Below are 285,769 nucleotides of genomic sequence, written 5' to 3'. Positions count from 1 at the left end.
CCACTCGATGCCGTGTTCTCTGGCCCAGGTGTTTATGAGGCTGTTCTTGAAATGAGTCCCGTTGTCTGACTCAATTCTCTCAGGGGTACCATGTCTCCAAAGGACTTGTTTTTCCAGGCCCAGGGTGGTGTTGCGGGCAGTGGCGTGAGGCACAGGGTAGGTCTCCAACCATCCAGTGGTGGCTTCCACCATGGTCAGCACGTAGCGCTTGCCTTGGCGTGTCTGAGGCAGCGTGATGTAGTCAATCTGCCAGGCCTCCCCATACTTATATTTGGACCACCGCCCCCCATACCAGAGGGGCTTCACTCACTTGGCTTGCTTGATGGCAGCACACGTCTCACAGTCATGGATAACCTGGGAAATACTGTCCATGGTGAGATCCACCCCTCGGTCTCGTGCCCACTTATAGGTAGCATCTCTGCCTTGATGACCTGAAGCATCGTGGGCCCATCGAGCCAGGAACAACTCTCCCTTGTGTTGCCAGTCTAAGTCTATCTGTGACACCTCTATCCCTGCAGCCTGATCTACTTGCTCATTGTGTTGGTGCTCCTCATTAGCCCGACTCTTGGGGACATGGGCATCTACATGACGGACCTTTACGGGTAGCTTCTCTACCCGACTGGCAATGTCTTTCCACTCATCAGCAGCCCAGATTGGTTTTCCCCTACGTTGCCAGTTAGCTTTTTTCCATCTTTCCAGCCAGCCCCACAGAGCATTGGCTACCATCCGTGAATCAGTGTAAAGGTAAAGCTTTGGCCACTTCTCTCTTTCAGCAATGTCCAGGGCCAGCTGAACGGCTTTGAGTTCAGCAAGTTGACTTGATCCACCTTCTCCTTCAGTAGCTTGTGCAACCTGTTGTTTGGGGCTCCATACGGCTGCTTTCCATTTCCGGTTCATCCCCACGATGCGACAGGAACCGTCAGTGAAAAGAGCGTAGCGAGTTTCATCTGCTGGCAGTTGGTTGTATGGTGGGGCTTCATCAGCCCGGGTCACTTGTTCTTGCTCCTCTTCATCGGCAAGACCAAAATTTTCACCTTCTGGCCAGTTTGTAATTATTTCCAAAATCCCAGGGCGATTTGGGTTTCCGATACGGGCGCGCTGTGTGATGAGGGCAATCCACTTGCTCCATGTGGCATCGGTGGCATGGTGGGTAGAGGGGACCTTCCCTTTAAGCATCCACCCCAGCACTGGTAGTCGGGGTGCCAGGAGGAGCTGTGCTTCTGTGCCAATCACCTCTGAGGCAGCTTGAACTCCTTCATAAGCAGCCAAATTATATTTAAAAAAAAAAAAAAAGTTGACATTAGACTAACAAAATGCTCTTATTGCTCTTAGGTACTTGATTGTCTTAAAAACACAAACTGTTAAATTCTAGTTGTGCAATCCCTATGTAAAACTAGAAAATAGGAGAGCAGACTTGTGTGTGCCTCTGTGGACAGAACTTGTCCAGCAAATCAGTTAAGGCTGTTTAACAGCTGTAGCTGGAATTTCAGGACTCTGAGCTAGAGGGGAATAAGAAAGAGGTGATTTTTCAGTGGTTTGGACTGAGGTAGTTAGATGAAGTCACTGTACCAACCAACGTGAGTTTATTAAAATATTGCTGTTAAATTACTAATTTTTTGTGTGGTGATTAAAATTGCAATAACTCATTTGAAAAATTTTTCTGTATGTACTGAATTATTTGCATGAGTTTTAGCACTCACAAATTCATTTGTGTCTTTTTTTCATAGTCAGGTGTATATAATTCTGAGGTGTTGGAAGATTATTATATGAATTAGTTTTAATAAGCTGTTTGAATTTTTTGCCTTAAACCTGTGTTTCAAAAAGGATAGAGAAGTGAAATTGTTCAGTACTTGTCACTTGAATGCTTTCCCTCTCACTAAAACCAAAATTAGCTACAATTAAACCCCTAAAAGTTTAGCTTCCTGAACTTTTTATCTCCTTCTGCTAAGTTCTGTGGCTTGATTTACTTCTATTATTTTAGGTAATTTTATGAATTGTGCTGCTTTTGCAGAGGTGAAGAAAAACGAGGAGGAAAAGAATGATTCTGAATGAAGGAAAAAAATTTTCTTGCTGGATCAGGTTCTTTAAGAAATAAAGGACACATTAAAAAGTGAACTTTTTTTTATTATTTAATATAAACACAATTTGTAGGATTTTTGCTTTGCTTTATTTCTCATGCCCTTTTTGTAAATTTCTCTGACAAATGCTCCGTTGAAAGCAGTGGCTGCTTTGGCCAGTGACCTGTCTTCCCTTGATGGCCATGTATTTAATCACAGAATCACTAGTATTTAATCACAGAATCACTAGGTTGGGAGAGACCTTCAAGATCATTGAGTCCAACCCATAAAGTTTCAATATAGAGAGCAGCTTCTGTAAGTCAGTATTGTTGAAGCTGAAATTTACAGATCTTATGTGTAGCATTTCAGATCACTCTGCCTTAAACTCTTTTGAGCAGCAGGGTTCTGAGAGTGAAAAGCAGCTGAGGAACATTTGAAGGTATATGTGTGCTCCAGTGGCCCAGCAGGGAAACACTAAAGAAAAAGATAATCAGTGAGGAACAGCCTTCTAAGAGCTCAGGGCAGAGTCATCTCCACCCAAGATAACTACAGATGACTGTACTAGAAACTGAAAATTAATAGGCAGCCACCAGGCAGGATGCCTCTATTTGCCCTTGACAATTGATGGTGCTCTGGGAACTTCCTGACAATCCTAAGTGCAGACTTCTGCTTTTAGGACATGTCCTGCAAGTCTATTGTTGTTGTTCTTTTGTTTCATATGTCCTATTTATAGAAATTAAGTAGAACAAAATAAGTAACCGGTGAAGATACCACAAATAATGTATGATTGTGCCTAAAAATAGTCACTCTAGAGAGATCATAACACCTCATAAGCAACAGATATAATCATTATCATGCTTTTAGCAAGAGAGGAAAATGTTTTAGTGAGAGCTTGGGTAGAACAAACACCAATAGCATAAAAAATTTTTCTGAACTTTTATTTGTGTTGTGAATATTTGTATCGCTAAAATTAGCTCCCTTGACTCAGTGTTGCCATCTTTGGATGAATCCTAAAGGTTGTGTTTGCAAACTTGTGATATTTGTGTAGTAGTTGCATTTTGTTTTTGTTTAAATGCATCCAGAGCACATTATTTTTTTCATGTATTTTGATTCCAAGAGCTTCACAGTGATAGCACCGTGCCATCTGTAAACTGGTAAATGGAAATCAGATTCACCACAAATTAACATAAAGATACCATTTGAGCCCTACTAATTACATGTGGTTTTGAGGGAAGTTGTGATTTCTTTTATCAGATGAATCTGAGGTCAAATATTCCTCTTCTTTTTCCTCTGAGGTGAGATGCAAAGGGACTGGAAGTGGTAATAATCTTCACAAATCACTGTTGCTCTCATAATAGGTGTTGTTAATATAGTTTGATGCTGGTTTCTCCACAGTTACTGGATTTCAAGGTTGGAAAAAATGTCCTTGTTATTTTATAAGTGTATTTTTTGTTGTTTTTCTTCTCCTGTTGAACTATGCAGCAAAGAGGACTTCCCAGCAGTGTGCTCCTGCCACCCCAGAACAGTTAACTTCATGCAGTTGCTAGGGCTCAGCAAACCTCTTGTCCTACCTGTCTTTAGGAATATATACCTGCTAAAGACATGAAATACTAATAATGCCTTTAAAAAGAAATTGCATTTTGCATGTGAGAATGTGTGTGAAATGCATGAGGAAGCATTGTGTCTGTGACTTGTACCCAGTGGTGCAAATGCCTGAAAAGATACAAATAATGGTATCCAGCTCACCAGCAGCTCTGCTGTACTGGAGGTGTTCACTTCTGCTTCACCTTCTGTATGAAATCTGGGAATGGGAAATCTCATTTGAAACACCTATGCCCCTTTCTTTTAATGTTCTGCCCCTTCTGTTTCACCAAGCTGGAAGCAAAGCAGCCAGCTGAGCAGGGTAAGGGGTTGAATTCATGAATGAATTCCAGCTGGTAAGAGGGTTGAGTTCAGTTCAAGATGGAAATTCGTCTCCTTAATTCTGAATTAACTTTTTTGTTTCTAAATGAGTTGATTTCTTTCTCCTAATCGCTTCCACGTACATGTAGGTGATGTTTATCAGAACAAAGATGCACTGCCATCTGGTGTCAGAACTGCTCACAAGAGCCAAGGCATTTGTCCGGAAAACTCTAATGTGGTGAATGGGGTGTAACAAATTCCTTTCTATAAAACTTCCTAAGCACTGAAGAGGAGAGAGACTGTTCAGAACGAACTGTCCACCCATGAGCCCTGGAATAAAGGAAAAAAAAAAAGAAAAAAATGCAGTTGTTTCATTACTAGGTAATTTCAGTCTAGATAAAGAGACTTGCATGTAAACATATTTGCTTCTTCTTTTGTAGGTGGAAGAGGGGGAGATGGCTGCCCTGTTATCACCTTCCCAGACTACCCAGCTTTCAGTGAGATTCCTGAAAAAGAGTTTCAGAATGTCCTGACTTACCTGACAAGCATTCCAAGGTGAGTACCTGTCTAGAAGCAAATAACCTTTTATCTGCTAAGGGACTTTTCACATTTTATCTCTTACATATGGTGCAAAAGTCAGGTTTGGTATTTAATTAAAGAAAAGGAAAATTAAGCTTATGGTGAGTGTCAGTAAGTGCTGGTTAGTGACAGCTGTCTAAGGTAGTTGTTAGATAAATTATGTACTGCTATTTATATTTCATCAGAAAATTACTTCCTGGTATGTATGGATATAGGTTCCATGATGGACATTGTCCTCTTGTGTCTTCACTGTATCTTAGAATGCAATATTCAGTGTTTTAATTGAGCATATGTATAATTTTGGCAGAACATGCTGATTCCTGGGTGCTGCTCAGGATATTACTCCATGAGGGAATGCTCTATCTACATACAGAGGTTTTTCCTCTCTACCTGAGCTGTTCCCCTGGCTCAGCTGAATGTGTTGTGTCTGCAGACTTCCAAAGATTTGCCCGAGGGGGCAGAGCAGGCCCAAGGATTAATTCTGACTCTCTTAGAGGGCACAGTAGTGTTACCATTGGGCTGCTCAACAAACATCGTGATTTTTGTTGACAGCCTGTAAAGGAATGAAATAGTGGGCTCAAAATCATGATGGAGGTGTGGAAGGCAAGTAGCAGAATTAAAGTACATACCCTAGACTTCAAGAGAGCAGATTTTGGGCTTATTCAGGGAACTGGTAGGTGGGATACAAAGGATAGCAGTTCTAAAGAGTAAATCTGCTGTGGAAGGCTGCCAAGTTTTGAAGGACAGCATTCTCCAAGCACAAGAAGGGTACGTCCTGGAACGTGAACGGATGTAACAGGAGACTGACCCCATTGTCTGAAAGTGGACTTGTGACTGAGCTGAGATACAAAGGCAGCATACAGGAGGTGAAAGCAGGGACAGGCCACAAAGGAAGAATGTAGGTACGTTGTCCAAACATGTAGGGATGGCGTCAGAAAAGTCCAAGCACACCTGGAGCTGAGAGACAAGAAAAAAGAGACACCAAGGACCACTTGATAAAACCTCCGGTGCTTTAGCAGTACAGGAATAAACAAGGAAAATGTAGAACTGTGCTGAATGGACTGGGCAAATTAGTAGCAGCCAATACAGATGAGGTTGAGACACTTGAGTTCTTCACTTCAGTCTTCTCTGACAATCTCTCCCAGGCCTATGTGTTCAGAGAGAGAGTTCAAGGAGAAAAATGACAAGCAATGGCTAAGGACAAAGTCAAGCATCTCTTGAGAAATCTTGACACAAACCTAGTGTTTGGGATGAGCTGCTTTGAGACTGGTGTGTATACTGACCAGTGTCATAGTACTGTTGTTCTCCATAATCCTTGAAAGTTTTTGAGATTAGAGGTAACCTCACTTTGATCTGTGAGAAAATTATGGAGTGAGTCCTTTTAAAACATGCTTTTGGGCACATAAAAGGAGGAGGTGATCAGGAGTAGCCAGCATGAATTAGACAACAGTAATTGTGCTTGACCAGCCTATTTCTGTGATGACAATACTGGGTGCATCAGTGAGGCAAAGCTGTGCACGTCTTTTGCCTCACCCTAAGCAAGACTCTGAACTCAGTCTCCCCCAGCACTCTTGTATTCACTTTGAGTTGTTACATTTTGGCAGGTGGGCTGCTAGGTGGTTAAGGAAGTACTTGGATTATTTGGATCAAAGAGAGGTGTTTATTGGCTGATGTTTTATCTGGAGACAGGCTTCCTGTATGCTGCCTGATGTCCTTGGCAAGGATCTGGAGTAGGACATGGAGTGCACCCTCATCAAGTTGTACTTGATGTAACCAGCCCCTCCTCGTTGTACTTCTTAATCCCTAGTTCGTCAGGGAATGAAACTGTGAAGCTCAAAGCAACTTTTGCATTTTCTCTGTTTATCCTCATGGTGTTTAAACTGCATGGTGCTAAGCATCTCTTGATCATATCTTGGGTACTGTTTCTGCAAATAATTATATTCTGAATTCACATCTGCTTTTCCTTTTGAAAGTCCTTGGTGGTGCACTTCATGGTGGCCCACCAAACTTCTGCACAGAGTGGGGTTCACGTGAGAAATGCTGATCAGAACAAACAGCATGTTGTACAATGGGGGAGCTCGGAGTGCATCCCAGCACACCACTTGGATAGGAGCAGATTTTCCAGAGGTTTTTCTGTCAGTTGCTCCTACCTGACAATAATTACTCTAAGAGTATTAAGCCAGAAGTGGTCGTTCCTTAAGTCTGGCTGTTCTTCTAGGATTTTCTTGTTTCTTTAATTCGTAAAAATTTAGAAAGAGAGAGCTGTTCTTTGTAAACAAAGGAGATAGCCCAGCTGTCTAGATGTTGAGAGTAAGGTATTCACTCTTGTGAATATAACAGTTCTCTAGGTTTAAAGTGATGACAGTTCAATTTCAAATCTTGTAGCAATAATACCGTTGTTAAGATACTGATAAATGTGCCGCATTTGTGTCTGAGAATCAATAGGATCTCAAAAGGGCTTGTGATGTTCCTGACTGATATCTTCACTAGCAGTGTCAGAAGCTTACTGTGTAAAATTGTGTTTGTGAGGCCTTGTGCAGCTTTATAGGAATAAAAAACTACAGAAATTTTGCTAGCCAGATGCCAGCATACCTCTCCTTGTGAAAGATATTTTACTATTGATATGTTAAGTATATTGATTCATGTATAAAACCCTAAGAGGGGCAGTGGTGCAGTTCTTCTTGAATTGGGATATTTCTAGTGCTCTTAAAGGTGGTACAAGGTAGGATTTTTCCTGCTATCTTAGGGTTCAAATAATGTTTTAGGTGCTTTGGGTCAGCTTTTAAAGGACGTGGAGGCAGTTTTTAGTTTGTCAGTTGTTTAAAGAGGTGTAAGGAGTGCAGATTTACAGAAAGGATGGAAATGAAGCTCACAGCTCTTAAGCATGGACTGCTCCCCAGGTTATTGTCATTTAGTTTATCAGATATGTAATTCTATCTTTTGGCTGTTCTGACAAAGGGGAAATGGACTTTTCTAAGAGCACAGACACATCTGGAGCCACCCCAGTTCCTCAGAAAACTACTTGTTCTACTTGGCCCTGCACAAGATCACAGCAAGGGGTTGGCAGCAGTAACTCAGACCTCATTGTCTGACTGCCTGGAGTCACATGTTAAGGGAAATTATATTTCATGGGGTTGACAGTAAGGAGCTACTTAGAGCCTCATAAGAAAAGACCTTTCTGTGCTCTGCAGTAGAGTTCACCCAATAGTATATTTACTGGTGTAATAAATCTTAGCTGTGACTTCAGGTTTTCAGGATCTCTTCCCAGGTGAAAGAAGGCTATCTTAGGACTGTGTTGAAAGAGGAAAAACTGAAATCTCTCAACCTACCTTTCAGTTCCTTCTAATTTTATAGATAAACATGACCCTGTCACCTCTTACTCTGTCCTTCTTTTGTATAATCTAAATACTGGATTTCACAAGTTTTTTTTCTGTGAAACACTCTCTTGTCTTTTTCACAGTAAACTTTAATCATGAAACAAAAATTATCTTGCATTTAGGAATAGAACTATTAGAAGTTGCATGCTATCAACTTAGATGATCATAGAGTAGAATAGTGTACATAGTAGAGCTATTAGCATGTGCTTAGATGTGTAAATTCCTGATACATGAGGATGTTAAGAAAGGACACAGTGGAAAGGGAATACCTCATCTCAGTTTAAAGATACTCAGTTAACCTAGGTGCAACTGTATAACATTAAGCAGAGAGCTGAACCATATTCTTCAGGTGGGTGTTGTTGTTTATGTTACAAGGTAAATTTGTGTTCCATAGATGGCTGGAGAAAATACAATGTCTAACATATGGCTTGTAGTAATCTCCAAATATTCAGTACAGATTGTTGACGTAATGTGTGACAACAGTCATGTACTATGTGTACTGAAAGATCTCTGCTTTGTCAGGAAAAAAACAATGGATTAAGGATGAGTACAATAGACAGCAGAAGATTGCAGCTCATGCTTTTATAACTTCTGTTTTGGTATTGAAATATGTGTTCTAAAGTTATCTCTGTAATGCTTCTGTAATGAAGCAGGTTTTTCCTTTTAGCAATTTATGTTTTTATTATTACTGAAATATAAGATAAAGTTTTATTTAAAAGGTGAGAATTGTCTTAGAAATATTCATAGGCTACCCAAGTAGAATCCATGGCAGTACATAAGGCAGTACTTTCTAGGAAGAGTTGTTTAACTGAAATGCTGAATTGGTACAAGTAGGTAACATGTAAATGTTGATCCACATGAATTAATAGTTCTTATAAATGAAGTTGTAGAATACAGTAGTGTCTCTAGATAAATTGTCTGTAAGAGGTGACAACTTTAAATTCAACTGTGTTTTAGTAGAGGATGGTCAGCCATGTCTTGCATCCTTTTGGGATATTTTGAGATATTATAATGTCCCTGTAGTTGGTCTGATTCTCTTTTTGCAGAGAACATCTCCTCTTAATACACTCTCTGAGTGTATTAAGACATTGGGGATGTCTGCTGAACTCAGTAGGGGAAAGAGGCCCCACAGATCAAGGCTGTCTTCTCTCTTAGCTGAGTAAAAGCCCAACAAACACCATCATTCTTACTGCATAGTGGGAGAGGCAGCTGTGCGATGTACCTTTTACATCACATGTGTACTGAGGCTGAAGGGAGAATATTGCATTTCAGGGCATTCAGTGTTCTCTGTTTTGAATGTTTTGGGTTTTTTTCATTTTTCTATTGATTCTGGTAAGTAGACTTCTAAGATTTGCAGTGTACCTTGAAGGCAGGTACTATTCAAACTTAATTTCTCTTCATCATAGCTGCTTCTTGAAATGTATTTTGTTAGCTTAAGTGTGTGCACGTTGTTGGAATATGGATTTACCAAATATGGGCAGTAGCATGAGAACTTGCTCCAAAAGAAATTAATGGATTATTGCAGTGGTTAAAAAAAAACTTAACTACACAGTATTTTTCAACATATGGTTTTGCTTCTGGTTAATTAGCAATTTCTACTGCAATTAGAAAACAATATGCTGTTTATGAGAACAAAAGAGCATCGTTTTAATGCTTTTCTTTCCTGCTCATATAGGCTCATCTTTGAACAAAGAAAGCATGCTAAAATTCTTGTGGTCACAAGAGATTGGAAAGTTAATATTTCAGAAGTGTAAAGCTGAGTCTTAAACACAAAATCCCTTTCAGGAGGAATAAATAGTGTAGATTAGAAAATTCAGAGTAGTTTTTGATGGCCTGTTCGAGGCCCATATTGCAGACTAAGCATTATACATGGGCCTTTTTGCTTGTATTCTGCCAGGTCCTTGTACAGCTTCTCTTTGTTATGCTGTTCTGTCCTGCTGCATGATCTTGAGCATAACTCAGGCTAACTTGGCATGTTCAGCAGCTTCCTGTTTAGAAAGGTGTCCATCAGTTTCCTGGCTGGGAGAGCGTCCCCTTCTTTGAGATTCCTGAAGGTTTACAAATGCTTGAACACCGTGTAGCCTTCTTAAAAATCCTGTTGTTTTTTGGTACTCTCTGGTGTAAGAAACTAGGGAGCCATCCTGTCCAAGCTGTGGAACAGAACGAGATGGTCTCCAAAAGCATTGATATCTGTCAGTTCAAAAGCTCAGTCATTAGGGTTTGCTAGGCTTCTGGTAGATCCCTCCTTGTTTACTACACCAGCTTCCCATTGTTTGGGATAGCACTGGAAAACTGAAAGAGAAATGTGTGTGCTCAGCCTTTCAGTGGGTTCAGATGTGTGTGGGCACAGCAAAGCATGAGGAGGTGGATTTAGGCAGGGACCAGAAGGGCATGCAGCAGCATGGCATGGGTGTTGCTGGAGCTAGCAAACCTCGGTGCCAGGAACACAGGAGAGCTCAGGGTTCACACTGCTTGGGCCTGACCAGTGTCCTTGGCACGGATCCACCACTGTGCTCTGAAAACAGAGGCACCAGTGTTGGGGCAATGCTGTTTTGGGGTAATGCTGTGTTTTGAGCCTGTAAGTCTGCCAGGTCCAGCAGACCTTGTGAAGAGCCAGTGTCAGAGGGTAACTGCCTGTGTTTGCTCATTTATCTGCAAACTGAACGGGCAGCCCACCACTGGCTAAGAGTTAAACACTTTTGTTTTATGGCGTGCCAGGGATGAACATCACCACATAATGGTAAAGAAGTGCCAAAAACCAGATGCCCTGACAGTTCATACTGACGTGCTGAGCAACAGCTTTGCAGTTTGAGTTTATTTTTGTCAGCTGTGCTTAATTTTCCCGCTCTCCTCTTTGCTGGATTTCAATCCATGCTGAAGATCTGGAACCTGTACCCTGCTGTTACCTTGGCAGCCCCTCAAATTTGTCAGTGAGAATATCCCAGGACTTCCAGCAAAATCTGTCACGCTGTGTGTACGCTTCCCTTCTCAGAGCACAGCTGCCAAACAGTTGTAAATGCCATATGTTGCTGAAAGCAGACAGGGAATACAAGGTCTTAAGTTTGAAGCAAGGGTGTTGCATCTTACATTTAAGTGGTAGTCCAAAGCTTTTGTGTCAGATACAAACCCTCACAAGATGAAGGTCAAAGCCCACATTTTTATTTAGTCTGAATTTTTACTGGGTTTAGAAATATTTACACTTGTTTCAATGCGTACCTTATAAGTCCCTTAAACTTGTTTTAAAGCCCAGCCCTGTACAGGTAAAGCCTTTCCAGTGTTTAAATCCCATTTACACCTTTAGGGTTTAGAGGATTTGGGTAGTATGTATGACACACACACCATCCGGTGGTAAATTTAGTCTGCTAATAAGAAAAAGTAAATTAAGCACTGCAAAATTGTGACAGTTAATTACTAAAATTCTGGACTGTCACACAGGGGTTTTTATTAGTCAGAGAATTTAACATCCTATTTAGGTGAAATGGCACAGTTCTAAAATAAATTGTGCAGGATTCCCTGTAAGGTTGTTCCAATACTTGGTGCAGTAGTATTAGTGGTTGTTGCAGTGTCCTGGAAATATAATTCCAGTATGGCAGTTCTGAATAGGTGTAAAAATGGTTTTTATGGAGTTAGGCATAATAATGCTAAAATGAAGGTCACACAGGCTTTCTGTTGCTCAATTTGCTTAAGCTTAAACCATCATGGAACCCTTTTGCCTTTATTGACCTATTTATCCTTAATTGTCCCTCCAGGATAATGTGACCTACTTCAGCCATCTGTAGTTAAGTCTAAATGAGTCCTCAAAGTTGTTGTCTTTCTGCAAACAGTCCTTCTAAAAGCCAGCTCTGCATGACCTGAAGAAATCACACCGTGTTTTCCATTTAGAAAATTATAACTCTTCATTAAAAACTCTTATTTTACTTAATTTCACACACTAGAAGAGGATCTGTTGAGCAACTACTTGTTAAATTAATTTTTCTTTCACCTGCAAAAATACACCAAGGTTGCTCTGATTTTAGTTCTTTGCTGGGATAAAGCTTGTGAAGTTCTGGGAAGTCAGAGCTAGATGATCTTTAAGGTCCCTTTCAACCCAAGTCATTCTATGAATCTATGAAATTACCATAAAAAAGGCTGATGGCTATCATGGAAAGGCAGTAAACGCACGTGGTACAAGCAGATGTCCCAGCCCAGGCAGATGATGATGCCTGTACAGCTTAGTTCTTATTTTTAACCCTGGCTACATTCCCTTGGCTTCCTCCCAACAGCATAAGCTTTTTGGAGCAGAAAGGTCGTCAGCATATATGATAGAATATAACCAGCATTGCTGTCTTCCAATCAGTCGTGGTTAAGGAGGAATTGCTGAAAGTGGAAGAGAGGCTGATTTGAGGACCTAAAGGAGCACAGGAGATAAAGAATAGATATAGGGGCCAATCAAGGAAGATACTGATTCCCATATATCTGGATCTGAGTGGGAAGACAGAGGTATGACTTGGCATAAATTGGCATAAATATTTTACAATAAATAAGGTCTGTACCAGTGCTGTCCATTTGGCTGAGGAACACAAGCAGTGCTTGAGACAGAATTCCCTCATGTAAATATGTTGGGATTTGCATCTCACAGTTTCAAGAGACCTAGTTCTGTGCAGGATAAAGACTTATGGTTGCTTTTGGGACCAAGGCTGTTTGTCAATGAATTGGTGTTTGCCTTGTTGCCAGGATGTCTCTGATTCTGGCCCATCTTCCATGTGGGTTCTTGGTCTGCTGGCAGTGCAGTGAGCTGCTGTTGTTGTCACAGTCCTGTGGGGACTGAGGAATTATCAGATCAGTCATAAGGCTACACATAGCCACTTGTGGCTGTCTGCCCTGCAATCATTGTGAAGTTTGGATGAGACTTCCAAAGTTTTGAATTGTTAATAACCCCTTAGATAAGGTTCTTTGAAGCTGTTCTCATTTTTTTTTTCCTGTTTATCTGACTTTTAAGATCTCCTGTCACTGACACAACATAATGTATAATTTTTCTTGTCTATGCTTATAAAGTGGCAAAAGGCATTTATTTCCATGGTGTCACTCTGCCAGGCTGTATGATTCTGCTCATCTCTTCTGTTTCATGAGCAAATTTTAACAACTTGCCTATGATAGTTTTTATTTATACCACCTCACAACCCAACATTTATCTAAATTCTTCTTCATGCGCTTGCTGAGAGATCCTAAAATGCAATTTTGGTTATCTGATGGTTTTCCAGTCCTGAGAAAATTCCAGTACAATGTGTTTTTAGTCATGCCTGGGGCATGAACTAATAACAGCTGAGACCAAAAGTAAGCATAATAGGAAAGAGAGAAGGTTTTCATCAGTGGTAGCCTGGATAAGATTTAGGGAGAGTTGGCTGGAATGTGGAGAAAAAAAAAGAAAAGAAAGAAAAGGTGGATAGCTGGGGCAGGGAAATGTATCAAATTTCTTATCTGAACCATGTCTAATGATGATGCTTTAACAGGTTCAGCTCTAACACAGAAGCTCAGATTTTCTTAATTTCCTGGGCAGCTTCATCTGTTTCTGTGAAGGGAAGGTAGAAACTGTCAAAACCAAAATAAAGAGACAGTGTAAATACTTTGGGTTTTTTAATGCACATTTAAAAATATATCTATCCACATCATTTCAGTATAGAATTAATTAGATTACAGAATAGCATGCATATTGGTTTTTGGGGGGTGGAGGGACGGGAAAATGATTTTATTTTCAAATTCAGATTTGAAGCACAAGCATCAATAAGAAATGGTGCCTCCTTGCTTGCAGGTTGTGCTGCTGCTCTGGAGTGTCACAGCATCAGCTGTGTTGGGTGAAATGCTGCTGTTGGTGCCAAGAGCTTAAAAGATAATGATTTTTACTTGGCATTTGGTGATTTTGGACAGACCACTAGAGGCTGCACTTGCATAACAACACTTCTAGCAATCTTATTTTAAATTTCTTCTGCTGGAATTCCTTGTCTTTCCTATATTTCTTCATGAACAGTGGCAAGCCTTAGTTTGAGCTGGGTAGGTTTTGCTTTCTGCAGTTACAGTTCATTGAGGTGAATATGACAGGGCTCAGGAATCAAATAGAACAGACTTTTCTACATCAAGAGCCTTCCTTCATGTTGAAGCACAGCACAGGTTGCTCACTGGTTAAACACAGTAAGGAGTACATGGCAAGCTTGTTCCCTGAGTCCAGAGATGAGGATATGGAGAGATAGGTGCAGTGCAGCAATTCCACACCACCAGGCACCAGCTTTCAATTTGGCACATCAGGAAGTTAGAAGTGAGCCTGTTCCTTGGGTCTGCTTTGGATGATTTTTCAATGAGATAGAAGAGATGGATTTGTCCTTCCAGCACTTCTGCACTAGCTGTCTTCTTCAGTGTTTTCAGCTGAAGAGACAGGTTACAAAAACAAAGCCAAAACTATATTAATTCTGTCTGGAATGATAGAATTAATGTATGAAGTTGTTAATCACTGTGTTCCTGTTTTTGCCCTGTGTGCAGTGCCATGTACCATAAACAGAGTGCACCTGTAATATCTGTTTTTTCTCATAAATATTGCTGGAATAAGAACTGATTAGTGATAGACCAGTTCAGACCTCAGCTGAAAGTGATTCTTGTAGGAATCTGAGCTGTCACAAATGAGTATCACCAGAAGATGTCAGGCCCACTGTTTGAGTGGGAGCCAAAAATATCATGCCAGTTTGCTTTAGGGGCTCAGGAGGTCTGCTAGGTAGCCAAAGAGCTTCATCTGGGTGTTCATAAATGCTGCCTTTGTTAGTGACAGTTCTGTCCTCAGATTTGCTCAGTATACTTGACCTCAGTTAGTCACACATCTACATCTGTGGCAGAACTTGGCACCAAACTGCTATTTTCTGTCTAAGTGACTGAATGCCATGACAGCAACATGTAGTTGTATATGCAGCCATCTTTTGGAAATACATTTTTATTCTATTTATTTTCTTAGCAGATGGTTTCTTGCCACTGATATCTCAATTACAATGCAAGTGTCAAATTTTCTGTTGTAAAAAAACAGAAAATGTAATTCTAAAGTTTACCAATTTAAAACAATTGGAGTTAATGGGAAGGTATTACTGTCCAGATATCAGAACACTTCCAACTTATCTTAGGGTTGTAATTACTTTATGATTACATATGATATAATTTCATGAGTGTCAAAAATTATAAATTGCAAGTTCAGACTATAATTTGTAAGATTATGTAACTTTATAAAATGATACATTTGTAACACACTTGAAGAATTATACTTTATTTATTTGCCAGGCTATTCTTCAGTTAAATGCTTTTATTAATTTAATTAATAAAATTAAATTAATTAATTTTTATTCATTTAACTGCAGGTTTTTAGAAAACTCACTAAGTAAGATCTGAAAGAGCAGCAGTATTCAGCCTAGATACAGTGTTAAAACCTACAGGATCACTTTGCAATTGAAACAAGGAAGTTCAATGCAAGAGCTCATATGTCTGGTTTATAGTTATTTTTCACTTCCTGCTATCTCTAAATTGTTTTAATCAGAGACCTTCTGCAGTGAATCTGGGTACTTTGGGCTATAAAAGTCTGCACTATCTGAGGCTTTCAAACTGGAGCTTTGTGGAGTGTGATATATTTCAATCTATTTTAATAATTTACTCAAGAAAAAGCACAAGTCTGCTTCCTTTTCCTTGGAGATGGTGACTTAAAATGTTAAGTCCTTTCAGTTTTACTTTGCATTGTGAGAAAGAAGCTGTCACAAGATAAAAATATTTAAAGACCAAATGAGTACAATATATTTTAAATTTATTAAGCAGCTTTTAAACATTTTGAAATTGGGGGTACATACCAAATATGATCTTTTTTGTATCTTTTTTTAAAATATCCAGAAGGTGGATTTCTTTTGGAATGAAGTGGATGAATTGGCCAGTTCTGAAACAAAGTGAGCTTTTCAATAACTTGAAATCTTGAGCAATCAAGAATTGTAAGAAATGAAACTGCTCTAGATCTAATTACTGTTTAGTGGCTGGGTACTACATTTTGTATAATGTTACAGCTGAAATTTTCTTTTTTTCTTTTTTTTTTTGTGTGAAGTTCATAACCCATTAAATTCTTCAGCTCTAGGAAACACTGCATCCTCTAGGACATAGCTAATGATCAAATTGAAGTAGTCTGGGTTACCCTACATAAGGGACAGGAGGAGAGGAAATGTGCAGCAAGGCTATGCCAGGTGAATTGTTACTGCCCTTTTCCTTGCTGGCAAACCAGCATAAAACTGGTAATGTGAAATGTCACCACAGGGCTTAGCTGATTTTTTTTTTTTTCCTGTCCTAGTTGCTGTACTGGAGACTTTTATCTAGATTTTTAATGCCATTAATATCACATTCTTCACTATATTATTTGACTGTCTTCTAGAACTTATAAAGGCAACTAGGGAGGTGGCTCTTCTCTGCTTCCATTAATTGCTGGGGCCTTTGCTGTTTCGTTTTTTTTAATGTGTGAAATAATGATGATTAAGAAAGAATTCTTGTCTCCCCTTCACCCCCCAAGAAATCATCCTAGCAGCAACAGGAGAGATAGAGAAGAGGTCTTTGAGGTGACTCAGGTTCAGTCAGTTGAAGTGTCTCGTCTCTAAAAATGTAGAATGCATTTTCTCTTGGGAAACAGCAACCTTGCTCATTAAGTGTCTGATTTCCGATGGCCTGTTCCTAAGCTGAGTGACCAATGATGAGTGGGTGAGCCAATTCCAAGTCTTTCTTACATAGGTTTGCAGTTGTAGGCCAGAAGAGATGAGGATTTGTAAGGTGTTCCAGACCTCACATCTTCTGAAGCAGTGTGTGTGCCGCTGTGCTGAGGGTGAGGAAGCTCTAAGGGTGGTACCAGGGTTCTGCTTATGATACAGATTGCTGCAGATATTGCCTTGGTGCTCTGTTCAATGCAGTAATTCTTCATGGAATGTTATTCAAGTCCTATATGGAAATAGCTCTTCACCCCCTGAGAGCAAGAATTTCTAGTCCATTTATATGCTGAGGTAGTTGAGGTAGGGAACAGTCCTGACTGTAATGTAGGCCAACTGTTTAATAATAAAGCTCTAAGACTGAAATTCAGTTTTAAATAAGTGGACTTATGTAATCTAAAATGCTCTACAGAATTTCAAACACGCAAAGGTTTGATACTTTCAGGTCTCTGGGATGAACCCTAAGGTTTGCTTTGTTTCATTTGTAGCAGAGATCAATGCATACCAACTGCTTTCATACAGCAGTGTAGAAGCAATAGGAAATTATTTGTGTAGCAGTTGTCACCACCCATACCTTGGAGAAATGCAAGGATCTTTCAGAGGATGTTTATGTAATTGCTTCCACATACCCCAGAGGAAAGTTTCTTTCCACAGTCCTATGTACTATAAGCTTTCCCACCCTTTCTCCCAAGTGCATGAGCTAATAAGTCTTGAAAACAAGACAAAGAGGAGATGTCCCCATAATCTAAGGTTAACTAAGTCACTAAGTGGAAAATCCAGTTCCTGTTCTAAAGTCTACATGGAAAACTGACTGCTTGTTGGGCAGGTATTTCAGTCTCATTGTCACCTCCTCCTAATGGTTTTACACTGGCTCCCCAAGACAGAGGGAGGGGTCTGAGCAGAAAGCCTACCCTCTGCTGCATTTTCTCCTGTCCTCTGTGGCCCTGCTCCTCTTCGTCCACTTTCTACCTTTCCAAGCTGGCCTTTGTGAGTTTGCTGTACACATTTCCTGAAGAAGCAGGGATGGTTCCCTGCCTTTCTAAAAATGTTCTGTTCTTTGTTCTGGTGAATAAACAGAAGAACAGTGCTTATCCCATAATGTTTTGGGTATTTTGTTTTGGTCTGGGGTTTTTTTTTTGTGCATGTATTGGGAAAGAAACAAAGGAAGGAAATACTAAATTTTAATTAAAAGCTTATATAAATTATTGTTTCAGAAAGTACACCGGATACAAGTTAATACATAAAGACAACAAAGGTCATATGGGAAATGTTAAGAAGCCTGAATAGACAGGTGCTTCTGCTAAGGTTTTCTAATATTTCTCACTGTAAGGGTCGCTTTCTATTAGTTTACAACTCTGCCAAATTTTCTTTCCATTTGTGAGGTGCCACTTGATTTTATGGTATAAAGTTCAGGCAAAATAGCTGAGTGGTTCCTAAGATGCCAGGGAAGAAATCCACCATGCTCTTCAAACATTGAAACAATTGTTTGAGAAGCTCAAGTGTCTACATCCTTTGTTCAAGGACTCGGACTTGACACTCAGAAGAATGATGGCTTTTGTGTCAAGAAAATACCTTGGGAAAAATCTGCCTAAATCCCACACCACAGATGCTTAGTAACTACTCAAGCCTGTTACCAAAAACGTCCTGCATCATCCTGGGGTTGAGCAGGAGCTTCTCTGTGGTTACAGGATGAGCTGCTCACGAGCCAGGTCTGCTACCAGGGCTGAGAGCAGGAAGGGTGTGGCATGGGATGTGAGTGCCACCTCTTGACCAGTAGGCAGTGCAGACAAGCTGCTGGACTCCACAGGCAGGACCACAGCAGAGGGAAGTGTCCACCCAAGGAAAGATACTGGGAGATGGAGTGGGACACAGCATACAGTTGGAGGATAAAGGGACTGGGATATTCAGGAAGGGTGAGAACTGATGCCATTCATCCTGACAGTCTAAAATTAAAAAAAAAAAAAAGACTTTTTTAAAATGTTCTCGGGACAAAGTCTGATGAATGAATGGGAGAGAAAATGTAAGTGTTGGAGACAAGGTTATTGGGGAGTGATGCAGGGGCATGGGAAGATGTGAGCCAAGCTGATGAGTACAATGCAGCTGGACAAGGCAGGGAGAAAAGCTTGATGAGCTGTGCCTATGAGAACATGCTTCTGCTGTGACACAGCACAAAACAAAATGCATTCCTCTCAAGCACATGGAGGGGTAGGGGAAAACCAGTATCAGGATAAAATGTTATAGGTATGGCTGAGGGAAAGAGGGACAGCTGGCACTCACAGCTAAATCAGGAGCCCAAGGAAAACTGAGTATGTGCTTGTTTCCAAAGCACTGTTCATCCTATGCCCTAGAAGAGAGGGGAGTATTGCAAGGTGTCTCGCAACCCCATATGCAACTGCGTGTCTGGCAGCAAAGAGAGCTCAGTAGAGCAAGGGTACATTGGCAAACAGACCTGTTTTCAATATTTATTTTTCTTGAATACATGACTTTGTTCTCTTTGTAATGTTCTCAACTTTGTTGTACACAATGTCTTAGTTTGGTTTGTTGCTTCCTGCCTGTGATTTGCTGGAGCTTGATCCCAGACTCCAGAGCCAGGCCCTTGCAACAAGGCACTGTTGTCAAGATAACAAATACTTTTCCCACCCTGATTGATTTGGGACAGGGCATTTAATTTTTTTTTTCCCACCAGTCTATATTAATGGAGTGCTAACAGTTTGAAGTCAGATGCTCAGGACTTTGCCACTGTGTCTGTTCTAGGCAGCAGTGGGGAATCCTGGATTTTATGTATGTGCTTGCTGATTTAGGCAAGCACACAACATATCTTATCCTTCTGTTTGATCCAGTGGAAAAAGAAGGTTGGCTGAAGACATCTTTTGGGCTATCTTACAGATGTGCTTTTCTTTGTTAATTCTTCCACTTAAGTAAGCCTTGTCTCTTTATTTTTCTAGGATAATGATATTAAGCTCTGTATATTGTCAGGTGTTGAGGCAGGTGATTAATTGTGTAGAGCTTCCATAGATAATTTCTGGCATTCCAGATGAGCCTGTATTTTTGTGTGCTCCTAGAGAGAAGTCCTATTGGTGCTCTTTCATAGGCTTTAATTTTATTCATATTGCACCAAAATATCAGTAGTTTCTTGAAATACTATACAGATGTTGCATTTAGGTACTCTGAGATTATGCTTCCTCTGAGGGATTTCAGGGTTCCTGGGAACTTCTACTGAGCAGGGAAAATTGCTCTTTATGAGTCTTAATACACTCCAAAATCCACCCTGACTCCTGTGGGGACAGGTGTAGCACCTTTTTGACTCCATTCATGCACATTAAGGCTGTTTACCCAAGGAGTTTGTTTTGCCATCTGATTATTGTGGTACGTGGTTGCTATTACAATGTTATTTTGCTCAGTCACTAAAGGTTAAAACTGTGAGAACTTTAAACGGGGAACAGGAAGAGGCTAAAATCAGTCTGGATCTCTCTCCTCCTCTTGCCCTTTAAATAAAGAAAAAGAAGAGGGGAAACTTTAGTAAATCAACAAAACAAAAGTAAATGGAAGTTTACTGTAGTGGGAAGCATTTTGATAGTATAAAATTCTGCTTGTCTGCAGGGGTTGTCAGGCTTACAAGGCAAGTACTCAGATGTTGTTTATCAGTGTTGCCCTAACCCAGAGGCAAGAGTTAAGTAATGTGCACTGAATGTGGGCAGTGAGGATAGCTTCTAATATTCTGCTGTGCTTAAAGAACTGGTTAGCTGCTTCTGAAAGAAAGCAAGGGTTCCTTTGCATTTCAAATGATTATTCATGTTTCCCACTAAACAGTATGTCTGTAAATTTGAGAGATACTGCGTTTTGTAAAAGAGGGAATAAACTGTGAGTCCTGTTTAAATTTGTGATTTTGAAGAGTAGCTTAAGATAACACATCTGGGTACCTGTGTTCTTCATCCTCCTAAACATCCTCTTATCATTATGCTACTGACATAATCTTATAAAGAGAAGCTGGTGTTTCCATGACTCAGCAATCTTGAATAAAGAATCCTGATATTCTGTTGTGTTGATTTTTATTTTTTCTTTTAAGATATTGCTGTAACAAATTGATGCACAATATTTCTAAAGGTCTCACGGTGCCACAGCAGGCCTTGCAATAAATTATCAGATGTAAAAATACGGCACGTATACTAAAAAAGGAGCGAATCTATGAGAAAACAATAAATCTGAGCCTGTCTGCCTTGTGTTTGCCTGCTGTTTCCATTTTGATTGCGATTGGCTGGCAAGGGCTGCTGCTGGCATTGCACAATTGGCTTAGATGGGGAATTACAAAACAGGAGCATATCCCTTGGTCAGGGCTCGGTAGCACATGCAGCTGAGCACAGGCAAAAGAGAAAGGTCACCCATACGCCAGGATTTGAGCAGAATCTCTCTCACAGATGTTTCCATTCCAGAGAAGTGCCTCTGAGCTTGTTGTTCTCTCTGGTTTGAGGAGTTTAAATGCCGTAAGGTTTTTTTGTTTCAGTGAATGTGAAAATGCACCTAGGAAGAAGTTTACGACGTGGAGGCATATGACAATTTCAGATGCGTGGAGCAATATCATGGCATGAGCAGAAGGATCTGTGTTTTTAAGGAGTTTTAAGTGTCAGTGAGGACGAAGACAAACAAAAGGTTAAAAGCAGATGCAAAAGGAAAACAACTTTATTTTGATCCTGAAATTATACTGACAACATCATGAGGAGGGGATTATTTCAGCAACAAATTGTGGAGAATCAATTGGTTTTATTTTCTTCTGAAATAATCCCTGCGCAAGAAATGTAAATACTATCTTTTGTGAAGAAGAATTCATTATTTGAATACTTTTTGAAACTCTGTGAAACACTGTGGGACTGCTGCATTTTTGCAATGGTGTATAGAGTATCTTTATTTAAGATATTTATATGAAGAAAATTCTGCACAAAAGGTCAAGCTACCTTTTTTTTTAACTGTTTTTCTGTGTGAGTGAACCAGGATTTACATTTGTATTTTTAACTGAACTTTCCTGTTTTCTTCTTTCCTCCTCCAAACTTAGTTTACGAGATGCTGGGATTGGATTTATTCTTGTCATAGATCGCAGACAGGACAAATGGACCTCCGTGAAAGCTTCCATACTGCGGATAGCAGTGAGTACTGCCTTAAATGACCCCTTAGAAAGATCTTTCTGTGTTGAATCTTCCTCTTACAAGTGGAAAAACATAATTCCTTTTCTCTTCTACAATACGTCAGCTAATAGATGATACAGAAAATATCCAGTAGTTGTTTTGTCTCCCAGACAGAGCATCATTGTGTCTATGATGTACTTTTAATGCAGCTCAGGATATCTTCCTAAGTATGCACTTGGAGAGAGAGAGTGTGTGTGAATGTGTGAGCATGCAGCCCTCCCAGGTCGAGGTTCATATTTGCATGGACACCCCATGGATCACCAGAGGGTTTGGGTCTACTTCTCACTATTCAAGTGAGCTTCCCTTTTATGAAGAAATGAGGGTGAGAGTTCTGGTTGAGTTTGCCACTTGTGAAAGGAGCTCACATGGGAAAGATGGTCTTGTGATGTTTGATTTAAAACAAGGATTACATGTAAGCAAGAAAGTCTTATGTGCCTTCTGTGATCAATCAACAGTACATGCTCTTAACTTTCCCAGTCTCCTTTTCAATTATTATTTCCAAAATCAGAAAAAGAAGCTTATTAGAGGCTCTTATTATTATTTTTTTTAAGGACAGATTCATGTTTATCATCTGCTTATTCTACTGCTGGTTTATGTGGGGTTTTTTTTTTTAGTTGCTTGGTTTATGGTTGGTTGCCTTTTTTTTCTTCCTTGTTATCCTTGCTTGAATTGCCAGTGTCAACAGTCTTTCCAAAAATAAAAAACAAAAACCTGTAAATATCTCTTAATTTTTAATGGCTGAAAAATTTTGACTCTGTAAGAGAAAATCAAATCAAAACAGTAAATGTCATTATAATGTGGCCTGATTATGGCCAAAGAATTTTCTGTTTATTATAAGTTAAAGGTAGTTCATGACTTTAAAGTAATATATCTTTAAAGGTAGTCAATTACTCCCACTATATGATGTTCTGTGAATTAATATATAATGATATAATATTCCCACAATACAATGTTTTACACAATAATTATGGTAGGAATGTTAAGATACTAAAAATACATTGGAGTATCAGCAAAATTTAGTTTTGCAGCTCATCTTGAAATTTTGACATGCAGCATTGAGCAGATTCCAGTAGTGAAAACTGAGAGCAGCATAATTTAGAATGATTGAAGAAAAAGGACTCTATCTGGAGACTTGGGGTCTCTTTCAAAAGTCAGTGCTGTAGTTTCTGTTCAAGAACAGAGAAGTGCTGCACAGATTATGGTCCTTTTATTTGCATAATTGGGGTTGTAAGGGCTAGGGAGCAACTACAGACAAGTTGCTTATAGCCATGATGATAACATTTATGGTAATGTTCCTCCAGTGTGTGTGACTTTGCTTTGAAGCACAGTGAACAGAACTGAGCAGCTACTCCCCACTATAAGGGATCTGTCACTGTCACGATGCTGTTGGTGCCTAGGGGGTTTGCTCAGAGAAGGGTGTTAAGTGCAGGAGCACTGCACACTTGCAGTACTGCTGCTCATGGGTTATTTTGCTCTTTTCAGCTTTTCTCATTCTTCTGTGAATTTTTCCTGAAAGAAGAATTATGCTTCTTAGCTGAAGTCTAATCTGTTAAAGGCATGATGTTTTGTATTTTCTCCTCTTGTTGAACGGCAACAGTGTTGCTCTGAATTGTACCCGTGTATACATACTTATAGCAGTCCTCCTGTTGGGCTCCAGCAATAGTCACACCAGCCCTGAACACTTGAAAATTTTGTGCTTCTATTCCAAAAGAAGATGTAGTGAAAAATTATTTGCTCTTGTTCATTATATCTCTGCTGTAGTATTTGATATAAATGAAATCTAATGCGTTTCAACTACCTGTTGTTTAACAAAGAAACAAAGCCAAATATACAAGATATGTATATTGTGCCAAATTAGTGAGGTCCTATTGATAGACAGAGATTTCTTGTAAATGACTCACGGGTAACTGGAGACTTCCACTTGTTTGGTTTTCTTAACCAGAAATTCCTAGTCAGAATTGTTTTTTGGTGGTTAATGAAGCATCTGAATGTTATTTGGGCTATCCAGACTGTACTTGATGTCTAAAAGCCTGATAGCTCTGGCAGTTTCAATCACAGAATCTCAGAATGCTTTGGATAGGAAGGGACCTTAAAGATTATTTAGTTCCAAACTCCCTGCCGTGGGCAGGGACACCATTCACTAGGGGAGGTGGCTCAAAGCCCCATCCAAGCCTGGCCTTCAACACTTCCAGGGACAGGACATTCCCAGCTACTCTGAGTAACCTGTTCTAGTGCCTCACTACTCCCACAGTAAAGAATTTCTTCCTAATGTCCCATCTAAACCTGCCTCCTTTCAATTTGAAGCTCTTCTCCCTTGTCCTGTCACCGCCTGCCCTTGTAGAAATCCCCTGTTCAGTGCCTTTTTTTTTTTTTTTGATTGATAAAGCTTACTGCTGTGGATAGGAGCATCACGTAATTTGAGAAGAGAGTGTTGGCTGTCCATTTATTTGTTGTCATTTCTACCATCTTTCCTGTTTTTTCTCTAATCATCCTGAGGAAGTTGACCTTCTTGATTTGTGAAATCAGAAATGCTGGTATAGGGTGCTGTGGCTGGAGTACTGCCCAACAGGAGTATCCTGGCTGGAGCATCTGCCCATCACTAATACCCTGGCAGCTGTAGGACATGTATTTGTAAGCACTGAACAGATGTTAAACAGAAATTCATATTAGCATGTATTTGTTATTATTATTTCTTGTTATTTTCAAGACTTTTCATACACATTTGGTTTCTGCTAGTGGGCATTTGAAGTATATTTTGAAAGAAAACTAGCAAAATGGGTTTTTTTTCAGGCTGAAATTATTGTGGAAAATATATTATTAAAAATTTCTAAGCTTCATTTTTCCTTCTTTATTGTTAGGAGGGCTTTTTGGTCCTGGGGCAGAAAATTAGTGCTGATGAGCTGAATCTGTATTTCATGCTGATCTTTAAGGGTTGTTGTAGTCAAGACTGAAGATGAGGTTAACCTATTTTTGCAGACATAATGGGAGGGCAGTGACTGCACCGCTCGCCCAGGATGACTTCTGCTGCATCACATGCAGTGCACTGAGACTGAGAGCAAAGACAGAGGCTTGGGCTGAAATAGGGCCCTTCCTTTCCTGGGATGTGACAGAGATTGTGGCAAGAACATGCCCAGGCATGCAGACTTTGCTGTTGTTTTTCTCTACTTGATGAAGTTGCAATGGGCAGGCGGACCAGGATGTTGGTGTTAGCAAGCACAAGACTTACAGACTGTGTGGCTTAAGAGACACTGCAAACAACATTAGTCTTTTTATTTTTCACCTGATTTAGCTGAAGTTAAGTTATTAGCCTAGGAAGAATCTGGTCTACTGGGATAGTCAGGCTGAGGGGTGAAGTTCTGGTAGAGATTCCAAGAGCCAAGTTCCATGTTAAGTGTGAAGTCTTGATAGCAAATTGTCATGTTGTTAGAGAGACAGTAGAATTTGGAAGTTCTTACAAGAAAAATACTGGAGTTAGTAATTGCAAATTGTTCACTTGTATTGTATTGTTGTTGAGGATGCAAATTTTTTCAACTTTTTGCCCTGTCACCTGCAGTGATTCTTCTAAATTTGTATTAAAATGTCCTCTTTTCAGTTAAACACAGTATTCAGAGTATAAAGAGACATGCAAAACCTTGCTGAACCTTTTAGCTCCTGGGGCTGGGCAGTTGTGTAGTCTCATGGTAAGTGTGCAAGGAGGAGCAGTCATGTTGCCTGGTAAAGCAGCTCTGTATTGTCCCAGCTGAAGTTGGGTGAATGACAAATGCCAGACAAATTGATCTGCTTGTCCTTTCCATCCAGTCAAAAATGGCTCTTTTTTCCTCCTTTTTTTTTCCTGTTCTCTCCCAGTTTTAACATATCCAAACAAGCAATGTTCAACCCACAGTTGTAGAAGCAAGGCTTTGTACTGATCAATGTGTTCTAGGATTTCACACTGCTCTCTTCACAGTTCCAGTGTATTTTCTTTAAAAAATGAAGTCCATGCAATTTCATTGTATTAGTCTCCTGTTGTCCTGTCATCATTGTCTTCCTCCATCTAGAGGGAAAGGTTGCAGTGTGAACTCACTCTTTTAGACAAACAGAAATCTCAACATCATCAAAGTTTTACCATAGCCATTCATCAACCTCATACTGAAGGTACAGGGAAAATAAACTTCCTTGATGCATAGGGAATAACATACCTATGGCCACTGCTCTTGAGTAAGCAGTTAGGATGGAGGATATTTGGGGGTGCTAGTGAGGAATTTTTATCCAGTTACAAAACTTTGCCCTTTTTAAATGTGCCAAGAGTCAATGGGTTTTATTCAGCCTCCTGGAGAAGTTTGCTTTGTGATTTGCCACCGCTAACTAAGGATGCACTGCATGCAGACTTCATGCCTTCTACTTTTGACTGGCTTGTCTAGACCACTGCTTTTCTTAGCTGTTCATAAATCAAAATGCAGTCTTCACTGTAACAGCATCTTAGCCCATTAATTTCTTTGAAGATCAGGGCCAAGACCGCTGGCTGGCAGGAAGAAACCAGAAGCCAATGGACACAGCACACCAGAGTGCTTAGGTTGGACTCAAATGATTGTAGAGGTCTTTTCCAACCTAACTGATTCTTTGATTTTGTAATACAAGCCTAAACCTTGCAGGAGTCAGGCAGTCCCAGTTTTGTGCCATCTGGAATCTTATTGGCTTGATATCCAAGGTGAGAAACGCTGAACTGCAGTAATCCAACTTTGAGTTCTTTGGTCTTGTTTGTAGAGATGTTGAGTTTTTTAGTGAGTTCTTGATGTAGAAAAGATATGTTTTGTAAGTGCTGCCCCATGAAAGGCACTATTTTATATTTATATGGGATAGGTATTTCCCATTAGCGCAGTTTCTACTTAGCACTTTGCATCATGTCCTGAAAACTATAATGACACTTCACACTTTGTATGGCTTAAGTTTAAAAATACTGCTTTTCTTTCATCCCTGGTCATATTTCTCATTTTGCTTGGATTTAAGACTAGAACTTGGCAGTAGAAGTTGGAACAGTATTTGCATTAATTTTATGGCTATTGTTATGAATGAGTGCAGTAAATGATAAATGAGTACGTTTATTTTGAGATCAGTGTGGTTTTGTCTGATTGCTTTGGATGTTTTGAGACTACTGCATATGCAGGCACATTTGCAGTTATCCTTGTGTAATTAGCCATTTTTCTTTATTTTACATGTTTTTTTAATATGTAAAAACAGAGAAGTGAGTCACTTAAACTCAGAAAACAGGATCATAATGTCACAAGCATTAAACAAACATCTAATGCAGAACAGTTCTATGTTTTTAAAACTAGATTTCAAGCAGCTCTTTTTATTGACTGATTTAATTCAAGATTCTTTTGTGACAAAAATTATATGTAAGGCACTTGTTCGTTCTAGCCAGGAAGAAACAGTCTTAAAAAAATAGGTAACCAAGTACTTACTAGACCCCTTACATACAGAAGTATTTTGGAAAGAAGTGCTCTGTGTCTTATGGCATACTAGTAAGCGCAGAAAGGAAAACAGCACCACAGACTTTGGTAATGTAGGTATTTTGAAGCTGTTCATAAAATAAAAATTAGTATTTTTCCAAATATTTTGAGACAGAACTACTAAAACCAAGTCAAGCATTAGCTCTTGGATGGCTCTCATGGTTATGATATTTCTGCAAGCTGGCTTAACTTCAGAGTTAGTACTGCTGGTACACACAGCCTCTCTGTCAGTAATTTCTGTGAAGAAAAATTATAGGATTATATGCAACTGACATGTGATCCAGAGAAGGCCACAAAGGTGATCAGAGGTCTGGAGCATCTCTCCTATGAGAACAGGCTGAGAGAACTGAGGTTGTTCAGAAGAGAAGGCTCTGGACCACACCTCACTGCAGCCTTTAGCTATTTAAAGGGGGCTTATGAAATAGAGGGAGAGTGACTTTACACAGTCAGATAGTGATAGGACAAGGGGAAGGTGTTTTAAACTGAATGAGGAGAGACTTACATTACATGCTAGGAAGAAATTCTCTACTTACTGTTTTAGTGAGGCACTGGAACATATTGCTCTGAGAAGTTGTGGATGCCTCAACACTGGAATTGTTCAAGGCATGGTTGGATGAGGACCTGAGCAACCTGGTCTAGTGGAAAGTGTTCCTGCCCTGGTGGGGGGTTGGGTTTGGATAGAAGTGATCTTTAAGACCCTTTCCAATCCAATCCATTCTGTGATTCTGGGGTAGTTTGAGTCCACGTTTTTTCCAGAAGTCAGCTGAGTTCAGTCTATACATTTTCCCCTTTCTAGAAACCTGGGGCATGCAGTGAAAAGCTCCCCATCCCTAAGAAGCAGATGCCTCAAAGCAGGCAGGTTAACCAGCTTCTGAGAAATTGTTAACTGGTTTTCTGGAGAATTTAAGATTGTTCCTTATTTTGTCCAGCTGGGAAAGGTTCTTCCCCGTATTCTAGGTTCAGGATACTTGTAGGGCAACAAAGATCTCAGTGTGTTGGAACACTTTGATCCTGGGGCTCTGCTGTATGCAAATTCCTGGTTTGGTCAGGTTTCATTTAAATCTGATAGCAGTGTGCATATCCACATCATCTTCTCTTTGGAATTGGCATTGACCTGACTGGATGAGAAAGTGAAGGAGATGAGCAGATGGAAACTAATCCCATGACTGTCATGAAGTATCAAACAAGTGCAAGTGAATCGAATGAATATATGGGCTGGGCTCTCCTAATTTTTGCAGAGAATATGAAAAACATGACCCCTAGTCTCTTTTGCTTTGACATTAAATCTGATAAATTCAGTATTTGAGACAAGATGTTGGGGGAGCTGTTAATATTAATTAATCTAGTAAAGTAAGACACTGTGGAAAAAAAAAACCAAACAAACTGTTGTTGAACATACAAACCCTTCAAGTCTGATTAAGGTTCACTGACTTCAGTGAAATAATCCTTGAAGGCACTTTATTTGATAGCACTGCTAAACATATCATGAATCTTTTTTGGTGCTTAATATTTAGCAAAGTGTTATTGATAAGTCATTGTTTGTTGTCTGGTTAGCATACAATGGCTTCAAACAAATATGCTGCTGGACTGGAACAGAGATGTTTTGTTCCAGTGTTCAGGGTGAAGGTGACTGGTCAATGAAGTTCACAGGCATCTGCTAAGTATCTCTTACATCACAGTATTGTCCCTGCAAATCACCAGGGCTTTAGCAAAAAAAATGTTATGAAAAAGAGTAGTATTTTGGCAGTGCAGATACAACCTTTGATAACCTGTAATAGCTGGCACAAGTCCAACATTGTTTACACGTTGTAGCATAACTTCCCTTTCTTGTTCAACAAAAATCAGTTTGCAGATTTGACTCTTAGCCGCAACAAGGGAAAGAGGCATCACTTTTTAAGATGTGGGGGTTTTTTGAAGGAAAAAACCAAATAGAGACAAATTAGTGGAGACAAGTTTATACTGCAGACAAAGTCAAAGTAATCTAGAATTTGATCTTTTGTTCAAAGAGAAAGGAAATTTCTGACAGGTTTTGAATGGGAATTCAAGTGATACAAGACTGTTACTGAGTTCAACAGCATCATTTTGGGTTGACACATTGAGACAGAAAATAATTGTAATCTGTATTCTTTGTTTGCATTGAATTCAACACCATACTTAATTTCATCATGCAATTAAATGCTCTTTCATAAGAACTAATGTACAGTCCAGAAAAATTTGCTATTAGATTGTATTTGGGTACTGCTGTTTGCTTCAGTAATAGCAGAAATGCTACAAAAGCACAAACTGGGTTTGGAGGGACCTTTAAAGACCATCTGGCCCAACATTTTGTGGAGAAAGGGAGCTTCAATGAGGTTATCTAGCACCCTGTCTAGGGCATTCCCAGTGCTCAAGGCTGAATGAATTGCAGATATCAGCTGCCATAGCCAGTGGATCAGGACTTCATGGATGATGTCTCACAAGGAGGCACCTTATTTTTTTCAAAACGTGTTACCTAAAAGATATCTCTTTTATTATTTTTTTATGCTGAAATATTTGCACTGCCACTGAATAGACTTTGCATTTTGGAAGCTAAAGGTAAAAAAGTAACTGCTCAGTCAGACTGAACACTGCTGCTACTGGCACAAAATAAATTGACATGTCTGTTGAATGAGAGAAGTAAATACAGCTGTCATTCTAAAAGGCTTATCCATTAGAGCTAATTAAAGATTTTTGTCTGTTGTTTAAATGTCTCTTTAATAAATTTGTGGGTTTGCTTTGTATGGCAATTCAGAAAAAAATCTGAAGAAAATAGTAAGAAAAGCATAATATTTTTCTTCTGAATACAGTCAGAATTTTTCTATGAAAAGTTTCTCCTCTGCTAACTGTGCATTAGTAACTTCACAAGCTGTACTTTTAACTGAACAGTGTACTTTTAAGTGAATTTTATATTGCAAGGCTGAGGAGCTAGTGAGGGCCCTCAGAATTACCTGGATTCTGTTCCCAGCCCTCAGACTCCTTTGGAACTGAACCACTGTTCTTTCTGGAAGATTTGGACATTACTCAAGTGGAGGTAGATTGAGAAGCTCAAGCCTTTAAGGCTTAACCAAATTAAATCTTCGTTGTATACTGAATATCTCGGGAACCAAAATGAATCTGTGAAATTTTCCAGAAAAGTGTTAAACTACTTTTCCCTTAAAAGTTCTTCATTTCCAATGCTAAGTACCTGGAAACCTTGGAAACTTCAAAATTATTATTAAACATAACTCTTCAACCTTCCAGATACTGACAGTTTCAGTAGGCTTGGAACAGAGCATAGCATAACAGCTTCTTCTGTCCATGGGGCTTTTTTGGTTGGATTTTTTTTCTTCCCTCTGGTAAACCAGTTTGCTAGAAAAGTGAAATAATTTCCAACAGTATAATGAAGAGAATTGCATACTTAATCATTATAATGATCATTTCTTTAGTGAATTTCACTGCCTCCCTACAGTGGAAATACTGAATAGAGGAGAATGCTTCCAAGAGTGGCTAAATGCCAAATATGCAAATATTTACCACAGAAGAGGTTGATTTTTAATAATTTAATGCTATTCTTTTTGTTTCTTCTCTCTTCTGTTTTCCCTCTACCTGTTGTAGAACTGGGAAAGATCCATCAGATTGCTAGTTGGAAGTGGATGAGAAAAAACAGAACCAAGAATTTTTATGCTTGATTTTAAATTTGGTCCAAATTGAACTTATTTCTAAGTTACTGCCTGAGAAATTCATTCTCTGTGGCAAAAACTTGTGTAGGCAACTGGTGATATAGTATATGCACAAATTAGAAATCTGTTGTTAGGTTTTCACACAATAATGGAGGTTTCTTTGGCACCTTATATTAAGGAGAAGATGAAGTAACCATGAAAGTCTTGCTGTTAAAAAAAATACTAAGCCATTGCTGTTTGTTCATTAGCCTCCTTGAGTAGGTTATAATCTTAGCTGAAGAGCAGTACAAGCCAGCCCTGAAAAAAAATTGATTCCAAGAGAATAGATCCCTGTTCCCAAAGACAAGTAAATGTCTTTTGAATGAAGCTCTTTGTGCCGGCCATGCAACAATATGATTGGTCACCCCCATTATGGGAGGCCTTTGATACAGTGAGTTTGTGATATATTAGGGGCTTCTCCTTGTTCGAAAATATTTTCTGGAGCTGACACACAGAAAATAACAGGCTAAACTTGCTTTGCAGGCATCTTTCCCAGGAAACCTGCAATTAGTCCTCGTTCTGCGCCCAACAGGATTTTTTCATCGAGCTCTCTCAGACATTGCTTTCAGATTCAACAGAGATGAGCTTAAAATGAAAGTACCTGTAAGTAAACCTCTGTTTTCACTTTACTTCCAGAAATCTGTAAAAGTACTTAAGGTAGCCAGTGAGGACCAAAGAAACCCCAACAAAAAGCCATGCTTGGAGGCAGTTCTAACAATTTTAGCTAATTCCTGATGGCTTTTTCTTGAAAGAGTATGTGAATTTTGAAGCAGATGCATTTCCCGTGGACAAATGCTATGGTTTCTGTCACTTGAGCAAACATACAATGGATGCCTGTTGTTATAGTGCCCATAAACCCACAGATTATACTTTTGTTTGCAAGTGTACAGCATTTATATTTTAAAAGAAAATTTGAAACTATATGAGCTGATGATATAAAAGTTACTGTACTTACCAGATGTAAGTTTCAAGGGGGAAAGATGATATTTAAGAAAATTTTCCCCAATCTTTAATTTATTTTGGGGAACCAGTCCTTACATAACAAATCCATGTGGACACTCTTGTTCTGTCCTGCAGACCCAGGACAACGAGGAAAAATGAACAAGAAATGAATGTTGATTTTAGAAAATAGCCATGTATGGTTTATCAAGATAAAAAAATCTGGCAGCGTTATGCTGCTATAATCCATAAATTTTTTCTTTTTTGAATATGCCTGGTGTCCGTGCTCATATTCAGTCATTTACATTTACATCACCTTCAGCTGAAAGAACTGTTAAGTTTGTTTTTCTATACCCACAGGGAACAGCTCCATCTCTCACTTTTATGTTCAAGTGCATCTTCTCTGTTAGTGTCTGAAGGATGGGGCTTAGAACTCTCAACAAGAGACTTGTCACCACTGCTCACGTTCACTTTTTTCTGTCCTGCTGCAGATCATAATGCTGGGCTCAGTATCAGAACTGCAGGGCTACATTGATAAGACACAATTAACAGAAGATCTTGGTGGCACCCTGGATTACTGCCACAACAGATGGCTGTCCCGTCGCACTGTAAGTCCTAAGTTTTGTTTTAACTTTTCAGTTTAATGAACCTTCTGTTTCATACCCTGTCACTTATAAAACAGATTCCAAGTGATGCAAGTTGACTTGCTCAGGGTGAGAAGATGTTCCCAATGGTACTTAGTCATCTTAGAGAAATAATATGAGTAATAACTTGGGAGTGGCTTTCTGAACACTTGCAGTGAAGGAACCACAGTGTGTTATTGTGTTGAGGTTTATTGGATTTGCTACAAGAAAGAAAAATCTGAAGTTGTAAAGTAACTCCAAATTATAAAATATGAAGAAGATAACACCTGATACAAGCCTAAGAAAAATATACAATTAAGGAATTAATGGTGACGGTATCTGTTGCTTGCAAAATCCTACTTTGACTATTTTTCAGTCTTGTAATTAATCTGCTTGGGTTTGTTTTGAGAGTTTTATTTTGTGTGCTTGTGTTTGTTTGTACATATGTGTGTGATGAGCACGAAACATCTTTAATGCTTTTTATTCCAAAAGGCTATAGAAGGTTTCGCCCAAAAGGTTAAGCAAACAGCTCAGATTCTTCAGTCCTTTGGGACTGAGCTGGCTGAAACAGAACTACCAAATGATGTGCAATCAACCAGCTCCCTTCTTGCAACACACACAGAAAAGAAGGACAAAATGAAGGTATGTATTTTTTTTGTAGAGACGCTGGCTTCTAGTTAAACTGTCTTTTAGTTTATACCTAGCAATATTAATGGGAAATATGGATGATGGTAATAGGCAGTAATAACGTGAACCATCGATATCTTTTTGAACTATGTTTTTTTGATGTTAAAAATCCTTTTTGCATTGAAAAATGACATTTCTTGAAACTAAGTTTATGTATGTAGAAATGCATAATGGATTGTATGTGAAACAGTAATTTCTTTGTAAGTAGTGGTGTGTTTAATTTGTAGTTTTGTTTGCAACAGGAAATTTGATTGTATTTGCATGCATGTTAAAATATATGGCCTTTTGAAGCATGAACAAATGTTCTTTCAAAAAGGATTAAATGAAAGCTATTTGTCGGTTTCAGAACTGTGCATCTAAAATTTTTGAGATATTTGTAGCCTAAAGCTACACTGGAAAGTTGTCTACCATTAAAATTCAACTCAGTTACTCTGAGGTCTTAAGATGGCAAACATGGAAAAAGCTGACATTTATAATTTATTGTCTGTTGTTAGCCACTGTTTTTAATAAAACTGTGCTTGCTCAAAAATGCTATTGAAATCCTTCTTTCAATTCAGTGCCTTGTAAATTCTGCTTAAAAAAAAACCACACTGCTACAGCATGTGGGGTTTTTGTTTTGTTTTGTAGGAGGATATCAGGGTAGCAGTAGAACAGGGAGATGATATCCTTGGAAGTATTACAAAACCAGTTACTGAGAATCCTGAATACAAACTGAATCAAGATCAGCTAGACAATCAAACAACAGTAGAAAGGTGAGAGGCGTCAAATACTAAACATGCTGTTTTTTCTGCTTTTTACACCCCTCCCCAGCTCCTTTATTTAATTCCATATTTATGCTTTGCAAATAAGTAAATGTTGCCATGTGAACATTATAAAACATTTCAGAAGCAACTCCTCTGTTGTGAGATCTGTCCTGAAAAAAGTAACCCCCTAATGCCCACTGAGGGGTCACCTGGCTACAGGGAAATGGGGTTGGAAATCTGATTCCACACAACACTGTTCTTCTTTTCATTTTTGTCGCATTTGGACTATATGCTTGAGTATATTTTCCTTGTTTCAAAGAATATCAATGTTTTGTTTAGAAACTAAAGTGCAATCCAAGAAATATTGCTGCTGTACGGAAGGCTTGAGGGGAAGACTGAAGTGGCCTATCCCTTCTTTTTCAGTAGATTTGTTCATTTCCATTACGTCCCTTTGAAGTGGGAGGATTTTTTTCCTTTTAAACCTGATAACTTATCAATGTTGTCAGTAGCCTTTAAAGGACTGCTAGGGTCTTGAAGTACCTCATCACCAATTTCCTATGTGCTTCCTTTGGGCATATAAGGAGTAGGTATTGTTTTCCTTTGCTCCCTGCCTGCCACATACACATCCCCCTCACATTACTGCCAGGTTTGAAGATGTTATATCACTGTAGCACAGATGTAATTTTTCACAAAGCTGTGAAAGCATAGCTCATTTCCCCCAGGCAGTATTCTGCATTCTTTTTTTGTCTGTCATTCTGTGTTTCTGTTACACTCAGGCCGACTTTCTTTCCAAATAACTGTCCATTCCAATCCACAAAGCTTGGCAGAAGTCACTTTTTTTAGTCACTGTTGCTATCAGCTATCCAAGGATGACCAGGGTGGGGGTTGCTAATTTATCCATAACATTCCTATTCAATACAATATCTGATGGAAGTTGGAACAAACTCAGTGTATGTGTGTGTTACTGCCTTTTCTCTAGTTGGTTTTAACTTGTAAATTCAGAGTTCATTTCTGTACTGTTAAAGACAAAAGTTTATTAAAATTCTGATGTGTAGCCTCCCCTGGATGTAGCCTAGCTACAGCAAAGTGCACTGTATAAAGTCCATGGGATATCAAATGCAATAACAGAAGGTAAGTTAAGAAGTGAAAATTAAGTCATTTGCCAGAATTATAATCAAAGTAGGTCTTCCTCATCACAGTTCAGATGTACACTTGCCTGTGATATTTATTAATAACTCTGCTTTGAAAAGAAAGAGCAATGTCCTTCAGGTTTATAGTGAGCTTTTCTCCAAAGAAGGAAATGTAATGGCAGCTGGCTAGTCTCAGCAGTATAAAATTTTATCTTAAGTTTTCCTGATATCCTAAGACTTGGGTTCCTCTGAGTCTTGACCCACAGACATTTATAAATCTTATTTATATATGTTAGTCCCAGCTCCCCATGTCCCCACGCCAAAGCTAAGAAGGTGCTTAAAATAAGCACTTGGCCATTTTTCAGAACTTAATGTTTGTGTTGAGTTTCAGTTTTTTACATCAGTGTTATTGTAGGAACTGATACTGTGAGATACAAAAATTGTTTCCTGTATCCAATTTATTTGTCCTGAAAAATACTGCTTTGGGAAGGTTTTTTTGTTTACTGTGGATAATTGCATTGTCCCTTGAAGGTTGCACCCATCATTCTTATTTTTTTTTATGTGTTTTGTTTTGATTTTTAAAGGCTACTGGCTCAACTGCATGAAACAGAGACTGCCTTTGATGAGTTTTGGATTAAGCATCAGCAAAAACTAGAACACTGTCTGCGTCTTCGGAATTTTGAACAGGATTTCAGAGAGGTGAGAACTTCTTGGTGGCAGTCAATATTTGGTAATATAGCAATGATTCAGAAAATGCTTCCTGCTCTTGATTTTACAGTTCTTGTGTGTACTTGAAAGCTTTTTCCAATCTTTTTCTTGTATTTCCCCTTACTTGACACACTGCTATCTTTACTAGTTTGAAGTCTTGCCTATAGAGACATAGCATTTTTCTTTTTTTTGCAGTCTTAGAATGTTTTTTTCCATGCACCCAGCAGTGTATAAGCCTTCAAAAACTCCTTTGAAACCTGTTCTGTACCACAGAAACATAAAATATTGCTGCAACACTTTTGTTAGGTCCTTTTATGGAACCAAGTCTCAATTAAACATTCTGGCTGTAATTTTATGAAAACTGTCTCCAACACTGTGGGTGGGAAGTTGCAGCTATAGTGTTAGAAGTTGGGCGGAGGCTGAACTAAATTTTCACAGCCAGCTTCTGATCTCATATTGTTTAACTCATGTGCTTGATGGCACCTACAGATGCTTTATCTTGGTGTAGCTGGCCTTGGAGCACAGCCCCTGTGTCTCCATGAGAACAACACTCAAACCCTCTTGCAAGCATTTGTTTGTCTCTAAAACTATTGCTAGAGTGGGGACCTTTCCCTCATGTTTTCTTGTTAGCATTAATGTTGCTTTGTGTCCTTGTCATCTGGTAAAAGCAAGATCGTAAAAGTTTCCTTAGCATTCGTTTTTTGCATCTTTTTCAGTACCAGGAAACAGGATTACCTCACTGCCTTTTCTTTGTATTTGTTTTCCTTTTGAACTTTGGGGGAAAGGTAGGCTGACAAAAAAAAAGTGCTTTGTCTCTGTGCCCCAGTAGCTACAAAATGTGAGTCACCTGACTGCAGGTAGTGGCTATCAGCTGTTTATTTGGTGGGCCTCCAAAGAGGTTGAGGTCTCTTCATTCATACATAGCTGTGTCTCATTTCAGGTCAAAGCAGCTCTGGATATTGTGTCTGAGAGACTGTCTGCTTTCACAGATGTGGGAAACAGCCGTTCACATGTGGAGCATATTTTGAAAGATCTTGCCAACTTTGAAGAAAAATCACATGTAAGAACTCTGCAAGTCCCCTTAACTTCTGCTATGACAGTGCACGTGCAGAAGGGAATGGGATTTGGTTGTTAAGTGTGTCAGCTTAAGCTGACAGCAAGGCAGAATCAGCATCTCAGGTAACCTACAGAAAGAATCTGAAATAAAGTCTTTTACCACTGGAGCAGAGTAATTCTTGGACATCCCTCAATAAAGAGCAGAGTAACCTGACACAAAGTGTGATTGCTTCATGTAAGAATTGCATAAAGTGTCTCCATAGCCAAGTTTTGCATTTACTGATCAAGGGGCCACTTCCATTCCTATTAAAGCCACATCTTTCAATAAATCTTGGAAATAAGAAAGCTGCGTATTGAATGTACAATAAAGATGGCCAACAGAAGCATACACTGAAAAATATAGAAAGGGAACCTTTTTCTGATCAGTGCTTCATAGTGAAACAAATTGCTCTCTGAGATCATTGCTCTTAAGGCTAAGAGAGGTATTTTTAAAATTTGAGTTGATTGTTGCTGTACCCCAAATCGCACTCACAGGCACACAGACCCTGCTGAATAAGGCAAAGAAAGACAACAGTGGTTCCTTCACAAGGAGGCCTGTGATTAAACTCACTGTTATTTCTGAGGTACTCTGGTACATTAAAGTTCTTGGGTATCTGGAAAGATGGGAAATCACTTTGATTTATTAAGCAAGGCAGATATTAAAATGTATTCTTTATCGCTATGTGTATTTCACTGCATAAAAACAAATTAATTTTTTTTCATTGATCTTGATCCAAGGAAAGATGTTCTTTAATCAGTGCTTGTTTTTTTAGGAAACTGTAGCAAAAGCCAGAATGTTAGCCTCAGAGCGTGATGCTTTTATTCAAATCAATCATTATGCCGTGGACTCCATTATTCCAAAATGCAGTGAACTTCATCATCTATGTGATGCCTTCACTACTGAGACAGAACGGAGGAGAAATCTTCTTAACAAATCTCTAGAACTGCATGACTTACTAGAGAAGGTAAATTTAGTATGCAACAGTTGTACCCCAAAACCTTCATTGAACAATGGTCATATTGGTAGGTAACAACTTCCAGAACAGTGAGATAATTTTTCTTTAAATATCTGAATACATGACAAGGTTGAGATGCTTTAGACTCCTAGTGTTTGATGCTGACATTGGTGCATTCTGAGCCTGTTCTTCTCTGTTTCTAGTCTATGAAGTGGTGTGATGAAGGAATTTACCTGCTGGCTTCCCAGCCAGTAGATAAGTGTCAGTCTCAGGATGGTGCAGAATCAGCATTACAGGAGATCGAGAAATTCCTGGATACTGGTGCTGGCAATAAAATCAAGGAGTTGAATAAAATTTACAGAGAGTATGGACACATCCTCAATGAAGACCTAAAGGTACCAGAATACGTTTGTGTGTCCATTTGTTCATTTTAGAATTGCTCTCTTGTACTGCCACTGATAAAGCTAAATAATCACTACTAGGACTTATACCTGTGAACTGGAAAGCCAGTACATTTCTGTGCCTGAGCCTCATCACATCTTTGTATAAGCATCAAGGGCTTCAGGGACTTTTCATAACTACTGAAATTTTTCAGACAGTAAAATTATTTTTTAAAAAGTTTTCCCAAGCAAGTATTTGAAATACCTTTTATTTTTTTTTTTATGTAGCAAAATGTGCTACTTTTTAAAAATAATTTTTAGAACTTCAGAATATATTCCTTTTCTTTGTGGTTGATCTCTTCATGTAACAGAACCTTTAGACACTCAAAAATATTTATTTTTTAAAAATTGAAACTTGAATCCCAGATTTTTCTATAATAAGCACACAAAATATTTTTTAAGTGATGTTCCGATTTTAAGTGTACTAAATCACATTAAATTGCGCCTTGTTAAGAGTGAAGAGTTAGTGTAATATTTCTATATGTGGTGTAAAATTAATTGCAATTTCAAATCAATATGCTGGAGATGCTGGAGATGTTAGTGTAACTTGTTGATAGGTCTCTGACAGGAGTTTAAAAATCATAATACATTATTTAAATTATTTTATTAATTCAAGTTGGGGTTTATTTCCATGGCAACCATAGGAGCATGTACAAAAAGTTTTCCAGAAGCAAGAAAGTATGGAAGAAATGTTTCAAAAGCGGCAACTAAGTCTTAAGAAGCTGGCAGCTAAGCAGACACGTCCTGTTCAGCCAGTTGCTCCGAGACCTGAAGCCTTTGTAAAATCTCCTTGCACCTCTCCAGGTATTACTCTGTATTAGCCTTTAGTTTTTTGTGCTATGATGAGAAACTTAAAGAAATGTCCAGCCATAATTTGTGGTTGCACGAATATGTGTCAGACCTGATCCAGTTGTAACTCCCATTTGATTCTGGTTTATGTGTTTAGGTCTTCAAAGACAAAACATGTCCAACTCAGAAAGCAGTGTGCTTCGGAGGGTAAACTACAGAAAAGCAAAGGTATTTCTTTGACTTCCCGTTTTTCACATGTGTACTACTTGAAAATGTCATAGTACAACAGAATATTCAGGAACTTTCAATAAGTATGAGGGAATTCTACTGAAAAAAGTGATGGCATTGTCCCAGTTGAAGTAACGCTGGTGAAACAGTCATGTGATTTAAATAGGGGCTGCTTTGTTGCTGGGCTGGCTATGGGGAAGGGTAAATAGTTGTCAGTATTAGGAAAAATGTTAGGGGCAGCAAAATATTAAGTCTGTGAACAGGAAACATTTTTTATTTGCCAGTAGTAATTGGCTACCCTTAAAACCCTTGACAGTGAAGAAGTAGTTGTCATTGGCTCCAAGACAGCTTCACCTGACCTAGTGGATTGCCATTCCCACGTGGGGATGGTCTTCCTGCCCTGCCTGCAGCAAGGGAAGTATCCTGACAGCAGCAACACAGACAAATAGTTTTTCACTGTGTTAGAGAATTGAATCAACTCAGCAAAGGTTCAGCAAAAAAACAATGCGAAGATGAAGGCAGGACCACACGACCAGGATGGACAACATTTGGAGAGAAAAGGGGTAGTTTAAGGAGGGCTTGAAAGCAGAACCCCTCTCTTTTTTCAGCAAGCCATGGTTAGGTTTAGGCATTGCAGTAAAAGTTTTAAGAGTGAATTTCTGTGTCAGGTTGAGAAGTAACCAGAAAGTTAGCACAGTACCTTATTTTTAGCTTGGAAAACAGATTAAGGCTAGTGTTGCCTACACTAGCTGGTTTGTGCTGGGTTATGCTGGTGGTCTGATGTCTTCTTGAAAAGGGGCTTTGAACCACCATCTTTTCTAAACTGGCTTTTGATGGAGAACTTTCCACATCCAAATGTTGCGTGCTTCAAGACCTTCAGGGTGACTTGAATTTTTTTCTCAGTGTTCTTGCAAGCTGCCTTCATTTCTTTGGAGTACAGACTTTCCAGTGAAAAGTGGTGAGCACAAAGCTTTGTGTTTTAAAGTGTTTTTTCTGCATCTGTGATGCCATTATTATTTTCTTCGTTGTTTATTTGTTGCCTTCTTTAGAGTGAAATGACTGAACTCCATCAAAGCCGAGGAGGATCTACAATGGATGATGAAGAAAACCTAGCTGTGTTACGACAGTAAGTATATATTGATAAGCAAAAAGGGTGGGTTTTCTCTGATTTGGTTCCAGCAAAACCTGAGTTTTGCTAAGGATTTGATAAAACAAGTATATTTCTCTGAAATAACCCTCAGTGCTTTTTGAAATGCATTGGTGATGCTCTGTGCAGAGGAAGACATTTCAGCCTGTCTGTAGCATTATTTAGAGTTTGGGTGGTACCAGAGTCTCCCCTTGCTGCAGTGAGGTGATGCTGTGGCAGGACAACTACATGTTTTCATTTCAGAGATGATTCAGTTTTGAGTAATAAACCCCCTGTAAAGCTACTGAAGGTTTTGGTCTTTGTGCTTTGAGAATTTGTCTTTTTATTGGACTCTTTTTAATCCCTATTTTGTTATATGTTAACAAAAAATCACTTGTATAAAAACTGAGCAGCATAACATATGTTAAAGAAATGACTTAGTGCACTTTTACTTGTAAACTGGCTATTTATATGGGTTTTTTACTGTTATAACCTTCTGTTACCTCACAGAAAATCACAAGGGGGGAAGTATGATTCAATGCTTGATCATTACGGAAATTAAATTTAAAGCATAATTGAGATATTTAAAGTGTGCCCTAAATGCCTCTGATTTAAAAATACCAGTGTAGCTTTAAGTCTGTGTTTGAGAATCCTATGCAGCTCCAACTCCAGCTCCCATAGTAGTTGCAAACACAGTGTGACTAGATTTTGTATGTACAAAGATAAAACACTCTACTGCTTCAGTTCAGTTACTGCAGCACTGAAACTACTAGATTTTATGTTTTCCTGTTCAAACACATTTTCAAAAATTTGGAAATGTTTTAAAAATACATATCGCTCCATAAGGATATATAGAATAATGACAGGAATATCCATGGAACATCACATTTTGCATTACCTGGAAATTGTTCTTTTATAGTCTGAAGTAAGGAAGAAACAGACAAAAGTAATGTTGCCTCATTACTTTACATAAGTGAATAGGCCCACCTAAATTATCATTCTTTGTCCACAGACATGTAATGAATGAACTTATCGAGACTGAACGAGCATATGTGGAAGAACTTCTCTGTGTTCTTGAGGTAAAGACTAAATTTCACTGTGGGTGTTAGTGAATCTCTCTCATTTCATGGATGCTCTTATGTTTTCCTTACCACTAAAAAAAGCCTCTGTAAAGCCTCTGTTCCATCAAGCACTGTAGTCATTATATTTTTCCTTTCTCATCATATTTTAACAGAGGCAGAAACACGTGATTTTTTTTTTCTAGAAATAGTCGTGCAACTAGGAATTTGTGTTAGAAAACACAAATTGAGCAGAAAATATGTGCCTTACTACTTTGGTGGAATGATAGTGAGATTTGTAATGACCATTAATTCCCGCAAAAGTTCTTTCCAGAGTCGTGGGTCAGTTCCAGGAAGTTCATGTGTCACACAGGAATGTGAATCTGCACCAAGGGACTCCTGTGTCAGAGGAGAAACGTTTCTTACATCTTTCTTTGCATATCTTTAAGTGCTCTTCCACATGTGTTGGATTTAACTGTGGGAACAGAATGCCTTGTAATCAAATCCTCATTTGAAATCATCAAGGAAGCAAAGGTGCTCCCTTTGCTCCACACTTGTGGAGCCATGATTGCAGCACTGCTGAGTTGTTTGTAAAAATACATCACAGTGTTCTTTTTTATCCTCAAGTTTAAGTCTTCAGCTATCGATGTGTCATTTTCCTGTAATCAAGTTTGATTGCAGGGAATGATGAAGTTGCAGATAACTATGGCTAAATAATTTGACCAGGATGAATTAGAGTGCAAGCAAATGGATATTCTTGGTGTCCATATCAATGTTAAGCTCCTAAACAGGAACTGTTTAAAGTTATGGACCAGAACTGATAATTTCTAATAACATACCTTCAAGTAAGAGCGATGTCTGAGTGTTTTGGACTCTGGTCCTGGTCTTGCTAGTTTGTACTGAGCTTCTCACAGCAGTTACATCCTGTCTTCAGTCCAAGTGCTGGAAGTGTTGATTACAGCAGGATGGTCACATCTGACAAGTGATAATAAACCCAGGTCGGTTTGGAGTGGGCCTTAGAGATCACTTAATTCTCTGCTTTTGTATGCAATGCATCTGTACAGGTCTATTCATGAAATCAAGGCTTGAATAGTTGGAGGATTTTTGGTCCTTACTGCTGCTACTGGAGCATCTTTCTATTCCCATTATTACTCTTGTTTTCCATAGAGTGCAGTGCGACTCCTGTCGTTCTAGGCAAGGTGTCTTGGTTTTGTGCCACTGTGATCAACACTTCAGTACTCTAACCATGCCAGGCACACCTCTCTGTGCCTCCTTGCAGTTTGGTGTCCCTCTAGCTTGAAATTGAGTTTCTGGGAGTGCCAGCAGTAATTCTGGATCAGATACTTGCTGAGGTAGGGTACAATGGCAGTCTTCCAGCTTTTGAGTAATTCTAGTTATTAGTCCATAATTCTGGCTATTCTCCCATTTCCTTTGTTTGTCCTATCCTATTAATCTTCAATTTTTCATGTAAAATAACCTGGTACTCCTCTGTAGACAGTGTCTACTCTTATTATGTCCTATTTTTTGCCATGCATTTTCTGTCTGCCAAGGATTCCAATAGAAAAAAAGCAAGGTAGTTTCCCAAGACTGATTATTTGGAAACTGCTATTGCTTATCCAAGATCAATAATTTTTTTTTCATTAATAGCCATGATCATCCCACTTTAGTCTGTAAAATTCAGGAATCTTTACTGGGAGAAGAATACTGGTCTAGTCCATTTTTAGGTATTGAATTCTACCCTTTTTTCCACATACTTGGATGGTTTTAGAACAGGTTTCAAATGAAAGACTAAGCAAGGCCTTAAGCATTTTTAAAGTAAGATTAAATAATTTCTGTGGCTGCATTAAATAGCTTTCCCTCTCTTTACTTAAAACACAACTACTACATAGGTAGTAACACATGAAGATTTTTATAGTAAATTTTAAAAGTATATCAGCCTAAAGTGAAAAGAAATTAGAAAAACTTTTTGTCAATGTATGTATTTCACGCTTTTGTTCCTTCAGAATTTGAAGGTAATGAACTCTGTCTGGCTTCCTTTCACCTCAGCTAAATTTGATGTTCCTTTTTGCCAGCGCTGGCTGTGCTGCTATGTTCAATATCATCTTGACTTAAAGTGGAAATCATTCTCTTTGTGCAGCTCTTCATCTAAACTGCATGGTGGCTGAATTAGTAGCAGTTATTTTCCTATTAATAGACGATAACCCAATTTTATTTAAATTATCTTAAAAATTTCTAAGGCTGTGCAATTTTTCTTAATTTTTTTATTCCATCCCTTTCAGACTCTGCCTTTTCCTGCTTGGGGGCAGGAGAAATATGAGAAAGGAACCAATGTAGCTATTTTGTTTGAGTTCCATCATCTTTGCCTATACCAATGGGGTATTTTTTTTTTTGTTTGTTCAGTTTTTGGTTTTTTTTGGTTGGTTGGTTTGGGTTTTTTTGTTGCTTTTTTTTTGTGTTGTTGTTAGTTTTGTTTTGTTTTTTTTGTTTTGGGTTTTTTTGTGTGTTTTGTTTTGTTTTGGTTTGGTTTGGTTTTTTGGTAGTGTTTGAAGAAAAAATATCCAGTACACAGACTTTAAAAGGGATGGTTTTGTCTTGCTTTTTAAAAAATAATTCTGCCCTATCTAAATGCTTTAATTCTTCAGGTTAGCTCACTTTACCAGCTAGTTCTTCTAGTTGGGGCCACGTCAAAATTGAGAATCTTAATTGTAGGTGCACTTTTGCTTATATTTTCTTTTTATTACTTAGTTTGTTATAGTTTGGTGTGCTTTATCATAATCAATGTGACTTACTGAAAGGATCACCTTGTGTTTAAAAAAAATTAAACAAACAAAAAACAATCCACGAGAGAGAGAAATCTAATCAAAATGTAATGAAGATAGGATCATCTTCGTTCAATGCCACTATGCTAAGAAATTTATTCATATTTAAAAGCCTGGTTATAATGCAGGTGCTAGATAATTCCTGCTGTTTTTCTAGTTGATTTGTTGGGAGTGTTTTCTTTGTTTAGGGTTTTTTAGCATTACGAGAAAATGCAGATTAGAGACCTCAGGGCCAGAGGAGAACAATCCTGGGCTAAAGCCACTTGTGTCCTTTTCTGTGCCAGATAAACAGACAAGAGAATGTGTGCTTATATGGCAAGTGGAAGATACGGGAATCTAACACTACTCCTTTTGGTACCAAAGAAAATGGGAGTGCCTTAAGCAGAATTTTTAGCTTAATGGTTTCTGTTACCCTTAGAAATAACTAGTCAGCTTATTCCTTCATAACAATGACTAAGACAGACATGAAGGTTTGTGTGTGTACTGGTATTGTGGCACTAAGTTCATGTGTAAAGTCTTAGCAAAAAGAGTATGAGCTACTGTAAGCAGTATAGGAATGTAGAGTCTTTACTTGGTGAAAATTATTGCTAACTTTGTTTCATCCTCACTTATCTAGAATTGCAGGATTTACTCAAGTGTCTTTCTAAAGACTCTGTGTGTGTCCGAGTGAGGTGATGAAAAAACAGAATTTTTATTCTTCTTTCATGATTAATACTGAGCTCTTTCTGTCTGAAAGCAGACAGCCTTGTTAGAGAGAGAAGTACTGCAAGTAAAGGGAGATATAATAATTGTGCCTCTCCTCTGTGTTGCAGGGTTATGCTGCAGAAATGGACAACCCCTTAATGGCTCATCTCATTTCACCAGAACTGCAAAATAAGAAAGATATCTTGTTTGGGAATATGGAAGAAATTTATCATTTTCACAACAGGTGAGGATTTGTATTTGGTTCTAAGAATAGCGTTTGGATGAAATTCTTTACTTTGCATTTTAATCTGCCTTAGACTGCTAAAAGATCCTTACAGAGTTCTGCTTGTCTATGTGGCATGCCAACATTGTGTTGCATAGAAGAGGAAAAGCAAAATATCTACAAAAGATGAGCAAAGCTGTGTGAAAACACATAAATGCAGTACAAAGGTAGAATTTTGCATTATGGTCGTCTTTCTGAAGCAAGATATTTGGATCTGGTTACAAGATAATTAAAGTTTTATTTGAGTTTCTATTTTTTTATTACTTTTGCTGTGGAGAGTAAATTCTGGTTCTAAACCACAAATTCTCAACGCTTACCTCGGGTTGAAGGTGATTAATTTTATATTTCTATAGATGAGTTAAATAATGTATGATTAATATATAAAACCAGATTAATTTGTATATATTAAATATATAATGAGTGACCTCTCTGAAGTCAGAATCCTTGCTGATAGAGAGGTATTTCTTCATAGGATAATATTTAAATTAATAGGAAAGGGAAAGTGGTTTTCAAGAGAAGTTAAGCATATTAAGTAGTTGTTTCTTATTCAGGCAAAACTAGAATGCAAATTTTTTCACTTTTTTTTTTTTTTAATTTGGTGTGTTTAGTTTTAGTTTTGGGAAGGTGGCTTTTGGATTGTTTGGTGTGTGGTGTTTGGTAGTATTTGGAAGCAAAACCCAAACACTTTAAACTGTACAAATTCTGCTGCTGAATACATAAGGAAGGGAAATTAAATCCCCCTTCCTTCTCCATTCCTGTATTTGATATTAGTTGCAGCAACAGTAAGCTAAAAGGAATTGGTCAGAATATTTGTTTTAATTTGCTCTCCCCTTTAAAGTACATGATCTATAAGAATTGTGTTTGGTTTTATAGCATTACAACTCTGTTTCCAAAAGTTTAGAAAACTAATTGCAAGACTGTAAACATCATGACAACTTTTTTTAATGCGTGCTCTAAGAAAATATTCTTTCTCATAGAATATTCTTGAGAGAACTAGAAACCTATGTAGAATACCCAGAACTAGTAGGACGGTGCTTTCTGGATCAGGTATGTGTCACCTTTTGCTGGCACTTCATTCACAAACCTCTTTAGGGCTCTAAGATGTCAGAGTGATTCTCATGTAGCAATTACCACCACATCCCTTTTGTAATGTAATGACAAATGAGAGCATGTAATAGGTTGAGAATGTAGATGTTATTTGAGCGTTAGAGATATTTTCCCCTGTGCAGCACAATTGATTTTGCTAGAAAAGCCTACTGTCTTGTTAAAAGAAAACTGCTTTTTTAAAGTGGCAGTCAGGAAAGCATGAAGAGGAGTCATGCACTGCATTGTTTCACATCACTACAAATAGTTGGTTTACTAGGTTAGATTTCTTTATTGGATTGTTGTTTTGCTTTTTTCTCTTTTCTTTAAAGAGTACACCTCAACAGAGTAAATCCAAAATATTTTTGTTCCAAAAATAGAAAGCTATGACAAAAATAGACTTTTTAAATTGGGGATGTACTAAACAATGAGTCTCACCTGTAATATACTAAAGACTAAATCAGAATGTGTGTATGGAAATCAGGCTCCTGCTGTTGCTGCCTGCTGATGCTCTAAAGCTCCTGGGAGGAGCCATCCCTCTTCCTTCTGTTTAGTGGCTACATCCACGGAGATGGTGTTTCCTAAAACTGAGGGATGCAGGTACTTCTATGCCTGCTGATTTCCTACCTGGTCTTTCCTTTATATCTGTGGTTTCTACGACATCTTTTTCAACAGTTTTTATTTGCTTTCAGCAACCACTGAAGTCCTGCTATTCAATTTTTTGAAATAATAAGGGGGAACAAGTTGCTTGGCTTACCTTAGTGTGACTCCCAGTGAGAAACACATTTTTGAAATGAAAATAAAGAAAAAGAACAAAGTCTTTTAAAAAAGTTACACAGTGGGTCTCATGGCTGGGCACTCACAGAGATACTTTTCATATTGTAGTAGAAATATATTTGTAAATATATATTTCTTCATAAGGTGCTTAACATTCAACTGAAGCAAAAATTAACAGGAATGTTTTATTTTGCAAATTAGTAGCCATTACAAAATCAGTGATTTTGCAATTCCTTGAGGCATCCTAAGTAAAAAAACAATGATTCAATTTGTGGAGGTGGTGGGTTTTTTCATAGCCTTATTGAAAATGAAAAAAAAAATGTTATGAACTTTGTCTACTAAAGTCACAAGAATTCATGAACTTTTTGCTTGTCTCCCCAATTCCAGATGGAAGACTTCCAGATTTATGAAAAATACTGTCAAAATAAACCTCGATCTGAAAGTTTGTGGAGGCAGTTTTCAGACTCTGTATTCTTCCAGGTATGCTCGCTTGAATCCCTAAAATAAGAGTGGCTTTGGTTTTGTTGAGCTCTGGGGTTTTGTTGTTTGCTTTGTTTTTACTGAATCTTCTTAAGAACAAATGGCACAAATACTGATTAATGTCCTCATGAAATCCAACACTGATTATAGGAATGTCAGAAGAAACTCGACCACAAGCTCAGTTTGGACTCATACTTGCTGAAACCTGTTCAAAGAATAACCAAATACCAATTACTGCTAAAAGTAAGTATTACTAAACTATAATGCTAAGCAGATTCTACTTAATAGTAGCTTAAAAATTCACCTCAAACCAGATTTACTCTTGAGTTAAAATTGAGCTGTTAACAGCCTTTAAAGAACTAATTACTTTAGTCTTGTGTAAAGAGAGGAGAATTATAAAGGTTTTTGACTTAAGATATCTTAACTTCCTACAGTCCATAAGTAAATTCTTATTTTCATACTGTGAAGTCAGAGGAGTTCCACATGAACTTGCTGTTATGTGCATCTGTATCAAACTGGAAGATGCTGCTTCACCAACAATCCCTTTAGAGAAGGGATTCCTTTTTAAATGTGTAGACAATACCCAATGTAAATATGTTACTAACATGCCAGGCCTTGCCATAATCTAAAGAGTAAATTAAATTTGACCATGCTTTTAAATTTGCTCACTTCTAAAAAGTAACAAATAAAAAACCCCTATCTTTTATTTGAGGATTGTTGGTTTGGTTTAGTGGTTTTTTTTCTTTTTTTTTAATTGTAATGAAAAGGATGTTTGCAAAGTTAGTCTTGTAAAATTCTTACATACAGCTTAACAAAACCTCTCGACGAACAAAATATATTAGGCTAGTTAGCAGCAGAAATGAGAAGTAAATATTTAGGATCTATTGAGTTCCAGCCAGTATTGAACTAAATAGATTATATTGTAGAGAGCTTTACTTTGCTAACTTTAAAATCACAGAATCGTAGAATGGTTTGGGTTGGAAGGGACCTTAAAGATCATCTAATTCCAACCCCTCTGCCTAAACTTCAGTGTTAAAATTTGAGCATTCCTTGTTGCTGCTGTTTCTAAACCTAAGTGAGTGTGTTGTCATTCCCTTGTACTCAGGAAATGCTTAAGTACAGTAAGAACTGTGAAGGTGCTGAAGACCTTCAGGAAGCACTGACTTCTATCCTGGGCATTCTTAAAGCAGTTAATGATTCTATGCATCAGATAGCCATTACAGGCTATGATGTGAGTAGCAGTATTTTTGCTTACTTTTAATTTCCTTTTTTTTTTTTTAGATAAATATAAGCATACCCTATACTATGTACTAATAATGAGAAGAGTGTTTCACAAAACATGCCTTTAAACTTAATTGTGTAATGAAAATAATAGGAAAGGGTTCTCTTTATACTCTTTTGAAGTTTTCCTGCTATGACTAATGTTTTCCTCTATGTACCTAAATTTTTTCCTTTGATCTTTGTGTAAAACTACACCCAAAACTTTCAGTTCCCAAAAACACAACAAAACCCAAAGCAATACATAAGCAGATTTGGAGCAGAGTTTGGGGGTAAAAAAACCAAACAACTAAACATGTGTATTGTGCTTCCTTCTCTCTGTGTGTAGTTCTCTGGGTCTCTGCTACTGATATTCTCCACTGTAAAATCCTGCCAGAACAGTGTTGGCCAGTGAAAATTATATGTAAAAGTTCAACACTGACTTTATTGCATTTCCAAATCCAGCATAAACACTGATATGAGAGATAAGTGGGAACAACAGACTTCTAAAGACCTGTTCAGAGTCTATTTTAATCTGATATTGTCTCTGTAGTTACAAATATCACTGTTTTTTTTTGTTTTGTTTTGTTTTTTTGTTTTTTGTTGGGTTTTTTTTTTTTTGGTTCCAGGGAAACCTGAATGAGCTGGGCAAGCTTTTAATGCAGGGATCCTTCAATGTGTGGACTGATCATAAAAAGGGTCACACAAAGGTGAAAGATTTGGCACGCTTCAAGCCAATGCAGCGACACCTCTTCCTCCATGAGAAAGCAGTGCTGTTCTGTAAAAAGCGAGAAGAAAATGGAGAGGGATATGAGAAAGCACCTTCTTACAGCTACAAACACTCCTTAAATGTAAGATACTGATCAGTCCTGATGGTCAAGGTACTGAGGGCTTAGCCTGCAGTAATAACAACATTCTTATTTTATGTGTGCAACCTGTGCTGCAGCATTGTTTGGGAACTTCACTCTTTCAGACAAACCTGACGGGTGCTGCAGGTCTATGTTAATTTGTGTTGCTGTCTGTCCAGCTGAATGGCAGTTGCATTAATCCCACAGAAAATGTAGGGAAAGGTAATGTAAAAATCATGAAGGATTTGGTGGTCTGGATTTTAAAGGTGACATTTTACAAGTCAGTCTCAATCTAAATGTACCTAAACCCTTCTTCCCTCCAAGGCAGCGAGGCTGATACAAAGCACTAAATCTCTTGTCTCCAACATGCAGATCACAAATTGTTAGCTATTCTTTTCCTTGTGCAAGAAGCCAGATGGGGTTTTCTTTTTAATAAATAAGGCACCAAAGAATACCAGCAGCTGCCTTCTTCTGTTTTTAACATAATTGCAATGCAGTAGGTCAGCTTCTGTTCTCTTTGCTTCCAGATGGCTGCAGTTGGAATAACAGAAAATGTCAAAGGCGATGCAAAAAAATTTGAAATCTGGTATAATGCAAGGGAAGAAGTTTACATTATACAGGTAAATGACATTGCCCTACATTAAAAAAAAAAAAAATCATAGAAAAGGGGAGCAGGAGTCTAACCTTAAGAAGATCTGGAGGGTTTTTTTTTTCTTTTTTATATCACTAAGAGAATGTGATGAGGAAATGTAGGAAAGAAAAAGAGAAACTAAATCATATTTCAATGGAAAAGTCTTCTGAGGGGAAAAAAAAATCATGTTTTACAATGTCCATAGAGGATAGTGTGTACACCATCACTGTAGCTGTCACTGGAGTGGTGGATGGATTGGGAGATGGGGTTTGGCTGAAGAACATGCACAGCTTCTGCCTCAGCCTGTTCCTGTGGCTACAACCAGCTTCTGTTCATGGAAGCACTGGAGAGGGAGCTTTGTCCCTCCCTCTTGAATGATTCTTCTGAGGCTATGTTTTAGCATGCAACTATCTGTGTAATAACTATTCTGTGCTTGAAGGCTGATTGTATTTATTTTTGGGTAGGCACCAACCCCTGAAGTTAAAGCTACTTGGGTAAATGAAATAAGAAAAGTGCTGACAAGTCAACTGCAGGCATGCAGAGGTAAAATACTTTGGAGATTTTCTTTTCTCTTTTTTCTTTTTCCAATTTTTAAAATCTATTTTCTCTTTGATCTTCAGATCCTCCCCTGTAGATCTTCCCCATGTAGTACACAAATCAATTTTAATAGTTCTTTTTCTTTCCTCTGTTACAGAAGCTAGTCAGCACAGGACACTAGAACAAACACAGAGCTTACCTCTACCACTACCAGCATCATCCTGTGCAAGGTAAATATGTTGTCACATCAGCCTGGCTATCTTGTAAATATACTAAAACATCTGATTTGCAGCTCTTCATTGCTCCTACCCCTTAATACTGGTCCTTGTGTTTTAAGGTTTTGGTTTAGTTCTCTTCCTACTATAAAGCTGTAAAGCCTGGAATTTTTACATCTGCAGAACTGTTAAACTGAGCAGCAGTGGCATGTGTTGTGCCAGTTGATAGAGAATGCCACAGAAATGTAATTTTCTGCACCAGCCAAAATCCTGGTGGTATTATGTGTCAGCTTATTGAGCAGCTGATTACATAGATTACGGTCCAGACAAGAGAGTTTTATGGAGCAGCCTTTTTCTTCCTCCACTGTTCTTTTCCTTTACTTTTTCATCCTTTTCCAATGTCATGTTACCTTCTTTTTTGTCTTTTTCACAGCAGCATCTTTTCTCTGTCTTGTTCTTTTACTCTAATTTACCTTTTTTTTTAACCTAAGTAATGTGTCGATTCCTCCAGTGTCCCAGTTTCTGGGTGAAGTTTTCTCTTTTTTTCCATCCTTCACCATACCAACCTATATATCTTCTGTTCCCATCTGTTTGTTCTGCCCTTGCCTTATACCTCTCTTTAATCTTCTGCTACTCAGTCTGGTTTTTCATATGTGTGTATATACTTATCCATAAGCTCATATCCATAAGTTATGTGCTCAAATACACATTGGTAACTCTCTGCCTTGCATCTCTTATGCATCTACTTATTGCTCAGGGAGAATTTCCCAGACACATGATATTTGTGAAATGGCTTTATCCCATTCCCAGGTGGAGTTGTGATGGGAATCCACTGCAAAGTCCCTCATTTGTTCCTGTACTAAGAGCTTTTGAGAGGCAGAGTTTATTCCTTTATCTTTCTTCTTTTATTCCTAGTACATTCAGGAGGAACCTGTTAGCTGCAAGTGAGTGGAAGTTGTCCTGAGCCATCTTTTCAGTATCTCCCACTGCCATAGTACATGTGATTGCAGTTAGTCAGGAGAGGTATTTCTCATTTGTATGTTATCATGGTCTTTAAATGCACAGTCACCAATGACTTTTTCAGTCCCGGAAGCTGCAGTCTGGGAATTAACAAATCAGTGTTTTTCGATCTATATATCTGTATGTAAAAGCCTGTGATTGGATTGATTGTCTTCATTCTCTTCCAATAAACAGTCCTTCACGAAACCTCATCAGAAATACCAAAAAAATGGAGGAGAAAAAAGCTGATCTCACAAGTCTAGAAGGTTGTGGCACTACAGTAACACCAAAGTACCCTGAGAAAGGCAAAGGTGAGTTTGCCCATACATGCTACGGTCTTTAATTGCAAGGAGCATGCCTGCACTGCAGATGCACAGGCAGATCCACCAGCAGAGTAGCCACAGTAGTGCAGGGGAGGCAGCAGGACTCCTGAACGAGCAGGGCTTTGCTCTTTTCAGCCCTAGGGCAGCCCACCTACAAAGTGCTGCCCACGCTGCACCAGAGTGCTGGTCCCATTTGCCCTTAGCTTGGGAGCAATTTCTTCTGCATTCTAATGTGTGGTGTAGACAGGCCCAAAGCTTTCTTGAATGGATGGTAGCTAAAGGCAGGTGGGAGCTATTTGTTACAACACCCAAGACTGCAGCAGGTCTTCTCTTAAAGCTGCCCAGCTTCTCAGGGCTCTCTTTATCTGAAATAATTTCTTGGCATTACCTGACGTGAGAGAGAGGATGTTTTTGTTTTGCTATGTTTTTTTCTCTTTAATTTTTTTTCCCATCATGGAAATTATGTAATGAACCACTGTCAGTACAAGCCCTTGCTCAGCAAGAACAGCTGGACACTTCTATTGTACTTGGACTTTCAGCTGCCCTTTCTCATCCCAACATGCAGGTTCCCTGGCACAGCTGCAAATGACTTTTTGCCTTGATCTTTTTATGGCCTTCTCCCTTTTCTTTCTGTCTCTCTCTTCCTTTGTAGACAACACTAGCTCTACTTCAGAATGCTCTGTACTGTCAAAAAAGCGCTTTACGCTGCAGGGCTTTACTAACCTCAAAATTCAGAAAGGTAACTTTAAAAAAGGCTAGACTGTTTTTTGTGTAAGGCTGTAATTGAAGCATCACCTTGTATGTGTGTGTAGTGTGATAGGTTTTCAGTGTACACACTAGCTTGTTCTTCCAAGGTCAAGCTAGGTTCCTTAGTCAGTGCCTCTGACAGGGAGATTTCAAGGAAAGCCAGCTCCAGAGTGGGAGGGGGAGATGCAGCTAGGATAAGTGGTGCTGGGGAGATACAAAAGGAGTGTGGTTTCCAGTGCCTCCAATCTCACTGCCAAGGACAGAGTGCCCCATTATATAGTGCCCCATTCCTGTAGAAAAACTAGAAGAAGGAAGTTGTCTTCTGACCGGACACCTGGCCTGCTTCTAGCTTCAGTGGATCTGCCCCAAATGCACTTGTACTTGGCAAAAAGGAATCAAGGTGATTCTGTGAAGATTTTATAGGGGATTTTTATTGGAATCCTTTGCTTGCAACAAAATTCTCAAAGCATAAATAACTACAGCAGAATGACAATGTTTCGCTGGATAAAAAAAATAAGTATGAATTTCCCTGTTCTTCTAGAAATGGTCTTTGCCTCTTTTTTTAAAACAGGCACTAAGAATTTGAGACTTTTCTTGCTTCCTCCAGCCAAGTAATCACACTGGTACAGTCACTTCTTGCTTTGAAGGGCTGTCTTTGAACAGTCTGAATCGCTTTAAGATGATGGCACTTGTTCAACAGCATGGTATTTTTTTCCTCACAAGCATCCTTCCAGAATGCCTGTTTAAAACCCGATTACCTTTGAGTTCTTTCTGGAGAGACTCTAGGATTGTGTATCTAATGCTATGGAGGTGAGCACTAATGTCCCATGCTTGCCTTGACAGAAACTCCATCTCCTTCTGCTAAAAGCCAGACATTGCCAATGATCCTTCTTACAGGACCAGGTATTGCTGCAGCACTAGTTTTACATTAAAATGATTGCTTAATTTGGTAATGTTTGTCTGAAATTGAAGTTAATTATATTCAGTTGATGTCTAGTCAATTTATAAAAGTTTACATATATTTTCATCTATTACTGTAACATAAATTTATCAATTTATCTTCAAATAACTACTTGTAAATAGTTAATTCCTTCTGCTACCAGTGACAGCTACTATCAGATTACAGAAATCCACTTGTTTTCCAGTGTAAACTCAAAGGTATTAGCATGCAATCCACCTACTATCTTTCTTCCAGTTCTTCAATATCTGTCTTCTGTGTTTTTTACCTATTCATCCTCCTGCAGCTTCTCCTACCAGTCCTGACAAAAAAGCCAAACGGCACGAAGTAGTGAGTGACCCAACTCCTTTTGGTTTAAGAGGTACAGTGATGCCACATCTTGTAACTCCACAAGTACCTACACATCCCTCATGTGATATGTTACATCAGAGTGCTGGGAATATCTGTATGATGCTGTTGTGTGCAGGAGTATTGACATCAGCTATGTTTTTCCAAGTGGATCTATATATACTGGTTTTAACAGCACAACTGGTTGAAGTTTTACCTTGGTTTAAATAAAGTAGCATATGGGTAACTAGTTTTTAGTAGATAGGGGAAAGAGATCTGCTGCTGAAGAAAGAGCCAGAAGCCATGTGTTTAATGGAATACAGGGCTGTCTAGCTACTCTGAGACCATGGTTTTCCATGTCTTAGAATCCTTCTGTCACTGGGGCCCTTGTGGAGAGGATTTAGCTCTTTAAAAAGCAAAACAAATTCCAAAACTCAGATCACTGTCATGAGGAATTTCCATTTTAGATCTATTTATTTATTATAGATCTATGTATTTATCACTGCAGACACAGCCCTGTTGCATCTTTCTTTGGGTCATAGTAGGAAACTTTTACCACCCTGTGAATCCCAGATGACTTAACTGAACTCTTTGCAGCAATTTGCCTCCCATCCTCCCAACTCACAACTAAGCAGAGAATATGAAAGTATTTCAATTAAACAATCCATTTCTAACTAGCAGGGCTGATGGTGAAAGTTTGAGTACAAATCCCCAGGGCTAATTAACTAGAGTAGTAGAGAGTACAAGGAGAGCAGTCCCTCTCCTGACTCTTTCCACCACTGTCTCCTTTAGAAAATATTAGTCTAAAGGTGAAGCTATTTCAATCCCTGCCATGAGCCTTCTCTCCAGGCTTCTGAAGTCTTTGTCTTGTCTGTGGAAATGGTGCAAGCTCAGCTGCTGTGCTGGGGTAACTGCAACACCATTCACCTCGCTGAGCAGCAGGCAATTTAATCCTGGGCTAGACCCCTGCAGAAACACCACAAGGGGGATATGAGAGTTACAAGGTTATTCTTCTGCAGGGAACAGGCAAAACTGAAATCTCCAGGTACCATGGAAATCCCCCTCGGCCCAAAGATGTCTGAAAGAAAAGTGTGTCTTACGGCCTTTTCTTCAGGGGCTGGAATTTTCCAAGGAAGGGATTCCTTGATCATTGCTGATTTACAGTAAAATTATTGTGTCCTTGGAACATACTTACCTCATTTGGTGTTCTGTCCTAGAAGCATCTTACTTTATGAAACTACTAAACCAGTTAAATTAATTTAAAAGATCTACTAAGTCCTCCTTCTGTCTTGCACCTTCCAATCTCTTTTCTGGCACTTCATCTCCAGCTCAAAGAGGGGTAAGCAGGGAGCTGACACAGGCATTTCGGGATGACACTGCACCATGTGATGGCCACAGCGGAGCACATGGCCCCCATTCATTTCCTTTCACTGCTGTATTGCTCTGATTTAGGCTGAAGTGAGCTCAAGAAATATGAATTAGTGTCAGAATTATATGTTGTAGGCTGATCATAGCTCTTTGGAGAAACCTGTTAGACTATTTCTAAAGGGAAGCAGTTAATGAATTCTTGGTTTTCCTGGGACCATTATATCTAAAATAATTTCTGAATAACCTTGTCTTTTCTCAGCACTGTCTTCTCTTTTCCTGCCTTTCCTGCCTTACTAGGCAGCTCTGATGTAGTCCCACCCTGCAGAACACACACACAGGTTGAATATGCGTGCATAATTTTGGTCCCAGCATTCGCTAATATGAATACTACCATAGTGACCAGCTCCCTTCCCAGGAGGAGATGGGTTTTTATAAAGACTTGTTAATCGTGGAGTGCCAGCTTGTATGAGGAGGAGTAGTATCATTGGTATTGCAGGATCAGGTCAGTCTGCTCTTAGTACATCAGCACAATATAAGAAAACAAAGAGGCTGAGGGGCAAGAGCTGTTACCCAAAATGTACGCAAGCTGTAACCCAGTGAGTATGAGGTTACAGGCACTCAGTGATTTCACTTTCTTTTTCTTCTGTGCAACTCATTGGTTCTGTTTCTAATGAGAGCTTGGAACAATCAGGAAAAAACAAGTTTTCTTTTGTTGCATTGTTCTTAGAAATAACAGAAATGGTTTCTGTTGTGTCCAACAAGCCAATTACAAGATGTAAGCTTCCAAGGAAATTTACGTGGAATACAGCAGAAATTCATTACTCAGTTTCTTCACAGATAGAAGTTCATTCTTAACCCTGGACAGGGCCAAATGGGTCAATACTTCCCAATCTTGTGCAGGTCACTCAGCAGCATAGGCAAGGTAAAAATCCCACTCCATTTGGTGTGCTCTGGATGTGATTCCTTTCTATGATTTCTTTGGCTTTATTCTGATGCTGCTCAGTTTTTTCCCAATGCACTGGCATGAACAGCTGTGTGACAAATGTCTCAGGATCAGTGCAAAGAAAAATGTGTGGTGCTTTCTCAATTTAACTAATAGTTACATAAAATGGGAGGTTTGTTCTTCTTTTCATAGAGTTTCACCTTTGTTAATATTTGGCTTGAAACAAAAGCTTGCTCACAAATACTTGTCTCTTTTATTATTACTTTTTTTTTTTATTATAAGCTCAACACATTTATTAGCAGCTGCTGAACTTGGTGTAAAACATCCCACCAATGAAATCTAACACAGTTTTATTTGAAAGAGGATTTTTGTGCACTCTGGATATGATTCAGCTTTATGAATAAATTAAATGCTTCACCCTGAGAGAGAAAAAGCAGTAAATGACAGGCAGGAGACTGCTGTTGTGGTGTTTGGTGCAGTGACTTAACACCAAGATAGTTCAGAGTACTTAAGTATTCTTGCATCAGCCTGAACGCAAATAACGGGCTACCTTGTCAGGTAGTACAAGTGCTTGTAACTTGTGTGGAATTTTTTGACAGTGCTTAACAATGTGAAGGAGGAAATGCTTATCTATCCCTTATTCCAGCAAGCTGGTTAGGTTGCTTTGGGTGACAACCCTGTGTGTTCAACCTCTTCCCAGAAAGTGTATGTTCCTGTCTTCTGCCTCCTTCCCAGAAAAAAATGTTATCTATCCTTTGTTTATCTCTGTATAATATATATTTATTATACAATTTTTTATATATATATTTGCTTTTCAGTTGGAAATTTGCATTCTCTCCATTCATTTCCCTTTATAAAAATCCAAAGGGCTAAATTCACTGCCATGCATTTCCACAACTCTATTAACTCAGATGGAAACAGGCCAACTTTTGCCAGCAGTGAATTTCACCCAGTAATAAGTAACCTCCCTGTGTCAGTTTTTCTCCTGTTTATGTTTATGAGTTTTTCAGTGGGGAGAATGTTTCTCCTGGTCAGTGGCTCACTGCTGTGAAGTTAACTGTTGGCTGTCCTTCCCCAAGGCTGGGCCAAACCATCCCATTCTCTTGATGCATCCGAAGAAAATGACGGCTGGTCTAGTGCAGAAGAACCGCTGAATTCATCGGATGCAGAGGAAGAAGGAGGAGGAGGGGGTGGCGAGATGAAGCTGGTAACCAGAAATGCTTTCCTATGGAGCTAAGCAAGTGCTACAAGCACAGTGTGTGCAGCAGGACTCAGGAAAGTTTTTGAAACTGGCAGGAGGGAAAGTGTCCACTTTGAAATGCCCAGCTGGGCAATATTCCCAGGGAAATGGAGAAGATCCCCTTCTCTTAAATCAGCCCTGTGTTTGTACCTTGGGGAGGTCCCTCTGTGCCTTTGCATACCTGCAGCCCAGCGAGTCATGGCTGCTTGTGCCATGATACAGCAATCAAGAGATGACAGGTTCAGTGACCATGTCAGTAGACTTCCACACAGACACCATGGCATGGGTTTGCCAGGTTTTCTGTTTCTTTTGGTTTTGTTTTCTGTAGCCATATGAATTAATTGTTGTAGTGGGAGCATTTCATTGAATGTTTTTCAGGGTATGACAATTAATGTATTGAATTTGCATGTAATCATTCAGCAGAATTTTAATGCCACAGTATGTATATTTTCACCATCTTCAGCAAGTACGTACATGAGAAAGAAGGGAAAGTATTATAACTACATAATGAAAGCTGCAACATATCTTAAAGTGCTCAACAGAAATAATTTGTTTTCTTTCCTCTGTGTGCATTTAGACTCCTGGTAAATATACAGTTGTGACTGACTATGACAAAGGAGTTTCCGAAGAATTTACGGTGAAAAGTGGAGATCTAGTTCAACTGATTCGTGAAGGGGAGGATGGACTTTGGTACGCAGATCTGTGTTTGGAAATTTTTATACACAGAACTGTGTTTAGAAGGCAGATGTTTAGGTTAAAACTTTCAAAGGCATCAAATGAAAAAGTCTGACTTCTGATTTTTATATGTTTCTTTAGGTTTGTAAGGAACCTGAGCAGTGGTAGAGAAGGTTGGATTCCAGCAAACAATCTGCTGATGCTCATAGGCAACTCAAAATCAGCTCAATCATTAAGCAGCTCTGGTAGGCTCTGTATTTTAAATGAGTTCATTGTCTCTTTGAAGATTGCTATTGTCAAAGAAAGTAATGAAAAACAACCACTATATAACATATTCCTGTTTTCTTTTTTTTTTCTTTTTGTCCCTTTTCCCAGAATCAGGCACTGCCTCCAGCAATTTGAGCACATCATCAAGTTGCAGTGATAGCTGCAATGTCAGTAGCACCAGCTTCTCTGACATTAAGGGTTAATATGAAATGCTCATCCCACCTCCCTGGAAGGTAAATCTGGAGACTGTCATTTGCTGCAGAGTTCTGGATATTGGACTTCATTGGAGAACCACCAGTGCTGAGTTGCCAGCTCTGAGTATTTTTAGTGGTGACTTTCACAGTTTCTCACAGAAGATCCCAATGAAAACTGCATGGAATGTGAAGTTGTAAATAAAAGTTAAATGATTTGAAATAGGATTTTGTAGAGGTCTCTGCCCTGAAGAGCTGTTAGCATAAAGCACATTTTCTCCTCAACACACAATCAGGTTTCTGCAGGACTGTATCTTTTTGTAACAGCCAGAATCTGAATGTGAGTAAATAAAATGTGTTCAATGCTAAATGCTCGTTGTAAACAAATAGCATAGCAACCACTGTACAGGATAGATATGAGGAAAATACATCCAAGTTTACAATTTCTTCTCCCCACAAAACCCTTTCTCCAAGGACGTACCTCGGTCAATGCAGTGAATGGGACTCTTATGGCAAGGAGGAAGGAGGTTTGGTCCACCCTTTTCTCTTGGGTTTTCAGGATATTCTTCTGTTCCCTAGAGGCTAGGATGCAGATATGACCGCAGCAACATCAAGAGAAACTATTACTTTATCCTTTCCAACTTTTTAGTGACATGTGCAATGGAATAGCTCTTTTCTGAGGTATTGTGTTTGGCCTCACAACCAAATTCTTTACCAAGATCACTGTGTTTACATATCCTTGGCAATTAAGTAGTATTTTTTTCCTTATGCACATGCACAATGAAATACAAATGTTCTTATTCATGAAAATATTTTTTAATAAACAGTAATTGCATGGTTATTTTCAGCTCTCACAACATGCAGTTCCAGGCAGAGGAAACTGTTGCTACTGCACTATGGGTCAAGAGTCTTCCTTCAAACAAACCCACGAGGGCTGGAAATCCAACATATTTTTAGTCCACAGTGTTTGTTCCAGATTAATTAAAAGAGAAAAAAACCCAATTACATGATTTTTCTATAAAAGGGGAGCACAGGAGAAAAAAAAATCTCAGCGAAGAGTCAGATTTATGCTACAGATAAGTATTTAAAATGTTTTAAAGGAAGGGTGATGCTGAATTTGCTGTTTTTCAGGTTATGATGTAAGCCAATGTTGTAAGTTTTCACTTTGTCAGACGTTCTTTGCACACCTTCCTTACAAAGAGTACAAAACTAAGTGCATGTATAGAATATTTTATTCATTCCTGTCCATCTCGCAAATATTTTTGCTTATATGAAAACAGGTTTTTAATTGATTCATGTACCATATTATTGAAAAATAATGGGGACATGAAGAGCATAACTTTTCAGAAGCACTAGCACAGCAGATTATGTCAATGGGAACTCCTGTTAATCATCAGCCTCGCTGATGGCTGAGCCCCAAATTTTATCTTTATGCCAGAATTTTATGTTTTCGAGGCTGCAGATTAGAAAACTTAAATGACAAACACTCCGAAGAATGACTCAGAAGCAACCCTACCCCAGATGCAATCGAAATGCAGCTGACCATGGTCAGCACAAATTGAAGCATGTATATGCACACACGTATATTTATGCACATATATATGTGCATGTATGTGCTTGTGTGTGTATATCTGCATGTGTAGATATGTATATGTGTGTAGATATGATGTATCAATGTAAAAGATGTATTTATAGTCTTCATGCTGCTGAATGTGTCACTTTACAATTCATAAATACTTAGTTTTCTTGCAGTACTGCAATATAAATACTGATCAGGGTTTTACTTCAGGCATCTTTTTCAACATGGAACTCCCCTGATGTATTTTTTATTATTATTATTATTCCATATAATACTGTGCTGTAATAATACGAGGAATATTTAGTCTGATATTTAACAGTGGAATAGCAACATGAGATTCAGCTTATCTTCATCTATATAAGTTATTTTGTAAATTATCTGTAACATAATTTACTTATATATTGCTGTCATTGCTTGGATGAGACTGTGGCTTCATTTCTCACTGCAGCTTCATTTATGTTATTTCAATGGTTTTTCCACATCATTGCACTTTAATACAACCCATTTCACTATTCCCTTTTTTTACTGATGTTGTGAATTAGAAGTTCAAAGTCAGAGGTCTCTACTGTAATTAATTTGAATAAATTTCAGCGCTTCTTGCTGAATACCTTTATATAGACATGCTCTGGGGTTTATTTTATTTTGACTGTTTATTCACAGTCTTGAAAGGTTTTTATGGGTATTAAAACATATTAAAACAGAGAGAGGTTCTAGGATTTGGAGCAGAAAACCAGGTCTGTGTATTCAAATCCTCAGCCTGCTTGTTCTTGCACCATCTCAGAAAAACACCATCTCACCTTTATGGTCATGTCTCATTTAGAATCCATGTGCCTGGCACGAGGGAATTAAAGCCTGTCTGCAGGCTGAGGATAAAAAAATAAAGCCAGTGCCAGGTAATTGCATTGATTCCCTTTTCCCCATATACCCTTTTCTGAAAGAAAGCACATCATTGTTGGGTTTTCCTGAAGAAAGCTGTGTATCCATGGAACCTGTGGCATTAGCAGAGCAAGTCAGAGATCTGCATCTAGCCACAGCTGGATGAAAAACAAGACACCACGTTCACCATTTTTGCATCTGAATAGGAACATGCTTGCACATTCAGCTGTTGACTTTAAGGACCGTCATGCCACGCCAGGTGAATTTCATACTGGAGTGATTTGGGCTGAGCTGTTGGCCATGTGCATTACAGGATCCATTACAGCGTTGCTGAGACATGATTACTTTTTGTTTACTCTTGATCTTGTCATCATAACAGCTCCCTCTGTAATAGGTAGTCCTACTTTTCTGAGCAAAAGAAAGGAGCAAAAGGATCTTTTTGAGTACATCCACATTATACTTGTTAAAGCAAAAGAATGAAAGAATTCCAGCCCAAATGTAAAGATGTAAAAATGTAAAGATGCAAAAATGTAAAGATGCTTAAATGTTCTACCTTAGTAAAGAGTAAAAGCAAAGGGTTTTCTATATAAAAACCTAGTAATGATTTGTTTCTTAGATCACTGTCTTAAAGTTCAGCCACAAACTGTTTCATAGATACAAGAAACAGTTTGCTAGTTGGAATATAAAACATTTTCTCCATCCTGCACAGATGTCATTGTCATTGAGCAAAACTGAGGAAGCTGTACCATAACTCAAAATGTCAGGAGCTTCCCCTTCCCATTCTCAGTGATATGCTAGATGTTACTATGAACTCCACTGTGAAGGTTGGAGTGTCCACACAAGTCCCCAGAATTAGCAGCCTCCCTTGATGTGTTTGGCAAAAAAACCCTAGATCTGCCTGGTATAATGAAGCAACCCAAATTCAGGGTTATTCAGGTAAATTCAGGTTAAAATAATCAAGTCCCTTAATTAAGGACGTAGGAATAGAAGAGAGAAATTCTGTTGTTCCCTAAGACTTTGTGTAAACTGTGTTTAGAGAGTGTATCACCAAAAGAAGACATTTAACTACTGAAGTGCATTCTCTGGGTATTCATTTGAAAGGAAGTGATTTTTTTTTTTATTTATTCCCCATCCATTGACAGGACAGCGAGGTCCCCAGCTACATTTAAAAGACTGGATTTGCTAATGGTGCTGTTGTAGCTGTGATGGCCTCAGTCAAGTAAAGGTTTGTAGCAGTTAGTACCTCTCATTACCAACTGAGATATGTAGCATTAAACAGACAAACTTTGGAGCACACTGCCTTTATTCTCTTTTTCTTCCTTTATTCTTACTGTATTTTCAGATATCCTTCTCAAGCAGTGAAAGAACAGAAAGAAATAACCACACCAAAATTAAAAACCACAAGCTTGTATTCAGAGCTTGTTGCCAAAAAAAAGGTTTTCCCATCTTCCCTTTCCTCTTGATGACAATAATTGGGGTACAGAATGCTGTCAAACAGGTAGGTAGTTTTTGCCCAGAACATGGTTTTACTTTGAGGTCTAAATCTCAAATCATTTGCTTTAAAGCATAATACTCATACATTTATAGATTACTATAACAGAAATTATTAACTTGCTCAAAGTCTTTGCTTTTACTCAGTCTGATAAATGACTGATGGCAAGCTGCTATTGTAAATTCAAGAAACAGGGTATTCCTAAAGCTTTCTTACCTAGATAATAGTTTCATCTGCTTACTCAAATGATCCCTGATAGCCTCTTCAAAATGGAATATTGATTTGTTTCTTAAAATTCTCTCCTGACAAGAAAGCTCATGTTGAAATGACCAGTGACTTGTTGGATCAGATCAAACTGTCCAGTTCCCAATAACTTCCATACATATCTTATCTTCAACCTAAAACATGAATCTAAAACCAAGAAAATTGTAAGAGCACTTATTTTTAAAATGTCAGCAGAAAACAAAGCAAATATAAAGGACATGTTCTGAGACATCATCATATCTTCAGGCTCCTTTTTCTGCTTTAGATTTTATTTCGTAGTATTAATATTTTTAATTTAATTTTCACTTTTTAAATTCATTTTTTTCATATAATTTAATTTCATTTAATTTTTAAACTTTCTTACTTTTTTAAATTAAAAAAAAAAAAACTTTGGCACATCAAAAGGTGTCCTGAATCATATTTTCTAAAGAACTCCTCCCACACTTATTCTAGTAGCACCCATGAGGCAGCAGAGGTACATGTTTGCATTTATATATATTAATTTTTAATTGAGCAGCAGTTCATTTTTCTTGGAATTGCTCAGAAAACATAAGCCAAAGCTGAAGTCTGCACTGGCAAGGAGATTTATAGAGCAGAACTCCAGGGAAAATCTCATCAACTAGAGCAAGACCACACAAGAAGGAAAACAAAGTAACACATAGGGATCTTCTGGGGAAGAAAAGCAAACTGTTTGCTCCTCTGGCTGGTGACATGCTTTAACCCCAAACAGAACATGACCAAGCAGCTGTTCACTCCGTCCCACCCAGTGGGCTGAGGAGGAGAACCAGGAACAGGAAAGTAAAACTCATGGGTTGAGATAAGAACACTTTAATAACTGGAACAAAGTAAAATATAGTAATACTAATGATAATAAATTAATGATACCACTACTAGTAGGAGAGAGAAAAACAAACAAACAAACAAACAAATATATAAAGGACGAGTAAGGACTATACAATTGCTCAGCACCTGATGACCAGTGCCCAGCCCAGACGTGAGCAGCAATCATCCCTTTCCAGTTTATATACTGGGCATGACTTCTAAGAAAGGAATATCCCTTGGCAAGTTTTGGTCATCTGTCCTGACCATATTCCCTCATGCCTTCTGGTGAATCTCCTCACTGGCAGAGCATGAAACTCAAAGTCCCTTACTTAGGGTAAGCACTACAGAGCCACAGCCAAGACATCAGTGTGTTATTATTCTCATACTGAATCCAAAATCTCAGCATTGCACTGCAGAAGAAAATATGTCTGTGCCAGCTGTAATCAGAACAGTATCCAACGCATTCCATGCCATTTGTGTCATGCCAGGTCCCACACCTCCAAATACCCCATCACCTTTTCCATCTTTTGATGGATATACACACAAATACCATTCTCTAAGTCTATAGGCCATCATTATAAAAGTCCACAGAATTAATTCAATCCATTACCTCAGTCCTCATCTTTCATAATTTTTCAGTGCAGGAAAGATGGCACATAGTGTTGGATTGTTGCATAATGAAACCAGATCTGATTCCATCATCACTGTGCCACCATCAGTTGCATGATGTGAAGAGGGGACCCTTCCTTCAAACATTCAATGCACCCCGAATAACCAGGGTGCCAGGAGGAGCTGTGCTTCAGTGCCAGCCTTTTCCAAAGCCACTTGAACACCCTTCACAAGCTGCTGGTAGCTCTTTATCAATAACAGTATAGTGGGCTTTTAACCCTCTGGAGTCACTGTGACTCCATATGGGTCAATCTTGAGTCTCCCCTGGTGCTTTTTGCCAGAGGCTCCAGGTAGGACTGTCTCCCTTTCTGTGGAGTAAAGCACATTCCTTATATCTTGCCCTGGTCAGACTGGCGCAAGGGCTACAGCATGAATATCTCTTGCCTGACTTGCCCAAAGGCTTGTTGCTTGGGGCCCCAGTTAAAGTCATTCTCCCTGGACACTTGAGAGGGCTGACAATCAGACTGCAGTTTGGAATGTGCATTCTCCAGATACCTGCAGCACCTAAGAAAGCTTCTATTTCTTCCTTGTTAGTTGGTGGAGGCATTGCTGTTATTTTATTATCACATCCACTGGGATGTGGCAACACCCTTCTCACTGCTGTATTCCCTAAAGCTGCATCTCCTGTGCAGGTCCCTTTGACCTGTACTTTTTTTTATGGAAAAACTGTCATTCAGAACAACTTAGACTATTTTCTTCCTTTTCTCAAAAACTTCTGCTGTATTGCCCCACATAATGACATCATCAATGTATCGCAGGTGTTCTGGAGCTTCACCCTCTTCCACTGCCTCTGGATCCATCCATTGCAGATGGTGGGGCTGTGCTTCCACCCCTGGGATATTAAATTTCAGGTGTGCTGGGCATTCCTCCAAGTGAAGTCAACTGGAGTGTGAACAGCCCTGATGCTCTTTTACAGAATTTGAGCAGCTTCAGAGCCTGTTGCTGGAATTTGAATCTGTTTCCTCCTCCTTCGAGTAGCAATGCTCGTCACGGGGAGTTGGGCTAGATGCAATTATTATTAGTTCCCAGTAGATGGCTCCTGAAATACAAAGGCAAGCGATGTTGAGAACACACCGGGTTAGTTTCGAAGACAGAGGTTCTTATCAGATCAAAAACCGATAGGAGGAAGTACAACAGAACCCGGGCCTCTAAAGGGACAGACACCAAAACAGCATCGATGCTGCAAGTAAGGTATTACATAACACATCCCTGAGACAACCACTCTGGTGGCAAATAAATCAACATTGTGACCCGTGACTATTAAACCAACACAATGAAGACTTATAACAAACTTGTCTTTATACTCTCTGGTCAGATCAGTTATCATCTCAACTTTCCAGGCCCTCTGCTGAGCACTAAGGGGACTGTCATGGCTTAATCCCAGACACCAACCAGGCAGCCACTTGCTCAATGCCAACCTCCCCACAGGAAGAGAAGAATCAGGAAACATGGGTTGAAATAAAAATAGCATAATAATTGAAGCAAAATAACATATAATAATATTAAGAATATTGATGCAATAATATTATTAGTATAAAAAGCAGAGACAGAGAGGGAGAGAGAGAGAGAGAGAGAGAGAAAGCTCCAAGAGAAACAAGTAATGTACAATATAATTGATCACCACCCACTGACCAATGCCCATCCTACTTCTAAGCAGTGATCATCCCCTCCCAGCCGACTCCCCCCAATTTATATACTAAGCATGACATTCTATTGCATGGAATACCCCTTTGGCCAGTTTGGGTCACCTGTCATGGCCATGCCCTCTCACTGCTTTTTTGTGCAACTCCACACTGGCAGATGATAAGACACTGAAAGGATCCTAACAGGAGAAGCTCAGCAACAGCTGGAATAACAGTGTGTTTTCCTTAGCCTCACACTGAATCCAAACCACAGCACTGTGTAAGCTACTGAGAAGAAAATTACCTCTATCCCAGCTGAAACCAGGACATTTGGGGTCTAAGGCTGCAAGGAAAAGGAGCTCTCCTTTAAAAACACAGATTTTTAAGCAACAAACAGGCCCAGCTGAAGTTAGTAGGAAACACTTGTGTGATGAGATCTGTCAGTGCAAAGTTCTTAAACGAAGAGCTGGAATGTAGTCCTGAATCCTCAGTGACCCTTCTCAGCCTAACTGTGTTAATTTTCTTGGAAGAAGGATGGTTCCCATATGAACTGACCCTTATTTGCAGCATTTGGGCTTCTTCCTGGGCTCTAAAAATAACTGTTTGGTTGTATTCCCAAGAAATAAAAGCAAAGCCTTTCAGGTTTAAGGGATACCAGCAGAGGAAGGAAGGCAAAAGGAAAACATTGCATCAATCTCCTAAGGATGTACAGAATCTGCACATTACAAAGAAGGTGGAGGCTGCAGAGGTGCTGCAATGCCACTGTGGAGTGGCAGCCACCCCACCGTCCCTGGAAGGGAGATGCCCACCCTGTGTAAGGAAAAAAAGGGAGTGGGGGGCATAGATGGCAGACTTGGCTGGTCTCAGGCACAGAAGGCCTTCATTCTCTGCTCTGCATGACTCATGCAGATAGATGGGGCTAGATCATTCCCAAGAAGATGAGATAAAAAGAAAGCTAAAAGCTTAGTTTTGGTCTTGTTAATGTGAACATGCACTTGCTATTTTCAACTCACTGCCACAGGCAAGTGAACAAGGAGTAAGGGCTGTGTTGGCAGGCTGAGTGGTATGGAGAGGGCTCCCAAAAAGCAGCAGAGGGCTGCTGTAGCTTCTTTTGAATTCCAGTAACTGGCTTCCTTCCTCCGCCTGGGACAGGACATGCCAAGTGTTCTCAGCCATCCCAGGAACCAGGCTGCTGGGAATTAGCCAGACTGTGATCCAGAGAAGTGCCTGGATACCACCTCTTGGGAAAGTGATTTCAAAGCAGAATATCTGGCTGTGCGTACTGCCCCTAAACAACAGGACTGCATGGAAACAAAAGCCAGGAACCTGACTCTCCTGAGCCATCACAACTTCTGCAAGGAGTTATGCTGAGCATTGGCATGAAGTAAAAATCCAGCTGTTGATTTCCTTTGCTGTAGCATTCAGGTGCAGGGCTGACCCACCTTCCTTTACATGCAGGAAGGGAAGAACAGCCTGGAAAACACTCCAGCCTTCAGCTAATGCTTCACTTCTCATAGACAAACATGCTCTTTACCTTGCTGCTATCTTAAGTAAATATTTCCCCCAGAATGTTGTGAGCTCTCCAGTCTGATGCCATTAATTGATTTCCATTAAATCAGGGGACTGCTTATGTTCCAGATAAAGCACTGCCTGAAGAGTGGCCCCTCAAGCCCCAGTAGTTCCTAGTGAAGTACAACATGGATCAGGCTCAGTGCCACTTCCAGCTGGTACAACCTGTGCAGGCCACATGGGTCTGGCAGCAAAGATGGAGAGAACCAGTGTAGGGTGTCTCTTGCTGGTTACTTAGTGTCTGCAAGCAAATTCAGGCAGAATTGCATAGTCTCAACTGGTGATAGAAAAATGGGAATAGATTCCACTGGTACAATCATACTCCAAAGAACTGTAAGGCTTGACTGCTGATATAACATCACTGCTCTCTGCATGTGGTGCTAGGTGGCCAAGTTAATGCCTGTCCTATGGATTCAGGGTCCCAGCATTCATGTTTTTTTTTCTTTTCAGGAAAAGATGTGTTAAATGGAAAATGCAGGCCTGGGGTAGCAGCCTGTGTAACCAGCACAGGTTTTGCATGGGTCAGGAAAGCACACTTCAAAACCAAGCTCCCTGCTTCTGTGAGAAGGCCACATTGCAGGATTTGCATGTGCCCTTCTGCTCAGCTTGCCAGGCTGTCATGGATCTTTTTGCTGTTTCCATGACTTGCTGGCCCCTCCTCTGGCTGCAAGCATTTGAAACTGAGCCCTTTGGCCAAACAGTCCTTGCTGAAATGTCAATACACTATCAGAACACTGGCTCACAGGGTTCATCATGATTTCCAGGCAGCATGTGGCTTTGTTTCTCTGCTTTCTGCTACTGATCCCTCTTTCTCTGGATGCAGGTATGTTGTAGGAAATAGCTGTAATTATGTTTACTGGCAATGGACCTCTTTCCTCTTTCCTGTTACTGAGATGATTTCCACTGCAAGTTTTGAGCACTACTGTGCGTTTGTCCTGTCTCCTGCTGTGCCTGCATGTTATTCTAAAGCTCTAATTTACTCTCAGCAATGGCTCCACGCACTTGCTCTGCCAACTAAGGAAAAGTACTTCTAAATCGCTAAATTAATTTGTTATCTTGGTGCACAGACAGCAGGCAAACCACCAGCTGTCTGCATGAAGAAAGAAACTGGGATTTACTGTTATTTCATGCAGAACTGGGACATTTTTCAAAGCCAAGCATCAATAGCCTGTCATTCAGCCAATGAGTAGTTAAAGCAGGGAGGATCCACACTGTTTCAGTAGAAGGCAGAGAAGAGGTAGCTCTTCAGCTGCTCAGTCTATGCCCAAAAACCAGCTCCCATATTAATAAATCAGATCCAGTGCTCTCAGATTCCCCATTAGCCATTGACTAGGTCTTGTTTGTTGCAGTGAGGAAAGGTGGAAAAATAGGTAGAAAAGTCAGAAGTAATACAATACAAATAAGTGGATAATGCCAAAAATGAGTGGATAGACATCCCAAGCCACGTGCTTGTCCCTAACCATGTGTTCAGGTGTGCTCCTCTGTCAGAGTCTGTGCCCATCCACTCATACATGTGCCATGTATCTGCAGTATAAGGTTAATAAAAAGCCTTTAAGGAAAACCATATCAAATGCATGCAGCCTGACTGAAACCAAGGCAGAAAGACCCAGCTGACACTCCTATAATGACCAAATGCTTATGAAGCACCTAGGGATAAATTCAGTGCACAATACTTTATTCTTCTAAGTAACTTTGAAATACAGAGGAAAATTACCACTATTCTGCATGTAATTCAGCAAATATCCTGAATTAGAGACAAATGTTTACGGAGACACCTCACATCACTTCAGACTGGAATAAACCCTCTCAGCATCTATAATTGGGTATATATTGGTGACGACACTCAAGTCTGTCCTTCAGCATCCCTCAGGGTCCTTTCAGCAGGTAGAAGATTAACTCCCACTCTTTCGGAGAGAATGTCCTGGGGAAAGGCAAATATATGCATCAGCCTCAATCCCCAAATCTACCCACAAGCAGAGGTGAAATAGTTAAAGCACTGAAATGTAAGCTGTCATGAAGCTCCAGAAGCTCCCCTACAGACAGGGGAGAAAACAAAAGAAAAAAAAAAGAAAAATTAATAATTTCAAGACTTTTCTGTGTAGTACATGGAGCAAAATCCCACACCAGCACCTGGACTTCTTGTTCCTTATCTTGAATTATACTGGAAGAGCACAGCTGTGCGATGTGCTTATATCCTGGGGTTGAGGAGCAGGTCAGCATGGTGACCATGACAGTGTTTCCAGTGCACACTTCTGTCAGTTGTAAGTTGATGCAGTTCTAGGAAATTACCTCTGCTGATGCCTGCTGTCAAACCTATGTACCCAGTATCTTTCCAAAGCATGGTAGACACACACAAGAAGACCCCTTCATGGCTGTAGTCTGTGGTGACGGCAGGAGCTAGGAGCCATTCACAGGCTCCACTCGGAAATGCAGTCAGCATTGCCCAGCTTTCCTATGTACCTTAACATAACCTTTTCCACAGAAGAAAATGAAAGATAATATATTAAAGCAGTGGTTCACAAACTGTGGTCTACTAGTGGTGGGATAAATCCCTTCTTCAGGTCCAACAAGTGGAGGGGTGTGAAATAACACGTGAAATAACACGTGGGTGAAGGTATGACTGTGGGTGAAGGTATGACTGTGGTCCACCTGCCATTGTGACTGACTGTATCAAGTACAGAAAAATCAAATTTTACCATGATCACCAGTGCTAGATAAAGTGACACAAGCTTCCCAGTGCCATGTACACCAGTGCTACATTAAAGTAACACAGGCTGTCCAGATGTTACAGCCATAAGAAACTGCTGCAGATGGTAAGATGCATATGACATGCAACAGTACCTTAGGAGTCACTGACATGCATACAACACACATACACACACACACATACTCCCTCCCCACTGTTGTAACATGCCATCTTCTTCTGAGATCTGGGATCTCTAAAATTCTTGTGTTGTCACTTTACCTGTGAGGCAGGCCAGAGAAAGGATATTCTTTCACATCTGCCCATTTATTTTCTAAAGTGTCTCACAAAAAGCTTGGGAAGCAGAAAAGCATTCAGGGGAAGTCATTCCCCCATCCTCTCTGTCTGGCAAGCACAGCTATATGACAAACAAAGTGCCACTGTTTTTCAGTCTTTCTAAAGCAGGAAGAGGCAAGCAACATTTTGCAAAGACAAAGACGAGCCAACAGCTTCTTTGAAGAGATAAAACTGGGATCACTAGAGCGAGAATGCATAGAAGAAAAGTGTTCCTATGAGGAAGCAAGAGAGATTTACCGTGATACTGAAAGGACAGTAAGTAACATAGAGCTAGGTGAACATTCCTTGTCAAAAGGAATCTCCCTACTCAAGAGTGTGCTTTGACACTTTAAACCACCAGAGTTTTAAAAAAGCACTTTGTGTCCCACTGTTTGCATTTTTCTTTTCTATTTATAGGGGTACACAGCAGCACTGAGTTGCAGGAGAGCACACTGCATGGGCAATCCCAAGCAGTAACCATCTAGGGGATGGTAGGAAAATGGATACTCTCTAACGTATCTCCCCAAATCCCCAGTAATGCCTGCCCTGACAATACTTCAACTTATTGTATTGTGCAACATTTTTTTCAGTCAATCCCATCTCAGCTATAGAGACTTTATTTATGTATGACCCATTTATGTGTGTTAAACAAGGCCCTTATCTATTAGTATATAGTACTATATATATGCAATATAGAAAATAATGTACAATCTAGAAAATAGAATATTATATGGATATTAACAGTCACAAACTATAAAGACAGAAGTGGCATCACTCTGACTGTCTGTAATTCATCCTGTGCAACAAAGGCTGTAAGACATGAATTTATTCTTCTTCTTTAATTAAATGTCATCTTTTTCCTACAGGAAGAGTTCTGGCTCATCTATTCCGGTACGATCATTCAGGATGTTCTAACAGTTGTGGAACACTCCCACTGCTGCAGCTCTTTGCTGACACTGAATGTTTTACAGACCCTAACCAGTGTGCCTCCAACCCCTGTCAGAATGGTGGGATTTGTGATGACCAGTTTCAGGATTATGTTTGCCGCTGTCCCATCGAATACGAGGGCAAAAGCTGTGAAAAAGGTCAGCTGTAGCATAACTTAACAAAATAAAAATGCCATTATTAATTCAAATGCAAGGCATTGAGATAAACAGTAGCAGTGCTAAGTCAGGATTTGGACTTGATGATCCTTGTTGGTCCCTTCCAGCTCAGGATATTCTATGATTCTGTGATTCTGCATCATTCTAGCTGTGACAGCTATTGTTCATCCCGCTTTTGGTGCTGCATGATGGATCTAATCAGATAGCAGTCAGGCATTGCAAGGCAGCAAGATACTTATTGCCCTATAATGACTTTGTGAAAAATAAAGAAAAATTGCATTTGTGCACCATCAGAGAGAAAAGGAGGAATTGTTTCGTGCTCAAGTGCTGAAGTTATTTTGACTTAGAAGCTCCATGCAGTATGTAAGTGAGAACTACACTGCATAAGCACAGTACAAAGCCCAAAGGGAAGGATCCAGTAGTTTACTAAGTTAATACACACCTTTTCACTGATTTCAGAGGACACTGAACATTGAGTGTTACATCCTCAGAACACACAGCGTCTGGACAAGGACTAGGCACTCATCAAGTCTAGCAGACAGCCTCAACAGTCGCCCCAGAGCATCCTCCTGCTAAATGGCAAAATGTCAAAGAATTAAAATTTTTCAGTCATATTTTACAATGGTTACCACACAATTACAGTATCTCCATTCTTGAGACAGCTCAGGTACTGTATAAATGCTGATTGATTTAATTTTAGGTATGTATTTTTAAGCAAAGCCTATTCTTCCCTAATCCCTGGAGATCCAGGCCTACTTAGCTTTTGATGGAAGGTGATTTTGATGAAGCTGCTCTGCATAAATCACAGAAATGTTTTTTCCTGCCTTGCTTTCCAGACAACATTTCAACTGCAAGTTATCAATATTAAGCACAAAAATCTAAGTCTTGAATCCTAAATTCTCTTTCTCTGACTTCAGCTGTGGCTGACAAACTGAAGTGCATTTTTGACAATGGTGGCTGTGAACAGTACTGTACTGACAAGCAGTCAAAAACACGACTGTGCTTCTGTGATGATGATTACACTTTAGCAAGTGATGGCGTGTCCTGCATCCCTCAAGGTAAGACACTACCAGCCTGATGCTAAGTCTAAACCAGCTCTGGAAGAAAAGTCTTCAAAGTGTACATGTCAGGACATGCAATGCATAACCCTCGGATATCAGCTCCTCACCTCTTCTCCATGGGCAGAGTCCCAAACTGTACATTTGGCTTTTGGAGAAAGTTAGCCACCCCAGAAAAGCAGCTGTCAGCATGCCCACCAAGCAGAGATCCTTTTGGACTTCTTCCTGGCCCCAGAGGTCCACTCCTCTGGAATGTGGGAAATTCAGGTTTCACCATCCCACCTGCTCAGAGCTAGGAGGGAGCTGAACCTGTCTCTTCCTTTGGGAGCACACTCACCACTAGTCCAGTAGAAAGGAACAGAGCAGTGGAAACAAGAGCCTCACTCCTCCACCAGGTGATCTAAATAAAGCAGGGCAGCAGGTGGTATAGGATTTGGGGTCATGCTGAGGGATATCTGTTGAGTGGAGGGGCTCTGGGCCTCACAAGTCCTTCTTTTTGTAATAGCTTACACCCACAGTAAGAAAATACTTTGATGGCAGATTTGTTTTACTATTGTCTCTCTAATCTGAAATCGTGACTAGATTTTATTACTATATTTATTTCAGCACAGGAGTCAAGACAGGAAGAAGCCTATTAAAACAAAGTTAAAACAGTTAATCTTTTAGTTCCTTCCTTCCTTCCTTCCTTCCTTCCTTCCTTCCTTCCTTCCTTCCTTCCTTCCTTCCTTCCTTCCTTCCTTCCTTCCTTCCCTCCTTCCTTCCTTCCCTCCTTCCTTCCTTAATTGCCAGGAGTAATGCACTTTTGGTATTCCTATAGACACTATGGCTAGATATTTCTTTCATCTAGCAAATTAAATTTCAACTGGGACTAGGGTAGTGCAAGTTAATCTTTTACCCAATACATGAGCTGGCACCTGACTCTTTTGCAGATGCCTACTTGAATTACTTTATTAGAGGGAAAAGGAGGATTATGAACATATGAACATAATGGACAGAGCCACAGGGAGCATGCAAAGTAATTCTGAGGAGTGGTGCCCCCCTACACCCACCTCAATGGAGCACTCATGCAGAGAGCTGGAAATGACAACCAAGCTGTTAACCGCAGAAATTTAATTAGAAAAAAATGTCTACTAATGTGCTTACCCCTTATTAACAGATTCTGCAATACCACGTGATGGGAAAGCTGCTTTTTGTTGAAAGCTGAGAACAAAGAATTCAAAATTCCTCACAGGTTTTTCAGTGCATCTTTCCCTATAAGGAACATGCATTTGTTGCTGCTTGCCTCTTGGGGACCAAAATAGCCATAGAATTGACCATGTGTTACAAGTAGAAAAAACTGTGTAATTGCCAGGCTGACAGTCCCCTCACTGTCCCTCTGTCATCTCCCACGATGGCCCTAATTTGTGTTGCCCTACACGCAGCATTAGAGACTATGGGTACTATGTGTTATGTCTGCTTAATCTTTCACCAGCTGTCACCAAAAAGCCAGTCCTGTTTCTCCATACCTTCCATGTGCCTGTAAAACCTTGATGCTGTCCTCATGTCAGCTGGAGTATTTAGAACTCCATGAAGATGTTGCATGCAGCTCAGCACAGACTATAGGACCCTGGCTCCCAAAGAGGTAGAAAAAGCACACTCTGCCTCACAGTGTTATCAGAGTGCAAGTGACTGCCATACAGAAGGGATGGTGTTTTCAGCTACAGCATAGACACATGGCACACAGGCACCCCCAAGGGCAGACCTTCTTAACAGGAAAATTCAGTTGGGTGAAGGATGTACTGAAAACACCAAGACTTCCTCTACAGCACAGCTTAACTGCAAGTTCAGTCAGGGTTTGGTTCTCTTTATTGCCAGTCTTCACGTGCTGGCTCAGGCAGAACAGAGATATGGAAGAATCCAGCAGGCTCTGGATACAAGCAAATAAGGTAGTCTGTGAGAGACACACCAGAGGGCAGTGTCTGCTCTTGGGACATCTTGGCTCGGCCCAAAGGATGGCAAGATTTACACCTCATGAGTAAGCCTCTGTCTCACCCTGCAATGGATGCTGTGCACTTGGTACAACTGACTTAAAGTCAGCAGGTACAATGAAAATGTGTAGACTACAGAACTTGTCAGGGTCACTTCTGCACTCCAGCCTGCAGCCTACCTCATTGTGCTGATGGGTATCCATAAGCAGGTTTGTTGTTTGCAAAGGCCTGTGGTAGGTGACTACACGTCAATGATGCTGTAAGGGCCTGAACTCGAATTGTACGAGCATTTCCGACTGTTTTCAAACAAAAAAGACTATGTACCTGCTGAGCTGCTTTACATTACTTTTGAGGATCCATGCTCCTAGACTAGAAATCAGTTTTTCCGCTAACATGGCTTCACTGTAGACATTACACATTTTGCTGTGAATTCAGTACAATAAAATCCCACTTGCTGCCTTTTGCTGTTGTGGGTTTTGGTGGGGTTTTTTGAGTAGTTGTTGTTGGTGTCTTTTTTTTTTTTTTCCCCCAGTGAAATATCCATGTGGAAAAATACCAGTTCTGGCAAAAAAAAATTCCACTGTACATGGGAGAATAGTAGGTGGTTTGATCTGTCCTCCGGGTGAATGTCCATGGCAAGTGAGTTTTCAAAAATTTTTCACTGCTTTTATTTTTTACATTTCCTTATGAAATCACTATCTTAAATATGTTAAAAAGTGCCATGTCTTGATAACCAAATTCCTTCTTCATCCATAGCCAGGAGTTCCACCTGTTTCACTTAGGCACCTTAGCCTTGTTCTGGAGTACCTGGTTTCACAGGAGTCAAGTGCTAGCACAGCTGTCTGTATCGCCTGACCCCTTAATCCTTAACTTTACTGCCAGCAAGAATTTTAGTTGCAGCTTCCAGGGATACACTCTGAGCCATAATATGTAGGGTCCATACTACAAGATGAAGAAAATGTCCACGGGAAGACTTCTCCTGCTAAGTTCTCCATGCAGTCAGCATAGTATTGTCAAACACAGTTGAATAAAGGGACACAAAGAAGGAATATGAAACCCATCTCTACTGAGATTTATGTCAAGCACATTTGATGTAAGACAAATTTGCTTTATGTTGGCAGGCCCTTATAATACAGGATCAGACAGAAAAGTGTGGTGGCACCCTGCTTTCCCCAGAGTGGGTAGTCACTGCAGCTCACTGTTTGGAGCATACTCACCCTAAACAGCTTCGGGTGAGACTGGGTATGTATCTTCCTCTCCTCATCTTATCAAGGTGATGGCAGCTTCTCATCCTGATAAAATCAGAGTAGAAGGCTTTGGCAATACTAGGTATTTGTCCTTAGAGGTGTCAGACTAGAAATACCCCATATCCTCAAACTACCAAGGAATCAAGAAGCTACCTGACATGACCTGCGATTAATAACTTTTCCAGGTGAACACAAAATAAATGTTGATGAGAAAACTGAGCAAGAAAGTGGAGTTGCCAGGATGATCATTCACGAAGAATACGTGAATGGACAAGTCAATAATGATATTGCCCTCTTGAACCTGGAAACACCAGTGAATCTCACTGACTATGTGGTGCCAATATGTTTGCCTGAGAAAAGGTTTGCTGTTTTTGAACTGTCCACCATCAAGTTCTCCACAGTAAGCGGATGGGGACGCCTAATAGATGGAGGTGCCACCTCTTCTGTTCTAATGAGAGTTGATTTGCCACGTGTAAAGACACAAGAATGTGAAAAGGAGACTGATTTAAATATTACAGAGAACATGTTCTGTGCAGGAGACCTGTCTGGGGTTAAGGACTCCTGCAAGGGAGACAGTGGTGGTCCTCATGCTACACAGTACAAGAACACTTGGTTTCTGACTGGGATTGTTAGCTGGGGAAAGGGCTGTGCTGCTGAAGGCAGCTATGGGGTTTACACAAGGGTATCCAAATACATTGACTGGTTGAGGAAACACATGGACAAATGATGTAGAGCCACAGCACTTCCAGCATTTGCCCCCAAATCCCTCTGTACTGTTTTCCCATTGAAGGATTCCTTCATTATCTTAGATATTTGATACAGACCATACCCACAATGCTATTAAAGATTTTAAGTGAGCCTAAGGCCCACTTGAATACATGAAACAACTTCCCTCTCGGTGTTGTTTGTAAACTTGCGTATCTTGTCAAGCAGGCAGAGAATGACCATAACAAATCAGACACACTGTCCCTCCTGTTCTGCATCCACTTCTGCTAAAGGTCAGAGCTAGATGCTGAGAGAAAGACTGTCAGCAACACATCATGCAGACCATAAGCCTTCCTCCAGCCACTCTCACAGCTTCTTGTAATCAGTGAAGTACAGACTTCCTGAGCCAGAAGTTGCATTAGAGCAAAGAGTCATGAATGAATGTGCTGTCCATAATTTGTGTCCAATCTCCATTGAACACATTCATGCTCCGGGCTTTCATAACTTCCTATGCTATGGATCCTGTAATATAATGATGAAATAGCAGAAACAAAAATAGGAAAGGTGTTTCTTTTAGCTGATGTTAAAGCAGCTTTTTCCCGCAGTTGCAGTGGCAACAGGGAGATTTGAACTGCAGACACTCTCCAGGACAAGAAATCTGGGGAAAGGTTGATTCTGTATTTATAGATCTGCCATGAAAACTTGATCTAAATGTTCTTGCACCAAGCATTATTGCTGTAAGGTTAGTAAGTGCAATATTTAACTCTATAGTTATGAGTGGCAAAGAATACCACTTATTTAATCTTACCTTTGCCTTGCTATTATGCTTGTCAATACAAAGAGCACAAATGAAAGGGAATGTTTATCAGTTGTCCAGCATAATTTCAATTATACTCTCTATCCTGAGATCTAAAACCAGAACAGGATAATTGTCTATCCCTCTGCAAAACGCTGACCAAAGATCATTCACTAAAGTCTTAAGGCAAAAATGATAGAACCTGAAGCTCTCTGAAAATATATACAGTTCAACAATGTACTTTCTAACCTTAGCATGAAAACACTGAAAAGGTGAGAAAGAGAAAACCGAACTAGATTAGAAAACAGTTTAACTATCTCATGCAGAATTTATATTCTAGATTGTTCAAATAATGCCAAATACCAACTCAATCACAAAAATTTATCAGTAAGTAGAACACAATTGATCATACTCTATTATTAGGGGAAAATATTGTCACTGTATGGTACATATACCATGCAATACTGAATATCCTATGACCTGATTTTTCAACAGAGAAGGAAGTTTTACTGTTTATATAGGCAATGAAATTAACTAGGAAAGGCAGCAAATTTCAGAGACCTGAGAAACAAGATGTTACAATATACATACATACATACACTAGTGTGTATTTTCCTTAAAGAAAGTCCAGTCTCAAGGAGAAAGGTGACTGTAAGTAGTGACCAGCATTTTCATTTAGATGAGGTGCTCGGCACTGTAAAACCATCCCTGACGACCCCTCGAGGTAGAATAGTTTGTGTTTTCCATGATCCACAAGATAATCATCTAGTGAAAATACTAACATTTATGAATGAATCATCTTGCAGAAAAAGGGTAAAATGCTGAAGGAGATCAGTACTAATAATTGCCGCCAAAAGCGACTCTTTCAAAACAAATCTGGGTTTAAGATTATATGTTTAATACAGCAGCCTGCTTAGGAAAGCCGAGAAGATGAAGCAGATGTGATGGCTGGCTCTGGAAGCAGCTCAGATGCTTAAATCCCCCTGTTATGAATATTGTGTTTTCTAAGTAAATTGTATTTGATACCAGTTTGTAAAACGAGGTTTTCCCACAGCCTGAAAGATTTTGCAAAATCAGGTTTCCTGCCTTTGTATAATCAATTGCAACCTATCTGCTAAGACCAAACTTCCCACTTCTGCTGTTCTTTACGTACTAAAACCAGATGGTTACTTGACAAATTGTCCGGAGATTTCACACAGCGGTCCCACGGATGTTTTTCTGACCACCACTGCTTACTTGGCAGAATAATGACAACAAAAAAATAACAATTATTGATTACTACAAGGCAAACCATACTATAAAAAGGAGCTGCAAACCAAGGCTCGACGGAGCGTGGAGTGGGCGGTGACCCCTCACGTTCCCCAGCGCTGCTTGCTCCGTCTATATCAAATGGAGCAATCTAAATTTTGCTAAATATCGAGACTTTTTGTTTCTCATTTATAACAAGACGATTCACTTCCTTTCCTCCAAAATAAAAGGTGCAATTCAAAACAAACCCCACGCTGCCTTGGGCTTAAAAAAAATATAAAGAACAACAACAACAACAACAAAAAAAAAAACCAACAAAAAAAAAACCAGCCTCATCCCCCCGTCTGAGACATCCCGCCGCGGCTGTCACCCTGTTCCGGCGCTTCCGCTATTTCTGGGCAGGGTGAAGCAACGCGGCTTCAGTCTCACCCCGCCCGAGGGGCTGAAGACTTCGGCTCCACTCCCATCAGTCCCGTCAGTCCCATCAGTACCGTCCGTACCGTCCGTACCGTCCCGTGCCGTTCCGTGCCGCCGGCGCGGCCCCGGGAGCGCCGTCGGGGCACGGCCATGGCCGGGCGCCTGCTGCTCCTGCTGCTCCTGCTGCTCTGCGCCGCTCTGCCCGCCGAGCCCCGCGCTCAGGGAGGCGGTAAGGTGGCACCTTTTCCGTGTTTCCGGGAGCGGGGAATCTCCCTTCCCGACAGTCTCCGGGGGGAGGCGGGGGGCTGTGAGGGGTCGATGCTGCGGGCGGGGGGCGCGCACCGGGAAGGGGAGCGGGCACCTCACGGCTTCCACACGGCTGAGGGAGGGCTCACCGGCACCTGCGCCGATCCCGCACACCGCGGTAAAGCGGGGAGCTGAGCTCCGGGGGCAGGGAGCTGCTGGAGGCATCTCGGGGACGGTGTGGGAAAGGCACTGCCCGCCGTTCGCACCGGGAGAACAGCTGCGCTGAGGTGCAGCCCGGGGTGCTCCCGTGTGTGAGGGGAAACCTTGCCAAGGCTTGGCTGGATGCGCTTGGCCGTGGAGGAGCTGGGGCACCGGGAGCCGGTCCGGCTGATCTCTTGTGCCGCCAGAATCAGCGCCTGAGTCCAGGCAGAATCAGCAAGTAACTTTTCAGAAGCTGTTAACTCGTCCTTCAGTGAGTTCTGACTGCTTGGGGTTTAAAACAAGGTCTTTGGCATGTTTCTGCGAATATCCTGCTTCGGTTGACCAATGCCTGTTGCTCCTGGACGTCTCTAAAGAAGGAAGTGTGATGGAGAGCTTGGGAAAAGAATGAGCAGCCTCAGAAAGAGGCTAGTTCAAGTTTACAAAAACATCCGCTTGTGAGGGTGGCGTGAAAGCAAAGGAATATAGAGGTGATAACCCCACCGGCTGTGTCCTGTCACTTTCCTGTCGCTGAAGAAAGGGATTTAAGGGCAAATAAGATACTGGGTGAATGAACTAACAGTCACTGAGATGCAAATTAAAAGTACTTTCTGTAAGCCTTCCTTGAGAGGAGCCTTTTCAAAGTAAGGGGGGCTTCAAATTATGCATGGGATTGCATAATATAAATAACACAAACAGAACTTGTCTCCCTGTGGATGATCCACCAATTTCAGTGAAAGAAAAATAAGTCTCCTCTGTGCTCACTTGGAGGATATTAGGGTGTATAATTACTATTAGCAAGTTTATTTATCATTGAATAATTAAGCTGCATGAAGAATGCTCCAAAAGGAATGTGCTGGCCTCCAAGTGAGCATAAGCCATTGTCCTTGAAGTCACATCTGCAGCACACTCTTCCAAACCCCAGCCTGTGATTGGAAAGTATTTCCTCAATGTAAATTCCAGGTGATAGAACTTGATTAAATGCTGACTTCCAAACTCTTCACCCTTTCCTAGAACATACACTCTTTATAGGGTAATTGGCAACTTATTTACTCCGGTGTTGTTTTTATTTTTCCTGCCTGGTAACTTGTGCGCAAGGGACTGGAGAGTAATGCTATTGTTCACAGAGTCAAGTGCCTGCAATGAGTTTAATGATTTCATGTCTTTGAGCCTCCAATTTAAATCAACAGCTACCCGAATCTTGAACTTATGGCAGCAAGTTTCAGGCTTCAGTAACACCAAGCTTTTCAAAAATGAAACAACTTGGCAAACTGACTTCAGGCTGTACTTTCCTGCTAAAGCTGTTTTTCATTTACTCCTGCTCTTTGTAAAATCTTATAAGGCAGCTGCCTTAACTCTACATGCAGGTAAATCAGGAAGGTAGGAACATTTCTACAGGCAACTGGGAGGTGGTGTTAAGAAGGCAGGAAGATGCCAGGACAGTGCAGTGGGTTTTCCAGCTGCTAGAAGATACATTGCTGCATCTTGAGTGGCAATTAGTTTCTGGAACACAAGCCCCTGGAGCAGACAGTAGTGTTGCCTGGTGGTCAGCTTTAAAAACAAATGAAGGAATGTAATCTCCCCAGCATTCAATGGAAAGTCATTCCATTCAAGAATCAGTCTTGAGCAGGAACAGCAGGAATATAAGACCTCATTGGCAACCTTTTCAAGATTAAAAATAGTAGGAGAGAATTTTTGGGTCCTACATTTTGTTTTGAGGTTACTGATTCTCAGAGAGACTTCTCTGAGAGACCCTGGGGTGTATCAGCCTATGTGAGGACTAATCTCACAGGTAATGTTGTGTAGAGGTAGAGTGGTCTGTTTTGTCTTTGTTTCTACTTCACTCGTTTGTCCTGACTTTTCCACCATCAAATGTTACACACCTGTATAATTTTTCTCTGTTATTATCTAGTATTCATCAAGAAAGAAAATGCTGACAAGTTTTTAGAAAGAACAAAACGTGCTAACTCTTTCATAGAGGAATGGAAGCAAGGGAATATTGAAAGAGAATGCAATGAGGAGCGCTGCTCAAAAGAAGAAGCAAGAGAAGCTTTTGAAGACCAGGAGAAAACTGTAAGGATGAACTAATATGAAACATAGGTCTATATATTTCATGTTTAAAAACTACTATTCGAGTTCTTTGAGCTGGGCATCAAAACTCACAAGTTGTTCCCAACCACTTAACACAAAGAACAAACAGTGACTGACTGTGGGTAGAATTGCTAAGGCAATAATCATCCCATAAGAGTCTTAATTTAGCTCTTGCATGGTCAGCCCATATTAAATCTTCCATTCTTTTACCTGTTCTAATCTGTTTAATTGCCATTGGCAGTTATTTGGGCTGCAACAGCTTTGCTGCTATCAGTGTTGGAAATACGTTCACCCTATCTGGGTTACATGCCAAAGTGCCATGACTGTGGTCAAGGCAGCCCAGGAGAAGTCTGAGAAGGCAAATGGTGACATGGAATCTCCTGAGGGAATTTCACTGAACAACTTATCTCAAGCGGTTTTGCTTGTAATTTTGTAACTCTCTTTATCTGAATTGAGAGAATGTATATTCTGAACATGCCTTAATGCCTTAAATGCCTTAATGTTGATTGGAATTAAGTTCGTGTGACTCTTGTGTCTCCTGCCCTACCCCAGTGGCTTAACTTTAGACAGATATGTGGTTTGTTCCCAAGCTGAAGGGAAGGTTAAAGAGATGGGGCAGCTGTGTGGACTGGAGCAAGTAGAAAAAGTGGTATTGCAGACGTAGACTATAGCTATATGGCTGCTTAGAACTACCCTGAAACTAGAGCTAAGGCCAGATTCACTTCCCTTTAGCATTACTTGATGGCCAGAACGTTCTTGGAGTGGCCCTAAGGTGTCCTGGGTGGGGAGTCATGGTTGCATCGCCAGTGTACTTCAGACCATAAATGTTGACTTAGCTATAGCAGAACCTGCACAACCTGTTCTGCCTGGTGACCAGATGTCACTGGAAAGGACAGCATCCTGGAATCCTCAGTGCAGACGGAAAGGAGAACACAAATCAGACAAAATACTTTTAAATGTCAGGGTTTGTGAGGTCCAGATTGATGGGAGTCTGGGGTGGGGATTAAGACTGAGAATTTGGCATTACAGGAATGTAAGTAAATTCTGTCAAAACTGGTGGAAAAATAATTGTGCAAGAAATCAAGTGGTTTATGCTGAATGGGTCACACAGGAAAAATTGAGGAGTTTCAGATGTTTTGGAAAAATGCATGAGACTTGTTTTTGTAGAGTTGGCCACCAAATGGATCATATGGTTTTAAGTTATTAAATGGTAATGGTGGGCTGCAAGGCACTGTATGTATCTATAATGTAAATATTTCCTTTAACAATTGTTAGCTGCAAGTATTCTCCTGTGTATGAAAGGTCTAATATTTTTCTGAGGAATTCAGTAATTCTTATCTAACTCTACTTCCTTTTTTCTCCATTTCTCAAACTTACCTGTAGGAGGAATTCTGGAACATCTATGTAGGTAAGAAACACTCTGTGTTTGTTTAGAAGATTAAGCTTCCTTATTGCAAGGTTTGAAAGAATGAACCTCTTAAGTAATCCCTTCCTGCTCCCTTGCTTCCTTTCTTTTCACTCTGGGGCACCCTCATGTCGTGTTTCCTCTGAAAAAGGAATCTGATTTACTGCCCTGTTCTTGTTTGAACCCAATTGCTTCATTTGAAGGCAAGGTTCAGCTGTCTCCAGTTGTTGGGATGATCTTTGTCCCTTCAAAAAAAAGAACGATGTTCCTTTGCACGTAAAGCACAGTGAGGGGCATAAACTGTGTGTGGGACTGCCAGATGGTTTTCCTTAAGGCCGGCAGCCTCAGATGGGAGAATTCAAGATGCAAAGAGTCACAGATGAGGGTGTCTCTTAAATGCCATAAGCAACACAAAGTTAAATTGCATTGCATAGTCATTTGCCAGTTTCCTGTCACCTTCCATGCCATAGTGTTGTTGATTCCTGTCTTACAGAGAACTTTTTGGGTTGTGTTTTTTACAGAACTGTTTGGCATTCAAGGAAATATATGCCGTAGATCAGCAGATATTACCTAGCAGTTTTCTGTTTCTTTATCTAAATGTGTGAGCTTTTTCATTAGGGTTCTAGTGTTTGCAAGCACTGTGCAGGGTCAGGTTTTTAATGTATTAGTGTTTGATAACATATTCTCTAGAAAATATACGTCCAGTTTGCACACTAGGAAGAGTACCTCCAAAATGTTGACCTAAGACAGCTGAGCTTTGTCTTTTGGAATCTGCAGAAAAATGATGACTGTTGCCATGAAGAAGACACAATCCTCTAAGCAGGGAATGAACTCTGCAACCTACAGAATAAAATTTCAAGCAAAGGCTGCGTCAGTGTTACAGTAAACAGGATTGGAATATTTCAAACCATTTTCTTATGAGAATACAAGTAGCAGAGTATCAGTGCCAATGCTCTTGGCAGAAATGTTAGTTTTCATACATTTTAAACCACAAGTACTTTATGGGTATTCAGAAGTATTGCAAACCACAGCTACGTTCAGCCAAGTTACTAGAACAATTTGTTATTTCTTCCTTTTTTAGTAGGGGATCCTGCAGTTTGTGCAATATTGTTACAAAACTCATTACCACAGATGCAACTTCAGTGTAGGGTAAGAATAAATAAGTATGTTTTCTAACAATAAGATGCTTCTTAGCTAAGACCACTACAAAATAGAGTGGTATGGCACTGCAGAGGAGGTTGGAAGCAGAAGATGTAGGCCTTCAGTCTGTCTCTTTTTTTGGTTAATGTTGGTCTTGCCTTCCCTCTCTTAAGCATGGACATCAGTTTCTAGAGCCTCCATGGCTGGAGCATTTGGAGAGCTATTGGTTTTGGCCACATGCAGGTAGAATAGGGATCTTGAGGTGTGGTTGCAGTACACAAAGCCCAACAACTGTTCCCTGTGGCAGGCAAAGCTGCAGCAGATGAAGTCACAGTCCAGAAATGCCACACAGGGAGCATGCTGGATCCTTAGGATGAGTAGCTTCTTACATGTTGTTTCTGCTATGGGCATTGATATTTCAGCTGCTCCAAAGAGGCACAGAGCAAGTGGTAAAATAGGGGGATAAGAGCATGTTATCTAAAGCAGCAAATGATCCAGCATCATTTTTCTGGATATCCTGCATTTTGTATGAAACAGAGCAAGAACTATAGGGAAATAAAAGGCAGAAGTTCAGTATCTTTAGGAAGTAATTGCAATGTAGAAATGTCCTGTCAGCTCTTACAGGCTTCACTGTATGAATATTCTGACCACAGGCAGAGTGTTAGAATATTCTGTGTTGGAAGGACCCAAAAAAAACATTGAGTCTTTGATCATTCAAAAATGAATGGCCCATACAGGGATCAAATCTGCAACCCTGTCCATATTAGCACCATATTCTAACCACCTGAACTAATCTCTTTACCTCCCCACAAAAAAAGGCTTCTGAACGCATCATAATACAGTAGCCATTAAAAAGAGATTACAAAACAGAGGATATAGAGGTGAATCATTACAGGTTTGAAATTGCTGCATTTATACTGTTTATTCCATCTGGAATGTGGCAACTCACAAAACCTGTATTTTAAAAGGAAGGATGAAAGATGGCTTAAGAAAACTAAGAGCCCTTCCATGTTCACTGAAAATGCTTTCACGCTTACAGTAATTGGGGTTTTGGTTTGTTTTTGTAGATGGGAACCAATGCAGTTCAAATCCTTGTCACTATGGTGGCCACTGTAAAGATGGAATTGGTTCCTACACTTGCACGTGCTTGGATGGTTATCAAGGCAAGAACTGTGAATTTGGTAAGTTGCTGCTTTAGAGAGCTGTGGTGGTGAACTTCCCAGGGAGTCTTGCAAGGGAACATGTTTTGCATGGAAATCCTTCCTGGGGCTCACTTCTGTGGCACTGAGCTGCCACCATGACCTTGGCACGGGAGGGAGTATCACTAGCCCAGAAGTAAGAGTGGGAATGTGGAGCTGAGGTTCAGTCAGAGGAATGAGGGGAGTGATGAGGAGTTGAGTTTTTAGGGCAGGAGGGAAAAATTGTGTGAGGATTTACACAGTTATGTTCTCTGTTAGTGCTTTGTTCATTCTTCCCCTGACAGTTTGTCTCTGCTTTTCTGAGCTCACCATGCCGTGGCCACTGGGCTCACTTGGACTTGGCAAGTGCATTTGGTGTGCTGGGTGCAGCTGCTTTGTAAGGCACAAGTGCTGATGTTCAGCACTCACACACTCACATCAGTTATTCCTAAAAAGTGCTTGAGGTGCTTGGCAGGTGGAGGTACAGATCCTGTTTTAAGAAAGGTGTGCTTTGTTTTGGAGAGCTTCCAGATCTTCTGTGAAGTCCGTGCTTATGTACAGTTTTTCTCCCACCTCTCATTTATAGTCATACCAAAGTTCTGCAGAATAAACAACGGGGACTGTGAGCAGTTCTGCAGCGTCAGGAGAGATGGACAGAAGGATGTAGTGTGTTCCTGTGCAGATGGGTATGTTCTAGCAGAGGATGGCAAGCACTGTGTTGCAACAGGTACGAAGCCGTGTGATAAGCCAATAGCAGTGGTGGTGAGACTTGGTTCACAGTTAAGGGATGTCTTGGTTTACAGTTGAAGAATGTCTTTTGAACCAGCAGTATCCTACATGACATAGATTCAAGAGTGAGGCCAACTGATTTGCATTTCAACAGCTTTCCATTTGTGAGGTGCTGTTATGGAGTGGAACAAAATCTAAGCTATTTTCAACCCTTTGCAAGGTGCCTCTCAGCAAATTAACAGAGTAAAATCCACTGTTGTCAGGAGAAAAATAATTGCAGTAATAACTCAATTTCTTAAATACTTAAATGCCACATAAAATAGCAGTGTGCAAAGCTTTCCTTTTCAAAACCTTTCTTTTTTATCGAAACTGAAAATACTATATAATTGTAATTACTCCTACTTAGACCTATACATTTTTGCGCTCTTAAAAAAAGACTGGTCAGTGCTGTCAAACATGTGGTCATAATGATGTTCTTTAAATCCTTTTAAAAATTATCAATTGCTCGCATGAGCCATATTAATTAATTCTATTTCCTTGAGATTTCCAAGAAGTTGCCTCTCATGGTGGTGTTTCTCTCCATCTTCAATTTTAGCATTCTTCTCTTTACAGTAAAATATCCTTGTGGAAAAGTTTTTCTGGCAAGGAGCAAAAGGTCTGTTCTTACACCTGCTGACTCTAGCAATGGAACGAGTGATCAGGGAGAATCTCCTGCAAATGAAACAAGTGCAGAGGAGAACTTTGCAATTACCACAGAAAGCCCAACCCCTCCACCTGACAACAGAACAAGCAGCAAGACACCATATGTTGATACCAGGATAGTTGGTGGGGATGAGTGTCTTCCTGGCCAATGCCCATGGCAGGTAAATGGGGGGGGGTTTGCCCTGCATGTGGGCAGAGTGTGTCTCTGAGGGAGGATGAGCAGTGCCTCCTTCCAGCTGGTTGCCTTCTGAACATGACCAATGTCACATGCCAGTGAGACATAGATGAGCTGTGAGACCCTGGGCACTTGGATGTGCTGTTCTGCAAACTGCAGCCTCACGGTGTCAAAACAAAAGGCACTGTGACATTTTAGATGGAACTGCCTACCCTATCTCCAGAGAGGACTTTTGGGTCATGCTGGTGTCCCAGGCCATTTTTGCAGGTTACATTTTGGTTCTGTCTGAGACCATCCACTCAGGCAGCACACCCAAGAGCAGGGTGATAAAGCGGATAAAGCCAGCATTTTGCTACACAAATACACCCTCCTGTCTCAGTTGTACTCTTGGGTTTGGGCCAGCCAAAATAAATTCCTGTATTTGGGACATTCTTGTCAGGCCTAAGTCCAAGGGATGGGGTGATCCAGAGTCTGCACTCTGCCTGCTCAGTCAGTCAGTGCCTGAAAGACATTACGCAGCACTGGGAGTGAGGTAATGTGGAAGCCAGATGTTAACTTCAGGTAAAGACAATTGAGACTCTGTAGCAGTAGAAGTCAGTCTGTAGCCTCTGCACCTGGGAATGCAATACTAGGAGGGGACTGGAGGGTCATGAACACGTTGCAGTAAGAAGCATCTCTGTAGCATGCAGAGAAATCAGTTAGCTCTTTATAGCTCATTGACATTAAACTGCACTTCTTCCTTCTGCCCTTGCTGGTTTTGCTTCCCAGGCTGTTCTGTTAGATGAGGAAGGAGAAGAGTTTTGTGGTGGAACTATTCTGAATGAAAATTTTATACTTACTGCAGCTCACTGCATAAACCAATCCAAAGAAATCAAAGTTGTTGTAGGTGAGTGACTATTTCTTTTCCTCTCTGAGGTGGGAGTATCTGTTGTGCCTAACCTTCTGTGCCTTAGATATCCTGTGAGGTGTATTCATGATTCATTAAGGTTTGTTACCTTTGTGCTGTTCTTTCTAATTTCATGTTATTGTGAGCATCCTGCTTTGTGACAACAGGAGCAGCTGATGTGGAAGGTGGCAATGGTGCTTCTCTTTCTTCTCTACCAGCTAGCTGGAAGTGATTACAGTCAAATATTCTAGCAATATTGGTTATCAATATGTTCAGCAGAGCAGTGCTTCTGTAAGAAGCTCATCATTCCTGGCACTTCAGAAACACCTAGATTTGTTCCTGCAGGAACCCTCAGGAAAGCTGTGACTCATTGACTAGAGCACAAAAGAATAAAGTCAGATTGCTCATTGCTTCCCTTTTGAGCCAGGACACAGCATCGACACAGCTTCACCTTTGCACTGTTGTAGTGCAGACCATGTTCTCTCCTCTAAGCCAGGCTCAAGCTCTAGTCAGTGCTTCCACCCAAAGTTGCATTTCCTTAGCTGAATCAGCTTATGCCTTTATGTAAACTTGTACCAAATCTCCATAGACCAAATCTCGGGACCAAAACTGATGCCGTTGCTGTAGAGAAATATTGTCATACCTGTTTACATTTTCCTTCTGTGATGTAAGGTCCAGGGCAAAGAACTCAGAATGAATATACTACTTTTGCCTCTGCCAAGTGTGTTCTTTATTTCTTGAACTTTTTCCGCATGGATGACTCTTCAAATGCTCTTGTGCAGGTGAAGTGGACAGAGAGAAGAAAGAGCAGTCTGAATCAATGCACACTGTGGAAAAAATACTCGTTCATTCCAAATTTATCGCCGAGACTTATGATAATGACATCGCCTTATTAAAGCTGAAGGAACCCATCAGGTTTTCAGAGTACATCATCGCAGCGTGTCTCCCCAAAGCAGATTTTGCTAATGAAGTTCTGATGAACCAAAAATCTGGGAGGGTTAGTGGCTTTGGGCGTGAATTTGAAGGCGGACGAAGATCCAAAAAACTGAAAGTGCTCGAAGTCCCCTTTGTTAATAGGAATACTTGCAAGCAATCCACTAATTTAGCCATAACTGAGAACATGTTCTGTGCTGGTTATGACACAGAGAAAAAGGATGCTTGCCAAGGAGACAGTGGTGGCCCCCATGTGACCAGATATAAGGATACTTATTTTGTTACTGGAATTGTTAGCTGGGGGGAAGGATGTGCAAGAAAAGGCAAATATGGTGTCTATACCAAACTGTCCCGGTTCTTGCGCTGGGTAAGAACAGTCATGAGTTTGTAGTGGTGATGTGTGCCTTGATCCTTCTTGTTGGCTGACAAGGTGCAGAACTGGGAACGGGAACTTTCTTTTCCTGCACATCTGCTAAGATTGTTTTGAGGTCTGATTCCTTAAAGTTATGGTCTGCTTCCATTTGTATTACTGCTGACTTTAAATCACATCTCTGTAGTCTGTGGAAGTGTTTGGAATTGGTTGAATGAGGGAATTTTCCCAAGCAAAGAGGCTGCTGAGTGGTGTCTTTCACTTTTTTTTGCTATTCTTTTTTGTTTTTATTATCAATGGCCTATTTGGTTGCTGTGTGCTCCTACCAGAGGCTCCTAAACATGCTCTGAACAGTCACTAATCATGATGAAAGCAGGAAGGATGGGTGCCAGTCAATCCTCACATTGCAGCCATCTGGCACAGCAGGGAATCTGGAATCCATCCTTTGCTTCTTCCTTTAGATGTGCTCAGAAGATTAAGGGAGCAGAGGATCTTGCATGGCAAAAGCTGAGACACAATTAGTCAATGTTTGATGCAAAATAACCACATGTTCCACAAAATGGCCTGATCTGATCACAGCACCTCATTAAAAAGGGGTTTTGCTTTATAAGGATTGTACTTTAATTTTATTTGTACATTCTGCTCATCAGAAAAATACATGTGCATGGTCACTGTTTTGCATATCTTGTTCAGGATTGTTTATGGCTGAAGATTGGAAAGCTCCTTGCAAGTGTATTGTTCAAGATGTTTCTGTTGGGTGCAATATTGATGTACACCAGCGTATGAAATAAAACATTCTTTCTTTTCTGTTCTTGTTTATTGTTTTTTTTTTTTTTTCACAAGCTCTGCCCCATCTTGCTCTATTCATCGTGTGTTTTACCCCATAACAATCCTGATGGCTTTTCCAAAGCTCCTCCAATCTCTTATGCTCCCCTGTGCTCTGAGGAGCACTGAACTTCATTAGACAACTGCTACATCTCTCTCAGGCTTTGAGCTGGTACTGACTCCTTTCACATAGCAGGTGCTGTGGGCAAAGCAGACTGACACACTCAAAATGCAACTCTACAAACAGGTGGAATTGCTGCAGTCAGCACTAATTGTGGGCAGGAAAGTGAGCGGGCAGGTCACTTGCCCCAGCTTGAAGGTTTTGACCGGTGTAACTCCTTGGTGGTCTTACTTCAGTGTTTACTCAGCACTGTTTGTTCCCTGAGTGCTTCTGTCCCCTGGATTCCTGTTCAAATCCTTTGTCCCACAGGTACTATGTCTTGTGCTCAATCAGGATGGAAGATCCCTCTTCAAAGGAAAAGCTCAGGTCTGGATCCTATCCAAATCCTACCTATGCACTCTTGCTAAGGCTTTCTCCTACTTAAGCGGAGCTTGAGGACAGAAGCAAAACTCAGACTGGGCTGTAAGGTGTTGAGGTCGCTGAAGGCATCACTTCATGTCCATTGCTCTTTGCCAGCATCATTGCCATGCTGAGAGAACACGAGTGAAACATCTGTTTGCCTCTGCACCCCTATCAAAGGTCCAAAGCAACCTAGGCTCTGCAACCAACAGAAGGAGGAATTTAAGCACAACTCTTCTTTTTTTGGACTAATTTCACATAGCAAATTTGAACATATTGAAAATCCAGGAAAAGGACACAACACACAGCTGCTGAGTAAACCAATGGATTTTCAGATGCCGGAATTCCTCCTGGCAAGCAGGCACGGCTGGCTTAGGCAAAAGCTGGCATGTACCAAGGATGATGGACTGAGAGGCTCTAAGCAACCCTCTGGTGCTCAGGCTTCTTCTACCTTCAAGGAAAAGCCAGTCTTGAGAGTCAAGGGAAGAAAAGAAGGACGGCAAATAAGCCCAGTAACTAGAGAAGCCCTGCAGTAGATTTTCCCAGGGGGGCAGTGAAACCTCTGATGCCGGTTATCTTCCAGAGTGGGAGATGTAAGTAATTGTCAGGTGTGCAGCATGATGGGCACTGCCCTAAGGAACAAATGTGGACAAGCTGCTCTTTGTTATGGTATGCTACAGTATGGGAGAAAATGACATTGCAGCAGGCTCAGTGTCCTACGGGGAGCGACATTCCCGAGAGCTTCTTCCCTGGTACCTTGGCCAACATGCCAAAATTAGAATAGAGATCAACTTGATCCCCTGATGGCTCAATAGGCTGGGCTGGGTGACCTTGGCAGCCCTTCCAGGTGAGCAACACAAGCAGAGTGTCACTGTTAGGATCATGCCTTTGTGCCCTGCACTAGCATGGTAAGAGCAAGCTTCCTGTGTACTGCTCCCAGGCACAGGTGACTCAGCTGGCAGGATTGTCTTCCATAGCCTGCTTCCCAGACCACATGCCCTGTCAAGAGTTGTCCCCTTGGAGTGGTTTGAACAAGAGAAAACAGCACATGAAACCCACAACCCCCTGTCTCAGGTTACAGTGTAAGGTTACCCAAAAGTATGTATTCTCTCACCATCTTCATGAACTGCTAAAACCTGGCTGGGCAGTGTTCCTTATCTCCTTCATGAATCATCCCTGCTAGCTCCAGGGGATATCTTCTGTTAATGGTCTATTGAGTTCCACTGCATGACTGATCAAATTACATCATCCCATTGTGAGATGCTCCACCCAGGGGGAGGAACCAAGCATTCCTAGCTGGATATAATCTGAGGTTTGGAACACCACAGTCAGCCTTATCCACTAAATTCTCAGAGGTCAAGAGCTCCATAACCACTACTGGACCTTCAGAGGAGTATCAAACCCTTCTACTGGACCACTGCTTCAACAGAACCACACCTATCACTTCAAGAGGACTGCAGCCGCCATTTAATTGGACTGCTACCAACACCCTGACCAACAGGGTGTCAGGTTGTATTCTGACTCTGCCAATGTTTCTGTATTACTGCATTTATTTTCATTTTCCTTTAAAATTGTATTTCTGACTTGGGATATACTACTGGTTTGCTTTCAAACAATAACACCCCCCGACTTTCATAATGGGATAGAATTTAATGAATCTGGGGAATTGTTCTCTGTCCTGATGCTTGTGATGGAGCTGGTGGGTAGTGTCTTTGCAATGTGCTCACCAAGACCTGCAAACTTGGTGCCCTGATACAATCCTGCCTTCTGGGGTGCCTTTCTGCTTTTGCATTGCTGCAGCACACACTTTTTTTGTGCCTTAACACTGTGCCGTGGTGACATTGAGTGCAGACTTTGCTCTCAGAGGTTTTGTTTTCTCATGAGTGAGTGACCTTTGCACCATGGTGTTTCTCATTTAGCAGCTGCCCCAGAGCCCTGCAGAGAAAGCAGTGGGTGATGCACAGTGAGCTCTGAGGATGGGCACAGCAGGTCATCGTGGGACAGTGTGGCTTCTTCTTGTTGTCCTCCTTTTCCTTCAGATGAGGCAGACAGGTAGAGTATTTGCTTTAACTTGGCTTTGTGCTGCTTTGCTTAAACCACGCCAGTAGTTGTGAATATTGTTGCTTTGAAGGGCAGGGGACACGAGTGAAAACCTGGTAGCTCTGCTGTCTCTGCCTTGCTTCCCTTTGCCAGCTGCAGTGTAATGATATCCAGGGCTGAAGCACATGGGGAATTCCATTTTGGACTGACAATTGTGTCAGTGTAAATTATGGGGTCAGTGTGTTGATAGGTAGTGTTTTCAAATGCTCAGAACAATTAATGGGCTATTCTTCACTTTCTTAAGAGATGTGATAATAATCCTTACTATCCAATTGTAAGCTACTGAGGGACAAGGTGTGGCCCACAATATTTAACTTCGCAGAGGAGAACAAGAACTCTACCCCATATGTCGCTGTGATTCCTCCAATTCTCCACATAAACATCACAGCTGTACTTGGTAAAATAAATTGTCCCACCTATTCTGGCAAGAACAAGTGCTAAAATTTAGAAATTTGAAATCTGTCTGGTCTAAAGCAATGAATTATTAAGCAAGTGTCACTTTTCTGGATATCCTACTTCTTGTATGAAACAGTGGATCCGAGAGAACCTGTGTGAGGAGGGGAGATATTTTTTGCATGAGAGCACTAAATGGGAAAGATGATGTTAGTGAGCACAAGAAGGAATGAGTTGGGAGAAAAAGCTGCTACATGAAATGTGTGTCCAAATGCAGAGTTACTTCTCAGACCTCCATGTAACTGAGTTTATGAGATATGTGTGGCTGAGGCACTGGAGTTAGGTCAGCCGGTTGTGTCCAGAAAAGGAAGAAAAGTTGCAGAGCTGGAGATGCCAGCACAGATATGGGCAGCATGAGGTAAGAGGTAATAACTTCAAGCTCAAAATCCTACCTCAGTGGGTACAGTGGGAAAATTTTGGTGCTCTAAGCAGTACAGAAGGGAAGTTTGGCCTGCTTATGTGAATTTAGCAGGGTTTCGTATGGTTGAGGGGTTTATTAGCTTCTGTTAAGTATGCCAGCATCTGTGTCTTTAAATGAACAGCTCTGCAGGCAAGAGACGTAGAAGGCCTGAGATGATTTCTAAGGAAATAAGAGTTCATGGTATTTAGCCAGTAGTTGCAATGTAGAATAGTCCTGTCTGGTTTTACAGGATTCACTGAAAGTTATGTAGACTGACCACTATGTATCACTTTATCTTCCCACAAAAAAAGGCTTGTGTACAAGCATACAGTAGCCACCAAGAAAAGATTACAAAACAGAGGATATAGAGGTGAATCATTACAGGTTTGAAATTGCTGCATTTATACTATTTATTCCATCTGGAATGTGGCAACTCACAAAACCTGTATTTCAAAAGGAAGGATGAAAGATGGCTTAAGAAAACTAAGAGCCCTTCCATGTTCACTGAAAATGCTTTCACGCTTACAGTAATTGGGGTTTTGGTTTGTTTTTGTAGATGGGAACCAATGCAGTTCAAATCCTTGTCACTATGGTGGCCACTGTAAAGATGGAATTGGTTCCTACACTTGCACGTGCTTGGATGGTTATCAAGGCAAGAACTGTGAATTTGGTAAGTTGCTGCTTTAGAGAGCTGTGGTGGTGAACTTCCCAGGGAGTCTTGCAAGGGAACATGTTTTGCATGGAAATCCTTCCTGGGGCTCACTTCTGTGGCACTGAGCTGCCACCATGACCTTGGCACGGGAGGGAGTATCACTAGCCCAGAAGTAAGAGTGGGAATGTGGAGCTGAGGTTCAGTCAGAGGAATGAGGGGAGTGATGAGGAGTTGAGTTTTTAGGGCAGGAGGGAAAAATTGTGTGAGGATTTACACAGTTATGTTCTCTGTTAGTGCTTTGTTCATTCTTCCCCTGACAGTTTGTCTCTGCTTTTCTGAGCTCACCATGCCGTGGCCACTGGGCTCACTTGGACTTGGCAAGTGCATTTGGTGTGCTGGGTGCAGCTGCTTTGTAAGGCACAAGTGCTGATGTTCAGCACTCACACACTCACATCAGTTATTCCTAAAAAGTGCTTGAGGTGCTTGGCAGGTGGAGGTACAGATCCTGTTTTAAGAAAGGTGTGCTTTGTTTTGGAGAGCTTCCAGATCTTCTGTGAAGTCCGTGCTTATGTACAGTTTTTCTCCCACCTCTCATTTATAGTCATACCAAAGTTCTGCAGAATAAACAACGGGGACTGTGAGCAGTTCTGCAGCGTCAGGAGAGATGGACAGAAGGATGTAGTGTGTTCCTGTGCAGATGGGTATGTTCTAGCAGAGGATGGCAAGCACTGTGTTGCAACAGGTACGAAGCCGTGTGATAAGCCAATAGCAGTGGTGGTGAGACTTGGTTCACAGTTAAGGGATGTCTTGGTTTACAGTTGAAGAATGTCTTTTGAACCAGCAGTATCCTACATGACATAGATTCAAGAGTGAGGCCAACTGATTTACATTTCAACAGCTTTCCATTTGTGAGGTTCTGTTATGGAGTGGAACAAAATCTAAGCTATTTTCAACCCTTTGCAAGGTGCCTCTCAGAGAGCCCTGTCAGAGTAAATTCTGCTGTTAACAAGAGAAAAAAACATCGTAGAATCAGAGAATATATTGTTTTTAAAAGAATCTTCAATGATTGTCAAAGTCCAACTCCAGGTTTATTACTAGACCACCCCAAAAATACCTCCATATGCCTGAAAGTGTTTTCCAGGCAGTTCTTGAACTCTTTCAGGCTTAGGGCCTTGGCCACTTCCCTGGGGAACCTGTTCAAGTGCCCAATCACCCTCTTGGTGAAGAAACTTTTTCTAATATCCAACCTAAACCTCCCCTGGCACAGCTTCCTTCCATTCTCTCAAGTTTCTTCATGGAAAGGGCTGTCCAGCACTGGAATGGGCTGCCCAGTGAAGTGGTGGGTTCACCATCCCTGGGGATTTTTCAAGAAATAACTGAATGTGGCACTTAGAGCTATAGTCTGATTAACAAGGTGGCGATCTGTCAAAGGTTGAAATCAATGATCTTGGAGGTCTTTTTCAACCTAAAGGATTCTGTGATGCCGTGTCCTATCCCTGGTCACCACAGAGAAGAGATCAGTGCCTGCTCCCCCTCTTCCCCTCAGGAGAAAGTTGTAGACCACAATGAGGTCTCCTCTCAGTCTCCTCTTCTCCAGGCTGAACAGACCAAGTAACCTCAGCTGCTCCTCACACGGCTTTCCCTCAAGGCCCTGCAATGTCTTTGTTGCCCTCATTTGGGCACTCTCTAAGAGCTTTATACCTTTCTAAAATGTAGATGCTAAAAACTGTACAAGGACTCAAGATGAGGCTACACTGAGAAAAGTAATCATAGTGGGATCTTTGCTTAAGCACTTGGAGGCCATACAAAAGAGCAGCTGGACAAAAAATTTATACTTTAGGTTGCACTTAACCTTATCATTTTGCAGCTGAAGAGATTAGATAATTATGTCTAGTGCTATGTACATATGTACAATTTTGTTGTATTGCAAAATACCACAGGTGAGGGATAAGTCAACAATTTTGATACCATATCAGGTTTTATATACTTTACAGCTAATAAAAATTAGGTAATATATATTTATATTATTCCTAAAATAAAGCACTTCACTCCATTTCCAAATTAAATCAATTTCATTAAGAGGAACTACATGAATATGTCAATGTAAATAATTTGGGATAATGTATTAAATTTTAAATACTTTCAAAAAATGATTGTGAGACAGAAACTGAAGGAGAGGCATCACCATGTGAAAATAGCACTCATTTTTCAAACCATATGGTCTTCCTTCTTAGTTGCATGTGCCAAGACTTTTCTATTGTCTGGGAAAAGTGGAAGTGGCAATATACATTGTGAGATGGTATTTCCAAGGAGTATCTTCTTCTGCTGGTGTGTCTCTCCATCTTCAATTTCTCTTGATTTCTCATCTTCAATTTCTTATCTCAATTTCACAATTTAATCATCTTCTCTTTACAGTAAAATATCCTTGTGGAAAAGTTTTTGAGGCAAGGAACAAAAGGTCTGTTCTTTCACCTGCTGACTCTAACAATGGAACGAGTGATCAGGGAGAATCTCCTGCAAATGAAACAAGTGCAGAGGAGAACTTTGCAATTACCACAGAAAGCCCAACCCCTCCACCTGACAACAGAACAAGCAGCAGGAATCCATATGCCACTGCCAGGATAGTTGGTGGGGATGAGTGTCTTCCTGGCCAATGCCCATGGCAGGTAAATGGGGGGGGGTTTGCCCTGCATGTGGGCAGAGTGTGTCTCTGAGGGAGGATGAGCAGTGCCTCATTCCAGCTGGTTGCCTTCTGAACATGACCAATGTCACATGCCAGTGAGACATAGATGAGCTGTGAGACCCCAGGCACTTGGATGTGCTGTTCTGCAAACTGCAGCCTCACGGTGTCAAAACAAAAGGCACTGTGACATTTTAGATGGAACTGCCTACCCTATCTCCAGAGAGGACTTTTGGGTCATGCTGGTGTCCCAGGCCATTTTTGCAGGTTACATTTTGGTTCTGTCTGAGACCATCCACTCAGGCAGCACACCCAAGAGCAGGGTGATAAAGCGGATAAAGCCAGCATTTTGCTACACAAATACACCCTCCTGTCTCAGTTGTACTCTTGGGTTTGGGCCAGCCAAAATAAATTCCTGTATTTGGGACATTCTTGTCAGGCCTAAGTCCAAGGGATGGGGTGATCCAGAGTCTGCACTCTGCCTGCTCAGTCAGTCAGTGCCTGAAAGACATTACGCAGCACTGGGAGTGAGGTAATGTGGAAGCCAGATGTTAACTTCAGGTAAAGACAATTGAGACTCTGTAGCAGTAGAAGTCAGTCTGTAGCCTCTGCACCTGGGAATGCAATACTAGGAGGGGACTGGAGGGTCATGAACACGTTGCAGTAAGAAGCATCTCTGTAGCATGCAGAGAAATCAGTTAGCTCTTTATAGCTCATTGACATTAAACTGCACTTCTTCCTTCTGCCCTTGCTGGTTTTGCTTCCCAGGCTGTTCTGTTAGATGAGGAAGGAGAAGAGTTTTGTGGTGGAACTATTCTGAATGAAAATTTTATACTTACTGCAGCTCACTGCATAAACCAATCCAAAGAAATCAAAGTTGTTGTAGGTGAGTGACTATTTCTTTTCCTCTCTGAGGTGGGAGTATCTGTTGTGCCTAACCTTCTGTGCCTTAGATATCCTGTGAGGTGTATTCATGATTCATTAAGGTTTGTTACCTTTGTGCTGTTCTTTCTAATTTCATGTTATTGTGAGCATCCTGCTTTGTGACAACAGGAGCAGCTGATGTGGAAGGTGGCAATGGTGCTTCTCTTTCTTCTCTACCAGCTAGCTGGAAGTGATTACAGTCAAATATTCTAGCAATATTGGTTATCAATATGTTCAGCAGAGCAGTGCTTCTGTAAGAAGCTCATCATTCCTGGCACTTCAGAAACACCTAGATTTGTTCCTGCAGGAGCCCTCAGGAAAGCTGTGACTCATTGACTAGAGCACAAAAGAATAAAGTCAGATTGCTCATTGCTTCCCTTTTGAGCCAGGACACAGCATCGACACAGCTTCACCTTTGCACTGTTGTAGTGCAGACCATGTCCTCTCCTCTAAGCCAGGCTCAAGCTCTAGTCAGTGCTTCCACCCAAAGTTGCATTTCCTTAGCTGAATCAGCTTATGCCTTTATGTAAACTTGTACCAAATCTCCATAGACCAAATCTCGGGACCAAAACTGATGCCGTTGCTGTAGAGAAATATTGTCATACCTGTTTACATTTTCCTTCTGTGATGTAAGGTCCAGGGCAAAGAACTCAGAATGAATATACTACTTTTGCCTCTGCCAAGTGTGTTCTTTATTTCTTGAACTTTTTCCGCATGGATGACTCTTCAAATGCTCTTGTGCAGGTGAAGTGGACAGAGAGAAGAAAGAGCAGTCTGAATCAATGCACACTGTGGAAAAAATACTCGTTCATTCCAAATTTATTGCTGAGACTTATGATAATGACATCGCCTTATTAAAGCTGAAGGAACCCATCAGGTTTTCAGAGTACATCATCGCAGCGTGTCTCCCCAAAGCAGATTTTGCTAATGAAGTTCTGATGAACCAAAAATCTGGGAGGGTTAGTGGCTTTGGGCGTGAATATGATGGTGGAAAACTCCCCAAAAAACTGAAGGTGCTTGAACTCCCCTTTGTTAATACGACCACTTGCAAGCAATCCACTAACTTTCCAGTAACTGAGAACATGTTCTGTGCTGGTTATGACTCAGAGGAAAAAGATGCTTGCCAAGGAGACAGTGGTGGCCCCCATGTGACCAGATATAAGGATACTTATTTTGTTACTGGAATTGTTAGCTGGGGGGAAGGATGTGCAAGAAAAGGCAAATATGGTGTCTATACCAAACTGTCCCGGTTCTTGCGCTGGGTAAGAACAGTCATGAGTTTGTAGTGGTGATGTGTGCCTTGATCCTTCTTGTTGGCTGACAAGGTGCAGAACTGGGAACGGAAACTTTCTTTTCCTGCACATCTGCTAAGATTGTTTTGAGGTCTGATTCCTTAAAGTTATGGTCTGCTTCCATTTGTATTACTGCTGACTTTAAATCACATCTCTGTAGTCTGTGGAAGTGTTTGGAATTGGTTGAATGAGGGAATTTTCCCAAGCAAAGAGGCTGCTGAGTGGTGTCTTTCACTTTTTTTTGCTATTCTTTTTTGTTTTTATTATCAATGGCCTATTTGGTTGCTGTGTGCTCCTACCAGAGGCTCCTAAACATGCTCTGAACAGTCACTAATCATGATGAAAGCAGGAAGGATGGGTGCCAGTCAATCCTCACATTGCAGCCATCTGGCACAGCAGGGAATCTGGAATCCATCCTTTGCTTCTTCCTTTAGATGTGCTCAGAAGATTAAGGGAGCAGAGGATCTTGCATGGCAAAAGCTGAGACACAATTAGTCAATGTTTGATGCAAAATAACCACATGTTCCACAAAATGGCCTGATCTGATCACAGCACCTCATTAAAAAGGGGTTTTGCTTTATAAGGATTATACTTTAATTTTATTTGTACATTCTGCTCATCAGAAAAATACATGTGCATGGTCACTGTTTTGCATATCTTGTTCAGGATTGTTTATGGCTGAAGATTGGAAAGCTCCTTGCAAGTGTATTGTTCAAGATGTTTCTGTTGGGTGCAATATTGATGTACACCAGCGTATGAAATAAAACATTCTTTCTTTTCTGTTCTTGTTTATTGTTTTTTTTTTTTTTTCACAAGCTCTGCCCCATCTTGCTCTATTCATCGTGTGTTTTACCCCATAACAATCCTGATGGCTTTTCCAAAGCTCCTCCAATCTCTTATGCTCCCCTGTGCTCTGAGGAGCACTGAACTTCATTAGACAACTGCTACATCTCTCTCAGGCTTTGAGCTGGTACTGACTCCTTTCACATAGCAGGTGCTGTGGGCAAAGCAGACTGACACACTCAAAATGCAACTCTACAAACAGGTGGAATTGCTGCAGTCAGCACTAATTGTGGGCAGGAAAGTGAGTGGGCAGGTCACTTGCCCCAGCTTGAAGGTTTTGACCGGTGTAACTCCTTGGTGGTCTTACTTCAGTGTTTACTCAGCACTGTTTGTTCCCTGAGTGCTTCTGTCCCCTGGATTCCTGTTCAAATCCTTTGTCCCACAGGTACTATGTCTTGTGCTCAATCAGGATGGAAGATCCCTCTTCAAAGGAAAAGCTCAGGTCTGGATCCTATCCAAATCCTACCTATGCACTCTTGCTAAGGCTTTCTCCTACTTAAGCGGAGCTTGAGGACAGAAGCAAAACTCAGACTGGGCTGTAAGGTGTTGAGGTCGCTGAAGGCATCACTTCATGTCCATTGCTCTTTGCCAGCATCATTGCCATGCTGAGAGAACACGAGTGAAACATCTGTTTGCCTCTGCACCCCTATCAAAGGTCCAAAGCAACCTAGGCTCTGCAACCAACAGAAGGAGGAATTTAAGCACAACTCTTCTTTTTTTGGACTAATTTCACATAGCAAATTTGAACATATTGAAAATCCAGGAAAAGGACACAACACACAGCTGCTGAGTAAACCAATGGATTTTCAGATGCCGGAATTCCTCCTGGCAAGCAGGCACGGCTGGCTTAGGCAAAAGCTGGCATGTACCAAGGATGATGGACTGAGAGGCTCTAAGCAACCCTCTGGTGCTCAGGCTTCTTCTACCTTCAAGGAAAAGCCAGTCTTGAGAGTCAAGGGAAGAAAAGAAGGATGGCAAATAAGCCCAGTAACTAGAGAAGCCCTGCAGTAGATTTTCCCAGGGGGGCAGTGAAACCTCTGATGCCAGTTATCTTCCAGAGTGGGAGATGTAAGTAATTGTCAGGTGTGCAGCATGATGGGCACTGCCCTAAGGAACAAATGTGGACAAGCTGCTCTTTGTTATGGTATGCTACAGTATGGGAGAAAATGACATTGCAGCAGGCTCAGCGTCCTACGGGGAGCGACATTCCCGAGAGCTTCTTCCCTGGAACCTTGGCCAACATGCCAAAATTAGAATAGAGGTCAACTTGATCCCCTGATGGCTCAGTAGGCTGGGCTGGGTGACCTTGGCAGCCCTTCCAGGTGAGCAACACAAGCAGAGTGTCACTGTTAGGATCATGCCTTTGTGCCCTGCACTAGCATGGTAAGAGCAAGCTTCCTGTGTACTGCTCCCAGGCACAGGTGACTCAGCTGGCAGGATTGTCTTCCATAGCCTGCTTCCCAGACCACAATGCCCTGTCAAGAGTTGTCCCCTTGGAGTGGTTTGAACAAGAGAAAACAGCACATGAAACCCACAACCCCCCAGCATTCTCAATGGGATGGAAATTAATGAATCTGGGGAATCGTTCTCTGTCCTGGTGCTTGTCATGGAGTTGGTGGGTTACATCTTTGTAATGTGCTTGCCATGACCTGCAAACTTGGTGCCCTGATACAATCCTCACTTCTGGGATCCTTCTTGCCTTTGCCCAACCTCCAGCAGGCACAAAGCTCTGTTTCTGGTTGTTCTGCCTTCCTTGGGACAAGGGCAAGAGACTGATCTCTAACTCCTTGCTGCCTGTGTAGTCTAGCTGCTTTAGAGAAAATTTCAAGAGGAAAGCTTCCTAGAGGTGGTCTGCCTGCCCAAAGATCTCTGGTTGGCATTACTGGCAGGTGACAAGCGTGAACACCTGGTAGCTCTGCTGTCTCTGCCTTGCTTCCCTTTGCCAGCTGCAGTGTAATGATATTCAGGGCTGAGGCACATGGGGAATTCCATTTTGGACTGACAGTTGTTTCAGTGTAAATTATGGGGTCAGTGTGTTGATAGGTAGTGTTTTCAAATGCTTAGCTCAATTAATGGGCTATTCTTCATGTTCTCAAGAAATGTGATAATAAATAATATTTACTAACTATTGATAAGCTACTGAGGGACATAATGAACCCCACAATGTTTAACAGTGTAGAGGGGAATGAGATCCCTACCCCATCACCCACTGGAATTTTGTACGTCTCCGCAAAGTCATCACATCTCAACTTGGTAAGTCATCCCACCTCTCCTTCAGGTTGGACCCTGAGGTCATCTCTATAGAATAAGTTTATGAATCATATTGCAGACATTATGCATTCCTTATGCTTTAATGTTGCTTTTGTCTGTGATTGAAGACAACTGAACAAACACCTGAGTCATCAGCACTACAAGAGCTATGAGTTAGAGGCAGATTTTGACATCTCAGAGAGGAGATGGCAGAAGTACTTAGTGGGACACAGGGTGCCCTGTGAGTCTTCAGGATGGTTCAAGGAAAATTGCATATAAACATGTCGAAAGCAATTTTGAGTTCACTTATGTGCATTTAGTGTTAAAATGCAGACTAGAAGTTGCTTTACAAGACAAAGATGGAAGGTAATTTCTATAAAAGTAACTGTAAAAATGACAGAGCTCATTAATGAAGTAAAGAAAAAGAACAAGAGAATAAAATCAATACATTTTTAAAAGAGAGGCTACTTCTAAAGTCCCCACAAAACCCCAGTGTTTTTAAGGCATATGTCAGAACTGTCCCAAAGTTAGGAAACTACAGGACAATTGATTAAAACTGTGAGATCTTTTCATGACCTGACCTTCAAAAGCAAGTATAAAAGTGCCTAGCTCCATATAAAAAGAATTGTAAATGTCCTGACATAAAACCAGAAAAGCTGAGAAGTAAATGCAATAAGATAAACGTGATGTGAAAATCAAGAGCTGATCTAAGTATTTGAATAATGAAAGAAAGACTATGAATGCTATTCTGTGCCTGATGGAGAAGAAGGTCATTCTTCCTTAAGGCACCAAATAGCTTGCACCCAACAAGGAGGAAAGAAACTGCTGAACTGCACTATTCAGGGAAAAAAATCACATCAAATTTCTCCAAGGTAAAAATCACACCAATTTTCCCCAAAGACAGGATAATAGGCTGGGTGGCTGCAAAACATGGAGTCAGCCTCAGGTCTCTCCTTCAAGGGAGTCATCTCATATCATTTTATCTGACCCTTTTATTGCAACAGAAACATCTGTAAGTTTGGTGTAAATCTGGTCAAGAAACTGTGCTACTTGATTGAAGGATTACATGGAGTACAAATCTCCACACAGGTGGGCCTGAAGACCTCTGACACAGTAACAGGCAAGACAAAACAGAGCGTTTTCTCATGGCTTTTTTACCTCATTGCAGACTGGAAGGACTACCATAACTTGAGATAACCATTCGGGAAGTCTTGGGAAACTGAAACACTGGTCCAACGTAAATAGAAGATAATTATGTAAACACAAAACCAAAATTTCACCTTTGGTCCCACAACATGCAACCACAGAAATTTGTAAAATATGTGATAAAAGCACGACTTCTTTGTTTTCATGAGGATGAACAGCTAGGACAAGAAGTAATGAGATCCCATCACTCTAAGGGCTACTCAGATTAGATGTTTGGAAACACTTTTTAAACATTATAAGGCTCATTAAGGAGTGCATTAAGCTGTGTGGGTGAGCTGTGGAATCTCATTATGAATCTGTAGGAACAAGTTAGACAACATCTTTAGGACCAATTTACTTGCTCTTGCACTGTTAGAGCCAGAAAGAGCTCTCTCACTCTGCCTGTGATCTTGTAATACCAGGACTGAGCTAAGGTAGCATGAGCCATATACAGATGGAAAAGAAATATTGCAAGAGTCTACCAAGAGTCCAATACCTCATTTGTTATTGATGCTTTAGCTGTTGATATTTTTTGCCTCTTACCCACATCCATGTTCATCTTTGCCTCAGTGCAATGGCTGTCCTGGCAAATACAGATTGTTCCTTGAACTGCCCTCTGCAAGTTGTTAGCTACAGCTGGGAAACACAGCACAAGATATAGAATAATAGAGGTCTACCAAATGTTGACACCATTGTTAAGTAATACTATTATCATTATTATTAAGGCCTTTTGCAGGAATTTTAGTGTATTTCCTGAAGTGGTGGGGTGTTTGCCTAATGTTTGTGAGCCAGCTTTAATAAGCTGCTTGTGCTTTTATGAAGTCACCATGAACCTGTAACCTGCCTGTACATTTGTCTCCTTTGCAGTCATACCAAGTGATGAAAGGTCAACTTGGGAACTTTGAGCAGCTCTGAAAAACTGAAGATGCAGAAAACATGTATTCCTGTGCTGCTGGCTATGTCCTGGGTAATGACAAAACCTGTGTTTCTGTAGGTACAAATCACATTTATAGTTCATTCTATGGGACACATCACTTTTGTACCACATTTAGAAAGTGCTGCTGTGTTGCAGTGCCTCTGTAGCACAAAGAATGATGTTAATTGTTCTAGCCTTTCACGTGGTTTACTTCAGCTGCTGGAATAACAAATTTAGTAAGACTTTAGCCAGAGGACATAATTTAAGTAACATCAAGTTATGCAACTGTGAGGGATGTGTGGCAGCAAAAATAGCTCAAGAAAGTATTCTGTTCAATTGGGTGTGTTCTCTCAGGGGACTGCAAAATCCATGTCCCAGCAGGGGGAAAACCATACCAGAAACTGGTGATTACAACAGGGCTCAGATTCCTCTTGTCCCAAAGATTGAAACAGGCCTTTAAGGCTAAAGAGGATTTTGTTAGAAAGTAACAGGTTAGATTTTTGGTTGATAAAAGTTGGTGTCTACTCTCAAGGCCTCTGGGACATGATGAATGCCTGCAGATCCAAATAAGTAGAAATCCAAGAATTTTCTCCCTTTACAGTATACAGTTCACAAAGACTCATCATTTCAGTAGGAGTGTGTCATCATGTGTCTGAGTTATATTTCACTTTTTGCTGCTCAAAGACCATCTGTTCCATCTGGAAGAAATACAATCCACTTTTCTCTTTTCTTCTAACAGCAGGTTTTCTGCAGTTAACTTGTGGCAACGTAAATACAGTAATAACTACTGACACTGAATTTAATTTCATCAGTTTTGCCTTCATTCAAATTGAACATTAACAATTACTAGTGAATCTATTCTCTGTGTCTAATATATGTTAAAATACTCTTTGTAATTTAATGACAAATTACTACCATGAGCTTATGATTCCAAGCATAGAATACTTTACTCTATTTTCCAATAACAAATATTTATTAACAGCAGGTACATAACAATTATTATTCCAATAATGGAAGATTAACTTTTGAATACTTTGAAAATGCTGAAGCCACTTCCTACTTACTCAAAATGGGTAGGTTTTAAAAGCAATGAAAATTATTTTCATTTTTCAAATATTCCAATCTTTTGGCATGTGCAAAGTTTTTGTTAATATCTTGAAAAATCTAACAGACCCAAACCTGACAAGGACACCTTCATATCTAATTCAAATGGCTGCTGTCAAGGAGTTTTCTTTGAAATTAATATTAAGCAAGTTTTCTCTTGTTTTCATGAAGGGTTGATTCCCTGAAAGCGACCTGTTTCCCTGTAAACCATTTTCCTCCACTGTAGGCATCTATCTGTAACTCTAAAGGCTGCTTTTGACTGAGAAACCCATGTTCCAGCAGGTTTGAATAATTGTCATGTAAACCAACCCAAGATGCAATGGAAACTAGATGTACTTTCTTGACCATAAAACTATTCTTTATACCAAGGGCTCCATCAAGCAACCTCTGCTGAATGGCACTTCAGTGACAGAAATTGCCTTCAACAGCAGCTGTCTGTCCTTCTGCTCTGCAAGGTTCCTTGCATGTCACTCAGCTTGGCACCTCAGGGACAGCACAGGCACCATCCCCGCAGTCCTACATTTTCTATATATTGGCTTAAATCAGGTCTTTCTGAGCTCAAGTGGAGGCTGGTGACATCAGCTGAGCATTCACAGAGTGTGTTCAGTGTTCTGGATAGGGGCTCTTGGCTGTCAGCATGCAACACATGCTTCAAAGTCCCAGTACCACACAAATCAAGCAATTTTGGTTTTGCCTTTGCAATCCAGCTCCCACTTGAGGCTCATAAATCATGAACTAGATGGCAGAAAGCCACAGGAATCGCAGCAAATCCAGATGCCCGTCCTGGAAACAAGGAATCCACTGAGGCCTTGAGCAGATAATTGGAGGTCAACAGGGAGGCTGGCACTCACCCTGTATGTCCCCATGGCAGGCAAGGAGCCTGAACTGGCAGCTGTTTTCTCCTCATTGTGCTCCTCCACCCTGGTCCCAGGAGGGCCAGGCCTCCCTGGTATCAGCCTTTTGGGTGGGTTATTCCATTCTCCTGAGTACTGTGCTTCTGCACAGGTCTCCAGCCCTGAATGAACTTGTGTTTCCATTTCAGCATCAAACAAGTGCTGGGAGGGACAGCCTAGAGAAGAAGTGGGTCACAGGTATGAGATTGTTGGTAAGTGCTCCTCATCTTGCCCTTTACCACAAAAATAAGAAACTATCCCACATTTTATTCTCCATATGTGAGACACTGAAGTCTAGCAGTGATTTTCTTACCCTCTTGTTTTTCCTCACTGCCTCATTTTATCTTTTGGCTAACAGTGAAATACATGGCAAAATTTAGAGAATAGACAGTTTCTTTCATGTTGGCTCAACCTAGTGTATTTTATATATGTTAGAAGCCAAATATAAACTAGGGAGTTATCTGGGCAGGTAAGGCTGAGCTGAAGTAGTTAAACTGGTGTCATATTACAACTTTATGCAATTTCCTGTGTTGGCCAAACACTGAAGAATTCCAGATGCCTCATTCAGATATTAGCAATAACTGTTTCGACAGCATGTAGATATTATACTGAGACTGTTCCATACTTGAAACCTCAAATATGTTATTTACTATTGTTGTTTATTAAAAAGTAGTTTATCACAAATTCTAGGCACTGCAAAATGAGGTTCTGAGTCATAAAATTTCATTCAACCTACCGAAGTAAAGCAAAAATTTTAGTTGCCATGACTCCAATTACCTGACCATTTAATTCCCAAGAGAATTCACACAAACTTTCAGCAGCAGCAGCAGCAGCACAGTCTTTCTCAAATTGGAGAAACCTATCATATTTTCTAAAATGTTGTCCCAGCATGCCTTCCAGGAGATTTTGCTAGATACATTCTGATGAATTAACTGGAATTTTCAGTGATTTTAAGAACATGTTAGAATGTGCATGGCCAGTGAAAAGATTGAAAGTGTTTCAAATCTTTTATGTGGACAGGTACATCAGTAAACTCATCCTTCATAGCTGGGTCACAAAAAGCATGTTTTGTGCTGGTTAGGATACATGGAAAACATGTCTGCCAAGAAGATAGAGGAGACTCCCATAGAACCCAACATAAATGGTGTTTGCTTTGTTACCAGTAGCATCAGCTGGGAAGAAGGGTGTGGGAGGTGAGAAATATGGGACAAACACCAACTTGTTAAATTTCTTACCCAGGGTGAGAAGTGTTTTAACAAAAAAAAAAAAAGGTTTTGACATTTGATAAACCAAGTTGTCTTAGCCATCAGATCTGATTCCTAAGTAATATTTTCTTTTTTTTAACATGGTTGCTAAGATTCAGACCATTGGTTCTACCTTTAAGATATGCTATCTATTTATTCATGGGCAATCTATAGAAGGGAACATCTCTTTATCCATTTATTCTATTTATACCTGATTTTTTAGAAGGTGGGCTTGCACTTTCCAAAGAGCTTGCTGGTCCCAGACAATGACATTTCTTCAAATGCTTTAGGAACTCTTCTGCTTTTTCTGTTATAAACTGGATTTTTTTATTGGAGGCTTTGCCTTTGTGGATAAGCCCACCTCCAACTGCAATGAAATTGGAACTATCTCAGTGTTTCTGTGGCAGCACATGCTTTATAGAAACAAGCTGCACTATGATAACATCAAAGCAAGACAGTATCAGAGTTGGAGAGCATTTTAAAAGCCTCTGATAAAGCTACCTGCTTTTCTAGATCTATAAACATGTATACAGAAACAAAACCCTAGAAAATGCAAAAAACAACTCATGTATCCAGAAGAGTCTAATTAATTGTACATGTCACTGAGCGAAATGAATTGTTAGATGAAGTTCCTTGAATTGGAAAGGCTTGTTGTTGTGTTGCACTTCCAAAAGTGCATCAGTATATAATTTGGAAGAGAGAAGAAAGATGTTACAAACTGGATAGTGGCATAAAATGTGCAATATTTTTCTCATTCCCGACCTTCATCATATAGAGTTTTCAAGTGTAAAAGTCACCATTTGGAGATTATTTTTGTAATGGAATTTGTTGATAAGTTTGAAAGGAATAGAGCAGTCAAATTTGTTCTGCAATGATCACTGTTTTGTTTTCCTATAAAACCTCAAAAACCCACTCTGGAGTCTGTCCCATTTGCATTATTTTCCTGCCATTTTTCTCTGACACGTGCTGAACTTCAAGCTGCTAAATGCACTCAGTTCAGGAGTGACTGCATTGTAGATCATGGTATTCAAGCCACAGGCAGAAGCTCAGCCACTGATGGCTGCAAATGTCACTCCCTGTCATCCCTGCTCCAAAGGATATAGCCCTGTTGAATTCCCATAGGACCTCCTTTGAAACCTCTGATTATAGTTTCAGCCCCAAACTATGGAGAGAGCCAGCCTGATAAAGGAACAGTGGGTCATGCTCAGACGTGTCCCAGGGACTACGGGGAGGCCATAACACAGGGTTGGCACTTGCTGACCATTTCCTCATTGCCATCCAACTCTCCTCCCACCCATCCATCTCTCTCCTGGTTTATTAATAATCAATTACAGAGGGCACAGACACCTCTGATGGGCTTTGGTTGCTGTCTTTAGCTCAACATGCATTCAGAGGAGTCAGTCATCTGAGCTTCTCCTTCCTCACCTCCCAGTTTGCATTGCCAGGCATGAAACACCATCATCAACCTTCTCAGACATTCAGTACCAGATAAGAACAAATTCTGTCTGCAGGTACACTTACCACAGCTGCTTAATTGCACAAAGAACTGCAATCCTCACTCAAGACACATAGCCAGGCACATATCATCAGTGCTCTGCCTCTTTGGGTCTGCACAGACAGGATAGAGTTTTAAATTGAGTTATCCTGAAGATGCACTTTGAAACTTGAATAAGCCTTTTTTTTCATCCTATTTCAATATGGATAGAGTTTTATCCTGTCGTAAATGCAGAAGTCAATCTCCAAAAACAGTCCAGCAGTGTGACAGTTGCACAAGTCCACAGAATTCACATCTCCCACAGGAGATGCCAGGCTGATGGCAAAAGCCAGTTCCACCACCCATTTACCAATGTCTGAGCTGTGGGGGGAAGATGCCAGGTGCAGTCTTTGCACTGGTGCTGCTGAGGTCATGTTAGGACTTCCCTCCTGCTCAATCTGTTGCAGAAGGAGTGACGGGTTGGTCAAAGGAACAATTTAAATTATAGCATCTGGATTCAGCTGCTGGGCTGCTACCCCATGTCCTCGGTGGAGAGAGTCAGGCAGAAAGACAGAAGAACAGGAAACTGCATTAAAAAGTCTGAATTCTGGGTAAAGTCCAAATGCTTTCCTATCTCTTCATTGTCCACTTCAGACTGCATCTGTGTTCTAGGAGTTTGCCTGAAAAATCTGCTGTTTAGTTATCTCTGAGAGCCATCCTTAATAATTTTTGTCCTGAACTGCAGGTTAGGGCAATGGGAAAATATTACCAGACAAAATTGGAGGGGAAAAAGTCTTCATCCAAATGGCACAGTTTCCACAGCGATTTTACTTCATTTTTCACATGGGATGAGGGGATATTGCTCATCTCAGAGCAAAGTAAAGCATTTTACCAAGCCCCTCATCCATCATTGAAACTAGGAGCTGAAATGCAATGATGCTGTCTGTGCATGTGCTCTACCATTTTCTGGTTCTTCCATAGCCAAGTTTTGGGTTGGAATTTTGGTAAGGAAAAGAATTTTAGTACGTAAGTTGATGGAAAAGGTAAAGAAACACGAAGGTGGAAGTAAAGAAACAATGTATTTTAATGAATTAAATATTAACAATTGCTATTTTTAACAATATATGCACAGAAATGTCAGAGCTTGCATCTACAGAGATCATAGAATCATAGAAGGGCTTTGGTTAGAGGGGCCCTTCAAAGATCACCTTGTACACCACTGCCTGTCATGGGTAGGGACACCTTCCACTAGACCAGATTGCTGAAAGCCCCATCCAGCCTGGCCTTGAATACTTCTGGGGATGGAGCAAATGCCAGAGGAGTTCCGAGGTGGCTTTTGTTTTCACTGCCAGGCCACCAGGACACTTGCACATCCTTGAGGGTAGGCTGACAGTCTTGTTGTGAGTGCAGTACCTAAAGGAGAAAATCAGAGCTCCCTGGGGTTACATTCCTTCCCGTGTTTGCTCCTGCAAGGTTTTCTGCAATCTGTTACCAAACCACAAAGGGAGTGCTGATGTTCTTTTGAAACAGCCACAAGTTCTTCCCGCATTTAGAAATGCTGATGCACTTTGGATTTGGCAAGAACAGCTTTTTTTTTTTTTTTTTTTTTTTTTCCCTGCAGGTGGTGAACAGACCTGGCTGATCTCAATCCAGGTGTTTAGCTGAAATCAGTACCCATTTTAACTACACTAAGCAGCTCACTAGCTGAGGCATGCATTTCCAAAAAAGTATGTGATGGGTTATTCAGGACAGCTGCCCTTGGCAAAGTGTGCTGGACCGGGGTGATGGCCAAACCATAGGATGAGGTGGATGGCATTGACATGTCCCCATCACTGCCCCATCACTGACTGGGCAGCAGGTCTGCAAACCCACTTCCCCTGGATTGCTGCACTGGGCAAGGAACAACTTCCGTGTGAATCAGTTTCTAAAGCAGCACTAACTCCCTCAGTTATTCCGTCCTGAGGAGCTGCTATCAGACACTGCCTCAGGCTCCATCCTGGAATGACTAACCCTTCAAGAGGAAGGCAATCCCTAAACAGGACTGCAGGAAATAGGGTGCACGTTCCATAAAGAAACACATCACCATATGCTCACTGTGGTAATTAAAGGAAGGGAAAAAGAAATCCCAGTAACTCTGTATGAAGAAACACATAAGGAAAGGACTGACCTTTTAAAACCCTCTATTTATGAAGTTTTCCATAGTAATATGAAAGTTAAAATGTAAACCTGTTGCATTGATGTCAACACAGAAAAAGCAAATTCATTGCCATATGTACTGAGTGCACTGTGTCCCTTTCCCAAGGACACAGCGGCTTAGTCAAGGGATATTTTTGTAAAAAAGATCCCACAGTAAGGGGAAAAATAGCCATGTAAACTAAGATATTGTGAGAATACAGCTTCTGAAGCTTTGTGTTATTATTATTATTGAATCAATTTGAATGACAAACTTATACCTACAAGAGTTCCTTAGTTGACATAGGTTTTAGGTTTGTGAAATGTAAACAGTTTCTTTAAAAAAAGAATCTGCAGATCCACATTTTTGTGCTGGGTTCTGCAAAGTCCTGTGCTGACATCAAGTGGTGACATATTTTTCACGCTGAAGGGAGCCAGACTGGCTGTGCTGTGTATGCATGGGATGATATTCATTATCACAAGAAGGCTAAGACAAGTAGTCCCAGGCCACTGGGACTCCAGAGTGACTCCTGGCCACAGGAGGTGCTCTCTGAACCCCCAGCACCCACCAAATGTGGCCACTGGCAACAGCTCTCCCTTCCCTAGCCAAGAGAGCTCTGGCTGGGAGAGGTACAGTGGGGTTTGGTGGCCTCAGGGGACTGAGAAGTGCATGGAGAGCTCATTTACTAAGAAAAGCCGGACACACAGTAGACCAGAGGATGGGAGGCTGTCTTAATTAGTTTTGAAAAAATATTAAGGAGGACAAAATAAATATGTAAGGTCATGAACTGGCTGTGGATAAAATTGAGCTTGGTATTAGAAGGGTTTTAACTCCAAATGAACTTCTGGAAGAACAGCCTAGTGGAAACAGTAGGAAAACCCTCCCGCAATGGAATTTCAAACTGCAGGTTGATTATTTGCTGCAGATATTGGGGCCAGTGATGTGAACTGTAACATCAGGCCTGGGTTGGTAGGGTCTGCCCTTGGTGAGGGACGTGGTTTGTTTCCCTCATTGGCCTCAGTACTCACTGAAGCTTGTTTTCAAAGGTGCAATTTATGGGAAGTGAGGTTTTATTTGTGGATTTACCCATGGGTCAATCATACTTTGTTAAAAGAATGGCATATTCAAATAATAGCTGAGGATTTATGATAGGAAATCACAGAATGGTCTCAGTAACTCAGATTAAATAAAAAAACACTCTTCCTCTCACTGGTTGTTGCTCTCAGTGTAGAAATGGTTTCCTGCTCATCCCAGGAACCAGCCTATTCTGGGAGCCCTGCAGCAACACTGCCATTGCATGCCAGTGGATTCATCCATCCTCTTGTCCAGGGAAGCATGGAAGCAGGGTCATCCTGTCCACAGGGTGCATAGCTCAGCAGCCCAGGGACTGTTTCTGTCCTCTTCATACCTACACCTCCTTCCACCGACTCCACCTGTCTGTGTGTCTCTGTGTGACTGGAATCCTGATGTCAGCAAAAGTTTTCCATGCTCTCCTTCATGGCTGGGCATTACAAACCTAAGACTGGAAAAGAAAAATGTTATATCCATTCAGATGCATCCCTAGGGGGAAAATCATGTTTGTGGGCTTGGTTGCTCTAAAAGCTGGTAGGATTTGCCCATTGCAGCTATGCCTTGGTAAATGTTCAGTGTTAGTAAAGTACAAAAAAAAATGTTAGTAAAAGTACAAAAGGGCCATGTCATATAATTGGTCCCTGAGATCATTGCCTAGCCTGTGCTTTGATATGGTACAAAGAAATGTTCGTGCTGTTCACCTCCACCCATGCTGTGTTACAGTAAGTGAAGGCTGGGGCACAGGAGGAACATCCAAATCTTGGAGCAGCTCTCAGTGGCACTGGCTCTCAGCCCCACAGTCAACCCTGAGTGCTTCTCAAGGGCACAGAGAGAAGGGGCACTGGTGCACTACTGAGCTGGGCGTTGATTTTTTTGGTTTTGGTTTTGGGTTGGTTTTTTGGGATTTTTTCGCCGTGTGTTGACCTTTCAGCCAGGATTTGCCCTTAGAGGTTTTGTTTTCTCATGACCAGCTGGACTTTAAACTCCAACATCTCTCCTGTAGCCATTTCCCACAAGAGCTGCAGGAATGCAGTCAGGCACCATTAGGTTCAGAGGGTAAAAATGGAAAGGTGCTCTTGGATAATATTCTTCCTTCTCTCTGCCCTTTTCCTTCAGACTGAGCAGGCAGGTATGGCTTTTGTTTTGTTGCACCTTTAATTCTGATTTGTGCTGCTGCTTTTCTAAAAACACCGGTAATTTTGTACCTTATATAATGTTTACTTTGTGGCACACAGTGAAATCAATGAAAACAGTCCGTTCCTTATTTTCTCTATTTTTCTGCTGTTTATTTCATACAGCTAAGTGAAAACTGCTGTAGGTTAATGGGGCAATGTAGTTTTTAAGTACCATCATTTATGCCAGGGTAATATTTTGTCTTTCTTTACAATTTCTAGAGTATCCCAGATATTAAAGACAATTTTGTTTTATATTTCTAGTTGCTGCTGAAATAAAGATAAGAGAGTCCTATGAAAGAGGCCAATGTGCATGCTTGTTATAGCTTGAAGAAATTTATGGTTGTGTATTAATCCTCCATGGTTTGTCAAAAATGAGGAGGAGCCAGGCAAGGAAGAAAAAGATGGTGATCTCTTAAGAAAGTCAAAACACCCTGCAGCAGAACTTTACAGCCAGCTGTACTGAATGTGTCAGAACCACTGCACAGCAGAAATATGTGGTGGGGGTCAGATAACATTTCAAATGCAGAACAGAGTCATGGAGCTTTTCCTTTTCAATATCATGTGCAAGTCAGTTGCTTATGGGATATCCTTCAAAAAGATAACTAAATATCTGTACAGTTTCTGAAAAATTTTGCTATTGCTCTCACATTTTCCAGTTCTATGATTATTTATTACTTCAGCCAGCAGTGTTGGGTCCCCAGTCATTGTACAAAAGAGAAAAAAAAAAAAAACCCTGAATATTCCCTGCCCAAACACATTAACCTTCCAAGCACAGAAGAACTGAAAAACATGCGCTGATACATAGAGTCACACATTGTTTAATGTGGAAGACAAGGCTCCAGCTGCCCAGCTGTCAGGAATTTTGTGATGGAGGTATCATTTGTAAAGAGGAATTTTAAGATCTGTTAACTCTTGTGTCTCTGGTCTCTCCTTCTCTTTACTGAAATCTGAAAGATTACAATGTCTTCCACATAAACAGTGGTATGGGATATAGCCCTCTTAACTCTGAGCATTGATGAGGGGTAGTTTTTATTTACTCTCCTTAAGAGAGAATTGATTGAGAACTCAGCTATGTCATGGCTTTGCTTCTCAGGGAAAAAAAAAAAAAGAAAAGAAAAAAATAATGCCATGAACTAAGACTGAAGAACACCATTTTGGACTCACCATCATAACTTAATACAACTAATACTCACTTCTACCAATGTGTCTGAAACCCCCACACAGTCTCAAAAAGTAGCCTTTGCCTTTTATATTAATGTTTTCCCCTCTTTCCCTGGCTGTGCCACCACACTCTGCTCTGTATGTCTCCTGCAGTAAAATTATGTGCCACGTGCCAGGAAGGGCTTCAAATTCCCCCTGCTTGGGAGGAAGTCAGGCATTCCCCAAAAGTAAAAGTTCACAACTCCTCAGCTGAATTTGGGCTAAGACAGTAGAACTCTTTAAGTATGTAAGTTTTATGTGTCAGAAACCCCAAATCAACCAAAATTATTTAACTTACAGAAGAAGGTAAAAGTATATAAAGAAATTAATCTAAGTACTTATGTTAGTGTTTTGTTATACAATGTTCCAGTATTTATATCAGCTGATGATGCAAACAGTGTTATCAAGAGACAGAGACGTGCCAGTTCCCTACTTCTGGAGGAGGTCCTTCAAGGCAGCTTGGAAAGAGAGTGCCTAGAAGAGAGATGTACACATGAAGAAGCAAGAGAAGTATTTGAAAATGATGAAATCCTTGTAAGTATTTTGTTTCCCTGCATGCACAATAAAAACTGCTCCCATGATCCTTTACCTATGAAACACAAGACTGCTTCATTTGTTTGGGTTTCTCTCAGTGTGAAATCTTTGCATTTGCCATCTCAGCAGGTAGCAAGGAGGTATCTTCCATGGTAAAAATGGAAATTATGAGGTCAGCTCTGATATTTTTCCTGAAAATGTTGTATCACGTTCCTCATATTAGTAAATCACATGGCTGTTGTCCCATCCTGACCATACACAGAAATACAGCTGCAGCATCCCTTAGGGACCAGGAGGGGTAAAGGGGTGTTGGTCAGCAGAAGAGAACCTGGAGGGCAGCATAAAGGAGTTCCAGGTACTCCTGCCAGTACATTGGCTTCATCAGGGTCCAACTCAAATGCCTCTATGCAAATGCATGCAGCATGGACAGTAAATGAGAGGAGTTAGAGTTGTGTGGGGCACTGGAACAGAGAGAGAAGCTGTGGATTGGACACTCCATACCTGGAAGTGTTCAAGGCCAGGTTGGATGGGCCTTTGAGCAAACTAGGCTAGTGGAAGATGTCCCTGCTCAAAGCAGGAGATTGTAACTAGATTATTTTTAAGGTTCCCTTCCAACCCAAACCATTCTGTGATTTTTTGACTGGGGCAGAGGGAATCAATGCACCAGCAAATAGTGGGACCTATAGAATCTATAGAATTCCTTTGCACGAGGAGCTCTCCAGACATACACAGAAGGATGCTGGGCTCTTTAATGGGAATATGGACGGAGTTTTGTTTGCAGGGAAAACAGAGGAAATAGCTGTAGGGCTGCCCATGGGCAGCCGTGGTGCTGAAGGGAAGGGAAGGGAAGGGAAGGGAAGGGAAGGGAAGGGAAGGGAAGGGAAGGGAAGGGAAGGGAAGGGAAGGGAAGGGAAGGGAAGGGAAGGGAAGGGAAGGGAAGGGAAGGGAAGGGAAGGGAAGGGAAGGGAAGGGAAGGGAAGGGAAGGGAAGGGAAGGGAAGGGAAGGGTGGGCAGAGGTCTCCCCTGGGGGAAAGCAGCTTCAGGGTGAGCTCAGTACCCAGGGAGGTGCAGGGCACAGAGTGGTGGTGACCAGCAGTGGTGCCCCCAGCTCTGCTCCGTGCTGGCTGCTCTGCCTCCAGCTGCAGATGGGATGGGACAGGATGGGGTCACTCCCCAGGCTGCTGCACGCCAGAGGGACAATAGCCAGAGAGTTTTTTTCAGGAAGCTGCATTGCTAAAGGATCCAGCAGTTCCCCTCTGGCCTATGAAGTGTTTCTTTTCCTTTACAGCTTCTTAAGAAACAATAAAGTAAGCAGTTGGCAAGGCACCTCCCTTCTCATGCATATTTTGCTAGCAGGGCAGAAATTATAGCTGGGCAACTTTGTAAATATTAAACCATATTCTCTCATAACATGTTTTTTGTTTAGCAAAATATTTATGGCATATTAAATTATTGAGAATGAAAATCTAATTTCCTTTTTTTTTTTTTCCACCTAGCAAATATTTTGGGATGTCTACTATGGTAAGCTGGGCTCTTGATTTCTCTCCTTCTTAGTACTGTCACATTATGAACATTATGATTCAGTCTAACACTAGTTTTCTAAGAGTTTATTCTATGAGAAGCAATCAGTCTCTATTTGTCATGTCTGTAGTAAAGCAGAAGGAAAATTATTGATGTGAAATTATTTTTAAAAAGTAATATACAGGAAAAACCATTTAAAGCTGCAAGAACAATAAAAGTAGAAGGTGAGTAAAGGTTATCATAGTAAATAGGCTACTTCTTCTCCTGAATCTGAAACAGCCTGGGACATGAGAAAGTACCTTTTGCTGATTCAACAGAGCAGCACAGTTTCACCAGCAAAATCTCCCAAATAGAGAATTAGCACTGAAACCTGAGCAAGATAAGCAGATACTAAAAGCTACTGAGCTGTCTACAAACTCTGCACACAGGAATTGCATCATTCCCTGCCAGCTGCCAAGGGAAGAAACAAATCTGTAGAAGCTGAGGGCCTGATGTAACTAAATGTTACCAGAACAAGGAACCTGTGGCACCTGTGACTATGCCCTATACCCTCCCTTTTTTCTGTATGCTTCATCCCAAATTTTTCTCTTGTTTTTAATTTAGGTATTATTAATCTCTAATCTTAAATTTAAAGAGTGGATAAGGAGGTGGCAAAACCAGCACTCAGTAATAATTCTCTGCACAAGCCACTAAATCACTGAGTCCTGGGAACCAGTACATAGAAGAATCCCATCAGTGCTATGAATGTTATGAAGAATGATGCAAAATATTTGGCATTTTATTATTTCTGTGAGGGTGGGATTAATTTCTAATTTGAGTCACTGGATATTTTTACTAAGCATGTCATGCAGGCTTCCTCTCTAGCCTAGGAAGAGAAGGGCAACCAGTTCAGAATGGTCCCTGCAAACAAGCTTAAACACAATTAGGGCACATTACTGACTTCAGCCTCAGGGGTGGCTTCCTGGCTGTAATTAAAAGCCATAAGTTCTGTGTTCTTTCTAAACAACAGCAGTGTGTGTTTCAATCTCTGTGATGTCTTCTCTGACATTTTGAAGAGTGTTGCTTTTGAAGAGTGGCTTCTTTCCTCCTCACTAAACAAACACATTTTTTCATCCTGTCTTCCAATTGTCTCATCTTTTAGAGCTCTGGTATCCATGTTGCTTTCCCCTGAAAGTCCAGGGTGCAGTGGATAGATCTGCACTGTGAATAGAAGAGGGCTGGGCAGAAAGGCTGAGCACTCACCTAACTTCTGGCTCACCCACCAGCTCTGTTTTGTACTGCTCCACCCTTTGTCCCTTCAAGTCAAAACCGATGTAGTGGCATCTTGCTGGATATCTGCTGCCAGGGCACTTTGCCTGAGGTCACACCTGTCCCCGGCCCTCTTTCATCAACAGCATAAACTTAGCCATTGACAATCTCTCTTTAAACATCACTTTCCAAAAGTTTTGTGCATGCTTTATGGCAGTGTGCTCACTTAATGACAATGTCATTGGAGACATTGTTATTTTATGATGTTTGCGGATTCCCCCTAGGTCCCTTATCCTATAGTATGATTAGATTTAAATGGTCTAAAGTGTTTGATCTTGAAAACCGTGTGTTGTTTTTTATTTACTACCTTTTTATATTCTGGCTGCTTACAGTTCAATTATTCTAGTAGCTTGCCAGTAACAGAAATCAGGCACATCTCTATATTTCCTTGAATCTTCTCTTTCCTCCTTTAATAAAGCTAGGTGCTGGATTTATTTTCTTCCCAGCGTGCATTTCAGAGGCTTGAATCTATCTAATTGCTTCAGGCTGCAGGGGTAACCCCTCCCTAGCTCCAGCTCCTCAATTCTGCCTGCTCAGATGTGTAGGTGAGATTCCCCAAATTCACTCAAAACCCCCCCGGAGGTCTACATTTAGCTTGGATGTGCTGGTGACATCCGACTGCATATGGGTTCAAGGTGATAACTATTTCAGCCCATATTTTAGTACATCTAACACTCAAAGATATGCGTGCCCATAGTCTAAGCAGATGGTGACTGGTGTTTTTTCCCAGTAGCTGGCAGAGTTTTCACTTTTCCATCCCACGAATCAGCTAGGGCAGCTTTCTGATAGAGTTAACATCTCTGAAAAAGTGTCACTTTTTAGAAAGGTTGGTTATCATGTCCCAGGTTAGGCTCTTCTGGCTTGCTTACTGATAGCCTACATCTACAATAGGCAGCTGTTACTTGCAGCAAGTTTTCAAACTGCTTAGGAGCCATTCCTGTGGGCAGCTTGAAGGGAAACTGGCAGGTCTGCCTGGTACTTTACTCACAGTGAGGACACCCTCTCATTTCAATCTTCAGTTCATCAGAAAGAGTAAGCTTGCTAGTGTCTGAGCTGCTGCATGATAATTGTGCAGATATATAAAAGTTATATTTCCTCCTATTTTGATGTTGCTTGCTGTACAATTGCTCTATAATTCTGATGCCAGCTTTTTCTATTCAGTGCATATCAATCTAACAGGGAAGACCTAAAACACCAGTCTTGTATTACATTTGTAAAAAAGCAGGAACTGTAACTCAGTCTTTTTCCCTGATTCACAGCATCCATCCTCCCGTAGGAGGCTCTGCCTCTGAGCAGCTCCCCACCTCTCTGACAGGGGCTGCAAGAGTGCCTCTGGAAGCAGATTTGAGCTAAAATTACCCCTGAGGAGCAGTTGAGTGACATTTAGCCCATCTCCTTCCAAACTGCTCTTCCAACACATCCCTGAAAGGCTCATGTGCCAGGGTGGGGGCTGTGTAATTTAGGATCAGTGGTGGTGACTCCTCCCTCTCCACTTCTTCAGGTGGCAGGAGGTGCTCCTCGAGCCCTTGCCAACACAATGGTGTGTGTGAGGACAGTATCCGTGGCTACACCTGCACCTGTGCCGACGGCTACGAAGGAGAGAACTGTGCTTTTGGTAAGGCACTGCCCTCCTTCTGAGAAGCCCCACCTGGTCTTGTCACAGGGTGTCCCTGTGACACCATACACAGCTCTCCCGTGATGCCAGATACCATGGTTTTGGTTAAAACACACAGTTCTGGGCAGAGCAGGGTGATGTGTGCTGGCTGTCCACAAAACATCATGACATCCTGAGGTTCCATAGGCTGTCTGTCCCTGTGCCCTGAGCCTCCCTTCTCCAGGGAGGCAGCACAAGGGCTGCAACCAAACCACCTCATGGGTACACCCCAAAGCCCGCCCTGCCACTGCCACCTGCCCTGCCTGGCTGCATGTCCTGCTGTGGTCCCAGGTGTGTGAAGGACCAAGGCTGCACCCTGGTGTCTCTGAGGCTACACACACCCACAAGACAGTCCCTCAGGACAGAAGAACTCCAGAAAACAAACCCCTTCCAGTGGAAGTAAAAAGCATGAAGTAAAAAGCATAAAGTAAAGCAGATGCTTTCTGGCATGGGAAAATCCTGGGCCAGATATTACATTTTTTGTGTCTGCCAGGTTCTACTTGCCAGCCCTTACATCAGTATTTCTGCTGGTTCAGAGGTCCCCTGGGGTGGGAGACGCCCTGGCTGCAGCAAGGCAGGGTCATTTACTGTATAAAGGGCGTGACTGTGACCAGCTTCTGGGGGAGCACAGAAGGTGACACAGCTTGGACCAGTGCTGGAGCTAGATGATCTCAGTAGGAGCCTTAGGCAGCCATGTTACACAAGATTTTTTGCTACCTATGAGCTAGATCAAATAGCTTTTTCCTTGTGCTAAAAATTTAAGTGTTTGCTCAACTATGGAAAGTTGAGCATGTTTCAAAGTTCATACTACCTTTCTTTTTTTCTTATCTTTGGTGGTTGATAATCTAAACAAGTGTACAAAATGAGAGCTATGGGTTTTTTCTTTCTCAAAACTAGAAATTTTAGCTACCTTCTTCCTCAAGCAGTACTGGTCTTCATAACATGTGCAACAGTTCCCCTCACTGCAGATACTTGGTGTTTTGTTTAAAAACCCATGGCACCCTTTCCCAGAACTCAGAAGTGCAGTGTCTGGTGCAGCGGGGAGCACAATTTGCAATGAGTCTGTGAATGCTGCAGAGACTCAACTCTCTCCAATTTCTGCTCAAGGGAAAAACATCCAGGTGGTAAATACAACCAAGCCAGAGTTCCTACCATCTCCACACCAAGTGAAAAAAAAAAACCAAAACACAACAAAACATACAAGACTCAAGCCACGAAAGAATACTCCATGTTTTTCCTCTACTTGTTCTGTTTAGCTAAAAATGAATGTCACCACCAAGCAAAGGTAGGATGTGATCACTTCTGCTATCCAGGAAGTAATTCCTACCGCTGTTCCTGTGCTGATGGCTATGAGCTTGGGAAGGATAAAAAACAGTGCATTGCATTAGGTAGGTGTGACCATGGAGGTAGAGGGGGCACCTGCTCGGGGCTGGGGTGGGCAGGCCACCATCTAACACATGTGATCAGCTTGCTTCAAGCCTAAAGCAATTTTACTAGGTAGAAAAAGGAATCTAGGGACCACCACACAAGATGACAAAGTAATGGTAAAAGAAGGGCTATTTGATCAGAAAATTTAAATATGAATCAGCAGAGAGGACTTGCACCATCCCACATATCACTCACTGGCCCAGGTTTTCCACTCCTGTGTTTGGTAAAGAGTAACTCTCGGTGAACATCTGTTCGCTTTGGAATGAGATTTGGTTGATTCCCATCAGGTGACCAATGGTCTGATAAATTAAGAGAAACATTTGCTGCCATATTAATTAGCTTGAAACAGTAGCCCTTTTTATTTCTTAAGTATCATATTAGGTATCTCATTCAATTTCATCCCCTTACAAAGAAAGTCTACTAAAACCCCAGAAGTATTCTTAGACTTGTGTCTGTTATTTGCACGAGTAGAGCAGCCAAATCAAGAGCTCAGCTGTAGAGCCACACTTTTGGTGGTGAAAGACTGATATCCACACTCAGTGCACACTTCAGGTGGGCTTTACATCAAACTGGCTCAGTTCAGTCTTGTGGACTACGCACCAGTCAGCTGTGAGAGCATGTAGTGTGTGTACCTGGAAGGCGTGCTGTGGTTTAGCTTCACCTGAACAGAATCCAGTGTGTGTGACCCAAACCCAAACGAAGCAGAAGTGTGACAAATGCAGGTAACTGGGTGATCCAATCAAAAAGCATGTGTTGTTTGAACCAGATGAGAAAGGCATGCATGTCCCTAGAGTGACAGCTGTAACAAGAAAAATCCAGGAGTTCCCTTGTGTAGACTGGGCTGCAGCTGTCAGGTATTTGACACAATTTGAATACAGGATAGAAAAATGAAGGAGCAAGCTGTGCTAATGGTTGGCTGGAGAGGAAGCCTCATTTCATTAGTGACAGGCACACAGGTCTAACATGGTGACCCAAAATGTTCATCCCATTGCTAAACTATTATGACTACAATTGTCAAACAAATTACTCCAGTTATCACCAGCTGAGAAATTGTTGTTCTCCTTTTCCCTTGTGCAAAACAGAACCCCAAAGTCTAGGTGGGACAGCAAGGCATTTGTGGGTATTAGGTATCTTGAAATGATACGGCATCAAGTTTTGATTTTTTCTTTTTTAATCCATTTGTTAGATGCATGTGCATGTGGCAGACTGCAAGACAGTGATAACCTTTTAAGTGAAACCAGGAAGAAAAGCGATGAGCGATTTCCTTGGCAGGTATTCCTAGCAATACATGAAACCCATCACTTATCGTCACATGGACAGCGCTATCTATTGTCTCTTGGCATTTTCTTAGGTACTACTGCTAAACTCAGAAGGGAAAGGCTTCTGTGGAGGAGTGTTGCTAAAAAGTAACTTCGTGTTGACCACAGCAGAGTGTGCCCTTCTGCACAGCCATTTTCAAATCAGAGTTGGTGCTGGTAGGTGATCCAACACCTTTTTCTTGCTGCATCACATTTCAGTATTGACAAGCTAATTTTTTAAAAAGCTTATTAAACTTATTGCTGCATAAAGATACTGTTAAAGGAAGCAAATATGCTGTCATTTCCTTTAAGCACCTCACCCAAGTATCTGAGCTAGAACTACAGCTACTCCACATTCTCCTTTACAAGGCAAGCAGAGACAAGTGCCTCTTGAACACTGAGCTGAACTCAGCACCCAGAGATCAGCTAAACATGGTGGATTTAGTTTCATGCCAAAATTCAACTCAGTGCTGGATATTCATCCTTACTGCTGAAGTTATTCATGCTCCTACCAGCATTAAAAAGCTGCCAGTGTATTATTCCTCTTTTCCCTTTACTGCAGAGGTTTTGAGGAAGAGTGCCTTTAGCTCCTCTGCTGCACATGTTTCTCAGCACGCCCAGGCAGACTGCATGCAGCTTTCAGACCTCTGATAAACTATTGCTAAGAGCAGTGAAATGTCATTGCTCCACAGGGCCTAATGGAACAAGTGGAACTGGGAAGATAATGCAAGTTAGTGAGAAGCACGTACACATCCGGTATGATGAGGACACTGGTGAGAACAACATTGCATTACTACAACTTCAAGAGCATGCTGAGTGTGACAACTACCACCTTCCTGTGTGCACCCCTGAGAGAGACTTTGCAGAACATGTTTTAATTCCAAAACTGGCTGGTACAGTCAGTGGCTGGAGAATGGAAGGCGATGAACTTCAAGGCGAAGAGCTGCAGGTTTCGTACCTTCCTGCTGAGGACTGCAAACAAATACTCAACATCAGCCTCACCAACAGGCAGTTCTGTGGGCACCTCCAGGAGGCCATGGACAAACGCCTGGCTGGAGGAAGCTTTTTGGTTACTGAGTACAAGGGCACGTGGTTTCTCACTGGTATCCTGGGATCCTGGCCACTAGAAGATACTGACTGGGAAACATTGCTTTTCACCAACACTGCAAGGTATATAATATGGCTTAAACAAAAAATAAAGTAAGACACAAACACAACCAACTCTCAAGCACCAATCATTGCAAGGAAACATATGGATGCAGCCACTACCCCCATATGACTCTACTATTTGCAGCAATGGAAGTTGCAACAACAACATGTATTTAACTCCAGTTCATACAGAAAAGCCTGCTTGTCTTTCCTTCTGCTGACACACAGTACTGTGAAACTCATGACACAGTAAACCTAGTTATTGAACTAAAAACTGATTTAAATTTCCTAGAACTGTTCATCCTAAATCTCAGTATTTTTCTGTGATATTAAATGTTGCTAGTACCCTGAGGTTTGATTCAGCAAATTCATATTCTTATTTCAGTATCCATACAAGTAAAACTTACAAAGACATGGGGAATATGAAGCTTTTAAATGTCTATGCTGAGGTTAGGACTTGACATTTTCATCACACTAAAAAATGCCTCCCCTCATACATGCAATCTATGTTTTCCCTTACGAATGATGCCCATGGCAGTTAGAGGGTAAAATAAAACCCAACTGTCAAAGACAGAAAAAAAAATGTTTTATTTATTTTATAAATAAATTTAAAACCCTAAAACTATGATCTCATCAGTCTGGACAAAGTTATGTTGTATCATCCTCAAACAACCAATCAACCCCCAGGGTAGTAACACTTAAAATACTGGATCCAGTGGTAGTGTTTTCCCCAGAAGCAAAATAAAACAGCATGGATAAATCAGTTACATGAGTTTTTGTTCATCATAACAAAAATTAAACAGAATATGACCAGAATTAAAAAAAAAAAAAAAAAATCCCACAGCCATCTGTGGGCACCTACCACATTTGTTCAACCCTGTATTACTGACACAATAAAGCTTTTGGTATCAAACACCTCTCTATTTTTTATAGACAGTTTAAATAGAGTATTTAATACCAGCAAAATTACTGACACTTATAAAAATCTTGGAAACCATGTAAGAAAACATTTCTTCCACTCTGAAGAATGGATTAACACAAGTAACAAAGGCTGATACTTCTCTCTGAAGGATAAACACAGAAATAGTAACATGAAGTACTTTATAAAAGCTTTAAGTAGTTAGGAAGGAATTTGGAATGCTTTTGCTTTATTTCTTCATGAAATACCTTGAATGATCTAGAAAGCCTGTGGAAACTACCATCTGAAAGTCACCATTTCATTTCAATGCACTTTGTAACACTGGCAGCCTTGACCATTCTTGGAAAGGAGCCACAAACAGTTCCTGGTATTTCAGTCCTGGACATGAACCAGACCATTTACAGTGCTCTTGGGGTCATTGGGAGCAATTCCAGTGGGCAAGCTGAGTATCTGAAGAGTACTTGCACAGCTGAGATACAATACTCAACAACACACTGTTGAGAGTGGAGGAAATGGGTTCTGCTTGCTGACCACAAGCTTCTGATGCTGATGGGATATGTAGCCTTTAATGTGACCCTGGCAGGAGAAAAAGGCAGTATTAGTACTGGTAACACAATCCCTACAACCCAAGCACACATCCACCAGCTAAGCTGTGTATGCTCACTCACCACTGCACTCCTGTACTTAAAATATCCATGAGGGTCCAGTCTATGTAAGTGGGTCACCTTGGAGACTAAGCAGAAAGTTGGAGCCACCACCCTGCTTGTGTACTAAGGGTGCTTGTCAAACTGAGAGCCTCTTGCCAAGGCCTCCTACAGGTCTGCTTACACTTCCTTGAAAAGACAGAGCTCTACAAAAGTGTTTCTAAATTCACTCTTGTTCACTCTCAAATAAGGGTTTTAATCAATTAGTATTCCACACCTGATAAACTAAATGACATAGTACTTCCTTTTCAGACAGTGTTGTAACAGTGAAAGAAATCTCCCAGTGACCTAGATAACACCAAATAATGTTTTGGAAACAAGAGAAGTGTTTAATTTTCTTGCTGACACTACAATGGATGCTACAAGACCTCTGATTTAATACAAATATTTAGATTTCAAGCTTTTATCCATTCATAAGCAGTTGAGATTCACTTAGAGTAAAAGACAAAATGTGGAACAGAACTAAAGAAATCTGGCTTAATTTTTTTCTAGTTTGAGAAGACTCCTACTTCAAATGCAGAACAAATCTTATTGGTGCCACTTGCAAGGTTTGTATTTTTAAATCAATGTTCCTGCATATATAGAAATGTCAGTATTGAATTAGTAATGTGAAATTCAACTTCAATTCTAACTGATTCCTGCAAAAAAAAGGCAGGAACTAGAGGAAGTCCTCAGGGCAAATGAAAACTTTTCACTTTGAGCACAAGTCCCTCAAAAAACTCGCAAGAAAACCTGGAATTACTCATGTGTTTTTTGTCATAAACTGTTATTCTCCATCTAATGTTTTTCACTGTCAGAACTCTGGAAGCACCAGACAACAACTGGTCAGCACTTACCAAATATATGAGGTTAGCTAAAATACACTGGACTTCATCAATATCAACATCATCTACTTGCATGAACTTCAGAGCAATCAGAAACGCATCTAGAGATAGCTGATGAGTTTTGAGTAGTAAATATCTGAAAGAAACAACAGGAAAAATGTGTTACTGAGAAATAATCACTTAAAAAATATATTTCTTAAAAAAGGGGCCTTTCTACATACAATAAATTCACCTTAACAGGAAGTCAGCTCTCTCAGAGAGAACTAAGGAGCACATACAATTCTACTGCAGTCCCAGGTGAAACCATATTAAATTTGCTTTTGCAAAAATGCAGGTTTTGTTATGCTTACACTTTCTTGAAGAGATTCCTGTATGTGATGATTTTCAGCTTCTCAAGGATAAGAAAGATTCCACATCGAATAAAAAAGGTCTCATGCTTGGTCAGAGCATCATTCAGTAGGAGGAGATTTCCTTCACTGCAAGAATAATGAAATGAAAAAGTGAGATCTCACCCCAATGAGAAAAGAAACTGACTTAGTAGGAATATGCCTCCCCTGCCTTCCTCACTCACCCCAAAGAAACACTTCTTACTTAATACTTTTTGAACACAAAGCAGAAAAGCAAGCATCATACCTCACAGACTTCGTTACTTCAGCAAACTGCATAAGGTCATACTTTTTTAAGAGCTGAACTGTTGGCATATGGCCCTGAAAAATAAATGGTGTCCAAGTTTCCCAGGGTAAAGTCAAATGCATTTTAAATAGAATCTAGTAAGCTAAGAAAAAAATCTGTTGAGAGAAGAAGAGGAATGTTTAACCACTTTTTATTTTGCTACAGAGTAAGACGTGAATGTAAGTATTTGTAAGACAACCCCCATGTCCCTCTCTAACACCTTGTAGCACAACTCACATTAATTACTGATTTATCATGATTTAGGGACGATTGATACTTAATGTTAGGGAACTGTCAAACTTGTAGAATCAAGATCCTGTGACATGAGGCCTTGGCAGATTCAAATTTTGTGTCGCTGTTATATCATCTATTCTACAAACAGAAGAACTGCAGGAACCCCAAGCATTTCCAAGGGAATACAAGCAGTGCTTCAGCCTTGTCAAGTGCTATCTCAGTCTGTAACAGATTTTTTCTTCTTTATGCCTCCATGCAGAAATAAAAATGTCCTCTCAAAAAACAAACACTACAACCACATACCACCCCCCACCAAAAAAAAAAAAAAAAAAAGGGAGAGAAAGGTTAAATTTAAAGAAACAAAATTATCTTATTGTTCTATCAGGCAAGACTTAACCATTTTAGAGAATCAAAAGGAAACTCTGTCTTTTATCCCCTGCACAGTAAAGATCAGAATGCACATTGACTTGTTCAGACTTTAAATTTACTTACATCATGCTATACTGTTGCTAACTCTTTTCCTGGATGAAGAATTAGCTGAGAGCAGAACTGGGCTGCAAGTTTACTTAGTGATGTTAGGAACAAAAAAACCAACACACAAGCTATTTTAGTAGTTTGAAGTTAAGTGTTAATGTTTGGGCTGTGATTTTAAAAAAGCAACTGTAAATACAGTATCCTTTAGCTAGTTTCTCTAATACCTCTTGTACACTAAAACTGCTTTAGAAAAGCCACAGTAATTCTAGGCACTAACAGACCTGTCAGTTTAAGGCACCCAGTCAGGACTGGGACAAAGCTTTTAGGAAGACTGTTAATAAGTTTTCCTTTATCAACCCTCCCACTGATTGATCTGAAAACAACCACTAAGAAAGTCAACAAATAAAACAAGAAAAAAAGGAGCCAATTACCATACCCACTATACTTCCCCTTGATCCAGCTGACACAGCAAGGGATTGGAAAGGGAGCACAGAAGAGAAAAGGCAGGGAGGTCACAAACAGGTCAGGGGGAAGGTGGTAAATGGCAACTCAAGGCAGGTGGTAACATTCTCCATGGGTAACTTTGGTAACAGGGCTAGAACAGGAAACTCTAAAATCTAGTTCCTGTCCCCTTAGTTACAATTAATTAATACTCAGCATAATCCACTAATTCATGGATATACAAATGTTAGCACTGCACATGGAAAAGGACAGGAACAAGAAACGTGTAATTCTTTTAATAGAAATATGAAATTATCAAATAGTACTGATTTTTTCAGAACCAAAATGCTCTGCCTCATGACCCTTCTGACGTGCCTTGAATGGGAAAATGTCTGAGGTACAAATAAAAAAGACAAAAGATGTAGCTGTGGCAAATCCCTCTCAACAGTCCTCAGCCATCATGTTTGCACATTCTTTCTTCTTCCAACAGAGGAAAGAAGCAGACAAATTTATTCTAGTGAATCCACACCTTCCCTGGCTTTTGCGTGCAGTTGATCAGCAGAGAGGCACTCTGCAACAAGACAGAAGTTACACTGTTGAGTGCTTCTCCAAAGAAATCAAAGACACCTTTATTAATGTAGTAAGATCAGGCTGCACCTTTAGGAAGGGTGGGAAAAAGGTATGGGAAAGGAGGGCCAGGTTGGTTTTGTTTGGGGGTGGGATTTTTGTTTGGCTGTATTATTTCCCCCATCTCCTTTCCTGTGTTGCTATAAATGACAACTCGACACTTTTTGCCCTCACATAACAAGGTGTGCATACACTGGCTCTTACAGGGGTAAAACAGCCTCTGAACTCCACTAAGGGAAAACCAAGAAAATACTGAAAGTCAGTTTCACGATCTGCATGTGTATCCCCTCTCCCTTATTTAGGAAACTAATATCTACTCACCAACAACATTTTCACTGGCAGCAGGTAGATCAAAATCATTCTTTTGTTCTTCTGGCTTGACCGGTGACAGTGCTCAAAGGCAAATGACAGATACTCTTCAGCTGCAAACAGGAATAACATGAATCAACCACAAAAATGGATTAAAGCTGTAACCCAAATTCTGTGCTCAATGTCCATCTCTGACTTGAACACGTAACATTTGAAGTTATATAAAAAAGAATCACACCACTCAAAACACATAAAGAAAAACTGGAGATTCACACAAAATACAAAGTATTACCAGAAAGGTAACTTCTCCTTCAGAAAGTCAAAGAAAACTTGTCAAGATCTTGATGTCAGACATTACAGTTCCAAGTAATATTGGAATTTTTAGCTCATTTCAGTAATATTATTGTGCTCCTATTAGAGAAGCAGAGAATCTCAAGAAATGCTGATAATATATTCTATTTCCTAAATTCTTAAGAAATTAGGTTCTTCAAGAGATGAAAGCTGAATGCAATGCAAACATCTCCTGAGCTGCAGAAACGTGCCAATGAGACTACACAGCATAACAGCATGAAAATCCCTCAGCAGCTTCCACCGACAGAGAAAAAAATTATAAGCCTGCAGGCAGAGCACATTGTTTGGAGCAAGAGCCAGCTCCAAAATAGATGTTGGTCAAGGGCTTCAGTTAGTAGCAAAGCTGTACACCTTAGCTCTAGAAGCATTTCTGTAAGTGAAATGCATTAGAAACCTAGAAAATGCACTTTGTACATCTTCCAAAATCAATGGATCAAGAAACTAATTCTACACTACAGTTTGCTGAAGATCTGCTATGTGGCACAGAGCAACCTGAAGAGTTGAAGGCTCCTCTGTGAAACTTTTACAAGCCTGTTCTTTTGGATGCTCACACATTTTGTAATGCACACGCGGAATGTATAACACTGCAGGGAGTTTCACTGACCCAAGTATTTTAAAGTTAGGCATACACTACAATTAGAAGTGTCATGTAATCTCATCTCTTGTTTCGAGTCAGCCTGTGGGCCTTGGACCTTTCAGCATGACCTTTCCTTTGATCAACGCAATTTTGAGTCACACATGCACACAACTTCAGCAAGATTTCATGCCAAGCAGCAAGACTTTAAACATGTCTTACTGCCACACAGTACCTTGCTTAAAGTCACTGTCAAACATGGCCTTGCGTCCAACATAGTATTTGTAGGTAACTCTCTGTGCCATACTATAGTCATCCTTCAGATTAGAGCTGTCAATTGCTCTAATTAAGGGCTTACAGAGATGGAGCTTGTTGATCTGTTAAAAAATAATAGCATTTTAATCAGTGTAGATAGATGGCATCATATAAAAACCAGGTGGGTTTGACTTAGAATAGGAAATATAAAACACAGCTTACCAGACTTGAACCCTACCTTAAAATAAATTTTAAACAGCTGATTCACAAGAAACAACATGCCCCACTTTTTTGAGTCTTCGATGCCTGCACGACTGTCAAAAGGAAAAAGAACACACCTACTAGTACTGAACATTGCAAGAAAATAATGACTTTGTCCTGACAGTAAATTCATTCCACAGATATTCACTCCATAGCATTTTTAGTGTAAACATAGGTGTAGCTCTGCTATGTATCTTCTCATACAATAAAAAGATGTCATGTAAAATATTCATCTGCACCAGGGTCCTCACTCCAGTCTGCAGATAGCATACATAAGCACAGCAGTGGCTTATAATACTTGAGGTGAAAGAAAGACCTGAAAAAAGCCTTTTTTCCACTTCAGAAGTGTTAAAATTGCTAACCCTGAAAACAGAGTTACCTCTTTTCCATCTAATTTATTCTAATGGAGCAAACTTCACAACTAACAGGGCACAGAAGCATGAATTGTCTTTCCTGAGAAGCAGGGACATAATCAGTCCCTCCCATACCTGCTAGGAATGCTAAACCTGAAGTGAGGGCTCTCCCTCTGCAGTTAATAGTCAAAACAGAACAGACTATAAGTGAGAACAGACAAGCCTCAGAAGTGTTCATTCTAAGACTCAAATACGGTCTAAATAAGTGGGAAAAATCTAAAGCAAAGTTCGTTAAGTGCTAAGTAATTTACTAGTTTAAGTTCAACAGAGGGTCTTTCACTTACGTGTCACTGGCACAGACTCGAAAGCAGCCCATCAGCAGTTCTGCTGCTTTTTCCAACATGTCACCAACTTTGCTTTTCCCTTTCTTCACAAGTTGTTGATCTGCCTAGCATTATACAGCAAGAAACAATATGCAATTCTACATCACGGTTCACTGGGCTGCAAAATTTAGTTAGTTAATACAGCATTTTATGATGTATGATAGCAAGAGATCTGTCATGGCTGCTATCTCCCAAATCTAAAAGGCAGACAAGCTCACAGAAAAAAGAAAATTCTCAGGGAGGCTCCTGGACATGTACCAAGCCCTATGTAGAGAAGGTCCTTGGAAAACAGCACTGATCACTATTACCTTTAGTATCACTCAGCTTAATGCAGGTCTCAGAAACCTAAATTCAGGTTTAACACTTATGTTTTACACTTCAACTCAAGTGTACAAAGACCAAGAGCCTGAAAAAAATTACGGAGTTTGAGTCTTAGAATTTATAATTCAGTTTCTCTCCACAGCCACAAAGACTAGATTTTATTTCTAAACCATATTCAACAGATTCCAGTAGTAACACACACTGCTGGGACCCGAGACTTCCAGAGAAAGATAAAACACACGTCACACCAGCAAGAGGAAAAAAAAATTCAGCCGTCAACATATTGGAAAAATCCACACAATGACTCAATAACTAATGAAGAACTTGAACAGAAAAAACACAGCAAATAGATGTTTATTTTGTGCTTTCTAAAAAGTTTTATTATAGCGTTTGCATTCTCACTACCTGAAACATAAATAAAAGAAATGGAAATGCATCCTGCTGCAGAAGTCTTCTCTGAAACCAAATCTTCTGAATACACTAAGGTTAGAAGACAGAATTCAAACACCTCCAGCATAACTGATTCAACACTTCCCTTTCTCATGTGTCTCAGAGATAGGGATTTCCCTCACTCACACTGAGAATTGAGACTTGTTGCAGAGCAGTCACATACACGAAAAATACTCCCTGTGCAAGCATTCCACATGTGTGGTTTTGTGGGTGAACGGGCACATGAGAGTGATGAGAGGATGAACACTGAAAATACTGGATTATTGTCAATCCCTACCTAACTTGAACTCTAGCTTCAGGTGAAGTGACTAGGAACAAAATCACAACTCTGCCACTTTCCTTGACCTAGAAATTCTCCATAGATCCCTACAGAAGCTACTTCCATTCACCAGCCTGAGAAAAATAATGTATATTTGGGCATTATTTGCATGTCAGCAGTTGTATGGGCTCACCAAGGGCTCCAAAGAGCATCAGAAGTGGTTCACACATCTGGAAAAGGGGAGCAGAAAGTCCCCCCTTCAGATCTGGTGAATGCTTAGATCAGCTTAGTTGCCTGTGATACCTCCAATTTTCACCAAATCCCAGGGATAACACAGAAATAGTGGCTGATGCCACATGCTAATGAATAAAGAAAATATTTAACTCTTCATAAGTTCTAAGCAACTGCTGGGAGTTGCATTCAGGTCCTCAGAACCACCCCAGTTCCATCTGCAAATAAGAGGTGGACAGACTGAGCAACCTCATTTTCCAAAAGAACTGGATGAATTTAGTGTGTCAACAAAATCCTAAACGAGTTAAAGAGAACTGAGCAAAACTAGATTGCGTAATAAACTCTATAAAAAATATTTCTATTGCGGAAATACCGAGGAGATAGAACTAATGAGATTGTTAATCAGATCTACTTACATTATTAGCAAAAATTCGAAGATCAAGGGCTACAGAATACATAATGGGTAAGGCCCTGGAAAAGAAAATCATAGTATAATTAAGTAGGTGCAAAGCAAGCAATAAGTAAGACATGAGAAACAAGCAATTTATATTTTTTGTTAGTTGGCCATACAATTAGAAAAGTATACATTAATCTTTAAATGAAGGATGCATTTCTTAAAAGGATAGTTCTTCAAGATCTCAGCATTTCAGAAATCCTACACTACAACAATTATTTCTAAAGCCATTTTTACAGTGGCTTTAATAAAACTCTACTTCTCTTTGATCAAATACTTCATGTATTTACATATGGACCATTCTATGTAATTAAGCTCAGCTGTTTAGTTTTCACACTTTAGAAATGAAAACTCAACCAGGCAACAAAGCCAATTAGGCTTGATTTTAGCATCCCTGGGGATAAATAAAACTATATGTATAATTTTAGTTTGACTACAATGGTATTATACCAGGAAAAGACGAGTCTATTTTCTTGTAGCTTTCTACTATGTACTCACCAATTTTCTTCTTTATGTGCCTGAAACGCTCGCAGGAAAGATGTATTGCATTTAGGAAAATTTGAAATGCCATGCATAGAAGCACAGATTTGAGAAACAGCTGTTCAGTGGTACCAAATATGATTTCATGAAAGACTAGAAATCAAAACACTATCAAGAAGTTGAGAAGCTGAGTTGCAGTATGGAAGAATGTGAGGACAGCCATGCACTTCTTTGAGTGGCAGCAGCAGTAAGAAACACTGGCCAGAGATAAGACAGAAGATTTTTTATCTTCTGCTCTAGCCAAGTACAAACTGCAACGTATTATAATCATTCCGAGACTCTCCTATATTCTGGGAAAAATTAATATTCTATTTTAGAGCCAAGTAAAAAATTCCTTCTAAGCCCTACAGAAACATGGAAGAAGAATGAATCTGGATTCCCTTGCTCAGAAATTTAAACAACTGAAGTGTATTGGGAAGCAGACCACATTATATTAGATTTTTACAAAACATGAAGAGAATTTATTCTGCAAGAAGTTAATCTGAAAATAATAGGCAAGATTTATGGAAAAGGATATTGGACAATGACTGTTTGGCATTTGTATGCTTCTACAAAGTCATGGTTTGCAACAGCATGAGTACACCTGCCAAAGAAAAGGTGCATTAGTGCATCAGAAAATATACATACATAAAATATTTATTTCTGTGTCCTACCAGCCATGAAGTTTTATAGTCTATTTAAGGTACTAAGAAATCTGACTAAAAGCATTCTTAAAAAAACTGGCAAAAGTATTTTAATAGAGCACTAAGCTTGATAATTGTAGAAAACAGATCCTAAAGATGAATAGGTATTTGTTTCGTATAAGTTAATGCTTATTGAAACAATCACCAAGATTAAATTTAAAAAAATGCAAGACTGTTGAAAGAGACTACATGCAGAAAATTATTAAGTAAAAGCCTTGCAGAACTACTAAGATACTAAGTCTCTTAAGAGTACTTTTATGATTAAAATTCCCTTTTAAAAATATTTATTTCCCTTACTTATTTCACTCTAAATGCTTGTGTAGCTAGTAGGCAGAGCAAGGGAAATGGCAAGCACTGACACCAAAGCTGTGCCAATGGCCATAGAGCAAACTTTATGCACAGAGGAGAAAGAAAGTCTTTATTTCCTGCAATTATAGCATTATTCTTAAGAGAAATAAACGCCAAGTTTTCAGGTATAAGCCCTTGACAGTAGGCAAGTAAACTTAAGGATATCCTTCCCCATCCCTGCTGTATACCTCACAAATGACTTCACATTCTGGGCCCATCTTTACCTTAAGTGGGCTGCAAACATTTCATCATATGGCGATTCCAAAACTTGTTGACACTTCTCCTCCGGAGATGGAAGCTGAGTGCAGAATAAATCAATAAAACATTAAAGGAACATCCAATGCACCAGAAACAGAGCATCATATGTATGTTTTGTCATGGCAATTCTCACAGATTTGCTAGGGTTGGAAGGGACCTCTGGAGATCACCTTGTATGCATCAACCAGAACTTTAAACTATATTAACAATCATATCCAAAGTAATGAATGGCTAATGTGCATTCTGCCTCCAGAGCCTGAACAGAGCAAGACTTAAAAGCATCCAAAACACACAAACACCAGGCCCTTATTACCCACTGTTTCTTTTCTCTCTAGTGTCTTTCACTGTGCTATGCTAATAACTAAGGCAGACCTGGTCAGAAAGGACATCTGTATCTATCCAGAAAACAATTCAAAGTGGAACACAAAAAGCCAGTCAGAAAACAAAAATTATATATAGTATCCTTGTAAGAAGAAAAGTAAAGCAAACCTATAAGGGGATCTGACCCCAGCCTGTGAATGGAAAGGAACCCACATATAGAGATAGGAAAACTGAAAGTGAAACAAAGGGTCAAAAAACAGATCCTCACCTGTAGTCGTGGGTTTGCAACATGTGGATGTTTAAATGATACTAATTCTGCACAAAACGTACCATCTCTGGTCTCAATGGCTTCTTGTACCTACCAAAGTAAACAGTTCCATTACAGAATAAAATCCAGCAACAGGCATACAACACATTTACACAATATGAAAGCCACCACCTAGTTACCACTGTTCATATGTATTAATATCAAATCAAGTGTGAGTTTTTAAAGGTTTGAAACTGAATAAATATTTTTTTACTTCCAATACACCTGTTGTTCAAAAAGAACACAATGGTCTTCTTTACTGTAGAAGATAGAGAGAACACCATTGTGGTTTTTTACTTACTTGTAGGATGCAAGTGTATCTATGTACATGGGTTTAGCATAGTAAAACAGCAGTTGAGAGCAGATTTGGTTAAGTTTTTAAAAATTCCAGTTGGACTTAGAGGCATCAAACATGGATGCAAAGGGAAATCTTTGAGAAATGCTTTAAAATGAAGATAGGCAGATTAAGCATGCAAATATCAATTCAAAGGCAATGTTTGACATTAGACTAATATTCTATCTATATCGAATGTTTTGGAAACGTGCTAAGAGTGTAAATGTTATAGTGTGGAAGAATTGTTCAATTCTGCTTCCTGCTGAAGATAACTCCCTGTAAAAAATAGTCTGCTTGGACAGGTTATTGTGACATCAAGGTGGAAATTTCTTCAGTTATGGAAGTAGTTTTAGGTATTACTTCTTAAGAGTTACCTTCCCATTGATTGTGCTTTGTCATATTTTTGTGCCTAAATACGAAAAAAAAATAAATACAGTTGATGCATAGAAAGCTCATACCAAATGGGAAAAAATCCCATAGACCAAAACAGGAACAAAAGAGGGAAAATCACCTGTTTAAATTCTTTGAGAAGTTTGTGTTTAGTTTTTATTTCAGGAAAAAGAAGGATAATTTTATGTTTGCCAGATAGTTTTTCATATCGAACGTTCTGTGAAGTGCCAACCAAACAAGATATGGAGTTTTCAGAGCAGACCACTGTCCTGGGAGATCTCAGATGCTCCATTTTTGGAGACTAAAACCCAAACAATGGCTTTCTTTTCGTGCCTTGACAAATGCCAGATGAAGTAAGATGGTAACAACAGCGATGGGAGCAGGATGGTCCAGCAAGAGCCATCCAGAGTGGACACACAGAAAGCTTGTCCCTGCCAGCTCCGTCCAGCCGGAATCCCTGCGGCTCTGCTCCTGCCTCTCCATCCTCCACGTCAGGCGCCCGTGCCCGCACTTCTGGGCGCCTCACATCGCTGCATTCCTCAAATCCCTGAGCTGCACTTGCTCCTGGACACACACACAGCACTCCGTGGCGGTTCTTACAAGTAAATTCCCTCAGAAACCTCCACGCTTTTCAGGCATTCCAGGTGTTCATCCCTGGCTCTCAGACAATGTGTGCTTCACGCGCGCTAAAGAAATATATTCCTCCTCCACACCACTTACCCTACGCTGATTTATTTCTTAACCAAGGCAGAATATTTACAACGAAGAAAAACACACCCACATACTCAATCAGGCCCACAGACTAATTAAAGAAATAATTTAAGAATCTTGCTTACTTGCTGCAAGTACTGATTGATGGTGATGTGCGCCATGTAAACGGCAGGGAGATGAGGCGGGAGCCCCACACCCACGCACCCTGCGAGCCCCGGATCCCCCGGATCTCCCTCCGCGTTTCCGGATCCCGGCACGGCCGAGCGCGTAGGGAACAGCCCCGAGAGTCACGTGACAGACCCCAACGGCCGCCGCCCCGCCCACCGGGGTAGGGGCGGGGCCTCACTCGGGCAGCCAATGGGAGGGAGCGGCGGGCGGGGCAGAGCGCGCGCGTCAGCGGCGAGCCGCGCGCTCGCGAGTGGCGGCGCGTTGGCATTGTCGTCGCTGTCACTGGTCACCTCAGCTACCCCTTGTAGCCTCGGCTTGTACGGGAGGCGGGTGGTGGCCTCCCCGTGACAGGATTCCAGTGGCGGGATACCCCAGTTACTTCCCCGAGAGAGCGCTGGAGGCTTCGCCTTCCCTCCCTTCTCGCTGGCTGCGTTGCTCACGTGGGGCGTTGGAGAGGGGTCTCGGTGAACTTGGGTCGAAAAAGTTGACTCGAGCTTATAAACTCCCGAACGGCTTGACGTTTAAAGGCGCTGCAGCCAGGGAGATGTGTGAGACAAGGACGCTTTCCGTGCTCGTGCAGGCTGGGCTCGGTTGGGCTTGGGGGGTGCCGGTGAGCAGGGCGCGGCGGCCTCTGGGGCTGGCTGTGGGCGGGAAGCGCGGCTGCTCCTCGGCTTTGGATCGGGCCCCTCTTCGGCGGGTACCAGCAAACAGAGCCAGGGCAAGCGGGGGTCGCCGAGGGGCGGCTGCCGCCCGCGGGAGGCTGTCCCGGCCCGGGAGCCATCTTGCGAGCGGGGCTGGCGCTGCCCGAGCGCCGCGGGCCGCCCGGACTCGGGAGCGGACTCCATCACGGGTCCCCAGCCGGGCCGGCCGCCGAGGCGGCTGTCGGAACCTCCTGCCCCGGCGGCACTTGGCAGCCGCCCGCGGGCAGTGGGGGAGGGCGGCTGGGTGGTGGCAGCGGAGGAGGAGGGGAGCGGAGGCGGGGACCAGCCGGCCCCGGCCCGGCCCAGCCCAGCCCAACCCAGCCCAGCGCGTTGCCCCGGCCGGACACGGCGCCCGGGGCGGAGATGGCGGACGAGCCGCAGAAGAAGCCGCACTTGTCGGCCTTGGTGGGACACACGAACGGGCTTACCAAGCCCGCCTCGCTGGCCGCCACCCGCTCCACGGGAGGGGGAGGAGGAGGCGCGACCGCCTCCTCCAAGAAACTCGTGATCAAGAACTTCAGAGGTGGGTACGGGGCAGGCTGGGCCCTCTGTCCAGGCAGGTGCGCTCGGCCCGATCTTTGTTTACTGCGCTCCCCGCCCCTTGCCCGCGGCCGGGCCCCGCCGTATCGGGGCGAGGGGCGGCTGCCGCGGGGCTGATAACGCCGCCGGGATGATAACGCTGCCGGCACCGTGCCCGTGAAGGGCTCCCAGGGACACGCGTGGGGCTCCGTGCGCGGGGGCAGCGGCCGTGCGGAGCGGGCAGAAAGCCACCTTAGTGTCAACGCTGATTAAAGCCAGGCGAGGGTGGTTGCCTCGCTAAAAGTAACACGGGCGTCAAACACAGCAGCCGGGGGGTGAAACGTGTCGTGCTAAGGCTCGGGTGGAATTAGTGACCCCTCTGAGTGTGCCAGAGTTACATGGCCAAGAGCGGACTGGCTTGGCAGGACTTGATGGAGCAGCAGGGAGAGGGACATTGCTGCAGGCTCCTGTTGGGTGGCCCTTTTAAAACTACCTGTGTCTTACTTCACAGAAAGACCCAAATTACCAGATAATTATACTCAGGACACCTGGCAGAAACTTCATGAAGCAGTGGGAGCAATACAGAGTAGCATTTCTATTAAATACAACCTTGAAGAGCTCTACCAGGTAAGCCATGTAAGATTTTGCTTTTGTTTTGTTTTTGCAAATAAACTGCTTTGACACGCATTCAACATAATATATTTTGATTTGTTAAAAGCTGATTGAATACTTCACTAAATACTCTGTTTCTAGTCAGTTTCTGTATAGCTCAGAGAGCTACCAGGATCTGGGCCCATGAAAAAGCAGTTTATGTTGGGAGGCACAGAAAACTATTCCTGGGCAGAGCTGAGATCTAAGTATCTTCAATACTCTTGTCTACTCAACATGCTGAAAACAGGATGTTACTTTAACGGGGTTATGAAGTTACATATTTTATGAAGTTTTTTCTACATTCTGTGGTCTCTTGTAAATAGTAATGTTAAAATATTTTATATTATTAGATTTTAATCTTACATTTCTGTATCTTTTGGGGAATTATAAAGGAATCTTGATTGAGCAGGCAACAAACTGGCACTTTGCCCACATTTCAGATTACTGTTGCATTTTCATAACAAACAGGTTCTTAGTTTTTCTGTTCAAGTGGTGAAAAAGCATTTCTGGAACATCTGGACTACTGGAGCAGGGTCTAGGGAGGGTAAAAGAGAATTGGACTCTTGAGCTATTTCTCTCTACTTTCTCCAATTATATGTGGTTTAGTTCTATGTTATTTGAGATGTATGTACTTTGAGGTATTTTGTTGAAGTAGAAGGTTTTTAGAGTGATCGTGTTATTAAAAAAATACTGATGCACCAAACTGTGCTACATAACGTGAGTTGGTTACGAGTTTTATGTGGGTGCAGCTGTTTGATCTGCAGATTGATGTCCTTGCCAGACCAGGACTGAAAACATTGTTATGCACACCTAAAATTGTCTGAATGTTTAGTTGAGGTGCAAAGGGGAGACTGTGAGAGAGGAGAAGGCCAGTAGTCCGTAATGGGTCCCTGTTGAAGAAAATCAGGATGGGTTTCAGACCTGACTGTATTTGTCCCTTTAGTTAGGGTATGTAACATGTGGGTCTAAAATTAAAATGTCTGATTATGAAATACATTTTGACTTAATCATTTCCTTTAAATAGAAAACTTGACTGTAATATATTTATCTATTAGTACTTGCAGAATTTGAATGACATAATGCATTTTATTGTTTTAGATTCAGCATTTGAAAAACCCTTCTTTTTCATGTCTAGCAAAAAAAACCAACAAAAAAAACCAGCCCACAGATGCTTTGAGTGTTACCTAACTTGTTTTCAGAGGCTCAGAAATGAGATTATAGTAATATGGCTATGGAATCACTAGTGTACATGCTTGAGTTTTGGCAGAAGAGGAGAGAGATTTCAGATAAATTGGGAAGGGAGAACTGTAGTTCTTCTCTTCTCTTGTGCAAGGCTGGTTGAATAATCCATAATGCAGCAAGTCAGAAAGATTTCTGCTTGGAGGTGGTGTTGCTCAGTGTGTCTGTGCATAGACAGGTACTTAACTCTTCTGCCAGAGGAATAAAAGATGAGGTTCAGCATCCATTGGAAATCTGATCTGTATTTACAGATCATTTTAACTGCCTGTTGGTGAGCACCGAGTCATCCACAGGGGAAAATATTTCTCTGCGCATTAGTTCTTAGTATCAGGCCTTTTTGGTGGTTTTGTGGGGCTTTTTTTGGTTGTTTTTTTTTCTTTTGGTTTTTTTTTTGGTGTTTTTTTTTTTGTTTTGTTTTGGGTTTTTTTTGTTTTTTTTTTTTTTTTGAGTCTTTATCTGACCTTACAGGAGGAAGTGAGAAGCCTACTAGAGTTCAGTGCCCTCAGGGGGCTGGTGTACCAGCCTACAATTGAACCTTCTGATTTATTTATTTAATTTGGCACAGTGGCTGAGAAGAAACTGAAGAACAATGATGAGGCTGTGTGGGAAGGCTGAAGGACACTTCTTTCCAGACTTTAGAGGTAGCATGGAATCAGGCATGAAGGTGCTTGGCAGAGATGTAGTCAGTGAGCAATGGGAGAGTGGCAGCCAATTTTTTGTGACTAAAATAGAAATGATGTCTGGGATTGGTGGTAGATTGCACAGATTTTGATAGAAGTAGATTTTTTACTTGATAGGATAGAGAAAGTGGGGCAGTACAAAGAATTGCCGAATGAGGAGCGAGTGATAAAAATAATGGAAAAAGAAAATTACCTTTGCAGTGAGGTCCTAAATAATCTGAAGCGGGGCAGCACTGCCCTTCTGGAGGACATGGAGCAGGGCAGTGTAATAGCAAAGGAAAGACAGTAGAGCAGTGAAGGAAAAAATTGTAAGAGTCCTGACTAAACTTATATTTGGGTGGGTTGATAGGAGTGGCTATAACACTGTCTGCATAGAGGTTGTCTGAATACTGTTTGTTGCAAGTTACCATTTTACTTTAAGACCAGATGAAAAACACATTATAAGCACTGTGTTATAATTTTGTTTGTATGCTTTAATGTATCAAAATCGTGTAGGCCATTTTATGTGCATTTAAGTAAAATTAGGTTAGGTAGGTTAGAATCCTCTGGAGCAGAGGAAAGCATTCTTGGGTCAGTTTTAGTTGCCCAGGTGACATGGTGCTTTAAATCCTTGGCAGTGTTCTGTGCAGTAATATTAGGGTAGTTGATACTAATATAGTGACCAGCAGAACGTTTGGTTTTGGCCAGAATTGGCCTCCTTAGTTAACTAAGAATAAATACTCAACAAAATACTGTGAGCTCCCAATAAATCAGTTCAAGCCTTAATGTGGGGTTGGTTTTTGGGATTTTGTTATTGTTTGGGGTTTTTCTTAATTATTTTTTCCCCTCAGTTTATGTACCTTAACATGAGTGTGTGAATCAGTGGAAATATTGGGGAAGAAGTAAGTTGATAAAAAGACAGGAAAGTAGCTATACTCATTTACTATTTTGACAGACTAATTGAAATGTCTAACTTAAAGTTATTAAGAAATGAAAATATTTGATATGATTTTGTTCCTGCCCCAAAAAAGCACTTGTGTGCATACTGATGGATGCAGAAAATGGACTTTCTGGAGTTGTACTGCTGAGCAGTATTGAAGGAGGCAGAATCCTGGTAGTGTTTAACAGCACATCTGAAGCATGACCCAGATTGTGATAGTGGGTCTTGTTTGTGACAAAATCTACCAGAACAAGAAGGGACCAAAATCAGAAAGAACTCCTGAAGTCTTTTTTTTTCCTACATAACTTTGTTTTAATGTTTTGGTGTTGTGCACAGCTTGAACATATAACACTGATTTTTTTTTTCCCATTGCCAGCCTTAATTACACAGACACAAAAATTTAAGTTCTTTTTTTGTCTCATTTATAATCCTTTTTTGGTTTTTAGGCTGTTGAAAATCTCTGTTCCTACAAAGTGTCTGCTACACTGTACAAACAGCTGCGACAAGTCTGTGAAGAGCATGTGAAAGCACAAATCCTTCAGTTTAGAGAATATCCTTTTGTCATGCACAGAAGTGGTTAGTTTACATCATTATTTTTTAAAACAAGACTTTGCAAAAATTGTGCCAGTAGTTGTCAATGTGTTAAAGAGGTTCTTTAACTACTTACATATTTTTAAATCAGTCATAGGCAGCTTTAGTCATCTGGGTGAATAACTTTTGTGTATTGATATGTAGCATGCTAATAAGAACTTATTTTAATAGGGATGCAAATTTTACACTAAATCTAGAAAATGTCAATAGCACTATGAGATTTCTCAGCAGGTGTGAATTTCTGTGGCAGGTGAGTGGTTGTGATGCTTATGGCAGCAATAGCTTAAAAAAATCACAGTGATTGTCAACAACAGTAAAAAAATTTTTAAACATAGTGCACCTGTTTGACCAAAAATAACTACTGGTCAACAATCATGTATCACAAAGGCGTTCAACAAGCCTTCACATATCTTGTGAAAAACCTTGGGAGGTTTTTGGAATGGAGCAGGTTTTTGGCTGTCTTGGGATGCATAGAAGGATGAAGTTTTATGGTAAATTTCCCTATGGTTTACTGAAGTTGTATTGCTGGACTTTTCTTCTGGTTGAATGGATCACAGAAGTACCTGTAGATCTTCTGTGGACACCTGGTTGTAGCCAGCCCTGTTTCCTGAATCCAGTCAAGCTTTGCATGCTGAGAAGGTCCTTGGTATCATAGATGTCTTTTGTATAATAGTCACAGGGTTGCACTTGCTGGAGCAGCAGATGAATAGTCTATGTCCACCTTGCTGTCCCCATATTCCTGGAAAATACCTTAGCTAACAGATGATGGATGGAGTGTGCCATGTTGAACGGATACTGCAGCTGCTGGCATTGTTTCCCAGCTCTCCATGGATTGCTTTAGCAGAAAATAATAGGATAAAGTAGAGAAGATAGGGACCAGGGCCCAGAATGAACCTCCTTTCCAGGTGAATGTTTTAAATGTGCTTTGGATTGTGACTCTCAGTTTCTTGGTTCACTGCATTAGAGTAATTCAGGGTTTTTAGTTGTATGTAGCACCAACATGGTTTTGGTTTTGTTTTGTTTTGTTTTTTTTTTTTTTGATGGTTTGGGGTTTTTTTTTTGAGTCCCATTTGTGGCATCTGGCTTCCATGCGGCACATTAGTAGAGTAGTCTTTAACATACCTGGCCTTTGAGAATCAAATCTTACAGTCTTCTTTAAAGCAGTGTACAATAATCTTTTGCATTCCTGCTTTTTCAGACTTTAGATGATGTTATAAAAAAAAACTAGTGTTTTGAAACTTTGCTTTCACCTTGCCCTATTGACAGGGTGATGGTGGATTGGAGAGTTGAAAATTTAATATTTTACAGGTGTACCACTTTGTATCCCAAGGACTTCAGATTAATCAGATTTGGCTAGAATGAGTTGGAAATGATCTTGTGCAGGAGAGGAAGGTAAAGCCTCATTTAGATTTACTTGTGAGACACATGAGGATTCTATTATTTGTAAATAACAGTTGGATCTGTTGTGTAATGAAGAAAACACTGTAGATGGCTTAGGGTGACCTGGAGATGTATATGAAAAGAGTGGTATTTGGATTTGTTGAGGATTATTTAGAACTGTAACTGCTTTTAAGAGATTAGGGTCACTCCTGTTGTGCTCAGTGTGAACTCATTAAATAAACAAAATAACCTCTCCATCCCTCTCACCTCAGTTGGTGACAAATGTGTCGCTGGTGACGCTGGTGGGATTTCTTCTTTAAATCTATATTAAGGTTATGCAGTACAGCCACTAGATGGTATTACTGAAGAGCTGTGAGTGTTATTCCTTGAAAACACAGGGAGGCCTTTTGGAGAACTGCCAGCCACGGTGCTGGGCAGCTCTGCAATTAACGGTTTATCCCTGGCACAGTAGCATTGGAATATCCATGGAGCAGCTTTACCTAATGGCTGGCAAAGATCATCTCCAGAATCTGGCCTCTAAAGATACTGGCAAACTAGTTTTCCTTAATGGGTGCTGTACAGATTCTTTGGATAGTCTTTTATTTTTAAAGAAGATAAATAAATGCTGGCAAGATCATTGCAGACAAATGGTAAGTTGAAGATTTCTTTAGAGTACATATCCTTGAAGTGTGAAATTTGGCTAAAATGAGTTTGTCAGCTTGGGACTGCACTCTGTCTCCTCCAAGTTTTAGCATTGCTTTTCACGTTCCCCTTTGCTGGCTGATAACTGTTAACTCTGACTTTCATAGGTTCGTACAAGGTTTGGATATCACTCAGAAATATATTGACACTTTTTTTCCTTTGGGTGGAAAGAAAAACTAACCAAGAAATGCTGAAGTTGTTAGCTGTTCATAATTTTAAGTAATTGGAAAGTCTTTGCTTCTAGATAGCTCCAAGTACTAGGTTAACTTGCAACTTTTTTTTTTTTTTTCAAAGCACAGATGATTATTCTGACTACAGAGCTAAGAAATAGAAAGAATAAAGAACTGAAACTTGCTTTCTATCTGCCTTTTTTGTCTTCTTCCTCCACAACAATTTACGTTACAGAAAAAAGTCCTCTCTGGAAACACTTGTCTTTAAGAAGGCATCATTATAATACCAAACTAACATTTTACAAAGAGTTTTTATTGCATTGCCACTTAGCTTGGACTGCAGATGCCCCATATGGTTGAATTTATATTTTCATTTCTTGAATGCACTGTTCTTTCCTTTCCTGTGAGGTTTGGAAAGAGGTATGCAATTTTTACGTGAATTAAAAATGGAAGGTGTTAGAGAAACTATTTGAATTCAGCAGTCTGATGAAAACAGAGTTGAAGATACTGCTTTGAAAATGTAGTTAGCATGAACCTGTGTTTTTATGAAAGGGCTTTTGCTGTGAACACTGTTTGCTTTAATTACTTCTAAGCATTCTTTTTTTTCCTTCGAGCAACAACTGTAGCAAGTGGCTTTCTTGCTCATGTGCTGGGTTAGCACTTAGTGCTGTTTAAGAAAAAAAAATCAACTTTACTGCTGTTTTACTTTAATATGCTTGGCCAGAAGCTATGTCAGGTTACGAATTGCTTCAGAGGCAATGAAATCTTTTAGGGAGGGAGTAGGTGGACAGCTGGGAAGAGAAATCTCTATCTGGCCTGGGGGTGAGTTACTGACATCCGGAGTTACGCTAATGCTAAACTGGGAGTTGGGCAGCCTTCTTATGAGCAAAGTTAAAAATGGATTTTGAATGTAAAAGTCTAGTAAGCTAAAAAAACACCACCTCCTTGCACTCTTTTAATTTAAAAAAGGGATAATATATTTTTATATCCTCTTTCTACTGTTGGATTTAATGTATCAATAAATTGCATACCCATGGCTGTACAAGTCACCATAAAATTTTAAAATACCTACATCAGTAAATGAGGTGCATGTTTGTGATGTATTTTTTCAGAAGTTCTTTTATAATTTAAAATATCACATGGAGGTGAAGAGAAAAATACTTTCTCTATATTTTCAGATCATGATCAGAAGCATTTTCTTATTTTTGGATCGTACATATGTGCTTCAGAATTCAGTGCTTCCTTCTATATGGTAAGTATCCATGTAAGTATTCCTATCATCTTTAGAGTGTGGACGTCCTATTACATTTGCAAAGATTGAAAATAATTTTTTCACATTATATTTGAGCTATATAATAGGTCTCTAAAATTTTGTGTCAGTTTATGGAAATGCATGTGTCATGTCCTTCTTCCCCAGGAATATTCACTGTCAAGGGGGGATAAAAGAAGGTCTGTGAACAGTGGTTTAAAAGTCAAGGCATATGTGTATGTGTAGTTGTCAGAGCCTGGGTGAGGCTGTTCGGTGGGAACCTCCTCTTGACTGCTGCCTCCACCTTAGCACTGGCCCAGAATTGCTGTAGGTGCTCCTGGTTTTGACAAAATTCAACATTCAGCTTCTTGCTCTGTTGTTTTGGGTTTTTTTTTTGTTTGGTTTTAAGTAAGTCAGATACAGTGACACGGTGCAGATTATTTTTCCAGCACTGGTTACTTGATGATGCTTTTGTACTTTCAGCCCACCATGGTCACATCTTTGGGCATTCTGCTTTAAAGCATCCCCGCGAGGGGCATTTGACATCACTACCCAAGCAAATAAACCCAAGCTTTGCCAAACATTTCTGGTATTGTTACTACTTTATCTAAAGCACATTTCTTCTCCCACCCCCACCCCCCCCCCCAAAAAAAAAAAAAAAAAAAAAATAAAGGGGTAGATAAAATACTGAAGTAAGAGCATGTCTTTTCCCTGCCTGCCTGGCTGCTGTGCTCAGCTGTCTGAAGAGCCTGGCATCTTTCTCCAGCCTCTTGCTTTTCCAGTGGACATCTTTTGTTCCCACCTTCAGCAGTTTTCCTCCAGCCCTTTGTGTTAGGCTTCCTTTTACTAAACATTGTTGATGAGGTCTGTTCATTCATTGTCTTAAAATTCCTTTTATAGAAATCCTGGTGCATGTGAAGAAGTTGGAGCTAACAAGTTTTATCTAAGATTGCTCAGTTTTCAATATATTGCAGTTAGGTGCTTCGTGGCTTAGAGGCACCATTCCTTATCATCTTAGAATAAAAGAATAGTCTGATAGAGGTGATAAGATCCTAAAGATACAAAGAATTCATGCTTTTGAGCAAAGCTTACGACTTACACATATAATGTCTGGTCCAGGGAATCTTATGTTAAGGTATATGATCAGATTTTTTTTTTTTTTTTTAATAAGCAGAGAAACTTGGTCTATTATGTGAAAGTTAGGCTGGTAGCAAGTCTCTACTGCGGTGTATGCCTGTGGTAGCATGTGATTTGGTATTTTTAGGATAATTCTTGTAATTATCCTAACGGTTGTGTTAGAGGACAGTGTCAAAAAGAGTATACACACCATTAATATTATTTTCTGTATAATATATATACACTGTATATATTTTAAATGTATGTATGATTTTTCAAAAGATTCAACAGTGTGACTAATTTTCAATATTCACATAGGGATATGGGGCTAGAGTTATTTAGAAACCATATCATTAGTGACAAGCAAGTTCAAAGCAAGACTATTGATGGAATTCTCCTGCTGATTGAACGAGAACGAAATGGTGAAGCTGTGGACAGAAGTTTGCTGCGGAGTTTGTTGAGCATGCTCTCAGATCTGCAGGTGAGTACAGCCAAATTCACTAGTAACAGCTTTGTTTAGAAACACAGTGTGGACTGCCTTAACTTATGTTTTGTACAAAAATTATTCTGTTCATCTAGTAAATGTGTGTAAAATCTAGCTATTACATTGTTATGATTCTTTATCCCATGTGCAGTCTTGTACCGTTGCTAAATGAGACCTCTTTGCCTGTTTTCCTTAGCAGAGGTGATGGCCTCAGATCTTAATAGATTTACAGGTATTTTAGTATGTGCAGTGTTTTGTCTGTCATAATCACTCATTGTCTCACCCTAGTGCCAGTTAAATGTAGGAACAGAAAAATTCCTCTCTCACTGTAAAAAGGTGTCCCTTGTTGGAGTCCAGATCTTGCGTCTGTATTACAAAAACATCACTCTACTGACAGCTTCTTAGAAATGCTGAGGATAGAATGAGATGCCGTATTAAGGCCAAGGTTTTTTTCAGATAGATCATGTCAAGCTGCAACTTACTGGAACTTTCCATGAGTGGAGATAGTAAGTGACCAAGGAGACTTAGAAATGCTGTGCTTCTGGCTTCCACGTGGGTTGCCCTTGAGTTAACATTGATGCCTTTTGTGATGTGCAGTGAAACTTCGGAGCTATCCTTCATTCCTAAAACCTGGTGAGGTTGCTCCATTTCAAAGTGGTAGTACAGCATTACAAAACTGGCTGAAGGTTTGAAAGAGTGTGACGAGGCAGACTACATAAAAAAGTCCTTTCTGGTTAGGCAGCTTACCTTGTTTTCTGCCTTTCATGTTAATCCTCTTGACTTGAATCTGTAGCTTCCTCTATCATCCCAGAAAAATTAGTCTGAGAGAGAAACCATTGGAAAAAAAAAATTAAGCTTTTGCAAGTGATAGAATGGTTTGGGTTGAAAGGGTTTTTAAAGATCTAGCATCTTAAAGATCTAGCACCATCTGCGTTGGTTAGGGAACCTTCAACTGGGAGTCCTTGTAAGAAACAAAGTGGCAGAGTGTAATGAGTTTTACAGATGTTATATGTTTTGGTAGAAATGTTTTCTTCTATTCTTCCATCACACTTAAGGATTCTTTTCTTTTCCCTGTCCTTCTGTTTACGTATTAATCTCTAGTTCTTCAGACTGTTACAGCTTTTTCTTTGCTTAGTTGTTCTGACTTATTTCCTTTCTGTAATAAACTGTTAGTCATTATGCCAAAGTTTTTAATGTCTCTGGTTGTTACTGGTGCCCTTTCCTGCACACCATATTTGTTCCCTGTAGGAAGAGTTCACCTTATTTTATATAATTCATTTTTCTGGGGCCACTGAGAGAAACCTGGCAGATCTGAAAATGTGTTACTGAGCATATTATTATTTTACTGATGAGAATTATGTGTTTTGTGCCACTGTTTCACTAGTTGGAAGGGGTTTTTTTTTCCCCCACAGTAAGTTCAGTGGGAGTTTAGATCTTGGGTGGATTGGATGTCATTGCTGTGGTGTTGGGTACTGGTGTTGGGCCGTGTGCCTCAAACAGAAGCCTGTTAATTTAGACTGTTAAAGTACCAGTGACTGAAACAAACCATTACTGCTTTGGGAAGTCAGTTCTGATCTCAGTCTCTGAAACCAGTGGACAAACAGAGAATTTGTTAATGTAATGTTTATTGACCTTTCTCAATGCTGTGTACATCCTTAAAATTTTACTTGCTCTCTTATGCCTGACAAACAAAATTGTTACTGTTACTTTGAACTTAATGTAGGTAACTAAATTGATTTCTTGAGCAGGTTTACAAGGAATCATTTGAACAGAGGTTTCTGGAAGAAACAAATTGTTTATATGCTGCAGAAGGCCAAAGATTAATGCAGGAAAGAGAGGTAGGTGCATGTCATAGATGATTGCTTTTATGTTAGTTTTATCATAGTGCTGTGGTGTATTAATGTCTAGTGAAATTTACTGGCACATAGATATTAATGTGTTTTGATATGGACCACAGTATTGTATCAACAGGGAGAGTAGACCCGAGGTTGTGATGGAATTTGACAGATATAATTGTGTAGTAACCCAGTGACATTTTTGTAGCTAAAGTCACGTTACCAACTATAATACATTTAATATGAAACAACATTGATTAATAAAAGTACAGATTATGTAGTCCATAACAACGTTCTGGAGGAAGAGTACTTTCCAATTCATGTTCTCTTCAAAAATGTAGTTTAATTGTCATGGAACAAGATTAGCTGCCTTTCATACCTTTATAGTTGAACTGATTGTTCTCTTATTAGGTGCCAGAATATCTTCACCATGTTAATAAACGTTTGGAAGAAGAAGCAGATAGAGTAATAACGTATTTAGATCACAGCACACAGTGAGTACAAATTTTATCATTTTTACTGTAAGTCAAGCATTCTTAATAAATCAGTACGATTATCTATGGTTGTAGAGACACTACAGTAGTTTCTTCATTATCTTACAGATACTATCTTGTTGAGAGTGCTTGTGAAATAGCTTGTTTTTTAAAGACTTCAGTTCTATCAAAACTTACTTCTTTAAAATAAAAGTATATTTTCAGTAAGAAACAAGAAATTTGTTCAGAAATATTAATCCTGTATACTGCAGTTAAAAATGTTAGCTAAGAACTCAAATTTCCATTATCAAAATAACAGCTGATTTTAGCCATTCATGTACTGATAACATCTTTAACCACAAATCCCCTGAGAGAAGGAAAGACTCACAAGCATATCACAGACAAAATAAGCAAACAAAACCCAAACAAAACCTGAAAAAGAAAACAGAAGGGCAGAGAACAAGAGTATCATTTGTAAACAGTCCAAGGTGTGACCTTAACGGTAAATCAGCTGCTGCAAATGTACTGTGTTAGGTAGCTTGTCCTTTTTCCACTTGGGTTTTAAGTAATAGCTTGTGTTTTGTTGGGTTAACACATTCCTGCAGGAACTGACATACTACATAAATCTGTATATAATTTGTCCTGTAGTAAGCCATTGCTTTTTTTTCTTTAGTTAAGAATGTGATACTAAATTTATTGGGTTTTAGTCTTCTGGAGGATTTATTGGTATTTCATTTGGTGTCAAAAGGGTAACTGAATAAAAATTACCTTTTTAAGTTATTATTTTCTTCTGACATTTTATGTAGATGTACATATATACACATATGTATGTTGCATGTCATGGCACATACTTGAACCTATATCTTCTTCCTGTAGATGGTGTTTGCAGGGTGACTAGCTTGTTCTGGTGAAATAACTCATATTGAAATATATTGAACTATTTCTGTTTATAAAGTTATAGCAAATACATGTATTTATTTACTGTTTAGGTTAAAAAATATATTTATACCATTACATTTTCAGTCCAGATTGACATCAAGTGCTTGCATTGAATCTTGCCCTTAGTTAAAGGCTTAGAAACCTTAGAAGGCTTCACACTAATTTCCTTCCCTTGCATTAAGAAACAGCAGCTCTTAAAATTAGAGCACTTGAATTTTCTGGGGTCGTGCTGTTTTCTCTGTGTATGTATGAAAACAGCAGAATGGATGCTATTTAATTGAAACTGGCTTCATCTTTAGATGGAAATGATACTTTTAGGACAAAACCATCATGTGAAACACCATTTCATATAGTCAAAACAACACCTGAGAAGTGTGTTGTTACAGCCCACAGAGGGATTCTTTCAGCCCAGCAGTACATGCTGTTCTGGAGAGCTGACCAGATGAAGCGTGTCTCTTTGTCAGTCAGTAGATGACCAAGGTACATGGCTTTGAGGTCATACAGAGCGTGCCTTCTGGCTCCTTCCTTAGCCAAGATAAATACTCATTTTGTTTGTTTGCTTGCTAGGATGTAAGTGCTTTGTCTCTTGACCTCAAGCAGACAAATTATCCCTTCTCCTGTACTCAGAGTAGGTCTTCCAGGGCAGGGGGTGGTATTTCATACAGCCTTGACTCCTGCTGTTGGAAACAGCCAGCAACTGCAGATAGCAGTAGTGGAAATGGCAGGGGATATGGAAGGTGCCATAAAAATGGCTGTGTGTGTTAAAAACAAGGGTATGTCTAAACAGTATTTCATGTTCACTTATGACCACTGAAGGGAACAAATAGAGGAAGTATATGTGATGCCCTGATAGTCTTCTGGTGTCTGCCTATTCCCAGCTCAGTGTATTTTCTGAACCTGCTGTGGTTTGTGTCTTTGTATTTCTGAAATACTTGCAGTGTCTCATGGGGATTCATATCAGCTTTTCAGTCTGTGCCAGGTTCCAGAGTGTTCCACAGGTGATAAGGTGAACAGCCATCTGGTGATTAAGTACCTCCTTTCAAGTCTGGTACCCAGTACCATTGCTGATGACCCCAGTTCATACACTGAAAAGTTATCAGTCAGTTCCCTTCAACCCTTTCCTGCCTGTTAATGGTATCTCTAAGTTATATCCTTCCCAGAAAGAAGAGTCTTAACACATGCAGTTGTCTCTCTTGTAGCTGCTGCTGTATATTTTGATCATCCCTGCTTCCTTCTCTAAACGTTTCCAAATGAAGGACCTAAACTGGTGTGTTGTATGGAAGGTCTGGCATGTCACTGATGGGCTGTTCAGGGAAGAGAGTGTGTTAGCAAAAGTACACGTTTCATTTTAGCATGAAGTGTATCCTCCTACAGGAAAGGCTTCCATCAATCCAAGTTGAGTCTTATGTTGTTCTGTGGTAAGCAGGGTAGAAGTAGATTTAAACATTGAAATTAATTATGCCTTTGCACTTCAGGCATTTATTTTACCTTTTAGGCAATGAAATATGTAAGGGAAAACTCCCCATTATTTTTCAGTCCTGTCTAAAATGCATGTATGACAATAAAAGTAGGGGATATTCAAGGACAAATTTAGAAGTTTTTGCAAATTTGTGTCTTGTGGCTCTAGCTCAATTTATGCTTGTGTACATACATAACACATTTAGCTGAATTTTGAACACCATGTGTATTGTTTTGGTTTGGAGTTCAAACCCTTGGAGGTTTTTGGTCTGTTTGCTTGTTTGTTTCCAGTATTCAGTATGACTTTCTTTAGTTACGATTTTGTATTAACTTCTGCACTGTAAGCTTCTCACTTCTACTGGGCAAGAAATTTCATTTTATCTTTTTTTTTTTTTAATTACATACATAGTTTATTGTTGTCTTTCCTATACCATGTGATGGTTTTTGTCTTAATTTGTAATCTCTAAGTAGAAAATTGTTGGGGTATTTTTTGCAATACAATGTAAGTTATGCATAAATACACTATGACAGAAAGTAACTCCTTTACACGCTTCTAATATGATTTTTTTGCCTAATTCAGGAAACCACTGATTGCTTGTGTGGAGAAGCAGCTACTAGGTGAACACTTATCAGCTATTTTGCAAAAAGGTAATTTTTTTAAATTAATGTGATCTTTTTTAGCAATAGATTCTCATACTCTGCAATAGCTATAAATTCCACAGCTTTTACTTTAGGAGGTATATTAGCCATGGGAAACTTCACTGGATTGGCTTTCTGTGTCTGTGGATTGTTGCCCTCACTGTGACAAGTAAATGGTATATTTAGAAAGAAATGTCTAAAATCTAATTCCATATTTGTAAAGGTTGCTAAGCCTCTAAATCTACTTTGACTTGCAGCAGTGGGCTTAGGAATTAAACCTTTGGAACTGCTTCTTTCCTAGAATTACATAAACTTCTACATGAGAGCTGTTGTATCTTCCTTTATGTGATAATCACACAGCTCAAGTGCAGTAGTTTCACATATTCTTATGATTGTCTAGTTTAAGAATCGTGGATTACTGGAACTGGTGGCATTCAAGGCAATGAACTTTCATGTGGCTTTGTACTTTACCTTTTGTCTGGCAGATAAGAACTGCAGCCTTCTTAGAGAATCCTTACTCAGACCTTAGTGTGTTCAAATTGCCATTTCTTTGTTCCTCTTAAATTTTAATCTCTTGTTTTTCACGGAATTTCTGTGTTTGTTCAGTATCCCCTGATATTTTAATACTTTAAATGATCTTTTCCTTCTCTTGTAGTAGCTGTATTTCAGGTTTTAGATCTTTTACATCCACGTTTTCTTCAATGTTGCAAAACAGATGTCCGTAGTAGTCTGGTATCTTCAAGCTCCATCACATCCATGTTTAACACTTCCATGTTATACATACCCTTTCTATGTCTTTCTTTGTCCCTTTTAAAGATGACTTAGGCTCACAGTTTTCTCTCAACTACCTCGGGTAAAGCTTGTTTCACTGTTTTCAATACATTTATAGAAAAAAGCTTCATCACTTCATCTTAGCTATTCTTAAACTTATAAACAGAAGGTAAGAATAATTATATTTTGCCGATATATGTCGATTTTGCTTGCTCTTTAATTCAAGTATGATTAAGTAAATTTTCCAGTGATATGCTTGTTTATCAATTGACTTAAACAGGAAATATGTGGTTATAGAGGAGACTGATCCCTCTGCAGATAAGGCTGTGAGGGCCCCCTGGCACTTTCTTTGAGATAAGAAAAACTACTTGCTTAGAATGACTCATGTTAGAAAAAATGTAAGCTCTTCTCCTTATCTTCTTAGAATATTATTGGTTAGGTTTGATTCTTTACATTGGTTGTCCCAAACAAAGAAAGATAATGTAGTTGGCCAAAATGTGTTAACCCTGTTTTCTATTGGTTTACTTGTGATCTTTATAACTTTCCCCTGCCCAACAACAACAGGGCAGGGGGCTCAAGAAATAGTTACACGTGGTCTTATTTTAAACTGAACTTTTTATTGGCTTACAATTTGTATGAGCTGTCCATGTAAATATGGAGAGATTTTTACAGTTTTCTAGTGTTTTGATTACCATGCTTCAGGACTAGAGTATTGTTGGATCAGCTTTTGTATTTGTCTCCACTGGAAAAATAGTTTAAAAAGCTTGTATCATCACTTGACTTGCTTAGTTTTCTGTATTTGTTTGACACATTTTAATTTGCAGATGACATCTTAGTATTCTGTTCAAGTAGAAGAAGATAATCTCTTTTGCAAGTTTTCTTCATTAAGTCAAGGAATGTGAAGTAGTCAGTTTGATACAGGAGAAAAACACTTAAAAATGCAGGGTCTGTATAAGAAGCCTTTTTTTCTTCATGTTAGTATAACTGCTGTTGACTAAATATTTGAGGTTGTATCTGGTGATGGAATTTTTTTGTGAGTATAGTAGATTTTTCTGAAGCTGTGGCAGTGCTTTCTGGAAGCTCTGTGAAACCTTTTATCAGAGGACTTTTGCTGCATATCCTTTTCCTTTGTCAAATGTGTGACTAAATATTTTTTCAGTCACACAGCTCATGTTAGAGAGAAGGCTATATTTTGTGATCTAGGTTATAATAAAGCAGATAGTGTATTGGTGTCTTTAAATGAATCGGCTGAAATGGGATGGGCATTTCTTAATTGAGAGAGCTGGGGTTATTCAGCATGGAAAAGACAAGGCTCCCGGGAGACCTCACAGTGACCTTCCAGTACTTAAACAGGGCTTATGAAAAAGAGGGAGGAGGCAGATAGTGATTGGTCAAGGGGGAATGGTTTTAACTAAAAAGTGAGAGATACAAGATGAGATGTTAGGAAGAAATTCTCTGCTGTGAGGGTGGTGAGTCACTGGAACATGATGCCCAGAGAAGCTGTAGATACCCCAACACTGAAAAAGCTCAAGGCCAGGTTGGAAGGAGATGTGAGCAACCTGGTCTGGTGGAAGGTGTCCCTGGCCACAGCTGGGGATTGGAACAAGATGATCTTTAAGGTCCCTTCCAATCCAAGCCTTTCTATGATTCTTTGATGTCCAGGTTTAGTTCCATGTTCAATTAAAAGAGAGCCCTAAACCCCTGTATTCAAGACTGCGTAGTCTGTTATCCTACATTTAAAGTATGTCTGTTCTTCTGATATCTCAGAAATTAGGAAAACTCAGAATAGCAGACAGAAGTTTACTTGACATCATTCTTGAACATTGCTTGCCTTTCTGAACAGTAAGTTACAATACACAGTGAGAGCATTTTTAAGCTGAAGAATATGATAGAATATGGGATAATTTGGTAGAGATTTGCAAATCAATTTTTAATACCATTTAAAAATTAGCATTAATGAAATATATTTGGTGAAGTAGGACAGTTGTACAGTGTCAACTACACTGATAGTGTGACTTGTCAGCTTGTGGAAAATCAAGCTTTTTGTTTTTAAAAAAAGACAATATCATAAATTCTGGATGTTATGCTCTGGTATTACTAAAGCCTCTGTAACTGACACCAGACAAAGTACTCCTGATTGCACTGGAACTGCATTTGTTGTACTCTCAAATGGAAAAATGTGTATCAAGTTACTTGCTTGTTACATTCCTTGGGCTTCCCTTCTCCTTTTGTTAGCCCAAAGCTTAGTTTCATGTAGGGTGAATCGACAAAGCAAAAGTTGCTTGAACAGAATTTATTATCTTGTGTTACTCCATTGGTAGGAGTGTAGACTGTTGCCAGGACATTGTTAATTTAAAATCATGTCTCACTGTGCTCCACAGGAAAAGAATCTCATGAAGTATTTATCATTACTTTAAATTTAGGACAGTTTACTTAGCTTCCTGTTTTCTTTAGAGGTTCTTGATAAAAGTATACCCGTGAAGTCAACCTCTCTTAATAATCATTCTGCAAAAGGCTTAATGATCATCACCTTGGGAGAATACTTCAGTTGAAATACTAGTATATATACTTTAGTAGATTTCTAACTGTATTTATGCAGCTGTATTCAAATTTGCTTTTTCCTAATTAATTTTTTTTAGGGCTTGATAGCCTTCTCGATGAAAACAGAATACCAGATTTAACCCAGACATACCAGTTGTTCAGCCGGGTAAAAGGTGGGCAGCAGATCCTTTTGCAACATTGGAGTGAATACATCAAGGTATGTCAAAGATCTATTACCAATATAAAAATTTATGCTGTTATAAATTTCATCTGTTAAAGCCAAGAATAACGTCAAGGTGTATCACCAAACTTCTGTTTTAAGTGAATATGGGGAGGGATGTTAATGCTTCTGCCTAGTAAAAATCACATAATGAGAAACAGCAACACTTGCTTTGGTTTTAAATTTCTACTTGGAAATTGCTTTCCTTATAGGTTTGAATGTTATATAGGTTGGTTTTGGTTGCATTGCTTTTAAATAGAACCACATGCACAAGTGTTTAGACTATGCTGGACTGTATTATGTGTCGTTTTGCTGTAAATACACTCAACTGTTCACATACCTGCAAAACCAGTGAAACACCAGATGTTGCTTATCTTCCGCAGCTTAGGCAGTGCTACTCATAACCAAACTACAGTAATGCTGATGGGCGTTAAAGCTGTTGGGAAGGGAATGCTCCTATTGAAAATAATCCCATCAGTTGTATTTGGATGCTTTGGGTTTGTTTATTAGGCATAATATCCATATAGTGTGCTGCCCCAGAGAGCTTGTACTCTAGTGCTCTTGGAAGATGAAGGCAGGAAAGCTTCACAGAAGGCTTTTCTCCCTGGAGTTGATAATTCCTGATGTCATGGCTCTCCCCTGAATTGCCCATGTGTTCATCAACCTTCAGGACTAAGTGTGTATCAATTAATTCCAGAGGTGCCTTTTCTCCACACCTATGCCTGGAGTTCAGCATGATCCACCAGTGCTGCACCTCATGGAAGTGGAACATGGCTATTACCCTGTGCCCCCAGAACCGAGGTGGAGTTTACTCCTTAGCATGTTGCCCAATTGAATGGTGGTGCTGTGGCTGAGGAGGATGATCTTTCTTCTCCCTTTCTCCCAGATCACGCTCCTCACTTAATCCTAGTGCTGCCTGCCACTCCGCAGGCTCTCCTGTGATCTGTTTTATCACAATTCCTGGGTAAGATCAGTTTAATTCCAGGTTTAGTGAGCTAAAGAGACTCACAGAAAAGTCCCGTGTGCTGGTCCAAGGAAAGAAACAGAAGATGAGTAGAAAATAAGGAAAGGAATCTCTCCTTTCACAACAACAAGTTGTTGAATTAGCTTATCATAACCTGGATCTCACAGAATCAGACCTTTTAATGGCTTTAAGATGGCTGTGTACATACTCTAAAACACAGAAAACCTTTTCTGTGGTATCAGTAAATCTCCTTCAAAACATTGTGTGACAGTGAAGAGAGGCTTCAAGAATTTCTAACGTTTATCTTGTGAAGTTACTGTGGTAAGGGTCTGTGCTCCATTGTAGTCACCTTTCTGTGAATTTAGAGGTACTATTTGGGTTTTTGTATCTTGGTTTGCCATTTGCAGAATGGGGAGAAAGCCCTGTAATTTATGAATGTACCTGATAGAGACTGTGAGATGCCCAAATGCTGTGTTAATGAAGGGGAAATTGTGACCAGTGGAAGATCTGATGGACTAGGTGATCAGAGGCCTTTTCCAGCCCAAACTGTTCTGTTATTCTGTGATACATGTGTTGAATCCAAGGACCATGGGAGCCTTGTGTTCAGCTTCACTTTGAAATGGTACTTGAGAGAGATCTCCATGAAAGATAACAGTGGCTAATTAGATAATGCAGTGGAAATGCTGAGGCTGGAGAGGAATTTCCCCCTATTTATTTTACTGTTGTTGGCTAAGATTCTTCAGTTGGTGAAAATACACTAGTTGATTACTGTTTTGCTTTTGTTTGTACTGTGTCCTCTTTCTCACCTTGGAAAACTGATCATTCTGTCCAGGGCATTGATCAGTGTTACTAAGCAAATGTAAATTGTCCAGTAGGTGAATATCCTCCCTTACAGGATATTTTGGTTCATTAGACAAATATTGTTCCATCTCTGAGATAATAAATGTAGGAACAGGAAGAGAAAGTCAGGTCTGTGGCCGCTTCTTGTGCGTGAAAAAGTTTTGTTTCCTTGCAAGTCAACTAGGATCATTTTGGTTTGGGGCCCTCAATGAAAAAGAAATCTTTGAGCACTGAGCAGCAGTTAAATTTTTGCTACTTCTTTAATCAGTTAAGCTCTCTAGTGGGTTTTTATAAAAGTTGTGCAAAATTTTCCTTTCTACTTAACCTTTCTGAGGCAGTTTCCATTTATTTTACATGAATCATAGTTCTGTATCTCACTGTGAACTTGCACATCATGATCATGTCTAATGTGTATTTATTTTTTTACTTTTGTCTTAAATGTAAATAATCTTTAAATCAAGCACTAATGTTTGAAATCCATTAATGTGTGTCTAGTTTTTATTTTAAATTTCAATGCATCTCATTTTTTAAAAACTTGAAGTCATAATTAGTTCTGTAAAAAAAATTCCTTTTCTAATGATAAATTTTATAAGGGTAAATGTGTCTGTTGTGGGAGATAGGTAGCACTCGAAAGTATTTTACTATCAAAAGTGTTTGTTTTACAGAACTTTGGGACAACAATAGTGGTTAATCCTGAAAAAGACAAGGATATGGTGCAAGAGCTACTAGATTTTAAGGATAAAGTGGACCATATCATAGAAGTGTGCTTTCAGAAAAATGAAAAATTTATAAACTTGATGAAGGAGTCCTTTGAAACATTTATCAACAAGAGACCAAATAAGCCTGCAGAATTGATAGGTACACAAATACTTTTCTGTAAAATATTTCAAAAATCTATAGAAAGCATGATAATGCTGCTGAGTGTGCTAGAGCAATAGTGGTGCAGTTGCATTCTGCTTTAGGAGACTGGTTTTGGAACACGAGGCAAACGTTAACCCGGGCGTGTGGCGGGCCCCGAGAGCTTGGGTGTGCTGTCAGGGGGTCCTGGTGGAGCATGTCACCCTCCTGTCCCTGCGCTCTGCTGCTTGCACAGAGGGGCCTGGTGCTAACAACTGCTCGGTGCAGCACTGGGGCTGCCACGGGAGAACGTGGTCAGGGGGAAGAGCAGCAGTGGCAAGTAAAGGGGAACGGGCTTTAATTGTGGTAGTAGAGGAGTTCTGGGGATGTTCTGGATCTTTCAGAAAGGAGTAAGTACAGCCCATCTGCCTTGAAAGCTGAAGTTGGGATAATGATTTTAAAGCCTCCAGATACAAGGAGTTTTAATAGAGGGGAAAAAACCCACTGCTTTGACAGGAGAATTAGTGCTTATTAAGGGGAAAGATGATAACAAATTATTTTAAAATACTATTATTTTGTTTATCCCTGATCTGGCAAAAGCTATCCTGACAGTTTTGCCTGCTGAAAAACTGGAGCTGTGGCATTTTACACCAGGAGGGCATCCTGCTCCTTGGTTGTTTGTTTTTCCTCTATATTCTTTTGCCTTTATTCAGCTTGTTTTTTGTCTTCCTTCTAAAATCACCTTTACGTAGGACAGATCGCACAAAATAGTGATACAGGTTAAAGCCATGATATGGGCTGTTGTCATTTGTGGATCATGGTGTTCCAGCTCCCACAAAGGTTTTTTTCTTACACAGAAGGTTGTATAAGGATATTAATGTGGCTTAATAAATACTTAGCAAAACTCAAGACTTAACCTTATTTCTGGCATTCTGAAACTACTAACTGGAAAGCATTGCTTCTGTTTAAATTTTAATATGCTTCTGCCAAGGAGCATGAAGGACATGGTAAAGGTCTACAAAAATATAGTCCTCTTTATGTTGTTTCTGTTTCTCATAAAATACATTCATATACATTGTACGCTTCTAAAACATTGTCTTTCAACAAGTAATGTGCTTGTATGACTGTAACACAAAATGTGGGAATTTCTAATGTATTAATTTTAATTATTTTACTGTATTTATTTTTTACCTTGGGCTATTCCTTTTTGCAGTACTTTTCCATTATATATAGTAGGGCTCCAGTAATATTCCAGAAATATAGTAGAGCTCTGTCATTCCACTGCCCATAGGGATGGGGAAAGGGAAAATAGAAAATTTAGTGCTTATCCTATATTTTAACATGTAGTGGTATGTAACACATGGTAATATTTCAAGTAGGAGATGCTTAAGTTGGTTATTTTAGATCTATTTTTAAGCTGTTACCTTATTTTATTTATTTGTAGCAAAATATGTGGATTCCAAATTAAGAGCTGGTAATAAAGAAGCCACAGATGAAGAGCTGGAAAGAATCCTTGACAAAATCATGATCATATTTAGATTCATTCATGGTAAGAAATAGCAGTTCAATGTTGATGCAAATAAAACTGTTCCCCTTGCTATTAGCAGGGCTGCTTTCCTCTGAATGCAAGAGATCTTTTTCAGCATCAATTTCTGCTTAACTTGGTCTTTAATTCCAGTTGCCTTACACCTGAAGGAGCACAATAAATATACCAGAGAGGACAAATACTTCTTTGGAGATTGGGAAGTTGCAGACCTTTCAGAGTCTCATGAGTGGAGACCTAAGAGTTAGAGGTGTTGCTGGAAGTCTTTTAACATAAATTAACCATGTCTTTAACCACAATATCTCCTCAAATGACCGTAGAGACTTTCCCTGTCCACTTATGTATGTTGTAGGTACAAAGCATTAAAACCTAGCAAATTTTCTTGACTTCTCTTGTCTCATAGCTTTTTTTCATTGCTGAGAAGGAACACAGAGTAGGGCTCAGAATGATAGGAGAAAGTGTTATTGCTGAGTTTTACTGCCTTTGAAATGCATTTCCCTCATGTATGTCTCTGTCTGAGCAAAACCCTTGAACGTGTTAGGAGTTTTATATTTTTTTCTAAATTGGATATCAGAAAAAACAGTGGTCTAATCCAATATAGATGCATGGTCATTGCTCTGAGGGAAGTGGAATGTATATCCTGGACAGGGGTGGAATAGCAGGAATTTTGCATTAGTTTGTCTGAGATCTATGGGGTTCTCTCCTCATAAAAATCCCAAACAAGTACAGTATGATGGGAGAACAGTCAAGTCATAAAGTAATATTTTTGATATTGAATAATATTGAATCATAATTGCATCATTTTTGTCAGATGGAGATGGTGAATGTAAACAGTTGTACTGGCAGCTTGTCAACCTAAGAGATTAGTTTTTGTTAATCTGAAACTTTAATCAACTTTTTCTCTTCATATTTTTGGTAGGACTGAGCTAAAAGCATAAATTTGATTTTGAGCAGTCTAGTACATAAGACCTCTTATGTACATAAGTGCAGATGATAATAAGACAATCATAAGAAGCACTAAATTGGAAGGTGTCTGCAAGGAATTATGAGGGGCTACTGTAGGCAGCACAAGTAGTGGCTTGGGTTACAGTAAATTTGTTCCTCTTAACACTATCATTAGGGAGAAGCTTGGGTTTAAGGTGTGAAAGTTTCTGAGTATCTGTATGACTCCATTTCAGAAGGCTATTGGTAAACCATGTGAGAAGGCTTCTGTCAAATTTTCTTCCCCGTAGGCTTTTAAAACATGTTCTTTAATATATACAAAACCTCTTCCCCCACCCCCCCACCCCCTTTATTTTAATAAATCAGACCAGTTGAAGAAGAATGTTCTTCTGGACCCCAGAGCAATCTCATGTTTTGCAGCTGATCCAGTGGTAAATACAAAGCAGCCCAAGTTCCTGGGACAGAAATAAAAAATAAATATTTTGCAAAATATGTTAAAAACTATTAAAATATAAACAACCCAAAATGTCTGTATGTTTTTCTTCACTGCTGCATGATGACCATTGTTCTGCTAGACAGCTTTTCATGAGAAAGGCTTGTGTCACAAACCTGAAGGGCAGTGATGCAGATAGAATGTATCATTTAATTTAATTTTACTTTTTGTTTCAATTTCCTTACAGGGAAAGATGTGTTTGAAGCATTTTATAAGAAAGACTTGGCCAAAAGACTGCTGGTTGGAAAAAGTGCATCAGTAGATGCTGAGAAGTCCATGTTGTCAAAGCTTAAACATGGTAGGTATCTTCAGATGTGTCAAATTTATATTACTTTTTGGCATGCAAATTTGGAATCCCTATTTTCTCATGCTTTTAAAGAAGAAGTGACAAGCCCAATTTTACGTTAATAGCCAGACAGCTCTTAACTCAAATACTTTGGGGGGGGCTGTATATATATGTGTGTGTGTGTGTGTGTGTGTGTGTGTGTGTGTGTATATATCAGACCTTTCATTATGCTCAGCAAGAACTATTAGGCTGACTTCTTAGGTATGAGACTGGTCTACAGAGGAGCAAAATCCTGAAAACGTGCATATTTGTAGATGATCTGTAACCTGGTAAATGTGGCTCAGCTGTCTCAGGTTAAATGTTTGTCACTTGTTCTGTGCTTCTTTGTAATTGTGGGATCTTTGCTTTTTTTGTGTGTGTGACAGAATGTGGCGCTGCTTTTACCAGCAAACTGGAGGGCATGTTCAAGGACATGGAACTGTCCAAAGATGTCATGGTACAGTTCAAGCAGGTACATTTAGCTTTTGTTTGTATACTAAATTTTCCACAGTCATGGGGAGGCATTTAATGGTGCTATCCCATTGATTAAGCTAAAATTAAGCAAAACAGCTTTTGAGCAGATCCTAGTCGTAATAATAGTGTCTACTTACTGTTCTGTTTATACAGCGGAATTTATTTATTGTATACAATAATTGTACAGTTTTATTTGATTCCTTTTGAAGTAAAATAGTTCAATAGTTTCATAGTACTAGTTTAATTTAATAGTAATTTAGTTGACTGACATTCTTGGAAGTCTGTATCCCTTCATTCTGTAAACTGGTGCTGCTCTGATGAATTTTTTGTGAATTGTCCACGCCACAGAAACTCCTGAAGGTTGCTAAGTGCACAGAAACTTTGCATGTCTCAGCCCCAGAGTTTCCAGCCTGTTGGTGACCAATGAATGCTTGCAGGAAATACTGTACATGCTCAGCCTGTTGTTGCATTTCTCTTTGGGTACTTGTTTTGGGGCCTTACTGAAGTCGGGATGCTGGGTTAGAGATCTGATCCAGGACAGCACCTGCAATAAAATACTGTAGTGACTCTTCTGTCCCAGATTTTGCAGTCTGGCTTGAGTGATGCTCTACTCCAATTATATGAAAAAGTTCTGTGTAACAGTTGTAAAAGTCCAAAGGGATCCTTTTGATCTTGAAGTCCTTGCTGTGGCTTCTTTGCTTTTGCTTTATTTGCACGGGATTAAAGTTTTTTTGACCTTAGCACCCTTTATAGATAGTGGACTAGGATATTTCAAGGTGTGTTGATCTTTTCTTTGGACTCCCATCCTCTTGCTGTGTTTTGAAGTTGGGGAAATGGTCATTAGATAGTTACTCAAAATCATGGTACAGCATGTCCAACCAAGGATGTGGCCTGTAAGAATTTTTCATTGTTATATTAATCCTAAATTTCTAATTTAAGTATATAAATTTTCTAATTTACTATGCAGATAGTATACTTGAATAATTTTTGTCTCTTGTATTTTAGTATATGCAGAACCACAGTGACCCAGGAAATATAGATCTGACAGTAAATATATTAACTATGGGATATTGGCCAACTTACACACCTATGGAAGTCCACTTAAATTCAGAGGTTTGTATTTGAATTCTTCTTCTAAATGCACTTTACAGAATGGAATCATTATCACAGCATTAATGCTCTTCATTTAATGTTTTTCTGTTATATTTAAGGGGTTTATGTAATTTTAAGGATTCCAGAATTGCAAAAAATAAAATGTAGTAGATAAAATCCACTTTTTTTTTTCCAGATAATTATTTCATTCAGTTTGATTTTTTTACTTACAGAATAATAATATCATTGCCTTATTTAGCATTGCAGTCAATTACTTAAAAGTTTGCAATTGGTCAGTTCACCTTAATTTAGTCAATCTTTAACTACATTGGTTAGGCACTTTGAACTAATCAATAGTTACTGCATGTTCCTGTTTTCGAAGACGCTTCCTCTGTTCCCTGCAATGTGTCACACAGAACTAGTCCCTGCATTTAAACAGTATTTGCCTGAATAACGATTGTTTCCAAGTTGAGAGATTTTTGCAGAGCTCCTTTCAGTAGCGATTTGGGTTTAAATTTGGAGTCCCTATTTCCTACAATACCTTGCCTGATCAGAGGTGTGGGAAGCACTTCAGAGGCCAGAGATGGTAATGGGGCTCCCACTGAATTTGGAAGGTACAGAAGCTCTTGTACTCTTTTTCCAGAGGTGTCTTTTCCTTCATGACAGTCTACTTCTGAAGGATCCAGCCAGAGCAACATGTCATGAAAATGGAGGGCTAGAACCCCCTTACTTAGAAGTAAGAGGGCATAAAGTAGTGGAATTGGACTGGAGTTCCATTCCATCCACAAACTACAGGAATAACTTAAGAGCAGATGGTACGAACCAGTGTAAAGGTGTGAGATGGATGCTTTTTGTCCCATGACTTCTAGGTCAGATTCAAAGTCCGGGACAAAAAACAGTATTCCTTTTGAGATTTGAAACCCTTTACAAGGAGTTTTACTGCTATTTAAAACAAAAGAAGCAAATTAAAAACTCAAGGAAAATTCAGTTATTTTTTAATTGAGGCTTTCTTATGTGCATAATAGTACCAATGTACTTGAGAGCAAAATTTTGCTTTTAATGGATTTTTTTCCCACAAAAGAACCTATTATGAAACATGGTTGAGGAGAATAAAGAAATTACATGTGCAAAATCATTTGGTATCACTGCACTGATAAAATGCTAGTGGTTTTTCTCTTAACAGATGATAAAGCTTCAAGAGATATTTAAAACCTTTTACCTTGGGAAACACAGTGGTCGAAAACTTCAGTGGCAGACCACTTTAGGGCATGCTGTCCTAAAGGCAGAATTCAAGGAAGTAAGTTTGCCTGCATAATGCTTTGTCTTCTAGGTTAAAATTTAAGTAAATTATTTGGAATCTAATCAGGTGTTTTATTTTTTATAAAGGAAGTAACATTTTTGTGGTGGACCAGTCACAATTCAATACTGTTGTATAGAAAGTTGGCTTTTTATTGTTAAACTGAAATACTGCCTAGCTAACAAGACAACAGTGTGGTACTTCATGGTAATACTAATTTGCTAGGAATTGTTGCTCATTTGCATAAATTAAGTTGTAATACAGGGAGAAATTAAAGCAAGGAAAACAGCTTTTTTATCTTTAATATGGAATTGTTTTGATTGTAGAAAACCTGGTAATGCTTTTAGTATGCTTGACATACATAGAGACTGAAGGGTGTTAGTCATGTAATGACTGTGGTTAAAATTTAAATACTTGTTGAATTATTTAACTTTTAAATAACGGCACTGTTTGTTCATGTGGTTTTGTTTTGTCTCATGCAGTATCTTGCCTTATAATAGTACAGCTTCACTGAGCCACAGCAAAGACAAAAAAACCCTTGAATTCTTTTACTAACTTGTTCTGAATATTAATGACTTAATTATGGACAAATTCACTATTGATGGTGGCAACACCAAAATTTCATATGTTGTAATTAAAATGAAGTGAAGGTGGTGAAGTAAATACCAGGCCATCCTAATGAGCTTCAGCTGTGTGTTGTTACTGTTAGAGGAGCAAAAAAAAAAGGAGGTTTTATAAATGTCCTGTTTCCTCAATATTACATTCAGGCAGATTCTTCTGTGTGCCAGGCATTCTAAAATGCATATCCATTTTCCTAGAAATATAAAAATTAATGTATACTTTCTGTAACTGTCAAATGTAGGGGGTACAATAGAAAATTCTCTGAATGTTACTGTTATTTGTTGTTTCTCTTTTAGGGGAAGAAGGAGTTTCAAGTATCACTCTTTCAGACATTAGTACTGCTTATGTTTAATGAAGGAGATGAATTCAGTTTTGAAGAAATTAAAATGGCTACTGGTGTAGGTAGGAAGAATACTTTCTGATTCTTATATTTATTAATGAAGTGATCATCATCAAGTGAATCATGATTTGGTATGTGAAGGCCTAATTTTAAGAAATTTGTCATGATCATTAGGACAAACTCTGTGCCAATAGCATACACATACCAAAGGAGATGAGGAAAACACACTGCATGTATTTCTTGGTGTATTTTCTTGGTGTGTAAAATGGATGCTTCACAAAATTATTAGTAAGAGCTGTGTGGAATGTGATACTACTAACAACCTATTAGATTTACAAAATGCATCACTGCAGTTCTTAATTTAAGTGGTGATAAAGACTGTTGCATGTACAGATTATTTTTGCTCCCTTTCAGTTTCACTTGCTATATTTTGAAAATGATTTGTTGTAGAATGCTGTCATTTGGGAGTGATTTAAGAGACTGTTTTCAGTTGAACTGTTCTGAGAACTCACCTGCCTGTTGCCCATCCATGTCACTGGGGTGCCCCTTCACAGGATGTCTGATTGGTTCAGAGCAGTGGTGTGTACTTTGTAGTTCGCTGCCTCAGCACTTGAACCTGAAGGACAAAGAAAACTGAGGAAGAGTACAGTTTTCTTTTTAACTGTCTGCAGTATCTGTCTTCTGTGTTTTTATGTTCTTGGGTGAGTTTTTTCCCCCCAAACTCATACACTTTCTTGAAGTAGTTATTGCCAAAACACTGTCATCATTACTCTGCAAATTTTGCATCAATCAGCAGCTTATACCCTTCACATGTAAAAACTTAAGATCAACCTAATACAGCAGTATCTGAAAGAGTATTTAAGCCCTTACAAGTCCTAAAATACTGTATTTACTAAAAGATTGTAAAATGGGGATACCAAGAGTCCTTGCAGTTCAGAATGATGCATTGCAGAAGGAAGTATAGTTTGTGTGCTCCATTGTCTCAATGTCAGTGTTTCAAGTTACTTAGTCATCCTCTCCCTTAATGGTAAGGAAGCTGAAGAAAATCCATGCCAGTGATAATAATCATCAGGACAGTCTGGAGAGGCTCATTAGTTTGGAGTACAATGTTTACAGAACAAACACAGGGTCATGCAACCCTGGTCTAGATCCTGCTTTCTCATCTTGGCTTGCTGTCCCTTGCAGCTTGCATTCTGACTGCTTGACAGCAACAGGTGAAAATCTGCTGCATGGAAATCCATTCTATTATAGCACAAAATAAGGGATTCAGTAGATTCTTTTGAAGGCAGGTGGCTGGAATGGATAGTTGTGAGCTATCTGTGTCATTGCACTGAGGGCCATGTCTGTATTTCTCTCTCCCTTGGAAAAGTAGTATAGAAGTTTAGGTAGTAAGGACAGTTCATGCTCCACAGGGTTCCTGTGAGGCCAGGATGAATAGCAGAGAATCACAGAATGGCTTGGATTGGAAGGGGTCTTAAAGATAATCTAGTTCTTGGCCCCTACCCTGGGCAGGGACACTTTCCATTAAACCAGGTTGCTCAGAGCTCCATCTAGCCTGGTCTTGAACACTTCCAGGGAAGGACCATCCAGAAAGTCTCTGGACAACCTGTTCTAGTACCTTGCTACCCTCACAATAAAGTATTTCTTTCTAATGCCTAATCTATTGTTTCAGTTTGAAGCCATTCCCACTTGTCATGTCTTGTAAATTTACAAGTTCCTCTCTGTTTTTCTTGTAGGGCTTAACTGGCTGTGGTTGGAACTGGTGTTTTCCAATCACTACAGTAAAATATCATCAGCCTCTTTAATGAGATTGTTGCTGCTACATTAGGACAGTAAGAAAATGCATAAACTGTTACTCAGAGAAAGAATGGTCACCGTCTCCTAATTTTGCTGCTTTCAGATGTTTTATCCAAATATATTCCATGTTTTTGCTTGCATTATTATCAAGGAGGCCTCTAGGAGCTGTAGTTTTTACTTCTAGTTCAGAGATTGATAGGTAATTGTAAATTCCTTCCTTTTGGCATACTGTGACCTGTGACTTCACATGCAAAGCTCCAGAGTGTTTTAACAGCGGCCTTGTGTTTGGACAAAAATACAGCTCAACAATCTGCATTTACTGAGGCTGAAACCCACAAAATATCTCAAATGTCGTAAGTGCCTGTTTAGCCCATATTGATTTCAGGGCTTTTTTTTAGAAATCATAGAACAGTGGAAGTTTAAAAGAAGGAAAAGTTGCTCTGTGTAAAAGCTTAAGCATTTTAAAAATAGCAGTAGTGTTAATCTTTTACTCAGCTGTACTTCAGCACTAGATTGCAAAACCTTTCTTTCAATTTTTAGACTAAAACTCTGTTTGGGAGATCCAACACATTTAATGATAATTTTGTACTGTGAATAAAGTATTCTAGATACTGTAGATGCTGTTTCAATGCAAAATCTTGATACAAGATTTTACAACATAATTAGAATGTTTAAGACTTCATTTTATCTTGTCTAAATGCTTTTAGCCTTAAATATTACTGCATACAATTTTCACCACACACTTGTGTCTACTACTTTCCTGATTTGGAGGAAGTTTGACTATAATAGCTGTCAGCTCTACCCTCCCACAAAACATCTCCCTGTCAATTTATTTTTATTCTATTATATATTTTTTTGCTGTCTGATAAAAACATTGATCAAATCTTAAAATAGGTAACTTTGAGTTTTCTTGACATACACTGACTTTCTTTTCCAAAGTCCTGTTACTACCACACAAAACTAAAGCAATAAAACCAAGTTTGCGCTAATGTGAAGCCTTTTCTGGAGTTATTTTGGATGGAAGATTGACTGAGATGAGCTTAAATCCATCTTTCTGTCATATATAATCCTGTGCACGCTCTCAGCATTTAACCTGTGAAAGACGAGATCAAGTTTGAAGGCTGTGAGCTACTTCCTATGTGGAATTTAGTTAGAAGAAAGTATTAACATAAAACCACTGGTTTTTCAATTTATTTATAGATTAATTACATAAAACTCTTCATGTTAATGTTTTGTTCTGCTTTCTCCCATATTTGAACTCCTTCACAGAGGACAGTGAATTAAGAAGAACCTTGCAGTCTTTAGCTTGTGGAAAAGCACGAGTATTGATTAAAAATCCAAAGGGCAAGGATGTAGAAGATGGAGATAAATTCATCTTTAATGGTGATTTCAAGCATAAATTGTTTAGAATAAAGATCAACCAGATTCAAATGAAGGAAACAGTACGTACTTTTTGCATTCATTCAGTCTACGTATTAACTGTTCATCTACATATCCCATATGGAATCTCTTGTATTTTTTGCATATAAAGAAAAGAATATTTAATTTCAGAGGATATTTAACTTTTGGAGTAGTCAAGATGACTCAGAGAGGCAATAAATAAATTTAAAATCACTAAAATTGAAAGCAATGTAGGTTGCCTCCTGTGCTTGCAAATTTAAATGCCTATATATTAAACTAAAAGGATCTTGTAGATGTTTCAGTCCATCTTAGAGGTTTCTGTGGTATTGCTGAGGTGTTGGCACTATATCGAACTCATGAATCAAATGTCACCATGCCACTTCTATATTTAGCAGGTAAGAGGGCTGTAAAAGTCAAGGCTGTCCCTGATTCTTTGTGAAAACAAACCTTTTTTGTTGTATCTGAATCCCCATTCTTGACACAAGGTGACATATTCTAATTAATATTGGCTTATTGTTTTTGCCTTTACATATTAAATTCCCTGAAAGTCAAATTGGAGTTCGAAACAAAACACTGCTATATTTGGGCTGCCAAAGTGTTACATGTTCTCTCAAACATCTGAGGGGAGTTTCTGAGATTTACTTTAATTTATCAAATACTGTAAAACAAGACACCTTTTTTCCTTTACATTATCCTGAATTTTCTCCTTTACTTGCTTTAGCAGTACACTTGAGAAATCACTTAGCTCTTAAAATGCAGTAATGATGCATCTGTCTCAAGGATGAATAAGGATGCATGAGTTTCATTTTATTGTGAAGGTTAACTATAGAGATATAATTAATAAAAAGTAGCAACGGAGGGTGATATGATTTGTGGTGTTGTATTGTTCTTCAGGTTGAAGAACAGGTCAGCACAACTGAAAGAGTATTTCAGGACAGGCAATATCAGATTGATGCTGCTATTGTACGAATAATGAAGATGAGGAAGACTCTTGGTCATAATCTTCTTGTTTCTGAATTGTATAATCAGCTGAAATTTCCTGTAAAGGTAATTTATGTTTGTTTTTTGGTTTTTTTGTCAAGCCGTCCTAGATTCATCTAAATATATGTAATATATTTTTCTGTTCAGCTTATCTACTAGAGCAAGAAATGGGAAATAACATAGAATTAAACCCAAAGATTAAGGTATTGTGTGAACAGAAATAAGTCTGAGTATCAGTAGCATGTCAGTTACATACTGTGGTGCAATTTTTATGTAGCTTTTAGCAGTGTTTTTTTTTTATGTTTGCCTTTGTATTAGTAACTGTTACACTAATCTCATCTTTTCTTGTAGCCTGGAGACTTGAAGAAGAGAATTGAATCTCTCATTGACAGAGACTATATGGAGAGAGACAAAGACAACCCCAATCAGTACCATTATGTTGCATAAAGGAGAAGAAATAGTTTTATTTTAAAAAGATAAAAAACAAACAAACAACAAAAAAAAAAAAAAAAAAAAAAAAAAAAAAAAAAAAAAAAACCAACAAAATCATCCACATATATCTTCAGGACACCAAATACCTATGCTCATCCAGACTTCCCTTTTAGCAGATTTCAGGTTGATGTATATTGTTCAACCAGCTGCATGTACTGCTGTGGAAAAGAGGCAAAATGACATGTTAATTGATCACTTTTGTCAAGACTTCTTACTAATTTTAAATGTCCTGGTTTCTTTTTTTTCCCTTTCCCTAATCTTTTGTTCTCTTGGATTCTTCAAAATTTAGTTTTACAGTTTTGTTTAACAATGTCATTGAAGTTGGATGGAAAGGTAAAATCACCTGTGTTAGAGATACTTCTGTGATGGATGCAAGTCAGGTTTCTTCATTTAGGTGTACCTAACTGCATCCGTGAAGTCCCCAAATGCTGCGTTCTTTAGCTACAGTGACAACCTGGGTAACTTTTTAAAAACCCTTCATTGATGAACATGTATGTACAAGCAGTGTTGTTGAAATACACTGAAGTTTTGCACCATGAAAATCCTTAAACTTGTGTTCAGTTAATTTTCTTTGAAGTTAATACAAACTTCAGTCTGGTTTGGATAAATCAGGTTTTAAAGTGAGATTCTTGAAGTGCCAAGAGGACAACTGTATTCATGTGTGTACTGAGCTGTTGGATTATTTAGCTAAAATACGAATTGTTCTACTATTACTACTTCTGCTGGCTTGGGTGGCAAAGATTAGATCTGAGTCAGAGGCCCTACCTCATTTTAGGGCAGCAGGTATATTTCATTGTTTCTTGTTACTTGCCGTAACATTTATTCTGCCTTGAAAATAGCATCCAGGGAAACCTACTGTACAGTGTGCTCCACTTGAAGAAAACAAAACCTTTTTTTAAAAAAATACTTTTATGGTCTCAATATAAAAGAGAATATTTATTTCTCTTTTAAATAAGAAAAATGAAGGCATAGCTTTTTGTCTTGAAAGACTAAGGATTTTGTGAGTACTTTGTTACATACTGTACATATGTAAGTTGATTTGAATTAAGGAGTGAAAGACACTGTAGATCCATTAGATAACTATAAGGAAAACACCTTTTCTGGTAATACTTGTAAGACTGTTGATTTTCCTGATGTCTACTGGTATGTTTCATTCTGAAAAAGAGCTACCAAAGGAGTTTTGATCATCTACATAAATGACAATTGAGAAATATTTTCTTGAGAGATACCTTACTAAGTTTGTCATGTGGGATTTGTGCATCAATTAAAAGGCCACTTCTTAATGTAAACAATGCTATGAGGTGACAACTTGTGAAACTACATATTAAAATCCTTATTCTGTCCTCTGGTGTCATTAATTATATTGCATTCTGAATTGTTTCTGTTCCCTTTGTGTTTAGAAACTAAACACATTTAGTTTATTGTATTTAAAGCATATTTAATATTATAATTTAATGTAGACTTATTTTAATATTTGAATCTTCAGTCAATGCAAATAAAATCTTTGATGCATATTAAGTATTAATTTCTTAGCCTTTGTGAGAATGTGGCACCTCACTTTATTTTTGTGGTTGTTTTTTTAGTGTGAGTTACACCATTCACCTTGTAATTCACTTTTTATATCACTGAGCTCCATCTTAGCAGACACCTAAACTAAAAAGGACTGTGTGCCTCACAGAAAGGTAATGGTAGAGAGGCTTTAGCCACACTGAAAGCTGGCAGTAAGTGTCCAGTAGCTCTTAGGAAGCAGTGAGAATGTACTGCCTGCTCCTTGTGAATCCAAATGCTCTGGTTCAGTAGTTTTAAACAATAGCTTAAAGCAGTGCTGTTGTCCTGAAGATGACTGAAGTGGTTCCGCCTCAAGAAGCAATGTTAATTAAAAGTGCTGAGATGTAGTTTTTAATTGCCACAGACTAAGGACTTTGGCCATGTTATTCTGGTCTAGCAATTAAAAGTTAGTTGTTCCACAGCACTGGAAATTATGAAGCCTGTCTTTGTGTTGTATACCCTCGGTACCCAACTGTATCATCCCCTGCAAATAACCTCAAGCAGCAATACTTAGAGGGGTTCTTGGTTCTGCCTTTCTGCTTATGGGAGTGGGCATTTTGTCCCTTATCCAGCTGCTGATCCCTACCCATCCTCTTACACCCCTGAACCTACAGAGAATGTCATGAACCCTGAAGACTTCTACTCTTCCATACTGGTCTGTAAGTGGCTTCAGAGGTTCAAAAGCTTTGTGAGAGACTGACAGGCCAGGTAATTGTGACTCTTTTCTCAGGTCCTCATTTTTAATTTGATTTCCTCAAATTTTATTACTCGGATGTTTCTATGTGCTGAACTGAACAGGTAAGCAGTTACTTTATGACTCAGCATGGAAATCATTTCTCTATAGTGAAATAGCTGCATTTGATTACTTTTGGGTAGCTGGTGATGGAATTTGGCTGAGCAGTCTGCCTCAATCAATTGGTTCTTTGGGGTCACACTGCCTGAGTGTACCTGTACCTACAGGGCAGAGGTTGTTAAACATTTCTTCCTGGAAAATCACCCAGTGTTGAAGATGTTGGGCAGTAGCAAAGTAACAGATTTGCTCTGTAGAGCATCAGTGTTCAGGTATGTCTTGAAAACCTGGATCTTGGCACTTCAGTGTCCTTAGAACAAACTGTATAGCAGCTTCTATAGAATGACAAAAATGACATCAGGAGCCTGGATACAGCTAGGGGCTCTAACTTACCCAAACATACATTATATAAATTTAAAAAGCAATTTTCCTAACTGTGACACACTGTTATCTAGCCTGACATTTCCTGAGGGAAAGTGAGTATTGAGAATGTAGGCTGAGGGCTGACTTAAAGGTGCTTCCCAAGCCTGGCAGTTACAGCTGTCCTTAACCAGCCAACAGCCTCCTTTCTGCCTTCTTCTTGGGTCTTTTTCTCTTAGTTCTGTATTTTAGCTTCCCCTGGATTCCTGTATCTGAACCCATGTTTATCATTTAACTCTCCTGATCTGCTGCAGCTTTTTAAATTCTTTGTGCTATACATGTTAACAAAAAAAAAAAAAAGTCCACACTTGTCAGCTAACTTCAGTGTCTCAATTTGTTACGCAGATCTGTCTATACACTGCTCTCGGAAGGGGGGGGCAAGGTAGCTGGAAAAGGACCTGGGGGTGCTGGTTGAAAGTGGCTGAACGTGAGCCAGCAGTGTCCAGGTGGCCAAGAAGGCCAAGGGCATTCTGGCCTGTATCAGCAATAGTGTGGCCAGCAGGAGCAGGACAGTGATTGTCTCCCTGCACTCAGCCCTAGTGAGGCCACTCCTCAAATCCTGTGTTCAGTTCTGGGCCCCTCACTACAGGAAAGACATTGAGGGGCTGGAGCCTGTCCAGAGAAGAGCAATGGAGCTGGGGAAGGGTGTGGAGCACAAGTCCTGTGAGGAACAGCTCAGGGGAGCTGGAGTTGTTAAGGCTGGAAAAAAGAAGGGAACCTTATTGCTCTCTACAACTGAGTGAGAGGAGGGTGTAGCCAGGTGGGGTTGGTTTCTTCTCCCAGGTAACAAGTGACAGGATGAGAGGAAAAGACCTCAAACTGTACCAGGGGAGGTTTAGATTGGATATAAGGAAAAATTTCTTTACTGAAAAGAGTTGTCAATCACTTGATTAAGCTGTCCAGGAAAAGTGATGAAGTCACTATTCCTGCAGGTATTTAAAAGACCCATAGATGTGGCACTTAGGGACATAGTTTAATGGTAGGCTAGGCAGTGCTGGGTTACCAGTTGAACTTGGCGATGTTTGAGGTCTTTTCCAACCTAAATGGCTCAATTCTGTTTGTAGGTTTATTATCTTTGGCAGGTATGTTCAGGAGAGTGGACTCTGTACTGTGAACTTGGTTCATTCCTAGCCATTCCTAGCAAGTCTCTTCAGAAAGGAAGTAATGGTGTGAAGTCAGGTAATACTCGGCAACAGGCTATGGGAAAATAGTCATGTTTTGTGGAAATTCTTTCCTGGTAAAAATTCCTAGCTTGCACTCTGTCTCCCTTGCTTGTACACTGTCTTGACCTCACAGGACAGCTTTTACTGTAGCAATGGCTCCTAGCTCTCCTGGGTGTTTCCCGTGAGCAGCCCATTCTGCATCCATGGCTCTGAAGAAAGGCCAGGGAGTGCATCATGGATCATATCTGGGCCTGTGAGCATGCTGGCTGCCCAGCAGCTCTGTCAGATGAAATGTGGAGGGGCTGGTATGGACCGTGTTTCACTTCCCTCAGTGACAGCCCTCATTTGGACCTCCAGGTGGTGTATATAGCAGCTTTTGCAGAAGCTGTAACTCTGTTTATGTCTTACCCTGCTATCATGTTACCAAGCCACCACCTTACCAACAGTGGGGCTGATGGCCAACACAGTTGTGCAACACTTGATGCATTTGTCTAACAAACACCCTGGTTATATTTGTACTGAAAGGAGGTGGAAATTGCTATGGTGCTGTCTCTGCACCATTAATAAAGGCCTAGTGAGCAAATGATCCACAGCATGGAAGGTCAACATCATTCTCTGCTGATAACCTAATGTTCTTTATTTACCGAATTTTACCACAATATTGTTGCTTTATGTAATTTATATACATGTATAGTGATTTTTTTTTTGGTAGCAATCAATCCAAGAACCTGCCATTTTTCCATTCATAGATGTCTACTGATTTTCCAGCAGAGAATACTTCAAGTTTAAACCTGACCTTGGGCCTCCCTCTCCATTTGTCTTGTGGCAGACTTTGTGTTCCACAGACCTTCCTCCACTCCCAGTTCAGGTTTCAAAAACAGTCACCCAAAATGAGAACAACCCGTGTCCCATCTCCATGACCCTCAACTCCTCTGCAGATGAGTCATTTAAACACTTGACCAGAGCTGCTCATTATGTCCTTTTCCAAACAAACTTCTGCTTTTGGCAATGAGTGGAAGAATAAAGATTGCTAGAAGTGTTGCAGAGAAAAACAAACGAAAACAGTACAATACTGTGTCTAAAAATGCACAGATAAAAATACAGGACTAAAAAATAAGTATGTGTTTATAGCAATAGCCTTGAAAGTGAAAGGTAGATGCCCATGCTACTCTGAGGAGCAACTAAACTTACCCAGGATGTTTTGGGGAAACAGGAAGTGTGAGTGAACTGAGACAAAGAGCAAGGAAAGGTCAAGCACAGCAGGTGAACTAGACTTTAGCAGCTGGGAGTAGCTAAATTCCATTTCAAATGCGTTCAAAGTAAAACTGTATGAGGGCAGCTTGGGAGCAGAAATCCTTCTGCCTCAGAGATGATTAATCTGGAGCAGCCCGTAGTGAGGATAGGGACTATATGGCAGTCACTGTGAGAAAGCAGAGGCACGTTGCTATTGGCACACATTCCAGTCGTACTAGAAACAGGATTTCAAGAGCAAGACGCATGCTTCTGAGGTTTCAGATGAAGTAATCATATCCCTAACAATGTGGATAAGAGAGAGCATTAGATTACAAAGTGATCAAACGACCTGGGCTGCCCATCTCTATTACATCTGAGAACGTTTACAAACCAACTTAACATTCTTTTCTGGTTTTATCAAAAAAAAAGAAGATTCCTTAAAAACCATCAAACATCTGAAGCTATGTGAAACTGCAATTTTTACCCATGCAAGCACACGTCAGTAGCAGTCCCTGTTTTGTCTTAGAACACTTGTGACTCATGTATACCTGAGTGTATATATAGCTACAACACTTCACACATAACACACCATCAACTTCCACTGTTTTTACACAGCTGGGACTGAATGAATTCTCTGCGAGGTGACTGCACCCACCTTATCCTGCCTTTCGATTGAAGCACGCTGCGGAGCAGTACCGAGCTCGGCGGGCCGCTCGCCCCCCACAGTCCCTCCCCTCACGCCGCTCTCGCGAGATCCTGCCCTCCCTCACGGCCCACAGCGCCGGCCCGGCTCACGTGACGGGCGGGCCGCCCGTGTGACGTCAGCGGTCACATGACCGGCCGGGCCGTCGCCAGAGCACCCCGAGCGCGGAGTCGCCGCCGCCGCCCCGCGCCCGCCTTCGGCTCCTGCCCGCTGCCGCCGCGCCCCGTCCCCGCACCCCGACATGGCCCGGGGGCTGCTGGCGGCGGCCGCCCTGCTCGGTAAGGAGGGGGACACGGGCAGCCTGTGTGCTCGGCGGCCTGGCAAGGGGGAGTTACAGCGGCCTGATCTGCCGGGGCCGGCGGCGCTGGACGCGGCACCTGTAACTGGAGACGCGGCCGCCCGTCCGCTGCCGCCTGCTGTCGGCGTTCCCGGATGCTGACAGACCCGCGGGGGCTCAGGGTTCTTGGGGGGCCATGCCGCCCCCTCCCCGCGCGGGGCCCCTGTGGCGCCCGGGAGCCTCTGAGGGCCGCCCGAGGTACGAGGGCAGCGATGGACGGGAGGCGGCGACTGCCGCGCCTGGCGCAAGGAACCGCGTTAGAGCCGGTCCGAGCACCTGCGTTGGATGTAGGGACAGCGCTCCGGGAAGAACTTGGAAACGCGCCTGAAGCACGAGGCGTGGAGACGCGGGAGCTACTGATGTCATTGCTAGGAAGCAGTGCTTTTTCTGTAGGGCATGTAGTGGTTGTTCAATGGCTTTCTTCCTGCCATATATTGAGTAAAATATGAAGCGTGTCTGGAATAGAGAGATTTCAGTGCCTTGATGAGAAGGTTTGTTAGGGTAGCAAGGCTGTTTTACGAGGAAGTGTGTCCTGCTTGTTTACTGATAACTACCTTGCCTTTGGTTTCTTGTCTTGAAAGCCACATCACACAACGCTAACAGGTTTCTGAGATGTGGCTTTGGCAGCAAAGGAAACTTGTTCAGCAGCTGGCCAAAAAAACTTATTATTTCCCAAATAAAGTAGCAGTTGAGAATGTTTATCTACCATCGTTTTTGAGACAGGACAGTTTTTTTGACTCCTATAACGTCTCTTGGGTAGTAAATATCATTATTGCCATTGACCATACTTCAGTTTCACTGAGTCCAAAAGATGCCATTCGCAAAGGGCACCGAGCAGTTCAGATATCCAGCCCTCGTGAGCCAGTGTAGCAAGCACAGTGATTTATAGAGCTCCTTGAGTTGCTTTTTAGGACTGCCAGCTGAAGTGTGATTGAGCTGGTGTTATAGTGGGAATTACTTGAATAGTTAGTTTGGTATAGTTATGGCTTAAATGTAGAATTGCTTTATAGTTTGTTTTCAAATCAGCTTCTGTGATTATGTAGTACCACAGTTAATAGTTTCAGCCCCTGCAGTAGTCTTCCTCTGCTCAACTGGCAGTTACAAACATCATTCAGTGCATTATCTTTGTCTCTTTCTGGCATGTAAAATGTGTCAAGTTTCTGCAGCTGAGGCAACAGAATAGTTTAGTTTACCATAGAGTAACTATTTACTGATAGTTGGGACTTTGTACCAGTGTTTAGTAGCTTAGTAGCTGGGTTTTTCTGCATAACTTTATACTACAATCTTGGGGGAAGATTTTGTGGTCCAACTAGAGACCCCTTTCCTGTTGGAGTGTAGGGTTTGGGTTGTAGGCTAGGGGAGAAGAATAAGAGATAATGATAATGTATGGGCTGAAGTCTTCAGATATTTTAGCTCATTTGCAGCCTTGTGGTCATCTGAGTGAACACTGATCAGGATAAAGTCATGTTCACAGGAGACTGAAAGATTAGCATGGGTGGGGCTAAGACGTGAAAACTTGTTTGGTGTTGCCTGGACTCTCCAACAGCAGAATATTTTTTTTCCACCTGAGTACCTCACCATACCTCATTTACTGTTTAATTTTTTTATTTAGATTGTGAAGCAAGCACTAAGCTCTATGTTTCATGTGAGCATTGAGCATTTTGTAGTTAATTTCCTTATTAAGATCACGTGGAATAAAGAAAACATTTAGGTAATATATGGTGCATTCAGGGAAAAGGGGGTATGGGAAATGGAAGCACCTCCCCTAAACGTAGCTGCTGCTTTTTGAAATACTGAGTAAGATGGTGCTTGTCTGTTGTTGAGCACGATGAGTCAGTTGGGTTGGGTTGTGTGCCAAACCCAACAGAGCTGCTCGAGCTCTCTGAGATCTAGAGCACCCGAACATTTTTTCATTACTGAAACACAGACACATCAGAGAACACTTTCCTGAAAATCTGATATTAGAATCAGACGTGGATCAGTGTAATGGATAAGTAATGAAGTGTTTGAGACTCGCTGAAGGGAAAATTAGTTTTTCAAGGTAGTGTGATGCTGTTTCAGAGTCACTGACGCATAAACCACGTGTTTCTATTGTGCAACTCTAGGCCAAAAAGGAATTTCAAACCTTTCTACCAGTGTAGAGATAGTCAAGAGAAACTTGATGATGAATTCCAGGCAGTGAGCAATCTGGTGGTAAATTGGTTTTTTTTCAGGTTTGGCATTATCAGGTGTTTGGAACTGATACCAGTATGACTTGGTTTTCACAAAATCTAACTGTTTTAGTGTTGAGCAACTTTCAAAACATTGTTTTACCAAATGCTGCCCTTGCCATAGTGCTTGCTTGGTAACTGCTTGAAGTGTGTTGACACAGTCTCCAAGGATCTGGATTAGTGTGCCAGTCATCATGTGATGGGTTACTTAGCTTTGACTTCAGCAGCTTTTCTGACTGGTGAAGTAACTTCTTACTTGCTGAGACCTCTGCAGATTCCCTGACATGCCACTTTTCAGATACGTTTCCACGTTTTCTGTTCAGGCTGACCAAGGAGTTTTATTTTTGGTGTTACCTGCTTCTAGATTGTTCTGTGGCCATTAGGATGTTTTCTAATCAGTAGCAGATAACAAAATGAAGAATTGCCTCAAAGTGCAGAGGAACCTGACTCAAAGAAAAGATTGATGTTCTGTTGCAACGTTAATGGCTGTTGTTATCTCTGATAAGCCTTTGTAGGTTTCAAAGATAAAAGTTATTTCTAGCAAAAGGCACACCTCGCTCTTGCTTGTTGCAGCTTCAACAGTATGTCTTTGCTCTCAAGTCAGCCATGATTATTTGGAAATTCCTTGAGAAAGCTTGGTGCTGAAATGGATTTCTTGGTGTGCGATCTCTTAAGCTTGGCGGAAGATACTTTTGGGCGTGTGAGTGGTGGGAATTACAACAGCTATTTGAGCACTCCCTTGCATTATCTTGATCCTGTATTGAATACTTTTAAATGTACCTTATGTTTTGGTAAATCAGGATTCCACAGTTCTTGGGTATCTGACTTTAGGATGGACTGGTCTTAGTCCATCAGTCTTAGTCCTTTCACTCTTAGTATAACAGTTTCTTAGACTTCTCTGTCCCTTGACAGCACCACTGACTACACTACTACTTTTTCTACTGTCAGTTCCAAATGTGAGAGTCTTAGGTGCACCCTGGGATTAAGAGTACAGTTTAAATGTTCTTCAGCTCTGTGCAGTGGGTACTTGTTCTCTCTCCAGTGTTCAGCCTTGAGCACAGAGTTCACAGTTAATTAATTTGGTTTTCTTGTATTAAACTTCTGATGGCATCTGTTTTCTTAACAAGAGTTCACTCCGTACAATATGGGAACCCCTGTATTTTTGCGTTCCTTGACAGGGTTAAGATCTACTCTGCAGGACTAGGACAGTGGTTTTACTCATGTAGTTAGTTTATTGCCTTATTTCCAATATCCTCTCTTCTGGGGAAGCTTTCTCTTTAAATTGTCACACAGTGCTTCTTTCTTCAAAACATTGTTTGGGGCTGGCAGCTGCCTTGAACAATGTGTATTAGTTGTGTGGTGTGATACAGCAGCACTAACCAGAGCCAGGGCAAAATAGTCTTGTGTGAATGCTCAAAAGGGTCTGGCCAGGGGAGTTGAGCTTTCCCAGTGTACTCGTGCAATCAATTGCTGTAGAGCTATCCCAAGACTTCCTTCCTCTAGATAGGAAGCCATAGAGAAGTTTCATGTGACTAAATTTGATGCAGTTGTGCATTTCTCTGGTCAAATGGCAAGTGTATGGCCATTAGATAGCCTTTCATTTTGAATGCTTTTGTACATGTATAAATTGGTTTATAAAGACAGAAGTTATTAATCTGCAAACTTGAATTGAAAAACAAAAAGTTTACTGCCTTAATTGAAGACAAGAATATGAAAACCATAATCTGAGATAGCATGAATTTGTCTCTTGGTTGGCAAGGATGCATATCCTGGGCTGGATCAGGAACTTGATATAATCAGGTGCTGCACCTGCACAAGTGCAGCTGGTTCTCTTATCCCCTGAAGTACTCTCATGCATCTTTGAATTAAGGTCTGTTCTTCCTTTCCCTGCCACTGTGTGCATATTCAAGTGAGTCCAGCCTTGTCTTTTCCTGCCAGCTTTCCAGATAGCCAGCATTCAGTCTCATGTGTCTGTTGGTGAAAGGTAAGTATAACTTATAATTTTATGGAGACCATATTGCCTCTTGCAAAGTGTTTCATACGACAAGCCTGTCAAGGGATTTTCCTGCTTTCAGTTGAAACTTTTTCTTTCTGTATTATTCTGAGGTGGTAAAGGATCTGAAATGTAAGGAAGTGATCTCGACTTGGTCTTCTTGATAAAGAACTTGGACCTGGTGTCCCTCTGGGAATGGTGCATACATGAGAAGACAGAGTATTGTAGAAGAGCAGAAGTCTTCAGAGGTTTTGCCATTCTATTCTCTGGCATAGATTTAGGAGTTTAAAGTGGTGACTAAGGTCATTACTGTTAACAAAATGGCATTGAGATGACAGGATCATTCTGAACCCATCAGAATGAGTAAATTACTGGGCAGTTTGGTTAACATGGACAATAGAAAATAAACCTTCTTTAGATAATCACCAGCATTTCTTATCTCCTTGGATTAATGCCCCACAGATAGCAGTGTTCGCTGTGTTTGTCATCAGAATACCTGGGCAAAGGTGCAGGGCAACACATGAGTGCTGCAGCTTAGGTACAGAATGAAGTAGGGCTGGCATCCCTTACCCCAGAGTGCTGCTGCACAGTAATTCCAGGGTGGGCTGGAGCCAAAGGGAGTCTGAATGTGACCAGGCTGTGGGATACTCTGAACCCCGTCACGGCACATCCTGGGAGCCAGCAGCTGCCCTGTGCTGCAGCCATGGTTTTCCTCCTGAACATCATAGGCAGTTGATGTAACTGCAAACAGTCCCATCCACTGGATATCTGCATGGCTTAAAGTACTGATGATACAGAATGTGTGCCCAGATGGATTTGGATGGCTTGCTGCCCTTTGTTCCAAGAGGGAGAAAAATGCTAAAGAAGATTTTACTTATGCAGGAAACATGACTATAGTAATAAACCCCAGATTATACAGAAGTAGCTTTTGTTTCCTTATTGTCAGTGTTCCATGTTTATAATAAAAATTGGAGGCAAAGTAAATCATTAACTGTAGTGACTGAGGTCCTCTTTGCAAGCAGATGGTGTACACAATTGCCATTAAATATGCTTGGTTTTCTAGTGCACAACAACCATTTGTCTCTCTCCCTTAGTAGGTTGCCATTATATGGGAGAGTAAACCAGAGGTAGCTGTGTTTGACTAACAGGATTTCAGTTATGAGAAGGGTGAAACCTGAAAGCATGTGCTAGATTGTTTTGTTAGCTTTGTGGTTTTCAGCTTAAAACAAACAACTTTATGAGGTGGATTTCTTTAAGATAAATTGTTAGACAATCAAGGAAGTATTTGTTTTGTTTTATTTACTTGTTTTATAGCAGGTTGTTAATATACTTTGGGGTTTTTTTGAGGCAGGTATGTTAGATAAAGAAGGATGCTGGATTTAATTCAAGCAGCATCTCCAGATGTTGCTTTAACAATTACCTTAAGTGTTTTCTTGCATGAGACTGTAATTGCAGAAATTTGGTATAAAGAGAGATTGTCTTATGATTTTCAATTGAAAATATGCAGCTAAGATAAATATTATAAGCAGTCTTTTTTTGGAACTTAATGGAATACAAAAGAAGCATCTGAACCAAGTGAAATTTCTTTGATATTAGTACATTTTTGGTAATTCCTCTACTAGATAGCCATAATGTAGTGAATTTCCAGCCAAATAAATAATGAACATAACAGGACTTACTTTTTGCTATTAAAAGGTCTTTGACTGCTTCATTTAAATCTGAAGTACTGCACTTGCTGTGCCACAGATAGTTGTCATAGAGGGCTCTGCAGTTATTAAGGAACATTTAAAGCCTAAAGTTAAGAATCTGGAGGTTGTATCAGTTTTTTGTGTTTAACTGCAAAGAATGCTATTGTTCTGCAGTGTACAAACAATATTCTCAGTTTGTAGATATACCCTGATAAAATTAAGCAATACATTATGTAACTTTGTTAGAAATATTCCCAAGATAGATTGATTCAACGTCAGTTTGCTTTTCTGTAGTCTTGACATTTTGACTGTGGGCTTGTAGTATTTGTGGGCTGGTGATGATTCATGCATTAATTGCTACTCGATGCTGAAACTGCCTTCCCAAAACTCAGCAGCTGCTTTCCTGTGAGACCCAGCAATCTGTTCCTCTGCCTTAAACAGGCTGGAGCAGAGACCTTCTTTCCTTCAGTCTTTATTCATTCTTCAGTGGTTTTTTTTTTCTAATTTTTCTTTACTCCTATGTTTCACTTGGTTTCATCTGTATTCCTTCAAGACCTTGGGAGCAGATGGTGCTGCAGCTCAGTTCTCTCTGATCACCAACCCTGTGAGTGTTGCCTTACTTGCAGTGAAACAGCTCTCACCACTCCTTCGAGGACAGCTCAGTGTCTCGTGCTGGATGTGTCTGTCTCATCACTGAAACTGCAAACCCAGCTGCTGCTGAATATTTCTTAAGAAGGACTGGGGTTTTATAGCACTTGTTCCACACTAATGAAATGAGGATTCATCTAATGATGTGACTTTAACCTACAAAAATCTAGTAGTTATGCAGGTGTTACTATTAACGTTTATTCATGCCCCTTATTCTTTATTACTTAAACTTGCTGAGGGTGATATATCAGGTCTTCATTACCAGAATTTGTCTTCCATTTGATACTTTCTGATACCTCTGCATTGTCTGTTGTTCTCTGAATCATTTGTAATGGACAGGACTGTCATGTTTTCATTTAGGTCAGCAACATTTTTCTTAATTGTTTCTCAATCTTCTCTTTCTGCTGCATTTCTTTTTAAAAAATACTTTTCTTTCATTCTTCTACTCTGTTACTTCATTATTTTTAACTGTAAAATTGCTGAGATTTTAATAGCTATCAAATAATGGAGTCTGCATGCACACTGAAAGTTTTCATTCCAGTACATTTTTCAGTCATAGTGTTAGTTTAGGGAGCAGTGGATTCTTAATCTCTGCCTCTACACTTTTCTATACTGTGCTAGAAATCTTCAGGAAAGTGTAAGCAGTTTGGTTTGGAGAAAACCAGTGCTTGCATGAAATGTAACCAAATTCCAGATGTAAATGCAAATTGAAGGAAACTTTGCAAATCGAAACTTCCATGTGGATGAACATGTTTCTGATACTGCCCTGAATTGCAGTAAATAATATTTCTTTGTGAATGTGTGGTCCTTAATGAACATATTGTGCAGGACATGATGGCAAAGGTAGGACATTTTTCATTTGAAATAAGTTTTTTACACTATCGGTTCTTAAGCTTTTTCATTCTTCTGTCTATCTCTGATTTCAAGTTTAGACTCCCCAAAAACTGGGTAAAGGTGAATGAATTCCGGTTTCAGCTTTGCCCTCTTTGGTGCTGGGAGAGGATGTGATGTTGCTAGGGGGAAGGCAACAAGGGAAAATGCTTGCTAGCTGCCAGAGAAATAGTTTCCAATGTGTTCCTGCAACTGATGTGCCTTCTACTGAAGTCCAGCTGACAAAAGTCCAATTTTTCCTAATGATTGCCTTCATACAATTGTACACACCATAGTTTTGCAGTGAAAAGTTTTAAGATTAATTTTTTGAAAACTTCTCAGGGAGGGAAGCTAGCTAATGGATAATCTCTCATCTGCTATTATCAACAGTTGAATGGATTAGCGTGTTTGACTCCTTAAAGCTTATTTGCATGTGATAATGGCTTACGTCTTGCAGCTGGTTTTTTATCAGGTTTTCTGCAAGACTGAAGTTGCAAATGCAGACTGATAAAGTGCTAGCATGAAAATGGTGCAGGCTTTTTGCAGTGAGGTTCACTTAGGGGGTGGTGGTGATGACAAATTGAGAATCTGAAAAATAAAAGGTTCTGAGATGAAGAAGTGGTCAGGTGCAGGAGCAGTGTCAGGTGTCCCTTGCCACGAATGAAGCAGGAGATAACCAGCTGTTTCCAGGCTGCCACAGTGCGTGCCCTGTGTGAAGCTTTGTTGGCAGTGGGCACTGGTCACACTGGTGCCAGTCCATGCTGTCATCAGAAAGGAAGATTGTGTGCTCCCCTTGCTGCATGTTCTTACCCTGTTAAGTTGGGACTTTGGGCGGTTGTACTCAGGGTGCTCTGAGTGTAGAGGCTGGAATGGAACAAGGGGCAGAAAAGCTTTTCTCTACTTTTCTCAGCAGCTCAGTCTGAGTTTAGCTTAAAACCAGTCAGGAAAACACAACCACAGTCTGTGTCAAGGTCTTGGCCTCTTCCTTCTCTCAAGTATGGAGAGAGTGAGGAGGGTAAAGAGAAGTTGTCCTGGCAAGAGTAGCATGCTCTATCATGCTATTTTTGTCAGTGCCTTTGAAACATCTGCGGTTAATCCAGGCTTTCTAAGTGCTGCATTCAGTGCATGTACAGCTGAGTGTCCTGATACAGTTGGGAGTGAAGGCTGTATGGTGTGCTGTGGGGGAAGGCAAGAGTGTTGGAGGCATGCAGGATCAAAGAAGCTGTCAGGTTTGGCTGAAGATGGTAAAATTGTTTCTGTGTATGGAGAACACTGAAGCTGACCTGAGCACTATAACAAGTGTTTGTTGCATGTTCTTCTTATCTCTTAGGACCCAGCATGTCAACAGTTTTGGTTTGGGTGGCTTTGCATTTTTATACATCAGGTGTTTAATTTGTCTTCTGTTTGTTAGTGATGTTGAAGCTAATCCAGAGACTGTTAACGCCCAAGTTTCCAAACTCAACTGATGCTTAAGTTGTACTCCTAAAATGTACAGTTGTACTTATTTATCTCTTTGGGATTGAAAATGCAAATTTATGTGACACCCAGTTAACCACTTTTTATTTTTATCAGGCTTTTTACAGGCTTCCTCTTCATTTGAAGTGAAAGATCCAAGTGGTAAGGTCTGCATAATTGCTGATTTGACAGTAGCCTTCTCAGTGGAATACAAAACCAGTGGGCAAAATGAGGTAAGGGCAGTGAGTATTGTCCTGCTTGTCATTTATTAGTATTTTTAGTATTTATAAGATATGTGGTATCTTTGCGCATATGCAGTATTTAAACTTTCACTGAGTATGTATGCATGAAAAACTGCTTCAACAGAGGTTTTTACTCTCCCAGTCATGTTGCATCAGCTTTTCTTTACTATGGATGCTTCTTCTAATTAAACGGCAAGGTTGAGGCTGCCTGAAACAATCACAAACAAAACATGTGAAATTACTTTTGTGACTGAAATTCCACACCTATCCAGTTGATAACTGAAATGGCTTTCACTGGAAGTGTAAAGGCAAAAATACTACCAGCTCTCTTTTGATAACTTGGTCACACTCACATGGACTAAGTCTGAACTGAAATGGACTGTTGACATATAGCTTTTGAACTTTTTAAACTCTGGAAATCTATGGCCTTCTTACTTACACTGAAATCGATAGATTTGCTATCTACAGACTAGTGCAATGCTTACAAATTGTTACATGTTAACAGCAAAAGCTTGTTAGTGGAAAATTAAGAATTTGGTTTAGCAAATAAGTTTTGGGGTTTTTTTGTATCTTCACTACTGAACAAGAATTGGGGATTATTTATAGTCTTATTTCAGTTTTGTGTTGTTGAAGTTGATATTTTTCCCCTAGGCATCTGTGTAATACAAGGTTAAAAAAATCCTACTACTTTACCAGTGGTGCATTTGCTATGTGTGATTTGAGCTGAGCCTTATATTGTATAATCCATGTTTTTGGTGGTGCTGATGGTCTGAAATCCTCCTGATACTGGTATATGTACTTGCATTTAGAATTGACTTCTTTCATAGCATACTTTTGTCTGTTTCTTCTTGTAAGCAGTAAGCTCAGAACTTCTCAGAAAATGTATTTGTCTTCAGATACCACATTTCTTCACAATGTGCAATAAAGTGTTACAGCCAGTGTAATGTAGGATGTACCATTCACTTTTGTTCTTGCTTAGTTGTACTACAAGAAGCAAAGCTTAAATTCTCCCATTTTTCACATGTCCAGAGTTTGCTGGATTTTATTCTTGCAGTGTAGAAGTACCTGCAAAATAATATTTCTGGTTTAGGAAGAAAAAAAGTCTAGGAGGTGCTGTGAGTGTGTACTATTTTGTCCTCCAGTTTCAGAGGGGAGGATTCTCAAACTTGATTGCCAGTAACATGCTACTTGCTATATATACTGGTATATAAGTAGACATCTTACAGTATGTATTAATGTCTGCTGTATGTTTGTAACAGTTTCTTAGGATATTTAAAAAGCTGTGAGGAAAAGCTTACATGTATTTTATTTTCTATCCTACAGTTCGTACACTTTTTTCTTCCACAAAATGCTTCAGTAGCCTCACAGAGCTCATGTGGTAAAGGCAACACATCTCATCCAGTTCTGGTATTGGATTTTGGTGCAGGACATTCGTTAATCCTGAATTTCTCAGAATCTACAGACAAGTACCAAGTTGAAGAGTTAATTTTCCGCTACAATCTGTCAGATGCAACTTTTTTCCCAAATTCAACTGCAGGTAAAATGAAAACTCCCTGTTGTTACTGTGAAACCCTTCCAAATGTAATACTGAGTCCTTTCTTTAAATACTGGTACATAGTAATGCAGCGTATCTTTTTACAGGAGACGTGAAGACTGTATCACATAAAAGTATTATTAAGGCAGATATGGGCACAAAATACAGATGCATTAACTCCAAGCACATCAATATGAAGAATGTGAATGTTACTTTTAGCAATGTCACTTTGGAAGCCTATCTCACAAATGGCACTTTAAGTGTGAACAGTAAGTATCTTGTAACAGAAAATGTACTTGATGAGCTAGTATTTCCAGTAATAGGTTATTTCTTTTTAAGTCCTGACTAATCATATTAAAGGTGGATACAGGCTGGATCTGAAACTCTGGTAACAGCATCTTTTGAAATGAATGGAATTGAGGCAAGTTTTCTCTTTAGCATGTCGTGATCCATGGCTAGGGGATAGTGCCCTGGGTTCCCATGGGTATTGTACTGGGCTCTTCATGGGTGTTAAACACATGCTGCAGGAGGTCGAGTGAGCACAAGGCCAAAACCCTAGTTTAGGAAGTACCTGATAACTTCCAAGCAGTATGGCCTCTACCAGAGTAATTTGAAAATTAGTTACTGTGTGCTCTGGGGAAAATCAGTGAAATAATGTCAGACAGTAGAGAATTGGTCTGTAGAGAGCAGAAACTTACATCTTCCTACTGGAGGTTTTATGTCAGCTGTAACAGTCAGGTTTTTCTCTTTCAAGCACAATCACGGTCATGTTCTTATCCTGATTGTTTTTGAATCCACAAAGTACTTTTGTATTGAAAAGTAGTGTGGAATTTTACTTCAAATTATTAAAGGCAAATTACTTCATGGTGTGTTCATGTGCTTTGTTTTTGTGGCAGTAGTCCTCAAACACAAAAGAGCTGTATAAACTGATCACCCATACTATCTTATGGAGTAATAAGTCTTTCCCTTACTCTTAGGGTCTTCATCTTCCTGGGGAAATGTAGGACTTTTCTTTAGATGTTAATCCCATTTGTGCACCTGCTAGGTTGAAACAAATACTAAAAACTAGGGTAGCCAGTGCTACCATGGATGGATACAATGAACAAGTGCCTTCTACTGGAGTGTCTCTACCTTGTCCCATTTCTGTGAAAAATGCCTTGCCTGATGCATGATAATAGTGGAGTTGACTTTTTTTATGGCTGCTTCACATGACTGGCTCAGATTTGTATGTATCATTCCCTTGATCAAACTTTTCAATTCAGTGAAGTATTTTGGAGTAAAATGTGTACCTACATTTATGCTTAAAAAATCCCCACACCAAACCCTAATTTCTATTACTGCAGCCTTCAGAACTATATATTTTTAATTATGAATCTTAGATCTAATTGTTTTACCAGGTAAGTATGATAGGTGATAGTTATCAGCAGGCTCAATCATAAGAGATGATACTGGGAAAAACTGATTTTTAACTTCTACAAAACTTCAATGAAATTTGCCTCCTGTGCAATACTTTTCTTTTTAAGACCTTAAGATCTGCTCTTATATAGTCCTCTGGTTCCATTCTTGTAGGCTTGAGCCTTCCCCTGTCCCTTAGGCAGCAGCTATTTATTGAACTTTCGATCTGGAATTTTTCCCAAATATTTTTTTTCTCTGCAAATCTTTAATGGAAGAATATTTCTGTTGGTGATCTGTACAAAGCTCACTGAAGGGAAGAAGGGTCAATATTCAGTGCATCTGCATAACTAGAAATTGTGACTTCTGTCACTGTACTAGAATTTAGTGGCTGAGGGGATGGTAGTGGTTATCTGCAGCTCTGAAAGGGAGATTGCCATTTTCTCTCTGTTGGTAGTTTTGCCAGCTGCTTTCCTGTAACTGTCAAGAAAAGACATAAGAATTTGTCTCATCTTTTGATGTGTCCTGAAGAGCTACTGCAAACTGCTCTAAATCAATTCAGTAAAAATATGTCAAAAATCCAACTAGGCTAAACTTCCACTCAATGTGATTTGGTTGTTTCCATCTTTGCCAGCTTAAGTAAGACCCTCTCTGTGTTGAGGTCTTGCAGATATAGGGTAATTCTCCACTGAAGTACCCAGCTTTTTGGTTTGTTAGGAAATGATTGAATTTTGGGATCAAACCAGTATCAGTCTACAAAGTACAGAATCACTCCTTCTTCATCCACCTTCATTCTGCTCTTGGGCTTTCCAGCAGTGAAGTAGAAATAGGAAAACGTGTTATGTTGGAGTGTGTGTGATTGTGATGATGTGATTAGAGTTCTTCTTTCTGAGCCATAATCAAAAGTTAAGTTGCCGTTTAAGGTTATTTATTAGGTGTATCTGCAAGATATGTATACATTAAATTTTAGAAGTAGGCCCTTTCAGTCAGAGTTGATTGTCACTGCAGTTGTGGCTGTCCTTAAAAAGTTGCAAGTTGTTATCCCTGGCATGTGGAGATAGCCTTGGCTTGGAACATGGAAGCCTCTACTTTAGTAATGTCTTTGTTATGACCTTTGGTTTTGGCTTAGATGTTCAATGCAGAAACCTTCTTGGCTCCCAGATCTAGTTAAGATCTTGCTGCCATATGTTTCCAAGTACTCTGGCAAATAAATCGGAGTTGCTGTTCCCATGGAAGTTGCTGCTAGACTGGATGAAAAGAGAAGGTGAACTTGCACACCTTCACAGTTTTGTTAACCCCATGGAGGGTGGCTCCTTATGCAGGGCTGAAGGGAGGATGGATGTGAGAGGATGCAGGAGAAAACTTGGCATCAAAAGCAATGTCTTAGAATCCCTTTGTTAAGGACAGAAGAACCACAGCAGTATCTTAAAGCTACTCTGGGTATTGCCAGAATAATGAGAGTGAGGGGAAGGAGACCATCTCCTGGGGGACCACTTTGAACAGTGGGCAGAACTGTTCCTCTCCTTTTCCCACACAAATGCCCAGAGTGAGGGATAGGGATCCCAGCCTGGCTTGAACAGACAGCAGGAATGCTGGCTCTGTCATATTTATGCTGACCTGATGGCAAAGCAAAATGAGGGATGTGAATGAAAGAGTGGATGTGGTCACCATGAACTGCAGAAAATTACCAGCAGAGGTGTCATTTTCACATGCCAGGCTTCAAAAGGGTCTCAAACTTTGCAATAAGGGTTTAGGTAATGCTTCACCATTGTGTTTCTGAGCTTTTATTATCTGTTGATAGGAAAAAAGCTACTTGAAATTGCATCTTTCTTTTCCTCAAGAACTAAAAAGGTAGATCATCTCACAGCTTCATTTTGTTTGATAATGACTGTTTTCCTTTCTCTGCAGAGACAGAATGTCCTGAAGATATGATCTCTACTACTACTATAGTGCCTACAACTCCTAAACACACTACTAGTCAGGTTCCAGCACCTAGCCCAACACCAACATCATCACCCCCAAATCCTGCAGTTGGTAAATACAATGTGACCGGTCCAAATGGAACCTGTGTACTTGCCTACATGGGCTTACAGCTTAATATCACCTATCCAAAAAAAGATGAAAAGGTACATTTTGATTTTTGTTTCTTCAAAGCCTTCAAATTTCTTCATTGGAGAAGACTTGGTAAATTATTATAAGCTGGATTTTCTTTAAAAATGTCGATCTATCACTGTCGTCTATTTAAATTGCTTAACCTGATGTAGGCTAGTGATATTTCAAACGCTTGAACTGTAAGTGGTTCTTAAGGATTTTTTTATTCACTAAAAGCAGTATTAAACTTGTCTGTTGAATCCAGGAAGTGTATATATGGTCATTTAAGAGAAGTAGTAAAAATTACCAAGATGCGAGTAGGGGAATCCTGTTATCAAAGTTGCAATCAAAACAAGATTTTTAAACTGTTAAATAAAATACAAAAATTTGGCCTGAGGCACAGAAACAGTGGATGACTATTAGAAGGGAAAATTACTACTGTAAAACTGGACAGACTAAATTATGTTCCAGCCAGCACTGAAGACATTTGAGTTTGATTTTGATGCTTAAAAGCTATTTAACAGCTGATTTTAATAGTAAAGAAAAGAAAGAAAAATACAAGGTTTATGTGAGATCAAGTCCTGGCGCAGGTTCTTTCCCTCCTATTGGTGCAGAGGCTAGCTTGCCAGCCCTATGGATAAACCCAGAATCCCAAAGGGACTGTTGAATCCCTGCAGTAAGAAACAGTGGTGTTGCAAAAGGAAGTACTGAATTTATTTATGATGGCAATGAATGAAAGGTAAATCATGAGCACTTATAGCTGGTGTTTGGCTGTACAGTGGCTTGTTATGGTGGTAACTGTGTTTTAGCCACCTTAATTGTGTGAAATTCCCTGATTCTGGTGTTCTGCTTCTGGTGAAACAGCCAATTTCTAGTGTAATGACCAGTGAGGAGGTGGCAGGTAGGTTTTCTGGTACATGAGGATCAGCTAAGAGCTAATGAAAGGGTTTCTATTTAATTGTTTGGCAAGTGTAACCCATAGCCTTCTGCAGGTGCAAGACAGTGTAAAATAAGGAACCATGGACAAAACTAAAACATTTTGAACTGAAATGACATGCAAGATGATTGTGCTGATGGGTAGTCCTCCTAATTGCTTCTACTTTATGTCAAAGCAGTATTTTATAGCATCTTGCCCTCTGTGTAGTGTGGTGGTTCTTGATGTTTTTCCTTACGCTACAAGGACCAAAGCAGTTTGTGTGGAGAAAGCAGTGGGTTCTTGGCTGCAGCCAGTCAGAGTTGCAGAAAGCTTTGTTAGATGTGCCTTTAGTTGTCTGTCAGCCTGGTAACTCAGGCACAGCCTACACGGGTCTGAAATATTCACATGGATCTGCCCTGGTGTGTGGAACATAGGGCAGACTGTAGGAACGAGACACAAGCCAGCTACACCTCGACTGAGGGTAAGGTGATGTGCTCAGTCTCTCCAAGTGTCACAATTACTCCTCTTCTCTCACAGATGGGTTTGGATGTGCTGAATTTCATACCACCTAATACAACTTCTTCTGGGAGATGCGACAATACATCTGCCTTGCTGAACCTGAGTTTTGAGAAAACAAGGGTTATCTTCCAGTTTGCATTGGTAAGAATCGCTGCACCAAGCATGTAGGGTCTGCAGGACTTTCCATGTGGAAAAACTTAACTGGGCCAAGTGCAGGAGGAGAAAAGACAGCTACAGGAAGGGAAGTAACTAGGTCCTTTGGTTTTAGTATTAGGATTTAGTGGGTTTTATGCTTGGTAACCACTGTGTGAAAAGAATATGTTTATGTATGTATGTACACATATATATTTGTACACAGAAAAATATGTTGTTTGGAGTGGGAACTTCCTTGAAGATTGTGTTGCTTACTCTTTTAGGCTTCTTGCAGAAACTGGGAGCAGCCTGTGACATTTCATTTTAAACCTGGAGCTGGATTTAAGTCCTCGTTAATATTCTGTGTACAGTCCAAAGGCCAAATATGCTTGTCTTCTGGTCTCCTGTGATGGTTGGGAATCCTGTTTCCCACAGCCCTGGCCCAGGTGCTGTATTGGAGTGGCTGAATCCCCTGTTTGTCAGAGCTTCATGCTCCTTTTAATGCTGATCACCTTGAGCTGTTACTGTTAGATGATTCTACAGCTCTGTGGGGTACCAAGTTCACTGCAAGTAGGCTGTTTAAGCAATGGGTGGGACTATGCCTGCAGTGTGGAAGTCAAGTCAACAGTTTGAGGGTGACAAGGCCCCTTCTCTCTGCCTCTTTGCCCTCTCACAAAATAATCTTCCTTAAGGTGCATACTTTATATAGCTTTTCTCTCCTAAAGTCCAGCTGAACACTTCCATTTGTCTGCATTTTAAAAACCTTTCTCAAAATGTATGCAGAATGGAACCTGAACTTACGTTGTACATCATCATCTTAAATAACACCTACTGATTTGTTGGTTTTTGGTTTTTTTTAAAGAATGCAAGTGCTGAAAAATTCTTCCTGCAAGGTGTGAGTGTAAGCACGACCCTGCCTTCTGAAGCAAAAAGTAAGGACTTCTATTTACTTATGTAAATAGCATAACCTGCATTAAATAATGTGTGGGAAATGTTGGGGATGAGTGTACCAAATTGCATCTCTATGGGCCTATAGCCCCTGTTCTTCATATTTATATAATAAGACTTTCTTTTGCACAGATCCAAAATTTGAAGCATCAAACAACAGCATGAGTGAGCTGAGAGCTTCAGTAGGGAACTCCTACAAGTGCAGTTCTGAGGAGAATCTGCAGGTCACGGACCAAGCCCTTGTCAATGTATTTAATGTTCAGATCCAGATTTTCAAGATTGATGGAGACAACTTTGGGCCAGGTAAGAGGTTTGCATTTGGCAGCCCCTGTGAAATCCCAAGATTTGTGAAGTATACTTCGATATAAATACAACATTCTGTAGTCAAATGTCAGCTTGTGGGTGCTATGCTTAGACTCTGCATGCCCCGCTACAGATGATGTGGGGGCTGATTAAGATGGTCAAGTTGAGGCTAGTGTGAGAAGTGTGTAAAAAGCTTTGAAACTACTTGGACTTGTTCCTGATGGTCCAGAGAAGAGAGTTAAGAAAGGGTGCTACCTTTCCCTCCAAACTGTGTGCAGACAGTTGTGTGAAAGGGGGAAACCTGTCCCTTGTGACTATGATGAAAGCAAAATTACTCTGGGAAGGGTCACATGGATATTTATGATGGCTAAATTTGTGTGTAATTAACAGCTCTTGAGGAGGAAGCAATCAGTATAATCTCCATATTTTGTATATAGCTGGTACTAGAAAGACTTCATCCTGAATGATCATAGCTAGTGGATTTGGCTTCCTTTTCATTGTTGGCAAGCTAGCTGAGCCAGTTTTATCTATGTGCTGAGAGCAGAATGCTTAAGTTCTGGATGTAGCCATCTGTTGGTGCACTAGTACCTAACATGGATCTCTTTCTCTCTCTTCAGTGGAAGAATGTCAACTGGATGAAAATAACATGCTGATCCCTATAATAGTTGGTGCAGCCCTTGCTGGTCTTGTTCTAATTGTCTTGATTGCTTACCTGATTGGCAGAAAGAGGAGCCATGCTGGATATCAAACAATTTAACTACTTGCACTAAAATCCAGCATAGATGAACAGCAATTGCAAGAGGCTGGGGGAAAAATTCCCCCTTTGTTTCCCCTGAACTGGTTGATATTGTAAGGTAACATCTTTTCTTGCAAATTGCTTCTTTGAAGTCTGCTTTATTAAATGTGAAATCATCTTGCAGCATTTAACTATGCACAAAAATAACTTCTGAAGATTCTGGTGTTTAATTTTGCTAACTAGTTTTAATATTTACCCACTTAGAAACAAGCTAAAAGTTTTTAAGGGTGCATATTTGGAATTGGCATAAGATCATGTCAGCTACAGATTGCAGAGAGGGGATGTTGCCAACTCTGACTCAGTTTGAGAACTCTTAACAAAGGGAAAAGGTTCATTACTTGCACCGCTACCATTGAACGATGATAAGTATACTGATGATGCATTTGAAAAAACTGAGTAACAACTGACAAAATTGAAATCTAAAATCTGAACTTCACCTTGCCTCTTAGGTGTGTATTTTTTACTAAGCTTTAAACTCAATGCCTGGCACATGCAGGGTGTGTACGATGCAATACTCAAACCTTACAGGAACTCTTTACGAATGGACAACTCCCCTGTTTGATATTTTTGATGCTATGCCAGCTCGTTAGGAGCTGGTACTTTTTTAAAATGGGTGTTATTTTTATTTACTTTTTTTTGTAAAGTGATTTCAGTCTATGCTGTTGGAAGGTTCAGAGAGATCCTGTTACTGCACATGTGTACAATATAGATCTCAATTTGCTGATTCTATTGCTTTAAACTTGGCTGGGGGGTTGTACACTTTAAGGATCAGTTCTTATGTATGCATTGCCTGTAACAATGCTAATAAAGACTTTTTTTTCTGTATTTCTTAGTATTGCTGGTCACTCTTAAAACCAGTTGTTGACCATTTATTGAGGATTGAAGTCATGGTTTGGCTAAACTTGGAAACCTTCCAACATTCTTTAGTGTGGAGTTAAACAAGTGCTTAGTTGCTTTTTGTTTTTGTGGCACAAAGGAAAACCTGTTGGAATCAGGTTTGTTTTGCACTTTGTGTTTGGAAACAAGGAAAGTATGTGTTGGTAACCTGAGACCTGCAGAAGTTAACTCTTTAATCTGCCACCTCCTGAGACATGTCCATACACCAGTCTGCCTGGCTCAACCTCACTTTCTGACTGTGATGCTAAGGTTCTTAATCTAAGGACCATGTCAATGATATTTCATGTTTGATTTGGAAGTTGGCCTCTTACCACCAAGTAAGAAACACACACACATCTGCTGAGGGCGGTGTGCAACTGGGGCACACCAAAACATTGCACGGAACACTCCTGACCAAGAGAATGTAGTGCAGGGAAGTAAGGCTGCTGCTGTGCTTTGGACCAAGGCCCTGTGACCTTGAAGGTACCTGGAAGCTGAATTTTGCTAGTAATGAATAGTGTTTCCTAATACCTGCTGACATACTAGGAGTATGTTACTGCCACTATCCTTATAATTCAGTCATGTCTGGTACCATAAAGGATAGGATACCTCAGGATAATTGCTGAGTAGCAGTCTTTAGTTATCTAGAAGAACACTCTACCTCCTCTGAAAAAAGGTGATTTTTTTTTTTTTTTCCTGCTGAGGAATGAAGAAATCTCAATTTGTGGGATAGGGGAAAGCCATGCTTCACAAGGAATGAATAGAGCTTGGAGTGCAGTTTGAGAAGAATGGTGCTGTTAAAAGGTGAGGCTTTCCACAGTAGTTGATGCATAGGGACCATGAAACCCCACACAGTGCTCCTGTGGTCTTTCCTCCTTTCCCCAACTGGAAGGAGAGGATTTGGCCACGAGAGGGCTCTGTATGGACAAGAAAGCAATTTCCAGACTCCCGGCCCCAGCAAGAGGGGTGCAGACTTTGGAACGGCCCAGTATCTTCCCCTGTCAAAGAAGTCTATTCGTGGATGTCTTTACAAGTGTTTTTCCTCAAACTTTTAGGGACACAGGCATGGGAGAATTGCACTACAGCTGCTCTATCTCACACTGCATAGATCAAGTGCTAGTGCAAACCACTGATTGTTCTCTTGCCCTGCACGTTGCTGTATTTGAGTTCCTTAAGTGAGAACAGTGAGGAAAAAGATGCTTGTATTCCAGCCACTGACTGGCAGTCAGGACTCCCATCACCTATTTTACTCTCTACACCAAGGAACAGGCTTTGACAAATTAAATTAATTTATTTTGTACAAATGGTAATGGTGTCACAGTTAATACAGTAATACATAATTTTATACATCGTTCTGCTTTTAATATTACAAAATTCCCTGGGACTATTTTTTTTAAAAGGAGGGTCCTGACATTGATCACATTTTAGTCTGAAGATATCTTAATCCTTAAAAAATAAAAACAACACACCACCAACAAACAATAACAGAACCACCAGTTCCAGATATCAAATCTGACATACAGTACAAAGTGTTAACACACTTACTTGAAAGGCAGGAAAAATTGGTCAAGTGTCAATTAATTCATGGAAAGTTTAAAGTGTGTTTTAATCAGTGCAAATAGAGGAATGTGTCAATTGCTGTAGTATCTGACCATCTGGTTACATCTGGCACGTTATCCCTGAGAAAGCAACTTCTCCCTGCAAGTCTCTCGGAGTTTGTTGATTGTTGCCATGGATAAGCTTCCAGGATCAGTGAATATTTTCTGACGACAAACGAAGAAAATTCTTAGTTAAAATGCTGGCTTTGGACAGCATGCTAGAATTCTCACATATTCTCTGAGGTGTGAAATCCCTGCTTCCGTGTCCATTCTGGGAAATTGCTCACTGCTCTTTGGCCTTCCTGTAACAGGGTAACTTCATCTACTGAGCTGTAAACACACAGTAAACCTGCAGCTCATACCTAGTGCAGGAGATTACACAAAAGCAGCAATAGAAAATCTGGTTTGAATGTGTGTCCAGTTGAGATTATTTTAGATGGCAGGTGGTAGAAAATGACATATTTAGAGCATATTAAACTGTCCTGGGTACTGTGACAAAGCACCAGTGTGCTTCCTACATGGTGCTAGCAGAGGTGGTTCAGGCTCTGGAACACAAAGAAACCAGTGTCTTCCTACTGCAAAAAATCAGTTTTAATCCCTCAAGACACTGCCTTTGCTCCTCTTCTCTACCAGGCTTTCCAGGAGAGTAATGGATATGGATGTAAGAACTTGATGTATTCTGAATGCCATCACACATCTTCAACTATTTTTTTTTCCTTTTGTTTTCCCTTGTTGTTCAAGAACAATACATTTGTTTCCACTACTTCACCTAGAACTTCTGAGTGAACAAAACTGTGAAGCAAAGCTACAGGTTTATGCACTTCAAGCTACAGTTAAGGTGTGTGGGTACCTCAGTTCTCTGGAGCTGTTAAATGACAGCTCTAGAGATGAGAGTGTAATTGAATCAGTTCAGAACAGCTTTCTGGTAAAGAAACCTTCAAACTAAAAACAAAGGTTATCTTCTGGGGAAGGAGACATAAAGATACCTGTCATCACCTCTACTGGTACTAACACCTCTCCTGCTGAAAAAAAAACCCAACCCAACAAACATGCAAACTCAAAAGTACATGTTTCAAAGTTACAGAAGAACCTGGCCTAAATTGTTTATCAAACTGCCTTCATTCAAACTTCCCCATTGCTGTGGTAAATAACAGCTAAAATTCTTCTACTCAGGGTAACTGCAATAAAACGATGGTTGATTTTCTAAAAATAGCTGGTGTAAAATTTAACACAATTAAAGAGGGGAGAAGGAAGTCCTTCAAGGACAAGTGTTAGCATCACCCTCTGAACAGGTGTTCTTAAGGCAGTTAACATTTAATAAAATTCTTATTCTAAACTGTTTATGGAATGGAAAAAATCCCTCAAACATCTCCCTTCTAAATTAAACCTGTACCTGTGATTAATTAAAAGACTTAAAAGTGTCAGTAAATTAAGCTAATCTTTCTTCTATATGAACAATAGTGAAAGTTAGTATAAATGACATCCTACCGTGACTGACCTATGCAGAGAGATGTGCCAGAGCATGAAAGACTTTGGGGGGTGAATGTCACCCTCTAAGACATGGTTTTGTGCACACTGAGCAAACAATGCTAGTGGAGTTGACCAAGTGATTTATGACAGATATGTTCCTATCACTTGTTTTGCAGCTACCACCTTTTATGTTTCCATTTTCCTGAATCTAGTGTTTTATACTGATGTGGCACCCACTGTATTAGTAATTTAAACTAATAACTCTCTGATTGCAGACTGTCATAGCACTTGGACATTCAGCTTCATGGGTTTTTGTCTGGAAATGGGAACCTGCTGCTACCATCTTGTTCTAAACAGAATGCTGTGTGTTTGGGCACTACCTTTATCAGTGTAAGCTTAAAATTCACTTCTTGCTTATTCTGCAGTACTGTATTTACAGTTCAGCTGAAAAAAAGCACAGAATCAATAACCATAGTTCCTTGGAAAAATGCACGACAATTATTTTCTCATCAGACTTCCTGCCTTAACTGGTGAAAAGGGGCAAAAAAGAATTTTCTTCTCTGGATGATAGATAATGCAGATGGATTGGTCTATATATGTAATTAGATTATTATTAGCTATTAAATATATTATTAAATTGATAATAATTATTAAATATAAATTATTAACATATTTATTTGAAAAGTTTGAGTTTCTTATTTGAAAAACAATCCTAACAGCTATGTTTCTCCTAACTGTATCCATCGTTTGCTCAGTGAAAGAGATTTCTAAGTCAGGCTTGGTTTTAATTTGGAATGACTAAAGCTGCCGAGAATTTACCTGCATGAAGCTGTGACACTCTGTTACAAATGTTCCTTTGGTGATCTGCTTAAATTTATCACAGATGTCAGGGAAATTCGTGGCTTCCAAAATAAAAGCTTGGTTTTGCTTAATCAATGTTAAGGCCACACGGAAGATGATCTTTGACCCTTCATAGAATAAACAATCCCATATTCGGAGCACAGTCTGCGGGAAAGGAGAGAATTCAGATTAACCTTGATTTCCAGTAACCCATTATTACTAAAGCAGTACAAATGAAATAATTAGGGGTGTAGTAAGAGAACTTTATGTTACCAATTACCTCCACTGGAAGAATGTCAATGAACAGGCATATAAACCAGCGTGACACCACTAGGGTCCACATGACTCCATGTCTTTCCATCAGCTCTGCCACAGCTGGAACTTTCATTTTCACAAGTTCTCCAAGAACTTCCTGATCAGTTTTCAGGCCCAACATTGCAGGACTGTAATAATCTTGGAGAAAAGAAATCAGAACTCAGGAATCTGTGCACATGATCTTTTCATGAAATTGAAGAGAATGTCCTCTGCAGCTGAATGTATAAAGCCACGCTGAGCCTAGGAATCCTAAGGTGAAGTAAATTATCCACAGCATGAAGGTCTCTGCACTGTGGTCATAGAGTTCTGCTCTCAGCTAAAGCTGATCCCTCTGCACAAACACTTCATGCCTACTGAAGTATCTTCTTTCTCTTTGATGTTTTTTGGCAACTCATTCTTCCTTCACAAGGAAGGATGGTCTAGGTGTTTTTTCACCACTAGCTTAAACTACAAAAGTGTTACTAATACTTAAACGGTTCAATATAACCACTACCGCCTTCCTGTGTGGAGGGGCTGGACAACTCCCAGTCCACACAACACCCGGACAGGTAGCAAAAAACCCAAACCACCACAATAACCTGTAGCCTTTAGACCATGCCCAGTCGAACTGGAAATGCAAATTCCCCAGAGCATGAGCTGTTCAGGACTGCTAGAGGCCAGATCCTCCCCATCTTCTAAAGGTGTGACAGCCATTAAGGCAGGAGTTTTTCTCTCCTTTCTCTGAGCCAAGAAAATCCCACTTTTCGTAGAATAATTCTGAAAGGAAATAAATGACAGATCCATCCCCTCAGGCAACATCTCTTCCTACTTAATTTACCTGCAAGGCAGGGATTGAAATAAGACCTACATTCCTGCACTTCTGGTCACTGCAGTAACTGGTAAAGTCACAATTAAGAACAACAGAGCGCTCCCTGGCTGTCAGTCTGCAGCCTGTCAGTCAGGGTAAGCATTTTCATTACCAAGGTGTGCCGGCTGAATAACGAGTATCTCAACTCTATAAACAAGACCTTCGGGTATATTTAAGGGAAGAAAAATATGTTGTTTCAATTAATAAGTATTCAAATGCCCTAGTATGACTCAAGAATTACACAGATGTTTAACAAATTTGTATTTTGGGTTTATATGTTGACAGAAACATTTAAGCTGGACTTGGCCACTCCAGTCCTGGGAAGAAACTTTTGATAGTTCACAAACGCTTTGCTGACAAGACCTATGTTATTAACTTTTGTTTATGGAAAGAAACCAGTGGTAACACAAATTCCTTTCTATGCATTTCTGTCCTTCAATGATTCTGGAAAGCTGCAGTTCAGGTTTCTCTCTTACATGGTTTCTGCCATTGTCCCCAGACACATAGCACAGTGTGTCCACAGAATGGTTCATATAAAGGTGAAGGAATCAGAGCAAAGTCTATTTGCCTGAAATAATTCTAATAAAACCTCCCAGTGTCACAAGTAAGTTTAAAAATATCCAAACTATGCAGTACATGGATAACCACTTGTATTTCTGTAATTTCACAAGAGCAGTTAAATATTCCACTCTTTCCTGTGCCAATGGTTTTCCTGAACAGGCTTGTCATCCCATGAGCTATTTGCTCTACATTTGCTCTGTCCAAACTCTAGAACATCTACAGGAGTTTTTAATGGTACTGCAGAGCATCACATCCAGTCTTTAGGAGCTAGCTTTCTGTCCAGGATCTTGTTCCCCCTGAAGAGTGAGATGTAAAATTCCTCTACAGACCTAAGAGTCACTGCCACTCACATGTATTCTTTAACCATCTGCCTTTCAGTTCTTTGCAGGGAAAACTCCAACAGTTAAAACACAAGTAACCCCATGGAAAAGTGTACTGAAAACACACCATGACCTGAGAGCAAACACAAAACCCTCTCTTCTGTTGTATTAGTGCTGTGCTCATTTTTGAGCTGGATTGCAGTAGCATTAATTGGCTGGGTACATATTTTTTTTTTTAAATGATGGTTAATGCAAGTGAAATCTAATCACATCTCAAATAACAAGTAACAGAGTAAGCCTTTTCCCTTTCCTATCCTTCCTCCTCCTCTCATACATTCACAAACCATTTTTTTTCCTCTTTATTTGTGCTTCTGAAATGTGAGTACTGAAAACTTCGTCAGGTTACCACTGGCAAATGTCCTCAGGAAGAAGGACAGCAGTACACTCACTCTCCTCTGCTGCAATCATCTGATACACTGAAACCAACAGCAGCTGCTATTTTTAATCTGTACAGCAAAGTAAATGTCAGGATCTCAAGAACACAACTAGACACCTACCCAGCTCTTTGAGAACTGGGAAGCAAAAAGTTAACAGACAGTAAACATGGTTATGTCACTCCACAAATTACTGAAGCAGCCAGGAAGCTTTGGTGTAAATTAAAATTTCATTCAAGTCTGTTAGATTGTACTACTGGACAGAGAGGAAAAAAGGATCCATTCATCTATCTGGGGCAGCCCCCTGCTGTTCCTCGTGGAGCAGGAGCAGCTCCCATGTGCCCTGGTACACAGCACTGCAATGTTCAGCCCAGCGCTGCTGCAGAGCCAGTGGCAGGAGTGTTTAACCATTTATGCAAATGCCAGTAACTGAGTAGCAGAGGTTTTCAGGATATTAGCTGCCAGTTCACAACACAAGTTAGGTTAAAAGAATTTGCACTCAAGATATTTTACATGTAATTATTATGTGTTAATTATAGCTCATGTGAATATTATTTATAATTACATATAATTAATATGTAATTATACTTTTCTATTTATTTTTCCTGTATATATATGCTTTTCTACATAAATGTATGTATGTATATAAAATTAGCTTCTCAAATTAGGAAAGCCACATTTCCAAATCCTTCGGAAACATTCCTGGAGGACCTCATTTCTGCAAAACTTAGCCACAGATCACCTATAAGGAACACCTTTCACAGTCCACATCTGGTTTCACTAGGTAAAACGATTTTGTAACTTGGTTCAGTGCCTAAGTGCTTGGTAACATTTAACATACATGGCTCTCCTATTCCCTTCTTATTTACTAGGGATTCCCAGCCATTAAGCCCTCTGAAAATGTCCCCTCAGCAAAAATCCTGCAGCTCTCCCTTGCTGCAAATGCCTCACTGTGTGCCCTACTTTCCTAATATTTTATAATTGGCTGCTCTGCCCAGAAGTCAAAATATCCTTGTTTATAACCAAGTCTACACAAGCCTACCTCTCCCCCACACCACAAAGCTGTTTTTCACAAAATACAGCGCAATTACTTTTACTCATCTACCACTGAAACACATTAGCTTTATATTCCTTATATATCTTTACAAATTATTTAAAATTTCTAGATTTGCATGATCCCCATTTAATTAGCATCTTCATTATTTTTCCCTTCTCAGTAGTCTGGCAAAATACTGTGCAATTGATGACTCAGAACAAACCTGAGTCAGCAACTGATCCCAATCTACCACTTACTAATTAAAAAAAATAGGCTAACTATATTGTGTATTTGTTGATCTAGGTGGTTTATAGGAATGTCGTCTGACAAAATATCATTCCCCTGAAAAAAACACATAGCCAGGTTGTTTCCTTTATTTCTTCAAATGGTCAAATGGAAGTAATAATTTTCAGGTGATCACACACTATATTATTTTTCATCACATTTTCTGGAAGGCAACAAATGAGATATTGTATTATTAATTGATTACTAAATTCCAGAACAATATCTAGATGAAAATCAAGTTTCTCAATATGCAACTTGGCATTTTCAAGTGCTTTTGTCAACTGATCCAAGGCTTTCTGTACTTTCTCTCAGCTTTCCCTTTGTTGCTTTACCTGTGTGCTTTGCCCAGTCTGTTGTTCCAAGTATCTGCCTATGGATTTTGGATGCTTGCTGAGTTTAGGAGTGCCCGAGAATGTAACAGAGGGCCATGTGGGCAGCATCCCACATGGACTTCATCCTGATCCTTCCTCATCAAAGTCCTGACCCTGAACAGCAGTGTAGCCCTGTGGCTCTGTTGGTATCATCAGCTTCTTCCTCTTGGAGTCAAGCATCAAACAGGAAAAACCAGCTTGACCAGTTGCTAGCTACTTTATTGCTACTGTACAACACAGGTGACCACATGAAGGGACTTCTTTCCTTGTTCAAAGGGCTTTTGGTTACTTACACTGCACTGCCTGTGGCATACAGTCACTGAGCTGGAAACCTGTCCTGGCATAGGCATTCCTAACACTACATTTTATTGTCTCCCTGTCACAAGAGTTAACACATCTCTGAACCTAACCAGAATATCCAGGACTAAGACATAACTGGCTGCTTGTGCTCCAGAGCAGTAATAAGATTTGTAGGAAATAAGGATAAAGCTTGTACGGACTCTATGACCTTGTTCTCTGTTACAAAAAGATTAAGAGGTTCCAAAAATAAAAAGTTTAAGAAGCAATACTCTTATAGTCTTAAATTATTTCTAGAAGTCAAGAGCTACAGAAGTTAAAAAGAAAAATTCCTTCCAGTCTGTTGTGCCCATGTCAGGTTAAATATACATATTCCTAGTGGAACTAAATTTCTAAGTGTTACAAAAATACCCCAAACAAGACCTCAGCTCTGCTGCTTATCTTCCAGCATTTCTATTATTTCAAGAGCCTACACAGCCCAGCCTGGGACAGAATGTTTTGTCTTGGAGATCCAAACCAACTGGAAAGTTAAAAACTGGCTGGTTTAACTTTTCTCACAGACTAAGCAATGCAAAGTATTTTATTCACAGGAATATATTTATAATGTCCATGAGAAGTGGGGTGGGTGTGTATATGTGACATGATGATAATGTTCTGTCTCCTCCCATAGTAGCAGAAATAGTTCATTTTCATACCACCAAGCAACATTCAAGAATCTCTCCTTGCTGAAGATACCATTTGCTACCAGACCTCACTGGAATCCAAGAGGGAAGTAGAGCAGGCAAGAAAATTCAGAGCTTGCCACAAACAGAACTTCATGAAAAGCACTCAGTTCTACATTTCCTACATTTCAAATCAAACCCAAAACAGATTCCATGATGTGCATCTGTGATCTGGAGGGGGGGAGGAGGGGTGGAAATAAAAATATAACTTTTGTGTCTTCCAAGTATCTACATCCTAAGCCTTATAATAAAAGCTGAACAACCTATATTTGGGAAGAAATCAGGAAGCCACAACAGGAAAAGGAGGAAACCCAAGAGTACTGCCAGTTCTTTTTGAAGTATCAGGCCAGAGTGACCCCTGCAGGTGTTCTGGCAAGAGTGATATCCCGCAGATATGTGGTTAAATGGCAAGCTAAAACCTCTTAACTACTATATGTTTAAAACACAAATTCCTAGTTTTCCAGGGAACAAAAAAAACATCTAACCAACCAAGCAACCCCAACAGGCTCAAGCTGTATTTTATCTCTTCCTTCAAACTAAACTGACTGAGAACTACTGTCCTGAACTCACACCACAACCAACATCAGCTGTACCATTCACAATTGAACATTAGTTGTAAGTATACATAAGGAAACCAAATTTATTTTGGATGGCAGTACTATCTTAAAAATAGGAATGCAAGTATTTTATAGGTCCTTATTGGTTGAGATTACACAAAATTTAGAGTAATATATCTTGAGAAATTACTTACTATTAACACCTTTCCAGCAAGCACAAAAAGGCAGTATTTGTTTCTACATAATGCCATCTGCCTGTATTCATCTTTTGTTTCTGGTCCCAGATTTGGAAAATAGATCCCAGGGAGCTGAAAGAGCCTTTGGTTTCCCATTTCACAGAGCACAGTGGGCTTCTGAGCAGATGTAGTAGCTACCTGCCATTTGGAAACTGAAGAAGGATGCTTGTTCATTAGAAAGACAATGGAGAGGCAGGCAAAGATGTCAGCCTTGCAGACATTACAGACAGCAGAGATGAAATACAAAGAAACAAAAACTTCATGTGTAGCCCCTCAGAGAAATGAACTGAAGTTAGCAGCATATTGGAAAACACAAATACAACTTTCAGACATCCTAGTTACACAGAATGAAACTGGCTATGTTAATTATTTATTTACATACCAGCTGTTATGTGGTGCTCAATGGAAACATTTGTGTCATTTAAAACTAGTCCAGCTTGAAGTTATAGATACCAAACCACTCTCATACAGCTTAGACACAACTGAGCAGAACACTGTTGGCCAGCTCTCCTCTCTTCCCTCTCTCCCCTCTTCATATCTGCTGGAACAGCTCCGTTTGTCGATTGTGGTTTTTTTCACAGTATCACTGAGCTGACAGACACCAACAGACAGTACACACACAATATTCCCCACTCAATTTCCAAGCAGCCTGGCCTGACTCCAGTCTCTGCACCCCATGAACTGTGCCTGTCTAAAGAGTTGCATGCTTTGGAGAAGTCTGCAGCTTATGGGGCTGATGATGATCCCAGGAGCCAAGGCTTTTAACTCACAGAACCCTTTGACAGACTTTTATCACCTATTTCCTCAAAGCAGAGGAAATTCAAGAACAAGTATTGAAAACTACAACTGCTTATCATGCCTGTTGAGGAAACAAACTTTTAAAATAATAATAAAAAAAAAGCTTACAACTGTGTAATGAGTCGTAATGACTGATTACTTCAGCTGAATAAGGATTCCTGGATCTGTTTTTAATTCCATAGCGTTAGAAAGAATAGGTATTTTATCAGTTGACTGCACTGGCAAGATTATTCTTAACACCTCAGCACAAAACACAGCTGAGATATACTCTCATGCTTAAGAGGAACCCCAGTGTTATATTTTCCTCAGGTCTTCACAAGAATGCTACAGTTGCACCATAGAGACCACTGAGCAGAGCACATTACTTGAGACTGGGACAGAAACCTTAAAAGAGAGCTGGGCCAACATGTATGGCTCTCATCTGGCACTGGAAAAAGGAAACCAATCTAACACTTCGGTCTGAATAGAAGGGGAATGAAAGCCACAATCCTCTTATTTCAAGCTTGAAGAAGCTAACAAGAGAATTAATTTTATACTTGAAGCAGTAGGTTTTAGAACTGTAAGATAAATGAGACTTCTCCACTAGCCATAAACTGACATCACAGTAAAGTACTCCAGTCTTCTGAACATGAACACATGAAATGCAACCAAAGCTGCATTTTCTAAGCATCTCTCTCAAAGGTAGACAAAAATTACCACTGTACATGATTTTCTTAATTTAATTTCCTTTACTCCCAAAGCACATCTTACACCAACACATTCTTTATGTTGCCACCTATGCTGAATGTGCATTATATTATAATTTGAAATGGTGTCAAAGCCTGCTGTCAGTGTTTCTTTCTACTATGACATATTTTTGAAAACCCAACACTTAATGGAGCTGAACTTTTGAAAAAAACCCTCAATTTTGCAGTATCTTAAATTGCAAATATACTAAATCCAGAGCAAACACATCTTAGCTCAGAAAAAGGCAAAGCAATCCTTGGATATATTCACTACTGAAGAGAGAGTATCACCTCTGATTATAACATTAGCAAAACTGAGAAAACTCATAACATTAGAAACATAACTCAAAACATTACAAAACTGCACCCAGCTCTGATATTTACAATTCAGGCAGAAAGCTGAAGAACTGGAAATGACATGAAAGAAATGGTTATAAATCCTACTTAGAAAAACGGAGTTCTGTAAGGAACCTCTGTTATTTGTAGCATTAAAGAAAAATTAAAAGCAAAATTAACCACTTCATAGAGAAAACATACCAGGCATTGTGGGCTTTTCAATATAATAGGAGAAAGTCTTAAAAAAAAAAAAAAAAAAGCAGTAACTGCAAATTAGGACAACTCAAATTCTAATTTAAAAATATAGCTAGTGTTTTTAATAACACTGATTTACAGTTTGAATGCACTACTAGCAGTGGTGGCAGGGTTGCTTTTCCAAACCAAGTCTGGGACCTCTCAGATATCCTGACCTGGCCTTGAACACTTCCAGGGATGTGGCACCCACAACTTCTTGGGCTGCTTGTTCCATTGCCTCACTGTCCTCTGAGTAAAGAATTTCCTCCTGATATCTAATCTAAGTGTCCCCTATTATAATGTAAAACCATTTCCCCCTGTCCAATCACTATCTGCTCCTGTAAGAAATTGCTCTCCACTTTTTTTTCTAAAGCTCTCTTCAAGTACTGAAAGGCCACACTGGGAAGAATTATTACTATTTCATCACCTGGCTTTTTGTATAGAAAGTTAAGATTTCCAGTTATAATTCCAGTTTTATGAGTCTTGGTATTTAATACCGATAACTTCAAGCATATTAATAAATTTTATAAGGATTTACAAGTTAAAATACAAAACATACAGAGCCCTGGCTGATCATCAGAAAGTAAAACCCAAAAAATCACTGTGGCTTCACTGCATTAACTCTGCAGGTAGAACAGCACAGTCCCTTTTTCTTGGAGATGGCTCTGTCAAAAGTATAGTTTCAATACCACATGTGCACATGAGTGCTTTCACAACTCAAGCTACTAGATAAAACTAAAAAAAACCCCAAAAAATAAAACAAACAAAAATACCCAACTAAAAAGAAAAAAACAGAACATCCCTCCAACATGGCTACTCTAATTAAATATAAAGCACAAACTAAGTTGTGTGCTGCATACTAAGGTTAGGCCACTAATTGGTTCTTCCACGTCAAAAAAACCCATGACCTCTTCTTCCAAACCCACACTTCTGTTTATGCCACTCTACCTGCTTTCCTCCTTCACATGCAGCCAGAGAATTCTACCTTTGATCAGTCCTATCTGAATTAAGATTTCATTTGGCAAGTCATTTTACTGATGGCTTTTGAAAGGAATGAAACTTTAATTTACTGGGTAGATAAACAAGCAAATAGCATTATCTGCACAGACAGTAAATGCTGCAGTCCCACACAGAGTAGTGCCATGGATGCCTTACTGAAGATACTTTAAGTTCAACATAATCAAATTACATCAATAAAAGGCTTGCTTGTCAAAATGAAGGAGGCATTCTTGACTTTTTCTTGGTGGAATAGGTCCTGCTTCCAGTGTAAATAGAGTCATGTAAAGGAACACAATATTCTTCAGCATTTTTAAACAATATGGGTGCTTTTGCTACACATTTCTTCAGAAAAGTAAGGCTGACAGCATGGGTATTCTTTGTCATGTACAGCAAACTTCTGTTTCACACAAAAGTGTAGGAGTTCTACCCAGCCACCTAAAACACACCTACTAAATAATGAGATTGTTCTTTTATTGATGAGGTTTGCAACTGGTGGGAGAGAGATATGATACAGAAAGTAAATAAGTTATTTCAAATTTATAAATACCTGTGTAATTTTAAAGAAAAAAAAGCCATCAGTTGCTTATTTCCTGCTTGCTCGAGTCTCACAAATCCCCTAGCAGTTCAGATTTGTAAGTAATGAGGATTTCAGGCTTATCATGGTTTCTAAATACAGGCACATGACTCCTTCCTTCCACCTTCACCTTAACAGGACACTGCATGCTTAATTCCTAGGTATATTCAACTGACCTCTAATGCTCAAACATTAATGCTTTCATCGTGGCCAGGCGTTAACAATAAAACACAGAGTCCCATATTTCAGTACTCTGAATTGTTCACCTGACGAGCAAAATGCTCCTGCCTCTGAGAACCAGATGTGATGTTGGAGGCCAGAGGGGCACACCACTCTGGCATCAAACGCAGTCACAGAGGAACTCCATGGTTGAGTGAGAATACTTCCAACTCACAGACCTATAGCTGAGTGCTGCCAGAGGAATAAGATAAAGAAACAGCCCAGAAATTATCAATCCACTGAAACTTTCTGGGTTAATGGGGATATAAAAAAAGCTCAGTAGTCAAAAACTACTTTGCAAACATGGTGTCATGCACATCACACATAGCCTTGAAAGGAGCTCTCCACACCAAAAGCACATGCTGGAGATGCTCAAGTTTGCTCTCTCAAAAGAAATGCTTTTTATCACAGCAGTCCCCATCTCAGGCTGCAAATTCAGCTCAGTTTACGTCTAGCAGTGATTTTTACCTGCACAGCTAAATACAAATGCTTCCTGTGAAGAGTTCCACTCTCTTTGGAGATACAGGTGTGAAAAAATGCAGCTGCCAAGTCAGTTCTGCATTCAGAGGTTCCCTGGCAATACCCAATTAGGGTGTTTAAATAAATTGAGCCCTAAGAACATAATAAATACAGACTCAACTGCAGTTAAGAGCAAACAGTCTAAACAGAAATACTTTACAGCTTAGTACAGCCTTCTGCATTTCCCAAGTGGTCCTTCCCTTCAAACCTGCAAGTCTGTATGATGGGACTGGAAAGATTGTTATAACATGAATCACTCAAAAGAGAAGAATATTCAAGAGTTGGATGTGTAGCTATGGTGCCATTCAGTTCAAATACTCATGTCTCTTATGTGCCTAATCTCTTGTGCAACCTGGGAGTCTCTGGCTGATACAATTACAAGCCAGAGAGCTGAACAAACATGGGAGGTATCTTATCTCAGCATGCAGGCACTTGCCTTAACCAGCAGTCTCTACACTACACACCAAAGTGGCACCTTGCTTTGCACCTTGTGCACTTGCAGCTAACGCCAGTTACTTCAGTGCAATCTACTACTTTGGTGATTATTTCATCATTCAAAACTCTGCTCTTAAGTTTTTATAAACCAGGCAGTTCATGTGGGTAAAAAAAAAATAAGAAGCTGCTAAAAAGTAACGAGATTAAAGGAAGATTGTTAGATGGATTCTTTAAGAATGCTACACCACATTTAAGACTTTTATTAAGAGCATTGGAAAAAAAAAATTTAAAAAGGCTGTATTTGTTGACAACCCTAAACTAAGAGATACTGACCCATGCACTAAGCACAACAAAGCAACCGAGGAAAAACTGGAGTAAGATACATGATGACATTTTAAATAAGAACAAGAATGTGCAAATTTCTTTTGCTGAAAAAAAGCAAAAAAGGTGTTATGAATTCCTAAATGCTGTGGAAAATACATCTATGGACAATGAGAGAGAAGGAATAGGACATGCATTATTATGGATCACAAATCAAAACCAGAGTCCTACTAGGGAAAAAAGGGAAATCCTACAGCTTTTCTCTCTTAAGCAAAACACTTGCCACTGTGAAAAGAACCACTGCACAAGGCACTAGCTGATTCACCAATGGAAAATAAAAATGTGCCATTGTGATCAGGTTTAAAAAAAAATTAAAAATCAATTCAAACTGGAACAAGCACACAGAATAACTATTAGGCTAAAACAGGAACACAGAAAAGTTTCATGCAAGAGAAGAGTTTGACTGAAGGAGCATAGCCATAGGAAAAAACCTCCGAAATTAACTGACTGCATCCTACAAACACATGAAAAGAGAGGGGGACTTTTCTCACCCCCAAAAGTTGGCAATGACACTAGAATAAAAGGATATCAAATTGGCCATGAATGGGGCAGTGCAGAACCCATGAGACCTCTCTTAACCACAGGAGAAATGCAACTAGTTTTCAGTAAGAGTAACTCCAGTATAACAGTCCAGTAGACTAGTTAGAGTATAGGTTGATATACACAATTGCTTCCAGACTGAGAACCACTCAAAGTGGGAGGGGGGATTATTCTTCTATATACAAGCATAACTGTCATGCTAAAGTGAGACCAAATTGTTGAGTTCTTCTACTCATAAGATCACCAATTAATCACAGGTATGTAAATCAGAAATATGTAAAATATAACAAGTACACTCCTTTACTTACATATTGAGGTGCCACAGTTAAAAGATCCTACCTACCCCATGCTTTCTAAAGCAATCTCCCCACTCTTTCCTTAACACCACAAAAAAATCCCCAAAACTTCTCAACAAGAATCAGAGTGATAAACAGAACAGAAACATCAGAGCTACACTGAGTACAAACTGCAGGTACATCCACTCTGTACTTGAACTGAATCTATACTGCTTCTTATGAGCAATGTTGTCTGTTCCACCCATCTGTCTGAATGAGCCTGGAAATATAAAAAAAAAAACTTGGTAACACCCAAAACTTCAGTTGAATAAATAATTCTCTTCCCCCTCGCTGTGTTTAAATGATAATCCCTCCAAATCCCTGTCTGAGCAGCTGACAGACAGCAGGCAGAAATGCATGGGCTTGCCCTCAGCAGAAGCAGGAATTTCCTGGCCTCACCCAGCTGTACCCAGCAGTACTATGTTCAACCAAAGGAAAGGCATGCACACAACTCCTCTTACCAATCAACCACAGCCTAATTTGCTGGCTCTCTTCCAGCTGTGTTATCTCCATTTGGATGTAACAGAACAATTCAGCCAGAAAACTTTTACTGATGGAGTCCCATTTTCTGTCACTTCCCCAGAATGTTCCCATCTGTCACACCCTACATTTTTCAATCAATGACATTGATCTGTGGCTGGCTTAGTTCATCTGCTGACCAAAATAAGCCACTGTCAGCATCATAGTTCTGAAGTGTCTGTTTAATGTAATTAAACTCGAGTGGGCAGGGGAAGAAGCACCCACAGGGACACAGCAGAGGGCAGAGAATAGATTTCTAAATTGTCCTACTGATTTAACTGGAAGTGACAGGACACACTAAAGAATAAGGACATGACCTGGAGGCATATTTGGTGCAACAACAGGGGGAAAACATGTATATTATAATGCAAACAAATCAAGAAAACCAAATCAGAAACCAAACTAATGGAAAAATGTTGGCTAATCAAACTGTTAGCACCCAACTGTTAGCACTGATTCCTAGTCTTCCCTCTGAAGACCTGGAAAACATACAAGATCTTGAAAGGTACAGTGCTTCTCTGCTTCTATAATTATAGAACTTAAAATTGAAATGTGCAATACCTTGCACTAAGAGAAAGGCAGTAATTATTTACCTGAGTGAGTTGCTTTATGAATATGGTCTGTCTGATTTTCTCTCTCACATATGCACACACAGTATTTCACTGAAATTATGCCAGTTATTTTATTTGTCATGCTTTGACTTTCATAAATATAAAAATCCAACTATATAGGAGAGTGGTGGGAATAAAAGGGATAAAAGTATTTTCAAAAATCTAGGGGATGGGAGGGGGAGAAAGCATCAGCAACAAGTTTCCTGTCAATAACACCTTGCATTATTCAATACAAATATTTATACTATATAGAAGATTCATATTGCCCAGCTGGACCCAGGCTGCAGGCTAAAGTCAGCAACAACAATCTTGTTACAGAAAAGTAAAAATACACCTATAACTTGAGTAAGTATACACCTCCTTTATACAGAGTAATTGCCTTTCATGTTATGAGTTTCTTATCATCAATGCTACCTACCTAAGATAAAATCAACAGCTAGGAGGGGAAAAATAAGAGCAACTTATGCCACAAGTATCAGTAAAGTGTAGAAGCATATTTGAAAATGAAGTTTTTCCTGGTAAAGTGAATGAGGTTCCCTGCCATAAACAACAAACACAATTCTGACTTTACCTCCTTTTCCTCAAATAAAAGTGCATAAGGCTACTGAAAGGATTAACAGCAAGAGTTTCCATGCATAACAATAAACCTGCCTTGTACCGAGTGCCTTATCCCTGACACAGTGATGTCAAAGCAGATATCCACCCATGCTAGGCAGTGGCAGGTCCCAGGGCAGACAGCAGCCCTGTCTCCTACCTGTTTGCATAGCTTAGAGCTTTCAAGGCTGAACAAAAGTAATAGACAGTTGATTTATTTAGACTATTTTTACAGCTTGAAAGTAAACTTCAAGGCTGCATAATGTTGAATATTTGCAGACTGATTTGACAGCTCATTCCCTGCCTGTCTCTACTTTTTCAGTCTGGAAACAAAGTCCAACCACTGTTTCCACATAAGGAAAATCCAAGTTCCTACATGGTATATTCAGTGGAAAATAAGTTTCTTACAGTCAGTCAAAAGCATGAAAATAATCTTTGAGCTATTCTTCTTTATTTCTTAAGGTCTTTCTATTCAATAGGGAACCACAATTCTTTTTTTGTTTAATCTTAAACATGGACAGAAAGAAAAGTGAAAGTTTCAATAAACCTTGATGTCCTTGACCAGTGCCTAGTTGACAGTGTAATACTGAATTCCACCTCCAACCATTTGAGACAAAAATCTCTGCAAAAACAAAACTAGGCCTATAAGGAATTAGTCCTCCATTTTCTACTGCTCTTTCAATGAGACCCTCAGCTACATTAAAGGTGTGTCTGTAGTCAGACCTGTGCAATGTTAATGGGAATTCATAATAAAACCATTCTCCCTCCAGATTTAAATCCCAAGAAAAAAAACATCCCCAATTGCCTTTCACAGGAGAAAAAAATATAGCTGTGCCTGGTGTCTGCTTCTGGTTTTAAACTAGCTCACACATGCAATGAGGTTCAGCTAATACATGGGGCAAAATTGATTGTGTAAACACCTCCTGCAAACCCAGAGATGCAGGCAAGGGAACTCTGAGAACTACTGAACAGACCAGATGCAGATACTGCCTACAACTGGAGAAGAATGCAAAGATAAAAGCAAAGCTCCAGTATATGAAGAGAACCGTGTTTATAACGTACCAGGCAATATTCTTCCTATAAGAGCATCTAGCAACCAAAAGGACTCCTCTTCGTTCTTTGTAATAAGAATCAGGTATCCAGCAATGAAGTTCATGCCCTAAAATAGAAAGAAGGGTTTTAAAATGCATGGACTTAAGAGTTTCCAGCTTACTTCTTTTGATTAAGGGCTCAATTACTACAGTTCTACAAAGTGTGCATATTAATTCTAGTAATGAAGGCCACTGGTTGAGAAACCTGGTAAACCTGCATGACAACAGCTAACAAGAATTATTAACAAAGATCAAGGAGAGGAAAATTAAAAGAGAAAGCTTAGCAGTCCATGCTTTCAATTTTACTTTTTTGGAAATTCCAAAGCCCAATGCAACTGAAAGCTGCTTTGATCAGAACCCAAACACAGCTGTATTAGATGAGCACTACAAACACAACAATCCTGCAAGTAGACAGGGAGGCTGCAGGAGGAGAATGTCTGACCCAAATACACTAAGTAAAATGTTGTAGTTCCAGCAGCTTTTACAGCCTAACTTATCCAAAGGCTGCGTACAAACAGTTTTCTTCCATAATATCTCCAGTACTCCACATATACATATAATATCACTGATCCTGTGAGGAGACCAGATGTGCAAAGAACCCACAAAAGGGTTTTTTAAGTGTTCTTCTTTCATTAGCCCATTAATACCAAAATATCTTATTAACAATTGGACACGTAGAAGCTATTATGGTTTATAAGTTGTGTATAACCAACTCTACATAGAAACCTGACACTTGCAAAAGTGAGTATTCATAATTTTACCCATTCTGTTATCAAAATATTAAAATTATATTTTGATAACTACATATTACTGAAAACAATAGAAATTACACATCTTTTGAAGAATGGAAGAAAATTCCTGTACTAAAACTAGTTGGGGTACACAAGAAAACTAGTTTTTTGTTTTGAGACTTCAGTGTAGGTTTAAATCCCTCTAAGTCTTCTCAAGATTTAAAAAAATACTGTTTCATATTCTTTCAAGTTCTGAGTAGTTGTATTTACTACACTAACTTTCTCAGCTAAAATGAGCTCCATGTTAGCACACAGATTCTTGCTCAGAAAGCAGAGGAGACAGGAGAAGACTTAATAAGTGAACTGAAAACACATTTTGCTCATGACAGTGCCTGCTTCTTTAAGATCCTTAAAGACAGATTTTTTTTTTCCTTGATTGTCAGACTCTCATGAATCAACTTACCTTCTCTGTGTCCCACAGGAAACTTTACAGTACTTGACATGACAACAGAAGCTTTCTCGAGCTGCCATTAAAGCAGTATGAGGTTGAATTTCAAAGAAATTTTCTTCCTACTTGTGTTGTCTATACTGGGAGATGGCACTAAATAAATGCTACCAGCCCCCAAGTACATGACACCACATTAATGCTGGTCTTTCTGTACTTTGAAAAATGTGACAGTGAAAACAAAGGAAACTGAGATCTCATGATGCCTTGTACATACCAAGGACTGTTTGGGGAAAGATGGCAGGAGGAGGAAAAGGCAAGCTTGCTTCTTCTTGTTCTCCAAAGCAACTACTCTTCATGCAACCACACGTGATAAAATACCTATGTTGCAGCTAACGTATGGAACCAAATTGATCAAGCTGGCTACAAGAACAGCCACTGAGAAATTCAGAAGGAAATTAGAATTTGCCTGAAGCTATTCATACCCTACCCCTCCCCCCCCAACCTCCCAGGGCCAGTTCATAAACAGAAATAGTTTGTGGGTGTGCTTCTAAAAACATACATTCAAATGGACAAGAACAGTTACCACTGGTGAAATGCAGCATAGTTTACAAAACAGTGATTACATACCTGGCAATATCCTACTGCTTTGTTATGGTGCCCATATGCGACCAATACATTGTAGAGTGTGTGCTGCAAGCACGGATCCGCGGTTTTGCGGAATTTTACATTATCTGGAAATGTTCTGTTCATGTCTAGACAAAAGGGAAAAAGACCAAATTTAAGAGCTGTTCTTTGTCACGTCCCAAAAAAGCTTTTACAGGTCTTCTGAAGTACAGCTGAAGCTTCACTATGGTTCACTGAACTGTTGTTTTGGCAGATTAATTTTAAAAAATGCCTTTACCTCCATTTTGGCTAAAAGGGCACTTGCATTCAAGGATAATCTATTCCTAGAAAGAATAATCCTATTAGTGTACCAATTTCAATTTCAAGCAGGCCTAAAGAAATTCTCCTGCAGATTGGACTCTCTCCATGTCTGACTGCAAAGGCTTAGATGAAAGCAAAGCTGGTATTTAGACTAGCAGACACAAGACATGCCAAATGTATCAAGTCAAGTGGCATGAAATGAGTTGTGCTTCTAGGACAGCATATTCTTGTAACTAATCAGATGAACTTTCAATTTATTTATTTATTGGCAAACTTCTACCAAACAGTAGCAGCCAAAAAACCCCAGACTTGTTCCCACAGCTGCTGACTTCCACTTCAAAACCACTTTTTAAAACTTAACTTTCTCCACGATGCGATCATGAGAAGAGCTGTGTCTTTACTGGTGCAAGATCATCAAGAATGGGAGTGGTTTCTGATAACCAAGCAACAGAGCACATTCAATGCTTCAAGCTCAATGCTTAACCAAGTAAGGAGTATGCAATTACTGACATTTCCAACCATTAATTTCTTTCAGACCAAACATTAATAGTAGGACTCACCTCTCCTTACAAAGGTCTAAAAATCAGACATGCAAGTTGGAGCTAGTCACCCCAAAACAGCCCTTAGTTGTTGGAAAGAAACAGGCAGAGTTAATTTCTGGCCTGCTTCACTCCATAAAGAGAGAACCCAAGGTCACTTGCAGAGACTTGTGCATCTGATCTCTAAATAGAATTTTTCTCTCTAACTTAAACATCTAAAAGTAACTTTGCAGATTTTTCAAAAGCCAAGTTACTAATAAAATATGAGTAGTTGTTTGGGTTATTTTTAACAACAACAAATTGGGTTAAAGTTGAAAACAGACTTCAGTAACAGCACCTCTGTACAGATCTTCATGTCCTCAGAATTATCACTTTTTATCAGCCTTTTCCAGCATAAAGGAAGAAGTCTGTTACAGCTTTGACACAAAGTTCAGCTGTAAGCAACCAAAGGAAGAAAGCTCCCAAAAATCATGAGTAGTGTAGTGGAAATCACACACATGAAGAAGTTATCACACTAATTGCTATTTCTTCCTTTTAAAAGGAACAAATCATTTGCAGGAAAATGTTTCACTTCACCTCTCATGTGAACAAGAAGAAAAACACAAGGAAAAAGACAGTTTTAAAGAGGACCTGAACAACAGACAATTACAGGATAAATAAATTTCTTTTGCTGCTTCTTGGTAGGAAGATTATGCAGCATAGTATTTGCATAATCAAAATTTATTTTTTATTAAAGTATATGCTGAATATGACAGAAAAGATTAATGCTGAATTTTAGCCATGTCTCTTTTCCTCACCTATGCAGAGAAAGGGTGAGGGGAAAGTAAGAAAAGTCCATCACATACAAAGCAGGGACTACTCAAACTGAAATCATCTGCAATTTGACAACCTGCAATTGAGAGAATCAGCTGCAACTTCTTTTCTGATTACAGAGCATGTTTTTCCCACAAGGACTAGAGGAAGCCTTCCCTAGTTTTATGAAGGATTTAAAACTTTCCTCTACATTTAGTAACAATATTTTAGTTCAGGGCTAGGGGATGGAGAGATAAAAAAAACATACAGAAGCTAAAAGGCTTTACCCTTAATAGAAGATATGGAGCATGGTCTCACAGGACTCCTTGTGCCAGATTATTACTTTGAGCACAAGAGCAGAGCATCCCACTCCCTCTCCATCCTGCCCTTTCTGCTCCATTTGCTCTCCCTCCTCCTCCAGTTCTGAGGCTCCTCTGACTCAAGGTGAGGGAACTCAACCCACTCCACAGGCACACACAAGCCAATACGTTTTACCATGCTACAAGATGAGGGTCAGAGATGACTTGAGGCGAATGGTAGGAGCAGGTAAGGGCTGTTCATTTGGCTTCATCACTTACATCCACTTTAATACACTTGTTCCAGGGGAGATATCCAAACACCTCCTCACGTTCTGCACAACCTACCCTCTGACCAACTGTTCATTAATCTGCTTTGCTCTTAGGACATTACTGTCCAAAGGAGCACAGCCTCAACTAGTCCAGTTTGGCAGGGGAGGGGAAAAAAAAAAAATCAGGGCAAAATGAACATTATAATCTTACACTGCTAGATAAATCCCAAAATTATGACTATCTTGTCATTATGTGCAGACCTGCTGCCAACAAATAAACTAGGGATGGGAGCACAGAACCAAGAAGGTCACAATGAGAAGACTAGCTACTCTTTTGTAGTAAATTCTGATTAAATCCCAATAGCAATTTATTTTACAATCTTTCAGCTCTCTGAGCAGGCAGTTTTATGCTGCTATGAAACAAAATCAACCAACAGCTTTCCTGCTGATTTATCTCCTTGCAGCAACCATGAGAAGACCATTGGCTTCTTTCTACCCTCTCACAGGTCTGCAGTATTTCTGCCTCATTCAGTAACACAAACAGGCAGAACACATTAGTCTCAGTTTATAAAACAGAAATCTATTTCAGTACCAAGAACCACCATCATTGATGCTATTTCTGGAGCAAACGGATTTGAAAGCACAGTCCAGAAAACCAATGCTCTTGGAACCAGTCTTGTGCTTTTCCTAGATCCTACTTCAAAAGTCAGGCATCTACAAGACAACCTTCTTCACCTTGCTATCTCATCCCTCCTTTTTTCTCCTTATTCCAGCCAGGACAGAGTTAATTTCTGCAGTAGTTGTGAGGGGGTGTGGCTATAGGGCCTGGAGGTTATTCTATACCACCTCATCATTGCTGGGGGCTGGGAAAGTGACTGTCTTCCAGGGAGAAGGGGTTCCATCCAGCAGAGGAAGTGGCAGAGGGAGCCACCTGGTAGTGACTATTATAATTTCTTTCTGTGTGAATTGTTTCATATTCCTTTTGTTATTAATATTGCTGTTACTGTTCATTTTTGTATTTCATTGCTGTTTCCAGTAAATTGTTCTTATCTCAACCCATGATCTTTGCCTTTCTTCCCTCCAACTGGAGGCAGGGAGAGGAACCCACAAATGGTTTTAGTGGGAGTGCTTAATTTAAGAATACATTTCCTAATTCATGGCACTTTCATTTTAATATCCAGGTGCTTCCCACTCCAAGACACAGGTGGTCAATAAATTACACAAGTGTTTTTATAACTAACATATCCTTCTCCACTTATGGACATTTCTTTGCCACTGCTACATTTGTGATATACATCTGCTCTGAAGAGCTTCCAGGCAGGTATTTTTTTCTTTTTTTTACATAGTAGAGAGCAGAGCAAAAATTCACTTCAACTATCAACTACAAGCACTCAAACTCCACTGCAAATCCAGAATAATGAGGTTAGGCCATAAACTGCAACTCGTAAAAACAGTATACTTGAAAAGATATTTTAAATTTGTTACATCTGAGTATTTAGCAGTCAAGGTCAAGCTTTTCCCTGAAACTCCTGGAACTATAAATTGTTTTGGAGGCTTGAGGGGTGTGTTTGTTTTAAATTAAGGCCAAGTCCGTCATTAACTAAAGTCAGAAAAATTGAGCCTCACAATCCCCACTACCAAGTAACAGTTCAAGAGTTTTTAGCAATCAAGAAAGCCTATAGGGTTAGGATGTCCTACAAAAGAACATTATTGCCACTGTATAAATCTGAGAAACACATGCATAAATTCCAGTTCCCTTCATCTCCAGAAGATGATACCAGAATGAGAGACATTACAGAAAAGAATGGCAACAAGGAAGACCACAGATATAAAATGGCTACCACACATAGCATAAAGCCAGGTGGATAAAAGCTCCTAGTTTAGAGGCAGATGCTTAACAGCACTGAGACAGCACAAATCTGCAAAATCATAAGCAAGGTAAACAACATGAAAAAGAAGCAACCAAAAGGGTTTTTGTGAATTTTTTCCCATCCAGCATTATTAGGTACAACAATGCAGCATATGTCTTGGCAACTCTCCAAACAGCAGAAAACTGGAGACTAGGAAAAACACTCTGAGGAAGTATCACTACACACTTTACTACTTCAGTTCTCCCTTCAGCTGTTCTGGTAGGCCAAAGACCAGATGAGCCAGCTGTTTGGATACAACCTAACAGGGCTCCTCTTACAGAGAGCCACAAGAGCTGACAGTGCTCTTCCCCCTTCCTCTTGCATGGTGAAACGCCTCAGACTCACCTGAAAATTCCCAACTTCCACTCAGCTTCAGGGAAGCTTCAGAGAAGTTCTTAGTGCTTTGATAGTAAAATACTCCCTGTCTCCAGTGAAATGGCAATGATCACTGTTTGAATTGCTTTCCTGAACCTATCAAACTCAATTAAGATCTGGTAACTATCATCCAATCCACAGTCAGATCCTTATGCCAGCTATCACACAGCACAGCTCAGGGTCTGGGACTGACTGACAAGTATCAAATCGTAGGTTTGACAGCACCTACAATTCCTCTCCATGAAATGCAAGAGTGGAAACACAGATTAGCTGCATGTACATGCCTGAGCACTTGCAGACACAGACACACTTCTGTCCAAAAATGTGTTTTTTCAATGGAGAGAAAAGACAAAATACAAGAGCTAAAATTCAAAACGGCCCAGCCTAAGGGGGGGTATACTCCAGGGAAGCTACAAGTTACACTCCAGTCTTTTTATACCCAGGATGTACCCTCTGCATTACAAGGACAGCAACTTTTTACCTTACAACATAATTTGTCCTACTAAACTTTCCTATGAGAGGGCATGAAAAGCAAAGTGCGGTTGGAATGCATGCCCTTCTAAATGTTTACGTAAACTAAGATAAAAAAATTTAGGCACCTGCATTCTTTAAGATAATTTTTAATGGTTAGAGTAAGAAGCCTGTTCCCTCTTACCTTTTTATTAAAAAACCAAAAATGCTCCAACAGCAAATACCATACAAAACACAGTAGCAATAAAGCTCATCAGTTCAGAATCGTGAAGTTTAAGGTCAAAAATGGTGAGAGAACAGACTGCAGATTTAACTAGCTGAAAGACTTCCGTTGGTATTACTAAGCAGATTTTTCTTTAAAGATTAGACCATTTCTTCACACAGTCTACCTGCCCTTTTTAACCCAGATATACCTCATTAAAGATTTTCTCACATGAAAACAAGTTTCAAACAGACAGGAAAATTGTTTGCAGCTTCTGGGCATGGGAAAGGAAGAGGACACATTGGCTCTTACACACTTTAAATTGAATTTGAAATAAAGTCTTTGGTCGGCTTTGTCCTCCTGCCCCTCCCCTGGGAAAAAAAAGAGAAAAAAATGTGATTGTTGTTGTCCTGTTTATAAACCCCAGCACTGCTCTGGGCTGTAACTTTACAGCTGTGGGAATAAACACAGCACAGTTGCATGAAAATTCTGGAAATTGCAAACATGAAAACGAACAGCAGTATGATTCTACATCTTATCTTGCTTTACTATTAAAAACAACTGCAGTAATGGGAAAACAATACTTGAAGAAACAAAATGAAAGGCAAGAATTCACACAAACTCCTCAACCAAAGCCCACTACAAAATGTGCACAGTCAACAGGAGCACAAGTTTATTAAACATACTAACCACAAAGTTAACATTCACCTTAAGAACTTTGTTTCTTTCATCTCTCCTGTGTCCACACTGGTTCTTCTTTTCTGAAGAAGGAGCATCTGAGGTCTTCATCATATTTTTTCCCCCTCCAATAAAGTCTTCCAAACCATTTTTCTTTATCTTTTCCCTCACTTGCTCTATGTTAATTTGCTCTTCTGCAGTTTTCCTATCAATGAAGTAGCTCTTTCGAAACCTTTTTTCCTCCATAATTCACAAACAGATCTTTATCATCACCCCCCCAAAATATTTCTCCCCCCACAAAAATATTTTTATTTCATTTTAACCTGTGTGGAAAGTCATCTACTGACCCTTCATGTCTTTGTCTAGTACTGGAAAAAAGTAGTTTTCAACTGTCTCTTGCAGCAATTTTATGCAAATTAAATAGTTTTATGCTTCTCCAGGCCCTTACCAAGGTGGGCTTTAGAAAGTCATCTTACTAGCTCCCTCTTTATTCATAGTAAGAGCTCTACTTTTTCTAGTTCTGAGCAGGACATAAGCCTGCAGATTTCTGGCTAGTCTCCATTATTCATAGGAACATGAAGTTTATGCTCCAAAATACCTTACTAAGGCATGTAGTCCCAAAAGCCCAAAGTACTGCTGTTGCAGAGAAAGGCAAAAAAGAAACTCTGCATAAACCAAAAGTGTTTGGATGCTTATCCAACTTAAATAAAAATCCATGAAGCCCAAACTTTAAGTACTTGGGTTTTTGCATGAGGAAAAAGACAACCTGCCTTTCCAACCAAATAACCTCAGTATTGTTCTGGAGCACAGCCCAACCTCTTGCCTTCTTAATTGGGCAATTCAGCCAATATCAGCTTCATCACAAAGGTTCTGCTGTAGCAGGTTTCAGGACAAGTATCAGCTACATCAAACTCCTGCTTGTTTGTTCTCACCTACTGCCTTTTGCATCCCACTGGGCCAGCCACAGGTCTGGTTGCCCTTATACCCTGCCATCAGTATCGGCCAGAGTTCACAGAAAGCACACATGGAAACAGATTAGTAGAGGAGGGGTGTTTCACCTCCTACATTTCTCCCAGGGATTTACATTTAGTGTTTAATATTTCATGCATCAAGTGGATTCCCCCACCTCTCAGTTTATCAAACTCCTTTTTAAATCAGTTCATACTTCTAACTTCTGCAGCACAGTAACAAATGCCATAACTCTTCTAAACCCACAGCATGGCAAATTTCACTCAGTGTCCTTGGTCCTTATGTTGCAAGAAACAAGTAACAATTGCTCCTCATTCGCCCTCTTTGCACCATTTATAATTAATATAAATTAATATATATTATATAATAATATATATATAATATATAATTCATATAAATGAATGCTTTTTCTCATCAGTCTTCTTACTCAACCTGAAATCCTAGCATACTTCACCAGCCTCATATAGGCCTCCGTACCACATCTTCAACCATCCCTGCTGTTTCTCCAGTGTCCAATGGGACAGAATTCAGGAGAACCAGACTCAAAGGCAGGTGCATGGCTCAAAGTTCCAACTCTTCAACCACTTAGATGACACTGTAATGTTTTTTAGGTTATTCCTTCTCAAATAATTTCTAATCTTCCTTAAAAGCATTCCTTAATGCTTTTAACCACATGATGAACCTGGAAAGATCTGTGCTGTTAAAGAGCTTATGGTTAATCTAATTTAAGTATTAATTCAGCACTTAAACCACTATACAGAAACAGTAAGTTTTCCATGACACAACTTGATCTCTACCACTTAAGGACATAGGATAGATAAATACAGACAAACAGCATTATCAAGAGAATAACCTGTTTTGATTGCTTCAAGCAGCTTGGCATTCTTCTCTCCTTCAAGCAGTCTGTGGTAATACCCAGGGTTTTGTTCCATGTTGGTTTGGGCCCCACTCACAATCATCCAGACCAATGCACGGTGCTCATTGGGGATGCCTTTCCTGATATATCTCTTCACTGCAAGACAAGAAGTATGGTTTTGTTTGTTCATTTAAAAATAAATTTGTAAAAAAAATCCATCTGTATTACTATTTTTTAAATGAGCAGCCTGAAGTTATAGGAAACAATTATCTCCAGACAAGAGTTATTTCCTCTCCTATGCTACCACCTTAGGATAAGCATTTACTTCTCAGCTGCCTAGTATATTCTAGATTCACTCCTAAATTCTTGTCACTCAGACTGCCCCCCTCAGATCTTCAGGCTCAAGTTTTCCTCCCTCCTCTCTTCCCTTATTAAAATTTTGAGTATTTCCTCTCTAGTTTTCTGAATGGAGATACAAGCAGCAAGGTTTCCCCTTGATATTTGTCCTTTTTCCTTCAGACAAGCACTGACTTGATTTTTCCTACATCAGCAGTAGCTTCTGCCATGATGGCTCTGTCCATTCAGCTCTAACATCAATGGCCATATTACCATAACCCTAGGGCTTCAGCTTAGCCCCTGACCACTGAAATACAGCAGAAATTGAGGAATAGGAAATAAGTGCCTCCTGTCTAAATGAGCCCTGGAAAACCTGGAAATGAGCAGTGATGACTTTTCCTAGAATAGCTGTGGAAGTCTTTTCAAATCTACAGTAGTTCTTATCTCCTGCATCATTTTCATCACAAGGGTGTGCTTCAGGGTTTTTTTTTTTAAGCAGATGTTTCAGTGTAAATAACTATGATGCAAGATTACAGGAAGAAGCATCAGGCAACAAAAGCAGCTTCCTCCTGGGAATGGTATGAAAAATATTAAGGAGTCAATACTGCTTATTGGTACATAATCCTAAATCAGTGTTACCTTTTCTGATCCAAAAAGACAGCTGAATGTTTGAGATTCTTCTTTTTTTTCAGGGAGAAGAAAATGACAAATAAAACAGACATTTTGTACTAAATGAATCATGTTGTATCAATAAAAGCATCAACTCCTCCTCTCTACATTTTATGGGACTCAAATCTGAGTGGGAATTTTTATTCCACCCACACACAATATCACTACCTAGCCAGATTTTATTGAATCACACGGTTCTGCAATAAATGCTGCCTAAATTAAAGGTCTTAAAAACAGCAGAGTGAAGCAAGGTTGTGCAACTCAGCCAGACACCTTCTAAATACATTCCACCTAATTACTGCCTATCCTTTAGGACCCAAAGCTGCTTCCCCTGTGTTACCCAACATAAACATGCCCATATAATGAGCATTTCACCCACCTAAAATCTGGTGTTGTCTCTCAAAGAAATGTATTTGTAATAAATGCCTGGTCTTCAGGGTAAAATTTTTGTTTAGCTTTTCAATGAGGATTTATATTACGAGTTACAGACTACAGTTCTAGCTGTAAAGTTACCTTAACTATAACCTTCTTTTAGACTGGAAATAATTCACTTGTTTCCATGGTGGTTTAATAATCCCCACTTCATCTTTTTAACAAGACTTTGAACTCTAATGCTCAAGAAGTCCTATAAATTACAGCAAATACAGGAATGACTATCAAAGACTAGTCTTTACTAATTAGGTAAACAAGAGACATTCAGATGAGCCTAGAAACAAAATACTGAATGGTCACATTTTAACAAAAAATCCCAATTGTATTTTTTTCGGGAACAATTGTAAATTCTGGAAGCACAGTCAACACTGATATCCAACAATACACACGAAATTCAAGAGAAGCATGGACAAGCCTTTGACAGTGGCACAAGGGGAAAGCAGCCTGCAGCACAGCACACACTCATTATTCCTCAGTGTCATCGTTCTCATGGCAATAGCCAGGGGCTTGTATGACCCCAAGTGACTACTGACCCAGCTCCCTTACTCCCTGAGGAATGCAAAAGCCCTTTACATTGTGCTTTTTTTCCCTCCCACCATTATAATACTTGCTAGGATCTGCAAACTGGCATTCAGAAGCAGCAAATTAGTTTTGAAAAGAAGGACAGCTGCAGTTTAATAGATATAATTTATATATGTAGATAAGACATAGATATATCATATCCTATACATAGAATTGTGCTTATACAAATATATGTAGATATATAGGTTCTCTTCCACATTATCCTTGGGAACAAAGAAGCCCACAACAACAGTTCACACTGCAGAATATCCTCCCACTGTAACATCTGAGAAGCTTTCCCAGATGAAGCCAGATCATGCATGGGTCTCCACCCACACATCCAATGTCACTTGTAAACCAAGGGCTTGATCTCAAAAGCAGCACTCTTGAACACCCCCAAGCACTGCACACAGAATCACTTTCAGGACAACCATAGTATGTGGTCTAATTTCTAGAACATACATAGGTGGGAAATATCTTTAGGTAAAATTTTTGCCTCTGTTCATTAACAAAATATGAAACATCAATTTTTAGGAAACCCTCCCCCCTGCTTAATAATTCAATTGCCTCTGACACTTTGTGCCAGTTTCACAAGTTTAGAGTCACACTTTATGAATGAGGTTTCCTTTTTACATGAACAAACAGCTGCCTGAGAAGGTAGCAGCCTAAAAGGGATGATAAATACCCAAAGTAACTTCAAGTGAAAAATATGCAAAAAATAACATTTTTCTGATACTGTACACTACTTATAGTAACAAGATGTAAAAATAAGTCATTTCGACCAGCCTGTCCTTGTTTGATGGTAGAATATGAGAATTTTGGAGACTTTGGCTTCAAGGTAAGTGTTGCATTGCCCTTTTCCCCCCATTAACATTGTTTCCCTCTACAGCATAGACTCAGTTTATATAGCAAAAAAACTCCAAACACTTAAAACCAAAAACTATCTCATCTAAAATATATTGGAAGGTGTGATTTTGAGAAGCATCTGCACTTCTACTTTTTCAGGTACTAACAATTACTGTTGAATGTTGAGGAAATAAACTTGGGCCCTAGAAGAAAAATTCTGTAAGAGAACTGGAAACAGCATACATGGAACTGAAAGCTTTATTTCATGAATACATAACAGAAGAAACAGAGCATATAAGTGCTGTAAATGTTAAAGTTCCAGTCAAACTGGCTTTCCTTACATCAAGCCCCAGCCTGGAATGGAAGTGCTCATGTTATAACCACTGTTTAATACATTTACTTTTCCCTTTCACTGTATTTTATCAAAGATCAGAGTCTTCTGCTCTGGTCACTTCTGACTAGTACACCGACATCCAAATTCCTTTGTGTAGCATGATTTTGGCCAGAATTAGGATAGTTTGAGCAATTATGTTAGTTTGTTGCCCACCTATAAACAAAACAGAGCAGAAGGCTGTATTTTCATCTCATAAAGACAGAGCTTAATGAAACAAAGAAAAAAACTAGGAGAATCTCAGTAGTGGCAGAGGGAGAGAGAAACAGAAAGAAGGCAAGTGACAAACAATGATTATAACCTCATGTGCAGTGGAAACAAGGTGAAGATAAGGGTGAGGGGGGGAAACAATACCAGAAAAATAACGAAAAGAAGGAGACTGGAGAATGAGTGAAAGGAACTGTCAGCCAAATTCCTATGACCTACTCTACCCGCATGCTGCAGTACAGAACAACAGAATGCACTGCTTAATTATAACTGTTAAAACATAGTTTAATTCTTTTTCTTTATAGTGGCACAGAATTATATACCTACAAACCACCCTAGATATGAGGCAAATTCAGTTGCATGTGAACATGCCACATTTCCAAACTCGAAAATTAACACAAGTCATCACCTCTCCCTGTTTGCCTGGGCAGAAATTATGAGCTTCTCTGTGTGTAGACAAATGGGTGTGGAACTACTGAGATATCACACATACACTGTCTCTCTCATACCTACTCACAGCAGGACATACAACATTGGTTCACAGCTACTGCGCTTGGGGAGGGAAGTGGCAAATCAAATATTCCTCTCAGTTTAAGATTATGGCAGAGCCAGCAGCTCTGAGCAAAGCTTCATAGCAATGCAGTCAGGTCCTGGAGGAGGGGAAATTCAGTGAATAACCAGCAGAGCTGCTGGTATTTGCCTGCAAGGAAATCACTGTATAATCATCTTGCAGGATAAAGCACACACCTGCTTACACAATTCCATGTGCATGTCACAGGTTTCAATCTTAATACTGAAATGAGAAGGAAAGTGTTTAAAAATCAGTTCATAGCACAGGTCAACCTTTTACTCTTCTCCTCTGAGGTATCAGATGAGGCTAATGCAGAAAGCTTCTTGTAATAACCCTAAACCTATATTCAGACTACATTTCTTCAATATTACTTATTCTTGTCACTCTGCCTGGAATTACATGTATATGTGAGACTCCATAGCCTAGAAAGCCAGGTATCTTTAGCAAAGGTCAGTAACATCAAAGATGATGCACCAGCTCACAAGGACTTGTCACAGTCCAGAGCTATTGCCTGTGTTCCCTCAGTGGATTTATAGAATCCCAGTTTTCACAAAGAGCAACCTCCTGAAAACAATCAAAGCCATGTTAAAGGCTGCTGCCATTATGTGCCCAGTGGGGCAGCATGACCATTGGTTCTGAAGCCTGGTGGACAAGTTAAGATATTTGGTCAAAGTTTTGTCTCCAAAATAAGAACAAAGGCATTCACACTGTTAGTATCACAGTAACATTCTGTTTCTAAAATACTAAAACTGGGAACACAATGAAAGATAAATGAAATGAACTCACAGAAATTGATAAAACCTGCCACTGTTATCACTCACACATTAAGAGAAGGGTATGAATCAAAACTGAGATTATTTTTCCTCAATGAGAAGACTAAGTTCTTTAAAAGCTCAAAATCCTTACTAATTCAAAATAGTACAAAGTTCTTTCTACATTCAAACTTGACATCCCATAAAAAGCATCATTACATTTGTAAGAAAAAATAATATAGAAGTAGATACTATCTGGTTAGCAGCATATGATCTAGCACTTACAGCTCAAACCTACATTTTCTGGAATTTCTCACCCTTAAAACAAATTTTACACAAAATACACTTTTATATTTAAAATGTCTCACTAGTTATCATCCCATTTCTGGTGCCAAGGAAAAAAAAAAATCAACCCCAAAGCAACAAAACCATCAGAATCACCAGCCAAAGGTTTCACCTTAGAGCACAGCTCTAAATACTTTACCTACATTACAATGCCTGATTAATTTTTGCTTGGTTATACTCCATTTTTCTTCAACATACTTCAGAGAAGAAGCAACCTGATTAGCACGATTTAGAGCAAATAGGAAAATTTAGATGCTTATATAAAAAAATAACCCAGAGAGAGAGTGGGAGGAAACTCCACCCTCTAGCTTTGCCTTCTGACTCTCTCTCCATTTATTTCTACCTGTATCTCTTGCAAGATTAAACATTACTAGAAGTTTTCATGCTCTTTGAAGCAGACATTAACACTTCCATCAGCATTTTATCCAATGTTGCATTAGCCCTTGCATTAATCTTACTTTCTTCACTTCGTAAGGCACTTGTCATCAGTTCTTAGCACACACTTTTTTGTGTGCATAGTGCATGTCATTTTACAAAAGGAGCATAAGGAGAGCTAGAAAATCTCAGCGGCCTAAAAAAACTTTCAAAGAGGAAGCAACTGACATCCTGATCCCTGGGGTTCAAGACAGCATCTTCTACATAATCTCATATCTTTTTAAACAGAGCACAGAGAACAATACAGCCAACAGCTGCAAAACAGCATCTTGGAGTGCCAGAGGCCACAATAGTTGGGTTACAGATTTAACAAGATATTAGTTTGCTGAAGAGGGATTACTCCTTCAGAAGGTTTCAATGAAATCCCTCTGACAACAGCATACTTGCTTATGCATCATTACTGTTTATACTACTGGTTTTCATTTGAAGACAGAAATAGTATTCAACATTCAAAAAGACAAACCTATTGAATCCTAACATAACACACTTTTACCTATAAGGAGACATGAAGCTCACCTTTTAAACTCTTCTGTATATTGTTTTTCCCCTTTAGGAGCTTGGACCATTTTATTGCTCTTCTAGTGAGTACCACTAGGTATCTGGAAAAGAATGCTTCATAGGATGCATAATCAAAGTCTTCTGGCCTTTCAAAACCATATGGATCAATCCTACAAAAAAAGGGAATTCCTATAATAATGTTTCTACATACCTACAGCTGAAGGAAATAAAAAAAGGGCAAGTATGCTTTAAATAATTTCCAGTTGCTATTTCTGAAAGCAGCTCAAGACTCGCTCCTCCCAGCAAAAGCCTACTTTACACAAACTTTTACACTCTATTTTGCATATCAAAATTGTTTAAATAAATTAATTTAAACATGCACTATTCAGTCAGTTTCACAGATTTCACTGGGGTTTTTTTTGTTTTTTTTTTTTTTTTTAGTAAGGAGCTTTTGGAGCAAAGAACCCATTGTGTGCAAAACTGACACAAAATTAAAAAACATTTGAAGTGTTGTATGTCCTCCACATAAAAAGTTTGGAAGGTATTTTTCTCCACAACACAGGTGGAGAGTTGAAAAGTATGAGGTACAGCACAACTGGTATAGCTCCAGTATAGCCTAAATTCTCTTTCCAGACAGCTGTGTGCAGAAAAATAACAACAGAAAGTACAAGTGTAATAAGTTACAAACTTTTTTCTTAAATGGGTAATTTCTGAAATTATCTTCATGAAAAATTACAATATGGAAAAAAGACAAATCCTTGTGCCAATCTACCTTCTTCACAAGTAGTACCAAAATGCTTATTTCATTATCTTGTACACTTGTTCAGTGTTACTGCACATTATCTCAGGCAGCACAATAATGACAGACTATCAGAACTGCATGGCTGAATCTCATGTATCAACTCACCTTGCCAAATTAGATTTATGGCAACTTCCCAGGGTGCTCCATACCTGCAAATTATCACCTGAGTACAGGACATTAAAGGGCTTCACAGAATAGTTAAACAGGCAGAGGGATCTGTCCAGTCAGACAAGGTTTCAAGACAGACTTCAGGACTTAACTTCCCAAAACACTGCCTGTTTCATTCATGGCGAAGGAATTTGGCCATGGAGCAGCACTGACACAGCCTTCGGAAAACTGGCTCACGGGAGCGTCACAGGTAGTAAAAACATGAATCAGATGAGGAACAATTAAATATTCAGACCTCAAATTGTTAATACACTGTTGGCTGTTTAGAAGAGTCACCTTAGCATTCGTGTACTCCTCAAATCTGACACAAACGCCACAGGTGTAAAAAGCAACGAGACCCCCGACACAGGTTTCTCTGAGGACACCGAACATGAGAACACACACACAACAAAACCCCCTCACACGTCCATCAACACACATCTCTCATTTACGGCTGCCTAGGCAGCACAGATTAATTTCACGCTCCGCTCCATGCCGAAGGTTAGGAAGGGGGGGGGGGGGGGGGGGGGGGGGGAAAAAAAAAAAAAGTGCGGAGGAAGGGTTTGGGGAAGCCACCTTCTCCGGCTGCCCTCGGGCAGGGCAGGTTGCGGTGGGCGCTCGCTGCCCTCAGCCGCGCCCGGGCCGTTCTGGGGGGGCTCCCCCGGCCGCAGCCCCGGCAGGGCGGGCTCCGAGCGCCCGGGGAGGCACCGCTCGCCCTCCGCGTGCGGCCGGAGCCCAGCGCCGTGGGCAGCCCTACCTGTACGCCCAGTCCCGCTCCTCCTCTCTCCTCGCCATCGGCCGCCCCGCTGGCGCCCGGCGGGCGGGCGCTCCCCAGGCCGAGCAGCGCCGCAGCCGCGGCCCCGCGCCGAGCTCCGGCTCCCCAGTTCAACTCTCCGCCGGCTGCGAGGGGCGGGGGCAGCCGGCGGGCCCGCCCCGTGCCCGGGCCGGCAGCGGGCAGGGCCGGGCAGGGCAGGGCCGGGCAGGGCAGGGCCGGGCCGGGCCGGGCCGGGCCGGGCCGGGCAGGGCAGCGGAGCTCCGCACCCGCGGGACCGAGCCGCGGGTGTGCTGCTGATCCCGGCTTATATTTCTGTATGTCACATTTCATTCACGTCTTGGGGGGGGGGAGGGAAATCGAAATGTTTTAGCACGAGGGAAATGTCTCACTAGTACCGGTGGAGAGTGGTTTCAGGTACAGTTCTTCAAACCCAAGGAATTTCCCCATAAGCAGGAAGAAGAGGTGGTTGAGCTACTATTTAAGTTTGCTTGGTTAGTTTGGGATATTTATTTTTTTTTCCCCTCAAATCGTCACAATCTTCTTTTTAATTTCCCCAAATTATTCATTACAGCCATAATCACAAAATCACAGAATATTCTGAGTTGAAAGGTGGACCCACAAGGATCATAAAAAGCCCAACTTCTGACCCTGCAGAGGCCAACCCGAGAGTCACACCCTGTGTGTGAGAGTCCATTGTCCAAATGCATCTTCAACTCTATCAGGTTTGGTGCTGTGACCACTTCCCTGGAGAACTTGTTCCAATGCCCAGCCATCCTCTGGGTGAAGAACCCTTTTCCACTACACTGAAATATTGACAACTTCAGCTTCTGCTGATTAGTTTCCACCATAAATTAACATTCATTTAGATATTATTTAAATAGGTGGTAGATTGTAAAAAAATGTGGAGTAGTAATACAGAAAATTATACCAAAAAAACTGGCTTCCCCATTTCCAGAAACCACCTCTAAAATTAGCACGCTGTTCTTCATCTTTAGAGGTCTTGAACAAAGCCTGAAGCCCACAGGGACTCAGCCCTACCTGCCTGCCAGCAACTTAATTCATAAGACACCGCAGAACAGAAGGGAGAGAGCAAAATTATATCCCTGCTTGTACATTTTCTGAATCAAGTTCTGACTTCGCAACCCAGCAAAGTGCTTGGAAAATTACAGCTACTGCTGGGGAAACATTATCCTGTTCAGCCAGCAAGTAAGAGTTGCTGCAGACAACAGATGGGATTTCACAAGGGAGATCAACAGTTGTTCCAGCACACTCTTCAGGAAAGCTACCTTCCCTCTGCGGGATCACAGGCCATCACCCACACAGAAATGAAAAAGTAGCACGGCTCCAGTGGCAGGGAAGAGAAAATAGAGAGGTTTGTACTTGGCTTAACAGACACTGCAGTGCTGTGAAAATCTGCGATTGTTCAGCAAAACATAATCATTACCTTTTTGGTACGGGGGAGCGGGAGGGAATTCTGTGCTTCAGCGAGCGTAGGGCTGCTGCTGCAGGAGGGTGGTCCTGCTCGAATTACTGTGCAGCATCCCGAGCTCGCTGGGGCGCTGGCAGAAGCGGGGCGTGACCGCAGCCCAGCCCGGGAGAGCGGCCGGGCCCGAGCCGAGCCGAGCCGAGCCGAGCCGAGCCGAGCCGAGCCGAGCCGAGCCGCGCTGGAATCGCCGCCAGCGCTGCCTTGGCGGAGCGTGGGCAGAGGTACGCTCAGCAAACAGCTCTGCCCAGCGACAGGGCCACGGCCTCACGCAAAATCCTTGGCAGAGGTGGGGGGAATAGGAGGCAGCGTTGTCCCACGGAAGAAAAGAAGGAAGCCTCAGTTAAGCAGAATATCCTTTTCTCCTCTAAATCCATAGGCTTGTTAGGTAACAGAGTTATATTTCGTCTATCAACATTAAGCCTCTTGGAGTGTATGCTCTTTAAAATGGATGTATCAACAGTTCCCTTTGATTGTTTCTGTTATTAATTTAGGTACATCTTCTGTGCATCAAGGTTAGCGCTCAGTGTACTTTTTGCTGAAGCCTCAAATGTTAAGAGCAGTTTCTATTGCAGTTTCTAACACAAACACAACTGTGCAGCTGACTCAGATTTATGCCTGTTACACACAAAAGCTCCCATTAAGAATGCTTAGGTTATTAACTGATTAATAGAAATAATTCCTAAATTTCAGTACAATAATTGGATCCCCATATTTTGTCTGATAATACGAGCCAGCCCACTGTCTGGCAAGAGAGAATACCTTGGTTGTCCTTCCCAGGATATCAGTGCTGCTCTCTTCTGGGCAGATGATATCATGTTGCCTTTAAAGGCATTCAAAGAAACTCGTGCATAAACCCTCGAATCTGAAAACTACTTTGGTGGTGTGATCAGCAGAAAAGGATACTATTTACTTTTGATCCTTTGCTTCTGAAGGAGCTGGAAACAGTGGCAGAGTGCAAAAGGGTGGGCTTAGCTCATGTCAGTGAAGCTCACAGCCTTCCTATCTGCCACCTGGTGCAAATGGAAATATACTTCATACAACGTCTCCCCTACCCCCCTTTTTGCATCTGAACCTTAACCCTGAAGTTTTTGTGTTATGGTGAACATGTTTGGTTGAAACTCTCGTCGTTCTGCTCTCGGAGTAAAATAGTGACTCCCTTAAAATAGCGACTTCCCTTTAAGGGTAGGCATTTAGATGTGTTCCCTGCAAAGGCAGATGAAGACAGCAGATGAGTGTTTCACAGGCTGAGCCATTCAGAGCTTTGTTTGTCTCATACCCTGCATTTTAGTGAGGAGGCTTCCCTTCTTGTGTTTGCAGAGCAGTTGCTAAATAACAGTACCAGGATGATTCTCAGCCTTATCAGGAATTATTCTGGAGTGGCTTCATGCTTCCTAACGCTGTGATGTGTGCTATGTCACCGACGTTTGATGTATCAACAGTGCTGAAATGTGGTCCAGCTCCTCATATACCACCCCACAGCCATTGTTACTCTTACTGCCAGAAGTGGAGAAGGAGCATCAGGAGAAATTCCTCAACAGTATTTGTGCTGGAAGTATTTCTTTGACTGCCTGTGGGACCATAAGGATTCTTTATCCATTCAAGAATGGAAGAAATAGGTTTATTCTTTTGAATATCAGATAGGTGTCTGGGGGTTTTTTCCCTGAGTTTTTTTTTTTTTTTTTGCTGGCTTCAGGGAGGCCAAAGAATATAAATTGGTTGGGAAAGAACAGTGCTATAGGACCGAGAAAAGAATAAGGTGTGGGTGAATATAGGTGTATATGGATATAGTGTGCCTACTATTTTTAAAACAGCACAGGTGAATATGTTCATAAGAAATACCAGTGAGAAACACCATTTCCAGCAAGGGTAGCAGCTCTGCTTTTTCAAATCCAGACAGGAATTTAATTTTTTTAAAAAAATCTCAACTGCTTACAAGATGGTTTAATAGACCCTGTTTAAAAAATATGAATGCAGAAACACTGAAGAAGAGATAAAAAGGTAATTCTCACTACTGTCTGGGTGCTGTAGTATTCTAAGTAAGGGATGAAATTCCCACAGCATAACGTGGCTTCCCTAGCTCATGTGATTTTCCATACAGTCACTCATCTTCGTGTCTGTACTTAGTTAACCACACCACACAAGTGTACCCTGCTTCCTTGGAGCTCTACTCTTTGGCTGGAGCTACTTTCCCATGACCTGAAATAAATCTGCTGCTCCAAACTTGGGGAAAACAGTTAAGTTTAAGTAGATTTGGCAGTATAGAATATCCAGTAAGAAGTAAATGTGTTTGTGTGTGTGTGTATGTATATATATATAAATATATATATATATATATACATATATACATATATGTGTATATGTCACTGCTTGTCTATATTCTTGCATAGACATAACGTGCTCCAGGACTAGACAACTCATCCATCTAATGAGATTAAGGAATGCAACTGTCACATCCAGACACCTTTAGTTCCTGTTGCAACCAACTATGTACCAAGTTTAATCAAACCTCACCTACATATGGATTAAGGCTCTCAATCCATAATGAAATGTGATGAAATGCTGAACTTGCTCCATGTTTTTGTCCCAGCAAATTGCATCATGCTTACATAATTGTAGTCTGCAGGCCTGATTAAACCTGATCACATGAATTGTTCCATCAGCATTCACTGAACTTTAGAACAGACTGCATAGCAAGGACAGAAATGTGTTTTTAAAAGTTAATTTCCACCATTCCCTAAAGGCTTCACAGCTTCATGTGTATGAAGGTTACTAGCTGTTAGGACAAGTTACACCTATGTGTAGTCTGGGACCTGCCAGTGTTTTGTTTATTCTTGGTATGACTGTAGCCCTGGGAGTCAAAGCATACTGATAAGAGTATCTATAAAAAGTAGCTCTAAAGCTTGCTGCATAGCACTGCAGCTGCCTGGAGAATCAACATTACCAGTGGAAACCTCTGCAGAAAGGTTTCTGCACTCAGCTGTCATCCTCCAGCTGTGTCAGAAAAGAAGGCTCAAGGCTCTAAGTGACAATACTAGAAACAACAGGGGGAGAGAAATTATATGGTAGTGCCCTCGGTGTGAAAAACACAGCAAAATTATATGTCAAAAGTGATATGGGAAAGACACCTAAACACTATTAGCAGGAAGCATTCCTAAGGCAGGGACAAGGGTGTCCTTAGGAAAAAAGTCAGTAGCTATCACAGATCAGTAACTCAACAATGTGGAACTGAATAGAGCAGGAGAGAAATTAATTAATCTCCCTTAGGTCAAGCTGCAACTCTGTAAAACATGTTTGTTATTCGACTGACAAAGTGAAGTATTTTCTAGATGGCTTTGTTCTGTTTATCTTGTTTTTCCTTATCTACTTGAATGATCATGAGGGATGTCCTGAAAGCCCTTTAAATCACGCTGATGATGTTTACCTTCCTGGCTGCATGAGTACAAGGCTTATAACTGAACTTTGAAATTTCATAGGGAGAGATGATAGGCAAGATTGGAGATTATTAACTCCTTACTTGTCCCATCCCCTTTTCTTTCTTATCCCCAGTTGTGAAGGTACCCTGCCAAGCAAATCAGGTGGCTCAAATATGTACTCATTAGGGATGGGGTTTAATTTGGGTGTGCTCTGTCTGCTATGATTTACCATTTGGTTCTAGTTGAGAGAAGTTAAGGCAAACATTCTCCTGGCCTTTGATGGCTTCTGCACTAGGATTCCTCCACAAGGACTCTCATTTCAGTTGTCTCAAGTAGTATCCCAATCAGGAAGAGTTATTTTTACAGGTCTTTAAATACAGTATTTGCATGTAAATACACGGTTTTAGCTGTGAAGAACATTAGCTATGTCACTTGGTTGTCTCTATGCAGTAAGGGGTTTCTCTAAAAATAATACATTAAGTAAAAACAACCAAGCAAACAAACAAACAAAACCCAAACAAAAAACCTTAAAGTAATAGCTATACTTTAAAGAGAATAAGGTGTAAAGAGAATAAGGTCTACCTGCCCAGTCAGGAACAGACATCAGTTTCACGCATGGAATAAGGATGAGTTTTGTAGGAGCCCAGAAGGGAAGTTTCTGTAAATAGAAACTATTTTATAATGCATACATACAGGGGTACTTTAAATTAGATCAGTAAATTCTCTTTCTGTGGGTTTCAAGTGCTGAAGTCTGCAAAGGTGCTGAACTCTGCAAAAGGTAATGTGCTCCCAAGGAGATTGTTCTTCATCATAGCTCTCTACACGTTTATCCCCTCCATATTTTTCAAAATCACAGTCTGAAAGAAAAAGGAGTTTTGTGAAAACCTAAAACTGGGCTTGGCAGCAAGAATGAGTGAAGTTTCTTGGAACTGCAAGGTTGTAGCAACAACCATCAGTACAGACATGCCTCAGTACTTAGATGGGATCAGGATATCAGCTGAAGTATCATGTTTATAAATTCCTTTGGAAGGGAAGAAACTGTGATTGCAACATCTAGGATCAAATTATTACTTTCTTCTTGCTTACTTTGTCAGGTTACAAATTACATCACATGACTAATACTGGAGGAAAAATGTAACTCATTTTGTGTTAATTTGCCGCTAAGTGTTCTTAGTACTGGGACAAACTGGTACATTGTCAAAATTGAAATAACTTAATTATTCTTTTTAATATTTCGGCTATTTCTGACACTGCTCTTTCCCATCTCAGAGTAATCATGTTGAAGAGGGAAGCATAACATTGAAAACAAGCAGCAGCATTTTGTTATTTCCATGGTTTGCTGGGTAATTGGATACAAAAATATGTTCTCAGTCAGCTGTTTGATGCTTTTTTCCATTTAAACTGTAGCTCTTTTGTCAACAAAGCACCAGTTTGTTTTTTTCAACTGAGAAATTTTATTTTAGCTGTGTATGAATTGCAGAAAATTATATAACTTGATTTGCTTCAATTATTCAGGGAGCCATAGCAGTCATTGAGTGTGACAGTACTGCATATTTATATTGCTTCTGCAACAGGTACTATTTCTGTGTTTTCTTATTTCTCAAAAATGTATTTTTCAAAAGTTTTCTTCTCAGAAACTCCAAATGTCTAATTTTTATAATTTCCTTTTACATGATATCTTTTCATTGACAATCCTCCATGAGCAGTTGCTGATTTCCTGAACACAGTCAAGTAAGTTTTATGGTCATTGTTATCTTTCCTGATCTATGCAAAGTAATTTCTTTTCGTATGGTTGCAAAAATGCAAATGTTGTCGTATTAGACATTGGTGGAAAATTGTTGATGAAAAATTGACTGTAGTCATAATCTACATGTAGATACAGATCAACTCACCAAAATACATAAGTGATACTTAGAATTGACAGTAGACCATTAGAGTTGTGGACATGCCTCGTAGGGCTCTGATTCTCTGCCATACTCAGTTACAGTTTAGCCCATGATATCTACATGTGATGAAACCATTTAGCATTCTAAAGAATGACTGTATAAGTAATTCCATCTGCAGTTCTCTTAACTACACTGTCTTCTCTCAGACACAGCTTTTTGTATTTTGATGGCAGCATAAATGCCTTGTATAAATTTTGTTGAGAATTACAGACATTGAGAATTTACTGTTTCTTTATATGTAGGCAACAGATTACTTTGTATAACTGAAACACTTTTCAGCAAAGAAAGCTCATATTAAATACCACAGAAATCAACAGAATGGGCTGAGTGTTCTTCATGCCTCTTAATAATTTTCAGTTCTTTGTTTCATCCTTTCTAGCCCCTGGGGTTTAAGCAGCTGTAGAGTTGGGGATCAGAGTGTATGGTATGAATCACTCAAGAAGAGATGATTCTCCTCCAGTGTGAAAATCTGTCACTCAGGCCTTTACTCAAGAAAAAAAGGTGGTTTCTCTCTCCAGCTCCAGCGCCCAGCTCTGGAACCCACTCAAGTCTTAGAGCCTTCCAAGGTGCAACACAGAGTTGCTGATCCAGAAGAAATAATGCTAGGAAGATCTAGTACTCATCCTAGCCAAAAATGTCCAGTCTCTGCTGGAAGGAACCTGTCTCTCATGAAATATATTACATGTGGCATGTAATGGCATTTCTTTGCTTGTGTTACAAAAAGTAGAGGTGGGGGCTATGCATTAAAGCAGGCCAGATCATAAATGTGAAGGTATAGTCACAGTTTTACTTCACATCTGAGTACTCAGGGGAAGTAAATATGAAAGACTTGCAAGTAGAACTAAAACAAGTTCAGCCTTACATCTGGTAGAAAAAAAATCTTCTGGTGAATTGGATATTGTGCTAAACAATGCAGAATTTCCCCACTGAGCATTACAGGATTAATTATTGCTCACAGCAAAGTTGCAAGTCTAGCATCTCTGTGCAAGCTGAGAATCAAATGATCAGATGCTATGAAGATGGACCCCTTGCTAAGAACTTCTTCAGACTCACCCAGTGCTTCAGAAAAGAAAAAAAAAGAAAAAAAAAAAAAGAAAAGGAAAAAAAAGAAAGAGGGGAGTCTTGGAAGTCTTCTTCCAGAGAGGACTCGGCTTTCAAAGTGCACACAGTATTCATGAGCATGACTGGGATATGCTCTGTGTGGAAAAACACTGTAGTTCTTTTGATTGCACTTAATATGTTTTAGAGTACTGGCTGTGTGGTTACTACAAGGGATGGTCAGAGTTCACAGCATAGGTTCTACCATGAAATAAATGCAGGATTAGCAAGGTGTTGTATTTCCCACAGCAATGATAATATGTCCCTAACAAAACCTTTCATATTCCCAGGAGAGAAAGTTAATGCTGGTCCTTGCAGTTAAGCTTATGCAGTGATAATAAACAGTACTTAAAAACCTCACAGTTGCTGTCAAGGGTCCTCACAAAGGGTCATTTGTAATGAAACAAAAGACAGCTCTGGTGGACTGATTTCCGGAAAGAAGTAACAATTAGATAACACATAAGAATCAGTGTCTGGCTTTAGCTCTTCAGTGGTCTGATTTGCTGCTCCAGCACCCTTCAGTACCTTTTGTAAATACTTCCTTCTGTGCAGTTATTGGCTTTTGCAACTTGCACTCTCCTGACCCACAGAGCCCACAAACTTCAGTTGTCTGGGTCCAGCCTGCACTTAACATTTCTTGCTAAACAATTTTGAAAACCAGTGGAGTAACACCAAATAATATCTGTGAGATTTGCAGCAGATGATTGCAAGGAAGAGAGCTGTGAATGCTGAAATATTTATTATAAGGTCATGCAAGATACTTATCTTGTCACTTCTAAATGAAACTAAAAAACAAAGGCATCTTGGATCTTCTCCCTGAACATACATACTGCAATACAGTAATTGTGTAGATGGTCTGTATTATTACAAATGGGTAAAAATTAGAAGAGACAGAATCTGTCTTTGACAAATGTGAGGAGACATGAGGCAGAACACCACAGAGAATCACTGCATCAGGGTTTTTTCAGGGTTTATGCAGCTCTAATTTGAACATGACTATTTTTAGAAGACGTGTTGTACATACCAACAACACTAATGACTAATGCTAGATGAGACAACCATGTTCCTAAAGCCAGTGACATCATGCAGCTCTCAGGATTTAACTAAAGCATGTTTTAGCAAGTAGTAGTAAAAAGTAATTAATTATTTTTGTTTCCATCAAATTGAATTATACTTTTATTTTACCTCTCTTTTCCTTTCAGAAGTTAATCCTGAGAGTAATTTTGCAGCCTTTAGTTCTTACTATTTAATGGAGTGAATGACTTTTCTACAAAATTCAGATTTTTTTTATGTTATGGATGGAAACCATGACTTCCTATTGCATTCATTTTATTGCTATTCTGTGATACTTCTAAGATTTTGGGAAGCAAATAATCCCTACAAAGGAAACTGTCTTCCCCATTCCTAAACGGTGAGAAAAGCAGAGAAGAAGATTCTGTAATGTCTGGCAAGGGACACACAAACACATTTGCAATATAGACCCACATTGATAAGAGAGGTATCCTGAGCTGGCCCAGAATAAGGGAGCTATTTATTGCAGGGCAAAATTCTGTCTGCCTTTGCCAAGGGCATCTTTCTTTTCACTGTTTACTACTAGCAAGCTGTTCACTCACAGATCTACCCACAGTCCTTAATGATAATGTTTATAAGTGATAAAGCAGATTCATTAGAAAAGTTTCTGACTGGCTTTGGTGGCTAGGGAATGCAAGCTGAGTGGCAAGCAGCGGGGAGTCAGAGAGAGCACTTTGAGCTATGCCTGCAGCAGAATAACACCCAAAGAAATAATTGTACAGACACTATCAATGAATGTCAAAACGGCCTTGAAGTAAATTGTGGAGGATTTGATTGCTGATCTCAGCAAAATACCATCCAGACCTTGTCAGCTGCAGAAAATGAAAAAGAGTCAGGACCTGCAAAATGCAAGGGCTCCAATTAGGCAAAGCCACTTAGCTGTTGGTTCATGCTTAGCTTAGGTACTGAGCCCACTGTAGACACAACATGGAATCACAGAATCTTAGTGTCACCAAAACCAAGGGAATCAAAGAAACTCTCCAACACCATCTTTTAAGTATTAGAGAATCAGGCATTACTTTATTCTGGCCAAGATGTGCAAAGGAAATCCTTCCATCCAGACGTGACAATAGTATCAGAGCATCATTTCTGTTGGCCACTGCCTTTAAGGTACTTGAGTCCAACCATAAACCCAGCATTGCCAAATCCAGCTTTTGCCCTGAAGTGGCAGGACTTTGCAGAAATTGGAGAGGGAGGGAGGGGGAGGTGCTCCAAAAATGGCTTGCATGAGGTGAAGGAGCCAGTGCTCTTCTCAGAGAGGTTGCCAGTGTTGCAGTCTTCCTTTCAGTCGTACACAAACACCTCATCTAAATGACAACAAACCCTGAGATTATTTTTGTCCACAGTAATCTGGAAAAGTAGTTGAAGGATTTCCATCCTATAAAATATAAAAGTACACTCTGTGCCAAGAGGTAAGAGGGCTTTAAGACCTCCATGATCTGGTACTCTTAAGTCCCTGTGGCAACTTCATTATCAGCTGAGCCTGGAAACCCTGTGTGCATTGGGGAAGGCAGAGGTAATGACATAAAAGGTCTTGCAGAAATAAAAGGAGGTTTAGTCAGCCAAAATTGCTGCATTTTATCAGCCTAGAAGTGCTGTGTGTGCAAAAGGAATGCCCCAGGGCTGGTGAAATATGTTATGGAGGTATTGCCTCTGCTCCGCTTAGCTTTGCCCATATGACTCGCAAACTGTTGTGGGGTCAAAAAGAAGATATTAAAATCTAGGAATGAAATAGAGTTCCTGGATTGCTGGAGGGAGGAGTTACCAAGTGCTGTTCTTTGCCAGCGATATGTTCTTCTGGGCATAAATCAAGGTTTCCTCTTTGTCACTACAGCCTTTGCTGAGCATTTCTCCTTCCCTGGTACTGTAGGAAGCCTCCATGCTCTTCTGTGCCCCACAGCTGCTCACTGTCATGGAGAGCAGCCCTGCAAAAGCACCAAGACAGCTCCTATCCTGGCAGCTGCCCTGCAGCACTGGGGATGGGGTGAGCAGAGGGAAAGCCATGGGCAAATACATTTGTGTATTTGTCCAGGTCCTTACAAACACCACCCATTCCCATGGGCAAAGGGGGGACAATGGTGGCAGTGGCAGAGCAAGAGGAGGTTGGTGTTTGTACAAGGTTTTGGATCAGGGCTGCATTAGAGAACACAGCTCTTACGGTCTTGTTCGCTCACAGATGGTGAGTGAATTTGATAGTGGCTTGTAGAGATGAAGGCAGTGGCAGAGCTCAGCCCTGGTGCAAATATAACATGCCTGGTTTGTTTGTTGTGCATTTGTGGTCTGATAGCTGAGTGCCAGATGTCCTTCTGCCATTCTGGAAATGCCAGAGGGAATGCTGCTACCTGCTTTGCTGCTGCCTTGTGCTGGCCAGGGCTCCAAGGTGCAGAGGACTCAGCCTTCCTCACAAGGTTCCTCCTGCAGCTGAGGTGGTGGAAGAGGGGAAAATCGCAAGGTATCCAGGGATGAGTGGGTACTGCCCTAGAGCAGAGGAGGGGTGGAAACATTTTCTGTGCTCCACCCCCCCCCCCCCCCCCCCCCAGTATTTTTGTTATTTGAGCACCCAATTGTCACCAAATCTGAGATATGCTGCCAGAATGCAGTATATGTGTGCATCTGTGTAGCTGATCAAAATAGCACATTCAAAATGTTGGAGATTTTTTCATGTCTGTGAGTGCTTTCTTTAAAAAAATAGCAGTGAAACTTTAGAATGGAAAGATTACTATGTTACTGAAAACTCTGTTTGTTTTTGGGGTTTTCCCAGGAATTAATGAGCAGCTGCATGTTGGAAAGAAATTCTTTCTCATGAGACTCTCAGGAGGGTTCAGGAGTCTTTGCTGAACAATAACTGGAAAATTTGACCGAGAGAGCAAGTTCTCTATGTTTCTTGGAAACACGTGATTCATGTTCCAGTCTCATTTTGTAGCCCTTGAACAAGAGAGAAATGTAAGGGGAAAAGTAGGAAAACGGAAAGGAAGAGAGGGAAGCCAGCAATATGAAATGCATGTGTCACAGGATGAGCTTAGCAGAGTTTCCATGTGAGCAGTGAGAGAAAAACATATATTAAGTACTCTTTGCAACATCCTATTTTTACTTTTGTGAAGCCATCCTATTTTTACTTTTGTGAATAATTCATAATTTTTCTTTTGTGAATTGGTGAAGGAATCCAGACGAGTTTTAAACACAAAGATGGATTTTGAAAAAAGAGATATCAAAAACATCTTTTCCTAGAAAAATGTCGTGAATTGGTGGGGCCCAGACTCAAAATCTTTGAACTCTAGAGGATTGAACTCATTGTGGCACAGACATCAGTAACACTGCAAGTCTTAATCTTGGACCTTGCTGTGGGACCTTTGTAGTCAGTCAATATGGATATTTCCTAATTCATGTCTGTGTATTACTAAAGACTGTAGGGGGGACCAGAAAATTATCAGATGATCATCATGTAATGTTGCTTCGCCTCCTGGAAGAGCAGTCTTAGTGATTTTGTGCTGTGGACTGTGGCTACATTAGCATTACAAAGAGCAATGTTTAATGATCAGCTGAAGTATTGATATTACCATCTCCGGGGCAATATCTTTGACCACCTGAACAGCTGGTCATGCTCACTAAACGAAGCATTGTTCGTGGGAGAGCTGCTGGACAGGGTGAAGAGTTAACTCTTAGCTATCACCTTCAGGCAGAATTTGTTTTCCAGACTCCTTTAAGGATGCAGGGCTTTTCTTCGTCAGCAGAAAGACACATCTCCACATGGCAAACTCGCCACCTGCAGGCCAGTGAGACAACTCGCCCGGGATGGAGAGAAACAGCTCCACACACTCGGGGACACCCTGCTTAGGTGGTTTTAGGATTTCCTCCTCTTTTGTGCCCCATTTAACAAAAGGAAATCTCTCTCTTGGTCTTATGCCAAAGAAGTTTAAAGTTTCTGTCTCTTAATCCTTTCCCAGTGGATTGCTTAAAAGATTGCTTAATTTTTCTTTTTTTTCTTTTTTTTTTTTTTTTTAAATTAGACTTGATGTTCTTCTGCAGCAGGCTTCTTCTACCCTTATTAACTCATGTCTGGTCTCAGCTGCAAGGAGACAGCACAGCTTCCCATCCCTGGCCTTAACACCCTCCCCCAGCTACTACAAATCAGCACTGTTTTGGCCCATGAAACACAGTTCTGATTAGAACACACTGTTGCATAAGCATATTTTTGCCATGAGAACATGTTATATTTTTTAAAGATACTAAAACATAGTGTTTCAGGAAGTTTGAGCTTTCTTTGTCAGGCTGGAAGAATATTATTGGAGCGCATTTTTCTATTTGAAATAAATCTTAAGGAGGACTTTTACCTTATTTCAGTGGTTATTTTGCAGGGCTCTTGAATGTCAGTTGCATCTGATTAACCATCGAAAGTCAAAATCTAAAGGAAATGTTTCATTTTCATAATAATGTTTCCATTCAGCCCTCAAAAAAAAAAACAAAACCAAAAAACAAAACAAATAAACAAACAAAAAAACCAGAAAACAACCCATAAAAAACAAATAAACAAACAAAAAACCCACAAAAAAAACCAATCCAAGAGGAAAGTGAATCAACCTCAGTTTCCCTGCATTTTGAATAAAAACTATCTCTAAGCTGAGATGAATTTTCATTTAAACCTGGGTTTCTAAAAAAGAAAGCATAAAGAAAGTCCTGATTTTGCATTTCTGTTTGCCTAGAGTGGGGCACTGGTAATATACACTGGAAAGCAGTGTCCATTTATTTTAAAAAATATATATTTAAAGAAGACTGGACAAATCTTTTAATTCAAAACTTAGCCTCAGTGTTAGTTTGTTTGAAAGGGAAGAACCCAGAGGTTGTACCCCTACCATGTATCTGCTTCCAGGCGAATTCTGAAAACAGGGGACTGAAGTTAATAGAAAAGAATATTCAGACTGACTTTCCACATTGCTTGGAAACATCAGGTGAGCTCTTGGCTGCAGTCAGGAGGGTAATACATCTGCATGCACACACTTGTTGCAGACTGCTATGACCCAAAGAACTTAAGTTTATAAAAACATGGTGAGGGAAGAGTAACTCATTCCCCTTACACAGGGGGAGAAGTAAGCCACAGACCAAGGCTGACTCTTTTGCCATCAGAAATCCTTGCTGCCCTGGGGGGTGGGGGGGGGGGGGGGGTGGAATCAAGACTTAACTGTATTTTTATTATATTTTCTTAGGACCCCATTGGGCTTAAGTGTTTAGTTCCATGGGGTACTTACACAAGTCTGTTTCTTTTAATTCTTAGTGACATTTAGCTTCCTACATGCTCCTTCTAGGAACTGTGTTCCCACACAGTTTACACACACTCTTTGTACCTTTTCCAAACATGGGTTGTATAGTCTGTGAAGAAAAACACCAGAGGACATCAGAAGTCCCTGAGCAGCTGCTGGGGTTGGTTTGGGTAAAAACAGGGCAGTTGAAATTCAGCTAAACCTAAAGCTGAAAAAGTGCTGCCTTTGGAGGGGGTTGCTCTGATGACCTGTGTGTTCACATGGGCTGTCTCCCCCCCGTAACTCTGCTCACTCTCCAGCACACTTGTCCCACTCAGTGTCACCTATGTATGTCTCCTGGAGAAATAGCACTGGAAAAGCTGAAGGGGAGGTGAGGATCCATGGTGGTGGATTTGGAAAAGGAGTCAGATGCACAATGGTGAATGGTCCTGGCTTCCCTGTGCTGTTTGCATCCAGGCTGTGGCTCCAGGGTGGGTGGCTGCTGGAGCCGGCCCACAGCTGTCATCTCATCTCATCTCATCTCCCTGCTGCCTATGAAGTACATCTGTTTTGCAGGCAGAATGTATAGATGAATTAATTACCAATGATTTCACAGACAGTTTGTGTCAAGAAAGAGCAGAACTGAACTTGGCTCCTCCAAAATATCTTCATATGGGGCAGGGTGAACCCTCAGCAGGATCCTTCTCTTCCCTTCACTGGCATTTCTGGGAGCTGAACAAAGGCCCATAGCAAGAATTGGGGGTCCCCCCAGGGTTTTCTCCTCACAGACTAGTCCCATGTTTGCCCAAATGAGGCAAACAAATGGCTGAGCAGAAGGCAGGGCTGGAATGCTTGCTGGTCACACTGGACTACTCAGTGGGTAACTGTATGTCCGTGTTCAAAGGTTCAATTTTGCTGGAGCTTCCTATTCTGGGGAGGACAGCATCTGGCAATCCCAAGAGTAAAAGCTGTTCTTCTCAAAGGTTATATGTGAAGGCAGCTGCCTGAGGCCTTTCCACAGTTCTAGCATACCGATTTGGTCACCAGATTACTGATTTCTTCTGCCAGCCTTGAAACACAGGTAGCCAAACCTGATCCAGCCCTGCCACAGCACTGGGTTTTGTTGGAACTCCCCATTCAAACAGGGTTTGTTTCAGGTGTGCATTTAAAACCTGCCTTACCAAGCAAAGGCAAGACAGGCAGTACAGTCAGGTTGTGCAGCCTTGGCCAGCCACCCCCTCTCTTATGGGCAGCACAGGAGGAATTTGGTCCAACCAACCCAGTCCTTAGTGCATTACTGCTCCTATTTCAGTAGCCAGAGTCACCTCCCTGACACATAGTTCTGCCTTTGCCCATGTCTGAGGAGCCAGCAGTGAAAAGACAGCAGGGAACAAGCTGCAGAAAATGTAGTTTGTGAGCTCTTTTCAAAGCCATGCCATTTGCATAATTAATGTTCTGTATTTTCTACTTATTCCCAGCTGTCACATGAAACTTGGCATGTGTCAGCTCTCTTGGGTGTAAAGAAAGCAGTTTGTATACTGATGAGACATTTACAGGTGCTGTTTGTCTTTATTTCTTGTGCTCCTTCCCTGATAATGACATAATGAATATGACATTATTTTATAGGCTTTTACTATTTTAATCTTCTCAACACACAAATAAGACTCAGTAGTACAAATAAGGAACCCTCTGAGGAAGAAAGTTGTTTTATTAAGAAATCTGTATGGCATGACAATGGTACAGACCTTCTTACAATGGTACGGACTTTCTTGTCACATGATGTGTGTAATTTAAATGAGTTAATAAAGAAGATGTCTTTTGGGGATTTCTGGTCTTCTGCAATAAGTGTCCTGGAGCTTGGAGACAGAGTTACAGAGACACATTTGATGGGACCTTATTTGGGTGTTTGGATCACTGCTGCCTGCACTGTTCCCATTCCTGAGAAGAATGAAAGATCTCAGTAACTGGGTTAGCAATTCAGAGCTGCCTTTTGATAGTCCATGGTATTAGTAAGAATACCAGGAGGCAGAAGGATTTCGCTCTGATGGTGTAATTTGACTCCGCAGTTGTTTGTCAAGAAGGATGGGCTGGCTCGAGTGTCCAAAAGGCTCCTTTTTTTGATTTCTTTCAGAAGTCTTGGGAAGTACAGTAATGGGAAGGACTCACCTAGTATTTATACTGCTTCTCAAGCAGCAACTGCTGCGAATGGTGTTGTGCAGATCAAATCAGTTGAAATTCTTTGTGGTAAAACAAAGCACTGGCTGCCTTCACCTACAGGACTGCAGGGAGCTGGCAGTCCCTGCACACCAATTCTTTTGCTCACATGTTTACTTTTGTAGGTGCAGGGGCAAGTAGGTGCCCATGAAACTCTCCTGTAATTCTGGAATTTGGGGAACTTTATTTAGAAGGGGCTTTGGTTGCCTTACATGAGGCGTCTTATGAAATAATCTTGATTTTCAGAGAGCAAATGCTGAGCACTTTCCCTCCAAATCAGATCTATGATAAGATGCCCCTTTTTGGATATTTGGGGTCACTATCAATTTTTCAAAAGACAGCTCATGACAGCTATTTGGTGGCTTTTTGAGGATAACTAGTTTGGTGCATTATAGATTTTTACAGCTTTATTTCCAGTGATTTTTCCCTCTGGCAGTACATTTCTGCTGTTGCATGACAAGCACCATTGAAAGCCTGCTGTAATGCTTGTTTGCCAAATAAAAATCCCACCATCTTACACAGTTGTTCTTCAGTTCAACTGAGGGCACACTGAGGCTACTACTAAGTGCAGTAACAGGAGGTATGTAGCAACTCCCTGAACTGTTTCAGGTCTTTCGGGTCATAAGAGGTAAAATACTGACCTGCTGATTCTTTGGGTATTCATTATACAAAAAGTATTTTAGCTGGCAGGAAAGTAGATACCTAGCAAGCTTTTTTTCCCCCTATTTTTCCTAAATTCTCATCAAGGAATGAAAAACATTTCAATCCTTTTTTTAAAGATGTTTATGGAAATGAAAAGGAGAAATAAAGCTACAGGACCTAATGAGACCACATGTGAGTGCAATAATAAAACTTTTTTGCTGATAATACATATCCCTGTGCTCATTTCTCAGGTAACAGAGATTTACTTTAGTGTTCCAGAGAAACCCCTTGCCCCAATAATCCATAAGGATCCCAGCTATTACTTGTCAGGTTTCTCCAATCAACCAGACAAACTTTTTTTGGATAGTGTCCATAGTGGCACAGGAATAAGAGAAGAAACATTTCCCTAAATTTTCCTGCTATTCTTGGCACTAGTTTTCCTCAGCTTTCACCACTGCTTGCCTACATCCTGCTTTACAAATTCAACCGTTAGGTGGGGCATTTCTACTGTCAGAGTCCCAGATTTCATCTGCAGCATCTTGTGCATGGGAGAGATGTTGAATAATCCTCTGTGCTGGGATTAGAGGTCTTTTCTGTTAAAGAGCTTTCTTCTTTTATCAGCTCCATTGGCATCCAAAACAGTACAAAGGGGGAAATATGAGTCAAGTGGTACAACTTAAGGGCTTGGTCTCTATCTTTTTTGTCATGTGTGATAGGTTAAAGGTTATCCAGCTGAAGAAGATGCAGACCACTTACTAAGTTATATTGTTCATACCCAAAAGTGCGCACTCATTAGTATTTTTTCATTTCATTTGAACAATTCGGAATCAGACAGCACGACCAGGACAAGTATTTCTTCCTGGTTTCAATGTCTGGGTAAAAGCAGTGACACATTTCCTGACACTGCAGTGGACTGGTTGTGTCTCATGATACAGTACTGGCCTCAGTTCTTCCAGAGGGAAAACCTTAACAGAGTTTGGGCTTCTTTTGCTGGGAATAACTATGCTTTTTGTGCCCTTTTTAAATTTGAAAAATAAAAAAAAAATCAGTGGGGAGCTCTTTGTTATAGAGACAATACTCACCCAGCATGGCTGAGTAGCCCTTTCTGAACTGGGGGGAGAGGGAGCTCTCCTATGGCACTCTGAGCTCTCCTAGCACTTGAAGTCCCAAAAACATAGGTATTACTTTCACTTCATGAAACTTTTGGAGAAAGTGATGGTCTCTTTGCAAACCCAGGATTCTGAGGCCTGGGTTTGTCCCAGTCAGCCCCAAGCACCGTAATCAAGGACTGCATTGCTGCAGGTGATGGAGGGGCAGAGTGGCACATCCAGAGGGCAGTTGAACTTGTTCTGAGTTTGGGGACCTGGAGAGGGCCCCAAAGGCAGAGGTTTGTCCTTCAGTCGGAAATGTGGGAGGATGAGTGGGGCTGCTGGAGATGCTGGACTCTTGTCCAACACTATGAAGTACTATCACACTGATGTGCCATATTCAAACTTGACTATCCAAATCACCCCAAACCAATCCTTTTGATATTTCTGTATCATGAAGCTCATCTGGCAGGTGACCTGCCCAGAAGAAGAGCTAGGGCAAATTTAACTAAGGCCTAATTAGAGAGGACATGAAAAGGACTTTACAGATGACTGGTACTGGACTGGCTTCTCTGTTGCCTCAATCTCTATGTACCACTAACTACTGAGCCCTCTCAGACCTGCTTCTGCAGATGGGACTCTTCAGGTGCCCCAGCTCCAGCTCAGAGTCTGGACTCCCCTTAAAACACCTCTTTTATTCAGGGTTTCAAAAACTTCTGGAAGGGTTTACTTTGGAGTCCCCAAAGTAATGGACTATGCTTGAGGCAATAACACTGTCAATAATTTTGCCCAGTCTCCTTTAAAAATCTCTTTCCATGAGATATGGAATTTCAAAATATGCCAACATAGAGGGGGAACCTTGAAAAACCTTGTCTGTCAGGCTTTGGGTTTTTTTGTTTTTTTATATTCCATGTTCCTGGCCTGGTTGTTGTTGTGTATCTATGTCTATAGCTAAGCCAGGGCTTTAAGAAATAATTTCTAAAAAAATTCTTGCTACATTCACTGTAGACTAAGGATCTAATTTCTCTGGTGACCTTGAGAGATACTTGCCTTGAGAACTGCATATTAATAAAATAGAGGTCTGTAGTGTGGAAACGGAACAGAACTGCACAGAATTACACCCATTGTCCAGAACTACAAAAGCAAAGAGGTGTGCTGGCAGATGCCTGAAAAGTATCTGTTATTAGGTCAGACAAATTGAAACAGCAGCTGGGAGGGCTTCGCTCACTGCCTGTCCTATGATGGAGTGGGAGATGTGCCTAAAGAACAGCAGGGGCAAAAGGCCTCTCCTTCTGGGGCTAAAAAATTTCTGAAGGACTACTGGACACAGGGAATGAAACTGTTTTCTCTTGTGTCAGAAAGGATGTCATCAGAGTTCAAACCTGGCCATTTACACACCTGGCACCATTTTCATAGATGAATATATCACACCTCAAACTCTTTTTCTTTTTTGAAATACTAATTTCTGGCATTTCTGTGCTTATCATCAGTGCTAAATTTCCTGCCCACGTGGTCTGGAATGACTTGTTTACTGCAGGGCACACCAGTATTCTACTGCTCCGTCATCACTGGAATTTTTATGGCCTTGTTCTCTCCTTTCCTGAAGGATTAAGTGTGCTAACTCCCAGAATGAAGTTCTCCATAAATGAGGCTTTGCCCATAAGGATGCATTTCATGCAAATCTATGTCAGGTTTTAAGTGTCCTTTGGGGAGGGTCTTTTGACTTGGATTAAGCTGAGATTAAGGCATACAACAACCTAGAAGTTGATCCCCACGAGATGACTCTGCCTTTCTTACCCTGAACACAGGATGCTGCATCTTAGTCTGCTAATGTTGCAACTCTGTTGAGAAAAGCACACAAGGCAGGTGTAACCTGAAAAACTTCAGGGCCTCCTGGTGCCCAAGGACAAGGTCTGCTGGGAAGCACCTGCTTAATATTTGTCTAACTTTCTGGCAGAGACGAGAACTCCTTCAATTTGTTGCAGAATAATAATATTTCCAGGTGCAAATAAGGGGCAATGTCCCCCCTGGTTTCTTTTAAAAGGTTACCAAAGGTATAATTGAGATGGCTTCTAATTAGAATAATTACATTCTAATAAGGTTAATTAAAACTCCCCCAATGAGAAGGTGACCTGTTTAGTGGATAAGGGAAAGGCTGAGTATGTTGTCTGACTAGGCCTTAATAAAGCCTTTTACACTTTTCCACAGCATTGACCTGGAGGAATTGGCTGCTTGTGGCTAGGATGGATGAACTGTTTGCTGGGTAAAAAAACAGATGGATGGCCAGACCCAGAGGGTAAGGGTGAATGGAGCTGCATCCATCTGATGTCTGGTGACCTGTGGTGTTCCCCAGGGATCCATACTGGGTTCAGTCCTTACCAATGATCTGGATGAGGGGGTTGAACCTGCTGTCAGTCTGTTCATGGGTGCCACCAAGCTGGGCAGGAGTGCTGATCTGCTGGAGGGCAGGAAGGCTCTGCAGAGGGGTCTGGACCGGCTGGATTGATGGGCTGAGATCAGTGGTGTGAGGTTCAACAAGGCCAAGTGTCAGGTCCTGCCTTTGGGTCACAACAACCCCAGGCAGTGCTACAGGGCAGAGAGGCTGGAAAGCTGCCTGGAAGATGAACATGAGCCAGCAGTGCCCAGGGGCAAAGAAGACCAATGGCAGCCTGGCCTGTATCAGCAATAGTGTGGCCAGCAGGACCAGGGCAGTGATTGTCCTCCTGTACTCAGCACTGGTGAGGTCACTCCTCAAATCCTGTGTTCAGTTCTGGGCTTCTTGCTACAGGAAAGACATTGTGGGGCTGGAGAGTGTCCAGAAATGGAGCTGATGAAGGGTCTGGAGCACAAGTCTGATGAGGACCAGCTGAGGGTGTTTAGCCAAGGAGGAACCTCATCACTCTCTACCACTACTTGAAAGGAGGTTGTAGTGAGGTTTGTGTCGGTGTCTTCTCCCAAGTAACAAGCAGTACACAAGAGAAGATGATCTCAAGTTGTGCTGGAGAAGATTTAGATTGGATATTAGGAAAACTTTCTTCACCAAAATGAGTGTCAGGCACTGGCACAGGCTGTCCAGGGAAATGGTGGAGCCACCATCCCTGGAAGTGTTCAAAAAATATGTGGATGTGATAGGGACATGGTTTAGTGGAGGACCTGGTAGTGCTGGGTAATGGGTGGACACAATAGTCTTAAAAATCTTTCTCAACCACAACAATTCTATGATTCTGTGATTTTCCTGTGCAGGCAGAAGAAGACAGCTAATTGTGAATTTATTATTCAAGTCTGGCGCAAATTCTCTATGCTGTAAGGCTTTTTCTCAAATGTGAAATGAAATCATGGACAACAAAAAGTAAATTATGGTTTTGGTTTAGTACAAAGCAGCTTTTATGGTTGCCAGCTTATAAAAGTTTGGTGGCCAAGTAAGCCCCTGTGTATGAGGGCAGTGCTGTATCTCCAATACAATCTATTTTAGTTTTTGAGGACTGGTGTAATATACAAATAAAATTTTCGTTTTGTGACCCTCTACATGCCAAAAGCCTAACTCTTGGCAGGTTGGGAAGAAAATAGAAGTCGAAGTTTAAGCCTCTTCAGTGGCCAGGAGACACAATGTTCACATTCCCACTTCCTCACAGCAATGTCCCCAACTGGGCCAGCCCAGTTGTCACATATGTGACTTGTGTGCATTGTGCTGGCAAATGGGTTTGATCTCAGCTTGCTGCCAGCCTGTTCTTGTCCTCAGTCTTTCGAAGGCAGTGTTTGGGGGCATTCTGCCAACCTGGGCTTTAGGAACAGCGAGCCCTCGCCTGTGGAGTGTGGTCACGGAGAGCATCATAAAAATGGAAAGGAATTCACTGCTGCAGGGAAGCAGGGCCTTGTTTGTATGAACCCTGTCTCCTGCTGAAGCTGAGTCCTTAGGATATGCCTTTAGGGTTCCTCCACAGTAAGTTTTAATGTGAATGTGCAGTCACAATGCTAAGCTAAACTCATGTATGGGAGAGTTGGTGCTGTGAGACATTCTGTCTGTCACAGCTTTACTAAGGCACCCCAGGCAGCAAACCTGCCCTCACTTCTCCAAAACAATGTTCATCACACACCAACCTTTTGCAGAAGGTGTTATTGAAAACACAAAAACTCATGCCCCGTTTATAGCATTCAGTCACACGGCCGCTTTTTACTGCTCTTTTTCACATTGTACTGTAAAATAAAAACTTCCTAAGACTTTAAATGTGAGCTGAGCCACCTGTCTCATGACTGTGTGCCCCAGCATTTGGAGTGGGACAGATGTCCCAGGAAAATTTGAATTGCTATGTCAAAGTGTTGAGTGCCTCTGGCTTACCTTGTCCTCATGGCCTTTCAGCATGGAGCTTTTTTGAGCTCTTACACTTGTTCCATATTCATTTGCAGCAATTAAGAACCCCTTGAAATAGTGTACCTTTACTACAATAATGCATACAGTGTGTATGGCCAAAGTGCAAATAGCTTCAGAGGAAGTTAAATCACAATTTTTCCAATATTAATATTAATGAAGCTGACCATTTGCATTTGCAATAAATCCCCCTGTAGCACCAATGTTCTTTGAGGATTTTTATGCAGATAAATGAAGCATTCCCCTCCTTCCCTCACTACTTCTGCTAACAGTGTCACTCAGTGCAGCAATAGATCAACAGTTCCTGCTAATCTGTGAAAAGGCAGAGCTTAGAACAAGTGCTTTTTGACATAATTAAAGCACACTGCCTACCACTATTCCTGGAAGAAGTACTAGCAGAGTTTCATTAGAACAATAAATACAAATAGAGTTCAGCCTGAACAGTTGTCTTTGTTACAAACAAAGCCCATTAGTTAGCAAGGAGAATTTCAAGCAGGGCTGAATTCACGATGATCTCAAAGCCCTTCTCATATTTAATTTATAAACTGATGATTAATTCAGTGATTAGCTAATTCACTTGCAGTGATTAATTTAATTCATGTCTTCAGGCTAATGTTTAAGAAAGAAAAAAACCCCTAGCTCTGATAGATGCACATCAATGTCCTTGTGATTAAAGAATGATAATATAATGCCCTGGAGAAAAAAGGAGAAAAGAAAGATAAAATGAATCAGTAGCATGATCTGTTGCAAGTTCTTGCCTAAGCTGTAGCCATAATTTTTAGCTGTGATGTTTAAATGTGTCAGTTACTCTAATGATCAATGGTTTGAAAGCTGAATCTAAGGATCCTTCACTGTAGCTTTCCACTGTGTATTTTGAGAATGGTGTTGTTTTAGAGCAGTCCTCCAGCTCTGCTTTTTTATCACTTGTTTTGCCAGCTGCCTGCCTGCTCCCCTCCCTTTCACCAAGATCTTTCTCATGCCTCGCCAAAGTCTTTGACGAGAGTGCTTTGTACTTCTTAAATCCAGGCTGCTTTTCTCTTTTTCCAGCAGGATTTACCTCATCTTTTGATGCAACATGTAATGATGAGGATGATTTGGAGGATTTCTCTCTGTTAGACAAACTGGTCTCTTTTGGGAGAGCATTGCTTTTATAGTTTATGCCATTGCTTGATGATGGAACTTTATAGCTTCTGAAATCACCCACAGGGCCCTCCTCTCCTGAGCCATCATTGCTGTGCCTCTCTGACTGAGCTGAAAAGCCTGTCTGGTATTTCTCTCTTCTTTCAGGTTCACTCTTTTTTTCTGGACTACCAGGTTTATAAGTTTGTTTTTCATCATGTGGTGGTGGCAAATGCTCCTTTTTGTCTGCGGCATTATTTTCTTGAGATTTCATGGGCAAATTTGGGTATGGGGATTGGCACATCCCACAAGCTGGATCTCTTCTTTTATTTGCATTTGCATCAGGCTTTGTAAAACTTTCAGATACAGTTTGTGGTTTTTCTCCTTCTGCAATATTTTTCTCAGGCTTCAATAATTTATTTGAAGGAGGTAACAGATGGTTCCCAGAACCTCGGTATTTATCTTCCTCTTTTACAGCCTTTTCTTCAGGTGACGTGGTGTCCCCTCCTGTTGATGTCTTTTGCTTCCTCTGTCCTGAAGTGCTTTTTTCTTGAGGCTTCAGCACTTCATTTGAAGAAGGCAGCTTCTCAGAATTTGGATCTCCATCCTTTTCTTTTACAGAATTAGTACCAGGCTCCTTAAAACCTGAAGAATCTGATGTTTTTTGCTTTTGTTCTGGAGTAATTTTTTCTTGAGGCTTAACCAATGTTTCTGGTGGTACTGATGGACACTTCCTGGAGCTTGGAAGTTCATCTTTCTCTTTTGTAGTATTTGTATCAGGTGTTGAAAAATTCTCAAATCTCATTTGTTGTTTGTCTCCTGGAAGATTTTCCTCATGCTTTTCTGATTTTCTTGATGGAGGTAGCTGGTGCTTCCCAGAAAACTGCTGCTCAATATCCTCTTTTACTACCTCTGTTTCAGGTGATCCAGTGTCTTCTGCTGCTGGTGTCTTTTGCTTCCTCTCTCCTGAAGAAATTCTGTCTTGACAATTTGGCACTTGGTTTGAAGAATGTGACTGGAACTTCTCAGAGGTATGTTTAACCTCTTTTCTGTCTGGCTTAGTTTCAGGCTTTACAAGGTCACCTGGTGACATCTGTTTCTGTGTCTCTGGAGCAGCGTTGTCCTCATCAGTGGTCTTATTGTCCTGCCTTGCTGTATTTCTTGGTGGCACTGAATAATTGTTGAAGTCTGACTCAATGTTTTCTAGCCTTTCGCTGTCATTTGCATGTTCCATTGGCTCATCTGATGAGTCCAGGTAGTTTTCCCTATTATTGCAATAGATGTTTTCATCTCCTGTCTCATCGTGTTTGTGTTTCACAAAATCTCTTGGAGATGCTAGATGCTCCAAACTCGGTTTTAACTCAGTTTTTTTCATTCCTTGAATGTTGGTATCATGCTCTGATGAAGGTAATGGGGATGTTTGAGCATTATAAGCATCATTTGCCTTTGAAGAGTTGTTGTCATGGTCCACAGTATCATTTGGTGTGAATACTTGTTCCTGCTCAAATTTATGCAAGACATTTCTGTCTTCTTTCTCCTCCATTTCCATCCTATCACTTTCATGCTTTATGTCATGATCTGAGGAGAAGAGCTTATCCCCCGTGTGTTCAGATATTTTATTTCTAATTTTTGCATCCTTCTTTTGGTCTGAGACCAATTCAGTTGATGAAGGAATCGGGTTCTCTTCTAGCATATCACAGCCTTGTTTTTTGGTATCATCGAATATGGGTGCCTGGCTCTCCTCCAAGGGTAATATGGAATTTCCTGCTAATGTGGTTTTATTTTCATGTTTTCCTGGCTTTGTGATTGAATGTGAAAGACAGTTCTCAAGTCTCTGGCATGTATTTGTCTCTTTGTCTGCAGAGTTTTCATTTTCTGTTGCATTATCTGGGAATAGTGCTTGGTTCTTAAAATCACACATAGTTTTCTTTTCCCCCATTGTGTCATTCCCACCATTTGTCAATTCATCTGAAGAGGGGTGTGGATGCTTCTCACAGCCATGGCTGTCATGCTCATGTTCCACAGCACCAGCTCCCTGTCCCACCAGATCAATAGGTGGAAGTGCTGGAGGATTTCCAAGAGTGTGATGGATGCTTTGTCCAGCAACCCCACTCATTGATATTGGTAGAGGGGTTGGCAAGGGTGACTGCCATGCCTCAGAGTCAGGCCAGGGCATCTCATCTGCAGTGTCCTCTACATGCTCAATGAAGGATTCAGATGGCTTGTGGCAGGTCTCCAGGTCAGTTAGGGAACTCTTTTGCAGGGCTTGATTGTTTAAATGATTCATCACTTCATTTGATGAAGATAATGTGTCCTTTCCAAAATCTTCTGAAATAAAGGAGCTGTGCTTCACAAGGTCACCTGGCAAAGTGTTTTGTGTCTTTTCCAAAGAAGACATGTCCTCTTCTTCTGCAGCACCAGGCTTTAGCTCCAGGGTCTCATTTGAGGACAGTGTAGGTTTGTTCTCATTTGCATCTGGAACTGGCATGTCCCCACTGGAAACATTGAATTTATTTTGTGAGCTAAAATTAATTTGAGGAGGCTGAGGCTGCATGGTGTTTAATTCATTTTGCATTTGGCTGTTGGGTGTTTTACTCTCCTCTTCCTCTATAATTGGGACATCACTATAATATTTGCTAGAAGTAGAAGACGTTTTGTCTTCACTGTGGAATGTTGCTTCTCTTTTGGCTTCCTTAGAACATTTGCCTCTTAAATCCAGTGCCTCTATTGGTGTTTTTGTGTCAGAAGCTGGTATTAGGACAGTTAGCTGTCGATCATCCATTGAAGACTCAACTTCACAAGATGCTGAAAATTTTGGAGAGTAAAATGGCAGAATGTTTTCCACTACTTTCTGCTCTGGAAAACAGTTTTGGCCTGCAAAGAAAGGATCCTTTTCTGGCTTTGTGTCTTCTTCATCTGAACCGCATACATACAGAGATATTTCAGGAATCTCTCCTGGTTTAGTATCCTGAGCACTTTGTTCATGGGATCCTTCATCTGTGCTAGAGTCAGGTGAGTCAGAAGGTGGGCTGCCTTCCTTAACATATTGCAGAGCATTGGGAATTCCCAATAGTGAAGATGTGTCAGGCCCAGCTGGCATGTTAGTCCTGTCACAATCTAGATCACATTCAGGTAAGGGGGGGATGCAGTCTGCAAGAGCTCTGTTTTTATGAATAGTTGGAGAGTTATCTAGAACAGGATGAAAGGTGGGTCCCTGTTTTGTGGAATCTATTTTAGCCTCAACACAGTCCTTTGCATCTGACATGGCCTCTGGTGCCGTCAGTAGCCCTTCTTTTTCTTCCCTGTCCTGTGCTGCATTTGCCAGCATTTTGTTCTCTGCGTGGTCTTGGATGGGTCCCTCCTTTTCCTTCAGTAGTGTGCTATGACCAAAAGGCTCCTTTGTGGCATTATTTTTCGACCAGCTCCAAGGATGGTTAATTTTGGTAGCCATGCTGAGTCTGGGCATTGGGACCATGGAGCACACTAAATTTTGTGACTCTGGACTCTTTATACCTGTGGCTGTCATTGCTGCCATGCGCAGAACTCTGACCTCAGGCTTATGAATAGTTCTTCTGCTGGGGAAGCTTTTAGTCCTTCTCTCACCTTTGCGCAAGAGCGATGCTTTCACCTCTGCAGCTGAGCAGAGAGTGCTTTGTTCAAACTGCTCCTTCAGTTTTGAAAAAACTGAATTCTTGTTGACTATTTTTGGCAAACTGCTGTTTGCGCCCTTCTTTTTCCAGCTGGGAGACTTCTCCTTGGCTTCTTTTTCTTCAGCAGCTAAAAATTTCTTCAGGATGTTCTTCACTGTGTTTTTTCCAGTTGCACAACTCCACCGTGGCCTCTCGCTGGATGCTGTGTCTCCATCCTCCTCCACTGCTTTTCCATCTCCCTTCCTGTCTCTGCTTCTGTCCAGCTTGTTACCAGCCCTGCTCAGCCACATCTTCTCTTTAATGACCAGTTTGCCAACTTCTCTTCTCTTCTTGGTGTACGGCTCGCGATTGCTGTTTAGAAACCTGGACCGCAAGAGCTGAAATCTGGTTGGATACTGAACCCTGACTGGATCTGCACATGGTTGGTTAGAGCTCACCTGGCTTTCTTTACCTTCTGCCCATTTTATCCTCTTGTTGTTGATCTGGGAATCGCTGGCTGCGAGCTCGGTGACGTATAGCAGCAGGCTGCTGAGAACAGCAAAGGCTCCTTGCTCTGTTGCCATCCTATCGAGCTTCTTCTTCAGCACCAGAGGGTCTATAAGCACCTTATTATCTCCAGAGAAGTGTGTGCTTTTGGTGCTGTGCAAAAGAAAACATAAATGTCTTTTCAAGTTGTCAGCATTGTCACTACCTTCTTACTTTGATTTAATGGCATGCTGCTACGCATGAAATGGAAAAGAAACCACTTAAATTTAGAACTTCTCAAGAGAGTTGATGTTAGTGGACTGTTAAAAAGCATGCAAAGTGCTCAACAAGCTTCATGAGGCATGGTGTAGCAGGAGTGTCAGGGCTTCACATCGTCCCACACACCGCTGTCAGCTCTTTTTTCTGTGTTTTGTGGGCAGTGGAAGCACTTAGGGAAGCAAGCAATGCTAGTCAGGGACACTGCATCTCCTTTGTGCCACTAGTCCCTCATTTAGAATTACCATATCCTAAAGTGTGGGCAACACTGAAGATATTTCCCTTTCCTGCTAGGTAAAGTGTAGGCAAAGATAAATATGATGAGATTGCAGTTAGCAGGAAACCATGGTTCTGTCTCTAGTTTATAACTATTAAAACAAAATGTCAAGGCTGAGGGGCCCAAATGTTCCACTGATGGTTTTTACTATTGGTACAGGTTAGAAGTCAGCAGATTCCTCCTCAGAATTTTTAAAAAAACAACACAAAAGGTTTGCTGTTATTTGCTTTTTGATAGCAATCAAATTCCACATCAGGACTATGCTCTTAAATCTGCTCTTTAATCTGCTTTGTGAAGGCTATCACCACAACAACAACAGTGGCAATGTCTCTTGACTACAACCTCTTTTAATCTCGAGGAAGAAGGATGGTATGTTGGACCTTTGCTTGTTTGAAGAATCAAGCCCTTGGACAGCTGGGGATTTAGGTAATGCTTTAATTGGTGTGGATCAGTTGCTAAATAAAATACTGAACTCAGCACAAAAGCTGGAGCTTGAAGTCAATAACAATAGATGGGTCTAGGAGGGAAAAATCAAGAGGTGTCAGCTTTCTGACACCATGAAAATCTGGAAGGTTACTTCACCGTGCAGTGAAATAGCTTCATGCACAGAATGCAGCCTGCATACCCGCAGGGGATTAATTTTTATGAGCAGAAGTGGAATAAAAAATTCTTTAAATTGAATCCACATGTAGAAAATGAAGAAAGACTACAAAGAGGGTCATCCTTTAGGGAATGTCAATCTTGGAAAGTTGGGGAAGGCCCAGCTGTGCCCCAAGCAGCTGGTACCCCATGGTCTCTGAAAGAAAGTGGACCCGGCCCCCCTCTGAAATTTATGGAGGCTGTTTGCAAAGTGAGGGGTTAGTCCTTGTCCAGTTGGGTTGTGACACTTGGATTCCACTTGGCTGTATTTCAAGTGCACATATTGAAAATTAGTTCCCTCAGCAAAGGGAAGGATTTGCCATCTTGAATGGAAGAAGGTCTATTTATAATGACTTGTAGGTATTTTTAAAGGCAAATAAAAGAAAAAAAACCCGACAACTGGCCCGTGTCTAATGTGACAAACAATACCTCATAGGTTTTGATAGGGAATAACCACATTTCAGCATAGCACAGGTGGTATCATCCACCCTTTCCCTTACCAAATTGACCACAGCCAAGGAGGCAAAGTTTTTATGTTACACCAAGAAGCCCATTGGTCCCAACTACAGGAATTTTCAGAATAAAGAAAGAACCAGAATTCAGAGTATAATTGGCTAAAAATATCCAGGCTCATTCCCTCTCCTAGCAAGCCTGCTGATATTTTAACTGCAAGCTTGCCATCCCTCTCGTCCCTAACTAATGTCTGGTGTATTCACAAAAACATGGGGCAATCAACCATGTGCTTTAGAGTCATCTCTGATCTCTCAGAACAGCAGTGGAACCAGATGTCCTGCTTACCCCTCCCTTCTGGACTGCTTTGGATGCTATAAATGGCCACAGTAAAATACAGACTAGTCTTGCTTTCAGCATAGCCAACGTGCTGTTGATTGTGAAGGGAAGAAGATCAGACCCTCTCTACTAGGAATATTCAAGTATGAATATGCTAGGAATTAATCACGTATGAGCTATAAAATTCAAACAACTTTGTTAAAATATACTACAAGTGAGCTCTATTCAGGGATTTCCTTTTCCATGTTAGAGTGTTATTACAGGATGCCATCTGAAATGTAGCAGTTGTGGGAATACTCCATTGCCTTAAGTACCAAGTTGCATAGGTTGAGTGTTTGATCCATATTCACCAGCCAGCAGCAGAAAATGAACAAACAGCTAGGGCACCTATTTAGGGCATCTGCAGTTCTTCCAAGATGACGTCACCTGCAAATGACCATCGTGACCATGTAAATCTGAAATGCATTCTGTGCAAGGGGCAGTGGTACAATGACACTGAGTTCTGATACCACCACAGAAAATGGAGGTAGTGATGAATCTGCTTCAACCTAGTGTTTGGAAACACCATGGTTTCCCCTCAGGAAAGGAGGCCTAAGTAAAAGGGTTCTCAACCTTGGGAGTATGACCAGCATTCTCATAGGTTAAGTCATCATCCCTAATTTTTCCTTACTGTCTTTTCCCGAGTTGCATCCTGCTGCTCTTAAACTATGTCATCTATCAATGAAATATAGTCACCTCTATATCAGCTAGAGACAGTAAATTGTAATCCCATTGGGACTATCCAGACAGGTAGTCCTCATGCACAGGGGAGCCCTGTGCCAGCAGAATGCACTTCCCAGCACTGCGAGCTATGCCATATGACAAGGCAGATACTTGGGCTCCTCCCTGACCCTGCAAAATGGCCTAACATGCTCTTTATCTCCCTCACCCCTCTCTTCCTCTGGAGATGCTGGTTTCCACTCTTTTTAATGCGTGTGATGTGCCTCAATGTGCTGCTGGTTTATGGAAGCTGGTTTATGCTGCTGCATGGTTTTCAGTGTCTGAAGGACAGACTGCTTGGCCCTCCAGGGGAGGCAAGGCCACCTTCAAAAGTTTCCTGTCTTCTTGGCCCACAAGTAATTAAGATGCATAAGACAGGCTGCTTAGTTACTTATTTATAGGTTCTTTGGGGACACTTATCACAGGCAGCATTGGAGTGGTAACAGCCTAATATGCTAATGAGCAGCAGTGCAACCCTATCCCTCTGGCTGGCCTGTCCCAGAGAAACCTCTGCAGTGGATACCTCTGTGTCAAGAGCAGGGGAGAACTGAGGTGCTAAGGTGAAGGGAGAGGGGCTGGCACTCTCTCCCAGACCAGCCTGCTGCCTCCTGCACCAGTGCACTCCAGCCTTTCCATTCTGTTAGGGGTCCAGATGCTGCTGAGTAGCAGGGTTTGGTGGCATCCATGCCAGCATGCTAAAAGCATGAAGTTGTAGCATTTTCTGGTTTAGTGTCTCTGGTGTGGAGAAGAGAAGGCTCTGTCTCCTGATCCTGAATTTCATGTTAAATATCTGATCACCATTTTAGACACTCTGCCAGCCCAAAGGACTGGCTGTTGCAGGGACAGTAGCATGGGCAGAAGGAAACAGCGCTATGGAAGCCTCATCAAAAAACAAGAAACAAATTGAATAAACTGTCCAACCTGCAAAAGATGTCAGAGATCTATAGATTGGTCTCTGCCAGCTGCCAGTCTGCCTTAATGTGGATAGGCTCTGGGGAAATGGCTATGAGCTGGAGTGTGCAAAGTGCTTGATCTCGTGGCCTCCCTCATCCCTGGGCATCCCATCATTACCTGGCTCTGTGTGGTGTTTGGTCCAATGACCTGCCCATAGATAAGGAAGACAACTAGGAGCAGCTCTGCCCACTTAAAACAATGCACAGGCCTTTTGAGTGTGCTCAGCGAAATGAACTTCTCACCCCAACAGCTGCAGAAATGCTGCTTTAAAGGTTCAGTCTTTTTTTTTAAATGGGATTCTCTTACTGATCTCTGAAACACAACTTGGTCCTACCTAGGTTAGATAGAATGTGAAGTGGGAAAAATTATGAATGCTCTTAATGTTTGTGGCTGATTATTTTTTTTTCTAAAGGAAGAAGAAAAGCCAAAGTACTAGAGAAATTCCTACCTTATGCAGAATATGCTCTTCTCTCTTCTCTATTGCTGAATTTATTACAGGAGTGCTAGAGGCATCCTAAACTAGAAGCAATGTTTTCAGAAAGTCTTTGTATTCTCTGGCACCAAAAGCTACTGACACAATTGCTGCCTTTGGTTTAACACATCTCCAAAGCAAACAAGAAAGCACCTTGCAAAGCTGCCAAGAGAAAACATGCTAAAACAACAGTGTGAGAGGTAACACAGAGTACAGAAAACCTTTTCATACAGACATTCTCATGCAGGCTGCTATTCCTACTGACAGGCATCACCTGCTCCTGTGTCTGCCACATAACATCTCAGTGATGATTCCAGCAATGGCTTACATGGAAAAAGGCGTAGGAAAGTACTCATGTATTTTTAGCTATCTTTTTAAAACACAGTTCAGCAGCTGGAGAAAGACAGGAGAAACCAACACCACGTAGGCAATCACACACAGTGGAAATTAGAAAGTATTACGTAGACCTCACTTTCTGAACTTCTAAGGTAAAATATTAGGTTAAATGTGGGAAAAAATTCTGAGCTCACTTCTGCATTCTTTCACTGAGGATTCCGTGTTTGTGCCTGTGCTGCTCTTGGGAGCATTAGGATCTCCTTCATCAAGGCCTACTGTTTGCTCTGTTTCTGGTATGCAACTTCTAACCCAATTGTAGTTTGCTGGTTTTCTTGAAAAATGAGAAAATAAAAGAAAAAGGAAAATTGAAAAGAAGGAAAAAAGGGGAAGGCAAGGGGAAAGGAAAAGAAAAAAAGAATAAAAAAAGGACAAGAAAAAAAATTTAAAAGAAAAAAGCCAAAAGAAGAAAGAGAAAAAAGAAAAAAGGGAAAAAGAAAAAAAAAAGAAAAACAGAAAGAAGAAAAAGAAAAAAGGGAAAAGGAAAAAAGAAAAAAAAAAAAAGAAAAATGGAAAAAAATACACCAAGAAACATTGAAGAATAACTTGGAGTGGAGAGATGAGATTAAGCCAGGCAAGGAAAGGTGAAAAAGAGCAAAAGGTAATAAAGGGAACGGGGGGAAAAAAAGGAAAAAAGGTAAAGCACTTGTAACTTTTCTTCTTGGGGTTTTCATGGTGCTCTGACTTGTGAAATGTATCACAGCCTAACTGTTGACCTATTACAACTGCTTGAAGACCTCAGCCAAAAATTCTGATACTGATACAGCAACATATAATCTGTTCAATCTAAAAATAAAGACTGATACTTAGAAAATAGTGCAAGATTAATTTATTTACAAATATTTCAGCCAGTTATATTTTAGAGAAACTTTTGTTCTGAAGACTGAAGAAGAATAAAAACATAATTCGGAAATTTTAGACACACTGATCAGAAATTTTAGACACACTGATGCTTTGCTTGTTCCTTGGAGGTATTTTTAGTGTTGGCTTTTCCTTTTCTGGAAGCTTCTAATGTAACAATACCTTACACCACAGTGCTGATACGGGGATCAGTGATTCATTAAAAGCTAATCCATGAGACATTAGGTTTACAAGTGTCACAGACACATTAGATTTGAGAACAAGGAGGCACACAGTGGTGAAAGGATTGTCAAATATACAGAGAATATCCCTGTGAGTGGGTACTACCATTAGTTTTGCAAGAAAGCATTAGTTCTGAAAATTAATTTCATATGTGTAATTACTGGAAACAGCTGTTTAGGAAGTGGCATTATAGCAAGTTAGACTGAAATCAGTCAAAAGACATTTTATTTCTTTTTTGCCATTTGAGGTTTAAGCAGCACTCCTTATATTTAGAAATCCCTACATCAGTAAAAAACCCACAAATATCACATATATCTAATCAGTCTAATAATTCTAATCAGTCTAATAACTCAGCTATCTTCACTTGCACGCGATGTACATAGAGCTCTTCAGACTAACTCAGGACTACTTCCTTCACTGTGAAATGCCAGTCAGATATCTACAGGGTTTGATATAGTCTTTATAGAAAGAGAAAATGGCAGAAACTGCTTTACTTTTCCTCCATGGATAGTCGGTAAAGATTCTCGCCCAAGAACTCGAGTCTCTCCCTTTGTTCCAGGTCCTGGTACAAGCCCTTGGGCACCTTGCTCAGGCCGTAAACCAGGCCGAACAGGCAGCCGGCGATGGACCCGGTAGCCGCGCTCTCCCCTGCAGGTTTAAGCACAATTGCAGTGATCTCTTAGTGTCACCTTCACACACACAACTGAAATCTGCACTGCATGGAGGAGGGAGCATTCCACACCGGTGGAGCGCAATGGGAGCATGCTGGGCCGGTCCTAAAGGCTAAGGATGCCTAAGTAAGGGAAAGATGCAAGGCAAACACATGGATGCCACTGTGCTGTGCACTCCTGGGCTGGGAGCTCACTTGGTTTTGGGAAAATCTACCCCAGCACAGCAGCTCTTGCAGGCAGCTAGCCATAACTAAGAACAAAGGACAGATTAATAGTTGCAGGGGTGTCTACTGTACAGCAAAGGTCCTGGACTGGAGAGTATCCCTTCCCTCCTCACAGCACTGCACAGCACAGTGCAGGCTGTAAAACACCAAGCCTTGCTGAGGAGCACTGATGCCCTGTGCAGGCAGTGCCTGTGTGTTTGTGCCTGCCAGGGTCTGCAGTGGGGGACTGTGAGCTCTCAGCACTGTGCTGGGGCAGGTGAGATACCCAGAGCCCCTTCAAAGAGCCCACACTGCATAGAGAGTGAGGGGATGAGTCAGGGCTGGGGTCCTACCCCCAGCTATGCTGGCTCTCCCAAAAGCCCAGCTAGATGTGTCTGCTAATAAGAAAGTTCTATCTCATAAAGCTGTAGAAGTACTTAATTGTGTGCCTCCAAGTGCTGGATTTTATTTGGCTGGCACTTGTCTGGGTGCTGTATTATTGTTCTCCCCAACTTGGTTTCATTACATGCAGCTAAAAGGTTGTTTTGCCAAAGGTGTTTGTGTTGTGTCAGGATCTGTCGGCCCTTTAGAAAGCCATGCTGGATCTACTCCTCATGCACCTCTGGTGGAACCATGAGATGTGGATGAAGCAACATTTGAAAAGTGCTGTAACTGGCTTGTGTGGCAGCTGCTGCCAGAAGAACGGGGTTTAGAGGCTAAAACCAGAGGTGAGAATGTTACAGACAGCGTGGCAGATTGGCCAACAGAGGCAGCTGGCAGCCAGGAGGGCTCCGTGCTGGCCTGCCGAGGGAGCAGGGCGGGAGGCACAGGGGACCCTCACCTCCGTGGAACATGGAGCGGTTGCAGAGCTCTGTCCAGTCCCCACCACAGCCCATCAGGGCATCGTAGGCGATCATGGGGGCGTCGTGGCCTCGTCGTCCCCCGCGGCCTTCGGAGCTCCAGCGCCGGTACGTCTGTGGGAGACACAGCGCTGGCAGGGCAGGGCACTGGGCCTGCAGACCTGGGCATCGGCCACGCCAGGCTGGCCTCTCCCCTGCCCACTGGGAATAGCCCCTGGGGCTGGGAAAGGGCAGCAGGGGCCGTGCTGTGGCTCCTCTGGTGCTGCGTGGATGAACCACAGCGGCAGCTCCAGCAGTCCCGGTGATGCCTGAGCTGCTGCTATAAACCTGCAGTCCACCTTACTGCACTGAGTGCTTGGCAGGCCAAGAGGTTGGTGTAAGCAAGCCAGAAATGCCAAAAAAGTAACTCAAGACAGATTTCAAGTTCACATCCTAGAAATTCCTTATCATATAAAAAATTAAGGTTGGTAAGGACGCACTTCATCAGTCCCCTTCCTGCGTCTGGGAATATTCTCAACTCCCCTTCCCACACATTTGCAAATGTTTCAATTAGACAAGTTTTCATTGGGGTGAAAATGTTCTGATCCAGTAATTTCTTTAGGGCCTTAGTTTCAGACTGTGTAATTCAAGCCCCTTTCTCTGTCTTTTTCTTGCCAAGCCTTTTCCCTCCTCTTCTAAAAGCACTTGTTGAACAAAAGGAAAAATAATTTGCAAGTGTAAGAAACAGTTCTTCCCCAGGACAAGAAGGAAGAAGAAAGAGCTCCAAGCCCACAGTGAGGTTTGCAAAGAAAAGTTGGATTTTCTCTAGAGCAAGTACCTCCAGCCCCAAATACCCAAATTACCTCAACACTAATAAATTTATAGTTAAAAAATACCTTCCTATTAAGAAATGGCCAGGTTTACTTCCTCAGGTTTAACTTACATCATGGCAAGTTGAATGTCGCTGGCTCTTGGCTTCTGCAACATGTATGAAGGGTTTGCATTTCTCTCTATTCACTTTCACCTGAGCTATTTCATACATGGTTGATGATTATCTACACATACATCAAACATGGCAGAGTCAGACTACAGCTTCACTCTATGCTTTTTTCTTTTTCTTCATTTTGTACAGTTTAGAGAGATTGTTTATGCCTTTATACTGTCCTCTGCCCATGCAAATTTCCAGCCCTTTTGCTGCAGTTTGGATGCTGGTGGAGCAGCACAGACACACATGCAATGCCACCAAAGGCAGGAGGGCTCAGCATGGAGGGGCTATTCTGGTGTGCAGCCAGGCTGCTCAAGTGTCACTCCGGTTATTTCTCCTCATCCCTGATGCTCTGCACATGTCTAATGTCATCTTGCTTTGCTGAAACAGCTTTACACTGGGGATAGCCGTCCTAGGGCTCAACCTGACAGGACTTAGCTGCCCCAAGGCAGCACTTCCCAACTTCCTTCCTTCTCCTTTCAGCTCCAGTGTCTTTGTGCAGCCCTGTGCTGTGCTGTGGCACCAGCCCAGCTTCCCTTGGGTAGGCCAGAAAGGATCTAGGACTTAGATGGGGTGTCAGCGTGCACTGCCAAGCCCAGGAGGTAATTCACATGTCCCCTCCTTGCTGTCAACCCCTGCCACCAGTAATTACAGCTGCCTCTGACTTCCCCACCGTTCAAGAGCTGACTCACTGCTGGCTAGCATTCCCTTTCCATTCTTTGTTTTCCCCTCCTTTCTGGGTTCTTTCACTCTGCTGGCTTAAGCAACTCCATCTTAAGAAAAGAGGGTCCTTGTAGTCTAATTTTCCTGGACAATTTTGACTTTGTTTCTCCCTCATTCTGTAGCACATTGTGACAATCACAGGAAAGCAAGTCACATCAGTGTTTTGTTTGCAGAATCAAGGCTGATCTCACATGATCCTAACAGTGTCTGCCCATTCACCATGTATCTAACATCTTCCAAACACACATCACTGAAAAATTATATATACCAGCGTATAAAGAATGTGGCCTTTGCTGCTAAGCATTTCAAAGTGTGATTTCTTTTTGGGAGCGAAATTGCCTTTGAAACATGCTTGGATCAATTCAAGCCACATTTGAGGGCTTCACTTTCATATACAGCTGACACTGTGCCTGCAGAAAGGTGCACCTGGCCAAGCAGGAGCATGCACATGGTGACATGTGGCAAGAGATGTGCCAGATACTGGTGCTTTGTTAACAGCATGTGGAAAGGCAGCTGGCTATACTCCCAAACACAAAGGAACATCTAGTCTGGAGGGAAGGCAAAAGGAAGGCACTCCTGGTAAAAAGACAGGCAGAATGGTCACCTTCTCCTCATCTATGCTGTCCATAGATATTAGCACACTAATGAAGCATCTCAACTTCTGCCAGATTATGATCTCTGCCTGGTGGAGGAGTTTGAGAGTCAAGCACCATCTCTCCTTTCTTGTTCATCAAAATAAATAGCCCAGTAGGCTAAAATAGTTGGGCTAAGGTAATGAAGGTAAATTTTGCTTCTGCATTAGGAAGTCACACAGTTCTCTCTTGAAATGATAATGGGAAATTACCGTTTGGTTTAATCTCTCCTTTTTTGCTTTGCTGAGACTCTAGTAGTACTGGAAGGAGTATGAAACTAATAGCAAATTCATGGCACTGAATTAGTAAAATAAACCTGGAAGGGAATCTATTCTTTACATTTAGAGTGAGCAATTTCTTGATATCCACAGTCAATCAGACTTCCATAGGCACCCTTCACTGCACAGATAATCACCTGAAAATACACAAAGTGACTTCTCAGCATAGAACTGTGCTTAAATAATCTGGGGGAAAAAAGATTGATTTATGGCAAAAGGTGACAAGAACCACATACTCATTGCTTAGCTGCTAAGTGGAGAGCTTTGGGGAGTGCCAGCCCATATCAGATAGCTGTAAACAGCAGGGAAGAAGACACATTATTTCTCCCGAGTTAAGAAGATATAACTAGCAAAGAAAAGATCATGTCCATTATGAAATAGTATCTCATGGAATGTGGTGAAACACCATCTCTCAAGACACTCAAAACTAGCTTGGCACAGCCCAAGTTGGCAGTGAATCAATCACTTGGGATGTCTGTCTTCTGCCTGAAGGACCAAAAAATCATAGACTGGTTTGGATTAGAAGAGACCTTTAAAGACCACTGAATTCTAATCCCCTGCCACGGGCCAGGACACCCTCCACTAAACATGACTAAATCCAGCTTCTAATTCCTGGGGGTACTTTTGTGGGATTCTGGCCACAGCTCCATTAGGCTTTAATGAGAGCTCCAGGCAGAGCTTTTGGCTGTTCCGCCCTCAGACAACCATGGCCCTTGTTTTGTACCTGCTCTGGGTACCAAACCGTTAAGCCTGACTCTCTGTACTGTTTTCTCCCATTGCAACAAACCCAGGACTGGTAGTAACTGCTTTACAAAAAAAAAAAATTAACAACCTGAGTCGAGGATGGGAGTAATTTTTACTTTCTTGAAATTTCAGGGAAAAAAAAATTCCTGACTACTCTGGCAGTGGAATAAGTTGAAAAATAGTGGTGTGTCTCTTTGAAAACACCCCTGCTGGTTCAGAGCCAACCCAAGAACTTTTGGAAGTTGCAATTACCTTTTCTCTCTCTTCTGCATCATAGTTGGCTGGAAAGACAGGTTGATTCTGATTTTCCTCATTGATTTCTCTCTCCTCCAGATAAAACTGCCACTTGGCTTCAAAGTAAAACCAGTGCTCTTGATATTCTGAAGGCAAAAGAAATTAATGATGTAGTATTTCATTTTTGAGAACATTTTCAGTTCTACTTTAATGTATTTTAAGGATAATGACAGTATTGACTGACATGAAACCCCAGGTATTTTACCGTAAGATACTGCATATATACTAAGTATGTATGGAGTGGGACATCTAATTGAAAATAGAGGATGAAGAAAATTAAGAATATACTTTGAGAATTTTGTGCTATTTTAATGTCATTTAAGATACATCAAGACAAAATTTTACAACAATTTACTGAAGTGCACTCCAAGGAAAAGATAAGAGTAAACAAAAATAAAATAATCAATTATTTGTCCGTTTTTATCCCTTTCCTATGGTTAAAAAATACCTAAAAATTCTTCCACACCTTAAATAAAATTTCCCACCTACCTCAGCTATCAATTTTTAATTGCATAAATTCTCCAGTATTTCTGTTCTATTTTCATTGCATTTATTGTGTGATCATTCAGGAAAACAGATAAGAAAGTCCAAAATTCCCATTTGTATATATTACAATACATATCAGATGTAGCAAAGGCATAAACAACATGCACATCTGCTAACTGTACCCATAGAAATAAGCTTTTTAAAATAACCAAATGTCTTTCTTCTTTTTTTTCTGTCACTTTGAGAAGGGATCTCTAATCATGCTTAATGTTTCCCAAGTAAATAAACTTAGTAAATTTAGTTTATATTCAAGACAATGCTCTGGTGCACCCTTTTCATAAAGGCTTGAAAAGGCACCTAAGTCAGTCACACTGGACTGTTAAGCACATGCACAGGCAGCTGGTGCCTGCAGAACTGAGGCCTGAGGGAAACCCTGCCTGGCAAGATGAGGGGGTTAAGGAGTTAGGGAACAGTGAGGTGGCCCAGATGGCTAAGTATGCCAAGGCAAATGAGCAATCTGGCATAGGACTATGGGTGTAAAATAAAATTTAACATTCCCACTTTTCCCCTGTCTCTCTCCTGCTTGTCTGCTCAGGGGTGTGTGCTGCAAGTGGCTGAGAAGCATACACACAACCAAACCATTCACCTGAAGGATGTAATCCAGTTTTGCTTCTTTTCCTAAAATGCCTCAGTGGTGACTCTCTTTGGCAATTAAGATCTTTAAGTAGGGCCTTTTTTGTAAAAACCCCAAGCTGCTTTGTAGGACCTGATACTTTCACAAAGTTGTCAGCTGCCAGTGCCCAAGCCCCAGCCAGTGATGAGCATTCAACCACATGCCCCAGACACCTGGAAGTGTCCAGCTACCCTTTTTTTCTGAGTCTATGACCCACTTTGGCCTCATTTCAAAGAAATCATTCACCAGAACCCTAAAAAGGGGAGGTGTTTACAAAAACAGAGTGAAAGAGCATTTACAGCCACAACCATAAATGCTCCAAAAATGAATGCTTTCTATGTAGCATTTTAACAAACAAGGTGCTTATTCCATAGTTTCAGAAATAGAGGGATCAAGCTGCTGAAGGAGATTTTTGCTGGGTGGACCTGTAGCATGGTCAGAATCCCATGCCACTAACCCTAGCAAGGCTCTGCACCATCCCTCGAGCCCAGCCGAGGTGATGGTCACATTCCGGTCCATGGAACTATCTGTAATCCAGTAATTGTAACTGGATATCAGAGAGCAGTGTAGAGTGGAACTCTCTGTGACATGGATAACAAACTCGCTGTTTGTTATCCAGGGGGGATAATATAGCTAAAATAGGATTTTCTAAAACTGGAGGACTCTGTTTGGCAGGATTTCTTTGCAGTGCATCTCAGCAGCCAAGGAGCTTAACTTTAATGCAGGGCACTTTTCCCCCTACCAAAATAGGATGAAGCTCAACAATACCGGCAGTGGCTGGAGGGCATGCCTCAGGAGCCCAGCACACATACCTCCACACCGAGGGGTCCTGCTCGGGTGGAGTGACAGGGACCTGCTGCAGAGCCACTCAGGACGCTCAATCACATTAATCCTGCACCTGCTCCTCATGGGTCTCTGCTAAAAAAAATCCTGGTGTGCAATGAGGCACAGATGAAAACACAGGGTCTTTCAGAGAGCCTTCCTGGGGCTCCTTTCAGATTTTAAAGCAGCAGCTTTTCTTCAGGGGTAAGTTTTAATTTCTGAGTGCTCTTGAGTAAATATTTCTACTGAATTTAGTCTTTCTCAACAGTTACCCCTTAATCTCTTTCCTTGAAGTTTCAATATGATGATACTCATCTGTCCATGGCATGTCTCAACATTGCAAAAATCACTTGCTAGCAAGAGGGGACTAAAGTACTTAGTCCCAAAGACCATGTGCATAGCCATAATAAAGTAGTAGTATCAAGTTCAGTAGTTGGGTGACACTCAGTTGTTTAAACAAGGATACAATATGTTGTATCTTTACTATTTGTTCAGAAAAGCAACAAGTCAAATCTGAATTGTAGTCAAAAGCTAGCTCTTGGCCAGGAGGTATCTGCAGGTGAAACTTTCCTGGCAGGATGAGGAGTGTCAGTTGTTTTTCTTCTGGGAGATGCTGAACTGCACTAATTGATGGAAGGCAGCTGAATAATTAACCTCAGCAGTCAGTTTGCCTAATAACCTGCTAAATATAATTTCCTTCCTCCCCCTTCCCAGCAATCTTTGAAGATTCCCTAAAAATAAAACTGTGCAGTAGGGCACAGTCACTGCTATTTTGCTTTGTACTTTTTCCACCAATTCACCAGGCAACTAACTGGTAGTAGAAGAAGGTGGCACCGCCTGTGAGACATTTACTTCTCTGAGCACAGAGAGCAGAAGGACAACCTTTGGAGGAAGGAGGGGGGGGGAAAGCAGCAAGATGTAAAGACTAGGGAACAACATTTCTTCAGTGCCTTTCCAGCTAAGCTTTAAGAAAACAAACTCTTGATCCAGACTCAGTACCTGCCATGTGACGAATGGTCTTCTTACAGTATTCTTCAGCCATTGGCACAACCTTCATCATCTCTCTTCCCCACTGTGCAAGGGGTTTCCCTTGTATTGCGTATGCCACAAAGAGGGCTGTGCAAAGGGACCCTAGAAAACCTGGAATTCACAAATAACAAGGATTACCAGTGCGCATCTGTGCTGGTACCATCCTTTTTGTCCTTGTTTCTTCTCATAAAATCACCAGTGGAATGCCTCATGACTGTCAGGTAGATTAACAAATGTACACAAACCATCTCTGCCTGTTTGCAGCCTGACTTGTGGCACGTCAAGATTATTGGCTAATGACTGCTGCCCATTGGTTTACGACTTATCTTACAGAGGAGGGAGCTTCTGTTCTAGTGGTGTAATGTGATAGAAATTGAGGTAGGGGTCAAAAATAAACACCATCTACCAATGGGATACTGAAAATCTTCTAATTGAAGTCATATGAAATAATTGACTTGTACAAAGTGATTCAATTACAAGCTATATTAGCTTGTTTACAGCATCATCCAGCCCAAGAGTGGTGGTTGCTAGATCTAACACTATTTCTGGTTCATTTGACTCTAAGGGAACAGACCCATGTCCCCTTAGGTGAGAGAAGAAATTGTTCAAGAAAGACATGCTGGTCTTCTATTTGTAACTCTGGTTACAAATATTTCATCATTGTAAATATTACAAATATTATAACTGTTCATGGGCACTCAACACTACCATGACACCAGAAACAGTCAGCTCATTTCTTATATTTGCTTCTGCCCTTGGTATTCTGTCAAGGACAACAAAATCAACCTGGTGCAGTGTGCAGAAGAAGCTTAAGAAAAGCAGTCAGTCATTTAATTAAATCCCATGTGAGCAAAGTATTGACGCAGGTGCTTCTCTCAGTGCATGAGTCCAAAAACATTCACTCATGCATAGAGTTAATCACAAATTTTGTGTGTTTTGCTAAAGGTAAAACAAAATTATTTTAGGAGGTGACAAGTCCAGATGAGGTGATCACTAATTCCCTCTGCCACAAGACCTGCAATACTGGTTCAGGCCCAAGGCACATCCAGCTAGGGTCCCATATATGTTTTCATAAATAATAACAGCCCGTGTAGACCCAGCCCAAAGGGTCTCACTCAGATGCACGGCATCTATAGCAAATGCCAAAGATCCTTGATGGTCACATTTGCTGTGAAGGTGGCAGCAGAGGGTTTAGAGTGTGAATCAAAGGACTAGCAGGGGGAAGTGGGACAACTCAGTCAGAGGGTGGCAGGTGGCAGGGTGTGCCCTGAAGGTTTTCTGGGGGCTGTCAGCCTGCTCCTGCCCACTCCCCAGGCTGCCCATGCCCTTTGCTGTTACCCTGCTGCCCCTGCTCACAGCAGCCCTCACACAGACTGCTGCTCCTTGCTGGGGAGGAAAGCGCACACAGCCAAGGTGCCTGCCTCCACAACACAGAGTGAAGCCCTACATGGTTTGGCTTCTCCATTCCCTAGACCAGCTAGGCTAGTTTTAGGGGCCTAAATTTAATTCATTAATTGATTGATTTTGACAAGACAGCCTCTTTGCCTGGTCTCCTTTGAACCCAGGCATACCTGTGGACTTTACAGCTGCCTTAGCAGCAAGGTCTGAGGCTTCACTGTGCATAACATGGGGAAGTATTTCCTTTGTCTGCTTGTTTCAGTGCCAGCTGACACACTGGTTGGGTCTTCTGAGTCTGAGTTATGAGGATCACAACTGGCATTTCCCTGACACATTTCAGGATGGCAGTGGGGTGCATGTGGTCCATGCATCCCTCTCCTTCCTGCCTCCCTGCTGTGGCACTTGTTTCTTTTCCCAGATGAAAACTCTTTCTGGATGTAACTTCTCATTGTATGGATGGTGTATGACAAGTGGGATCCTCCTTGCTGCCATTTTCTGGGTCTCATAAGCTCTTCCTGACACGATGACACAGACTACAAGCATTCTTACGGCTGCTAATGCACCATGGACTTTACAGACAAGCCTAATTTTCTGTTTTGTTTTGAAGCCTTTTCTTCTAATTTTATGGCATCCTGATGGCTTTTCTGACTGCTTCATACCACTGAGTGTGTTGAACATGTCACCATTTATTATGGTTTTATTAATTGCTCTTTAAAACAGACAGAATGAATACAAGTTTACATAGCATAAAATTATCAAAATGACAGACCTGAATATTAAAACCAACATTAAATCTGCTTATTTAGGTTTTGTTTAGAAAATGTTTCAAATTGTATCCTAAAATATGTGGAGTTAGGTCTTTTTGGCTTACTACCTTTGCCTACAGTGATTGGATATAACAAAACCTGCCAAGAGAAAAATGTTGTTATCCCCTGAACCATATATTTGCATGGTAAGAGTGAGTCATCTAGATACACACGAATCCTAAAATTTGATCAGGGCAACTAACATGAATATGCTTTGAACAAAGCAGGTTGTGTTTAGATATTGGGATTTTAGAAGAGAAAACAACTATGCCTGAGGATACTGTCTGCATAATAATCAAGCAAATACATAAGCCTATATAAATAACATACACATGTATGTGTGAACCAAGCAAGGTTCAGACTGAGGACTTGGAGCCTCCATAGCAGAAGTGGTTTAACCAGGGGAGCCATGTTAGTTCCTGCAGAAGAACAAAGCTGCCTTAGGGGATGCCAGAGTGCAGGCATTACCTGTGGGGTGGTTATGAGTCATTCGTCCACATTCAATGCTCACTTCAATAAGTGTTTCCAGCCTTTCTGGCTTCCAGTATCGCATCCCTAAACACATGGCTTTTGTGGAAGCTCCAAATCCAGAACCTAAAATAAAAGGATAACACCAAGCATTTAAAAGGAGACTGATCTCACAGAAATATGTTGATAAAATATGAGACAAGCACACTTCACAGTCATATGTAGGAAGATAATTCCTCATGGAATGGTAAATTACCGAGCAAAATGAGTTACAAGTTTTGAAAGTTTCTTGCAAGGAATTTTGCTCCTACATAATCATTCTGGTTTTACAGGTATATTATATTCCAATATAATCAAATGCTGTGAAGTGGGTTCAGAAAGCTGTGAACTCTCTTGTTCACAGGACTTGTTTGATCCAAACCCTCATCCCATCTTCACTCATTCTTGGCTGACACTGCTGTTTCGCTTGTTCTGGGTGCCCACACCAGAAACAGTACTTTGAGAAACAGATACATTTCCGAACACCCTTATTTTATAGCTATAAGCACGCAGTTAAAACACTTTATATGAGCTTCACAGTTCAGTTTTAATGCATGTTTCATCCTGGAGAGCCTAACCAGTTTCTGCTATGTACAAAAATAACGTGTCCAAAAGAAACTAAAGACTACAGAGCCAACTCCTACAAAGTTAGGCAATGTCAGAACTGAAGGTTCCCATGCAACCTGAAATTAGTGCTTGTTGTGCTCCAGCCTACACTTACCAAACTTAGTCTTGGGAACCTCCACCTCCACGTAGCACAGAATTTATTTATTGAATAGATAATTCAGAATTAATAGCTAATTCATATTTTTTTTTAATCCATAGCACTGAGTGTGTGATCCTAGGTGCTCAACTTTTAAACACATAATTGAATGGAGTTAAACGTACTAATGAGTTTCTCTGCAGTACTTATCACAGTAATTTTAGGATCCCAGAAAAGTTTTAATGAGCTTATCTTCACCAGGCACCAGTAAGGTGATTATCTCCTCTTTGCAGCTGGTGAGCCAATGCCCAAAAAAGCATTAACTCATTGCAGGCGACCAGGCTGAGATGGATAGGCTTCGATTTTTCAAAGTACTTGGCATTTTTCAGCGCTGTCTTTGTTCAATCACACTTCCCAGTGACCTTGGGAATAGCTGAGAGCAATCAGCATTTCTCTTCTTGGTTCCTGGGAGATAAGGGGCATATTTATGCTACCTAATTTTAGCCTATGTGAACCTGCATTAGGAGCCCAATCTCCTCATCTTTCCCAGACAGGCAGCATGGAGAAAGGCAGTATGTCCATTAGTGTGTATGATGGCATAGTAGGAGCAACTCAGGGTTCAGAGTGAATTGAAGCAGCTGATTTCAAGAAGCCAGGGTCAGAGCTTTCAGTCAATTATCTGGAGAAGGGCCCTCAGCTGCTCCACTGGGCTTTGTCTGGTGTGAGAGAAAAGCACCAGGGGCTCTTTTGGAACATCTCTTGCCACTAGGTCTCATCCCAAGTGGCTCCAGTTCCAATGTCCTAAGATTATGAGTGTGATACAAGAGAGGTAGTGAGGTTGGCAGTGACATCTACTTCAAGCCAAACTGAAGCCTGAGCCAAACTAACATAAACCACCTGCTGGTGTTTCCTGGTGCAGCATCTGAATTTCCCTCTTAGGAAAAGAGCTCTTCTTCCCCTCTGAGAGCAGCTATCCAGGAGCAGATAAAACTGTGCCTATCCCACAGATGACATAGAAACCACAAGGAAGAGTCAGGAAGGAAATCCAGTCTTCCAGGGCACCAGTCAACTGTGAGAAAATATCTTCTCCTGATTGCAAGATCAAACTTTTCATTAAACCATCTGCTGCCATAGATAGCAGATGAGAATCTTCACTGTGCAAACCTGGTTTCTCCAAAGGACACAGGCCATGCTGGTTATCCAAGAGGGAAGGCTCTTGCACTACACAAAGCTGCTAATTAAATAACATCTCTCACTATATCCAAAGTGGAAGATGTACTACAGCAATCTGACTGCTGGCCTGGAGGTAGCTTGGCTTTCCCACTTCATTGCATTCCTAAAGTCTGGGAAGTTCCATTAAAACCTTCTGCAAAATTAGACAAGTGGACTTGGTAACAAAAAATTCCATCACATAGAGTAACATTAAACCCAGACAGAGCTTCAGGGAGCTAACTCTCATGTATTACATCTACCATTTGAGCTAAGGACATAAAGGACAGCAAGACTAGTCTAAGCAACAGGGGTGACACATGTGACAACCTCCATGACCAGACCAAAGGTCAAGCCAGCTCATCATGTCTGATAATGAAGAGGTTACTCAATAAAGAATAAAAGAGAAGTACAATGACATTATCCCTTTGTACTAACTAAGCTGCTGATAATTTGTCTCCCTGATCCAGGAGGCAGCTGACTATTCATCTTCCTGCTTAAAAACCCTTGAAGGCTTTCCCCTGGGTGAATTTGCCCAGCTCATTTTTGAACTCATATGAACTGTAGCATCTGCATATTGTTGTGCAGCTTATGTAGGTGTTGTGTCAAGAAGTCTTTTTTCTTGTTTTCTTGCTTTGAACACATGACCTACTAGTTTCATTTGAAGTCCCTAGTTGCTGTCCTGGAGGAGACAGTGAATTTTTGTTGTACCTATCCATGTTTCCCAGTTATTTTCCTTTTCATTTATGCACTATATTATTCTTTTTTAGTGTGTCATACCTCAGTGTGATTTTCTTCACTCTACACCTGTAGAATTACAAAGATTAGCATAATTGCTGCTAAGCCCTGAAGAGGATGTACCTTTTGTGACTACAGATCATTCTGCATGACAACTTTATCTTCTGTGCATCTGCAGTTAACCTTCTCTTCAACTTCCCTTCAAATTTCTGCATTTTTCCTCATGATCCTCTGGCAATACCACCAGCAAAAAGTTCTCAAGTGCTACTAGGAAGCCCAGAGGTTGCTTCCACAGATGCAAATAAATGCCTGCTTGGATGCAACAGTCTTGGGCTGAAATAAACATACAGGTAAATACAGGTAGAGCCCAGCTATCTGACCCACCATTTGACTGGCCTTTTGCAGTGGCTCCAAAAGCAAATGTCTGGCTCAGGTGGTACTACCTTACTCAGATTTTGGTTCCAGTTCTACAACATCATTGGTTCTCTTCTGAACAATTTGAAGTTCTGGCAGTGGGTCAAACAATGTCTCAGAAACAGCAGACTCATCTTCATTAAAACTTTAAACAAATACTTACAGACGAAGAGAGGCAAACACTCAATGGAGAGAATTTAGAATTTAGACAATATTGGGCAGGTTTTCTGGTGGTCACATAACCCAGGCATGTCTGCAATGAGTCTGGCAATGAGCATGACATGAGGTGGCAGAGACACATAGGGCAGTTTGACTTAGGGATTCAGTGTGCTGACTAAACCCATAAGAATCTGAGCAGAGAAGCATCTATAAGCAATGCAAAATTACCTAAGATAAGTCCATGAAGGCTGGCACATGAATCATTAATTATCTTGCTGGAAACAAGATAAGATAGAATGCCCATCCAGCAAATCAGCAAACCTTTTGGTTCCAGCCCATCCAAAATATAATCTGACTGCTAGGCATTCAATCCCAGGCATTGAATCCCAGGCCTGTGGCATGTTTTTGCCTCAAGAAGAATTTTGTGCAAATACAATTAAAAGTTAATCATGTCCACAGCAGTGTTGGGTCCCATAGAAGTCAGAACATCTCCAGGTTGCTAGTTCTTCTGCTCTCAGGGTGAAATAAAGGCTTTCTGAAATGTTTTGGATGCTTATTTGTCAGACTAGATGGAGAAGGTGGATTTTAGCTGCCAGATCTCAAGGTAGGAATTAATTTTAGATTCTTCTAGCCCATAGTATTCCCAAAGCAGATAGTCCATCATGGAAAGCTGGGAGGAGGAAGGCTGAAAGAAGAGAGGTAGTTCCAACACCATGGTGGACCAGGGAACAGCCATACTCAACTGCTTGTCGAACAATGTTAAGAGCTACCTGGGGTCAACAGCAGCTCCCACTATTATTTTTGCCAAATTTTATCCACTGTCAGTCACAAAACACATGACAACTCAGATCTGGCTGGTTGATATCAGGGTGGGAAGAATACGCCCTTTTCACTCCCAGCAGCTGTTGTGAGGAGCAGAGGACAAGTGAGAGATGCTTTCTTTGTCAGAGAAAACTGGCTGCAGAGACCCAGAAATAACTATGGCATTGTGCCACCGGGTCTTTGCCATGGTGTTGCATCAATATGCAGTTCTTTTAGGCAGTGTGTTCTGCAGTGGCTGAGCATCACACAGACACAGGCACCATCAGTGTGAGCCGACACTGTTTTGCAACTGTCTGGGTCTCCCTCCTCTGATAATGGAGTGACTCTACAGGCTTTCAGATTAATTGCACTGTGTGTGTTTGTGTGTGCACATAGCTGTGTGCGTGTTATTTTACTTGATGTGGAAATGTTTTTCATTGAAGTAAATGATTTTTAATTAATTTCATTTTTTCACAGATGTAAATGATCACAAAGAGAAAGAAAGAGAGGGTCAGGCATAGGTAAATTAGGCTAGGAATGTTAGAGATTACCAACAAAACAATCATAGTTGTTAGCAGGGCATCCAAATGGAGAAAAGTCTGTTTTCCCTCTAGTGAACATGTTAGTACTTAGAGCAATTTACAGGTTTGGTATTTTGTTTCAGATCTGGTGTCACTGAAAAGAACCAAGCCTACAAACATTTAAAGGAAAAATGGCAGAAAATATTTCTTAAAATAACCATTAAACTCAAGGACAAAAATCTGGACCCTGAGGCACAGAGCCAAGGACAAAGTCTCTTTAAATAGATGTTAAAGAGGGAGGGGTTTGCTTACAAGAGGACACAGTGCCCTACATGAGGAATTCTTGGCAGGTCTCTTGTCATCCTGAGGCGAACATGGAAACGTTTCAGGGGTAGTGGCCTTTGATGTCAGGGGGGAAAAGGAAACAATTTCCATATAGCCACAGACATCGAGAGCATGCATTATTCTAGCCAGGGCCTCTGAAAGGAAAGCAGTACCGTACCCTTTTCATTGAAGGGCGTGTGCCAGGCGAGAAGGTGGTTGTCTGGTTTTAACTCCCTGCAGCCTTCGATGGTGGCAGGGTCCGGCCGCCTGCCCGAGAGCTTGTCAACAGCATCCACGTAGCGCTTCACCAGCTCCCGGTACAGGTCTTCTAAACACCAGTAATCTGCTCAGAGGACGGAAGAGAAGGATGTTGTGCGAAGGCAGAAGAGAAAAAAAGCACAGAAAACAGCTCACTGTTCATTTGAGAAATATTCCTGTTTCCGCTTCCAATATACCAACTCATGTTTCTTGTGCCACTGTCACATTTTTACGCAACACAACACTGGGCTGGAGGGAGAATGGTCTTGTCTCTCAGTTCTCATCTTTCCCTCCTTTTATTTCCATGTTTAATTCCTTCACTGGAATGATGAAGCATCCTGTTAATCAACAGTAGCTGCTGAGGGCCTTTATCTAAGCTCTGTAGTGTGAAGTCATTACAGAGATGATAACTGTCAGGTGACATAGGGTCTGGGTAAAGCCAACTGTGCCTGGCTCAGCCCCTGCCTTTAATAATGAGAATCCAATTTAAAAATTAAAGCCTTTTTTTTCTTTTTTTTTTAAATTATCACATTACAGAATCACTTCAAGAGGGATGTATAGCTAGATACAAAAGCAAGTTCACAACTTCCTTATTTAAATCTGTATGTTAATTGTATTTTGTCTAAAATTTGTAGGTCTTTCATGCAGGGATCCAAATATCTTATAATATTGTGAACAGTGAGGTTTTAAAACAAATACTATGAAAATCAGTAAGAGTAGGAAATCCCTACTGCCTGAAGACAGTTTCCAGCACATAAATTTCTCTCAGTAATAAGTTCACTAACGATATCTGTTTATAGATTATTTTTCCTACAGTCTTGTCTAAGGAGGAACCTTTCCCCTGTTAAACATAGACTGATTCTTCAATATTGCTGCTTCTCTTGGCTGGTGTAGTCTGTCGTTGGTCTTGAAGAGTGCTACCCTTGACTCATGTCAAGGAAAACCTTCCACTGGCATCTATTACAGCTGTGTAATCAGTGCAAATGGAGGGCAAAGGCATTTATCCATTTATGTATTTTCTACATCTTTGGAGAAAACCCATTTAATACTTGGTTAGTTGCACAGGTTGAATGACACAGCATTGGAAGTTCTTCTTAAAATATCTTCATTTTGTCAGAGATGGTGAATTCTGGAAATCCACAACTTAAGAGAAAGCTTGGAGTCCCTGAAGCAAGAGACATTCTGAAGTACCAGTTATAGAGGCAGGTATAAAAGAAGATGAAGGGAAGAATAAAGATTCCTCTTCTTTCACATAAAATAATACCTACTAGTTACACTGGCCATCCCACGTGTAATCCTAAAGAAACAAGACACTTTCAAGCTGCCAGCTCTTTCCAGATTTAGGAGGCAGGTGTCACAGTTTATCCAGATGGGAGCCAGGAGCAGGTTTTACTGCCTGGCAGCTCCTGCAGAAACCTTGTCCTCAGAGCACAGAGTTGTTGTGGTCCAGCACCTCCAGGCTGTTCAAACCCACCATGGTTCCCACGCCTGGAGCCAGATTGCTGTCTCAGCCATCAACAGGACAGGTTCTTTCTTTAGAAATGAACTCCTATTTTTTTTAGCCCATGTGTAAGCAGAAGAGGAAAACGGCAATGCTTTTGTCATTACAGAGATAGTTTCCCTGGGTTTGATGACGCTGTCCATGTTCCTCCCCTTACAGGACAGATTCCTCCTGGAAAGCAGATATTTTGTCTATCCTTCATTGTCAGATCAGCTTTCAATCAGGGCACATGGTGGGTTTGGGGAGCACCAGCTCAGTCTACAGCAGTGCCCACAGCACCGGTCGCTTGTGGCCATGGCCCTCCTGGGATGTTCTCTGTGCAGCTGCCAAAGCGCTGCCCAAAATCCCCTTCCCAGGTGACAACTGCCTTTGTCTTTGACACAAGCCTGCACCTCAGCTTGGCTGCTGCCTCAGCCCCAGGCTGGGAACTCCCCCGAGGGCAGTGCCCCGGCAATGACAACAGGACTTCATGGCTTTAAACCACGGGCATGTTTGTCCCAGCCTACAAGTATCCTGCAACTGCCCGCAGGTGAGTGTCCAGGGAATGCTGTGGCCAGCAGCCAGGCAGGCAGGCAAACAGGATGTGCAGGGAGCAGGGCAGTGAACGACAGAGATATTTTTATTGCTTAATTCCCCTCTTTTCTTTTTTCTGGCCAGTAACATTCCAGTCACCCAATATATTCTTTAAAATCTGTTTCCACATTTCCACAGCAGTAAGGGCAGGTCTCCAGGGCTGGTGGCAGACGTTTTCAGCCTCACAGACATTCACCTTCCTTAGCATCACTCTGTTGATGTGGGTGATTTGGCACCTAGGCTGAGCAATGAGCAAGCCATAGGGTTTTTTTGCACTCCCCATGTCAGGAGAAGACACAGCTGTGGGCAGGAGCAGTTCTTGTTTCCCTTGTGGGAAGCCGGGAGAAGGACTTGTTTTATCCCACTCACCAATGTTGCTGTGAAATGAAGATTTTTTACTAAAATTCCTTACTCCATCTTGCTGTTTCTTCTCCAGCCCATGAAAACACCTTTTTAAATGCTTGTCTGATGAGGGCAAAGAAATGAGAGTGTAGGATAAACACAGTCAATGGAAACAGTAGCTTAAACTTTCTTCTTTAGAGCAATTTACAGGCTATATCTAAGAAAATAATTATTATTTTGCTGTTGGTCTAAGTGACTTGATTACCCAGAAGTTAGTATTTTAGTGAGCTCAATAAGCAAGAAACATATGATACGTATTTAATCATAGCCTATATTCAGAAATATGCTAGTCATCTTTTTTCTTGATAGGCTGACATCTTGCCCTTATCTTTAGTGTATTAGCTACCCCTTAAACCATTGGTTAGCTAATAGCCAAGTATGAAGTGTCCTACACACTCTTCAACTGATCTCTACCTACTAAATTTAGAGCAGACTGGAAGCAGGCAGATAAAGGAGTGGAATACTAGCACAAAGGAACTCTCATTGATGTGAAGGATACTTAGCTACATTGGGAGCTTCTGCTACTGGTAGTTATGCAGTGTCATGAGTTTTAAGTAAAATCAGGAATACTTTTACAGAGATTTTTTAAAAATTTGAATCATTCTGAAGAGGCAAAACACTGTAGAGAGGTCACTGTCTTCTGGTGTACTTTCTATGATCTTGCCAGTCTCAAAAAGCTCTCGTTTGATGGGTAAGGTGTCGATACAAACACTTTTCATCTTACAAAGACTACCCACACCTTAAGAAAAAGTAAATGCTCTCTCCCAAACCATTGTGATTTTAGAAGACATCTTAATAATAACTCCCACTATTCTAACAGATTTCTTTATAAATACATCATATTAGGATACTTTTTGGACTAAAGACATGGACCTTGCTTATAAAACAAATAGGTTTTTGCAGATGCAACCCTTTGGGGCAGCAAAGAGGAGACAGCACTAGTGCTTTTAGCCTGAAATAAGTACTAAGGTAACTCTACTCCAGCCTGGAGTTCTGGACACAAACATGTAAAAAATGCACTCAGAAGAGTTCTTATCTGTTACAGAAGACTCTCTAGTGGCTATATTATTCCCTGATGTACTCCAGCATACAGATAATCTACTTGGCAATTATTATGTTATGTTATGCTAGACATGTGGTATTTTATTCTTTAAGCTTTAACCAACTGTATATCTCTAAGGAAAATATAGGAAGAGCCCCACCACACTCCAGAAATCAAGACCCCCCCCCAGTTTGTAAGATGGTCATAGGATCATACTCATGGGACAGCTAAACTAATGCACATGATCATTCACATAAGCAGCATTTCTGACACACTTTCTCATGATCTCCCCAACAATCAGGCTCATTCTAAGAAATGCAGGAGTTTGACAGGTCTGCTCCTCTGCAGACTGTGTTTGTTATTCCCGCTGTACCTACCTGTGATGACAGCCTCAGCTGTAGCCATGTGCATGAGCGTGTTGTCACTTACTGGCCACTTGTCGGGAGAGAGCACCAGGTTCTCAAGCCCTCCAATTTCCTTCAGCTCCTGCTGGATTTTTGCACCTAAGGCATTGTTTTCACGGGAGAAATTGCGATAACCAAGAGCATCCCCTACCCCAGCCAGAACAAGCGCAGCCTTAAATTTGTCCATCCCCAAGACACTTTCCACTTTCCTTTTGCCTGAGACAGACACTGAATCTTGATCTTCCTTTGTTCCTTTGCCTTCGACTCAGCTACCCCGACACTTTATATCAGCCATTGTGTCACACCAAGAGCTCTCTCTATAAGGCAAGGACTTCCTTTTCTGGCTCTGCAGATGCCATCTCTTGTCTGGGACACGACAGAGAGGAAATATTTCATAACACAGGGATTTTGCAGAGGCTTTGTTCAATGAAACTGTAAGAGCAGACCTGCAAAAGCCTTGTTTCTGCAACCCAGCTTAAAGCAAGTCAGGAGATCCTTAGCCCTACCCAG

General features: G+C 40.5%; 10 protein-coding genes across 29 annotated transcripts in view; 7 read left to right on the top strand and 3 right to left on the bottom strand.

The window, feature by feature from the left end:
- The window catches only part of MCF2L (MCF.2 cell line derived transforming sequence like), a 141,208-nt gene extending 81,990 nt beyond the window's left edge, over positions 1 to 59,218 (top strand). For 2 of the 6 annotated variants that reach the window (XM_062515086.1, XM_062515087.1), the window contains exons 3-30: positions 4,400 to 4,514; positions 21,698 to 21,788; positions 31,516 to 31,635; positions 32,463 to 32,579; positions 33,087 to 33,236; positions 33,909 to 34,033; positions 35,739 to 35,853; positions 36,803 to 36,922; positions 37,731 to 37,922; positions 38,117 to 38,308; positions 38,998 to 39,157; positions 39,300 to 39,370; positions 40,420 to 40,496; positions 41,509 to 41,575; positions 45,186 to 45,301; positions 46,318 to 46,387; positions 47,588 to 47,680; positions 47,831 to 47,923; positions 48,786 to 48,911; positions 49,567 to 49,788; positions 50,313 to 50,405; positions 50,881 to 50,959; positions 51,111 to 51,183; positions 52,363 to 52,478; positions 57,913 to 58,040; positions 58,651 to 58,763; positions 58,890 to 58,993; positions 59,124 to 59,218. In XM_062515086.1, the coding sequence (XP_062371070.1) occupies positions 4,400 to 4,514; positions 21,698 to 21,788; positions 31,516 to 31,635; positions 32,463 to 32,579; positions 33,087 to 33,236; positions 33,909 to 34,033; positions 35,739 to 35,853; positions 36,803 to 36,922; positions 37,731 to 37,922; positions 38,117 to 38,308; positions 38,998 to 39,157; positions 39,300 to 39,370; positions 40,420 to 40,496; positions 41,509 to 41,575; positions 45,186 to 45,301; positions 46,318 to 46,387; positions 47,588 to 47,680; positions 47,831 to 47,923; positions 48,786 to 48,911; positions 49,567 to 49,788; positions 50,313 to 50,405; positions 50,881 to 50,959; positions 51,111 to 51,183; positions 52,363 to 52,478; positions 57,913 to 58,040; positions 58,651 to 58,763; positions 58,890 to 58,993; positions 59,124 to 59,218 (3,233 nt within the window). Of the gene's footprint in view, positions 1 to 4,399; positions 4,515 to 21,697; positions 21,789 to 31,515; positions 31,636 to 32,462; positions 32,580 to 33,086; positions 33,237 to 33,908; positions 34,034 to 35,738; positions 35,854 to 36,802; positions 36,923 to 37,730; positions 37,923 to 38,116; positions 38,309 to 38,997; positions 39,158 to 39,299; positions 39,371 to 40,419; positions 40,497 to 41,508; positions 41,576 to 45,185; positions 45,302 to 46,317; positions 46,388 to 47,587; positions 47,681 to 47,830; positions 47,924 to 48,785; positions 48,912 to 49,566; positions 49,789 to 50,312; positions 50,406 to 50,880; positions 50,960 to 51,110; positions 51,184 to 52,362; positions 52,479 to 53,142; positions 53,230 to 54,080; positions 54,141 to 54,481; positions 54,557 to 57,912; positions 58,041 to 58,650; positions 58,764 to 58,889; positions 58,994 to 59,123 lie in introns of all 6 variants that reach the window. The other 4 variants (XM_062515083.1, XM_062515084.1, XM_062515088.1 and 1 more) reach the window with 4 other exon arrangements.
- A 9,634-nt stretch (positions 59,219 to 68,852) lies between these two features.
- F7 (coagulation factor VII) lies at positions 68,853 to 77,220 on the top strand. Its single transcript, XM_062487985.1, has 8 exons — positions 68,853 to 68,922; positions 71,234 to 71,394; positions 71,985 to 72,009; positions 72,090 to 72,203; positions 73,139 to 73,279; positions 75,779 to 75,885; positions 76,368 to 76,488; positions 76,679 to 77,220. Exons 1-8 carry the CDS (start codon positions 68,853 to 68,855, stop codon positions 77,218 to 77,220), a joined length of 1,281 nt encoding a protein of 426 aa, XP_062343969.1.
- Positions 77,221 to 79,009: 1,789 nt separating this feature from the next.
- On the top strand, positions 79,010 to 90,519 carry F10 (coagulation factor X). The gene is made up of 8 exons (XM_062487984.1): positions 79,010 to 79,888; positions 82,016 to 82,176; positions 83,578 to 83,602; positions 85,807 to 85,920; positions 86,504 to 86,644; positions 87,259 to 87,509; positions 88,292 to 88,409; positions 89,192 to 90,519. The coding sequence occupies exons 1-8, from the start codon at positions 79,810 to 79,812 to the stop codon at positions 89,731 to 89,733; spliced, it is 1,431 nt and encodes a 476-aa protein (XP_062343968.1). The 5' UTR covers positions 79,010 to 79,809; the 3' UTR covers positions 89,734 to 90,519.
- A 2,554-nt stretch (positions 90,520 to 93,073) lies between these two features.
- LOC134058023 (coagulation factor X-like) lies at positions 93,074 to 100,338 on the top strand. The gene is made up of 6 exons (XM_062515082.1): positions 93,074 to 93,109; positions 94,567 to 94,680; positions 95,264 to 95,404; positions 97,078 to 97,328; positions 98,111 to 98,228; positions 99,011 to 100,338. The coding sequence occupies exons 1-6, from the start codon at positions 93,097 to 93,099 to the stop codon at positions 99,550 to 99,552; spliced, it is 1,179 nt and encodes a 392-aa protein (XP_062371066.1). The 5' UTR covers positions 93,074 to 93,096; the 3' UTR covers positions 99,553 to 100,338.
- A 13,435-nt stretch (positions 100,339 to 113,773) lies between these two features.
- Positions 113,774 to 124,440, top strand: PROZ (protein Z, vitamin K dependent plasma glycoprotein). The gene is made up of 8 exons (XM_062487983.1): positions 113,774 to 113,840; positions 115,457 to 115,620; positions 117,117 to 117,141; positions 119,951 to 120,064; positions 121,360 to 121,491; positions 122,718 to 122,803; positions 122,883 to 123,006; positions 123,522 to 124,440. Exons 1-8 carry the CDS (start codon positions 113,774 to 113,776, stop codon positions 124,031 to 124,033), a joined length of 1,224 nt encoding a protein of 407 aa, XP_062343967.1. The 3' UTR covers positions 124,034 to 124,440.
- Positions 124,441 to 124,547: 107 nt separating this feature from the next.
- Positions 124,548 to 137,757, bottom strand: PCID2 (PCI domain containing 2). Of its 8 annotated transcripts, XR_009932986.1 has the most exons (16): positions 137,092 to 137,241; positions 135,493 to 135,582; positions 134,870 to 134,943; positions 134,132 to 134,197; positions 133,573 to 133,614; positions 133,037 to 133,091; positions 131,321 to 131,424; positions 130,601 to 130,676; positions 130,343 to 130,484; positions 129,195 to 129,295; positions 128,776 to 128,817; positions 127,059 to 127,132; positions 126,776 to 126,901; positions 126,438 to 126,561; positions 125,566 to 125,745; positions 125,367 to 125,473 (listed from the first exon to the last, which is right to left on the bottom strand). XR_009932986.1 is itself a non-coding variant. In XM_062487981.1 (15 exons), exons 3-15 carry the CDS (start codon positions 134,887 to 134,889, stop codon positions 125,381 to 125,383), a joined length of 1,065 nt encoding a protein of 354 aa, XP_062343965.1. In that variant the 5' UTR covers positions 134,890 to 134,943; positions 135,493 to 135,582; positions 137,434 to 137,757; the 3' UTR covers positions 124,548 to 125,380. The 8 variants fall into 8 exon arrangements, 7 of the variants coding, with proteins under 7 accessions (XP_062343965.1, XP_062343959.1, XP_062343964.1 ...); XM_062487981.1 differs by lacking the exons at positions 125,566 to 125,745; positions 137,092 to 137,241 and adding an exon at positions 137,434 to 137,757 and having other exon boundaries at positions 124,548 to 125,473; XM_062487975.1 differs by lacking the exon at positions 125,566 to 125,745 and having other exon boundaries at positions 124,548 to 125,473; positions 137,092 to 137,238.
- A 404-nt stretch (positions 137,758 to 138,161) lies between these two features.
- Positions 138,162 to 172,364, top strand: CUL4A (cullin 4A). Of its 6 annotated transcripts, none has more exons than XM_062487966.1 (20): positions 138,163 to 138,358; positions 138,866 to 138,981; positions 142,290 to 142,393; positions 144,395 to 144,464; positions 145,865 to 145,938; positions 147,370 to 147,532; positions 149,284 to 149,373; positions 149,782 to 149,864; positions 152,821 to 152,888; positions 156,290 to 156,408; positions 158,881 to 159,073; positions 160,497 to 160,601; positions 162,218 to 162,328; positions 162,742 to 162,842; positions 163,835 to 163,942; positions 165,105 to 165,218; positions 166,136 to 166,241; positions 169,246 to 169,418; positions 170,272 to 170,424; positions 170,710 to 172,364. In XM_062487966.1, the coding sequence occupies exons 1-20, from the start codon at positions 138,199 to 138,201 to the stop codon at positions 170,803 to 170,805; spliced, it is 2,307 nt and encodes a 768-aa protein (XP_062343950.1). In that variant the 5' UTR covers positions 138,163 to 138,198; the 3' UTR covers positions 170,806 to 172,364. The 6 variants fall into 6 exon arrangements, with proteins under 6 accessions (XP_062343953.1, XP_062343950.1, XP_062343949.1 ...); XM_062487965.1 differs by having other exon boundaries at positions 142,290 to 142,394; positions 144,396 to 144,464; positions 162,742 to 162,827; XM_062487967.1 differs by having other exon boundaries at positions 142,290 to 142,394; positions 144,396 to 144,464; positions 162,742 to 162,827; positions 170,506 to 172,364.
- A 4,488-nt stretch (positions 172,365 to 176,852) lies between these two features.
- Positions 176,853 to 195,606, top strand: LAMP1 (lysosomal associated membrane protein 1). 2 transcript variants are annotated; one of them, XM_062487971.1, is made up of 9 exons: positions 176,853 to 176,985; positions 186,026 to 186,141; positions 187,474 to 187,687; positions 187,792 to 187,953; positions 190,985 to 191,202; positions 192,621 to 192,743; positions 193,597 to 193,666; positions 193,815 to 193,985; positions 194,603 to 195,606. In XM_062487971.1, exons 1-9 carry the CDS (start codon positions 176,949 to 176,951, stop codon positions 194,740 to 194,742), a joined length of 1,251 nt encoding a protein of 416 aa, XP_062343955.1. In that variant the 5' UTR covers positions 176,853 to 176,948; the 3' UTR covers positions 194,743 to 195,606. The 2 variants fall into 2 exon arrangements, with proteins under 2 accessions (XP_062343955.1, XP_062343956.1); XM_062487972.1 differs by lacking the exon at positions 176,853 to 176,985 and adding an exon at positions 181,205 to 181,238.
- Positions 195,607 to 196,928: 1,322 nt separating this feature from the next.
- Positions 196,929 to 231,774, bottom strand: GRTP1 (growth hormone regulated TBC protein 1). Of its 2 annotated transcripts, none has more exons than XM_062487973.1 (8): positions 231,669 to 231,774; positions 229,981 to 230,132; positions 223,917 to 224,075; positions 216,263 to 216,387; positions 214,428 to 214,524; positions 199,846 to 200,018; positions 199,545 to 199,730; positions 196,929 to 197,420 (listed from the first exon to the last, which is right to left on the bottom strand). In XM_062487973.1, exons 1-8 carry the CDS (start codon positions 231,704 to 231,706, stop codon positions 197,331 to 197,333), a joined length of 1,020 nt encoding a protein of 339 aa, XP_062343957.1. In that variant the 5' UTR covers positions 231,707 to 231,774; the 3' UTR covers positions 196,929 to 197,330. The 2 variants fall into 2 exon arrangements, with proteins under 2 accessions (XP_062343957.1, XP_062343958.1); XM_062487974.1 differs by lacking the exon at positions 231,669 to 231,774 and adding an exon at positions 230,870 to 230,971.
- Positions 231,775 to 264,891: 33,117 nt separating this feature from the next.
- Positions 264,892 to 285,446, bottom strand: ADPRHL1 (ADP-ribosylhydrolase like 1). Its single transcript, XM_062487964.1, has 7 exons — positions 285,233 to 285,446; positions 281,258 to 281,422; positions 276,172 to 276,297; positions 273,470 to 273,610; positions 270,448 to 270,575; positions 266,836 to 266,968; positions 264,892 to 265,768 (listed from the first exon to the last, which is right to left on the bottom strand). The coding sequence occupies exons 1-7, from the start codon at positions 285,444 to 285,446 to the stop codon at positions 265,611 to 265,613; spliced, it is 1,065 nt and encodes a 354-aa protein (XP_062343948.1). The 3' UTR covers positions 264,892 to 265,610.
- Positions 285,447 to 285,769: the final 323 nt, after the last annotated feature.

Source organism: Cinclus cinclus, chromosome 2 (genome assembly GCF_963662255.1).
Source record: "Cinclus cinclus chromosome 2, bCinCin1.1, whole genome shotgun sequence".
NCBI lineage: Eukaryota > Metazoa > Chordata > Aves > Passeriformes > Cinclidae > Cinclus > Cinclus cinclus.
The sequence above is the reverse complement of the archived record's forward strand: the minus strand, read 5'-3'. Positions and strand labels throughout refer to the sequence as shown.

Coding starts and splice junctions, on each gene's coding strand:
- GRTP1 (XM_062487973.1), bottom strand. CDS start 231,706: ATGGCGAGGAGAGAGGAGGAGCGGGACTGGGCGTACAG. Junction 224,076..229,980: donor TATACAGAAGAGTTTAAAAG/GTGAGCTTCATG, acceptor CTTGTCTTGCAG/TGAAGAGATATATCAGGAAA. Junction 197,421..199,544: donor AGTGTCACAGCTTCATGCAG/GTAAATTCTCGG, acceptor GTTTGTCGTCAG/AAAATATTCACTGATCCTGG.
- CUL4A (XM_062487966.1), top strand. CDS start 138,199: ATGGCGGACGAGCCGCAGAAGAAGCCGCACTTGTCGGCCTTGGTGGGA. Junction 142,394..144,394: donor CAAATCCTTCAGTTTAGAGA/ATATCCTTTTGT, acceptor TGGGTGCTGTAC/AGATTCTTTGGATAGTCTTT. Junction 162,329..162,741: donor GTTGTCAAAGCTTAAACATG/GTAGGTATCTTC, acceptor TGTGTGTGACAG/AATGTGGCGCTGCTTTTACC.
- LOC134058023 (XM_062515082.1), top strand. Junction 95,405..97,077: donor CAAGCACTGTGTTGCAACAG/GTACGAAGCCGT, acceptor TTCTCTTTACAG/TAAAATATCCTTGTGGAAAA. Junction 98,229..99,010: donor AGAAATCAAAGTTGTTGTAG/GTGAGTGACTAT, acceptor GCTCTTGTGCAG/GTGAAGTGGACAGAGAGAAG.
- ADPRHL1 (XM_062487964.1), bottom strand. CDS start 285,446: ATGGACAAATTTAAGGCTGCGCTTGTTCTGGCTGGGGTAGGGGATGCT. Junction 281,423..285,232: donor AGCTGAGGCTGTCATCACAG/GTAGGTACAGCG, acceptor TCCTCTGAGCAG/ATTACTGGTGTTTAGAAGAC. Junction 265,769..266,835: donor CCGCTCCATGTTCCACGGAG/GTGAGGGTCCCC, acceptor TTAAACCTGCAG/GGGAGAGCGCGGCTACCGGG.
- PROZ (XM_062487983.1), top strand. CDS start 113,774: ATGGAAAGGTGCTCTTGGATAATATTCTTCCTTCTCTCTGCCCTTTTC. Junction 120,065..121,359: donor AGGAGAGAACTGTGCTTTTG/GTAAGGCACTGC, acceptor TGTTCTGTTTAG/CTAAAAATGAATGTCACCAC. Junction 123,007..123,521: donor TCAAATCAGAGTTGGTGCTG/GTAGGTGATCCA, acceptor ATTGCTCCACAG/GGCCTAATGGAACAAGTGGA.
- F7 (XM_062487985.1), top strand. CDS start 68,853: ATGATTTCCAGGCAGCATGTGGCTTTGTTTCTCTGCTTTCTGCTACTG. Junction 68,923..71,233: donor CCCTCTTTCTCTGGATGCAG/GTATGTTGTAGG, acceptor ACTGTTTTTCAG/TCTTTCTAAAGCAGGAAGAG. Junction 71,395..71,984: donor ACCGTGATACTGAAAGGACA/GTAAGTAACATA, acceptor TTTTTCCTACAG/GAAGAGTTCTGGCTCATCTA.
- PCID2 (XM_062487975.1), bottom strand. CDS start 137,127: ATGGCGCACATCACCATCAATCAGTACTTGCAGCAA. Junction 134,198..134,869: donor ATGTTTGCAGCCCACTTAAG/GTAAAGATGGGC, acceptor TTTCTTTGGCAG/GTGTACTCATGCTGTTGCAA. Junction 126,902..127,058: donor GAAGTAACGAAGTCTGTGAG/GTATGATGCTTG, acceptor TTATTCTTGCAG/TGAAGGAAATCTCCTCCTAC.
- F10 (XM_062487984.1), top strand. CDS start 79,810: ATGGCCGGGCGCCTGCTGCTCCTGCTGCTCCTGCTGCTCTGCGCCGCT. Junction 85,921..86,503: donor AGGCAAGAACTGTGAATTTG/GTAAGTTGCTGC, acceptor TCTCATTTATAG/TCATACCAAAGTTCTGCAGA. Junction 88,410..89,191: donor AGAAATCAAAGTTGTTGTAG/GTGAGTGACTAT, acceptor GCTCTTGTGCAG/GTGAAGTGGACAGAGAGAAG.
- LAMP1 (XM_062487971.1), top strand. CDS start 176,949: ATGGCCCGGGGGCTGCTGGCGGCGGCCGCCCTGCTCG. Junction 187,954..190,984: donor TGGCACTTTAAGTGTGAACA/GTAAGTATCTTG, acceptor CTTTCTCTGCAG/AGACAGAATGTCCTGAAGAT. Junction 193,986..194,602: donor TGGAGACAACTTTGGGCCAG/GTAAGAGGTTTG, acceptor CTCTCTCTTCAG/TGGAAGAATGTCAACTGGAT.